The following is a 271,709-nucleotide window of genomic DNA, read 5'->3' on the forward strand; positions in this document are numbered from 1 at the left end:
TATTACTTAATATTACTATTTAATCTCTTTATTATCTATCTTACCTTCTATAATAATTTCTATCTTAATTATTTCTATCCTAATCTAATCCCTTTCTCTTCTATAACGTTTCTAGTTATTCTCTTTATTCTCTTTTATAAAATATTTCTCCTTCTCCTCTATATTACTATCTAAATTATTAATCCCTAGCTATAGTATATTACTACTAGTTCTTACTTATATCTTTTATTTTATATATATCTTACTTCTTCTCTCCTTTTATACCTCTTATCTATTTATTATCTAACTTTCTATCTTTATTCTACTTTACTCTTCTTTAAAGACTATAAGATCCCTTTACTTATACTACTCTAAGAATTTCTAATATATATCTCTATTTTATTTCTATTCTAGATATTATTCTTCTTTCTCTAAATCTATTCTACTTACTCTTTACCTTCTTAAGTTCTTATAATTACTCTTAATTTTAATTATCTTATCCTAATTATTTTCTTTTTTATTATATAACTTACTTCTATATCCTATTGATTTAAAATACTTTATATTTTTCTAAACTCTATCTTATTCTTATAATAGATTACTTTTATCTTCTATTTATTCTTTTTATATATCTTAATATTAGTATTCTGCTCTAATTTATCTTCTTATCTATATAAATATAGATATACCTATAACTAAGATCTCTTTAGTATAATAAACCCTCCTCTTTATATATATCTTATACTAATTAATAAATATACTATTATATCTTACTTAATATCTATTTTATATTCTATTCTTCTTCTCTTTATTATATTTATACTACTAACCTACTAAGTCTTAATCTATTTTTCTAATTATAGTTACTATACTCTTCTTTTATATATATATATATATATTCTTCTACTATAATAATTATATTAGATTATTTATTTTAGCTTTATTTCTTAAATATCTTTTATCTTTCTCTTTACCTCTTTCTCTTACCTCTTTCTCTTACCTCTTTCTTTTTTTAAATATATATCTTTCTATAATAGTATATTATAACCTATTCTCTTTATATATATTAATCTAGACTTATATTCTTATACTACTTTATTTTATTTATACTAAGCTAAGAATATACATTTCTTATTATAATTATTATATATATTTAGACTCTTATAGTCTTAATTACTAAGCCTAGATCTATTCTCTAGAGTCCTCTTATTATACTCTTCTTTTCTAAATATATATTTCTTTAATAGTATTTTATAATTAAATATATCTATAGTTAGTATTTTTATTCTTATATTTATTTACTTCTTATATTAGTCTTATTATTAGACTCTATTATTTTTTAATTATATATTATAGTATTATATAAGTTAGTAATCTAATTATATATACTTCTATACTACTTAATCTTATATTTTATAGAATTTAATAATATATAACTAGACCTATTCTTTAGATTTCTCTTCCCTCTCTCTAACTTTCTAAATATATATATTTCTCTTATACCTTACCTTAACCTAGTAGCTATAAATTTATATATCTTCTATCCCTACTAGATCTAATTCTTATCTATATTACTAGACCTCCTAGTATTACCTCTTACTAATATATATCTCTACTAGTCCACTATATAAAATTAATAAAATATTTACTTCTATAAATTTTACAAAATTCTAGACTTAATATTACTAGGCATGCTATATATTACTAGGCTAGTTAAAATTAGGTCTATTTATTAAAAATAATTATAATTAGTTAGCTGGTAATAAATTTCAAAGTATCTTCTAAGAATTTTTAAAAAATCAGGAAGTATGCTTACCTAATCAGACTATTATCATTCTATAGCTAAAAGTCCCTACTATTTACTAAAAATATTTATTATTAGTCATCTGGTACTAGGCTCTTAGTAAATACTAGAAATTATTTTTCCTAAACTTTCTGCCTGATTTCTAAGGCTCTACTAGGCTGATAGACACCTCAGGCACTCATCTATACTAGATGGTGGCCTAAAAGGGTATAGGCTTCCCGCAGATAGTGGTCTTGGCAGACCCCAACAAAAAATTTCGACCTTACCCTAACCCCCCTAGTCTAACCACCTTCCTAGTGAATGTTCTAGAATCTAATATTAGAATATTATAATTTAGTGAATTAGAATCATATATCATTTTTAATCATTCAAAAATATTAAGATTTGACTAACTTAGGGGGGGGGAATGAGTTACCCTCCTCCCCCCCCCCCTGTCAACCCTAGGATTTGTATGATGCCCCCCCCTGGGCATGGATCATTATAGTGTTAGGTTTGGTTCTAATTTCTAAGATTTGGACTTGAAATTACAGCGGTTCAGTTCCAACCCTAGTTGGACTTGCCTGAACTCAGACCTAGAGTTGCATTTAGTGCAAGTTCAGGTGAGTCCAACCTTAGTTGGAACCGAACCGCTGCAATTTCAAGTCAAAATTTTAGAAATTAAATCCAAATTAAACCTGATCTGGGTTGGTTGCGGTTTCACCATAAAAAACCACAGCTAGGCCTAGCTAGGCATAGCTAGTCCTATACTAACTAACCATGGTTAGATTTGGTTTAGTTTTGAGTTGGACAAACCACTATTTTTAACTATTTTAACCCTTATCATTCCCCCAAGGGGCCCCCTTTAGGGACCTCTCTAGGGCCATGCTTATATAAAATTATTATTTTTATATAAAATATATAGTAATTATAGTTATTCTAATATATATTAGAGATATCAATTTGATATCTATAGGGATGAATGGGTGGTGGTTAAAAATTATTTAAAAGGATGGTGGTTGTCAGACCTTAGTGCCCTTATATATATATCTCTATACTACTTTTATACTAATCTATAACAGAAATAATTATTCCCTTATACCTCAGCAACCCCTAGGTATTTTTAAATGATATTTATATCACTATATAGCCCTTAATTTAGGCTATCTAGTGATATTAATATCATTTAGGAATATTTAGATTTTAATAATTTCTAGGTAAAACAGTGCGGGTTGGTTAAACCTAACTTAAAAAACCATAAAAACTAAAAACTGCAGTTTTTACCTAACCTAGTTTGGGTCTGGGGTAGCCTAACTGAACCTGAAGCAGTTTCCTAGGCTTACCCCCAAACCCACACCGCTGCAAGTTCAGTGAGGTTTGGGTTCGATTTTTGCGGGTCGGTTATGCCACTCTACTCAGACCAAATGCAACTCTACCCTAGATATATCTTCCTACTAGGTAATTTACCTATCTCCTAGTATTCTAAATATTAGACTAGTATTACTCTCTTATTAACTAAATTAGGATATATTACTATGTCCCTCACAGCCCAGGAAGTAATCTAGCTTATACTTATTTTATCTAAACTCTCTATCCTTAATAGGGTCTATTATCACCTTCCTGTATATATTCACTCTAATAATTAAGGGCTTAGTTATTAAGTAAGAATATAGAGTATTATACTTAGACTAAGCATATTAATATTAGGTATTACTTCCTTTATTAAGAGGTTATAGCTAGTAAGCTAGAATATCTTTATATCCCTACTACTAAGCAAGCAGCTAATGGCCTTACTAAGCTACTTATAAAGATTAGATTTACTCAGTTTATTAAATAGCTAGGATAATTAATCTTCTGAAGGCTATCTCTACTTCCTAATTAGGCAACTAGTTAGGAATATATGCCAGCTCCAGCTTAGAGTAAGGGGGGTGTGAATACTACTCTTTCACCTACACCTCTAGAATAGGCTTAGTATTATAGACTCATTGCCTTTTAACTCACATGTATGATAGCTTCATCTCTCTTAGATAGTTGATTAATCAAGTCATCTACATTCATTCTCACAACCTGCACTAAATTTCATTTTTGACGCCATGCAGCACAGCGTGAAGAAGGTCCGGAACGAGTGGACAGGCTAATCAAATGTAGTTGTTATTCAGAAAGTGGCAAGAAAGCTAAAGCAATAGGACAAATTGCCGACCTGTATGTACCGTCTTCTTCTTGTGATGATAGGCTCATACTGGATATCAACAGGCAGTACCATCTCTTAAGCCTTTACTATATTGTGATAAGCCTACTCGCATATCATACTTGGCACAAATTGAACTAGCCTATAGTACAGGTTCGGCTTTTAAGCTTTGGAGCCTCAAGAGGTTATTTTCTTGCTTGCTTAGTCCATGATGATGGTTAACAAGCATGTATGTTATTGAATATGGCATCAGTTGACGGCAGAGAAGATGTAAGAACTAACTGGCAAGGCCTGCACCTTATCGTTGTTGCGTGCATCTGCACCTATTCCTTTATATTTTCCTGGTATGTACATCCCTTCTATTCACTACGATTCAGTTAGTGTCGCAGGAAAGGCGCTAAAGAAGGCTATTTTACAAATCTCGTCGTTTTGTGCGCGAGAGAGCTAGAGGCCATACACCTCCGAGTGTGTCGTCGTTTACTAAGCAAGGTAGTATGAGCCGAGTGAGTGAGCTCGAAAGGGAGGCCCCAACAGAGCCCTTACTATCGTTGTTGCTCACAAATCAAGGAGATAAACCAAGTTCTGCTGACAAGCAAATGTTTACATGGTAAATACCGGTCCTACATTCCAGTTTTGAGTAATTTGGGCTGATTACCTATATACGGAGTATAGCGCAATTTGTTTGGATTGTTTCCTTCAAAATGATGTTTATTTACTTGTACTTGGAGATGATAAAAAATGTCTAGGCCTCGGTTTCTAATTCACAGAAGACGCGACCGTTGAGTAAGTGGGTCGTCAACTATGACGTGTGTAGCTCTCAAAATGCATTGACTGATCCCTCAATTATGCAGTATATTACAGAAAATTCTGCAACACTAACACAACCACTGCAACATGATTGGAAAAGTTACCCTTAGCTAGCCTATTTCCTAAAACAGCGGGTGTTAAAACTAACCTATAGCGAGCCACGCCTGGCCTGGAACCTACCAGACTGAGATTGTAAGTCTTCACATACATCATCTGTGCCGGCTGCAGCTGAAAACCCAACTTAAGTATGGTAGCTATCTAGGTTATATCACGATAATATCTATGACGTGTGTAGCTCCCAAAATGCATTGACTGATCCCTCAAATATTACATATAGGCAAAAGGATTGCACATATTATGAGGTAATATTAGGGATTCTAAAGCCATCTAGACTCCTGTTTCTTCGTACAGAATCTTTTCGCAAGCGGAAATGAGAAATTTTTGTTTTGCATACCTTGATAATTTACAGATGCCTCTCGGCATCACCATGGCCTACGGCAGAAGTGCTTTTATCTTATTATGCACAGAATGTCAATTATGGATGACGTCCGATTTATGTCACGAGTTATTCCAGAACAAGATCCGTTTTTTCAATCTCCGTTCCCGGAAATCTGGGTTGGGCATGGAGATATTGCACTCGCACACTGATTGATTGCAATTACAAATGAGGACAATGCCAGCTTTCAGTTTAAGCTTTGCGCTATCTATAAAACGGGCCTGGGTGAACAGTCAGGCTCTGCCTAAAGACACATATTATTCCATTCATATTGATTTATTGACCTAGGACAGGGTCTGGCACCTTACAATAACGTTTTTACACATTACTTGGGCATCTCTAACGCAGTTATGCACATCTCCAAGTGTCTCATTACGCTCACGGTTGCGTCTCTTCGCCTGTGCCATGCTACTGTTATTCCTGCTCTAGCAGAAATCCAGCCAGTAAGAGTAGTCACTGGATAATTGAAGATGTTACTAATCATTGGAAGGTCTCCTCGGAGGATTACGACTTTGCTCTCTTTCAGCAATCCAATAGGCTGCCCGAGATCCTCGCTCCACATCATACTGAGACATGCGGTCCTTATGGAGGGGATGACGGCTGGGAGTTTTCTCTTTACCCAGATAATCCCAAAGAGTACGTGGTGAGACTTGAGACTTTCTATGGAAACTGGATGGCCCACTGGGTGATGTATGGGATCAAGGTTACCTGGTCAGACGGTGAGACGAAGTGGGCTGGTAATACAGGTGGCGGGCAGTGGTTTTCTTGCGATCTAAGTGACCGCAAAATCAGCAGCATGAAAGTATATGAAAGCAGTAAAGAAGCCACCGGGTTGGATTTAAAAAAGGATAACGGGCAAGGGTGTTGGCAAGGATCGGTGCCTTCATACAATGAACATAGCTGTTCCAGTTCTCTCGGAAGTGGGCGGATTGCTGGGGTGGAAGGAAGGGCCTCATCAAAAGTGATTAAAAAGCTGGGAGTGACCTTTTACAAGTGATGATGAGCAGAAGGACTTTGTTTGAGATTGCCAGGGTCTGTTTCAGGTTTTTGCCATGCGATCAGCTGGTTTTCCCTGTTACTTGAATGCGAATGCAAGGCCAAAAAGTATTAAGAATTGAAAATCTACATGCTGGATGATTGAGTCTCTATGCAAACTGCTTATTCGCTGAAAGTCCTTCGCGATGACCAGGCTGAAAATGTCTAGAAAGTCAGGTCCTACTAGACGGCTCGGACCGTTCCATTAGGTAGCAGAGACGGATCCCAGGGTGTGACACTATTCTAATCTATATTAGAAGTATTAATTCAATATCTATAGGTTTGAATGGGTGGTGGTTAAAAATATATTCTAACTATGGTGAGTATCAGACGTTAGTGCCCTTATATTTATATCTTTATACTACTTTTATACCAACCTATAATATAAGTAATTATTCCTTTATATCTCAGTAACTACTAGGTATTTTAAATTAATATTTAGATATTTAGATAGCCTGAATCAGGGGCGATCTAGTAATATAAAGATTATTATCTAAATCTTTGAAATCAGTGATTACTAAGCAAAACAGTTTCTTATGGTTTAACTAAAGACCCCCTGGATCCAACCTGGAACCACCCCTAACCTGGTGCGGGTTTGCAGTCTAGGAACTGAATCGAACCGCTGTGAGTTCAGTGAGGGTTGGGTTCGATTTTTGTGGGTCGGTTATGCCACTCTAGGTACAAGTATCAGTCAGGATATTAATCACCACTTTTTATTCCAGGGATGCCAGGGGAAAACCAAGGACGGGCGCCCGTCGCATGTCGCGGGGGTCACGGGCGCGCCCATTGCTGGACGCTCCGAACACCGTTGACAGCCTGGACGACCCGACCAAGGACGCTGCGCGCCGGCCGCTCGAGAGTAGAAACCACGGCTGGGATGGGCGACTGCCCCCGTTCCTGAAGCGAGGCCCAACTGGTCCCGAGCATTTAGTGGTTGTAGGGCTAATTACCGTAACAGAAAGGTCTTGTTGTGTTAGAACATGAGCCGCATTGTTGATCAGATTATCTAGTCTCTTAGCCGTGCAGTATTCATAGCAGTCTATGGTTGTGCCACTGGTACAGGCCAAAATGTCCGGCTGCTCGATTTTGCCCTCATGTAGTGTTATTAGATCGTCAATAAAGTGTAACTGGGATACACTGTTGGCAGATACTGCTGACATGTTGGGAATTAATGAGATTGAAATAGTGGGCGCGTCTGAGGTTCTGAGGAGGGACAGAGGAATGCTAGGTGGGAGTTGAAATATCGGTGCAGAGTACATATAAATATTCTCCCAGAACGGGGGACAGTGGCCTCCGCCGATTTCTCTTAGCAATGAATATTTGTCTGCAGCCCTTATCCCATTTTGACTATCAGGATTACCCCTGTTATCACTGCATATGCTAGGTACTAGTAGATGCAAGATAAGCAGACCCCCTGCAAGCGGCTTCTGTACGGAGAGACGTAATGCGCGTCTGTACATCAGATCCCTGCTCCGAAAGAATATAAGAATAATAGGGGGCCCCTGTGCCCAGTCGACTTTCTTTGTGGACCTCTTTCTTTGCCCCCCTCCCAATGGAACCATCCTGGTGAACAATTCTTTCCAATATACTGTATTAGTACAAGATGGTGTCAACAACAGAGAATAGTGAGAGTGGTCTGATAATAAGGGCGTCAGCTGGGCCCCCAACACTTAGCCGGCCGCGGAGGCTTGTCGTGCTCAGCTGCCTTTTTGTATGATCCGGTGGAGTTACAGCAGAAGCAGACATACCAGCTAACGTTCAGTCCTTAGCTATCATTATTCACGGCAGCTCTTGATTTTGTACGTTTTCTCCGATACCCCTAAGACGAAGTCATTCAAGCTGACGAGTCTTCTCCAAGACAATCACCAGTCCCGCCATTCCAACTATCGTCGCAGACTTCCGATCGGGTTCAGGCTACACCTGGATCGGCTCTGCCTATCTCTTGGCAAATGCAACTTCCAGTCCAGTATGGGGGAAACTGAGCGATATCTGGGGACGCAAAGCAATGCTGCTTACCGCGGTCGCGGTCTTTTTCATCGGTTCTCTCCTTTGTGCAGTATCAACCACTATGCCGATGTTTCTCAGTGGCCGTGCGATCCAGGGGAGCGGATCGGGAGGCGTCGTTATCCTCGTCAATATCTGCATCACAGATATGTTTGATATAAGGTATGTCGCAGACGATTAACTCAGATGTGACTACTGGGCTTGCTAACAGTAACAAAGACGCAGGAGCATGTATCTGGGACTAACCAGTGTGGTCTGGGCACTGGCCAGTGGGATCGGTCCGATTCTAGGCGGAGTTTTCACTCAACTCGTTTCATGGAGGTGGAATTGGTGGATCAACCTGCCTTGCAGTGCATTGGCGTTTGTCATGCTGATCTGGCTTCTCAACGTCGACGCTGGAGCAAACCGACTATCCTTCCGATCTGGCCTGAAAAGGGTTGACTGGCTTGGAATTGTGAGCATTTTAGGGGTCACTTTGATGCTTCTCCTAGGCCTAAACTTTGGAGGAGAGACTTTTCCCTGGAAGTCGCCCGCAGTCTTATGTCTCATTCTATTTGGAGTTATCACGATCCCCTTGTTCGTGCTTAGTGAGGCGAAATACGCCCGGTTTCCCATCATGCCAATGCGTCTTTTCAAGCATCGCTCAAATATGGCATCATTGTTGGTTTGCTTTTGCCATGGTTTTGTGAGTCTTTACGGTCAATCATCTAATGATGTCAGCAATTGATTAAATGGGCTGAATCATTCAGGTCTATATCTCCGCCTTCTATTTCCTTCCTCTCTTCTTCCAGGCTGTGAAGGGAACATCGATCCTGATATCGGGAGTTTTGATTCTTCCCATCGCTATCGTTCAATGTCTTACGGGGATTGCCACAGGATTCGTCATAAAACACACTGGTAAGAGACACATACTCTGTTCCATACTGAATTTCCGCCTTACCCTCTCCCACAGGCCACTTTTGCAAACCCATCTGGACCGGAATGGCCGTATTAACACTAGGATTTGGCCTATTCATTATTTTCGACGATCAGATGTCGATAGTCAAAATTGCAGTGATTGAGGCTGTCGCTGGGTTTGGCGTAGGCATGAATTTCCAGTCGCCCCTAATCGCGCTGCAATCCCATGTTGCCCCGGGCGATTTTGCGACAGCGACTGCAACGTTCGGGTTCACTCGCAATATTGCCACCTCTCTTTCTGTTGTCATCGGAGGAGTGATCTTCCAGCATAGCATGCAAACTCATGCCACAACACTTACAAGTGTTCTTGGAGCTGAGACGGCAGCATATTTTGACGGGTCTAGCGCGGAAGCCAATTCAGGCCTGATCGCATCACTTCCTGTCCACCAGCGCAATGCGGTCCGCGGAGCGTATATCGCTAGTCTCCGTTCCATGTGGATTCTGTATGTCTGCGTTGCCGCGGTAGGGCTTCTGGCTAGCTTAATGGTTAACAAAGGGTCCCTTGAAGGCCCGACCGATAGAAAGTCAAATGGCCCAGTGTCAGAGTCGCTGCAGTCCCACGAGCTGCATCAAATAACTCAAACGTGATCTCTCACGTTTGAACACATTTCGAGGGGAAGTGCTATTGGATTAAAATTGCTAAATGTAAATATTTAACCACTATATATTGATGAAGAAATAAGTTAGCGAGCACCCACCCACCAACCCAGTTTGAACGGTTCATACAACTGCCTCCAGTTCCCATCGTTTTTCTCTTATGTATAATGATATAGAAACATCATCGCGATAAACACGCTGCTTGTAACCAGCGAACGAGCATACTGTGGGTATGGCTTTTTGAGGTTACATGGAGCGAGGGTTCGAAAAATATGTAATATTTGTAAGGGCCGGTTAACATTAAGCAATAAGGACCCCGCGAAAGGCATAGCTGCAGAAATGCATTGACGTTCCTCTGATCAACAAGAAGACTTTTTTCGTCACCTTCGAAGATTCTCAATTTATGCAGAAATAGATGGTCTCATGTACTCTTGTAACTTCTTCAGCCGCTTGCATGCAACATCCAAGGTTTCATCTTCGCGACACACAGCAAACCAAAAAAGCTTCGCTTTCTGAACTGATTCGTTTGGTCGAACATAGAATCCTATTGCACAATCAAAATCAACCATGAATGGAAGGACTGATAAACGAAATAGAGCTCGCCAGAGGACGGCAGACCTGCCACACCAACTGAAAGTGATAAACCTGTTAGTATGGCACAAGTTCTGCAAAATGTGGAAAAGATTGTTTACTTTCGTTAATCAGAAACCAGGTCTCATCATTCGCATTGGCAATACGCGGTGGTAAGGGATAACCACTTAGAATCTGGACGCCACTAAGACTGACAAGGACCATGTATCCACCATCAGGCTTGTAGTACTGCATACCTGTCAGTATCTCCAATATATCACCCTCTGAAGCCCATCAAAGATACAGACAGGCACTCCAAGCGCTTCCCAGGCCATGCGAAGCGTCTCCATTTTCTGTTGAATACTGGATCGAAGCTGAACCCAATAGCCATTCGTCTCTGCCTGCTTGTACCCAGTTGCCGCCACCTCCTGTGCTACGCTTGGGCTCGCGTAGCAAGTGTGTGTCGATGGGGAGTTGCAACAGGTGCCAAAAGTGACGATTTCCCAGTTACGAACCCTACTCTCCACCCCGTCGCAGCGAAATCCTTCCCTATGGAGCCAACTTTCAAAGTTATCCCCGGGAAGAGCGATGCGACATGAGTTATGGGAGAAGAAAGGGAAAATCGTCAGTACACCTCATCGGCCAGGATAATCAGTGAATGCCTCATACATAAATCACCGATTGCCTGGAGCTCAGCGTGACTAAATGACTTCCCGGTCGGATTATGTCTATTGCGGGGATCACAGCATCAGGATGGGGTTTTCTCTGCCTCAGGTCATGATGGGAACGCACGGGTTATTGAGAATCTAAAATAAGTGATCCGTCAGCTAATGTAATTTTTTCCCTGTACACTATTGTAAGAGATAGTGCTTACAGGCCTTATAGTGCTTATAGTGTTTATAGGACTTGATATTAAAGTATGCAATGTAATCAAACAAACAAAGACTTAGACCATCCAAAAATATCTGAGGAATCGTGTGCAGGTAAGGATTCTGCCTGGATAAAGCCCACTATGGTTGACTTTATGACAGACCCTAGCTCTGTCGGACTGCCCAAGGATTTGGTCATCTTGCTTGCAACAGCCGGCCGCACCTCGCGCTCTCGCTTGATGGGCCCCGACCCGCAGCCGTGCGCGATCAGTCCTGCCATCAGCGTAGCCTGTGGCCCGGGCGGCTACATAGATCTCTCCTACGCGGGCCGGCCACCCAGGCAGTATAAAAAACTGCGCTATATAAACGTTGAATTGTACGGGTGGAAGAAGAACAAGTTTGACGTCATAGCAGGCGATATTTCCACGACCAAGAATGGCGGATGAGTTTCACACTGGGCTGAGTGGGCAGAGCTATAGTCAGCCATCGCCAAGTGCGTATACGAGCACGATAGCACGGCAATTCAGTTAGGCCACTGAGCATACAGAGCTTCATGTACCGACTGAGTCCAGAGGAGGAATGATCTTTCGACCATTTCGGCAAAATCCTACGTCAGTATCTCAAGATAGATGCCATCACAGATGCTGAAGCGATTCATGATGTCTTTGCTCAGCTTGCTAGAGAACCGGAACATTTCCAAGGAGTTAAATGGGATTTCCTAGAACTGGCAGTGCCAGTGGATGTAAGAGAGGCCTTTAACGCTTGATTCTGCCAGAAGAGCCCTGATCGCAATGAGAACCGTGCTCGCTTGGTACATAGAGTGCCTAGACCAGGCCGGGCCTCACTTACGTATGGGGACTCATTGGCATACGAAGAGGTCAGCCCGATGGCTCTGAAGCAGTGCCTGGATGGTTTTTTCGGGGCTAGCTGGGAGGCATGGCTCTTGTCAATCGAGGGAGGAGATGCGGTCATCGTGGAGATGATATTCCAGGTAAGTCGCTGCTGTGTTGCATAACTTCGGCTTGGCTGATTTCATTCCAGGCACTTTGGGCGGTTATGCTATTGTCACAGCTTACGTTGAATATCGAGATCATCGGGAAGACTGATCGGTTCCCAAGATGCCGGGGTCCTGATACTGTGTACATATGAACAAAGACAGCCAATAGCTCGGGTATAGGGTGCATTACCGGCTCCGAGGTCGAATCCATAATATTGAGCCTAACAGTGTCGCATCAGTCGCACGGAGAATCCACACGTAAATAGGCCTCCTCGAGTTACTTTGGTAACTCCGCGACAAACTAAGCAAAGCGTGAATGGTACTTATCTTTCTACAAAATATTACTGTATATAAAGAATAATATGAGAATTCAGTAGAATACTGTGAAAACATATGGTGGATCAGCTTTCCTCCTCTTGCACGTCGACAGAGGTTCTTTAAAACATAATTTTTACTCTAATTCTAGAAGCAATATTATGGTCTTAAGACAGAGTGATCAACATGCTACCAATAGACGTGATTCCTCAAGCTATTTTAGTGAGGGTGGCACCCTACTAGTTAGGCTTAATAAGCCTGAGCTCCGTTACAGAGCCTTAATCTAACTGTGTTTTCCACTAAAATTTATATCTATTACAAATTTCCTTAATTACACCAAGCCTATTGCGTGTTCCTATGGTCCTCACACCTGGTGCCCTCATGGTATTGACACCGTCCGCTAGACATTTCAACGATTTCCATGGCAAATAAATTAGCCGGGCAGCTAGAAACGCGCCTAATTAAACCCTAGTGACCGCAATCGAACAATCAGCCCCAGCTCATGTAATCTAGCTTATGAAGTTATGATGCTAGTGCGAAACATAATCTGAAATAGGAAACTTTCCCCACGAGACGGAATGGGCTTCCATATCAAGCAATCTCTGTCTCGAGAAATGATCTCTTGAGAAATTACTAGATATGGAAAGAATGCGGCGACACTATAGAAGCGCCGCTGTGTGGCCGCGATCCCCCATCCGACATCATGCGCAGGCCCAGTGTAATTGGGCCTCATACCCAATTTGTTTTGCGGAGTACATGCCAAACAGCGCATTCGAGAATCCCTGGTCAACCATCGACGATTACCTGCAGGCGGCGATTCTCAGTTCCCATCGGTTCTTACACGATAGGACGATGTATCGGATTCGGATAGTAACTATCATGCGGGGAAGCCTGTGGTGCGCCGACGGAGAGTATGGATCTCTTCCAGAGCAGAGACCAGAGGTTAATAAATAACGCCGATCTCCGATGGAGCAAGGTTGCAATCTACCGGTTGACTAGACATTTACATCCTTCCATCAATCGCCCTCGACATTACATTGCCTACATCGCAACGACCACCACCGCGTCTTCGTCGAATACGAGAACGTCACCTCACAACAGACTCTGAACTATGTCGACCTGGGACCGCCGTGTCAAGTTTGCGCTTTTCGGCCTCGGCCGCTTGGGAGTCCTTCGAGCCCGCATCCTCGCCTTCCAGCAGTCTCGGATCGAACTCGTCGCGGTCTGCGATGTAAAGCCAGGCACTGGCAAATGGGCGGCAGAGAATCTGCCCACGTCTGTCAAGTATTTTCAAAACCTCAAGAATGCTTGAGGAATAGCGGCGCCGAGGCCATCCTTATCTGCACCGCGACAGCTACACACGCGCCCTTAATCCTGCAGGCCCTTGATCTAGGCTTGCACGTCATGTGCGAGAAGCCCATCTCTGTGGACATTGCTACCACCAAAGCAGTGGTCGAGAAGTCTGCGTCTAGGTCTGACCTCAAGTTCCTCGTTCCCTTCACTCGCCGATGTAAGTAACACTAGGTCTCACGCTTTGCAGAGTTCGGAGACTGACTCACGCCAGATGACAAGTCCTACCGCCAGGCTAAGACCCTGATCGACAATGGAGACCTGGGTGAAATCCACGCTGTTGAGACGACTGGTATCGATCAAGCAGACCCCAATGGTATGGCCTTAATTGCCTCCAGTCGTTGACTTCGCATAGGCTGATAGACTGACCATTCTGCTTTTAGCCTTCTTCGTGTCCTTTTCTGAGCAGTCTGGTGGCATCTTCCTTGATTTTGGCATCCACACCGTCAGTCCCAGTTTTCTTCTCTCTGTCTCACTGATTGTCCAATCTGCTAACACGGCACTAGGTTGACGCCGGACGATACCTGTTAGATGCCAAGTCAGGCCTCTCCAACCCCAAGAAGCAAGTCAATAGAGTCATCGCCTTCGGCCAGCTGGCTGTCTACGGGGACTTAGCCCAGTATGGCGACGCCGACAACGCATGGGGCCTGGTGGAATTTGCCAATGGCAAGTTTTTCAAGACCTACCTCGGTCGCACGCTCACCAGCGGTTTCGAGGACACGACTCGATTGTGTGGCACCAAGGGTCATTTGATCATCAGCGCTAACTCGAATGTTGAGATTCGCGACCACCACGGTATTCGCACACAGTCTGTGCCTGATGCATTCACTCTCTTCGATGCGACGTTCCTGTCTGACCTTGCTGAGTTCGCCGATGCGGTGCTCGATGACAAGCCCTTGACTTGTCAACCAGAGGATGCCTTCGAGGCGGGAAAGATCTGCGCTGCTCTGCAGTACTCATTCCGCAAGGGTGTGCCAGTATACTTCGACGACAACGGTCTACCCATCATGGAGTAAGTCAGGAAGCGATTGCATATATCACAAGAGGAAAGAACTTCTGATCAAAACGGACTGTGTAGCCGCTATGGAGTACATCTCCAAGGTGTTCCTGGTTCTGCGACGGCCATGATGCTATATATAAAGCACAGTTTACTGCTGTTAGGACATTTACTGTTCGAATGGTCTATAGTCCTGACTAGCCTGATCGGCCAGTCCTGTGTGCTAATGATGAACATGATATCTTTCATGTTATTGACTCTTTGCTTGATCCCCTCTTCATGGTTCGATATTATGTTGCGGCAAGTCGTCCTTTAGTGTGGATGAAATTCTTAATAATTGTTAAGGGTGCAGCCATAACAAGCATTGTGAATAAGAGTGAGTATGGCACTATAATAGTAGGACTGAATTAGCTGGAGATATGAATAGCATGACTGTTATTGGGGGAGAAAGGAGCTGCCACGCACCTTATCTGTCACATTTCGCTTTTATGTGACTACATTCTTGATGGATGCAATCCGTAATCATACTCTGCGTATGTGTACATAGACTTCCAAAAGGACTTATCCTGACAGGTCTAAGACGCTCTCTGTTGCCATTGCTTTTCGCCAGTCTTAGACGAGGATCGGCTTCGTCTGAGTTCTGCCACCGGTCCATCGTGTTGTCCGATGTGAATAAGCGGCTGCATCCCAGTCACTCAGACCCTGAGAGGCAATATCGGGCGATCCTCGCCGCGGGGATATATCCCTGCAGGGCGTACCCAGAAACAGCAAGTCAAAGATTAAGACAGGCAAAGGTCAATCGTGCAGAGTGCGGGGTGTTGTCAAGTCATGTGAATGATGTTGATATAAGACTAAATACGGTTGAAATGCGGCGAGACTTTCCTGGTTCGGATATTTGGGTGGGCTAACTTCTCATTTTGTGGGGCTTATTTACTGTAGATATATAGTAGACGTATAAACAGTCGTTGAACGGCGTATATCTGCAGCTCTGAAGCATTAGTATTTTCGCGAGATCAGGCTGTGAACATTGCCTAAAGAACCTTTTCAACATCTTCTCCCCGAATAATAAGAGAAAATGGCACCTTACGTCCAAGAAGCCGCTGGCACCGATCCAGCCTCTAAAGCTAACCTCCAGTCTAAGAAGGCGGTGCTCAACCACGACCAGGTCCTAAAGCCCGTCGTGGACGACTTCATGTACGACTTCAGGTACAACCACAGTCTACCCACTACCGACATCTTAGGCGTTGAGATCCCCACCGACTGCGATGCTCAGAAGGAGGCCGAGGGCATCGTAGCCCGTCTCTCTACAGCAACATCAAAGGGAGATGCGCAAGCTTTCGCTGGGCTGTTCCTCGATTATGGTGAGAGCCTTTCAGCAACAAGATTGGAAATCTGGGCTTTAGCTGACTTAGAATATACATGCGTGTGGCGTGACAAGCTCTCATTCACCTGGGACTTCCGCACATTTAACTTCAGAGAGGTCATCTTAAAGGCCGCTACCGACCTTTTGCCTCAAACCAAGGCTAGAAATTTCGACTTCCTCGAGCCTGCGCCTTCGGTGTCTCGCCCTTACCCTGACTTCTCTCAGCTACAATTTGTTGTATCCTTCGAGACTGAAATTGTCCTTGCTTCGGCCGTCATCAATGCAGTCCTCACTCCGGATGGCTGGAGAATTTATACCATGCACACTGTTGCCGAAAGCCTCAAGCAGTTCCCCGAGCAGGCCGCACCAGATGGGCACATGACCGGTATCACTAGCTGGGAGAGTCAGAGAGCCGAGGCCATCAACAGTGTTGACCCCGAGGTGCTGATCATCGGCGGTGGTCAAAAGTAAGAACCCAAGCATGTGAGCTCCATGAAATAATCCTAATTTATTTCTTCTAGTGGTCTCGCTATGGCAGCACGCTTGAAAGTTTTTGGTATGGAAAATCTGATTATCGAACGCAGCGAGGAAGTCGGAGATATCTGGAAGAAGCGTTATGAATATCTTTCACTGCACTTCCCACACTGGCCCGATGCCTTACCATACTTCAAATACCCTCGGCATTGGCCCACATATACCCCGGCTCAGAAGCAGGGCCTATACATGAAGTGGTATGCCTCCGCTCTGGAGCTCAATGTCTGGACCAAATCGGAGGTTGTGAAGGCCGAGCAGGACGCCGAGGGTAAGTGGACCATTGTAATTAACAAGGAGGGCAAGGAGACTCGTACACTGCACCCTAAGCAACTCATCATGGCAACGTCGCTATGCGGTGTCCCTTCCATCCCAGCTGTGCCTGGCATGGCTGACTTCCGGGGAGTGATCCGTCACTCTAGCGCCCACAAGAGTGCCCGTGACTTTGTCGGTAAGAAGGTCTGCGTCGTCGGTACCTCATCCTCGGGCTTTGACACGGCTTATGAGTGCGCCCGCCTGGGAATCGATGTGACCCTCCTTCAGCGGTCACCGACTTACGTCATGTCTTTGACCCATTCCGTTCCTCGCCTGCTTGGAGGATACGCGCCCGACAAGAATGGCAACCTTCCCGATCTCGAGGTGCAGGATCGTCTCATGTTCTCTACGCCAGTTGGACCTGGCGAGGAACTCGCTAGGCGCACCGCTGAGGTCCTCGAAGAGCTCGACAAGCCCCTCCTCGAAGCTCTTAACGCTCGAGGTCTGCGAACATGGCGCGGCCAGCGCGATACTGGCAACTCCACACTAGGTCAGACCCGGAACGGTGGATTCTACTTCGATGCCGGTGCTTGCGAGGAAATTATCAATGGCAACATCAAGGTGGAGCCGGGCTTTGTTGAAAGGTTCACCGAAGATAAGGTGATCTTAAACGGCGGGCGTGAGAGGAAGTTTGACCTAGTCGTCTTTGCCACCGGATTTTCGAACATGATCGACTCCATTCGAGCAACTCTTGGTGAGAGGATTGCAAGCCAATGCGGACCTATTTGGGGTATAGATGAGGAAGGCGAGTACAAGACGGCCTACCGGGAGACGGGAGTGCCCAACATGTGGATCATGGTTGGTTTCCTTCCAATGACCCGGTATGCCTCCAAATTATTAGCTTTGCGGCTGAAAGCTGTAAAGGAGGGTATTTCCCCGCCCCCTTACAAAGTCTAGGGTTCATAGATGAGATAGTGATGATATTCGTGTTCAAACAATAGAGCTGTACAAAGACCGGGTTTTTGTTCATCCACTTCGTACATTTTGTGACTATGAAACAAATATGAAAATGCGGGCAAGACAAGATGAGATGTTTCAGAGGGAAAATTGGAGGATCGCAGTTTCATCATTTCCATCTAAATCATCTTTTAGTCTATAGAAGAATGAAATTTCCCGATTGTACGATTCTAGACCAAATTTGGGGACTTCACTGGTTGTACCAGTCATCGAAACCGAGATCCCATCCAAACAGAGGTGTATTGATACGCCTCGCCTTTCCTTGTGCAGCCAGGCCATTCAGCACATCCATATCCTCGCGGGACAGAGCGATGACTTGACGGTTGCTCACGATTCGATTTTCTTTAGTAGACTTGGGCAGTACAACCACGCCTCTGTTGACGTGGTAGCTGATGAGTACAGTGGCGGGTGAAACACCATGCTTCTTAGCAATCCCCTGAATTGCGGGATCGGACATGAGCGGAGCGCCTGAAAACGACCAAGTTAGCCAGCGATACCTCATGGAAACCGCATAGCGTGTCAAGGAGCACAAACCTTCAGAGCCAAGTGGTGAATACGCCTCGAGGAGAATGCCATGCTTGTCGCACCACTCCTTCAGTGCGTGCTGAGGAAGGAAAGGGTGTAACTCGACTTGATTGACAGCAGGGACCACGGTCCACTTCTTTTTGAGCTCCTCTAGATAGGGGATCGACCAGTTGGCCACGCCAATCGCCTTCACCTTGCCGGCGTTGTATACTTCCTCCATCTGGCGCCAGGTCTCACTGTGATCCCAGGATCGGTCGACGGATCGTGTGCCGTCGGGATTGACTGGTAGAAGCTCGCTCGACTCGTTCTGTGCTATACAAGTTAGCCATGTAAATGTCGTGATGGAGGGAAACAGCGGAGTAGCTTACAGGAACAAGTCGGACTGGCCAGTGGATGAGCTGATGTTTATGTTAGCCGAGCTATCGACAGTCGTGCCGCGTCTGCCCAAAGGAGAAGAGTGTTAATTTACATAGAGATCGAGGTAGTCCGTGCCTAAAGCGTCAAGTGTCCTTTGGAGACCTTCCGCGACGTTGGGCTGGTGGGTGTTCCACAGCTTGCTAGTGATGAAGATGTTTTCGCGAGGGACACCACTATCCTTGATACCCTGGCCGACTTCGTGCTCGTTTCCTAGCTATCCCATTAGACCCCAAAATCTTGCTTGTTTTCTTCTTTGCTACGACCCACCGTAGATCCTGTGATTTATTAGCGAAGACTATGCACTGCGAAAGAGACATGGGAACCTTACAATGCTGCGTCAATGTGACTATATCCGTTCTTGAGAGCGAACGAGACTGCCTGGCGTACCTGACCAGGTTCAGATCTCCAAGTGCCTGTATTTCTTATCAGCGAGAACCGCTACGGCCCGCAGAAAACAGCGCTGGCATCGTACCAAGTCCTACGGCGGGGATCTGGGCGCCGGTATTAAGCTTGAAATGAGTCGGGAGTGCCATATTGGTTGTGGTGAGAGACGATGGAGGTGGAAGACCAAGTAGATGGACCCGTGGCTTTATGCTCGACAACTGATGTCAACCGAAACATATGGCATAGCCTGAAGGAAGTGTTCCCCACAGATCGGGCGAAGTCCGGACCGTCTTTCAGCGAGATTTTGCCTGGTTAGCTTTTAGCTTTCAGGTTCCCACCCATTCGCAGCACAAGGCGCCGCGACTTTCTGAATACAGTAATATTGTGCGCCTGTCCCCACGGGGAATAGAAATGGGGTAGAAGTGGGGTAGACAGTCCTGTCCCACGCAACAGGTGATGTCTTGGTAATGGTAACCACCGTTTGCCGTTGCTCTCCTGATTGTATTCAACGAGTTCCACATATCAAAGGCAAGACAAGGCTTCAGTACCTACATCAAGTGAGAATGCCGCTGAATGCCCCACCAGCTAAGGTACCCTGTTCGAACTGTCGAGGTGAGGTCGAACCGTCGAACCCCATGTCTAAGGCAATCAAGGATAACAAGACCGATAATAGAGAGGCATCAAAAATGTACTTCAAAGAACCCATCGGCCTGGCCAGTGCCTAAGGTCTTCTGCTGATGTCTCATCTATAGGTGACAAGCGACGGCCAGTTTGCACACGTTGCGAAACTAAAGGCCTTAACTGTAGGCCTGTGCAGAAGGATGCAGTTTTCCGAAATGGCTCAACAGCCAATTTCGATGCGAGCTTTACACAGGGTCAAATATGGGTTAATAGCAGACCGAAGACTTGGAGGCCTCCGAAGCATTCGACAGAAAATCCGCCGAATTCAGCCTCCCCTAATAGGCCCATCGGAGAATCTACTGTTCATACACCCTCACCAAATGGAATCATTCATGGTCGCCAGAGAGTCACAAGCCCTATCCTTCCCTCACAAAGAGGCCAAAATGGAGATCTGGATGAGACTTCCCCTCATAGTGCTTTTCCCATTACCTTTCCCTCTCCGGCATCGTCGCCCATGAGCAACCACGCACATCATGAGGATACAATTTTTTACTCGGGAGCAGAAAATATGAGCAATGGGCTCAATATTGGCTTTGCCAACGGGTCCCGGAGCGCGAGGAGTTCTGCTGAAGATGACGCATCGTCGCATTCCAGCAATCAGCCCAGTCTCACTGCTTCTGCAGGTATCCAGGAATCCTGCCTACTACGATACTTTATCGAGGAAGTATCTCCCTGGGTACGAGATATCACTCTCACCATGCAATGCAACACGTACTAATCTTCCCAGTTTGATCACTGTGACAATCGGAGGCATTTCCAGTTCGTCGTCCCCTGTCGGGCTCAGCACTGCCCAACTCTTCGATATGCTATATTTGCAGTATCAGCCCGACACTTGTGCCGACTGCCTCAATACAGGACACGCCGCGGGATTCTATATGGTGGGCAGCTACTCCCCCACCTACAAACGTCCAGTGCTGTTGAATATATGCTCAAATGCATCCCTGGTCTGGCCGAGTTCCCTAACATCCAGGACCCGACACACCAAGAGAACATCATGGCTGCTGCCGTCATTCTACGTCAGTACGAGGAGATGGAAGAAGAGACTCGCGAAGGCAGAGGCAGTGTCGAAGCTGAGTATTACATGACGAACGCGTCAACTTTCTGGCTGTCACTCAGAGGATCATTGACTCTATGATCGCCTCTCCGCTAGACCATTCGCTTGCTACGGCCGCATATTGGATTGTCATCCGGCAAGAGATTTATTATGCATTGACAAGGGAGACGGTCCCGCATTTACGATTCGATTCTGACCGTTGGCGCAATGCTTCAATCGCCAACAATATGATCATGTTCGTCGGTAAAGTCGCTCAGTGGCGCTGGGGGCAAAAGCGCCCTGATGAATGGAGTAAGTATGCTTTATCTTCTCAATAGAGGACTTCTTTTTTAATCACTAGAATTACAGCACAACTCAAGCTGGATGAACAGAAACTGGTTCATGAATCGCTTGGTCAAATGGAACCTATTCTTGAACTCAAGGCAGATCGAGCTAAAGACCAGATATTTCCGACCGTCTGGTACAGTTTTGATGTCCAGGCGACGGCAGTACAGCATTTTCAACTGGCTCAAATGATCTTGACTGCTGAAAATCCTCAACTCGAGTAAGCTGATATCGAGAAGCAAGATGGCTTTCTCCAGCAGCTGACTGTGTTTAGAAAAGCAAATTGTGCGGCTCATCGCAAAGCAGAGGCTCAAGTTCGATCAATCATCCTCAAACTATGCGGTATCGCTTTGAATCACCTACGAGTGCAACCCTGCCTGGTAAACGCAGTCATTGCTATTACTCTGTACGGTGATTACTTTACTGATCATGCGGAGCGCGAGGCATTAGTTGGTATCATCAACCGGACAAGAGACTTACATGTCTGGCAGATGAAAAAGCCATATGAGACTCTGCTACGACGATGGGAAGAGGCCGACAGTGCAGAGATATGAGACCCAGAACATGATAGTTCATTCTCAAGAGCTTTAATAGCCAAGAAGATCTAACCCACTTACTCAATAGATTAGAAGCGTTTGGGGTAGGTTCTACTAGTAAAGTGGCCTATAGATGGATAGAGAGGTAGTCAAGAAGGTAGTCAAGAGGGCAAGGAAGAGGGTAAGAAAGAAGGATACTTTAGGTATGTATAATTGTGTGAATGCTTAAGAGGTGCTCTTAGTCTTAGGCCCTCTTTACATAGGATAACTGTGTAACTAGATCACTCCTTATACATAACCTAGTAACAGTTTTAGTCCAGAGTCCATGTTCCCCCATTATAAGCAGGCCAGAGGTACCCTGCTCAGGGCGTTTCCTAGGGATTCTCTAGGCTCTAGAGAACCTGTATCCTGGTGAGATATCACCTGCGAAAGGTCTCCACCCTTTGGCGACTAACATTCACGGGGTACCGCCATAGTTGACTACTCACAGGGAATGCTCAAGCTAAGATAGAGTCGTCCTTATGGACAATGATCACTTAATTCTCCAATTGTCCTCTACCTGAACGCTGAGGAGAGAACGAGAACCCATGGTGTGACAGTATGTACACAGATCCGTGGCGCAATTTTTGTGATGCCATCTAGTAAAAAGTAGTGCAATTGCCTTTTCCTAATCGTTCCCTTTGGGCCTTATCAGCGTTGAAATATCGCTGTATTTTTCCCGGTGGGAGTCTTGCCCAATCGCCTGTAAGCTTTGCGCAAAGACTATGGTGGTTGTCGAGAGGACTCTTGAAGGCTCCGCCGCCACCTCCGGCACGCTTAGGCGAGCCCCTGTGCATTCGTACTGGCTTGCAGTGCGTTTCTCTGTTTCAGATTGTTCCGATGTACCGCTCGCTGGTTTGGGATGGTCTGGTGAGCGTCGTTGTGGTGTTGGAGGCACCTTGACAGCCTTGATTAACTTCCTAAGGATAGCATATTCAAGCTTCAGCTTGATGCTATACACCAACGCCTTGAAGGTAGTTTGCACGGAATACAGGCCGGCGAATTGCGTGCCAACCACGGAGCCGTCAAGAAGAATGATAAGCACATTGATGATGAGGAGTTCATGCAAGATGTACCGATAACGGTTTCCATCAGTATGCCTTAAGAACTTCAATGTACCCCAGATATATACTGCGGATAGGAATGTCTCTTGGATACAGAACCCAACCAGTTGTACTCTTTCAAGAACATTGTATGCCTTGACAAAAGCGATAGGATGGCTTGGTGCATTGGTGCCGTATGCAACCACTGCAGTCGGTATATGCAATATTATTGCATCAAAGATGATCAAGTAGAGGATGCCGCGTAGGACTCGTTGGTTCAATAGAATCAGGTGGAGTCGTGACCACAGGACCATTGACTGACCTGTCACCATGCAACACCAGCCAATGGTCACCAGGGTATGTGATCCGAGATAATTATGACGGACAATGTTGAAGAACTTCAGGAATAAACCGAGGCCGTATGGGATAATACCGGTTGATGCGACAAGAAGACTCCAGAAGTAAGCGCCCCTCCACCGTTTGAACGTTGTAAAACAAAGCACAATGAGCTCTAGTGCATTGTACCAAGCCAATCCGATGAAGGTCGCAAAGAGGACTTCATCTAGACACCGCCGGCTAGTATAGATACCTCCAGAGAGGCCGTTGTCGCTGCCAGGCATGGTAGGCGACCACGTCTTCTGTCTGTTATAGGGGAATGATCATCCTCAAAAGTGGTATCGGGCTTGGAATTGAGAGAACAGGCCGGTGATATGTCTTGCACACCACCATGTTGCACTGAATATAATCGTCATTGTCTTAAAGTCTTCGATGCTGCGTGGCGGATTTTAAGTTCAAGAGAACATGGTTAGTCCAGAGCCAGAGCCTGCGGGAGCGCCTCCCACAGGCAAAACCAAAACGCCTGTCCGGCCGAGCTATAGGATGCAATGCAATCTGTTTTCTCCTTTCCTTGTGGTAATATTCCACCAACAGAAACAGTGCAACTGATGCTTATGTGTGGCTCGCACGATTTGAGATATTGCCGAAGGCTTACGGAACAGCGACCTCAACTCCATTGATCGGAGATTTCAAAGCAGGTGCTTAGCACACATAAAATCACTCCCTGTAATTCTCCAACGGCTCAAAACTGGCCCTAAACCGGCTGGGAAAGGACTTGCTCCCGGGCGACGCATTCAAAAATTGCTTCAGCACATAGGCGGACTGTTGTGCAGACCTCCAAGGGTTCAGCGCTATGAAGGGTTCAATTGGAGTACAGTGTCTAACTTTGGGACCAATGCCGTGACCATAACTCCTCACCAATTAGATCCTTACGATCCGTTGCCTATCCGCCACCGTGGCTTGCCAGCGCGAGAGGACCACTTTAGCCAGGATCATTCAAGGGCTCTGGAGGAAACCAAAAAGAGCGTAGTCCAGATCTGGCCCAGATTACACTTCCAACATTGGCTGTCAGACCAAAAGCTTAAAGTAGCTACTGATTTCGCCACACTATCACCCGACGTCCATCGAGGGGTTTAACAAAACCCAGCCTTCTGGCTCTTTATGTGCTAGGGCGAATTTCGAATTCTACAACCACGCTTCGACTGTCCTACCTAGATGCACTCTGTAACCAGCTCCTAGCGTGTGGACATTCATGTCGAATTCCACCGCGTCGGATAGCGACCATGGGCTCACAGAGGGTATCTACACTAGCAGAGCATGTCTTGAGTCCGCCCTTGTCTCTGTTTTCACCACTATTGCCTCCTACAATATCGTCGAGCTCCTGATTCTCTGCTTTACCAGATTCAAACGGAGGGACGTTTACTTTTGGACCTTGCTAGTGGCAACCCTTGGAATCATTCCCTATAATCTTGGCCTGATCCTCAAACTTTCTAATGTCGTCCACAACAATAACATCTCATTAACTTTTGCGAGCATCGGATGGTATTGCATGGTGACCGGCCAGTCTATGGTGCTATGGTCACGGCTGCACCTCCTGATTCGGAGTCGAAAGCTGTTGCGTGGTATTTTGTGCATGATCATCGTCGACGCTTTTGTACTCCATATCCCTACCACAGTGCTTGCCTTTGGTGCCAATGCGCCGAGCCATACCCGGGCATTCGTGAAGGGGTATGAAATTATGGAAAGGATACAGTTGATCGGATTCTTTGCTCAGGAGGCTCTGCTATCAGTGCTATACATCTGCAAAACAGTGGAGTTTCTCAAGTCTCATGTCAGAAATCGTTACTGGGGTATACTGCATCAGCTGCTGGTTATCAACATCCTTATCATCCTGATGGATGCTTCATTCGTCGCAGTTCAGTACTCAGGGTTTTACGCAATCCAAGTCACTCTAAAGGGCCTGGTTTATAGCGTCAAGCTGAAGCTGGAGTATGCCATTCTGGGCAAGCTCGTCAAGGCTGTCAATGCACAACGCAAGGCCACCGGATCGTACTACGACACAGATCGCACAGACAAGTCCCACGTGCCATAATCATGCTCAAAGCACCGGGCCGTTAACTCTTTACGCTGGCGATTCTTACCACTGCCCTTACGGGCACCACCAGTGCCGACGCTGCACTGAAAATCTCTTAATGTCAAGATGCAGATTAATTCAGAACCGGATGAGTGGGCCAGCAGGCGGGGGAAAGCAACTAAAGGACGGTGACATGAAGAACGACGAAAAAACCAACTGGGGATGTGGCAGATTTCTGAAAAGACATGTCGACGTGACCAGAGTTATGCATAACACTAGAGCTGTTAATGAAGGAAGGATGGAAAATGGAAGATGGAAGCTATCATTTGATCTCATCAGTAGAACATGCAGGGATACTACTCGCTTTGACTAACTTCACAATCAAACTGTTCCACCTCTAGCCTTTTGTCTACTATACCAACTTCCAGCAAACAGTATCAGGTTCATAGCAAAGGCTTCCCAAGCGCCCAGAAGCCAGGCGCTGGATCATCATACCTTTCTCATGTGCCAAGCAGAACTTAGACGCGTTGTGTGTCGTACATAAGGCTGAAACACGACTATAGGACAGATATGTAGCCCTTTGGTATGGTGTATCTGATGTCCAATGGCCTCTTGAGCACGACGAGAGCTAACCAATTACTTCTATGGTTGTGCATCCACCCTTGTAGTCTGCTATTTCTACATACTTCAAGACAGGGCTAATGGGAGGGATTATCTTTAATTTATTCTTTTAACATCCCCAGGGGTGGATTAATTTAAAATCAATGGATTCATGCCCACATGGACAAAACATATCGTATACAACCGCTGTTATTAGAGCATATGACTATGCTATCCTGGGCAGTACAGAGACTGAAGCTGGTTATTTAGGTACTAGAAGTCCATCAACTTAAGTGTAGAATTGGTAACATAGCCCTAGTACAAGAGCCTAGCTAAGACCACTCTGTAGGGACGACTTGGAAATTAAGAGACCACCATCTGCAATACCTAGATATCAACCTGCAATATTCACTCTTAACTATTCAAAAGATACTTGATAAAATAAGCCTATGGAAGCTCAGCCTGGATTATTTAGCTATCATAATCATAAAAATGCACACTTAGCTGCAATATCTCCAGAATCCTTACAAATGTCGAAATTGAGGGTGACAGTGGAAATGCTTAAGTGAAATACTGGCTTGGAAATATTGTAATAACATCTTCTATGCTAAAAACCATTCACAGTCAAGTGGGAAGCCTAGAGTTGCATTCAGTCTGAATTTGGGTGAGTTCAAAACCAGCTGGCACTGAACTGTTGCAATTTCAAGTTGAAATTTTACAAAATAAGATCCAAATTGGATCTGACCTGAGTTGCTGCAGGTTTAACTGCTAAACTCCACTACTAGGCCTATATAGGCCTAGCCCAGCCACTACTAACTAACCATGGTTAGATTCAGTTTAGTTTAGTTTGCACAAACCCCTCAGTGAGGTTTAACCATTTTAAAATTTCAAGTGATCATTGACTGCCATACTATCTACCATACTATTACTATACCTATAGAAAATTAATATTTTTATATAAAATATATAATCATTATTATCATGCTAATCTAGATCTGCAATAGCAATTGAATATCTATAGGGTTGAATGAGTGGTGGTTAAGAATTATTCTTAGACTAGAGCGATTATCGAAGGTTGATGCGAATATATATACTCCGAGTATAACCCATCACTACTTTCATACCAACCCTTGATAGAAATGATTATTCCCTTATATCTCCGCGACCACTAGGTATTTTGAATTGATATTTATATGTTTAGATAGTCTAAAGCTGGAGCTATCTAGTTATACCAAAATTTCTAGGGAAGTGCTAGACACTAGTGAGTACTAATCAAAACAGTGAGGCCTGTGAGGGTTAATGAACCTAATCTAATAAAACTGCAAAAACTGTAACTGATGGTTTGAACCAAATCTAAATCAGTTCTACCCTAGGGAAACTGAAACTGGTGCAATTCCCTAGGCGAGGCACCGGAATCAAACAACTGCGGGTTCTGTGAGTGTTCTATTGCTAGTTTAGGACTAGGTATATCTTTAGTAGGGTTTAAGAAGTACATTGTACTTCAACACATACTATATATAAAAGATGCTTCTACTAAGCTTACAAGTAGTTATTAAATAATTACTTACAGTAGGCAATGTAGTTAACTAGTCTTCATATAAATAATGATAGAGCCACTACAGGCTATCAATAAAGTCTTATAAGACCATTAAGCAGGGATAAAGATGCCAATTTGCTTGGTTGAGTTGTCATAGCATTACTCCTAACTGGGGTCGTTGTCGGGTTTTGCGAGCTCGGGTTTTGAGCCTGACTTTGAGCTCACGGCCGGATTTTGGCGAAGTCTTTCCAGTATACATATCATCATTAATTCTCTGCCACCAACACTGATCAAGCGACAATGCTGTACACGAAAGCTCTGGTCTAATTCGTGCGAAAATGGGCTTTTTCGGGAAAAAAGCCACGCTTCTGCCGCCACGGAACCCCACGGACACAGTACTACCGATCCCGGCATGGGATGACCAACATCGCATGCGGGCTTGTTGCCTGCATGTTACTTACCGATTCGACGATGTCCTTGACCCAGAGATCCTACGCCAATCGTTGGCGCGTCTCTTGGAGTTGGAAGGCTGGCGGACACTAGGAGCGCGACTTCGCAAGAAGGTGTGGATTGGAATCACTCACATACTACATTCGCCCGCAACTCACACACGTTAGGATGATGGTAAATTAGAATACCACATACCAGCGCATTATGATTCAAACCGGCCTGGCTTTAACTACACGGTCGTTAAGCACCCTATGGGCATCAACAAGCATCCTTTAGCTGCTAGTTTCCCCCAAGCAACTGGCCAGCCATCACTGCTTGGCGACCCCGCAGATCTCGCATCTGTCTGTGTGTCCGCGGATTGCCCCACGAGGATCGAGGACTGGCTCTATTCAGATCGACCGCAACTCGTCATTGATGTGGTGTCGTTCGATGATGCCACCTTGCTGACTGTAACTTTTATGCACACTCTGATGGACGCTATGGGTCTTTCAAGTTTTCTCAAGGCGTGGACTGCTGTCATGAATGGACGGGAAGACCAGATCCCAATCTTTCAGCAGATCAGCGAAGATCCGGCGGCACGCTTCATCGACAGAACCCCGGCCAACACCTACGTGAACAGCTCCTTTCTGCTAACCGGGATCCGACTCTTAGGTTTCATCGCCAGCTACCTCTTCGAGCTCATCTGGCACCGCGGCCAGAATGAACGTGTAATCTGCATCCCAGGACGATATCTCGACGAGATGCGGGAGCAGGCATTGCACGAGCTAGCCGAGCAAAGTAAGGAAGGGCCTGCTCCCTTCCTTAGCGAAAGTGACGTACTTTTAGCATGGTGGCTCAAGGCCTTGATTAAGGCCCTGAATCCCTCGCCCCGCCGCTTGGTGACCCTCTTGAACGTGTTCGACATCCGTTCGACCGTCCTTCAGGAATCGTCATCCACAAACACAGCCTTTATCACTAACGCTGCCCTTCCAGCGATTACCTTTCTTCGCACCCAGCAGATTCTTCGAGAACCAGTCAGCTTCATGGCCTCCCACATCCGCCGCTCGCTCATCCAACAACGCACACTACCCCAGATTGAAGCGTTTTTTGCGTTTCACAAATCCTCTTCTCAAAAACATCCGCCGGTGTTCGGCGAACCGACATCCCTTCTCGTCTGCTGTAGTAACTGGCACCGAGGTCGGTTCTTTGAAGTGGACTTCTCGTCTGCGGTTCTTGCCCCGGGCATTCCGCTCCATGACCGTGTGCATCCGCTTGGCAGGCCATCGTGCGTGATTCCCACCCATCATTCGGGTGGCCTTGCTTTGCGAAACGTGGGGCCGATCATTGGCAAAGACGCAAGTGGGAACTGGTGGCTATCGTGTACCTTGAGGACGAGCGCCTGGATAGGCATCGAACAGGAACTGAATGCGCTAGGCGCAAGAAAGACCCAATGATCGTGGATTGACGGAGGTCCTTTCAAGCATCCGAGCTGAGAAGTGTCTCGGCTATGCGTGTGCTATGTGGTCTATGCATAATGCATAGATGGGCTGAGGACCCAGTCGCGTTCTCTAACTCGGTATTAGCCGCGTATGCTCCGCATACTGATTGCCATGCTCTCACCCAGGTTCGCCATGCATGCACTCGTCTCAACTTACGTCTGGAATACCGCCACACTGTACAGGAATCCTCAGTTTATGATTTGTGAATTGGCTCTTGGGATGCTAGCAGTGACTGGACCTACTGTTCCAGCATCAGCTGCTGCTTCTTGTTCACCTGATATGATGCGTCCGTCATTTGCCTGATTAAATCCGGGCGGAGTACTAGTTGTAAGAATACTCGGCTTCATAACTTTTTTTTATATACATACGATTACGGACATATTATTATTTCACATGCAGTCTTAGAAGTATTTAATTGCTTCATCAGAGTCATTGTCTACAAACACTTCGAGTGTAAGATCGCCTACTACTCATTGTGTCACTTCTGGAAGAAGTCAAGCTTCACGGTGAATCCGACGGCGCACTCCGATGTTTTGAGATATTGCTCGAGCATCTCATGAGGGAGCAATTCTTGGATTAGAAAGGCGGAAAATGGCGTAGGCGGATCGGACTCTGTTGTCGATGCTGAGCATTTTTACATTGAATTGTTTGGACTGGGGCTGGTTAATTTGATTATGGATGCAACGCAGGGTATTGAAGAGGACTAGGGATATAATGCTGACTAGTCATTGCGAGAATCAATCCAGCGTTTATATATGTGAATGAGATGGTGTAGATATATACATTGTGCCTATGAAATTAAACAATGAAGTGAATCAGGGTGCTGGTTGAGGTACCGCAGTATCCTCAATACCATAACGCAGGCTCGCTTGTTATGGCATGAGGTCACACTCCATTATGTAACCTCTGAACATGCGAGGACAAAGGCATTGTTTGGAGAACGGAAGGCATGGCTCAAAGGGAACCTATCATAACTCCATTTATAATTCTCAACTGATATATACAGAATGAACAGCACTGCCAAATATTGGCCGTCTTGAATGTTCAGGCGCAGACAGGAGTGCAGGATCGCTAACTGAGAAGATCGCGCGAGGGGAGATTAAGCATGGGCTTCCGTCTTCGGGCTTGCGCAGATGATAAACATCCGCATAACCCCAGCAGGATCATTGACGTGCAACCGACCCGTACTGCCTAGGTGGTCTAGTCACTCGACGGGCAACGGCAAACCATTTTCTCTTGACAGGATCCCCCGGCTCGAATCCCACCTTCCGGTCCTCCGTCAGCTTCCACAAAGCCTGCAGCAAAAACGGCGCCAAAGCTTGGTCAATCACCTCGTCCGGCACCGCCCCAAACATTGCCCTTACAATTTCGTGCAGCGTCATACCCCCCTTCCTCCCGCCTCCCGTCCCTCTGTCCCCCTCCACCCTCTCCCTCTCCTTCACCAATACTGACAGAATCCCTCGCAGACGCATCTCCTTATGCCGAATATACTCCTCCAGCTTGCTAGGAAGGTCACTAATAACAGCCCCATGCGCAGGGTACCCAAGCACGCAGCCCAAGTTCGCCATGAGCTCCAGACTCTCCATATACCGTCCCAGATCCGGGGCCACGCTGAACCCGTGCCCCAGAACATTATCCCCAGTGAACAGGGCATTCTCTTCCTCAAGCAAGAAGCACATGTGGTCGACCGAGTGGCCAGGCGTGAAGACTGCGCGGACAGTCGCCCCCTCTACTGCAAAGATCTGTCCATCGTCTATGGGCTTTTGACCTGGATCAGGGAGGTTCTTGTAGACGCGTTCGGCGAGGGTGGGGTTGTAAGAGATTAAATCCGAGACGCCGCCTGTGTGGTCGCCGTGCCAGTGGGTGAGGAGAATGTGTGAGATGGAGATGTTGTTCGAGCGCAGGAGGCCAATGATGCGACTGATCCAAATGGGGAGACCCTGCCTGTGTTAGCTCCATAGGAATTGGATAGAAAGTTGGTACCTACCTGTCCGGTATCGATCAGGATGCGAGACGGCCCCGTTCCGACTAGATAGGTGTTGGTTCCTTGTAGGTGCATGGCACCTGGATTCCCGCCGAGGATGCGGATTACTCTGCTGGTGAGGATTGAGGTATCGGGAAGAGAAGGGAGGGTCGCATCCTGCCCGGAGAGGTAATCCTCCCAGAAGGCCTGGTTGAATGGCATGCGGGGGGCCATTGTATTGCGTCCGCAGAGTATACGGTGCTCAAAATTATTCAGTCAGCGAATACAGATTATCTTAGGGTAGTGAGTTGGCAGAAAGGTTTTGTTGTGTTTTAATCCGAGCTGTTGCTCCATGTTGAATGCTAAAATCCGATATCAGAGACACCGAGGCGCCAAAATCCGAGACTTGCTTGCAGCAGGCTACCCTTGTGATGGAGATAGCGACGAACATAAGCAACAGGCCTTGAATCTAGGCAGCATTATGGAAGAAAATGCGCTGCAGCCAGGCCAGTCATGCACAAAGAGCCTGGAATGCTATCGAGATGAGTTTGTAGTACGATGTGAAGAATATGATACGTTGTTGATAAATTTCTGCCAGAAACCGGCGACCTATCAAAAAGTCTCATCTCTATTGGAACAGGAAATCCGCCTCGCAAACAACACAATCTAAAATCCGGATAACAGGTGGGATAACTACTTGTCTTATCCCTACTTCAGTCTAACCGTATATGGCGAAAGAGAGACGGAAGGACGGCGTCCATCTAAGGAAGAAACATGTTCGACTCGGCATAATCAATATCCGACATCAGCTGCTCCCACGTCCGCAACGACGGCTCCGCGTCCACTCGAGGGCTCGGGCCCGCAAGCAGCGGCTGGTTCTCAATATCGAACTGTAACAACAACGAATCCAGATCGAGTTTGGCCAACGGCTGTACGGGTGCCACTGGAGCCAAATCCACACCGAGCTGGGAATGAGCATGGGAGAAAGCTGTCGGCCAGGACAGGTCGCTGAGGGTCTCACTCGGGGTGCTGCTGGCCCGCGAGTGCGGCGTGGGTGCAGCAGATGTCACGGCACTGCTACCGAGGCTGAATGTCGGACTACGTCTTGCGGGCTGCAAAAGAGGGCCCGCCTTGTCCTGTGTCCGACATTTCAATCTCTCTAGTGGACGCTGGAGTGCTTCCTCCTCGCCCACAACTCCTTTGTGGCGCAGGAGCTGATAACATGCCTCGATGGTGGGCCACGCGGCCTGAATTTGGGCCACATCCGGGCAGAGGGAGCACTCGTTGATGGCGACCGCCAGCACGTGCCACGGTGTCGTCACGTACCAGCGGAATCTCTCGCCGCGGGGATCTGTGTGCATCAGGTGTGCCTTTTCCAAGACGTTTAGGGCCAGGCGGAGAAGCTCCGGGTTGTGCTCCTGCGGGCTGGGAGACGGCGAGGGCGACGGCTGGCTACTGCCGTTATTGGGTTGCGGGAGCTCGAGTGGACGTAGAGCGGACAGTCGAGCGCAAGAGACGAGGCATTGCGTGCCGTGCCAGGTGAACCACGCGTACGGCGAGGATTCGGGGTCGCAAAAGTGCAACAGGCGGAGCGCATTCTGTTCAAAGCGCTGCGCGTGTTGCTGTTGAGACGCCTTGTGCTGGGGTGATGCCGCGGCGCCAAAATTCAGGGCCCGCCCTGCTAGCTGGATGTGGTATGTGACCAGCGCAAATGTGGTATCGCACAACCCCTCCCTGTCTGCAATTTCATGGGTTATGGTTGGATTGAAATCCGAGTCGTTGATGTGCTGGGGCAGACAGAATGTGGAGGTGGCCTCCTCAGTGTTGATGAGCGGTTCGGAGGCCTGGCTGAAGGAGGCCTGCAGGTCCATCAGTGAGATGGTGAGCCACAACCGCCTGCGCATTTGTTGGCTGAAGAATGTCTCATCTCGCTGCCGGTGGAGACCGAGCGCCTTTGCCAGCCGCACGGCCACCGCTGTCAGCGTCCATGTGGCCTGACAGCGGTTTTCGGATCTTCTGGCAATCTATTCCACGGGGTTAGTAAACCCGTGCTGGTGTTGGTCTTGAGCCTTGTTCAGAAGTTGGTACTTACGAGGTAAAGGACAAATGCTTGCAGGCCAGTGATACAGGGAGACGCCAGCAACCCACTTCTCTCTAGTGCGGCCTCACACGCTCTTCGAGAATCCTCCGCAATGCCGCTGGACCTGCTCCTTTGAAACATTGCCCGACGTTGATCGTCGGTCAAACTCGCGACAGCAGCGTAGCAAATGGCAGACGACAACGCATCAACGGCAACGTGCCTCTCCGGATAATCGAGGTACTGCTCCCCATGTAACATCCACTTCTCGACACTTGGCCGGTGCAGGATCTTAATGATGGGGTCGACTTGCTGGAGGTAGATCTGGCATAACTGCCTTGTCATTTCTTTATCTTCGAGGACTGGAGTCCAGGTCTGGGTTAGATTATTGCCACTCAAGCCAAGGAAACGGAACCCGCCGTCATCCATTTTCGACACGTTAGGTGCTAGCGGGTTATGCGTATCCGATTTGGTCTTTGAGCTCAATCCTACGTCGCCACCAGGGTCTTCTATCTGATCCACCACCCACGGGAACGGTCAGCATCCCAGCGCCAGTTTGGATGGGCCCACGCGACATATGCCTACCTCTCCAAGCAAACCAGTCCAGAAACAATCAGCCGGTGAAGTTAAGGGTGGTTGCTTCTGGACATTAATTGGAATGGACAAACTGCATGACAATGAACTTGTTGACGCCGGATATGAATTGTTAACAACCGACTGTTCCTCGTCAGCACGTGCAACTATATACCGGAATGCGCAACTAACCTGGCTAACAGGTGCCGGACAAGGGTCCTGCATGGCCGCACGCATGCTGTTGACTACCGCCTCAAGCCGGTGGACGCGTTCCCTGAGGTCGTCGTCAACTGGCCCGACGGCGCCGGAGGAAGCATCTGTCTGCTTTTCCTCTGAAGATACCGGACCGGCACCAGGGGTAGGTGAGCGTGCGGGCACGAGCGCTGGGGACATTGGGCGAGCTCGTCGCGCATGGACACCACGTGGCAGGCGTGGCCGATGGACAGGGACACAGACCACGCCTGCCGAGACGCAGTTGGTGCAGGGATCGACCTTGTCGCACTTGATCTTGCGCTCGCGGCAGAGCTCGCAGCTGAGATGGGGAGTTGAGGGGCGTTTCCGCTGATTACGTTTCTCCATCTTGACAACAGATTGTGGTGGGATAGCTGGGCGTGAGTTTATATCTATATATGCTTTATATCGGACCTAACTAGCGAATAAAAGCCTCATGGATTTCTCTTTTTCCGAACAAGCTAGGGTGGCGATATCAATATCCAAGTTGCATAAGCCCTAGGTCTCAGGACACGAGGGAAACACGAGGAAACCACCAGGTCAACACGAGAATGAAACCACGGGCAATGTAACCCAACCCCTGCAAGTGACTAAATATAATACCGTTATAAGGACGTTGCCTGGTATATTCTCTTAAAATGACGGGAGTGGGCATGGCGCTTTGTCACTTTAAGAGGTGACTCCTACATCTTCTATCGGTGGATCGCGCAACAACGACCGAGTGACTACGATAGGGGAGACAGCCATCACATAGTTGCAGGCAGATGCGGGTTGTTTTCTGTTGCGGGAAAAGTGGCATACAAAAGATGCAATAGGCCGAGCATGCTGCATTAAAGGATTCTGTGGTAGGAGTCGACGTATCAGAATGCTCGTAGCCTCATTGTACTAACAGCACAATTAGATAGAACAGAGCAGATATCAATTGGTACTGGATGATCATGCAAGCATGCTAGTGTTGTGGAACGTGAAATAAGCGACCTGATATCAGCCTCGAGAAGCCCATGTGACAGTCTGGGCGTCAACCACCATGATCAAGATGCGCAGATTCTTATCTCAATCTATACTCCGTCCTCTGACACGAGTCAAGTTCTGTGCTGATTGGAGGGCTTTTAGTCGTGTTTACGTGGCCAAATTTACCCATTTGCCGAATACGAGCACGGACTGAAGTAGCGTCCAGTGAGAAAGAGGTGATATTCGTTGTGCCTATTTCAGTCCGGCCTTATTTTCCATAACCTTATTTATATTCGAAGACGATCAATCTTCTGCAGATACCCTACCCAGCCTAGGGCTTCTGTGCTTTGTACCGTCTTGGTCACGCTTTGCTGCGGTTTTCTTGTCTCTGTCTCTTCGAGATGGATACAAGGTCTTTTGGCCTTCATTACTGTCAATTGCCATCCATGCATAATAACGACAAAGGTAGCTAGTGCTCTCATTCTCAGCACCGGCCCCACATGCCTAGCCCTAAGTGTCAAGTCTCGCTGCAAAGTGGTGGAGGAAAGTCATCTGCCTCGCCAATCATCTCAATTCAGCATTATCCCCCTTGAGACTAGTAGTGAACGCAGTCAGAGCTCGATCCATTCAAGATTCTGCACCTGGACACTTGGCTGCGGGTCCTCGTGTTCATCATACCATTGCACTGGCGACTCGGATTACTCCTGGTAACCACTCTAGCCGCCTATGGCATGATCTGCACGTTCGGCAAATATCGCTTTTCTGGGAATCGGAAGTCATGGGTGTCCCCAGAAAGGGGTATCCAGTCATGTCTGAAGTACTGGTCCAGGTTTTATCTCCATAAATATTAGACGCGAACTAAGAAATCCTGGGTGTCAGGCCACGTTACAACTCAGTTCCAAGAGAACTATGGCCAAAGCGATCCTTATTACTACAGTCAGGTCTGCAATGAGTACGATGATCGAGATCATGAGGGGGTAGGGCATTGATCGTGCTGTTCTTTTGTGTTGCATTATCCTTGGGATTCCACTGTCCGCAATCTTTTGTCCCACAATAGGGAGCAACCAATTATTTCCCCCAACCAGCCCTGGTTCGATGGCGCTTTGAGACCGGGCCAGGTACCCGTAAGAGTGTTACTAGGCTCCTCGCTAATCTTGAAACCAGGCTAAATATTTATTAGCAAAATACAGACCGAGGGCTAGACTGTCTCCGACCTGCTTCCAGAGAGTGGTTAGGTGGCCTCAACATCAGTGTAACCATGTCATTCTTAGCTAGTAGCCTAAACCCTTCAAAGTCACACGGGCTTCTTCTGCGAAAGCTCCCGCCACTGAGCCATCGGCCGATGCAGCGCATAGAACCGCTGTTTGGACCGTCGGACCGCGTCCTGTGATCTTTTCCACGCTCGATCATAGTAACTCCCAATCGCCACGCCCAAATCGCCCCCCACACCGGCCGCAACAGCAGCAGCCAGCTCGACACCATCCGCCAGTGCATGATTGCCTCCCTCCCCGCCAAAGATGGGCATTGCATGCCACGAGTCGCCGACGAAGACGACGCCTCGACCTACAGCGCGCTGCATGTCCTCCCGCGTCACAGAGACGCAGCGGACGGCCCAATGAAACACCCGGTGGTGTTGGATAGCGTCGCCATTGAGAAACAGACTCCACGGCTTGGCCAGATCGCGCGACGCAAGCTCCTCCACCAGCGCTCGGGGGATCTGCTTTGCGTTCTCGGAGGCGCGATTGGGCCGGTACAGCGGGTCGTCCTCTCTGCTGCTCCAGGCCGGCCGCGAGTACGACCAGTCCATGTGGACGTGCGTCTTCGTCATGTTGCAAACGGCGAACGGCGCGTTGAAGCCATCGCCGACACCCGCGAGGATGTTGGACTCTCCGGTGTGTGGCCGGAATAGCCGGTCGAAGTCGACCCTGGGCATCTGGAACTCGCCATGATAGAGCACCGCAGGCATAGTCTCGGGATGGACATCCGGGAGGACCTGGGATCGAACTATACACATATTATCGGTTTAGTCCTACAACGCTCGAGGAGCAGTTCCTACCAGTCGAGTTCACCCCATCCGCAGCAACCACCATCAGCCCCCGGTAGAACGATCCGTTCTCAAACTCAACCCGCACATTCCCCAAACTCCCCTCCACCCTCTTCAGCCGATGTCCGTACCGCACATCCAGTTCCTCTTCCCCACAGTCCGCAATCCACCTGCGCAACGCATTCCGGTTCGCGCGAACAACCTCCTTCTTTGTCGGCGAGTTCGCGTCCGGCACAAATAGTTTCTTTGCGGTTCCGTTATCCCATACAACCTGGTCGATCCAGCCCGAGCCGCCGATTTCCCTGTCCGGTGCGACGCCGCGCGTCAAGCTTCGTAGCGGCAGGTCCCCGAGGGCGGACAGCAATGTCGCGTAACCCCATTCGCGCAGGCTGATGGCGAAGCCTTGGCTACGATCTGGGCTGGATGCTTCGAAGACGATGTTCGGGATGCCACTGTTTGTCAGCAGGCGGGCGGTTGTGAGGCCTGAGATGCCGGCGCCGATGATAAGGATTGGGAGTGGCGGCGCCATTGTAGTTTACAAGGTAATTTTTTGGCAGGCAAATGAAAATGATCTCGGTCCCTTAGTTGCTTTCATCTTCTGGTCTTAGGCTAATGTATCGCAGCAGGGGAAAACGAGCTGCAAGGCTGTGGGTAAAACCCGACAAAAAAGACCGGATTTTGGTTGGAGACTCCGGGTTTTGGCGCCGGATTTTAATGATTAGAGGTATGCAAGGAACTCTATAACTATCGCTTTTAATATGCGCCTTAGACAAGGCACGAAGAACAACCAAATTTGGCTTGAGTGTTGTCAGTCATGGTGATTCTGGAAAGTGACGGCGAGATAGGTGCTTAGCTACGTAAACATGATTATATAGAATAATCCTTATTGGCTTGATGATCCAAGTTCGTGAACAGACCTTGCGGCTTGTCGATTTTACACTCAAAAATAGGATCAGGCTTGTAACTCGGTGAGAAGTTCTACTGAAAGCTCACTGAAGGCTGCAAAAATCCAGGAGTATCTCAGGGAGCTTGTACACGCCTGGAGTAAATATCCCGTTTAATTTAACAGATATTTTATCATTGTCGGGGATTAGAGGAATTGAGTAGATGGTAGCTGTAGATTGATTGACAAATGATTAAGAAACAACTCTATATGGATAGACAAAGGAGGGTCTATTAACAATACTCTTCCAACCATGCCGTCATCTCCCCGATCGTCGGACACTCCAGGAACAGCGAGCTCTTAATCTCAATCCCCAGTTCGGCACGGAACTTCTCTGACAACACAAGCGACATGAGCGAGTCGATGCCCAGCTGCACGAAGCTTGCTTCCGGCGTCAGCGCTTCTATTTCTAGCCCCGTCTCACGAGCCATCACCTGCAGGCACTGGCCCACCAGGCCGGCGTCTACTGGATCGCCCCGGTCCGATGTGGCCGGCGTTATGACGGCGGATTCGCCGGGCGACTCTTCCTGGGACGGAGGGGTGAGCGGGGGAGTGGAGTCGCGGCTCTTGCTGGCGGCGGGGAATTGGATTGCGACTGGGTTGCTTGAGGGCACTGCGATTGAGACAGGGACCGCAGCAGCAGGAGCAGCGCTCTTTTTCACGTTGGTGGCGCTGTGAGCGGTCTCCTGCAGCTGCTGTTCCGTATGGGAAGCCGCAGCGGGCGAGAAGAACCTGTCCATGAGAAGCCGCGGCACGCGACGAAATCGAATCTGGCCGACCATGCCCACAATCCGCTCGCCCTGCAGAATGTACACGTCACCCGCGTACATGTTCGCCTCCTCCGGCAATGGGAACATGCGGACGTAGCTGCGATATTTGTCGCCGGCCTTCAGCGGGTTCAGCAGACGGAAGCTGGAGCATCCGGGCGTGACGTAGAAGTAATCCCTGGTATTGGACGCATCGCTGCCGTTCATGACCAGGCCGGCCAGGTGCGAGACACTGTCAATCCAGTGTGGCGGCGTGTGCCAGGTGCCGTGCCGCTCCGCGACGAGCGTCACCTCCGCGACGGCCTCGTGCTCGTGCAGCACCACCTGCTCCATCCCCCGATACCGGTCTGCGTAGTCGACGACGTTCTTGAAGAGTGCATAGGCCAGCGGTTTTGAGAGCTTGCTCGCCTTGCCTTCTGCGGCGCGTTGCTCTAGCGCCTCAATGCGGCCTCGTACCAGATGGGAGATCCTGTCCCACTCCCTGGTCCACGTGGCCGGGTCTTCGAACCGGACCACGGCTGTAGCGAAGGATTCGGCGGCGCACTCCCCCGTCTCGGCACTCGCGTTGAACCAGGCAAGTGACATGGAGCTAGTGGACAGGTCCAGGTGTGCCTTGAGCACAAGCGGCTGGACGCTTCCTTTCTTCTCGAGGGCGACCTGGGCGTGCAGGACTTCGACGTCTGAAAGGTTCATGTGCACATCTTTGGCCGAGGGAACGAGTCGGCGGTAGAGGTATTCACCAACCGTGAAGGCCATGTCAGACCAGATAGACTGTACAGAAGTTAGACACAAGATTTCTTGCAGGCATATACACAGACGGAAAATAGAAAAAGAAAAATCAGAATTAATGACATACCGAAGTTGCAACGCCGCAGTTATTCATCCTGTGACCATGAAGAGCCTCCAGGAAATCAGGATGTTGCATGTCAGAGAGGACATGGAGGGTGGCCGTTGTCGCCTCGACCGTCTCAGCGGTGATCTGGTGAACCAACGAGGTGCGGAGCGCTGAAGGGCGCGACATGGACAGAGACAGAGGGGCTTTCTTTTCCCCGTACTTGAGCAGTGCCTTGTCCAACGTCCATGTGCCAATGTACGGAATCCAGTAGTCGGTCTCATTCCAGCCGTAGGTGGGCAATTTCAGCAGCGAGTACGCCCGCTCGCGGGGCCGGAAGTATTCCGCCCAGCAGGGTGTGTGCCCTGCGAGGTGAAGGGTGACAAGGCTCTTGGAAATGGTCGCCAAGTTGTCTTCGTTGCGACGGCAGGAGGAGATCACGGATGCGGAGCTGTCTATGCCACGCACAAGGCCAGCGCAAATGGGGTGCGGTCCGACATCGATCCAGATCGTCTTGGCGTCTACCAGGCCGAAGTCCTGAGCGGCTTCAATGGCCGCTACAAAATCCACTGCCTCGCGGGTCGCACGGCGCAGGTACTGTGCGTTGATGGACTTGCGGTCGAACACAACGCTTCCGAGCAAGGGGGACAGCACGGGGATGCTGGGAGCCTTGAACGCGATGGGGGTCGCCAACGCCTCCAGCGAGTCCAAGACGGGGTCCATTTGTGCGGTGTGGAAGGCGAATGGCACATCCAGCTGCGTGCATTTGATACTGTTTGCCTCAAGGGCCTGACGGATCCTACTGATAGTCTCTTTAGTGCCGCCGATGACGGTATCTTGTGGAGTGTTGCGACAGCACACTTCGTAGGCTATTTCAGCGGTCTCGGGGCTGCCTGCAATAAGCTCTTCAATATCATCCTCGGACGCGCGAACGGACAGCATCGACTGGCTGCCTGGAGTGCATCGTTCCTCGGTCAACTGCGCGCGCTGTCCAACGAGGTAAAGAGCGTCCGCAGCGGAGATGACGCCGGCAACAGCGAATGCAGCGTATTCACCAAGACTGTGCCCCACGACAGCGCTAATGCGAATGCCTAGGTGCGACCAGAAGCGTGCGATGGCAATTTCCAGCACCACAACACTAAGCTGTGTAAGAATGGGCGACGCGGGCCCATCGTCAATGCTACCGTCGATGACGGGGACAACGGACGGGAATCCCAGCCGCTGTGCAATCTGGTCCAGCTGAAGTACCTGCGTACGGAAATAGGGGAACTCGGCGAAGAGCTCCTGGCCCATGCCGCGGTAGTAGGCACCCTGGCCAGTGAAGGTCAGCACCACGGACGGCGCGTCGTTCGGGATGGCCCGCAGCTCGGCAGACGCCTTGGGATTGTCCAGCCAGGAGCGGAGAGTCTTCTCTAGAGCCGCGATGTTGGAGGCTGTGGCCCCAAACCGCATGCTGTGGTGCATCCGCCGCGTGCAGAGAGTGTACGAAAGGTCCGCAAGGTCTGCGTCGGGGTTCTGACCCAGCCACGACAGCAGTTTCTCGATATTGGCCTGGAGCGACTTCTTGCTCTTTGCGGAGATGACTACTGGATGAGTTGTGCGGTCGTCCTCAGTTGAAAGCTTCACTCTCTCCGGGGCGTCTTCCAGGAGCAGGGTGGTGTTGCCGCCGTGCGCTCCAAACGAGTTCACGACCGCAAGACGCTTTTTCCCGACAGGCCGTGGCCAGGGGGTGTTCGCCATGGCCAAACCCACGTGACGTCGATCGAGGTCCTTGGGAATAATAGGGTTGATCTCGGTTTTGATGCCGATGTGCTTGGGAATCATGTTCTTTTGGTACACCAGGAGCGCCTTGAGCAGGGAAGCGATGCCCGCCGCTGCCTCACCATGCCCGATGTTACTCTTCACTGCGCCCAGATACAGACGCTGATCGGGTCGACGGCGAGGCATAGAGGGCGCAAAGACATCGGACACCGATTCGGACTCCACTGCATCCCCAGCCTGGGTGCCAGTGCCGTGAAGCTCCACATAGCTCACATCGAGGGGGTTGACGCCAGCTTGGTGCAGCACCTGGCGGTAATTGTCCTTTTGCGCGCCAGCATGAGGGTGTGTGATCGAGACAGCCTCAGCGGAATGGTTCGTGCGAGCACCCAGAACCACAGCCAGGATGTTGTCGTTGTCCGCCTCGGCATCTTCCAGCCGCTTGATGACGACCGACCCGACTCCATCTGCGCGACAATACCCGTCGGCGTCCTTGTCCCAAACTTTGCATTGTCCCGTCTTGGAGAGGAAGTGGCCGTTCCCAAGACCGGCGTAGTTATCCGGGTCCGTGATGACGTTCAGTCCCCCAGCAATGACTGTATCGGCCTCGCCGGACCACAGTGCCGAGCAGGCTGCCTGTACTGCCGCCAGGCCACTCGAACAGGCGGTGTCAATGTTGAACGAAGGCCCGGAAAACTTGAAGAAGTAATTGATTCGCCCGTTGGCAAAGGCGCGCTCGCCACCAGGCACCGCATACGTGCTGATGTTCTGGGAGGCGTTCAGCTCCCGCCAGTCGTCGCTTGCCTGTCCGTAGAATGTGCCGATGCGGTTTGGCTGAGTAGAGGGGGTGCGGCCTGGAACAAGGCCTGCCATTTCCATGGCCTCGTATGCGGTGACAAGGGCAAGCCGGTGCATGGGGTCGGTTTGCTCGGCCTAGGTCAATGTTAGTATCGTTGCTTGAGGAAGCCGGGGGTTGGTGAGTTTACCTCACGCGGGGACATATTGAAGAACCCGGCATCAAAGTAGCCAGGCCGATCAATGAAATTTCCAAATGGAGTCTGAGTGGCATTCTCCGTCTTTCCTGTAGGGTCGTAATGTGTGTTCAGGTCGAACCGGTCCGGCGGCACTGTAGTGAGGGTATCGCGTCCCTGCTCAAGCAGCTCCCAAAACAGCTCGGGGTCATTGGCGCCTCCGGGTAGCCGGCAAGCCATACCAACGATGGCGAGCTTTGAGGCCGCATAGGAAGAGGGGCGGCGGGCGCCATAGTCTCCGTATACCCAGGACACAAAATCGCGCCGGACCCGCTCCAGCGCGGGGAAGTCGGTCTCGATGGCTGTCAGGATACCATTCAGGACCTGAGACATGCGGAAGGAGTCGATTCGATAGCTTCCTGTCGGTTCCTTAAGCTTGACGTGCTCAAGGATACCAGTCGTAACGTTGTCCACGTAGATTGTACCAGTCAGCAGCTCGGTGCCAATCTCCAGAAAGAGCTCACCGGCTGTCTTGGCCGCGAACGGTTTGCCGGTCTGGGAGGAGATCAAGGGGAGTCGCACAGGCCGGGAACTTGGGATCACAGACTTGGCGCTGTTTATAACAAACTCGATATCGTCGAGACTATATAGATGCGGCGCGTGACAGAGACCGTCGTACACGGGCAGCGGGAAAGACTTGGAGTATCGCAAGCTGGGCGAGTGTTGGAAGGCGGCTTTGACGCGTGACGGTGGCCCACTCACACTTACGGACGTCTTGTCCGCAGCACTGACAAAGACCTTGGTGAGCTCTGGATTCTGCGTGACCGCATTGAACTGAGAAAGCTCCTCTTGAACTGCTTCGTGCGACATCCCCGTGACGACGTGGGCCCAACTCTGAAGCGTTCCATCCGACTGGGGCGCTTCGAGCTTAGTCGAGATGTCGGCAACATACACCCCCAGGCGGAAGGAGACGCGAACACTTTCGGCTCCAACCTTGGCTACATCTGCCAAGCTGCTGGATAGAGCCACGGCAGCGCCGGCGAGGATGCCGATGCTCAGGCCCGCGAGAAGGGTCTCGGATGGATCTAAGTCCCATTCGATGTCCTCGGCTTCATAGTTTCTAGACAGTTCTTAGGTCAATCAAGTTCCAAGAGTCACAGGACGAGTAAACTAAATACCCGATGAGCATGCCAAGTTCGAGTATCGTAAGTAACGCACTCTCCATAGCAGCCCCTAGAGCGCCCTGGCGAAAGTCGACCTCGGCCAGCGTGCAGGCCGTGTCGAAGTGAGGCACCAGTTCCTGCAGCTGTTGAGGCAGATTGGCCACCTCCTCCTTGAGAATCGCCGTGGATTCATCGAGAAAAACTGACAGCAGCCTGAACCGCCGGTCCTTGCTGTGTTGGTGCAAACGCCGGAACAAGTCCTTCAGGTCATCGCTGGGGAATTCATTTCCGAACCATACTGTCTGTGCACGAGGTTTCGCCATGATTGTTATTCGAACGAAGGTTGATGTTGAGTGTCAATCAATGCTCTCCTGCAGGAATCGTAAGCCAGATATGGTCGGATTTACAGGCCCTTGATGTACAATAATAACTAACCTGCAAATAGGCATCATCCCACTTGTGCTACAGTCGAGTCGCGTAAAGTCCGAGATACGCAAAATCCGAGACATTTGTAAAACGCGCAACGAACAATTTCTCCTGCTCCCTAGAATCCGCCTCGTATTGCCCACGACGAACCCGCAAAGGCCGAACAATATCCGGAAACGGCGCGCTGATGTAAAATCCGACATCGATAAGGAATAATATAACCCGGCGAAGGCTCAAACCAAACCCATAACCCTGTCGGCCCACAGATACTACATCTTGCAACAGAGTTTACTTGGAGACCGGGAGCTCTTAAATCGATCAATTCAAGGCTGAAGTTCGCCATCTACCGGGGTCATACATATCCTCACAGAGTTACGCAGCATGTCTCCTCTTCCGCTGAATGGCAAAAGCCGTGGCGCATCCCCGAGTCACGCCGAGCCACTGCCCATTTTCGATGCCCTGTGCCGTTCCCTCCCTGTGGGGACTGAGGACGAGCAGTTCTGGTGGAAACTGACGGGCCGACACCTTGCCCGTATGATGCTCGAGGCGGGTTATCCCGAGCATCGCCAGGTGGAATGTCTACTCTTCCATCGCTTCAAGATAGTCCCAACTTTCGGTCCTCAGCCGCACTCTGCCGACCCGTGGTACAGGAGTCGGGTGGCTGCGAGTGCGGGAGACGGTGCTCCCATCAGCTACAGCTGGCGTTTTGGCACGGAGGACAGAAAGCCCTATATCCGCAACTACATCGAGCCTCTGGGCCCTCTGACAGGGACTGCGGCCGACCCCAATAATGACACCGCGACCAGGGCGTTTCTGCAAGACCTCACCACCACCCTGCCAAATCTCGATCTGTCGCTCTTCTGGACGTTTGAGCCACATCTTGTTTCACGGTTTTCCGACAAAGCTGACCGGGAGAAGTACGCGGGTCCGTCGGTGCTGACTGGCGTGGAGCTTTCGCCCGACTCGGACGCCATCGAGATCAAGATGTACCTGTATCCCCGGCTACCCGAACAGATCAGCCAGCTTCTCAGTACTATCATTCCAAAAGCGATGCGTGAGGCCTACGGCGAAGACGTGTGTCTCGACAGTCTGAATCTAGTGAAAGACTTTCTGACCAACCACCCCGACGGACGCCAGCTTAGTCCTCGTGGAACAACCGGCATTGACTGCTGCAAGGTCCAAGACTCGAGGGTGAAATTCTACGTGGCGACGAACAACACTTCCTTCGATCACATTGCCACCGTCATGACCATCGGAGGCCGCCGGCCCTTGTCGAAGGAGGTCCTCGACAAGCTGCGGGAGCTGTGGTATGAGCTGAACGGACTGCCGTCTGATTTCCCCACGTCAGAGCAGGTGCCAAGTGGCCAGGGGGAGGAGGGCCAATCCGGCCACCATGGTGTAGGCTTCTATTACGATATCCAGCCGCGTCTTGCACTTCCTGATGTCAAAGCATTCATTAACGTGCGCAAGCATGCCAAGAGTGATCTGGCTGCAGCAGAGACAGTGATTGGCTTCCTGGAGCGTCACGGCCAGGGACACCACAATCCAAGGGCTTACCTGAACGTCCTCCGCGACATCGTGCCGGCTGAGGAGCTGGAGACGCGCGTGGGTGCCCAAGCCTTCTACTCGGTTGCAGTCAAGAAGGAGGAGCTAGACATCACCGCATACTTTATTCCGCAGGTTTATCGACGCTTTGCTTCCGTCCAGGTGGAGTTGAATGGACAGCGACGGAGCAGATTTGAGTAGCCAGCAGCGGCTGGCGGAGCGTTAGCGTATTCAGATGTATTTAGTGCATCCAGGCTTGGTCAGAGCGCTGTTGTTGTTGATGGCCCGTCTTATATAGCAAGCACTCAGGCACACTAGCATCTCAGCATGTTGATCCCATCAGCATTTCTTGCCAACCTAACGAGTCTCATGTTGGATTTGTTAGCGAACCAACCCACCACAGCAAAAGCGCTATTTCCTAAAATTGCCCGTTTGTTGTTTTGTGATCCGCTCTGGTATCTATTAGGACCCAAATCTGAATGCCAGAGTAGTAGGCAGCTCGGAGAACAGGGACCAGCCGCGCAGATACCAACACTTAGAGTGGCTGTTGGAAATAGACCGTGACTGACCACCTGTATCCAGAAAAGGCTTGACTTGGGGCAGGACTACAAGCCACGCCTAGCGTGGACTACCACGACATCAGCAATTTGCTGAAATCACAGCGGTTCAAATTCAGTGCCTACCCTAGGGAATTACACTGGTTTTGGCTTCCCTAGAACGGAACCAAACTGGTTTGTATAAAACTGTTGGTTATGGCTTTTGTAGTTTTATTGGATTAGGTGAATCTGCCTAATCCATTTAGCTTAGTAGTTACTAATTTCTAGGATTTCTCTAGAATTTATTACTAGATAGCCTAGCGTCTAGTCTATCTAAATATTAAATATTAGTTCAAAATATCTAATGGTGGTGGGATATAAGTGAATATTCATTTCTGTCATAGGTTAGGGAAAAGTGGTGCTTTATATATTACGTATTTATATCAACCTTTGATAATTACTATGATCGAAGAGAATCTCTCATCCACTACCTATTTAACCCTATATATTGAATCAATGATGTAGATCTAGATTAGTATAATAATGGCAATCCTATCGACTTTCGAAATGCTTCAAAGCTGGGAATCTGTGGCTTTGCAGCCTAGAAAGATGTAGACTTTTAGGGCTTTGCAAGTGATTCGGATTCTAGAATCGTCGCAGGTGCATTTCTGATAGAGTCATGAGATATCAAATTACTAGCCCTTCATCTGCTTAAACCTCTCCACTACCAGCCTATAACTTCCTGTTTCCAACTCCTCCACCAAACTCGGCCCCGACGGCTTCCACCCCAACTTCTCGACGGCCTTCCCATTCGAAGCCCGAATCATCAGCCCAAAGAACCTCGACAGGAATTCCCCCCACCTCTCCTCCGCCTCCTCCCTCTCGAATGCCCTAACCGGGACCCCGACCGCCCTTCCAATCGCTCCGGCCAACATCGCATACGTCGTATCCCAGTCGGCCGTCCCATGAAATATCTCTCCGGCTTTAACCGTCTTATCCGACGCCAGCAGCAAGAATATCGCCGCTGCATCGTCCACGTACACACTGGTCACGCACCCATCTTTGACAGATGCAATATACCCGCTCACCCCATTATCAACAGCCATATTGACCATTCTTGCCGCGAACCCCGTCTCGTTCGCCCGGCCATACACATACGGCGGCAAGCGCACAACATTAACCTGAACGCCCTTCTCCGCCCACGACAGCGCGTGCTTTTCACAAACATGCCGCTTGACTCTGGTGTTTTTGGCATAGGGCGCGGATTCGTTGACGACGCTGTCGCCTGTGTCTGGGCGCACGGTGAGAATCCCACTGGCGACGATGAGGGGTTTGGAGGTCCCGACTAGCGGGGCGGCGAGGGCATCGACGGCCTCGGTGTCGAGTTTGATGATTTGGTCGTAGGATTTGCTGAAGTCATGGTCGAAGGCGAGGTGGAAGGTGGCGTCTGCTTTTGCAGATTGTTCTCGGAGGATGTTGTGTGTGGCTAGGTCGCCGCGGATGGGGACGGCCCCGAGGGAGGTGAGAAGCTCGTCGCGTTGGGGGCTGCGGGAGAGGCCATGAACTGTGTGGCCTTGTTGGATGGCGAGTTCAGTAACAACGCGGCCGATGAAGCCAGTTGCGCCGGTTATGAAGATGTGCATTGTGTACTGTGTGGGGTGAGTGATAGCTTGGCGGTATTCTTGATGGCGATCTGCATGACGGGGGCTCAGCCGCGCTATATACCGAGACGGATTTTGGGACATCGGACTTAGGGGTTTAGGTTGATGCGGACAGAGGATTATTTGGAGACAATTCAATCCCAGCAGCATATATTTGATTGAAGCTGGTTGTATTGATTGATTGTGCGCCTCAAAATATCCTGGTCATGGTGGAATAATGAATGAGGGTTATAGTTAGTCAATGTTTACGCTTTGGTCATCACGACCAGTCAACATTTGCCCCAAGTAAAGGTACGGAATATCGATAAAGACTTCCATGATTTTAAATAACTCTTATTTCAATGCTTAACTGACAAATTCAGTCTCATTGGCAGTTTTAGGCAGCCAATGATATCAATCTCATTTTTGCTTTTGCTGGAGTCATCGCCCTCTTCAAAAGGACATATATGTATCATCATATCCACCATCAAAATCACCATCACTCTTCTCATCTGTCTCCTAATCGAGTATTCAATGTAAAATGCCCAAAGTAGTCATTCGCAGAAACATCCAGCCCAACCCTGGGCGCATCCATTCTCGCCGCCCTCTCTAACGCCAACTGGACTCCAGTCATCCTCCAGCAGCAAACCACAGTCCTGAACTATCGTCTCCAGGCACCGAAATCCTGCTATGTTGGTTCTTCATCCCATACATCTGTTGTCGCTGCACTCAAGGACGTCGACAGTGTCCTCAGTGTCATACTCATACCCGGCCCAGAAACCATCACCTACCAGCTCAACTTTCTCAACGCCGCCCTACAGGCGGGCTATCGGAAATTGCACGGTGTGAGTTTGCCCTCTGGGAGGCAGTCAAGGTAAAGGTTGTAGTGCACTGACAATACCCTAAATCCCGTGAACCCTCAAAGCTCCGCCCTGTGGGATAGACTGAACAATACCCAGATGGTCCGGGCCCAAGTGGCTGGATGGCGGGGCGTGGCACGCATACCAAAGGTCCCAACCAGGACAGCCAGAGCCGTTTAGTACGTGGAACCATACAAACACCAACAAGACATATGGATTGACCTGCATTATCCATCATTGCTGCTCTCGCGCTACCTCGTCACGCACGCCAGTATTTTATTTTTGGTCTTATCTGGACAACCCAGGATATTACAGCGACATCGGAGAGGCTTGTGAGAACTAGCATTAGGCATGGCGTTGGGAGCGTCGGAAGATCCCGCAACTTCGCATGCACTCGTCAACGCCAACAATAACCGGACCAGGGATCTTTTTCCGGACCATATCTATCTCATTTTCATCAAGACTACGCCCAAGAGCGTCTTCGAGGGCGGCGTCAGGCAGACTAAAGAGGGCTTCAAATTGCTGCGTTCTTCCAAAATCATCGGTACCGAAAGCAGCCACAAAGGCTCTGGTCTCGCAGGAAGGATTGAATTGCATGTGCGTTGAGCCTTGTGGAAATATAGTCCCCTGAAGAGCGTTCAGTGTCAAATTCACAATTCGAGGAGTAGCGCCAGAATCAGTAGCCGGTGGCTCAAGCATGAGAAATGTCTGTAGACTGCCGTTGAATGGGAGAAAGAACTCGGTTCCGCCGAAATGGGCATGAGGAGTATTAAACCCACAAGGCCCCAGAAAGCCAATTGCCATGCCGACACCTTGGCCTACCAGGGCTGGAAATGTCTCGCTAGTAGCATCGACCAGGTATCCGCCAGAGGTAAGCTCACTATTCTTTGAACCATCTCCGAAGTCGAACATAAAGTCGTCGTTTGCCAGCAACTGGTACTTCGCATACCGAGAAGGGGCAAGCAGAAGCTGCTGAGACAAGGTCAGGTCATGGGCACCACCAGATCCAATGGAGCTTGGAGTAAGTAGACGCTGTAGCTGCAATGTGCCGCCAGGAGCCGCCGTCCCAATGTAGAAAAGGGAGCTAGCTAGAAAAATTGGCCAGAGATTCATGGCGTAGATCAATCAAGCATTAGATCGGCCGTAGAAAGAAAGAATAGGATTCTCCAAAAGAATGAGGACAATTTTGTTGGCGATATTTATTATGGGAGGAGAGACCATTTAACTAATGACGTTTCATACCACCATGATCCTGTTGCGGAGTACCCGGAAGTTTGTGAAAGTCTTGAAGTCATGAAATCCTACGATTAGTCCAAGCCCCTTTGTGTGAATATTTCTTGGTACTATTAAACATTAACTTTCCCCTAGAGATAAATTTCAGCATAAGGCGAGTGCGAACAGAAATACTAAGTGTTTAATTATATCTACAACATAGGTGATCATAGGTTCTCATATTAAGAACTAGACCATGGTCGTAAGGTACATTGATATAACACCCATTTTAGCTATCTATGCTAAGAGGCAGGTGTGCTTAAGACGGTTCATCATCTAAATATAATTATTATACATGGCCTAAACAACCGTCCGTTGGTGAGAGTCCGAGAGCTCCATTTGTCCAAGGCTGACGTTTGCTGAATCAGCTAGCTATTCAGTGAGGGTTGGACTCGATTTTAGCGGTTCGGTTATGCACCTCTACCCCTCATCGCAGTGGACCTAATGTATGACACACCCCACATGAATGGAACCCCTTTCTACCATTCCCAGTGCAGCATCTGGCGTAATATGTTGTGTGCGCATTGTGTGTAAGGTATTTCTGCTGCTGGGCCCCGGCAGTTGACAGGCAGAGGACTGCGTCGTCCTGGTAATCTTTCACTATAGGGCATTCACCAAGAGCAGGGAAAGTGGGTGTACAGTCCAGAGATGGGTAGCTATCATTCCATAAGTTGTCCCATACATTGATTCCATGCATTGTAAGGTATTGGAATGGTCAGGCCGGTGCCCAGCGCCTTCGCTGCGGTTAGCCCAGTTTCCTTCACAGCAGTATTCCAAAGACGCGAAGTCCTTTATTAGGGAGTTGATGTGCATTTTGACTGTCCAACCCGGGTTAAGGATAATATTCGATAAGAGAAGTCCAGATGGATACCTCAAGCGCTCATCAGGGCGCTTTTGCATTCATCCGGGCTTGTGCTCGCTGTATGCTGATTATGTATACCTCACAAATATGTAACCAGACCGCACATCATAGCCACAAAAACATTAGTAGTCTGGTTTCAAGCCCAGCTTTTTCTGTTCGCCTCTCAAAACTATCGTCCTTTCCGCGCCTGCCGGTTGCAGTACTTGTATTATAATTCGTCCATCACATCTATCAGGTTCGCTGACTAAATTTCCTCTTCCTCCCGCCGAGGAATGAGAAGCAGCTTGTAATAAAACCATGCTGATCCATTTTGTGGTGCAACCCAGATTTACAATGATAGATGTATATCAGACGCCCATAAATGCATTGGACAGTAGAACATGTAGATCTCCTAAAAATGGAGCTGTATTGATGAGCTATTGTTGGATATGATGATGTGCTGGCGCCTCGGCGTCTTGAAACTGTTGTAGTAACTTGGGAAAGTGAATTAGAGTCTACGTACGCTGCAAATCAGAATCTCATATTGTTCTACTGTCCCAGACTGCACAGACCAGCGCAGATTTCATTGATTAGCTTGACAATTATTTTCCAAAAGCTGCCTTTGCATTTGCATAACAGTATAGGAAAACCTAATAGTAGGGGAAAACCTATACCAAGGCAGAAATATAATACTGCAGGTAGCACATTAATAAATCATTTCTTTCAATCAGCCATACAGAAACAGATGTCCACCAGGCGAAAGGCATATTTTTCAAAAATGTAGTAGCGAGGCTACCCAGAAGTTAGTAAAAAAGGGCATTAAACAAATCTCAAGCAATTAAAGCTTGAGCAAAACCATGATCTCCGGCGGATGTTTATGAGCAGCCTACAGTCAGGCACAAATCCTGGGTTACAAAAGTTTGTTCAAGACATGTATCTGTTTTGTTGGGTACTCCACAGCATCTTGAGCTGCAGAAAACTTACCATGTCCTATGTTCACTTATAACAAAGAGCTTTCCCTTGCAAGCCACACTGATCGTCGCACTTCTTCACGTAGTCCGGGTAATAGGTGTTTTCGCAATAGTAGATGGCTTGATCGTTGTAGTGAGGGAGATTGTTAAAGCCTTAGTTCCAGTCAGCAACTGATATTTTGCCTTCCTCTGTTGTATATGGGTGTTGGGCTTACCAAGATTATTTTTCAGATACCAGCCACAATACGCGTAGCCACGATTGCATTGCGGCGGCCCTGCGATATACACTTCATAGGCTGGATGACTAGCTGCAAGGGCAGCGGTGGAAAGACATAGAGCGAGTAGAGAGAGTTTCATCATGACTATTATTGAAATTTTAACTCCTTTTAAGCATTGATTAGGGGTTAAAACACAATATAGGTCGCATGTGAGGGAGAATATCTCCTTTTATAATCTCTGCCTACCGATTCAACCCATTCAACAAAGGAAGGTTTCTAAAGTGGCCACCAAAGTTGACATCACCTAGTATACTAGTGTTTACCAGTTAAGGGAAGAACGCCCCCATACCATGTAAACCTGATACTGAATAACTAGCACATCAAACCCTTTTCATAGTACCCTAAATATCGCCACTCTCTACCGGGGTGCTCCGGAGGAGAATGATAATATCTTACAAACTGTGATGTAGTTTAAGTATTCAACCAGTATTCCATGGTCGCCTGTAGAAACTTGACCTTCAGAGGTTTGGCGTCATTTACATACAGCTTTCCGGTTTCAGAAGAAAAGATTAATGTTCAACAATATGTGCCAAATATTGAATCTAGCTGATGTTGACAGGATGGCATTCGATAGACTTCGCCCATACCCACTGGTGACCCTCAAACGCCCTTACCCGCATGCAGGAAACCCCAGGTCACCCCCCAAGCACCGGAAGTATACCCCGAAACAGCAATATCTTATATCGTAAAACCATTTTAATTGTATTGCTTTTTTTCCTTTTATGCCGTGGTGTATATTGTAGGAAACTTTAGCGGATACAGACGGACGGGGGCTACAGGGGTTTGGGCGAGGTCTCAGCGGTTGAGACATGGCAACGCCCGTCTATGACAGTCCATTATGACACTGGCCGCCTCCTCCAAGAGCGATCGCTCGGAGAGTAATGTAATTAACCGCCACGGCGTAAGGGTACCCTAGAACCAAGCTCTAAAATTCAAAGGGAAGCGGTTCGTAATTGTCGCCCTGGGTTATAGGGGTCATAAGACCCTTCTGCGCCGAACTTGCACCCTTCGTAAGGGTACTATTTAGCGGATCTAAAAAAAGCTAAACTAAGGGCCAAACACAATATAGAAGGAATAGTTATGCTCTCAGCAATAAAACATAGGAAAATTGCCAAGAACTTTGGTTAGGGCTCGCCCGAAACTATTGACATGGGCGGGCTAGATGGTTTGCAGCAGTGACTGAATCAGAAGTGAGGAACGTATCACATATCCTTACTATTCGTCCTTTGGTGCCTGAAGTAGTTACCTTATCTTCGCCTTTGATCCTGGGCATGAAATAAAAGAAAGGACAAAGTCAATTAGGTTCATAAACTAAATATTGATTTCGCAAGAGTACATGGTATTTAGCGTGGACAAGATATACTTTTTAGCTTTCTCGTCCCGCAAGCCAAGGGGGATAGAGCCTGTATTTAACATTCCAGTCACTTAGTTAACAATTATATTCATGACATCTTGGTTGCCTCTTGAGTCTATGAAATGACCCACTTATGATGTCGCCTCGCCAGGATAGCAGCAGGCAGAATAATTAAAGTTTAAAATGCGAAGATTGGGATGAGGTATTTGATGGACTTGCAATATCCCACCGTACTTTAAAACAAGTACCACCCACCTAACTGTTAGGAAAGGTTTAATTATACATTAATAGGGCGATACCAACTGCCGCATGCAGCACCTGCAGAGGCGGGTTAATCACTTTTCCCATGGAAGGTTTGCTCAGCCAGTAATTAAAGTCAGTTAACATCTGTTAGCTAAAGTAGATAATGTTTAATTATCAGTGAAGAAGCTCATTTCCAGCTGACCAAGGTTATCCACTGCATTATACTACAATAAGGGAATGAGCTAGCTAGGTAATTTCTGGTATGCTATCCTTTCAGCACCACCTATATCCACTCTTTAATGGCTATGTTAGATATTTACATGACATAGTAGCCCTAGAAGTCAATGACACCGGGCATTATTATATAATGTTTGCTTAATCACATGGTATATCGTGCATACATCGCAATAGCTGAAGCTTAGATTACTGCAACCGGGGTATTGCCCAAAGGTATTGATAGTAAAGTTTGTACCACTGGCTTGCAGGGCAAATAAAAGGTCAATATTAATATTAACTTTACCCCCAAAAGTCAAAAGCCCATTGCAAACGTATCAATTCTTTATGTTATAGTTGGCGTCGTCATGAACTCTCATACTACTACTACTCCTGCTCTTATTATTTTTATTATTCTTATTATTCCTCTTTTTCAAGGTTGCGCGGTGCCCAACTGCACTGGTCTTCCTATTTTCTATCTTCTTCTGCTGCATATTCATCAAGAGGTAAGCTAATGGATGAACTGATTTGACGCCGACGCCATAAGACATATATATATTTCTTGGATAAATGACAAAGAACGGTGACTCGGTCATAATATGTTCCTCCGTCGAACTGCATCAAGAATGAATAAAAAAAATGCTGCTTCCCAGTCCGCTTCTCTGATCCATGTCATTAATCTGTTTGTATAGCTCCTCCAACTTCTTCTCTTCAAATTCTCTATACATCTTCTCGATTTGTAGCTGGTCAAACAGCCGTAGAACTCTGCCTTCATGAGCCGGATCGTGTTTGCCATAAGAGTCCAGCAACATCTGCCGTTGATCGGCATTACCTGAATGAAACGGTCGGATGAGAAGCCAAGTGCACTTATTATCTTGAATATCAGTGCCGATCTTGCCTGTTGTCTTCGGATTTCCGAAGACATCGAGGTAGTCATCTTGTATCTGAAAGTACTCCCCAACATGCAGGAGAATGTTCCGTGCTCGTTCTAGATTCTCTTCGCTGGCACCTCGAATGTAATGCAGTCCAAGGGCAACTGGCAAGTAAAAGCTGTAGAAAGCGGTCTTGTTGTTGACAATGAAGGCGTACTGTTCCGCCGTCATGTGTCCGGCTGAACTGTTGCGACATATGGTCGTGTCACTCAGCTGCCCCAGCTCTGTCCGGAACCGCGCCTCATTAAAGAGTTCGATAAAAGCAAGATACTCCGCATGATTGCGAAAATGTCGCTGTAAGAGAATGAAGATGCATGATTTAAGAAGCGACGCATCATTAATTGCTAGGAGCCCCATTCCCCCTGCACGATACCATTTCTGAGGTTTAGCCTATTGGTCTACTTTTCCCGCACTGTCACACAGAGAACACTTTGTATTTGCATGACAGCCTGGCTCGGGACTTTGTGCACTGTTGGTGATATGCTTGAAAATATGAACTCTCTCGAGGCGGAAGCAGCCTTGCAGGAAATAATTAATGTTTTAGAGGAGAAAGGTGGGTGCAAATACACGGCCGCTAGGGGATATGCCATGTATGTATATCATACTGTCAGCCAGCCTGGTTGCCGAATCTAGCAAAGGATTTACGGAATTCTCTGGAATTCTGATTCGACCAATCAGATCACGAGAAATAGATCATATTGCGATTCAACTCGCCGATTCCATTCCGATTAGCCGAGAACTACCTTTCCTGTCTATAAATTCTAGTATGAGAACGTAGACTAGAAGAATCAGACCTTCATCCCTTGATATTCCGTGTATATGCGTTTACCATACAAACGTTATTACTTCGGATTGGCCGACACATACTCACCGTAGTTTAGCTACTCTAGTTACTTACGCTTCGTCACAGTACGCAGTGGCAGTGATCGTCGCTGAATTTAAATCCCACTGTGAGAAATACCTGCCTAGCGCGCTGTCTCGCGCCGTCTTCCGTGATGTCTCTGAAGCCTTTCTGGGCCTACAGCAAGAAATACAACTCAAGACAGGCAGTTTGCCTTACGAGTTAGACACTTATATGAGCATCCGCACCCGAACTATAAGGATCAAGCCATTGTTCACTCTGGCTTTGAGTACATGGAGACAAGACCATAGCTGGCCAAAAAAGCTGGACAATATTCAAACAGAGGCTAATATGGTCGCTGGTCTTCAGAATGACTTTGTTGGACTTGAAAAGGGCCTCAAAAGGGCGAGCAAGCAACGCAGTTATAGTATTGATGGGGAGGTATTATGACCCAAGCAAACCTCCTGACCATGAAACCTTGCAGAAGGTAACCAAATACCTTTGTGAAAGGCACAGCTTGGCCATATCACGGCTTATAAAACAAATGGAAGACTTGCGACGAAGTGCTCACCTTCAAGACCCAGTTCAAGTCCTGGAGATGGTTCTTGTGGATATGCAACTTTGCAATAAAAGGGAGACTAGGCTGCATCAGAAGATGATCTTGCTGGTTGCTGATGGAAGTACAGCTGTGTTTCCTGGCACTCTACCTCCCTAACAGGTGAGATCAAATGAACGTCGAGCACGACCCGAAAACTCTCTTTAAGTTCTGGTGGGATACTTGCGACTTTGCACTTAATACTCGAGTGGTAGTATTCCCAATGTATTCGTTCCATAATCATGCTTACATCCATTAAAGAAAAACTGGCATTATTATCTCACATGCCGACAATTAGATTGAGGATAAGATGATAGCAGCAACTCATGTATCCATCAAACCGCCTAGATGGTTAATCATCTAGTAGTAACTTTACCAAACTTTGTCTTATAAAATGGGAAATGTAATTATCACTGGATGCATAGCGCATCTACACAGATGAAACTGCTCTATTGAGCAGAGAAGGCCATTTAATTCAGCCGTGTGGAATTAGCTCTTGGCCGAATCTCAACTGCCGCTTCAGTCGTCGATGGTTCGGATCTGATCATCTGAATTATGATGAAAAACGGTAAGTCCTTGTGATAACAGTCGGGTAATGAGAGTCACTTCATTGGATCATCCTGCTCACCATGGTCTGAGCATATTTTAAAGATTTCGATTGGCCTGATCTGAGAGGTTTTCATTATCGTGCGTGTGGACATTGTATCGAAAAGGATTCGGCCCGGAAACGTCAGGCAATTCCTCCCGCAAAACCAAATCCCGAGAGTTTTCTTGCGGCATCTGGCGCTCTTTATGCTGCATCAGTAATGGTGGAGCTCTGCTTCTTTACCAAAGTTCTTGTCGGCGTGACCACTTGTGTCGTTTGGATAAGCTTGCATTAATCACCGGCCGGGAGGTCGATATTGAGCCAATCGAAAACTGGGTTATCCCATACCTTCCACAATTGATCATTGTGCTCCGGGACCTGCCATCCTGCACTTGCCCTGATTCCAAGTATGGCTCCTTAATACGTCGAGGTACTTCCTGACATAGCCGTGCGGTCGAGATCGCAACTCCTCCCGGATTAGAGATAGCAGATGTAACACACCAAAGTTCATTTTTGTCCCAAGAGTCCTAAGTGATATGAAAGTCGTGGTGGACACAGCGGGGGCCTCCCGCCTCAGTGCTTGCGGATGGTTTGGTGCTAATGTGCGTGGAGTAAATGCGATTGTCATGCAAGGAAGGGTCTGCGGAGACCCGGGATGTAGTGCCTTGAGTAGTATATGTTCCCTATCTCACGCCAAAACCAAAAACTTGGAAAGCGAGGTGCTATCAAATTTACTTCCAGAGTTCCATTCGCTGAGGAGGGCCCGGGACTAGCCAAATCTCACTCATGGACTGTTTAGGGCATGATCAGTGCTTTGTTTTCAATATCTCAAGTATCATGTCGATGTACTCATTTTTCATCAGCCTAATTCTCGGCAGGCCATTATACTCTTTGAGAAGATAGTGCAGATGCCGGGAAATGTAGGAACTGCAAGTGCCCTGCTCCTGTCACCAATGACAGCGCATGCAACTGATAAGGCACTTAGCTTTGCTTAATTTAAGGAGCTGCATTCATTGTCGTCCAAGCGCTTGCGACCAGCCCAGTTGGGAAGGAAACTAACTAGGTTATTCGTGATATTATGCAGGGCATACTAGACAAAACTCTGGAACGCATGATCTGATTACAAATGAAACGACATCCATAGGCATACAGCCGCTGCCAACCAACGAAAACTGGCGAGAAGTATGTAACGCGTGGCGTTTGCAAATATGTTGCTATAGGAGAACGACAGAGCCCCTTGTAGACATTAGTCGTCATATGTAGGTGAAAGCTCGAAAATTCGGTCATGATATAATCAACAGTGTTGTTAGATCATGTGGTGCGAGCTATACCGATCATCCTAGCGCGCTAACCAGCCTGCTAAGAATTGCCGGAGAGACGTCTCCTTCCTAACACTGCATCCCTGAGGTGATCATCCGGTTGACTGGCTTTTAAGGCAGCCAACAGTGCAAGGACGATCAAAAGATTTAAGAAGACTAGAACGCAAAGAAATGGTTCGCCGGCGAGGGCTGATAGGGATATGACGAATGGCGTCATGAAAAAGAAGGTAGTAACTGGCATGTTGAATTATGAGCTTTGAATCAATTCTTCAGGAGAGCACTTAGCAGTTGAAAACAACCAGTAGAGAAAACAATATGTGGATGCACGACTTAAAAGGGTCATCATGTCTAGATACTCACACACCAGAAAATCATCAGCAAAAGGTTGAGCGAGGATCAGGACCCCTTTTAAGTAATCTTGGCGCACATACAGAGTGATAATGAATGGATTTTATAAAACCCTCAAATTAAATTAAGTTGTAATTTGTTCAAGACTGCAAGAGATACACTGACGATGCCAATACATTAATGGTGTGGATGGCTTTTTCAAAATTCATCCCGGCAGTAGCATTATTCAAGCCATTCTTTTGCTAGATGTAGTCATACGTGGAATATGACATCGCTTTAGAAATGATCCCCTGAATAGCTCAATGTGACTCGTAATAGCAGTGAGTGTGTCAATCCGTGGTCTATCTGTGGTATTAATTGAAGCCACTATCTTCCTGATGACAGTATCAAATTCGTGTTGCAATATGTATTAATATAATGCCTGACTGACTGATACTAGTGTATTAGTCTCCTTTGACATGTGCTTTTCTCATTCTGGTCTATATGTAGAGGTCACTTGCCATGTCCGCAATACCTTTGGTCAGTACAAGTTCCACACTTCCCTCAACATTGTAAGGGCTCATCTATCAGAGGACGCAAAGCGAGTAGATCATTTGAAGTAGCTGCACCAGGAAATTGGGTAACGAGCGGCAAGAATCCCCGAATAGTGATTGTATGGGCCCATATTTGTGAGGTTACATTATAGACACTGGAAAACGACTCGGGTCCATGGTTGAAGCATGTAAGGCAATAGGAAAAGTTGAGAACTGTCAGGTGTTGCTGTACAGGTAGTCTCTAAAGCACTATGCAACTACCGTATGGTCATTTACTATGCTTTTTGCAAAAGGCATTGCCTCTTACAGAGTTCCACGGTACCTCAGCTGCCTATATTTACTGTAGACAATGATGTTAGCCCGTACGCCAGCCGGACAACGAAATATGCAGGTATCTGATTTTGTGGCCCCATCCTTCTTCTTTCGTCGGCATGCAGTATATGTCATGGACTAAAGTCTGATAATGACATTGTAGATCCATGTTAATGAATATATACGCGTCCACACAGTCTGGTCGCCTCCCTACTTCTGGGCTACACTAACCAAAGAAGCGCAAACTGACATGATGCAGGAGGCATTCTGGTCGTAGTGGTACAGTAGCAATCGATCTCACAGTCCTCAGTGTTTAGTGTCTTTGCTCGCATCCGCTCTGCCAGTGTCCCCCTAATCTGGCTGTTAATCCCTTGTCTGATTATAAAAGCCCCCTTGATCTCTGCGGTAAATTTTAACAAGGAGCCTTTCATCACTCACAGTTATCTCAACGTTGAATTCTTCAGCTTCAGGGTGAATTCTGGGCTTGTTTCTCAGTTGAAATCGTAAGCCTTGTGAATACTATGGACTTGCAGTTTATATTTACTCAGCCTCACTGGGTATACTGCTGCTTCACATTACTGTTCTCATTTATTTTGTTCATTGGACTGTATGCGGTACTTTGCGGCCATTATGTCACTGAGACACCCAAGAAACTGTGTCTGGGAAGCACTGTACCGAAACAAGACTACGAGACGCTTCTCAATACTTTCCTTCGAGGAATAAGCTATCAGTGTCCGACTATAAACAATGATGCATCACTGATCAGCCGCATACAGAACCAATTCAAAATGGAAGGCATTCCAGAGGAACTGATACGAAGGCTTGAAGAGGAGATTGAGGCGGGCGCCGTTTACGCCCTTGCCTCCTATTCATACGCCCCACAGGGCGTGCAGGAGGCCATTGCAGTGAAGACCGCACTTTATGCTGCTATTGACAACCTTGCAAAGGATATGAGGGATGATCTTCGACGATACTGTATGGAGTTAGTGAGCGGTGATTCGCACGGTCATCCCCTGTTGCGGGCCATGACGAGCTGGTTAAGAAATTATTGCAGGCTCTTCGGCAACTTTGGCGGAAATATGATTATAAAATCATTGATCAATTACATTTCCGCCGGCTTCTACGAGCTCGATGACACCTGCATGCGTGGCACACAGAGCACTTCCGATTTCACGGACTATTTTCGTTATAAGTCCGGAACCAGTGAAGCGTACGGTTTTCTGTCTTTCCCTGAAGAGTTGTTTCCAGAAAACCGCTACCTGGACAAATATCTCGCGGCCATGCCAGCAATAATCGACTATTTGAATATTGCCAATGATCTTCTCTCCTTTTACAAGGAAGAAACAATGAAAGACGCGATCCATGTACACGCCCATGCGAGCGCGAACCATCTCAGCCATTTGGAATCTCTAAAGTGGTTCGCAGAGAGAGCCAAAAAGGCATTTCAGAGAGTCCAGTGTCTTTTGTCTAGCGACGAGCCATTGCAGCGTGCTGCCGAGAATTTTCTGCATGGCTATATAACATTTCATTTAGCCTCAAAGAGGTATCGGTTGACTGAATTAAATATTCCAGCTGCACTGGAAGCAAGAAGCCTTCTCTTGGAACGATTGAGTTCTATAAGAGAAGATCCAGTTTGCGACCACCACAAAGTGGAGCCAGTCCAGCACTCCCGTCTCGATTAGGTTCGCCACGTTACTTTGGTGTCTCGAAATGCCACAAGTCCTTAAGAACCGCCCAGTTGCGCGAAACCGGTTATCTATGTCGAATTTTCCCTGAAGTTGTCACATCGATCCTGGGTCTAATTAGAACTAAGTTGACGTACTGTTTGAATAGCCTCTGCATAAGCAATATATGTTAAGCAAACAAATTAGGTTCTCTCCTTTATGACCTATGCTCGGACATGTAATAGCCCATATAGTTAACATCATGTATGAATACGAAGCCCGCCATGCTTGTAGCGAAGGCAAGTCTCTCCGCACGGGCAAAATGGATACTCAGAGTGTGGTTCAGTCACAACAGAATGTGTCGCAGTTACCCATTACCTTGCCAATGTTTTCTTTTCCGAACAAGTCAATTTGACACTGGATAGTTGCATCAGCAGAAAGCTGGGCTTCCTTGTGGATTCATGAGTTGAAGACTCAGAAGTACTCTGGGGTATGAACATAGAAACTTGGAGAAACTATGATTGAATACTGTGTAATGTAGCCGGGCAGGCTTCCCTTGGGTGAAGATATGCTGAAATGTATAGAAAAAGTAAGGTATCTGAGCAATGATAGCGCGGCCTGCTGCTGTCAGAATAAACCACATCTCAACGACCATTGATGACTAGATCAAGTTACGTGTAGCAGCGATTTATACCTCTGGCAGCCCTCACTCAGGCATGGCTATTTGAGGCGGGAATATCCCTCTTCCTCCAGTACTATAATATCCTGCACATGATGCCTGTGCAAGGTAACCTAAGAACCTCCACATACTGGGAGTTTTAGTCTTATAAAATAAACCTGATACTAAGTGTGAAGTTCTTTAGATTAGGCTTATCCTATACTATATATACCCTATAACGATCCTTATTATATACTAGTTAGCTCATATATATTTTCTTGCCTAAAAGAGAGAACTTCTACTCTAGTAACTCTTGGTCTTGTCTTAGTCTAAAGTCCAATAAGGCCTATTCTTCTATAATAGTATATATAAGTCTAGGGAGTCTAGTATATATAATAGATTAAGTAGGCTATAGGTAGCTATAATGTTGCTATAGGTATTAATATTATAGTAAAATATAACTTTATTATAGATGGAAAAAGAGAGTAAGGGGGTTTAATTATATTCTTACACTTACCTAGAGCTAGGAAATTATAGCCTAGACTTCCATATCTAGTGATTATTATAGGTGTAGGCTCCTGGGCTGTTGGATGAAAAGGATCCTATGTCTTTTTAAGTGTCCAACAAAATCAGTTGAGGATATTGCTCTTGATTATCATAAGCTCTACTCCTTCACAGACACGGCCAAATAGTTGCTAAAACGGGATATAGAAACCTAACCTGACTTTCCCAGGCCAATATCTACCTCCAATAATTCCCCGACGTAGCCTGGCTTGAAAACAGTTTTGGCATTGGCACTCTTTGGCGCGCTAAGACTTCTGAAGTCCCCAAGGGTCTCGTACACCCACTTACCAGGGAATTCCCCACGCATAAGCCAGTTCTCAAGCTTGACTGCATCACATTTGATTCTGCATTGTTCCAGCGACCCTCACAAGCCGGCGGCAGAATATAATCATTATAAAAAGCAATGGCCTGATGACGATCCCCGCCTACAAACGTTTGCTATCAACTGGCAACTGTATCTGACAGGGAGGTGATGGCGGGCGACAGGAAGGGCCCATGGTTCTTTATTCACCTGCAGGCTGGGATAACGACTTCTTGCTGAATCGACTGCGGGTTTTCCAGCGGTAGTAGCTGTGGTTGCAGATGAGATTTGGGGGTTTCGGGAGACTGGAAGCGCCCCATCTTGAGACTGGAGAACCGGACTTCAGAAAAGTCGTAGCGAGGGCATTGAGAAGCCGCTTAAATCGATAGAATTGCTGTGTAGATGAAGGTAAAGGGGGCGGCTCACCACTTTGGGACTGGCCCTTTGACGTGCTGAAGGGGAGGCATGAATCCATGCCCTTTTTTCCCTTTCTTGTTTTCTTTTTTTTTCCCTCTTTTTTTTTTGTATTTTTTTCGGTAAATTTTGTAGAGTTAATTATTACCGCCTATCATATGATCTTGCCATCCCATTTTCGGCGTCCTTGATGGGACCGACTACGATCTCACGCATACTTGGGAGAACGCGGATGTAAAGACTAAAGACGTTTGGCCTTGAAAGTTGAAACCATCCCGCTACCACCACACCTTACCAATTATGAAGGGGCAAGGCTTCAGCTTCACGACCTACCGCTGATTGAAGCAGTACTTCTCAGCCACGAGAATCACGTAGACAGTCTAAATCCTGAGGGTCGCAGGTTGCTTGATGGCTGAAGAGTGTTCACCACCATGGATGGTGCCTCCAATCTCCGTCCTCGCCCTGGAGTTGTTGGTTCTTCGCCCCTGGAGACTGTGACCGCCACCATCAAAGGGAAGTTTCTCTGAATTACTAGTACACCTTGCAAATAGTTCCCAGGTGGTGGGGTCACGGGTTTTATCTTGGAGACAGATTCCTTTAGTATCCATGAATCTGGCAAACTGAATACGATGTGCTTTTCAGGAGATACTGTCTACATTGATGAGTCAAAAGTGATCGGAAACAGATGGTATGTAAGAGCAGCACTTCTTAGCTTGGGCAACGCGACATTTGATTTACTAGTTAATGTAATGCGGATTATGATGGGTGGAAAACAAGCAGTTTGACTTATCTGTGATATTAGCATGGTAATAATAAATCCGGCCTATTTTGAGTCTTGAGCCAATCTCACTTAGGAAGTTTCCAAGGAGGGAAGGATTATGCATAAAATATGCCAGACGACTCCGGGTGTATCAAGACTGTGTACTCTGTATTAGTTTCACCTTGGATTGTCTCGCCTAGTCTAGAAGATTTCCGTCTTATAACTGCTAATCAGCATATCGCTCTTTTTGCAAGAATTTCTGATTAGATGGCAAAGCACAATTGCAGCGAAGTAAAAGAGCCTCTCACATTTTAGAAATATTTAGGTGTCAAATAGTAAATAGCAAATGTTCTGAAACATTGGCAGCCTAGCTTAACCATCTTAGGCAGTAAATTTGGCCAAGACATCCTGGCTCGTGTCAAATTTTCCGGATCTTGACCTTACACTAAAGTAACCCTAGCCTTCTTAGGCAGTAGATTTGGCCAAGACGTCCTGGCCCATGTAAAGGTCTCGTAGAGGTGGGCATGCAGTTCAGCAAGGTCTCGGGAAAGTTCAACAAGGTCTTAAAAAATATCTAAGACCTTATTAGACTTTTAAGGTGTATTTAACACCCTCATATACAGGTGTAATATTAAAATCATCATATAGTAGGGATAATGAATGATTCGAATTGCCATATACTAAGGATATTAGAATTTATATACGTACAGAAAGTCATGGACTTATGGGTAAACCCACCCAGTAATACTTCATATTCAAAATATATATATCTAGATATGGCAGTATCTAATACCACTACTATATAATACTTCGAACCCTTACTAGAGGGGTATATGGCGACCCAAATCTCTAATACGAATAGAATTACATAACCGAGCCGCTAAAATCGAATCCAACTCTCACCACACCCATAGCAGTTAGTTCAGTTCTAGGTCAGGAACCTGCACCGGGTTACGGGCAGGGCCGCAGGGCAGGGTCAGATCCATAGGGGCATCAGTTATACCATTAAAATTTTAGATATTACTAGGCCTTACCACCTCACTAGAGCAACCTCTATTTTTAGGTTATGGTTTTTGAGCAAGGAAAAACTATTTCCGTTTTATAGATATCAAAGGACTGGTATATATCATTTAAGAAACAATTGAAATGGAGAATATATCGAAGAAAATGGGAACTCTTCGTAGGGAATACTTCAGATACTTCCCTATATAGCTCCACCCTATTCGCTATGTACATACACAGAAAACTATGAACATAGTTAAACATCTATATACTGCGTAAACTCAATTGTAAAGATATTCTGTGTTACTACTCACAACCTGCCCTTGTGCATGGGCGAATCAAAAGAAGGAACTTGAAGAAGTTCAAAAAAGCGAGTCCCGTGTAGGTGACAGGAACATAATAGGCTCCACGATGAATCCACCATAGTGCCACACGAGCAGCCCAATCTGGTGAAACAATTGCTTTACCCATAGACGATTCAAAGGCCGCTGGTACAATGTGACGGTAAATTACCCGAGGGTCGTCATATAGGGCTCGAGCATAAGGTAGGAAGGCCCGCTTTGAGGCGGAGTATCGTTGCATTTCTGGATTCCCCCATGCAGGGTGAATTTCAATCTCGCTGCCTACATACCATATTTCCGGGACCGTCTTGCTCTGGCGAGTATTGTCAACAGCTTTGCGTTCGAGGAAGAGTTCGATGAGGCGCATGGTCGACTTGCAATTAGCATCCATGGCATCCCTCCCTTTGGTACCATGTGCTAAGATAAGGATATCAGATTTTTCCAGAAAGTGGCTGACTCCAGAGACGTCATGGTGAGTCCAGTCTTTTCCGAAGTGTAACTTCTTAATATCCTCCACCCCTTCCGACAGGAGCTGTTTCTCTATTGCGCAGCCAAACGCACCCGAGCCGCCTGTGAGGATGATCCTTTTGCCCCGCAGAGAGTATGCAGTTCCCGCTACCCAGTCAAATACTTTGACCATCGAGCCCATGTATCGCTCGGGATGGACGTGGTGTAAGGCGTGGTACTCGGGTCCAACAAAGAGCCAGCTATGGTCTTTAGGCACGGTGTCCAAGGCGATATGATTCGAGTCTCGACCGCTCATGGCAATGACAACAAGTGTTCGTATAATCTCGAATCCGGACGCCACGAGTAAAGGCGCAGTGTCGATGGTTTGTTGGTTATACGCCATCAAGTGCCGGGCAAGTAGCCATCCTGCTATACTTCCAAAGACTTTGCAGAGCATTTCAAGGGGTAATGCAATCCAGGCATTCTGTCGTGAGTATCGATCGTTGAACTTTAGCGAGCGGTTGTAGTAGAGATGATGAAATTGGTGGCAGTATGAAAGCCAACGAAGGAACCTCCACGGTGATCTGGACCATTTATGGAGGAGCCAATGGACGGTATCAAATACTAACGTGCCCGTTAGATAGAGGTAGGAAAAAGACACCACGAATGCAAGAAGAGACATGGTTGACTCGCGTCCGAATTGCTATATGATTGACACGTCTTTTGAGCCGTCCTGGGCGCTTAATATAAATAAGACTAGTATGGCACATGGACGCAAGCAAGATAGACACCATTTCACAGTCTCCTGAGACATTAGCACTGCCACAAGGTATACTTAATACTAGGATACCTATCCACATCAAAGGGTCCACAGTTCGGAGGCAAGGGTTTGCTTGAACGCACAGTGTACGGACCAGGGTTAACATATTTTGGTGAGCTTAGATCTGGTTCACATCTGGAAACACGAAAATGTGGTGAAATTCCCCTTGCACTATTTCAGTTTCTAATATTAGGCGGAGTTAACCCTCACCACAGCAGGAACTTCTGACATGGTGTTCATCTAGCACCACTGCTTGTTTTGGTGCTGATATCTCTAATTCCCAATGCCCTAGCCGGTGTCATTTAACAATCCACATCCGAGTGCGAGAGGTAGTACGCGAAACCAAGCGACGGATGTATTAAATGTAGCTGCCTAGCAACAGCGCACAAGATGCACCGCCAGGGCGAAAAAGTAATGAGATTATCTAGTTGAGCAGGTGCCACAAACTACTACGAGTTTGGCCCCAAGTTTAAAACAAGTGGCTGCTCAATTGAGATCAACAGATCCATCGGCGCCTCCTCACTCCCTTAGCAGCTAACTAGATTGCGACTAGGCGGCTAGACAGGGAAGGAAGAAGAAGACTTCCATTCAAAAGTGGAGTCTTCGGCATGTTGTCTGTTATTCGAAGCAGAATTAGGCTGCAATTAGTACTCGTATGTTTTACCCGACATTGCTCCGAGAACCACTCTGGCTGCGGATAAATCAGCTCAAAACAGCTCAGAACCACTAGTGCATTCACATCGAAATGTCGATAGAATTGAGAATATCAGTGTCATGTTGTGTCCTAAAGTATACTGTATGACCTCGGAAATTGTCTCTCAGCAGCAAAGAGGGCGTTAAATGAAACTACCCTTGTTCCGTACAGGGAGCTGGAGTATGTCATCGGTGGTACTGTATTCTAGAACGTTATATTCTACTAATGTTTGTTACTTAATGCTTCCCAAAGCCTCGTGTAATGGCGGAGAAATGTACCAAATGGTAATATGAATCAGGTAGTATGGTACCCCCATTTGCCCTGTTCTTCTTGCTGCCTACTCTAGAATAGCTAACTGTAACTAGGAGACTAATATATTGTTTACTCACAGTATGGTCAAGGACCTTAGCATTGACTCCTACTCTTAAATATGACTCAACTCTGTGTTCAGTCAGCGGCGGCTTCGCACTTTGTCATTTACTACCTCAGCGTCTCTAACAGCAGTGCAGCAAATATACAGCGGTGCAGAGGTGTCTCCCATTAAAATCTCCACCATCGGCAGGCAGCAGCAAAGCTACAAAGTAGTCTACATTACTTTTAGCCTTACAACTGTCGATGAGGATAGAGCCCTTTCCCCATGATTCGCTGGTTTTTAGCAAACCACAAGGGTGTCAGTTAAAAGGGAGAATGCCTTTCACACTTCGGGGAGTATCTGGGCGTCAGTTACTATCAAAATATCTATACCACTAGGCCAAAAGGGTGTCCGGACTATATCCCAATTAGGATAGGGTCTCCATATCTGTATTCATCGCGGTATTGTATTTTCTAACAGTTACAGCCAGAAAAAGGCTCTGAAACTCCGTCAGAATACGCGTATATCTCCTGGAATCCTAGCCTAACTGCTTGGGGCAGTAAATACCGCCAAGGAGTTGTGGAAAGGTTTGGGGTTGTGGGGAACTTCGGGAACCTTGTCTCACAAAGCAGTCATGCAGGAACAACAATGCTGTAGATTGGACACCTTCTGATGATCTAGGCGATAACCCAAAGGCCTATGCCGGATTTGTCCGAGACCAAGGTAAGCTGTAAGTACTCTGCGCGTGGTTGACGGACACAGCAGTCTTAGTGTTATAAATGCGGTCCACTACCACCAAGTCGACTGCATGCTGATCGATGATCACACCTTTTGATCCTTTGATCCTTTGATCCTTTGATCCTTTGATCCTTTGATCCTTTGATCCTTTGACCTCCCTGTCGAATAAAAAAAAAATAAAATAAAAAAATAAAAGACCATTCATAATGTCACCCATTCGTTTCGGAATCTTAATGGTTCCTTACCAAACCCTCGACGTCGCTGGGCCAGTGGACATCCTCTCCTCATGCTCGCGGCCGTACCTCGAAGTCATGGAACAGAGCGGTCAGGTCTCCAAAGACACCGCAGCTGCCGGCCTCGATATTGAATTTTACTATGTTGGTAGTGAGCTGAAGCCCGTCCAACATACCGGCAACCTTCAGGCACTGCCGACAACCACCTGCGACACATGTCCACCTCTTGACTATCTATTAATCGGTGGACCATCGCCGGACTACCGCCTATTGGAGTGTTTTGAATCATTTATTCGACGTCGATCAGAGGAGGTCAAGGCCATATTTACAACTTGCACGGGCGCTTTGGTGCTGGCTCAAACGGGGCTACTTGATGGTAGGGATGCCACTGTCAACCACGTGCTTCTGCCCCAAGCCCGGCTACTGTACCCGAAAGTCCATTGGAATGGCTCCCAGCAGTGGGTCACAGACGGGTGCTTCTCGACCGCCTCTGGGGCATGTGCTGGGATGGATATGTTTGCGCACTGGGTAATGGAAAACTGCCATCCTCAGGTTGTCAAGGCCAGCTTCATGACACTGGACTTTACGCCCAGAGACATCCACGGGCAGCAATTGACTATAATTCAGTGAAGCAAGAGGCATCCTTTCTCTAGTGAAGATATCAGGGAGCTGCGGTGCATGGAGTGATGCTTTTCCCCTGTAACCCAGACAACCTGTGTATACTACCAGTATCTCAACTCTTCGTTCGTGCCTCTCCCTTCTGCTCTAGTATTTATACATAAACGTACGTGAGAGCGGTGATAAGATCATATTGTGATTTCTATGGCAAACGTCTGTTCCTTCAAATGGGAATACTGTGCCTTGAGAAATAGAGCATCAAACAACACCAAAGTCGATCTATAAACGTAATCAATCTCGTACAGGATCGGACATTGGAAACTAATACGGCGTATGACGTAGGAGTATGGTAAATCAATCTTCTCCAGATTACGACAACGATGCCGGGTGAGCAGGAGGGCCAGCCAAACAGTCTAGAGGAGGTTCAATCGTACATCGAGCAACCCAGTGTGCATCGTATGAAAGAATAGGCAGGGAGTCTTGAACTTTGATGAAAATGGTTGCCTGGGACACTAAATAGGGGATCATTTCAACGCAGGAATCAGGTTGTAGGATCATAAATATCCCTTCTGAGCAGCAAGAAGATGCAGAAACACTCTCAACGGGCGCCCTCGGGCCTCGGCCTGCAGAGACTGCCCCAAACCTGGACAACAGAGAAATCAATGTCCTTATAACAAGAGATTAATTAAGTAATAATATTCGACTTTACCGACCACGCCCAGTAGCATTGTATGGTGTAGATTTTCTGGGGAGGAGGAAGTGTGGGGGCGTTGGGTTGAGGAGAGAATGCAAACCTAAAATAGCTATATAAAAAGATAAAAATAGAAGCTCTTTAGTCTTCGTATGTAGCAAGTACAGGACTTCTATAAATAGAGATATGGTTATAGTAAATTAGTAATCGCGAGTATAGAGTTGTATTCAGCTAAGTTTATGTGAGATGAGCCCTAGTTAGCACTAAACTACTATGATTTCACGTTAGCTTCTGGAAATTAGGACTAAATTTGATCTATTCTAATTTAGTAAGAGTTTCACGATAGAACCTACTACTAGGCCTAGATAGGCCAAGCTAGGGTCCTACTAAATAACCATAGTTAGGTATAGTTTAGTTTAGTTTAGATAAATAGATAAAACTCCCAATTGCGTCCCAGAAATGGTCGTTTCCAACCTTGCTATCGTCAAAGGTCAATGTAGCCCCGCCAATGGTGCCGTCTTCTTGCAGCCCGGGGCTGTCATGGAGAGTAGAACGGTAAAGGTGCCCGGACCACTACCACTGAGGGCCCAGTACAGGTCAGAATTCTCTCTGAAGAACCCGGAGGCACTGTCGATATTGCTGATCCCAGATGAAGCTCCGCATCAAGCAGTGGACCCCTTCACAACCGAGGACCATGTCACCAGACTCAACTGTGCTGTCTGCAAGGCAGACCTCAACGCGGTCTGGAAATTGCCTGACATTCTCGATGATCGCTTTGGTATGGACAAATGACTTATCGGGCAAGCCGTCATACAGAATGTGCGGGAGATTGCGTCTTTCTCTCAACATCGGTATCTAGTAGATTATCGTGTATCACCCGGCCATCCGGCCCCCGGCCCAAAGAACGGTTCACTGGCACTGTGTCACGCTGCATCGCAGGGAGATAGCCGAGTTGATGGAGGGCCCGTAAGCCATGTGGCCACATGGAGATGCCATTGCCCATTGACAGCGCAAACTCAGCATGCGTCTCGAGCCCAACCTTGCTTAATGCCGAGCCGCTGGAGGCAGTTGGAGGCAGTCGGAGGCTACCATCCCGGCCACACCGGCCCCATGAACAATGATTCTCATGGATGTCCAGCGTGCATGTTGTATTGACTTAAATAGCTGTTGTATGATCTGAGATACTCGGTGACTGTCAATGACTGAGAGAATACCTCAAGGGAAAGGTGCAGGTGTTTATGCAAGCGAATTGCTGGTGATACCTGAATGATTCATACTAGTGAGGCCCGTCTTCATGCCGCATTTTTAGTCCTGCAAGATCAAGTAAGTTGCCCTGAAGAACTCCTTTAATTCTATCGAGTAGTGCAGTACAGCATACGAGTTGGAGGTGATCACTGGTACTAAAACGAGCCGATGTTTGTACCCTGTACGTGGAAATAGTGGCAATAGCTGATGATAGTTGCTAGAGTTATAGATGAGTCATATTCCTTTGTTCATTTTTGTTATATTTATTTAACGGTAGCCCATGCTTATAATGTAAGCAACCCCTGGAATGACGTGGCTCTTGCATTTTTCAATTCAACACCTCTGTCGCAGTTTTCGTATCGCTCATACAGGCAACATTTATTGATTCAATACCTCTTTTGGACCTAGACGTCGTTAATATATACAGGGTGACACGGTGCTGAATCTCCATTGAATACGCTTGCAGTGTCTTCAGATGCTCCAAATCCCGACCTATTTGCTTGCAACTCAATCCACACCGCCATCATGAACATCATCACTTTCATGCAAAACCGTCCTCGACTTACAGGTGTAGTCTCATTAGCTGCGGCCGGCAGCATCGTCGCCGCATACCTTGGCAAGCGACGCCTTGACCGGTCATGCTCGAGAATCTCCATCACGGAACTCCCAAAGTCGAGTGCATGTCGCAACCTCGTGGAGAGCGGCGAAACAGTCCCGAAGTCTGTATGGGGGATGGAAAAGTCAGCTCTGCTGGCCTCATGGTCTCGTAGCAACCAAACCCGCTGGGTCCCCTCCTTCGCAGCTCTTCAAGCGGATGTCCCTGTATCCATTCTCGTTGGGTACGGAGCATTTGACAGTGAACAGAGTAACACCGAGAAGGATAACGCACATCATCTGATGCAGAATCTAGTTGCTGCCTTTCTTGAAGCGCGGGCCGCCGGGCCGGAGGCGTGGTTCCTGGACAAAGACGTGCCGCCATTGTCCTTTGCGCCAGGTAGCTTGTTATTCGGCGATCAAGACAGCATGGGAGCCTTCATGCTTGGGACCTGGAGTACGAACCAGAAGTCTTCTATCCAGCCTCACGCTCTTGGTCCAGAAAGCCCCGAGCCTTGCTCCGAGTTCCCGTCAAACTGGGACGCGATTCAAGATAGTCCCACCGACACAGCCGGAGCCGTGATGTACTGGAAATTTCCCGACGGGCTGGTGCGAACAGTGGACAAGGCAGCATCGTATGGTCTCCCGTGGCGATTCATGGACGGCGGATTCCAAGAATTCATAGTGGAAAAGGTGTCCGATGGAATGGCCAGGGTGACATACATCAGTGTTGAATGCTCTAACCTCCACCCCGGCAGCCAGTCGACAAGGGATTTCAAGATGTTACCCTGGCTGGCTTATGAGGCTCACGTATTATATGCACAACTCCTCTGGTATAATACGGTGATGCAACTTCGTAACCGCACAAAAACTTGAGTTGATTTTCTACACTAGCCTTATGATAGAGAGCAGTAATAGAGATACCCCTCCGCTCATCCTCCTTACTGCTTATGCCCTATATCCGTACATATACAGACACTTAGATATCGCCTCGCTGACCATATCTTCCTGAATTCTCACTAGATACGGTGAATGACTTGGGAGTGATGTCAGCTTACCACTGTGGCTTATCCACGGTGAAAAGCGGAACGCTCTGCCCGCACTCAGCCGCTTGAGGACGACTCTGTTACACAATAGGTAGAAGCAAGCATCGGTGGTGTTGTTTCCGTTAACGAGCCCTTGTCTCACATTCGACGCAAGTTTTGGTTTTCATCTTAGTGGATATAACTACCTTGAAGTAGCCGGTGATAGATGACAGTCTCTGGCGCAGTCATCCCACACAATTGCCCACTTCCACCTTGACTCAGCTAAGAACTATCACTAAGCAACATGAGCTCCGATCCCTCGAAAACCGGTGGCCTAGCCCTTGAGAGCTTCCCAACCACGCAACCAGCCATTCGGATCAAGGTACGGGATAGTGGATGTCGTATGCAGCGGCCGACTGATGCTTCTCTAGGCCGGACTCGCCGGTCAATTGCCCTGTGGGGAGATCTACACAGGCTCGACGCTCGTCGGTGTCGTACGTTCCCTCCGCTCGAGAACGTTACATTGAGAAAGACATTACTGACAGCCTCAGCCTCTCTCCCACGGTACTATCGAGTCGGTCGAGGGCTTCGAGCCCAAGCTCAACTTCAAGATCAGCAACGGCCACGACTGGTTCCGCATCGACGCAGATAAGAAGCATGGGCGCCTGGGCATAACGGCCATTGCTACTGATGCGGAAGGCCGGTGCTTGCGCGTCATGGCCGACGGCGTCGTCGAGTTGAACGAGCCTACTTTGGCTTTGATTATGGGTCATCCTGAAGCAAAGAGTACCCGATTCGGCTCTGCAGGTGAGACACGAACTCTCCTTTCCTGTGTTAGGGATTTGCATCTGGCTGACGAGTTAGTAGTTGAGCAAATGAGATTCGAGTGTGGCCATGAACCTTATAAGCCGCTTGAAAACATGATGTTTGCTGGAAGCATGCGTTTCCTGAAGGAAGAGAGTGGTGAACTATATGCTGATATCCGATTGTCTACGATTATTGCAGGCTCTGGTTATGAATGAAGGCCTAAACCTGTATGACAGTCAGCGGTCACAAGGACTAGCAAATTTATACTGTTAGGAAAATATAAGAAAGGGCTGATTTCCAAGTATTACTAAATGCTCCATACTTAATGTCACAAAGTAATCAATATGATCATACTTCTTAGCCCACCAGAGGCACGGTTCTGCTCTACAGAAGGTCATCACGTCTACCGATGCAGAGAGCAAGATCGCACTCGCAAGGTATGCGACTTGTTCAGGAACTGCTCTCCATTAAAAGCACCTGTGGCCGCACATGCTCACCAGATGGCCGACTCAGTAGCTGGCCGAGTCTGGTACGACGCGACCCCCAATCCATGATTTTGCTACAGGACTCGGCCAATTCCGGGACCTACCATTCAAATCCAAGGTTGGTACGGTGCCCGACTGTCCATTGACACGCTGTGAGTACTATCCCCTATGCTTGAAGATGAGCAACTAACAATGTAACAGTTTGGCATACTGTAAATTATACATCACCACAGCCATGCTGCTTCGCAAATACAGTAATGTAGAGTTAGACGGAACAAAAGCCCGAAGACATGGTCTATGATGATTATTTCTCGGCGTATAATCCGGAAAGGAGCCGAGGGATGCGAGTCAGGAGGATGAGCAAGTGTTGATGGGCTGGGTATCTCACCAAATGATGATGTATTTCGTTATGGAAACATACCGCACCTATGTATTTCCATCAAATTGTCATGAGGCGTTATAATTGTGGTAGACTGTAATGTCTGTTATTGGCATGACTCGCTGGAAGGTACTTTTTCGGCGTGCGCGGCCCGGCAATGTCCGTCCTTGCAGACAAAGCAACCCGCCTAGGGGCCTCATTGGGCAGTAAGAGGAGATGTATCCCGTCTGTCATACTCACCGGGTGATCTCAGATGGAACTATTTTTCTGTTTGCCTCCGATATGCCCCGAGTTGTCCATGCTTATCGTAGTATTTCTTCCCTTCCCCAGTCCTTGTCCGTATCCAGCATGGGATGAACGAAGGGGTAGGGTAACCAACAAGCCGCAATTCTGTGTTACAGAGCGGTTTCCTTCTCTTGATTCCAATCGTCAGTCTCAAATGTTTCTCACTGACAGTAACCTACGATCCTCTGCCTACACCCGTCATGGCCGTCACAACCAGCATCATGGCTGAGAGCCTGTCTGAAGAGCGCATACCGCAAGCCATTTCCAAAAAGCACGACGGGCCCATTATAAATCCCCTCAATCCTCCTCCACCTCCACAGCGGCAACATCGTGGATGGCGTTTCTGGGCCGTTTTCCCAGGCCTCTGCTTTGCCATCCTTCTTGCTGCCCTGGACACCTCCGTTCTTGCCACTGCTCTCCCAACCATCGTGGACCAGCTGCACTCGGGCTCGCTTTATATATGGACAGTTAACGGGTATTTCCTGGCTGTGGCTGCGGTCCAGCCCATTGCCGGCCAAGCGTCCGACATTTTCGGTCGGCGATACCCTATGATCATCTCCGTCGTCCTCTTTGGCCTGGGAAGCGGGCTCTGTGGCGGAGCGAGCACCACTGAAATGCTGATTGCCGCGAGAATCGTGCAGGGACTTGGAGGCGGAGGAATCTTTGTGATGGTCGATATCATCGCGGCTGATTTGGTGCCCTTCGGGAGCGGCAGAAGTTTATGAGTATCATCATGGGCACTTTTGCCCTTGGCACGTTTATCGGACCTGTGCTGGGAGGCGCCATCGTCACCAAAACGACCTGGCGGTGGGTGTTCTATATCAACCTCCCTGTGGCGGGAATTGCGCTGGTCCTGGTGACTCTGTTTCTGAGGGTCAAATGGAACCGAGAAGGCACTCTCAAGGACCGACTTGCTCGGGTGGACTTGTCCGGGAATATGATCCTCTCGGCGGCGATTGTGGCCATTCTGATTGCCCTTACCTGGGGAGGAACCACGTATACCTGGAGCTCGTGGCACACCCTCGTCCCCCTCCTGGTCGGCGCTCTCGGCCTGATTCTGTTCGGCCTGCATCAGGAATATATCGCGCACGAGCCGACGATGCCGCATCGCGTGTACAGCAACACCACTTCTCTGGTGGCCTACATTCTCACCTTCCTCCACGGAATCATCATGTCCTGGCTCTCGTTCTTCCTACCGATCTACTTCCAGGTGATGCTACGGGCCAGCCCCATGAGGTCCGGGGTGGATATTCTCGCCATCGTGATCCCTCTCATGCCAGCTGGCATCGCGGGTGGCCTCATGGTCGCCATCACCGGCCGGTACAAGCTCACTATCATTCTCGGCTACAGTCTGATTGCCGTCGGAGTTGGTCTCCTGACCCTCCTGACTGACAAGTCGAGTACAGCGACATGGGTCATCTTCCAAATCATAACCGGAATCGGCGGCGGGCTGTCACTCACCTCCACGCTGCCTGCCGTACAGGCTCCGCTGCCAGAGAAGGACGTCGCCATCGCCACCGCCAGCTGGGCATTCGTGCGAAGTTTTGGGGCCATCTGGGGCGCCGCTATCCCCGCCGCCGTGTTCAACTCCAAGTTCGACAGCCAGCTGTCTCACATCAGCGACCAGGCCACCCGCGCACTCCTGGCTCGTGGTGGGGCGTATGAACATGCCACCAAGATCTTCATTGAGACCTTTGACAACAATCCCACCCTGCAGCGTAAAATCCTGGATGTCTATCTGTCATGCTTGAAGCTCGTTTGGCAGGTCTTGCTGGCGTTTGTCCTCGCCGCGTTTCCCTTTGCCGTGTGCATTCCACAAGTGGAGTTGCGGAAGGAATTGGTGACGGAGTTTGGACTGGACGAGAAATATGACGAACAGAAGGTACGTGAAGCCATTGAGCAGGAGACGGGAGTAGAGCTGGGGAATCGAAGCACTCACAGGGGCGACTAGTCGTTAGCTTCGAGTCAAGGCCAAGGCAGGCAGGGGATATAGACATCAATATTCTACGATAAATGTACATTAGATGATAAATATATACACTCCTCTTTCTAGCATGGCCCCGAAAGCTGTTTTCAACTCTTAAACACATAGGAATATCTAAATACTTATCTGTATATTGAATCCTGCCTTGTGATAAAGAGCCAAGATGGAAAATAAAAATTGCAGTTTATCGAGAGTCATCTATCTATTTCTATAAAGAGTCTCTTGTTTCCTCACAATGCAGGCAACCACTTGTAGGTAGCTATCCAGCATCGGCGGCTCCTTCAATCGCGGCCACCCAAGCATTCCTTCTTTCCAGAAGTCCTGGACGGATATGTTTTGGACTGACCAGCTCGTTCATGGCAGCGGCGAGCACAAATATGTTGTCAATGCAGAGACCCACGTCGACATTTCCGATTAGGTCCAGCACGCGCGAACAGGTTTGGATTGCCATGGTCATCGGTCACACGGAAAAGCGGTCATGACTTCTAAATATCCCACTTCTTGCCTGTCAGTCATTGACCGAGCTGGAAGGCCATAGCAATGTCAGTGGCAGCGGCGATACACTCGGTGATTGCCTTGGCCGCGAGGAACGCAGGAAACTTGTTTTTCTGTACCTTGATCATGGCTGTCTCATGCAGAGTGATTACGGCCGCGGCTAGGTTCCTGCGTAGTGGGAGAAATCGTGGGTCGTCGGAGAGGTCGCCGTTGACGTGGTGAGAGACTAAGTTCCCTCGGTAGTGATTGATGGCTTTATCAATCGAGTAATGCGCCTCCCAGAAGGCATGTGGATGATTAATCTGCGACATGGTGTGGTCAATACATCGTCGGTACAGGGATACCATGACGAGTGTGCCAGCAAATGACGACACCGCAGCCTCAGTCGAGACCCAGGCCTCGATGTGCTGCATTGACGGCATGGCAATGGTAGAATTCGGCAATTCGTCTAGAGAATCGCTTGCAGAGGTGAGACGAATGAACGCCTGGATGTCTCATTAGCGTGAAAACATTACAAGAGTGCACTGATGCACCAGCATTTCCAAGGCCGACTGTGCGTGCAGGTGGGTGGTTGATAACAAATCGAATACATAAAGAACCCAACAGATCTTGTCGAGTAAACTCAAGTCATTTAGCCAGAGATGTTGCTCTGCGCAGGCATTATCTTCCATTGTGATCAGGCATACTTCGAGACACAGTCACACAGGGTCGCAACGGCGAGGTGAGGTCAAATTCCTGAAAAAGACTGGGCCACCGGCCGTCGCAACAGCCGCTGCGTCACTGTCCAGAACGATTGCCAGATCCTTCCAGGTCCGCTTCAGATGAGGCCCGTTTGGTTCTCATCCCGCTAGTGCGCGTAAGGGACCTCTCATCTAGTGGCAGAGATGTTGTACAGCAAACTGCTCCCAGTTCTTTCCACATTTGATCTCAACTTCACTGGATGGTTTAACTGTTAAATAACTGAACCACTAATCTCCGAACCAACCCTCACCGAAGTCTCTTTGGATTTGGTTCGGACCGTTTGGTGCCTAGCAGCCTAGCGGCCTAGCCTAGTGAATCACACTTATTTCAGTTTCCCTATCCCCAAACTAATTCGGATTTAGTGAAACTGTCAGTCTCAGTCTATCAGACTTATCAGTTAGTTTAGTTTAGTAAGGATTTCTTGCATATTAGTCACTGAACTTTAGGATTCACCTAGCACTCTTAGTACTAGAGAGTGTCATATCTATTCTATCTAAATATGAAATGTTGGTCAAAAAACCTGGTGGTGGCTAATATATATGGGAAATATCATCTCTGTCAGATGAAAGTGGTGGGGATATACAAGTGTGTATCCACCTTTGCCCACATGGTTCAAAATGATTTACGACCAGGCAGCTACTAAGCACTAGAGATATCCAATTGATATTTTAGACCTTGACTAGAATAACTAAAATTACCACATATTTCTATATAATATATGAATTTCCTATAAGCATCGTAGATAGTATGGTAGATGGTATGCCCTCAATGAGAGGATTAAAATTATTCAAATCTGACCACTATCGAAATTTAGATATTGGAGGGTTCTACCGCCCACCTAGATATGGCACCGAATTGCAACATCATTTTTCATTTTTCCGCCCAGAACCTGTGTCTAGTGCCAGCTGGCTGAGAAGGCACACCAACTCGGCCGAGTAACCTCAGCATAAGCCAACCTCCTTTGACCAACGCTGGATATTGTCTGCACATTCAGCACCATACAACTTCGCAATGAAGTCCATTTGCTGAAGTTCTCGGGGGTACTTGCTGTACTCCGCATCCCCTCCATCACCATAGGCCTTCTTATCACTGAGCAGAGGCATCACCGGGCTGGGATCGTTCCAGTACAGGCGCTCGCCTTTTCTGTTCCCGTCAATAAAAACCCGGCGAGGCGTGTAAACTTGGACCAACGTGGGGTCAGCCGGGTAAGTTGGACTTTTGGGGAGTTTAAGGAAGATGCCGTGGGCCTTCGAATATATTTTACGCTCCGAACGATCATCAACACTGATGACCAATGGACGGGGCATCTGATCCTCCTTCCTCCCGCATCTGCGGCCGGAAGCAGGACGGTGTCGCTCGCCACTGCGCGTGGAATCCTTATAAGCTGATTCTGTCGGACTTGGCTGTTTCCCGGATCGAATCCCTGCCAACAAAGCTGGACGGGCAACCTGAAAAACGTAGAAGAGATAGCTTAGGTCCTTGATAGAATGAGGTTTCTCCCGGTCAGGCAGGAGCGAGTAGAATTGCCGCCACGAGCCATCTTGGCTACTTCCAAGCGTCTCAAGGATATCATCGAGGCATGGCGACTTGTCGTATTTGAGAGCTTCCCGGAAGGCGTCATCGACCAAGGATGATCCCGGAGAAATTTGGATGTCGTAGTGACGCCGTGTGCTTGGAACACCGCGTCTATCCAGCTCGTGCAGGACTGCCCTCTTAAGTACTCCCGCCAACTGCTGACTGCGGAGCATAATTGCTTCGATCCAATCCATCGCCTCAATTGGCCTATAGCCCCTGTGTTGAAGGCGGTCCTCGATGCTCTCGTAGTAATGCCAGGTTGGAAGATCGAGTACGATATTGAGCGGCACGTGGCACTTCCCATCGTACTTGGAGAAGACGAGAGCGGCTATATCTGCAATAGCGGACGACAATCCGGCGATCTTCTCCACTTCATACAGAGTGGGCGGCATCCCCAACAGCCTCCGGGTGTCCAAAAAACCATCAGAGACACTTTCGTCCAGCACTTTGCGCGTAAATAAGCACATGCCGGTCAATACTGTGACGCTATCATACACCGGCCCACCGTCTTTGTCAAAGAGACTGCCCTCTGATTGAAGACCCGAGCATGATATATGCAGCATTTGAGATGAGACAACTGGTTTTGTCCCTGGGAAATTGAATTCCATCTTGTGAAAGGAAGAAATACCTTCCCTTGCCCGTGTAGGAGTGCCAAGTGGTGACCCAATAATAAGTGCTTCGTCGCGTAGCTGCAAGTATGGACACCCCTGCAAGGAACATGTTGATGTTGTTGCAGTCATTTTCCCATCATTAAGCAGATTCTCAAATGATGCAGCAAATTTTCTGCCCCTTGTCCATGCCTTCTGGTAAGCCTTATTATCGTCTTCATCATAGTGAAGTCTTGGCGTTCTGGAACAAGGAACTATGCTGACGAGACCAGACAATCCGTGATTCCGCTCAACGGAGACCACATAGAATGGGGCCATATCACAGAAATAAATGCTTGACTGGGACGACTGTGATTTCAGCCCTGTTTGGAGGTCTGCCAGTACATATTGTGCATCCATGATCGCGTCAATATAAGAGTCGACAAATATTTACGTACTAATTCCCAGTAGCAACATTGCAGATATATCAGAAGAGAACAGAAATATATATATCTAACTGGGCTTCTAATTGAAGTGTTCTAAAGGGCTAGTTGGCTGCTTCAATATATGCCATCCATCTAATTAGTTCAGACAAATGTGTTGATATCAATAATTCATATTCTTGTCTCCACATTTATCGCAAACGGAAAGTTACATGATACTTCATAATGCAACATATAAGAAACGACATTGGATATTACCATTCTGTAGGCCCACAGCGCATGAAAAACGCAATGTCATAGAGTAGAGTTGAAGAAAGTTAGCATTGATGTCAGAATCTATCATGTCTAATTTTCTGATACTTCACCCTACGAACTACCACAGATCTGTGAATTCTCTCCACAAGAAAGCCTTATAACCTTTCCTACTCTAACTATCAGGATGAAGCCTATTTGACAGAGGATTGGATACTTATTCTTCCTGGTTTTCTTTATTGACGACATGTTCCAGTTCGACTCCAACATTACGATGCCATAGTCGCCGCCAGAACACCAGATGCATTGTTCACCAATAGAGAAGGGCATGTTGTGCTTGAGTCATGGACGTAATATTCATTCGATAAATACTTAGCATCTTAACGGAGGCAAAGCATGGCACATTTCCCAAAAGTAGCAATGCTTAATTACTTCTTCATTATAAGCCCCACCTTTTGTTATACCACATCATTAGGTCTACTGTTTCCATACATGTTAGCACCAGCCAATTACCTGAGGCTAACTGAGCACAAGCATATACATACACATTCATATCACGCAATTTCTTTTGCTCCAACTTCTTTCATGACGAGTGCACTGAGGCTGTGGGGCTGGCAGCTGGTGGGCACCCAGTAATTTCATCCAGTCCGTCCCGGCCGAAGCACTACTGCAACCGGCACCTTTACTGCAACAGCAAATGGTTATGACACCCTGCGCCCGACAGCTTCCTTCAAGGCGGCAGATATGATCGCTCTGTCTCAGACGTCTAATGAGTCTCCTGGTCTGGATCCTAGCAACGTACCAAGTATTTATGTGTCTGTCTTCCACAGTCTGATTAATTTGCCATGGCCGCCCCACATTCCATGTCTGTGGTTGTATAACTAGTTTTCCATCTTTAACAGAGCTGTTTTATGATTTGAAAGTTTTTGGACAGGCATTAGTTACTCTCTAAATATAGGGCTAATTGCTCCGTTGGGCAGCTTAGCTGCCAGGATCAATGAGGTCTAGCAATATCATCTGAGCCCATATAGCATGACATTAACTCAGCAATTGCCTAGCATATGTAAATAACTTCTTCTCCGAGTCCTGTAGGTACTACCATGCTGATAATGAAAATCCCAGTCTTGAAAGCTTTCCTGGTTGAGTCCAAGCTTATATCCAACTGTTTCATAGGGCGCCTTGATGTTCGGAGCGCCCTAGACAGGTCTTTGGTCTCCGCATGCAGATCCTTCCAGTTAAGGAAAATGCTTATTAAGAACACAGACCACCTCACTCTATGATTTACCAAATCTGCACTTCTACCACTAAGCTAAAATAGTTTCCAGATAAACTTCCAAGCTAATAGAGATGATAGTGAAGTAACAAATAGACAACACAATTTGTATAATCACATATTTGTGAGGATCGAATTGTCGTAGCTGCAGTGCCGCCAGACAGAGGAAAGAATTCTCGATTACAGTGCTTCGAAATGGGCTGAGTTGGCCCAGTTTCCCAATATACCGTCTCAATGGCCTGTATTCGCTCCGAAACTCCCTGAGCGGACTGTGTCCAGAGTCATGGGATAGACTAATTTATGGAGCAAGTCTGACACTGTAAGGTGCATCAGATTTCTTTACTGATCATAATGCTTGAACTTCAAACGTTTATCTACGGCAAATCCTAATATTTAAACTCTAAAGTTGGTCTGGAGTGCGAATGTTGCGTAGGCTAAGTACAGGGTTGAAATCTAATTAACATTCCAATTTGGATTATTGTGAGTAATTAGAGTCAGGAAGCAATTTATCATAGCCTGGAATTACCACATGTCCGCCTGAAATATCATCCCCTCCAAAGGTTACCTCTGTACAGGCACCGGGATATAAAAATCTAGGTCCATTATCAGCTCGCTGGAGCAGATGGCTGCAAACCAGCATTTAACATACTCTTTACTGCCACACATCATGTTTGCATGGAGGATTTTCGAAAGCGCACTCCACAGATGGTTAGTCAATATTTAGGAAGATCATCTAGAATTTAGGTCTCTTACCACGCCAGGGCCGCCAGGGATTGGAGGTCCGCCATGACCCCCACAGACCCCGAGACAATGAAGCCCGTCTGCGCAGGGGTGGTGAGTACCAGTGTGGCATATTTCACCTGGTCCAGGAAGGAATGCCCATCCTGTAACACATGTCACCATAGCAAGAGCTAGAAGTTTCATTTTGGCTGCTGAAGGCGAATGAGGGATGGATTTTCTGTCTTTCGAAATATTATAGATCGCGAGAGGTAAATGTACAAGTTACTAAGGAATTAGTAGAGGACCTGCTGGGTTTTTATATCATTTTCATCCAGTCCAGTATCACAACTGTAGTTCAAGTGCTGAACAAAAGCCTATACTTTTTCCACCGCTAGGGTGTGATTTAATGTATGACAGTGTATGATGCTTCACACTCTTACTTTATGACTTTAAAACGTACTGATACAATGTGGTGCAACCACATTGTGACGTGAAGATCCTGGTTTGGGCAAATGTACAAGTACAGGTATGATGAAAGCAGGAAGGACTTCATACATTGCCTTTCGCCGGACATATCCACCATGGAACAAGGATGTCTAGGCCTGTCTTATTCTCGAGAGCTGACGACCTTAAAACGAGTATGTCGAATGAATCCATTTCCATACCTAGCCTTTAGTGCCAATAACCCCAGAAGAAGATATTGTGCCAGTACTGAAATAAAAAAAGTACACATATTCAACCACTCTCGGGTGTATTGATCAATGTTATTAAACGGCGAGCATAATCGTCTTCTCAAATGGCAATCGGTTATTCGCTTAGCTCAGACAGTTAGTATAGTCTTCCATTTTAAGTGAGCTTTATATTAGCGAATGATGTTTATACCATCAGGAATACGGGATCCTTTTGGACTCATTGCATTCTATTCATGGCCACTGTATTGATCAGTATGACAATATATTCCAGTCTTCCAGTCTAATCTGAGAGATGTATTACTGTGGGTTGCAACCGCTATGAGTCTATGAGTATTCTGTGTAACATAGAAAGTAAATTTGTGGTCCGCGACCAACGCGATGGCCAAAAACTTTCTGGTGGAAAACAAGAATGAGTCGGCATGGCACATCAGGATGCTCAAGAATGAGACAAGGAAGGTCTGGCATACAATTGTCCAATCCAGGGATGCATTCTGTACTGCGGGCCATTCGCAAGGACATGTCATATGTTTAACGAACAAATATTGTCCCTTAGAATAGGGCTTCGGTAACAGACAACCTTCAACAAAGAGTCGTCAAGGGCTAGGTGGATACAGGAACGATGATATCCTCCGCGTTCTTTAATCCTGACTCGGTCGGCAGAAAACAGCTTGAATCTCCTGGAGGTTGCTTGATGACTGTCACTTCCAGCAGCGTGCTGTCCGCGGAAAAAGCAATATCTCTACAGCCAATATTCTGTATCGCCTGATAGGGAAGGTGCGCTAGGATTTATCTTACTGACATCAAGGCAGAACATCTCCGGCACAGCGTCTCAGTCATGACACATCCCAGAACATTTCAGGATGTGGTCCTCGGCACATGAATACATAAGGCCCTTGGATGGCAGAAATATCCAATGTTAGCGCACTTGAAAGTAAAGAAGGGTAGTAAGAAGAATTAACTCGATGTATCAAGCATATCCCTTTCAGTAAAGAAGGGCGTGATGTGAACCAATGGATCGGCAAGGAATACCCCACAATATCAGAAGCAATATAACCTTGAGGATCTGGATCTTCAGAATATCTCAGGTCAAAGTTTGACTGGGCAAGATCTAAAATGGATACTACTTTAGCCCTAAGTCTTCGGGTAACCGCGTCCCTATCGCGGTCAAACGCAGGTACTGTATGCTCATTCACTGACACCGGATACAAGGAGAATCCTATAATCCCCGTGATTTAGGGACACAGCAGGCATCTGGATGAGGGCCACCTGCGCCCGAAATGGACCCCTTCACTGACTGGGACGGCGACATTCTTCTATTTGGCAGCAGACCATCCGAAGGCGCAGTATAGGCCGGGCGCAGCAAATTGAAGTCCAGGTGGCTTACCCCTCTACTGTAGGGATCATTACCTGATTTTTGGTACATTACGACATCAGGCAAAAAGGCAACAACACCCATATTTTTACTCAGCCCTGCCATTACTCCTGAGTGTCTTCTTGCGCTACGCACAATAGACAACTTCTAACCATTCACTATGACCGCACAAACAACGACGACGGGAACAAGTGTCCCCCGAGATGCGATCCAGATGCGCATGTTAGGAGCGAATGATACAGTGGTTGAACAGAACACTTTAGACTTACCTGGGAAGGATCATGCGGATCCCGAGACACACTCAGCTGAAGAAGCTCAGGAGTATCCCACCGGTTTGAAGTTCTGGCTCATCCTCCTCATTATAAGTGCCTTGGTTGCGCTGGGAAGGAAGTATGTATTAGCAAGTCAACCTCCTGGACCGTTTAGACACTCCATAAGCTGATGACTCTCATTTCAGTAGTATAACTGATTATTTCCACACCATTGCCGATGTTAGCTGGTATCGGTAGCATTCAGGCTTTGCTCTTGCGTATTCCGGTTCATCTTTAGCAAGCTATATAAGCTATTCTCTATCAAGCGTATATTCTTACTCACCCAGGACATCTTCCTAGTGGGCTCCTTGCTCTGCTCAACAGCTATAACATTACCTATAATTATAGTTAGGAGAGCTATGACCGGAGCAGGCTTTACAGGTATAATAGGTGGATTCTCACCATTCTTATGCATATCTTGCCTCTCTATTGCCAGCCATTCTTCTATGGCATGTTAGGCATTATTAAGAGCATGGCTATCCTTACTGCACCTATTATTAGCAGACTTCTAACCTAAATACCTAATTACTTAGTTAGCGGTGGTGTTTCTGGATTAACCTACCTATTAGAGGCATAATACTTTTAATACCTATATTTGTATGCCCAGACCTGAAGCCTAGCAACATAAGCATTACTTTCAGGCAGAAGCTAGTTAAACTTAATCTACTAAGTAACCTACTCTTTATCCCAGTGCTAACTAGTCTTTTTATCATGCTTTCTTAAGCTGGCATAAAGTACCACTAGGAGGATAGTAAAGTTATTAGTCCTCTTATTACCTTTACCATTCTTATTATTGCTTTTTGTTACAACTAATACTAGCAAGGTGATACAGCTGCCTTAGTACCCTGTATTATAAAGAACCATAATGTTATTACTACTTCTATCTTCATAATACGCTCTAATAGTGCTTCTAATATACTTAAGTATTACTTACCCACCTACTATTAAGGTATATGTAAGTACTCTCCCAGTATAGGCAGATACATAATAGTCCTAATTGTGATTAGTGCTACTATTAGAATACTCCTCTGCAGGTTAGAGACCAGCATAATCAGTTATTATACACTATTCATACTCTTTTCTTCAGTATTAATGCCTGTCTTTTACAGGCCTTATAATAATATTAGAGTTAATATAAGCTTTACAGAACTTACTCTGTACTCTCTTCACAAGCAGAATAGGCTTTAATATACTAATTAGTACTCTACAAACAGTGCTGCCCACTAGGGCTCTCTATTATGCTCTTTCTATAGCATTTTAGTCCCACCATATCCATTGCCATAGCTTAAGTCATTTTCATGAATAAACTCTCAACTAACCTAGCCTGAGTAGTTTAAGGTCTGGATCCTGCCACTATTGAATGCTACAGGCTATCAGAAATTGTGGAACATGCACTGCCGGCCCTACATAAAGAGGTTCTTATGGATGTTGGTAGAAGTGTTAGTAAAACGTGGTATCTATCTGTTGGACTGATGAGTGCGACGTCGATTGGAAGCCTGCTCATGGAGTGGCGGTCAGTCAAACAGAAGAGCACTTGAGTCATTAGAGACAATATTGGAATGCCTGCTCCTGGCAAAGAGCAAAGGCGGTGCCGGCTCGTTGTTACTTTGCATGGATTATGTATTTTATCTATTTGCATAAAATCCTACCTGCAAGAGCGACTTCCTTTACACCCCCCTCAAAAGGAATTGGGCAATAACCCACATCATATTGGAGCTGAAATTCGCAATGACATTCTCGCTTGTAGAGTATCAACCAACATTCACAATTCAAGGACTACCGACTAGCGATACAAGTGAGAAGCACCAAGGACCCCGTTTATGGGAGCTTTATTTATACACCTTTTTTTCCGTCCAACTAGCTCTTCCCTCCGTCCTTTTCTTCTCGGACCTGCTGACTCAGTGCAAGGAGCTGCTTCTCTAGACCCGCTATGGCCCTGAGCGCTATGCCTTTGGCGCCTTCTACCTCTTCGTAGACGACCTCGAACCTCACATCAACACTGGCTCGTATTCTTGTTCCGGTAGCAATAGTCCTAACCAAAGTCAAGTCGTCCCATAGAGGGACACCGAGACTCTTCCCCTCCGGAATAAAATAATCCCAGTGCACTTGATAAAATGTGCCTTTTCATTCTTCAGTCTGTTTGGGCAGCGCAAGGTCCAATATCAAATGAGAAAAGGGCGGAACATTCGTTATTGCCCATCTTCATGCCCTACTAAGTGGCTGGATATTAAGGGATTCGTTTTCGGAAGTGAGAAGCATATTATCGTTGCGAATCTGCAGGATTCAAGCCATTCAGCGTTGGCTAGAGGCTGGAGCAGAACTAGCCTTGCCTTCTGCGACTGTGATACTGGCGGAGGTGGTCCCCCCGAGGCTCCAGTGCTCGGGCTAGAGACCCCAGGAGTAACAAGAAAGTTACCAAGAAGACTAGGATCAGTAATATGTTCTGCCTCGGGCATGCTGAGGGTCAAATATGGTGCACCCAGAGTCTGAGGATGTGAAAATAACCCACCTGGAATCCGAGGTAAGAACAGTACATCCTATGTGGGTGACATCAACCTCGTGATTTTAAGAGGGGTAAATACTCAAGTCCAGATTTTAGATGGATGCCTGCATGAGGATCGGGCATCCCTGCTATTATGTGTCGGGCTTATGCGTACGACTCTGAAAATATATTGCGAATGCGTGGCGGAAATCTCTAGCACAGCAAAATCTTGGCAAAGGCAAAATATAGCTGTTTACCAGCCAATAGTCAATGTTCCTGAATGTGAGACAGAAGTCTTCTCAAGGATTGAGACGCGAGCCTCCAAACGTCCAAAGGCATGTCTCTTTCGTTTTGGTGTATGGATTGGCCATCGTAAGCTAACTTGTATCGCACAGAATGAGTCGAGCGAGCTTCTACCCGTCAATCCCGACGGCACACGATCCGTCGACCGATCCTGGGATCAGAGTGAGACCTGGCGCCAGATGGAGGAGGTATACAAGGCCGGCAAGGTGTTTAAGGCAAGGTAAGTTTAAGGCACATACGTATAATAATTGTGAAGAGCTCACTAGCCAGACTAGGAGAAGGACGATGGAAAGGCCAAACCCAGGAAAAGCGATTACCTGGGGAAAGACCTTATTAATCTCTTCTTCGGCATTAGAGGGTATTCAGCACCTGTCATATTGGGATTTAGACACCGGTATACATTTCTTGGCAGTTTTTGATGATAGAAGTGTATAGACTGACCAGGTATGTAATTGCAATATGGGTCTAACGAACTAAAAGGAATGAAGAATGATCACAGTAGAGACAGAAGCAAGGCTATCAAATACGTATACCCAACAGTAGGGAGTATCTAATAGATCAGTCTAGTAAACTTATGCTCGGCTATTGAAAATAGAAGGACAAGGACAGTATTCATAAGTATGAATTTACTGTTGGCAGGTCCATGCAGTGGATTCATAACACACTACAAACTAGCAGAGGCACTCCAATAAACCTCTGTCAATAAACAATCATTTGCACTTCTCCCTGATTATACTTTCTAATATCCTCCATATCCTCCCGACCTGGAGCCACCTGCTGACCTGCGCTCAGTAGATTTGTCAACATGGATTCTCCTGCCGTCAAACCTAGGCGCTATTAGCAACGGTCCAGCTACACCACCAAGTAGTTCTTATCGAGTGATCAGTGCCATGGCAGCTACTTACTCCGCATCTTTCATTTCATTCATAGCTGCATTGGCTTCGTCATCACAGCTAAAGCGAACAAAGCCAAAGCCTCTGGAGCGGCCAGTCTCTTTATCTATCACAACAGCCTATATTGATTTAGACAGTATGCCAAGAGAGAAAGTGGCAGGGGCGATTTACTTACCGCCTCTTCTACTGTCCCAAATTCCTCAAACTTCCGGCGCAGAGTAGCATCATCTGTATTCCATGACAATCCGCTGGTAAATTCCATCAGCGTAGGCCTCAAAGCACGGACAAAATAGTTTGGCACAAACCCAATGAATAACTTTGACATTTTGTTAAATGATTGGTTGGCGAGATAGCTACAATATAATTAGAGGATCGTCTGTAGCAAGATGAAAAAAAATGCAACCTATGTAGGCTGTTTTCAAAGGGGTGTGATGTCCTTTTAAAGATAATAGCTGTTGGGCAAGTCTGCCTTTGAGAAAAGCAATGTTAACCAATGCTGACCAATAGTGGTGGTCTCGTCAACCTTGTTGGCTAGTCGATTTCTCTGAATAGAGGCTCCGGCTGATGTGTATGCTAATTGTTTGGCTGAAGAATAATGGAACTAATGCAGCTTATTCCTTCCTGAGTGGAACCACGCCAATTGCACAGTCCCACAGATGAGGGGGATTTAAGATTGCGGGTTCGCTCGCACAGATCATGGTTCGTGGTCGATCGCTTGACTGGCCGAATCTGTGTGAAACTGCCCCATGGCTACCTGATAGTGTTCATGTCGTCTCCAATCAGGCGTGGGGTTATCTGCAAGAACCAGCCGAGAAATCTGCCTAACAGCCCGAGTATGAGAGTGCCCCGCATCTAGATTTGGCACGGAGACACAATTTAGAGATTGAGACCTCAGTCTCCAAAAGTCAAAGTGCTCCTCTCTTGAATATTGCGTATGAGCACGGTGATTTTAAAAGACAGGTACACATGTAGACTGATATGGCGATGATCGTAATGGCAAGTCTACCTAGAGAACGACCCTTACCAAACTCTGTAGCCATATACTACGCAGAGGCTACGGTCACTTCTACCCCACCATTGGCCAGCTGCACCTGCCATCCTCCGCGCATTGACTTCGCCTGCGAGGTGACTTTGTACTGAGTGCTTGTGCCAGGACTCTCAACCCAGACAATTGCCGATGTAGCCTTGGACGGCCCGGGGACAAGGCGCACCGTCACTTGCTTGGCGTTCGTTCTTGCGAAAGAAAACTGATCAATCCAGCCGGAGCTGGTGACGATGTAGACTCCCATGGACGCTATGTACACCCGCTGGCGAACTGCATCGCGAGGCTGGACTGTCACCGCCTGTCCATTTACGGCGAGGTTGCCGCCGTACGCAACTAGCCCCAGATCCGGGTCCTCGACAACGTACGTGGCGGACGCGAGCATAACACCCAAGAAATTCGGCCCGTAATCGCCCGAGTAGTCATCGCCCGCGAGGGTGTCGGGAAACGAGTGGAAGGCGTTGTACATGGAGCCGTCCTGGCGAATGTTGGTCAGGGGGCCAGAGACACCGCCGTAGCCAACGCGGAGAAGGTAGGTGTCCTTGGGCTGCTGGCGGAATTGTGCGAGCAGGGGAATGGCATTGAGACTGGAGCCATAGTGGTGGATCATACGTTCGATGCGCTGTAGCTTTCCGGCGTAGCTAAAGGAGAAGCATGTTAGGTTCTTGATGCTGGCGAAAGAGAGCAGAGCAGTGCATACATAAAATCCCAATAGCGCCGGGCATTGCCGTTCCAGCCCCAGTGAGAAACAGTAGGCATATATCCCAGAATGCTATTGATTGTCTTGGTCGCGGTATTGGTGAGTTTGAAATAGCTGTTCGCAAGGTCCTCTATCAGCTTGTCATCCTTCCCAGAGAGAGCAGAAGTGGCTTACTTGGACCAGTAGTACACACCCTCCTGTCCCGTCGAATCCCACGCCATCTCACTGCCAAACGGCTCTGCTTGCGAGTTCCACAAGTCTGCGCGTTTTTTCATGGACACCTCCACTGCATCTGCCTCCTTGGACCACCCTTCGCGGCGCAGATCATGGAGAAGTTCACCGATCACCGTCTCGCCCATCTGGCCAACCCGCGAGTATTGCACCAGCTCCCTGCCGGCGGAATCGGTTGCAAAGCAAGCAATAGTGGTATTAACGGCGCGGCCGAGATACCACTGCCAGGTGTTTTGTTTCAGCAACCCCGGCTGGTCACGACCGGCGCGATACAGCGCCCAGTACGTGGCGACGACGTGGATATAATCATATGACCGTTGGGTGGAGTAGGAATCGGCCTTGTTCCACGACCACCAGTTGCCCCAGTCGATGGACTTGCTGTACGAATACCCTAGCACGGCGGAGGGCTCGTAGAAGAATATGCTTTTGCGGACCAGGTCACCTCCATTCTGGATCGTGGGGAAGAGCACCTTGCCGACGAACTCCTCCAGCTTGGCAATCTCTTTGGCGTCCGGGTGGGCGCTCTGTTTCATTGCCGTCGCCATGTAGATGACACCACCTTCGTCGCTCAGCCCCGCAATCCAGACGCGGGGATCCTGGAGGAGGGGCTTTCTGGTAGAGGCATCATACGACATGATGGAAGGGGCGCGGCCAAAGGGATCCGACCTATCAGTGAACCACATGGTTGACGTAGAAAATTGGCCCAGACGGGCGACGGCGTCTGGGGCCGACTCCGTAATGAAGTAGTGGACTGTTTGGCTCTTGCCATCGGCATAGGTGATGGTGAGCCGGTTGCGGCCCCAGGCAGATCCGGTGGGAGTCAGCGACAGGGTGTTTTCCTTCCGGGTGATGGTCAATGCATTTCCCTCGCTGACCACCGAGACGACGTCGGTCGGTGCAAGGATGCGCAGTTGAACAGTTTGGTCTCGGGGGACCACGTATCCCGTCCCAATCGTGAGGGGGGTGTTGGTGGCTCGCACCGCCTTCTGGATACCGCGGATGCCGTCCTTCACCCTGGAGAAGCGCAGACCGACAGTTGTAGACTGTCCGGCTTTCAGGATGCGCGAGGTGGGAGGATTCCAGGGTTTGGCGTTGCGCCATTCCGTGTCGGCGTAGGCCTTGGAGTGCACCAGCCACTCGTAGAATCCCTCGAAGGTTTGACTTCCGTATGCGGTGGAGTCAAAGTAGGGCTCATCAATATCGCGCCACGCTTCAAACGGGGTGCTTGTGTTGCCCAAGGGTGTCACAATCAACGCTTCCCCCGTGCCAGATGTTGGTGTGATCTGCAGATAGCCAGCGTCCATGCCAATATAAGGGTCAGTCAGCGAGCACTTGGCCGACATCTCCTCCGGGGTCCGGTTAGTGAAGATACTGTTGAACTCGGTCGGGAAGCCCAGGCTACCGATTTCAATGTCTTGGTTGGCAGCATTGGTGATAGTAAAGGACAGGCCCAAGTCGCCGTCGACATCGACCCATTTGCGGATGATGCGGAGTGACGAGTTAGCAGGCAAAGTCGGGGTCAAGTCGGCGGCTGCCAGTGCATCCTTGGCCTGGACGACGGTCACGGCCTTGCGAGACTTCGCAGAATCTACCTCAACCCATTCGGTCTCTCCGGTGGCGCGGTAGCGGAAGGTGATATCCCCGTTGTGATATTGCTCATTCTCGGTGCGGACGGGGAGATAGTCAAAGGGGAGGAAATCAAAGGAGTTCCCCTTGGGTGTGAGCGATGCGAGAACCTGAGCATCTTTGACGAGCTTCAGGTCCCAATTGCCCGTGGACAGGGAGATATATCCATTTTTGAGGCCGAGGTTGTCCTTTTGGCCGCAGACGGTGAGAGCCAGCAGAGAGGTGACAAGGCCCAAGGTCGTGGATAGACTATGCCAACCCATTTTTATTCTTATTGCATATTATGGGGATGCAATCATTCGAAAGGTTGATCGTCAATGGCTTTCTACCCCTTTTTTTTTCACCCTTTCGAAGCATGGCTAGCCTTGTATTTAATATCTCGGGCTTGATAATCACAATGATCGCTGCCCGTTCCTTCTGCGGACATTTTGGAATTAGAATCATCAGGGTTATTGAGGCCATTTGCTGGTCTGGTCAGGTTGAGTCTTGAAGTGGTCTCTGCATGTCGATCCCTGGAGACTATAGCTTCCAACCTTCCTGTTTGGGTATAAGACCGGCGGACAACTGGGGTAAAGTGGGCTTCACCAAACCCCGCTTAAACTAAAAAGAAACGGATGAACTCCCTATTCGCGGAGGCATTGTTGTGACGGACTAATAAATGATGCATTAGATTTATTGGTCTCAATGCCGAACACTCCGGCGTTACATGGAAAGGAGGATCTACTGAGCATAGCTTCTAACCCGTCACCAATCCGCTTATCGTGAATATATTAGTCTGAAACATCCTTTCACGTCTGTCAGGTTTTCTGCAGCTCTGTCGTCAAAGCTTCCCATTCCTTCACGCCAACACCGGCAAACTGTCCGCCCGAGCCGGATGCGATCAGGGTGGCACGGATGGAGGTGGTGCGGATGGTTTGGAATTTCACCACCTTCGGAGTATCGGTCACCTCCAGGGGATAGGGAGTGGTGTTGACAACAGGCATCCAGTTAGACGACTGATCCAGATATTCCACAAACCATCTCTTTGGGGGCGCAACTCCCACGTTAGCCCCAGCGTCTTGGTCGGCGAAGAAAACCATCGACGTGCCGTTGAGCTCCACTGGTTCTTTCCACACATAGGTAAGCACGCTGGTCTCTCGGGACTTTTCCGCTTCATAGGAGCTCCAGTAATCCGGGGGCAGCGGGTTGGCCCGAACAATTCCATCGTTGACGGCCTTTATCCAGTACTGAATTCCTGAGGGATACTTCGAGCTGGCCACAGCGTTGGGCGCGACGTTGTATGTTGGAGGAGCCGGTGGCTTGGATCCAATGGTCTGGACGACCTTGCGGATTGCTGGTGGCGACTGATTATCGTCCCAGTTGAGCTTGTCGAGTGCGATACTGCGACGGAAATGGCCGCCTCCCTTAGCGTCCGCCGTGTGGTAGACCAGGAACCATTCACCATTGCGCTCGATCGCTCCCGGGTGGGAGGTTGTCGAAGAGACGATGGGTAGAATGACATCCCGGAATTTCCACGGACCCAACGGGGAAGAGGCCGTCGCATAGGCGATACAGGCGTGGTACGATGTTGGCGTGCAGGGCGAATCCGGGCCTGCGTTGTTGGCTGCGAACAGCAGATAGTAGACGCCCTTGCGCTTCATCAGCCACGGGGCCTCGAAAAACCCCGTCAGTCCGTTAACCTGAGTGACGGACGACCGCACAGTGACCATGTCCGCGTCAAGCTCGTATGCGCGTAATGCGCCAAAGGTGCCAAAGTAGATGTAGACCTTGCCGTTGTCGTCCACGAGCACAGTGGGATCGATGTTCTGGATGGCATTGCCCGGCGGAGGCACTGACTGCGAGATGATCGGGCCAGACGGGTGAGCGTCGACATAGGGCCCGGTAGGAGAGTCCGACACAGCCACCCCAATAGCAAACGGGTCTTCATTCTTGCTATTGGCCTGTGTCACCGGAGCGTAGAGATAGAATCGACCATCGCGGCCTTGAACGACTTGTGCTGCGTATGAGGTCCCGGGAGCAGCCCAGGCGAACACCTCGTGCGGTTCTGCGACTTTCGGGTACAGCATCCATTCGGACCCAGCAGGGTTGGGTGTCGAAGAGACGAACATTCCCCACTGCTTCATGATAAAGTTGTTTTCATCTGGAGCAGCACTGTCCCGTCCGGTCAGGATATAGAGTGTGTTGTTGACCACCAACGGTGCAGGGTCGGCCGAGTACCACGAGCCATCCGAGAGGATTGGATTACCCTTAGAATTAAACCTGATGGGCCTGGATCCCGTTACTTGGGCTAAAGCAGTTGCGCTCAACGCCAGCGCAGACCAGAGGATATGCATCGTGGGTTATAGGTACTAGCGACGTGGAGGTAATAGAGGATTCAGGAGGAGGACCAGGCAAGGGCCCAACTGCTTCACTGCTGATGTTGGTTTCTGCGGACAATGGTCTTACTTAATAAAGGTCAGACATCATATTAGCTTTCCGACGACTTGGATCATAAGTCGTTCCCACATTTTGCATAGTTCGCGGTAACATGTAGAATGCAAATGTGGGACTCACTCCTGATTTGAGCATTTATTTGCATCCGCGGAGGTGCCATGCATGTTTCATCCTGATCCACATGCTCCGGACCGAGTTCAGTTTAGTTTGTCAGGCACTTCCGAGTGTATTGTATTATTGAAGGAAGCAGAGTCTAAGAAAGAACTCCCAACACACAGTGTCCGAGACTGCGGAGACCCTGATTTTAAAATCTTGGCGTAGAAAAAGGTTTTCAGAGGATTGACCATGGCAGTCACAGAAAGACGATGTAGTTTTCATCGAACCCTGCGGGATCGGCTGTAGCAAGTCCCTAGTCCCGGCTGATAGACAGACTACAAACAGGGCGCATGAACATGACGCAGGCTTCCCCAATGTTGCGGCAGAAGTTATTCGGATATATGGGCCCAGGAGCGCTGCAGGTCCCATCGCAGCCAGGAGACCCATCAATTACCGTGCAGGGTTGGCCACGCGGACAGCGCCTATTTCCGCCTGGGCAGAGGGTATCAGTTGCATATAGGCATTGGTCGGCCTGCCTTGCGTTCAACACAAGGAGACTGGGAGCGGGAGTGACCAACGCGCCTCAAAAATGGTAAGTGGCATTCGCAAGGTGAGGCCCAGTATGGTGCTGAGAATGAGAACAATCCGAGCGTGCATGATGCGTGGGTGGGGGGAAGAGATAGGTAATTCAATCCAGAGAGCCTCATTATTCGGTTCTTCGAGCAATTCTACAGCCATTATATGAAAGTTCCAGGTCCGCTTCAGATATACAAAATTCTTAGATGAGGGAATCAAAGAGACACGGAGTCAGTAAGTACTTTGAAGAAACAAAATAACAAGTCTAGGAGAGGGAATATGGGCAATAAGAAGGGCACCATCCTGCGTCGGATACTCCTCATCACTTTAAGTGGTGATTGAAAGACAAGGTAAGCCTAACTGCGACAACTGCCGAAAACAGAATTGACTTTCTCATGAAATTCGCTTCTAGAATCGGAGCCCTTGATTAGCCAAGCTTAAGTCGCCACCGCTACTCCGATAAAAAGCGGTTTCATCTAGCATTATCCAAATTGTAATGATGCTTATATTATATGTGTTGTGCTGACAGACCCATAGTATGACGTTGACCTATCTACCTTACATCCGTTACGAAGATTATCGTTCATGGCAAGGTGCATTACCAGATTGGCTTTTGCAGTTGAGAACTGATATAGAGAAATGTCTTACTTTGAAAAGCCATGTAGGCGCCTAATACTCGGGCGAAATTATCCCTGTCTTGAAGGCATACATGTTATGGACCTAACAACCTTTGAATCGAACAATATATCTCATGGCAGCTACATATTACATTCCCGTTCTCCTACCCGTTTATTGCTCAGTGTTTCGGAAATTCCTCACCCAAAGTTCCGTTCTTAGCGACAACGGGTTGGCATGCTGACATGACACCAATCATGCGAGACCACTGTGTCTTGCTGGGGTTCCGCCATTTGTGCAGAGTAGATCGCTGAATGGTTAAGTCTCCCGGTTTGATGATGCGCTTTTCACCAGAGGACAGGGTGAGTTCGATCTCGCCGGCGACCTGGATGACAAAGTCCAGGCTCACGGTCCGATGCATGGGACTTTCCGAGTCTGGTGGCGTATCGATGTACCAAACATTAGCACCGCCACCCTGATTCACTAGCGGAGGAGGCTCGTCAAGCGAGGTCTCGTAGAGCTTGAGGTCGGTGCCATTGGTGAGCACCACGGGCGGCCTATCTGTGGTGTAGCCCAGACGTGCCAGGGCTCCGCCGAGATCGTTCACGACAGGAAGGGACTCGCTGAGGGTATTGGAGAAGAAGGAGTTGCCCTCATCGTCGTTCTCGGTAATGTAGCGCTTGGGGTTGGGAAGAGCGTTTTCAGCCATGATTGATCTGTGTGCGACCGACTGCGAGAGATGGCCGTCACCGTGGATATAGCCGTGGAGGATACCCAGGCGGACCAGATAGAGATATAAATAACAAAAGCCGAACATAATTCCGCAGCAGGCGCAGCGGGTCTCGCATCGGGATTCACATGTAAGTAGACATGGTGCCTGCAAGCATCTGCAAGCATCTGCATGCAATCACGGTGCATTATGGAAGCCTGATAGATGCATTGTCGAGCCCTTGACCAATACTAGACGCTGACAACAATGTCGACATCAGACGAGACAGGGCCTGCTTACAGCCAGCCAATTGTGGGCCGTTCCGACAGTCCACTGGGGGACTAAGGACCGAGCTTTCGAGCTTATACCACCGTATGGCTATTTGTTCCAGAGCAGCCATTCCAAACTCGGTAGTCTGTGTAGTAGACAAGCCAAAAGTGCAAATCATGTAAAAGCAACCCTATTGGTCTCTTACCCATGCAGCTCGGCATACTAATCATCAGTCCCGAGGTAGCTCGGAATGGCCAATGATTGGTTGTATGCCAGCCACTCTGGGATGAGATGTGATGTTACTCCCTGGTGCGTGGAAGTTGCATGACGCATCTCTCCACGATCTTCCATTTCTGCTCTCCATGCATTTTCACATCGTGCAACCTGGTATCATAGGACCATGCGACTGTAGCACTGCAGCTCGTCGGATGACACGTCTGTCTAGTCTCATACTGAACGACGCTCGGCGATATGTCCTCGGCTTCACCAGCCAAGCCGCCTGTCCCACTACGACACAGGAGATACAAGACCGTCCTTGCCTGCGCGACCTGTCGTCGTCGCAAGGTCAAATGTGACGGCCTTCGTCCAGGTGCTTCCATGCCCTTCATACCCATAACCCCCGATAAATGTCTGCTGTCCCGAAGTTGTAAATACTGATTATCCGAATTTCAGCCTGTGGAAGATGTCAAAGGACCAGCGAGCTCCAAGAGCCATGTACTTATATGTCGACGTCAGCCCGCCGTAGCAGTACTGCCAACAATCATCTTTCATCAGCTGCGGCATCTCCACAACTACCGACTCCTGTTACGCCCGCTCAAACACATTCGTGGCAATCGGATGTGGTCGAGACTTTCAGCGCTAATACCCCGGGTATTTCAGGGGAATTCTCTTACGCGGTCAAGGCTGCTGTGAATGCCAGATTGGGGCTACCGTCCTCCAAAAAACGATGCCCTATTCTTCTGACAGACGCCCCGTTATTTGGCTTGTTGTCTCTTCCAGGGGTTCCGGATCTCGGTATAAATCCTACGGATATTGTCCTACCCCCTCGCAAGCATGCGGACCGCTTGGTGAGCCTCTACTGGCAATGTCTTGACCCTCTGGAACCGCTGCTTGATCAGAGATCTTTTGATGCCGCCTATCAGGCACTATTCGACGGCAGTGAGATGGAATGCAATGAGCAGATTTTTCTCTGCACGCTCAACCTCGTATTTGCTTTGTCCACTCAGTTAGAGGAATCAACTCCTTCGGAACAGAGAAATACTGCCAGTAAAACGTTCTTTCTTCGAGCCTGGCATCTGTTGCGTCCGGAGGTCATCCTCTGGCAAGCAGGCTCGTTGGAGACCGTTCAATGCCTGCTTCTCATGAGCAGGTATCTTCAATGTACCACAAATCTACAGCAGACGTGGATGGCACTGGGTTCGGCCGTGCGGATTGCCCTGAGCATTGGCCTCGACCGCGCCGAGAAGAATATGTTCGGGTCGGATAGGGAGAACCAGTTGGCGCGGGATGTTTGGCAGCAGTGCGTATTTATGGACAGGTATTGAGAAGTATCCCACGTTTGTAGGCCCGAGCCTCCGCTGACTACTCCTTAGAAGCCTTTCTTGGTCGCTTGGGCGGCGTTCCACGGTACCTAGTGTACCTTTTTTATCCTTCCACCCAGTTCGAAATGATAACGATCTACCTGATTGGGACGGTGAGACCGATGTTCCAGTCTCTAGGATAACGCAGGAGTTGAACCAAATCACCGGCTACATCGGTCTTGCTCAAGCGCTCACTGACAGCATTCCAGCAGTGAGGCAGGACTTGGTTCTGCCAACCCAAGCAGAACCCAGTGCCCTCATGCAAATTGACGAGTGCCTTACTGGATTAGAAAACCGACTCCCTCCCGCCCCGTACAATACGTCCAGTGGTGAAACTGCTACTCCCCTCGACGGAAGGCTGATTCTTCTTCGTCTGCGGTGAGTCGTGGCGAGCCCTCGTTGCTAGTTCGTATATCAAACACAGAGCTAAGTCAAGTCTGCGCTTCTCAGTCTCGTGCACACACGTATCATGTTTCTCAGACCTGTCATTGCTCGCCTCTGTCTATCCCATGGGCAAACGCAGAAGGTTCCCCCACCCGCTGAAACGAGCGTAGGCGACCACGTCCTCGAAGCATGCGCCACGCTGTGCGTCGAAAACGCACAGAAGCTCATCATGCTGGTTCAGGAGTGCTCGCGACCAGACAGGACTGGACTCATACCCTGGTGGTACCGTGTTTTCTACCTCTACATAGCAATGCAGCATTTGATAGCGGCGATGCTGCGACCTGATCTCTTCGGGTCTCTGGTCCCGAAGTCATGGAACACAGCTGTCTCAGTATTTAGTGCACACGAGCACCTCAGTCTGTCTGTGAGGCGATGTCTGAACAAGCTTCAGATGATGTGGCAGAGGGTCATCGATATTCATTCTCCACCTACCCACGAAGCTCCTCCATCCAGCATGGACTACAACACGGGGCTCCAGGACATCTTTGGGTATCTTGGGTTTAATGCTCAAATGCCGCTGTTCGGGCTGGACGATTCAGCGTGGCTGGACAATGTGGATTGGACAACTTGGTCGTCCTAGCAATCACTTGCTATGCTGGTTGCTCGAATGTGGCTGCCGATGATGGACGAAGGAGGCATCTGTCGTACACTTTTACTCTTGCCATGCTTGAGTGTGAGAAACATCCTTTATAGCAATTTGGTATCGCTTAGAGGGAAACAGACACTTTTGATGATCCCAAATTCAGGTACAGCGAAGCTATCTAACCCCAGATTCCGGTCATTGGGAAGCATTTTTCAAGTAACAACAGAACAGATTTCTGTCCGGACTGCCGCCCGTCGTCGGCGCTCGGGACATCGTTGGGGTCAAGTAGGGAGAGCCCATATATCACACAATTAGATAGGGAAATTTCATACGAAGGATCTATTTTGGGCGCGCATGTAACGGGGTCTTCCCCGCTGATCGTTCGCCGAAACGACTCCCAATTCATCGTGGGTGTGAGTCAATAGCATGTATCGAAGAACTGTCGAAAGGAGTCCAGAGTCCAGACCAGGAGAGCCAATGCGATTGGTCTATTGGCTCGAGAATATGTTAATTTAGCTCGCACGCAATGGTTCATCACTGGGTTTGACCCACTGGGAACGAATACTGGCTTGGCATATCAAAACTACCTAGCATCGACTGTGCCATTTTGAGAATCAGAGAGACCCTGCCTACACTATAAATTGCAAGTCGCTGTCTCTTAACGATTCATCTTTTCGTTTCAATGATACACCTCTCAAGAAAGAAAGACAGCCATGCCTACTCCATCAAGCCAGGTCTCTGCACCAATGCCGACTATCACGGCACCCTGCACACTAGATACATGTCCTCTTGACTGGGCTCTGGTGCGCTACATGCCCAGCCTTGCGGGAAATGCTCTATACCTTGCTCTCTTCCTCATCATGCTCCTTGTCCAGATCTACCAAGGCCTCCGCTGCCGCACCTGGTCCTACCTCGCTTGCATGACCGGCGGACTCCTTCTTGAAGTTGTCGGTTACGGCGGACGCCTTATGCTTCATTCAAACCCGTTCAATTTCTCTGCTTTCCTCCAGTAAGTACCGATGCCAGTATCCCATTCGCCCGTTCCCCTTGCGATACTAATGCAGCTAGGTACCTCATCTGTCTTACCATCGGACCTGCTTTCATCACCGCAGCGATCTACCTCTGTTTTGGCCGGGTCATTATTGTCTACGGCGAGGGCTTCTCGCGGATTAAATCTCGAACATACGCCATTATCTTCGTGACATGCGATCTTCTATGCCTCATTCTGCAGGCCGCAGGCGGAGCCGTTACTGCAACCGCAGGACGGGACCAGGACGGCCTCCGCCATACTGGGGTGAACATCATGATCACCGGTCTAGCGGCGCAGGTTGCGTCACTGGGGGCGTTCATGGCGCTTGCGATCGATTACCTATGGAGACTGCGCCGACATCGACAGTCACAGTCCTGCATGTTCTCATCGGGCGGCTGCTGGAAATGGAGAGGGTTTCTCTGGGGTCAGTTCCACATCCATACGCACTCACCCAATAGGAGGGATAGTTCTAACTGGGAGTACATCAGGAATTGGCATTGCAACTTTCCTCATCTTCATCCGATCGATCTTTCGTACGGCGGAATTGAACGGTGGGTTCAGCAGTGACCTGGCAAACGATGAGATCGCGTTCATGATCCTCGAGGGCGCGAGCATGGTCGTCGCCTGTGGCGGCATGAGTATATTTCACCCGGGACTGACTCTAAAGGGGCATTGGAAGGATCCCATGTCTTGGCCATTGAAGGCCCAGCAGGACGATAGTCTTCCGTTGGCTGAGGCTGGCCAGGTGAATAGGCATTAGCACAGGACGTACGAAGTGGGTGGCTTTACCTAGAGCGGAGAAATGGTCAGCAGTGAAAGTTTCTGCCTTCAGGTGGCTCCACGACCAACTTTATTAAGCCACAAAGATGGCTATTTATGTAGCTGGACATTGATTGGACAGATATTGAAATACCTCCAGAATATGTCCAGTGCCATTGGTCTGCTCGTATTGCTCATCCGGAATAGGTATAATGTGGGCTAAAGTAGACCGAGATATATCCGATATCCACCCATGCTATGTATACGGGGTATCTCCCTTTTGTTTCAGATGCAGAACATTTGACCGCTTTGTTGTCTTCATATCGGTAATTCTATTGAAAGATTAGGCAAGGAGGACGCAGTACAATGCGCAGAGCTCATACTAAATCAAGGACCGGTTGCCGAACATGCAAGTATGTCCCCTTCCTGCTCAAATACGGCACAACTGGGTGTACATCTGAAACGATATTTATCGACTCAATCTGTCCTACAGAACCCGCCGAATACGCTGCGACGAGACATGGCCCTCCTGCAAGCGTTGTACCAGCACAGGCCGTCGCTGCGATGGCCCTTCTCTTACACAAACTAGCCCAGTGGCAGTTTCATTCGCTGAGACATGGACATTGACGTCCACGGTGAGAATGCGCCAACTCCCCAGGTTATGGGAAGAAAGCGAACAGGACGCTCGGTACGTGCAATACTTTATCGAGTGCCTCTGCCGGGACGTACCCAGCGGCGGCGGCGAATACTCGCACTGGCGACCTCTCATGATCCAAGCCATGCACCAGGAGGTTGCTGTTCGTCGAGGTGTTGTCGCACTTGGCGCGCTTATGCAGGAACGACTAGCGCACGGTTCAGTGAGGATACATGGGTTCGATGCGCCTCCTCGAAGCGGACGATATCTGTTCGGGCTGAAAAAGTACGGCAGGGCGTTGGCTTCCTTGCAGGAATTGGTCAAGGATATGGGGAATGACAGGTATCTCACGCAGGTGGCCCTGCTCTGCGGAATTATCTGTATATGGTTCGAGATTCTCATGCGGGATTATCTTGCCGGGTTGAGCCACCTGGAGATGTGCTTGAAGATCGTCCGCACTGCAGGTCCATTGGGGAATGTCGACTCGGATATCCAAAGAGCATATGCGCGGATGGACATGCAAGCGTCGTTGTACGTCGGGATCCGCGCCCCCGTCACCGTCCCCGAAGAAATGTCCCCGATCCCCTACGTCTTCGACTCGTTCAGCCAGGCCGAAACCTGCCTGATGGAGGAGTACGCCCGAGTCGTCCACTTTTACCGTAATGAAGGCTACGTCTATCGTACAAATCAACCTGATGGTGTTCCGCTGGAGCTAGTTGCGTACACACAGACCCTGCAAGCGCGTCTTGAGCTCTGGAAGTCGGCATTCGGCTACTCGTATTCGTGTCAGAAGGCGCAAGGGAGTCCGCAGACTTCTGCGCGTGCTTCTCTCCTGCTCATTCAATATTACATCGCGCTGATCACCGCATCTACGTCCGTCTACGCCGAGGAAACGCTGTATGATCGCTTTCTGTATGCATTCAAGCGGATTCTTTCCCTGGTGAGATCATCCAACGCCTGCCAACAGAGCGCAGCTGCAACTTCGCTCGTCGGGGTTCCAATGAAGATGGGTGTCATATACCCGTTGTATGTTGTCGCCACCAAATGCCGAGACTCCGCGGTCCGGCAAGAGGCCATCGACCTATTGTCCTCAGCGCCATATCCGGATGTAGTCTGGGAGGCGCCTATACTGGCGGCAGTGTCACGGAGGGCGAAGGAAATCGAGGAGCTGGGTCTAGACGGAAACGAGCCGATTCCAGAGTTCAAGAGGCTTCATGGCCTCGGGTGGGCAATTGATTATGAAAGTCGCCAAGTGAGTGTGGAATTCCGTAGACGGTCCAACGGAATGGACGGGGAGTGGGATGAATGGAATGAATGCCTTAGCTGGTAGAACTGCCAGACAAAATGCATGGCTTTTTCTCATCCAGCATAATCCTAGGGATTTTTTTGCCAAGTGGGTCTTCCTGTAGTTTTGACTGCCAAAGTTCTGTCTTGAGGCTTTCCTTAAGTCCGCGGCGATAAGCCTCCGCTATTAACGCAGCTGGGCCACAGTGGCGCACATTAGCATTATGGCTCTTAAATCCTCGGAGATTATCAACTCAGACATATAGTCGGTATTGGAAAGATGTATCTACGAATCTATAAATTTCCTTTCTTCCTCTGGACATCTCGTCTGATCAGCACATCATAACAGTTCGACTCTCACAACATGGCCACCTTTCAGACAATCCTTATCATCGGAGCCACCTCCGGCATTGGCGAAGAATTAGCTCGCCGGTATCATGCCAACGGAAAGAAGGTCATCATTTCGGGTCGCCGAACGGAGAGATTGGACGTTCTGACGGCTGAACTACCCGGGTTGGGCTCCATCCAGGTAAGTGCAGCGCTCTATACCAAAGAGTTGTCTAACAAAACGAACAGATGGATGTAAAGAATCTTGCAGCTCTGCCAAGCAAGATAGACGAAGCATTTGCGAGATACCCGGAAATTGAGGCGGTGATCATCAACGCCGGCATCCAGCGTCTCCTGGACTTCAACACCACCGATGTCTCTGCAGCCCAGTACCCAGCCACAGACGCCATCACCGACGAGATCACAACCAATCTGAGCGGTCCGACCGTCCTCGCACGCTGCATCATCGAACACTTCAAAGCATCGCGACCGAACCAACCTTGCCTTCTAGCCTTTGTGACTTCAGGTCTGGCGTTGGTCCCAGCCGCCATGTTCCCCGTGTACTGCGCCACAAAATCAGCGCTACATTCCTTCACGGTGCTCTTAAGGAACCAGCTCAAGGATACGCCTATCAGTGTGGTCGAGATTGTGCCCCCGTACGTGGAGACAGAATTAGATAGAGATCACGTCGATGAATTGGCCAGACGCATGGGCGGGACGAGGCCGCAGGCGATGCCGGTCAAGCAATACGTTGACCAAGTGGTGCGGGGGTTAGAAGTCACCGAGGAGAATGGGAAGATCCAGAAGTATGTCGCCGATGGCTTCCCTCGTGCTGCAGTTGATGCTTGGGTCGGCGCTATCAGTCCCATGGCAAAGATTGTGCATACCGAGCTATGACTCTAGGCAGGCGAGGAAGTACTCAGGTCGAGAAGGTCTTCGATTGGGAATGTTGAGTCCTGGCCGAGAAGGCTCTCATACGCAGTCTCAAAGTCGCCTGCTTGTACAAATGAATCCCAAGCATCCTGGTAGATTTTATTAGCCTTGTTCCTGTCATACTAGAAAGCAACGCACCCAATCAAGGTCGACCATATCCATGTTGGAGTCCTTTGCACCATCTTCGTATGTATAAAGATGTACATCAGGAATAGCCGCAGACTGACCACTCCGGGTGGGATCTTGCCGACGGCCCCTTTCGCCATCCACTGAGACCGCCCCGTCAACGGCCGGTGCAAGTCGATCTGGAAGGCCAAGGTTCGGCCGTAAGAGCTCCAGCATTGTGTCAAGGACGAGTCCAACCTTCCCTGCTTCACGGTTCTCACCAGCCAGGTTGTTCCAAATCTGGCGCGAAGTGTCGAGAGCCTGGAATATGTCCTGAACACGGGCTTCTGTGTGCGAAGGAACCTCCCGGTCTGTTCGCGTCCAGTATTGCAGATATAAGCACAGTACCATCGCAGCCAGGCTAAAGTTCGCGCTGTCAGGGGTGATGGTGTAACCATGGAAGTTGCTAAAACACCCTCCCGGCTGGGCCTCTCTGTATATGGTAGCCTGATGTCGGAGTAGCGTCATGGACGAATCAATGCTTCTTTGCTGAGAAAGAGCAAACGTGGGGTCCTTGCGGGCCTCTTGGAGATACTTCCGATGCAGTGCGGTGACTGCTTGATGGTAAAGCGTGTCTAACTGGACTTTCTGCATCATAACATATGCAGGGTTGTTTGGCGCATCGTGCCAGTTATTCAGTTGCAAATGGGGAGGAATCAAATGATAAGCCTCCATAAGGTCACTGTCGAGTTGTAGGACCCTCTCGTACGGCTGCTGCTGTACTGAATTCAGGAATTCGACGACCCGTCTCAGCACTCGAGAAAGTTTAAGCTTGGCTAGTGAATAACCGATTGGGACACTTGTCGAAAAGGGTCTCGATGGTGGCAATTCGGACATGCCTTCTTCCATGTCAGTATCGAGGAGATTGCGCGGCGGGTCTGTATCTGAGTCCTCCGACCGGATGGCCGTTGGAATGCCAAGGTGAAAGGACGATAGGCAGTCAATCTGGTCGATTGTGCTCCAGATCCTCCGGCGCATCTCTCCCTCAAAGGGCGACAGATTTGAGAAATGGGACGGATCCCGGTGCAATCCCAGCCTCATCGCCAGTCGCACGATCGATCCGATGTGCGTAATTAACCCAGCTCCCCATTCCTCATGATGAGAAAACCCAAAGACGCCGTGTGCAATCATTGCTTGGAGCGTCTGCAGAGTAGTCTGGTCTGTTTTGATGCGCTCCAGACACTGGCCAGACTTGTTATGGTAGAGCTTCCCGAGTGCCTCAGACATCCCTGAGTTGTCTTTTGCTTCGGGAAGAAATTTCATCGCCAAGCTGAATATCGAATAGAGCAGAGCTACCCATGTTAACGTAGCGGATGATGAATTGTCCCAGTATTCTTCGTACTGCTGACAGTCAGCGATGGTTCACTAGCGACGAAGGATGGCTCCAACCTGTTTCATGAATGTCGGATAATGAATCGAATCTGCGTTTTTGTGAGACGAGCATGGTTCCGCAACATCATTCTAAGAACTCACATCTTGTTGGACCAACGAAAGAGTGTGGAGCAAAGAATGCTGATATCAGTCTATCCGCTGCGGAGCGAGATGGTATGACCGCTAGCAGCTCGTCATTCAATCCAGGTGCAGTCCGCTGGGGATGATTGCTTGTATTCTTGTGTAAATCATCTTGGATGCTCAATGTCGCCAGCTAGAGAAACTTTTATCAGCATCCTCAGCTTGTTCGATCCGGTAGAAATGGTGAAGCTACCTCACTGAGGACACTATCCCAGTGACTACCACTTCGATAGAAAAGCCCGTCAAATAGCCGCCCAAGGACAGGACTAGTGGCCCTGCTCTCGGACTGTGGTGCCGAGCTAGTCACTTTCTGTCGTCGACTGGGACGAGCGGCATACAAACAAAGATTACTGGATCCTCGCATCACACAATTGTGACAGGGCTGATGACGATCACATCGCAGTCTAAACCGTGTCAGTTCATATGCATCACCTCATATGTTGGAGGATTAAGTACATACTTTCGCACCCGGCATGAAGCACAGGAAAGCGGGACTCGATTGCGTTTTGCAGGGCCGGCTTTCGATCCGGTCGGGGTGTTGGATGATGATATATCCATGTCGACATGGGTCGGTAAAGCAGGAGATAATAATTCCCCTTGATGAGTTATTCCAGGCTCCTCTGTCTACTGATGAATTGATGACACAAGAAAATCGGAGATGTTGAAGCGGATGATGAGCTAAGGAGGATACTCCACGATTGGTGGAATTGTGCAGCCATAGCTTACCTCATCACTCTTCTAACAATGAATTATGCTGGTGTATAAGTATAAATCTGACAGTCTTCTACAATTCTACTTGTCACTTGTCTTGCCAAGGTAGTTTTGCTTCTTCCATAAATATGCTAGGATAAATTAGAAGAACCCATTTCTTTCATTCGCAGATAATCTACGAGTCGAGTACGCATCTAGTGGTGATACCGAACGCTTAGTCTGGATATATATACTCTAAACATGCAGTCCGCTTCTCCTCGGCATTATTATACAGGCGTGTTAGCCTAGTGAAAGGTAACACTCATATACATATATCTAAACTGTTTTATACAATGGTAATGGTACAGCAGACAAGACTACATTAAGAAAGATATGTGTTGGGATTTCGCAGTTGATGACTGACAAAAGTGGCCAGTTGATTATTCATCTCAATGTTGATTGTTAATCGAAGGCAAGCCATCTTTTATCTTATCAGTATACCAGAGTTTCGGACGGAATACTAATCATTTATACATAGTTTAAGTGTAGCCATGTGGCTATTATTGAGCATTCAATCACTAATCAAAAACTTCATGACGGAGGAGTGTCCCCACAATGGGGTACATGATCACTAAACAATAATAACCCATTATTACCGCAAAATGCTACGAATGCCCTCACTTCGGGGTCGACGAGTTATATATTTAACAACACTGCCTCCTGACAGCTTCTGTTCTCATCTACAACTATTTCTTTATTCTAAGGACAGTTCCAACCACAAATGCCTTCCGGACTTATATTCATCACCGGTGCTACCGGCTTTATTGGCAGCGCTGTAGCCCTCGAAGCCCTCAAAGGAGGTTACTCGCTGCGCATCAGCATCCGCAAGGAGTCACAGATCCCCAAACTCAAGAAAACTCTGTCGCAATTCGAAGACAAGATAGAGTTCGTTGTCGTGCCTGACATTACTCAGGAGTTTTGCTTTGCAGGAAAGCTGGACGGAGTTGACTATGTGCTTCACCTTGCCTCTCCTCTTGTCCATGGGACAAATAAGGAGACGTACTTTGGCCCGGCTCTAAAGGGCACCACAGCCATCCTGAAAGAAGCCGCCAAAGTCAGCACGATCAAGAGAGTCGTGATTACTTCGTCCATTGCGGCCCTCATACCCCTCACGGGAATTCCCGAAGGAGGGGTCGTCAGAGGTCAGTTTAGCATCACTCCAGAATACTCGTCAGGCCGAGGATAGATGCTGATCAACCATGCACAGAGAACAACAGTTGGGACCTGACGGTCGATCCAAACGCCGACTTCACGGGCCCAGACGACGCAGCCACCTCGTTCACACTTTACCACGCCTCCAAGCTCCTAGCAAACAACGCCAGTTGGGACTTCAAGGACACGGAGAAGCCGCATTTCTCGCTTGTGACTCTCCATCCAGCCTATGTCTTTGGACATAACCATGTTCAGACTAGCCCGGAGGAGGTCCAGGGTGGTACTAATGGAATGCTCTGGGGAACCATCATGACCGGCAAACCAATGGGGAACAGTACTGCGGTGCATGTCCGGGACGTGGCTGAGGCACATATTAAGGCGCTTGATGAGACGGTGCCGGACGGGTCCAAGTTCTTGTTGGCAGGTAAAAAGGCATCCTGGAGCGATGTTGCTCGTATCGTGAAGAGGGACTATCCGCAGATTGGTGCCAAGATCACGGAGGATATCTCAGGAGATTCCTACCCACTGGATACAACTGAGGCTGAGAGGGTCCTGGGCATGAAATGGAGGTCATTGGACCAGATGGTCAAGGACGTGGTGGAGCAGCAGTTGGGCTTGATGAAACAGGCAGCCCTGTAGGCGGATGCTATATTTGTTACAATATGTCGATCAGATCAGACGATTGCTGCACTATATTCAGTCTGTCAACTCGTTAGATACCAGCAAGCAACTGCCATGAGGAATATTATGTCATTAATTGTATAAGAATTCTCCAGCTATATACAGTTGCCGCATTCCTTCTATACCGGATGCAAGGGTGTCTCGTCACCTTCATGATCAACCTGCTGCTCGCAATACTGGTCCTCTTGGATGGTATTGCGACTCATCCGCCGGAACACTGAGCTCTTCGCACGTCGTATTGTCAGAGAATTCCAAGTGGTAGGACATCTTCGGGCTATTCCTGTTGCATAGTGGGGCCACTGTCGGTGGCATTGCTCCTGCAAATCTGGGCAGTGCGTGCGAGACGGCTGCCCAAAAGCACAGCTTCTGAGGTTCCGAAACGTGGTAACTACTAGCCGATAGATGATGGGGAGACTGGCGCAGAAGATTCCTCCCAGTGGCTCCCAGGCGGAGAGGATCCCCAAGCGCACGTCAACCCCTGCATCGTTAGGCGAACGAACTGTGATGAAAAGATGATGACTGGCCAACTTCCATGTAAAGTCGCATGAGCCCTGCACGACCACGACGGAAAGACGGCCAGCGCTAATGCCACATGTCCTGCCAGAACAGAAGGGTGAGATGGCGCCCACACACACAAGGGGGCTGGGGGTACTAACGCCAGTCCGATGGCGAAAAGCAAACTGAGGGCGATCTTCCGATTACAAGACAAGTGGAGACGGAGAACGTTGGGCAAATGCAGGACAAAGATCCAGATATCTGAAATGAGGTTGGTGATGTTGGTGAAGTAGGTGAATGCTACTAGGTCGAGACATTGTCCGAGCATTTTCGGGTCCCAGAATTGCGCGATGGGCCGACAAGGCAGGCCAAGGACGATTTCCATAGCCACAGAATCACAAGGCGGCTGTGGTGAGGACGACAATGCGAATACACACAACCAGCTTGGTGGTGGCAATGGCTGCATTATAGAAGTGGCTGAATATGTAGTTTCCCTGGCCGTGCCAATCTCGTTCCTTTGTGATTAAACGAGGAGATTTACTAGCATGGACTTTATTGCTTGCTCCTCCGAAAGGGCGGCTTTGTGACGTCCGAATCCATAGGGAGGTCCTAGAATCGGCCACGTCAATCGACAGTCCATAGCTCGCCGCGTGCAAGTACAAGAGGTACGTCCTGATGATCAATCCAGTGACGCAGCCCGCAACTCCGAAAAGCTATGATCATCGCAAATGCCGAGGCGTGTCAGATTTCAATGGCTCGCATCCGGACCAAAGGGGTCAGTACCGCGGCAAATACCATTAGATAATCATCCGAACTGAGTCCTCCACTGCCTGGATACTTTAATTTGACCTAGAGTCGCAGTTCAGTTGTCAACAGCTCGAGGGGAATGGGGACGGACCAGGCCATGTTGACTCGGGTCCCTCGCGACTGCGCCAGAAGACCTGCGTCCGTCGACGAGACATTCATCCTATCCAGGAACTACGGGTAGGGATGGAAAGAAGGGAAGAAGAAAAGAAGGAGAAGAGTAATAAGCTATCTGGCCATGATGAATCCTTTTTCCCCTCTATCTATGCTAATTTGCCTAGATAGACACCGTACGTACGGTTCCGACAAAAGCTGCAGGATTGCAGACATTCTGAATTGCAAGGAACGCTAATAATCAGTCTGCAGAATTCGATCCGGGATTTCGTTCTCATTCCTTCTAGTCCACTGGAGAAAATCTGTGATTCTGAGACCTTCCATGCGAAAGCGGATGGTAGTAGGTAATCAGACCGTTCAGACGTTATCTGGCTGAACTCGGAGCTGAATCGGGCCAATAGTACATAAAGGCAAACGAATTCCTTGAATCCTTCGGCACCAGCTATTGCTTAGTCCCTGGCGAGTGGACTATTGGGATTTACTCACTGGGGGAGAATCGTAGATCCTATTCCGGGATAGAGCCTCGAAGCTATGAGCAGAAGAATACGAGATTCGAAGTTCGACAATGGCAAGAATAGGCTATTAATATTAATAATAATGATAGTATTAATAATGAGATACCAGCAAGATACCCCTTGACTAGTGCCTCCTCTCCGCTTGATCCTGCAGACGTCCATCCCACCACTGCCTCCACTCAAACAAGTCAGAATCATATCTCGAATTCGGCACGGTCTTGTCCCTAATGCCGCAGTCTACATAACCTTTTCTAGAGTTAAGCAAATCCACACGGGAGAAGAGCCCAATGAAACTCGATCTTGGCCTATTGTTGGCGTCTAGTCTGGGCCCCCTCGTGGCTGCCTCCTCTTCTGGCCCTATTGTCCACCTCGATTATTCGTCTTATCAAGGCTATTATAACACATCTGTGAATACCATTCTCTCACCTACTCTTGCCTATGTCTCTAGAATAGGTTTAGTGCTGTATACTTATTTACTTTTCTACTTATATATAATAGCTTCATCTTAGATAGTTTCTAAATTAAGTTATCTATTTATTCTTATAGGTTATAAGCCCTTATAGCTTATTATAAGGTGATCTTTATTATCTTCTCTATTCCCTACTTCTATAGTTATTTTAATGTCCTATAAATATATTCTTATTAGTTAGATTAAAATTCTAACTTTATAGATTTATACTACTCCACTTTTCTTTTATAGTAATTCTTCTGTAAAATCTAGCTTATCTTATTAAATTAATAGCCTCTAAGGCACTTCCTTCTATTAAATCTAATATATTTATCGTGGGACGGGGAAGAGGGAAAGCTCCCCATTGTTGGAACAATACTCGGAGTACCAAGTTGATCACCTGGGTTTCCAGCTGCAAGTTTGTTGGTTCAAGCAATTTCATTGACCAGTAGGCCGACGACGAATCGATTGAAAATACCAACCTATACTAAGCTACAAATTATGTTTGAACCCCTAGAACAACACAGTAGACCATACCCGAGTCTACCGATGTGAGTCTGAAGTTCCATAATTTCTTTCCCATACCGAAGCAAAAAAGCCCCGTCAATCTGCCGCAATGCAAGAGCCTCTTCATATCGCCGAAGAACGTGATTGTATCCGTTGAGTTTTCTCATGTGATGGTCGGCACCCGGTTACATCTGGATTATCGGGTCGTCGTCACTCAACCTCTTGATTTCAACTAACCCACAGAGGCGGCGAGCCCTTGAGATACTGCTGGGCTCAACGGCAAGGTCGACTTGAGCCGATTCTTGAAAGATCAATCGGTCTTCGAGAGGGACTGATTTCCATGCGGCCTCAAATAGAAGGATAGCCAGTTGTTGGTCGTGTTCCGTCTCTTCAGCTATCGACGTACAAGTGCCGATATCACAGATCGCATCCTCTACCAGTCTCCTCTCCCTTCCATGCGGCTCTCGAACAAAAGAATAGCTAGACAATTTGTCATGTCCGGTCTCAGGTATCGACGTGCGACCGCAGATTGCGTCCTCTATCAGTCTCCTCCCCGCTTCACGCGGCCTCGGACAGATCCGTAGATAACAGGGAGGGAAGACTGCTGCGGACGGGAGACTACTGAGGAGGGAAGACAGGTTCGGGTTCGCAGAAGAATTACAGAGAGACGGTGTGGAAGTTATGTGACACAGCCTTGCAGGACACGAAGCTGACCACCCCTCTTCCCCAACCTGGAAGTTTTTCATTTGGTCCTTGTACGCCATTAGATTACCTCTATACCTGCGACGTGAGTCTTCAACCAATAAAGGCTATATTTCCATCCAGTTCTGTTGTGACGACGATGTTTCCCTCACACGTAATGACTACACAATTGTGTGGATATGCGCCTTGCCTTGGGAGGCAGCAGCAGCAAGTGCTATGCTAGACAAGACCCACACCCTACCTCCACTGTCTTATGGCCAAGCCATACCCTCGATGCTCTTCAACATGCACCTCCTAGTACATACAAGAAACATTTAGGAACAAAAGCCAAACCTCATTCCGCCCTTTCCAAATGACTTTCCAGCACCATGGCTCGTCCACACTCGCCAGGTCTCCTCCACACTCGCCAGGTCTCCTCCACAGAGGACACGACCACAGTTCCTCGGATTAGCCGCACCCGTTAGGCCGGTTGCTCAAGCATTGGTTAACAATGGTGCCCTGCAGATCCACGCCATATGTCTCACAGCTCACTCCACCTGGCGCATTCACACAGGCACTATAACAACTTTGAGATGCGTTATACAAATTCTCTATTTGGAAGGTGGCATTCACACTCCAGCTGATGCAGCATCCGTTATAGCAAATATCGCGCGGACCACCTGACTTCCATGAGGTATCCAATCGAATCCGACCGAGCAGTGCTATGCAGGCGCTAGCCACAGCTACATGAGCGGCACTGCATACGACCCGATTGCGGTCAATGTTTACCTCCCGCTTTGCCACTGCAGTAGCCGATGGTTCAGTCGCAGGCACAGTCGAGAGTCCTACCTTGACCTGACTTTTGGCGTATTGGTCAGGGAGGGCTCTAAATGCCTTGACTAGGGACGGGGAGCTCGATGTACTGGCGTAGAGTTCAATCAAACGATCATCAGGACCAGCGCTGGAGGTCCGGTCTCTCACAGCGTCCAGCAAACCAGCCTGCATTTGCGGGCTCGCAACGCTGACGAACTCGGGATGAGCATTCATGGAAAAGACGTTGTACAGAAAAACAACATCACCCCACTGTTGCTGACTTGCTGCTGTACTAAAAAGTCCTGCAATGACCTGCAGCTCGCGTGCATTGTCCAGGGAGGTGATGCCCACAGCTTCCTGTATATTTGGGAGTTCATTCACAGCAAAGCCGGTGATGTTCAACCAGACATCACCGCGGGAATCTACAGAGGAGGCAGCAACATTGCCATATGCCAGAGCACGGATGCTGTCTGCGTGGTTGAGCTCCTTACTTTATGCTGCATGCCCTAACAGAGAACCTGCAATGATGAATAAATAACTTGGCCTCATTGTTGCTGGAGGAGGATTATCACAAGTAGAAAGAAGAGGAAAGGAAGCTTCAGACTATAGTGAGGCTTCAAGTGAAAAGGACTTGGATGTGGTTAATCTTCAGCATACCTCGCAAGACTGTTTCGCTCTATTTATACTGTTCATGGGAGCATATAGGCTCCCTTGTTCACTCCCCAAGAAGCACTGTACGTCTCGTATGACTAGATTTTGCCCAATCTCCGAACCAAAAAGAAAGAAACAGATCGCTTAGAGCACGGATAAATCTGCGCACGACAAAGTACCCCTAGGCCAGGGGGGCGGACTAGAGCAACCCAGTATGCATGCCTCGGAGTGATGGGTAGGGTCTATCAAACATATATCCTTGACAACATACAAATCAAGTTAAACCAGAAAATACGGACTAGGAATCCCAAGTAGGGGTAGTAGTGATTGGTGATCTCAGTTTCCAGCAGCGCAGTCGGATGTAACCCTTTTTGATACCAAGGACCAGAAATGATGTGGCCTGAACTATATCACTAATTGATCTTATTAGCATCCATTGATCCAGAGTCTGGGTGATCTCCCGTAGTCTTATATTATTAGCTTGGTGTTAGCTTAGTTTTAGCATCAAACCAACTGCGTTATTTTTGCGATTGGTTGGAATGAAGGGCAACCAAATTCCCTTCTGCCTGAGACATCATAAATACATGAGCAATACCTATTTTGCTTTCATCAACGGGCGCGGAGAGAAATTGTATCGCCAGCCATCACTCATCCCCTAAGTTCTTCCATCAACAAGGCTCACACTCAAAGCCCGAATGATGGCATACTCTCCACGCCCAAACTTCGTGTTGTCGCTCTTCCGCGAATTGTTAAACACATTTATCCGTTCTTCGGGCGATGACCCTCTCCTTGCGCGAGCTCATAGGCTGTTACAAGAGAAACCAGCCCAAGCAAAAGACTTCACCTGCTTAATACCAGTTATTGTGGGTATTATCCTCAACTTGCTAGTGAGTTTCGCCCGTCTCTCAGAATCTCCGTCTCTCCAGTGACTCATGGCAGCAAGATCCAATATGTGATCGGTCATGTTGTTATGTCCATATTGATACTCGAAACCGCCGTGGCCCAGACTGACTCCCATGAAACGGGCGGCGAAAAGCGGATTCTCTCTTGCCGACAGCTTACACAGACGCTTTCTTCCCTCTACAGCAGGGGTGGTCTCTATCTTCTCTTCAGTGGCTTTGGCGCTGCATGTTCTTATTGGACTGCCCACTCTTCTTTAACCAAGCTGTTATCATCTCTGGTGCTGAAAGATGCAACCCTAAGGCCGCTTGCTTATATCGTCTCATCAGTCCTGCTCGCAGAGAACCATTTCTTCTGGTCCGCTCGTACGATCCTCCCTCGGGACCAAATCAACCAAGTTAGCAGACGGCGCGACTGGAGACGATGGAAATCCTTGACTATTCCGGCCTTGATCTATGCCTCCACTGAAACTTGTATGAGTCATATTCCTGCCATCATTGAGAATTTTAGCAGTACGCCCCACGAGAATGTGACTTTTGCGACAAAGTCGAACATCACCCTGTCAGATATCTCCGTATCTGTCTTGATGTTGGCTCTTCATCTTGTGCTCCTCCTTCCTTCATATATCGTCCTGATATCAGTCGAGGCGAGTTTCCTTCCTCAAACTTGCGAAACTATTATTGCCTCCTCCTTCAGGCAGCGAGGGGCACGTGTCAGAGAGCTACTGCCGAGTGCTGATCTACCGCTACAGGCACAGAAGGCGTGGCAGATGATTGGAGTTGGAAGAGTATTGTGGTGCCTTGAGCTACATGGGAAGATGACCTTGTGTTTAGTGTGTATTGCGGCTATTGTTCATTCCATTCTTTACTACCGTTTTTAAAACGATAGAATCTTTTTGTCATTCACGAATCGGCCGGCCGTCAGTTGCAAGTTTCTCCTCGTGCGCGGAAGCGATAAATATCGCGTTGTTTCCATCAATAGTAGCCGCGCGGTAACTCTGTGCTGGACTGAGACCCTGCATACTCTTGTCGTATAATGAATAACCCTTCCTTGTATTAATTTTCGCAACACGTCCTACCGGCGACGGATCCGACGGATCTACTTCGAGCTGGTCCGATAGCCTCCAGTCCTCTCGTTCATAGCTCCAAAAGGTTACCTCCACATATTCAGATAGTGGTGGGATCTCCCCTGCCTGTGGAATTATCAACAGAATGGCTGTGGCTACGGATGCTGCTATCACCTGGCCGGGGAGGTGACGCTGCCGCACAATCCTGAGCCACATCCGTCGGCTCATCGCCAGAGGCTCACGGGACATCTGCCACATGCCATCCTTAGAGGGTGGTTGGCAGCCCACGTTTTTAGGATGACTCATCCTGATGATGGTCAACCCCCATTTTGGCGCTTTCTCCCCTATCAGAACCCTCTCGACTCCGTGGCCTCGAAGGTGGTATACCAGGTAGGTGGTTGAAGAACATTTGCATCCCCACTGTGCTGTAAGAGTAGCACGATCACATGTTGCACCCTTCGCGCATTGCTGTAAGCGTTCAATTTTTTGAGCACAGTACCCTTCTCTGTAACAAGCAAAGTAAAAGTAAAAGATTTTGGTGGGATGGGGAAGGCGGGAAAGCTCCCCGTTGTTGGAAAATACCAAGTTGATCACCTGGGTTTCCGTAACTTGTATAGAGGTGAATGAGTGATGCTCGGCTTCAGCTTCACTCACATGACGACATTGTAGAGCTAACTTGCCGCCAAGTGCGTCAACGGTTCTGACAGGGACATACAAACGGGGACTAACTGGATTCTCATCGCATACTAAGCTAGATATTACGTTTGAACCCCTAGAACTAGACATACCCAATTCGTCCGATGTGACTCTCAAGATGCCCAATTTCTTTCTTATACCAAAGCATTAAAGCCCCGTCCACCTGCCGCAATGCACGAGCCTCTGTATATCGCAGAAGAATGTGATTATGTTGCACGTTATGGTGCTATAGTTTGGCCTCAGATGTGTTTTCCTGTGTTCACCGTGTTGGGATCCTCTTGGAGCCATGCCACAGCTGCTTCGACGCGGAACATAACTTAGCTCAGCCAGACAACGCAGATGAGACGGCGTCTCACAATCTGGCGCAGACCTGTTGGCGAAGACCGGAGGTGGCCCGGGCAGGCAACCCAGAAATCATCCAGTGTTTATAACTCGGCTTGTGCAGTGGTGCCTTTGCGTCACAAAATTCAACATGCGTCTTTTACTACCGAGAAGACCTTTTGCGCTTCGAGCATCTGGTAGACGGAGCTGTAAGCTTCAGCTTTCTCGACCAACGCATCTGCAGGGATCTCATAGTCCTCTTGGCGAAGCGCAGACCGAACTCCTTCTCAATTTCCTCCCAGGCGAGCTCTAGCCACCATTTTTTGTAGGATATCGTCTTCAGCCGCTGAATAAACATTCTGGACGGCATCCGAGCCAGGCGCGTCTAAGTTGGAAATAGAATAAAGAAGGAGCATGCTTGTCTACCAAGCAGTGAGAGGATATGATTTATATAACCTGTAGACGTACGTGAAGAAGTATACCAAAATATTTAGTAAGTTAATGTCTATTTTTGATATAATGGAGGCTGTAAGAGAGGTATATTCTAAACTTCCCTAGGATAAGACTTGGTCACTTGGCTTGCTAGCTACATTAATAATAACTTTAAATTGCTTTTTTACTAAATATAAATATCTTTTAGTATAAAGAGTTCTATCTTAGTGTTGGGAAGGACCCTGTTTTTGACAAAGCTGTGATGAAAATGGTTGTGAACATCTACTCTGAGGTACTGTCTAGATAGGTCACTGAGACTACCACTGAGGGGGGCATTGCTGAAGAGGGTGCTGAGGAAGAGGGTGCTGAGGAAGAGGGTGCTATGGAAGAGGGAGTTGCGGAAGAGGCTGTCAACCTCAAGGTTCCTGCAGAGCCTTCAGGCTCAACTCTCAGCTTTGAATGGGGTGAGAACTTGACTTCAAGTAGCCTACTGGGGCGCTTTTTCTCGCAATACGCTAAGCGGAATATGGAGAACGGTGGAAACTTGTAGTATTCGAACAACAAAGCTGGGAGTCGGTTGAATTCAGTGCTCTAGCCTGAAACCTACGTTGTACATATACCAGTGTAGACAGCCCTACTAGTTCATTACGGGTAATGCTTGGGCAAAGGGCAGGAAAGGAAGAAGCCAGGCAGATGAAGACTCAAATATTTCAGAAGGTATCGATATCAGGACCTCTCTTCCAAGCGCCGGTGGTGTTTGTCCAGATACACGTCTTGATTGTCGAAGTGGTGCCTTCACTTTGTCTGTAGGCGACAGTCACAGTCTCCGGCATGTGGCCATTTGGAGTATCTACCTCCTTTGGTATGCAACAGACACTTTGTGATGTTTTACATATGGATTCCGATCTTCCATCACGGTAGACCCCTGGAAGCCTTCTCCATTGTGCGAAACTTCGAATAATCTGTTCATCCCGCACCATCTTCACACGTGGATTGCCCAACCATGAGCTGATAGCTCCAACAGCTTCTCCGCTAAGACTAGATGCACGAATCTCTCCAGAGACAAGACATTTCTGTCAGCGGTCAAGAAGTAAACAGTGGACAGTATGCCTTGAGCCCATACCTCTAAATTCAGATCCGCCGTGGGGACAGAGCCACAGCTTCGTACGGCGTTGGGAGGAATCCGACGTGGTCGAGAGCCAAATGCCCTGACGGTTGGCGCAAGAGGCTACGGAGGATGCATACCTGCCGGGCAACCCGCGCTGAAGTTTTTCCCATGGGTCGACAGTATCGTGTCTGTGAAATATCGCAACCTCATTGTTCATTCTATAATATCAGGCCGTCAGCAGCATAGTCTTTCAAGTAAGACGACAGAGAGGACCAAAGCGTACATGCAGAATAGGCATTGATCGTAGGGGTCTATCTTTTTAGTCAATATTGCTGGCGTCAAGATGCTCGCAGGTTGGCCTGCGTCAGCATCGACCACCCTGACCACTGGCGTACCCTCGCCCCGATCCTCAGGAGAAAAAAAATTGGCGTGACTCGAGCTGAGCATTTGTAGTACGGTTTAGGATATGGAGGCGAACCGTCTACTTCAAATTAGCTGCTTAGTCCTAAAAGCATGGCAACATACGGCGTTCTTGTCGGGTGTCGAACCCAACCTTTCCGCAACACAGGCGAGCTATGCAGAGCAAAAGGATGAAGGCTTTCGCATTGACAAATCACCATGGCAGTGGAGTACTCCGACTCACCTTCCATAATATGAACCAGATTCCCATTTGAGGGAGCTGGTGTGGTTTCAAAATGGCACATTGAGCTCGCAAACGAGCTCCGACAATTCGACTACTCGGTTATCACCGATGTCGAGCTCACAGCATCAACTACTGCGCCATTGCTGGCGGTGACCGGCAGGCTGCTACCGATGCGGCCAGCAAGAATCTGGAAGCAGGTAGCAACGTTGCCTCCATTGATCTGATGAACATCAACAAACCCGACGGCGAACCTCCTCCAGCTGGAGTAATAGAGATCCCCGATCTACGAACGCGATTACCATATCATATCTCGTGGCCATACGTCCGTGAGACGAGTGATACTATATTTGAAGTTCAACACGGATCCCGATCGCGTGAAATCGGTGAGTGCTACGGTCGACGGAACGAAATTGGATAAAGAAGACGCTCCCATGGGTGACTTTGTCATCAAATCTTATGAAGGATCGATTGCCCTCACGAATTCATGGAAGGTTGATCTCAAAGACGGCTCAACGGCATGGGAAGGCAAGCTGGATGTAGCGTGGTTGCTTATAACCTACGCAGTGATGAGCTTAGTTTGAGACCTGCTTTATGCTTCAGCCGTTCTAATCTGTTATTATATGAAAGGGTTGTACTTATGTGTAGTTCTAATATGACAGCATATATCATTTCCATGTCCAACATACTCAGAACTATGTAGACTTCACATTTTTACCAAAATGCATCCTCCCCTGCCACCGGCGCAGTCGCTGTCCAAACAGCTGCAACACCACCATGAAGAACAGCGACCCAAACGTAATAGCCGCTTGGATCCCCAGTGCCCTGGCCGGCCCCATGCCACTGACCCAGTCAATTTGAATATACGTGGCCATAAACCCTCCCCAGTTCCGACTGGCCGTCACCCACGCGCCCACCTCGCCGGATCCCTCGGGGTAGCAGTCAAGCAGGTATGCGTTGATGGCGGTCGTGATGATCATCATACTGCTGCATTGCATGGCTGCGAAAACGGCAATGACCATGTAATGCCAGTGGCGCTCAAAGGCGAACCCCAGCACGATCAGACTGACGCAGCAGAGGATAGTAGCGGGATAGACGATGATCAGGCGTGCTTCGGGGTGTAGGCGGCCTTGGTGTCGATTCATGTAGAAGGTGCCTACTGCGTCGTGGAGGTAGTGTCCCATCAGCCAGCCGATGATGACGCCGACAATGCCGAAGAAGTAGAAATAGCCTGCCAAGGTCAGTATCTTGAAAAGACAGGAAGACGACGGGATATACCAATGCCGCGGGTGGAAAAGCCGTAGTCATTGCTCAGCCATATTCCGATAGTCGTATTGACTCCAATCACCCAGGCGAAGTTAAGGAAATAGTAGATCAAGATAATCAGTACTGGAATTCTGGTAATGGCCACGATAGGTCGCATGGCGCACTGGAGGAAGCTCCTCTCCCCCCACAGCTGCGCTTGCTGGGCTCCTGTGAGACGAGCAACATATGACCCTCTCGGTATTTGCCGAGCTCTGCGATCGAACAGTGTTTCATCGAGAAGGAGGACGAGCAGAAAGGCCACCGCTGACATGCAGGTACACAGCCAAAAGGCCCAGCGCCAGGAGACATCCGTCACGATGAAGCAGGTCAGCAGTGGACCAAGGTAGGGGCTCATGATGATGAAGAACTCGATGTAGTTGATGACTTTGGGGTGTTCATGGAAGAAAAACAGGTCTTTGATCCAGAGCAAGGCGCCTCCCTGACCAACACTGCAGAAGAGCCCGTTGATGATCCGCGTCGCCATGTAGGACTCGAAGCTGGTGGCCGCCGCGGACCAGGCACATGTCCCGACCATGACTGCTTGGAAGAGCAGAAGAACGGGCATGCGACCGAAGAAGCCTGCCAGGATCACTACGATGATGCCACACGACCCGATGGTGAAGAGGTTGCCTACAACGGCTCGTTGGACAGTAGCCTGGGACAGGCCCCATTCTCTAATAACTGATCAGCAGCTTCTTTGTGCTTATGAAGTATGGAACCTTACATAGACTGTGGAATGACAGTGATGATCGCCGTGCCTCCGGTATAGTCGGCCAGGAAGGCGATATACGCCATGATCCAGACAATCAGCCATTTTTTGCGCGAGCTCCAATTCAACGGGTCATCTGGGGTATCCAAGGGTTGCGGGATGAGAACATATCGGCCATCTGGAGTCGTTTTCAAGCCGGCCGCGTTGTTAGGATATCGGCTGGGGTCAACGACATATCCTTCCAAGGCTTCTTTATCCTCGTCTATCCCAGCCGAAGTAATCTGTACGGGGGGTTTGTCGTCCATCGTGGTAAGCCGACGCCAATACAACGGGACTCTATGAATCCACCTTTAATCGGCAGCCTCGGGTGCGATTGGTCTGGGGAGAGATGAGAGAGAAAGTCCAAAAAGGTATTTGAACGGTTGTGGAAAATGCTCGACTATAATAGAAGCTGTGGAATTTGGGAAATTGTTTAATTTCTCCTAGTGAACAGGGAACATGCCTTGTTCTGTGTCCATACCACTATATAAGACCCCTGCAGCACCAGCAAAATAGACCAGCTCCTGAGTCGGATCAGGCATGGATTTACGGCACAATTACCCGGGAAATAATGTTTTTGAGAAGGGTCGAGAACAATTGATTGTATAAATGAGGTGCAAACCCCTGCATCTAGTAAGAATCTAGACAGGGATCAGAAATTAATGCATCGTGGGTCAAAATTACCAGAAACGGGAAATGCGGATGGAAGAGACAAGGAAGTTGGCTGTGGTCTTAGCACGAATAGCATTGTCTTGGTCCACAATTGACAGCAACCACATCTGAGAGACCCCACCACCATCGTAGGAATCAAGCCGAACTAAGAAATTGCGGTTGCTTTGCCCAGCCGTAGCCGAGGGAAACTAATATACTCTAACGACAGGGGATGCGACAGGGGACGATCCCGCGGTTGCATGACAGTCCACTTCCAACTCGCAGAGAGGTCATTTATCCCTATTCCATTGGTCGTTTAATTTTAATCCATGGCCTCTAGAGCAATACGGCGCAGTCATGGTGCATGTGAACCTCATACGTAGTCCAGGATTAGCAAGAAACTGATCTCAGCTCCCTGTCCAATATCCCTGTACTGTTCTGTAAGACTGGGATTGACCGGGAATGCAGCACCCTAGACGGCCTCCATCTGACTGGACTACAAAATCTCCGCGACTGAAGTAATCATGTACTCTACTATGTTTTCATCGACGTGCAAGGACAACTCAGGCTCACTATGGCTGCGGCATACGGAGGACGCGGTCCTGTTCTGCTTGGAGTGACCTGGGCAGAAACAGCCCTGGCTTTGATTCTGTTCGGGTTACGTGCGAAGACCGCGTCTCTGTGTCCACCAGAGGATGTTTCATTTGGGTTCTGTGGTCTGCGATGGGATTTTATCTGGGTGATGTTCGCTTATGTATGTCAGATCGGACACAGTTGAAAAAATACATACTGATATACGGCAGGCACTTGCCTTTGCGGCCCAGTGCACCATGACGGTAAGCGTCTCATACGGCCTCGGATTGCATCAGGATCAGCTCTCGCACCAGCAGATTGTTGCCAGCAACTACTGGAGCTGGATTGCTCAAGTCCTGGCCATTCTTGATCTGGCAATAGCCCGGTGTGCTGTGATCGCTTTCCTCCTGGCATTGCAGACGCATACCCACCGCAGAGGGCGCTGGGCACTGCTCACCGTGGGTGCCCTCCAGGGGCTGATCAACGTGGCCGAAATTGGGGTCATCTTCCATCAATGTGATCCCCCTCGGCGATTGTGGGATATGGACGTTCCAGGGACATGCGATCTGATCGAGACATGCTTGTATATCGGCTACGCTCAGGGTGGTATGTTCCCCTTGCATCTCATAAAGGACAGAAGGTATTGATAGAAACAGGAATGGGTGCACTCGCGGACATCTTTCTAGCCTGTTATCCGGTCTATGTCATCGGACGACTTCAGCAGATGAGACTTTCCGTCAAGGTTGGACTGTGCTTGTTGATGAGTGGAGGAGTCATGTCAGTACTTGTCCCCCCTGGCATCTATGTTTACTTTTGCTAATGTCAATGTCTCTCCAGAGCAGGAATCGCCGGGATCAACAAGACAGTCGCCATATCCACCATCGCCGAAACCGACGACCAAACGTACGCCATCGCGAAGCTCAATACCTGGGTTCTGACGGAAATGTGGTTCATTCTCATCTTCGGGTCCATTCCTGTCCTGCGCCCCTTCTTCGTGCGATTCTCTCAGAGCATCAAGACTGTCGCGGGATACTCGAGTTCGCGTAGCCGCACTCATGCTGATGGCGATCGTAGTGGGAGTCGTCCCAATAATGAGACATGGATAAACCTCGATGGTCAGCAGCCTAGCCCCTGGATTGCCAATGGGCCTCGTACGAAGAAGGGCGTGTCCGTGGGGATTCATGGAGACAGTGAGGAGAATATCCTGTCCACGACGTATCCCGATCAGATCGTTGTTACGAAGAAGACAATTGTGATGGAGGAGTCTCGCTAGCTGTCTTATCGAAATAATAATGTCTTCCTTTATTCTTCTGTATGGTATTAGCATCTCTTTTTATTTAAGAATAGCGTTCTTTCGGAGAGTCTTCCCGGCTTCTTCGTCATAGAGGTAACACTCCCGAGTATCAATATTATCGGAGCGACTCAACCAGCATTACCTCATCAAGATTCGTTCGTAACATGATAGCTCTGGGTTGCTTCATCTAACTGGCACTTTCATTCCAAATCTCCCTGACTCCACCAGAATGGTCTAAACACACTAGTAGGGACGGTTCGAAGGACCCCTGTCTGGCGTCTCCCTAGTACACTCAGTGTCGGTTTCTCACCATCCAAACATCATCCATTGGGTGGATCATGAGTGTGCCGCACTTCCATTGTCTCATTTGTGGACTAGGACCTTCCGGGATAAATTGGCGTGGTCAGGGCCTTGCTCATCCTCTATTGCTCTGCGTATGCCAACCTCGCCAGCTTTCCGACCCCCCTGGACAGTCCTCGTCTTCATTCTTTTCCTTTTCAGCTTGTAGACCAAATGACCATATTTGACGAAATTAAAAACGTTCAGAGGCTGGCTGAGGCTGAGGCTGCGGGTGATCCCAATGCTCACAGTCAACTCCTGGCCGCTATTCGGAAGCTGCAATTGGCAGCGGAAAAGCCGATTGACACAACTTCTCGAGTAAACTTTCAAGTAAGTCATATAATATAAATTTAATAGAGGAATGCCACTTACAATCAGATTATGCAAAATATCTGCGTTCGAGTAGCAATCGAAAGGAAGCTGCTGCACGCGATAGCGGCGAGGAATGGAGATCCGATAACATCGGCAGAACTGTCGCGTGTGACTGATACCGATGAGCTTCTAGTCGGTAAGTGCCTTGCCCGCATCCCGACATTTTCAGATCGATGCTCATCCTAATGCATCAGTCCGTGTCATGCGCGTGTTGACCGCAATTGGCTTTGCCCGCGAGTCGGCCAACCAAAGCTATGCGGCGAATGAGACTACTCATTTTGAGATTCTCCCTGGATCAATTGCCGCCGTGAAGCATCAGTACGTGTCGCCAGGCTCGTGAAAGGGAAGTGACTAACTTTAGCAGTTTTGAACCCGACTTCGGCATGGTACATTCCCTCTATGCTCACTCCACGGTCCTGGCTGACAATCTAGGGAGCCAAACTGGTCGAATACATGCGCGGGCCTGGCATTAGCCAGTTCGCCGACGAACCAGGCCAACAGACACTCTTCAAGTACGCACATGGATTTGACAAAATCTTCGGCATGCTCGAACAAAACCCGGAGCAAAAGCAGGCGTTCGATGACTACATGGCGTCTCGACGGTTGATCAACCAGCCGCAGTGGTTCGAGATCTACCCTGCTGCGGAGAGACTGCGGGATGTACGAGACAGTCCAGACTCCGTTCTGCTGGTCGATGTTGGAGGCGGGCCAGGACAGGAAATGTCCCGTTTCAGACAACGTCACCCGGACATTCCGGGGAGGATCATCTTGCAAGATCTGCCTCTGACCCTCAATCGGATTGAGAAGGTACCAGAGGGGATTGAGCCAATGGAACACGATTTCTTCAATCCGCAGCCAGTCAAGGGTAAGATACACGCTAATTATCAGATCAAACAGAGCTGACAGTCAAAGGTGCCCGGGCTTATTTCTTCCGGCAAGTCCTGCATAACTGGTCCGACGCCAAAAGCAAGCAGATTCTGTCGCATATCGCCGATGCCATGGTGCCGGGATACTCCACCCTGCTGATCGACGACTATGTGTTACCGGATACTGGGGCCGAGCTGAGAGCAGCTGAGATGGATATTCTCATGTGGTTACATACCGCCGGCCTCGAGCGAACTGTCTCCCAGTGGAAGGCTTTATTCGATGCGGTAGGCCTCGAGCTGGTGCACATCTGGAATACAGACAAGGGAGATGAGTCGGTGCTGGAAGTGAAGAAGAGGTCGTGATGCATACAAGCCTTTCAAATAAGCTTCCAATTCTACTCGCATCTTACTTGCCGAACACCAGCGAAAGTAGCTGAATTGAGTCGTCTTGACGCAATCTGTGTTGAGTATGCTCTGGGATTTCCACTCGCATTGTAGCCAGACCAGCACCAGTAGCTAAATTTAGGAACTGCTCGGGGCAGGAAAGAATTGGCATCATCTGCACTCGTGGAGGCACTCATAGAATGCGCTGCTACCTTTCCTAGATTATGTTCTGATCTTATCCCAAGTGAAGATCTTCATCAGCTATAGCGCATTACCGTTCGGCGCTTTTCCATTCAGGCTGACACTGCGTATTTTATAGTCTCACCGTGCTCTCCAATGTCTACCTTTCCACTGCCCATGCCGTTTACCATTGAGCGCTTCTTCCATGTCCTTTCCGCAAAGGGCAATCCCGTGGACCTTCCCGTCCGTCAGCTATCTGCACTGCCAAGTACCTCTGATACTCCTTAGCACAGCTACTTTCTAAAAACCCGGCCTTTAATGGCCTCATGATCCAGATTCATCTACCGTCCTTTCAGACTCTTTTCCTTGGACCCGCCGACCGATTAAGTCAGGTACTTCAGGCGCCAAGGCCTTGGCTTCGCATTTGCCCCGCTGGGACCCTGAGGCAGCAGCCGGCAGCCTAATCGCCAACGCGTCGTTATAACGCGATTGAAGGCTCTATCTTTGCAATTTACAGACGGTTTTATAGTTATTGTGTTCGTATCAGCAGGATTACTCGATCATGGCAGTCGCAACGCCCTCCGCGCAGTCGCGTTTCGACTTACCGGGGTTCTCCTTACCCCTGAACTTCACTCCCGGGTCGCTGAGGCGTGTCATGTTCCCTAATGGGCTGGACGATCATTTCATCTCGTAAGGTCGTCACGGTCAGCAAGTGAGGGCAAGCTGACAGAGATAGACGGTTGGATACGCATCGAGAAATAGTCATGATGCGAGCAATGAATGCAATAACCGACAAACCGGACTGGGACAAGAAGGCACGTTTTCCATTATGTCAACAGGCTCGTACTGACTTGCTCAGGTGTTCAATGATGAGATTACTGCCAAATGGCGGAAAGAGATTCAAGACAGCGGGGAAGATGTCAGCGAGCGAATGTTAGACTGGATCATCAAAGAAGCGCAGTGGAAAGCTGGGGTCTTCCAAGATAGCAAGCACATTGTCGCATTTGACGTAGGCGTGGTCAAATCAGATGTTGCCATACCGGAGGAACTACGACAGGCTCTTATAGAGGCCGTCCGTCCATTGGAGGAGCTTCCCGAGGAACAGAAGGACTACCATCCTGGGACGGACGACAAGGTTGTTGACCTGGTTCATCCATCGTTATTTCCTGTGATATATGGCCGAACACGCATCCTGCCGGATCAACTCATCAGTCTCGAAGGGTTTGCAAACCACCTTGGCCAGGGCCAAGTCCTCCCTGTCCGGCCAAAGGAGGAGTGTGTCACGAAGCAGAGTGACTACGACTACTGGTACCAGAGGCGCCCCCATCGACCCTACAGCCTCAAGTTTCAATGGCTACCCTGTGACGTCCACTTTGGACCAAACGATGAATGTCGAATCGCATCGTACATTAACAATCTACATCCCCGGCGACACCATGGCCTGTACCAAGTCATCGAAAAGATTCTGACGAGAACCATCCCTATGTGGAACACAACCTTGAGTCTCGTAGAAAACGAATATAAACGCATCCAATACTATGAAGTTGAGTATGATGACCATCCAGAACCCGAGCCGGAGGCAGCGGACGACGATGAAGATGATAGCGATGAATTCTGGGAGAGACACTGGGAATGGCGACGGAGTCAGCCCATCAAACAACCAGAACCAGGAAGCTTTGCCCCGCACCCTTTTTACGACCAGATCAACCTCCGCAAGGAATATGCCGAGCGAGGACTCCAGGTGATTGTCAAGCTGGCGAACATCGAGCTCACACCGGAGAAGCCCGAATATGAAGGAGGCTCCTGGCATATTGAAGGACAACTGGTAAAGTCTATGATTGCGGTTGATCAGTGGGCCTTTCTAATGATGAATAGAATGAACATATCTGTGCTACATCCATCTACTACTATGATAGCGAGAATATCACAGAGAGCACTCTTGCATTTCGTCAACGGGCGAGCTCGGGCAAGATCGAGGACATTAACTACGAACAATCCCGGCATGAGTTTCTTCAACAGGTCTTTGGCTTTGGGCCAGATGTGGATGGATCCAATGAATGCAACATCACTCAGTTACTGGGCAGCGTCGAGACCCGCCAGGGACGTCTGCTCACCTTTCCGAATATTCTCCAACATCGCGTGGCGCCGTTCTCACTAGCAGATCGATCCAAACCGGGCCATCGCAAGATCCTGGCGTTTTTCCTTGTCGATCCGCATCTGTCGATCATTTCATCAGCAAATGTGCCACCTCAGCAAGAGGGCTGGTGGAGTGAACGACAGGAGCTCGTTGGCCGTTTGCTTGGGGAGAAGCTGCCTCCTGAACTGCAGGACATGGTAAAACAGGAGTTTGATGCTTATCCCATCACGATGGAGGAGGCCAAACAGTACCGAAGGGAGCTGATGGAGGAACGTTCAACCAGGTTGGAGGAGCAGAACGAGAAATTCGAGATGGACAGCTTTAACTTATGCGAACATTGATCATTATCGTCTGGCTCGTATGAATAGCCTGGCAAAATTCGAGTGCCAGTGAGAATCGAAAATGCATTTGCTTTTTGTCAACTATTCTATCATTCTACACTTTGACTACCCTCTAGAGAAACTCCAAACATGCCAACACACTAGACTCTTGAATCATATGAGATACCCTCTTCCTGTATTGAAAGCGACTCGAAAGGTCCTTCCACGTTTTTACCACTCTTCTTGCGCTCTTTCTCAGCTCTCTTCGCTTCTTTCTTCTCCTGTTTGATCCGCTTTTTCTCTTGTCTGCTGACCTTGGGGAATTCCGATTCCCATCCTTGCAACACCCGACCAGGGTGGATGACATTCAGAATGAGCAGGGCGAGGAACATCAGCGCCGCGTCGAGGACATATTCGTACGCCTCGTGGGTCAGAATGGGGTTCGTCGGATCCGTGCCTCGCGCGTACTGGCATAGACGGAAGATGATTCGGACCTGACACCTGTCAGTATACTTTCCCATTCAGAACAAGATCGCATACGGTTATGAGAGCCAAAGCGGCATATAGCGCCCAAAACAGCCAGCGCCAGGAAATCGAGCCGCGAGTGGCCTTTTCTTGGTCCAATTCCCCGTAGTTCTCCATCTGTACCATTCGACGGTGGAGGTGGATGGCCAGAACACCAAAGATCAGCACGAACAACTCCTGGAGTCCGATACCGCCCATGTAGATGTGGATTCCGAGCATGGTGGTGCTGGTGGGGACGTCGTTCTGTGTGGTGATGCTAGCGCCTGCGAGCTGGACAATAAAGGCTAGGATATCAAGCCATACGAAGATGAGTCCGTATCGGTTGGCGGAAATTCCACCTAGCCGCTGGTCAGGGATGAAGAAGTGGATGAGCCGGCCTAGGGTCATGTAGATGAAGGCATTGATCCCTGCACGTTTGATTAGTATCTCTTAAATTAGATGCCAGGAGGCTCTGCGTACACAAAGGCGCCAGAAGATATAGAATAGTGTGAGCACTAGCAAAGGGCACACTGTCCTGTTGTCGTGTTTGTAGAATCCGGAATACAAATGCAAGTAACTCCCAACTGGCTCCCATGATAACCACCCAGGCATATTTCTACCTTTGTTAGTAAAGCATTCTTTCTTGGGCTTCTCGATGCGACACCAACCTTTTTGTAGATGAAAGCTTGAACGATGTGACAGAGGGTCGTCAATCCGAACAGGATCGTGAAGAAGATGGCTGCACCAAAGGATGGAACATAGAGGAGAATGGCATCACAGGCTTCTGGAGGCAGATAGCCATTTTTGCCTGGTTTTGGATGTGTACAGGTCTCGGTGGGAGATATGGCTGGAGCTGTAGCAGTGGGGGATATTGTTGCCGTTGTGTTCATATTGAAGATGTTTATAGATATAGTACTCAACTAGAAAGTCTTTCTTGTCGATGATATTGCGTGAAGGCCATCATGACTAGCAATATAAACTTATATATATCCATGACTTCTGACGTTATTTTGAAGCCTGTCAGGCAGCCAGATAATATGATATAAAACCACTGACAGACATGATGCTCAGCCATATCAGCCTCCACCAGACATGACGGATCCAACTCAACATCATGATTTGAATCTTCTTCTTCAGACCTTTCCATCCTTTGAGTGTGACAAGCGAGCAGGCCAATCAGACAGTATAGAAGAAGCTTGGCAATGACAGATGGATACGAAGCCAAGTAATAAAAATAGTTCCAGGTGGACCGGCATTCACAATAGGCCAATCATGACAGATCTGACATTCAATTCATCTTCCACGCTGAATGGACAATTGGCGTTTGCTCGCATCCGCTAACTGGTTTAGTCTTGGGGCCTAAACGATCTGGCCTCGTTTCTTGACTTCGTCTGACAGGGTGATAGGCAGCCGCGTTCCACAACCTTGGATCCGTGGATAACTCCGACTCGCTTCTCTATGAGCAACTCGCTCGTGGAGTTTTGAGCTTAAAAGTGAGGAAGTATATGGATCGTGATCGTGGGACGCCTTATATGTGTAGAAACCATGCCTCTACGGACAGGAGTTAGCCGGTCTCGCAACGGCTGTCTTACATGCAAGTGAGTCGATAACAAGTAGTGCAATTGAAGCAATAATATTCATTCTGGTGCTAGGATACGAAGAGTGAAATGCGACGAAGAAAAACCCACCTGCCGACGATGTCGAACCACTGGCCGAAAGTGCGACGGATACGCCAGCCCCTCGTCTACTGCTACTCGCCAGTCGTCCAACCTACGTATCATTCAGTATACCTCGCAGGTATCGGAACCAATGAAGATGAGCATGTTCCCTTCGTTTCACCAGCCGCTAGCGGGGTGTGACTACCGTGCGCTGGAGTTTTTCCACTTCCAGACCGTCTCCTGCTTCGGACCCAAGGCCGGGGACTTTCTCCTTCATGCAGCCTATCATGATGCGACTGTGCGAGTGGCTGCCACTGCGCTAGGGTCTCTACATCGTGCCTTTGTGCGTGACGATGATGGTCCGGCCGTGCAATCGGGATTGACTCGGCATGCATTGCAGCAGTACAGTTGTGCCATCCACCTGGCTCTGAATCAGATCCCTGTAACTGAGGGACAAAGCACTGACAGCATCCTTATCATGTGTGTGCTTTTTTTCTGCTTCGAGAGTCTGCAAGGCCACTTTCGCAATGCTGTCCAGCACGGTATAGCCGGCCTACGGATCCTCAAGCAACGGGAAGAGCGCTTCCTGAACGAAGGAATCGTAGCCTGTCTTCCCCCGAGTATTGTTCGCTTGATGTTCGTCACCATTGAGAATCAAATGCTCGAGGTAGACTGGCAATCGTACCTGCCTGTCTCCATCCAGTCAACCCTTCTGTCTCCCTCCAGGCTGCCTCCAGTCAACCTGGAGGACACTCCGACGCTCCAACAACTCAGTGATTCTTTTCAGTTTTGTTACAACCAGTATCTCAAATTTCTATACCTATCCCAGACGCCCAAAAGTGTGGAGCTGGTCCAAATTCTTCGGCAGAACCAGGCATACTATGCCCAGATACGACAGCACATGCATGCCTGGTCAGCAAAATTCGACGCATTCCTCGAGGCTCATGTGCAGATCAACCAGAATGAAGCTGATCGCATGACAATCAATCACCTGAAGATGTGGCGGAAGATGATCGGCATCTTCCTGAATATGGATGCGCCTCCCTCCCACGGTGGTCTTGATCGATTCGCCTCTGAGTTCCGGGCGATCTTATGTCTGGCGGAGGATCATATCAATTCCTCTGCTGGTACACCTGCTTCAAAGTCGAAACCCTCTGTCAGCGTCCAACCAGCTCGGCAACAACAAAACACCCTTCCTCCAATCCTCCCCAAGGCTGAAACCTCCTCATCATCAAGTATACCACCCTCCTCCTCCTCCTCCTTCGTTCTCTCGCTAGGGCTCGTCCCCCTTCTCTGGATCGTCGCCACATCCTGCCGACATTCGCAAATCCGCCACCGAGCCATCGACCTGATGAGCCGCAGTCGCCGGCGCGAAGGGGTATGGGACTCGGTGCTGTTCTCGAAGCTGGCGCGCAAAATGGTCACTATGGAGGAAGAGGCTGCTGGACTCGCGAGGGGAGCCATGTACGAGCCGGCGGACCTCCCTATTTCGGCCCGGACTAATGCTGTTGCTGGTGAGTTTTGCGAAGGTCGACAGGGAAAGGTTGAGTTCTTTCGGGATGAGACCAAGCTCTGGGAGGAGGTTATACAGTGGTGATATGACCTAACAATGCTCGTACGCTATAATGATAGTTCGAATGATATCACTAGAGGATGGATCGATTTTACCCGGAATGACTACTTTTGTTCCTGGCTATGGATGATGGACAAGAATATATGGTAGCATCGTATAAATACCAATCATCATCCTCTGTCAGCGACACAGGGCCTGACTCCCGTACCACAGCATGATTGCGGCATTATATGCTGATCTTGCAGGTGTACGAAGTCGTACGGCTCTCCGCAAACGCATTGATCAGACTCTCAATGGCAGCATATGCGCCGAGTCCCGCCAACGCCAATGCACCCAAGACATAGAAAATGTTGAAGACACTCATAGCCAGTTCCTTGGGTTTCTGCGCGAGGAAACCACGGACGACACGCCGCATGCCCTGATCGTGGCGGACGGTCTGTCCAGTCGCGGGGTCGAAACCCTCCCCGTCTCGCAGGGCGGCGCGCTTTACCCAGTACGCCAGAGCGAGAAGAGGAGGGAAGCTATAGGTGAATTGCAGAATACACACGGCGGCGACTACCGAGGTCAACCCGGAGAAGTTGGGGATACCGGCGGCGAGAACAAACGCGATACCCCAGTAGACGGGAACCAGGATGACCCAGAACAGCTTGCCGCGCCGGGTGGTCAACGGTGGACACCGGAAGAGCTCGACCAAGACTTGGTTGTACAGGACTAGAGAAGTCAGTATGCACTAACACGTGGAAAGTGCTGCAGACATACCCTTCAGGCCAATGTTTCCATACAGACCCGCCGCAATGGCCGCACTGAGCATGGCAAAGACGTTGCCGGCCGTCGAGATGTCGTACGAGCCGATCCCCAGGTAGCTGGGGTTAACGTTGTACTGGCCCTGGTAGCCGTACATAAACAGGCCATAGAACATGTACCAGAAGTAGATGAATGCCTGGGCCGCCCACATAGCCGTCAAAAAGTCCTTGGGTCGCTTCATCTCCGACATGAACTCCGGGAACACCATGGCACCGCCGTATGCGAACACGGCTTGCATGGCGCCACTGAGCGAGCCGACGAAGTTGCCCGCCTCGGGCAAGCCGCCGGACGTCTGGACGGGAGGATAGACACCATTCACCGGCGTGATGAGGGCCTTGTTGACGACTGCACCCGCCGACGCCGAGGCGGCCGCGAAGTTGGGGGGCGCGTTGGCCGCTCCGCCCATGGTGATGAACATGACGATGAGGTTGATCCAGACGGCAGAATTGGCGAGCCAGCCATACTTCTGGAGAGTACGGACCTGACCGATGAAGAAGCCGAACAGCGCCCACACCAGGCAGCAGATGATGAAGCACAGCTTGGACTTGGACACCTGGTAGAGCGCCTCACCGTTGGAGATGACGATCAGCCCGACATTTAGTAGCAGCTGGATGCTCTGCAGCACGTTGAACAGATACCGCATCCACCGGCCATACAGACGGAAACCCAGATCTCCGAAGCTGCGAAGGGGGAATTGGTATGAGTCGAGGCCCAGGAACGCTGACCAGAGGAGATAGCCGGAATAGGCAGCCAGGCCACCAAAGACAGTGTACAATGCAACTCCGGGACTATCTCGTCAGTACTTTTTATTTCTCTAGAGGGCGGACTTACTTACCCCCAACCCATGGTCGCAAAGGCATAACCCAGACCAAAAGGACCCAGAATGTCGGTGGTGATCAGATAGAAGATGGCTCCTCGAGTGGCCGTCCGCAGCGCCCGGGATGCATTGGTCCATTCCTCGTCGGTGATGGTCATTCGGCCGGCTGCATCGCCGGCGCTGAGCGTTTTAGCATCTTGGGGCGTGTTTTCGGGCACCTGCTGGACACCGCCGGCTGACTTGGAGGGGAACATAAGGGACAGCCATCCCCGTTCCTTGTCGCCATTGGGCCGGGACTCTTCTTCGGCACGGGTCAACTGGGCGTAGTAGTAATACTCCTCGAAGGTGACGCTAGAATCATGCAACTTGCGGTGCTGCGGACGGATAGCAGCAGTGCTAGTGCCGTAGTCAATGGCATCAAAGGCCTCATGCTCTTTCTCATGCAGTCGAGGATCACCTCCATCGAGGACGACACTTGCTGGCTGTGCCATGACCGAGTATAATGGGCTGAAGAGGAAGAGAAGAAGAAGAAGAGTAGATGAGCAGGCGATCTTTGGAAGGAGGGAGACACGGAGAGGAGCGGCTGGGACGGACGGCTATTTATCTGGTGAACCATTCTTCAGACGCACAGATAGCCGTCATCCGCAGACCAATAACGGAATAGTGGCATGGCAGGGAGCGAGAGAAAAGTATAATCAGACGGGGTAGAGGTTAGAGACGGGTGTTCGCCTCCTGGCGATGATGCTGCTGCGGATAAGGTTTCCTATCCCCAGGTTCTACTCGTTCCATGGCAATCCAGAAAGTCGGAGACAAACCATGCCGAGGATAGCCAAGGCGAGCCATAAATGCTTGACAATGCTTATTTGCCATGACAATGAGGAGTGGTGGGCCAGTGGGTCTGTCATCGAGATGAGAAGTGATATGCTAATATCGGCATACGAGGGGGAGTGAGAGAAGCGAGAGTAGGGAAAGTGCTCTGTACTACAAATGGTTGGACCACCTGATCCTCTCCATTGCATCAATCGATGCGCTACGATTCGTCAGAAGAGCAGTTCTTCAGCGCCGTGGAACAGTGGATGTAACCCTCCGCAGAGCAGGGCGTGCACTAGATGCCACTATCCAAACTTTGTTAGATTAGGCCAACCAGAGCGAAGAATCCCTCATTCTTCACGCTTCAAAAAACGTGTCTGCCTATCATCTTCAGACATCTGTCTAGGTCGAAACAGGAAGGTGTTTTAGCACGGATACGCCATGTGTTCCCTGCATTGCGCGCACAAGCTTCCCCTACCTCTTTTTGTCAAGGAGCTGATCGGAGTTTGTATCCACTGTCAATTGCCGTTGACAAGAATTGCTGATCCAGTAACAGGTCATGCTGCTCATTCAGAAGCCAACTGAGATGCAGGGACAATTGAGCAGGCTAGGCTGCGCGGTCCTACTCCGCATGTTTCGCGGACATATATATCTAGTAACTACTTCGGTGTAGACATATCTTAACAGCCGGATAAGACATGCCTTGACAAATCAAATTGCCTGAGCAGAGAAGATAAGACGGTCCACAGTATTGCTAGAGTACTTTGGCTTCGTCCCTTTGATAAGGGAGCCTACTCACCGTGCTCACCGCGGCTGAGATTGGCCGTACGATATCGGCATCAAGGACGGCAAGATTGTCCTGCTAGAGGTACAAGACCATTATCTTATCTTGCCTCGGACGAGTCGGATCCATCTCTCCCTGCGAATGGGCCGATGTAGAAAGGAAGCAGCCAACAACGCATACAGCGGCTATCCTGAGTAGAGATCTACATGGACCTACGACGCCTATAGCTACGCGACAACCAGATCCTAGAGAGCGAAATCGTGCCATAGCTCTCAGGCAACTCCAGACACCCGTCCTCACTGTCCATGTTTTCTCCTTCATAGCTGAGGTGTACGCAGACGGACTCCACGTATGCAGAGACGCCTGCGTACCTCCTCACACACGGGACGCCCCCGTCTCTATAGTATCTGGTGAGGATCGCACTGAACGACTCTTTCCTCCGACCACACCTGTTTGTGTACGACCATACGGTCAACGGCATGAAGGCGGCAATCCGTTACATCCTCGACGAGTTGGATGGTCTTGAGCGGAAATCGACTGATAGCGCAAAAGTTCGCGGCCTAACAGATCTGGTATCCTTCCCTTGAAGCCAAATCCCATCACCAACAGTCTACTGCATCATAGTGTCAAGTACCCCATTCGAGCGGATGACAATATCCCCACGGCTGCGATACACGTTGCGTGGAGGGAGGTGGTCTAGGATCGCGATCATGGTGGTATCGTAGGTGAAAGGGATACAGGCAATTTGAGCGACGCGACCGGAGTAAAGTTTGCAAAAGCCAGTCACCGTTGGATGGTGAGCACTTCTGAGATGGAAGAAGAGTCGGATGAGATGACAGCGTTGACGAGGTCGAGCTGGTTGTTGGACGTCGTCAGCAGGAAATCCGGGGTTCTGCAGCAGTGACCGGGATGTTTTATTTCATGTACTGATACCAATTTTCTGAATTGTGATTGGGTCATGTGGCGTATCTTGTGTAATTGTATTACGACTGCCGCATCGGAACGAGGTCACCTGATCATCGTTACTTGCTTGGTGCCTGAGGAATCCAGAGAACCGGGACGGCCTTTGTCGTGTTACTCTTGTTCCACCCGATCATTGAAATGATGCACCTGAAAGAGCTCAACCTTAGTATTTAATTGCAGAACGATTTGAGTCGATTGCCTAAAACGGATAAACCATTGTTGGAAGCGGATCGCCGAGATGGTGAAGCAGCGGAAACAACAGCCATGGACGAAAACGGACAGAACAAGGCTATCCGTCCAAGAAGTGTGTCAAGACTAAAGAATGCCCTTTGTGAGCTTTGTACCACTGGATGAGGACGATATAGACAAGGGAGGAAGACATCTACTCCATTTTCTACCGTCTGCCTACAGACTGTCCTCGATCAACGTCCTTCTTGCTAAAGTCCAGAGCTTCTGGCCAATTCCTACTCCATGGCCGTCGTCATGACGCTGTGGAACTCCAAGGTCATCAAGATCATCGCCGGATTTCTGTGTAGCATTCTGTTGCTCAATGCGCTCGTCAGCAATGGAGTCGACTACACGGCAACGCGACATATGATCCGCGGCGGCCATTCTCGTCGGGCGGATGATTATCTGTATGAGGCAATTCGAAATGAGACACTAGGAGTACGCATCTAAAGCTGCTATTGTAGTCTTGTCTAACGTGGTCTAGTTCGAGCATGTCTATGCCATTGGTCTTAGGGAGCGTACCGACAAGCGCGATTTCCTTGCTCTCGCGGCCTCGATTGTCGGCTTTCAGGTGGACTGGTTAGAAGGAGTGAAACCAGACGAACTCCATCCAAAATCGCTTCCTCAGGTAATTATCTTTGCTCCTGTCGGGTTTGCTCTCGCTCATACTGATCCAGGGAATGAACATGACTATTATCAAACCTACGGTTGCAGCCTGTTGGCGAGCTCATATGAATGCTCTTCGCACGTATGTGTCATGGCACTTGGGACGAACGATTCATACTGAGAACTCGCAGAGTCGTGGAAAAACGGCACGCAACGGCCCTGATTATGGAAGACGACGCCGACTGGGATGTCTCGCTCAAGCAGCAGCTTCGTGAATTCGCCCGAGGACTCCGGACGCTTTCGCCAATCAAGACCGCCTCGAAACAAGCCCCTTATGGTACCGATTGGGATCTTCTCTGGGTCGGGGGATGCTCAACGGCAGCAGGGGTTAATGAAACCCAATTCTACGCAATCCCCAATGACCCTACGGTCCCAGGGATGAACCGCCGCAGCTTCTGGGTCGACCGGCGGGGGCCGCTGGACCGGTGGAAGCACCGATTTCCCCAACTCCCTGAGGAGTCTACTCGATATGTCTATCGTGCAGACACTGGATGCTGTCTTTATGGCTACGCTGTGACTTACAATGGTGCCCGGAAAATCCTGGCCTCGTTGTCGGTGGACCACCTGGAAAGTCCCGTGGACAATGCCCTGGGCGACATGTGTGGAGGCAGGAAGCGTCCTCTGATCCAATGCTATGCGCCACATCCAAACCTGATTGCGACGCATCGACGCGCGGGCTCTTCCTTCAAGGACTCGGATATTGAGACCTACGGACAGGACAACTGGCATCCAGATGAGGCGTGGGATCTGGTGTACAGTACGAAGCTCAACCTACATCGGTTGCTTGCAGGAAATGAGACGGCTATGTCTCAGTGGCCGGATGATCATAAGCCATGGTCGCCGGCTGAATTGAAGGTAAAGGAGTTTCAATATCCGCAGGGGTTTCATGTTGCGTATTCCGATGATGTTTAGTAGAGCCTGTATGTTTAATTTAGATTTGTAGCTGCGCCGTGTAAAATACCGCTCGTCAGGACTTCTCCATGTAATCAGTTATATTTAGTAAGAGTTTTGCCCTTAGCAGAGATGCAACATGAGGTTACTTGGACCATATCCACCGCTGCAACCCCTCCGGATTCGAACGACCTGACCCGCCTGCTAGCTCTAACCAATGCAATTTACTTGTCTTTGTTTGATCAGACACGGACAATGATCACAATTTTCCATTGATTGTCACGGATACTGGATCTTGGGTGTCATCGCTCCACTCAACCCAAGCCGTCACGGTTCCAGGCTGTCTTCCATATAGTCCTCTTCAGTAAGTCTCTCACCTGCTTCTCGGACAATATCTACTAAAAATGTCTTACGCGACTACTCTTTCTGAAAAGGCTCCAGGGGAAGCGGTCCAAACTGTCAGTTTGTCTCTATCCGACTACGACGCAGATCTCTCGTCGTCCTGCTACACGGAAAGTCCAGATCTTGAAGATCGAGAGAAATATGCCGGGATACTAGCAGATACAAAGAAACAGGACAAGGCAGCCCCAGGTCTTCGGTTCATGGTATGGACGGCAATCAATGTCGCTTCCACTGTTGCCATAGTATGTACTGTGCCCCCCCTCCATGGAATCCTAGACTGACCAGTAAGGTGTTCACAAACAAATACGTCCTATCCGATATATCATTCCGCAACTGCCAGGTCGCCTTTGCTGCATACCATTTCTTCATAACCGGGGCCACATTATGGATCATCTCTCGGCCACAGTGCGCTGTCTTCGCACCGAAACATGTTTCGGTGGTGCAGATTATCCCCTTGGCAGCAGCGATGTGTATCCAGGTGATTCTTCAGAATCTCTCGCTTGCATATTCCTCCGTTATGTTCCATCAGCTGGCTCGATTACTCTTGACCCCTGTTGTTGCCTTGCTCAACTACATGCTCTACTCGACCAAGATCCCCCGAAGGGCCATCTCCCCTCTCATCCTGCTGTGCTCCGGCGTGGGAATTGTCTCGTACTATGACTCCCTTGCGATGGACAACGCGAGTACTGCGAGTACGCCATCATGGGGAACATTATTTGCCCTTGCAGGCGTCTGCGCCAGTTCAGTCTATATGGTATGGATTGGGCAGTACCACAAGAAGTTCAAGTTGAATAGCATGCAGCTTCTTTTGAACCAGGCACCAGTCAGCACCGTTCTGTTGCTGCTCACTGTTCCATTCACTTCGACACCGCCATTGGGGGCTGTTCCAGTGTCCATGTGGATTCTAATTCTACTGGTATGACTCTGAATCCACCTCCTTCCTCGGTTCCTCCTAACCAGCCACAGAGCGGCATCTTTGCTTCCTTGGTGAATCTCTCGCAGTTTTTCATTATCGACCTGGCGGGACCCATCAGTGGGACGGTGGTCGGTCAACTCAAGACGTGCATCATTGTCGGGCTGGGATGGGCTTTCAGTACGCATCCTATCTATTTTCAAAGCATTGTTGGGATTATCCTGGCGTTGGTGGGCATGAGCATGTAAGTCACCAAGCTTTGATAGAGATGATTCGACTAATACGTACAGATATATGCGGATCATTATTCGAGAGCAGAGGTAGTACCCTTAGGAGAGAGGATAGAAGTATTCATCAATCATCATCATATAGCAACCTGCATATCCAATCGAGACTGTTACTGTAGATGGGCATGCATATAGAATGCGGCCAATCGCGTGCATGATGCGTATGCCTTCATTTAGCTTAGTCTCTCTGCCCCTCGACTTCACGACGACTTCTTCCAGCCATCCATCTATTCTCATCATATAGAGGATCATAGAATCCCCATGTCCATTTTATGACTGCCAGATGATATCCTCTTTCTCTTGGCTGAGAATCTGTCGCGAGAGAGGAACATCAACGCCCTTGCGCAGAGTAGCCGTTGCCTTTACCCACAGCTAAAACGATTCCACTACCAGTATAATGTCCGACACTCAAACAGCTCCGCTCTCAAATGGGGTGTGTATATCGGCTGCGAAGGCACCGTTAGACAATGCCCAGAGCTAGGTGCGCCTATTGATGGTAGACCTAAGACGGACCCGAAAGATGAGGACGAAGACGGCGATGAAGACATAAGTGAGACACCGCTGGTAAACGTTGCAGCCGAACGAGGCTACGATGGTGTCTTGGAGCTCTTACTGGATTATGGGGCCAGCGCGAACGAGAACCGCCAGTTTGCTCGGGCGCCCCTTTCCTTGGCCATCCAAAATGGACACGATGCGGCTATGCGAGTGTTATTAGCCCGGGAAGACACAAAGGTTAACTAATTGCCTGTGAGCTTTTCCACGGAAATGACTGCGAGATAGCTGAGATGCTGCTCCTGACCGGTCGAGCGAACGTCCATGCCCGAAACGCGGAAGGGCGCACGCCCATTATGTGCGCGACCGGGGAAGAGAATCCTGATCCTCAGCCCGTAAGCCTTTTGCTCGCCCACGGGGCAAACGCCAATGATAAAGATGAGGACGGGTGATCTTGTCTTGCGAGTGCGTGTGCGGCGGGGAACGAGGAGATCGCCAGGATTGTGGTCGAAGCTGGGCCAGACCTCAACACCAGAGACAGCTATGGGCAGACTCCTTTACGTCAAGTTCGCTCACAGAGTCCCCTTTATGAATATTTGCTGGAAAAGGGTGCAGAGCTTTGATATCAGCTGTGCCTACACCGGGAAAGGACACATATATGAGCATAGTTATAATAGAGATATGCCGACTTATGGCATGTCTTCATAACACCAAAAATAAGCTAATGAAGAGAGAAAGTCTTATTGTCATGAATATTAAGTGTGTTGGCTGGTAATGCAGCATCCAATCCATGCCTCTGTCAATCTCGGCAGTATTTTGTGCATTAACATACTGTAGAGAGGTACGGAGTACAGAGTACAGAAACAAAGGGGACAGGTACCTGCTGTATTGTCCTCCAATCATAAGGATCTATTGAATATTCTTCCAGGCACTAGCCTGAATAGGCAGCTCATTGGAGAAAGCTTAGCGGAAGAAGTAGGAAACTTTGAGGTCATAGTGGCAACTGGCTGGCAACACAGTATCATATCAACATCTTCACACTGCATTCTATACAAGTTCAAGCTGAGGATTCGAATACTCATACTTATTCCTGCTATCAGCACTCTAATACTCTGTAGATAGACGTGTATATTCATAACTTATGAAGACAGGGACAAGATGCCAAGAGAGTCAAGCACTTGACAGCATGATTAATTCTTTTTATGTAATTCGGACCAGATCCTGTTCCTCCCACGCACTACCAAGGTCCACTACCGTCAAGTTATTCCAGTCTCATTGGTTCGGCGCTTTCTTCATGATTCCAGACCACATGGGGAAATCCAGCACGAGAGTGGCCACCGATTTTTCCATCCGCTAACCATGTTGGGTCAATCGGTTGAGAGGTTGATGGTGTATATATAATGGTGGTCTGGGCCTGAGCAGTGTCAGACCTATTTCTATAGCACTGAGCATTAAGGGATGTTCACCAGTGACTGTGGGGACCAGGATTCCGGTAAGTGTCTGTATATATACAAATGTTCCATCACAAGAATCTTTACTGACAGACCGTCAGTGAGTTCAGACGTGACCATCGTCGATTGGGATGGACCAGACGATCCAGAAAACCCTCTAAACTGGTCCAAGGCGAGAAAATGGCTCATCACCTGCATCTCGCTGCTCATGACATTTGTGTCGCTCATGAACGGCACCATCATCACCGTCGCCCATGAAGCCATCAACGAGCGATTTGGGATCAGCGATGCCGTCTTCCCGCACTCGTATTGGCCTGTTACCTCCTGGGCTCTCGGGGGAGTCTTCTTCTCGCTGCTCATCCTCCCGATCATGGAGGACTTTGGCATCCGACGGACGTTCCTCCTGACGCATCTCCTGTTGATCCTCTTCGTCATTCCGCAAGGCGTGGCGCAGAACTTTGAGACGCTGATCATCACGCGGTTCTTTGCCGGCGGCTGCGTCACCGTCATCGGGAACAGTGCTGCCAGCGTGATCGGGAATGTGTGGGAGACGGAAAAGCAGCGCAGTAAGCCCGTCAGCCTCTGGATCTGGGCCTATCTGGCGGGCAGCAGCGTCGGCCCGGTGATTGGAGCGCCCATTTTTCGGTTTCTGTCATGGAGATGGATCTCTTATTTGCAGTTGATCTGGTACGGGGTGTTGTTCCCAATCAACTTTCTGGTTTTCAAGGAATCGCGCGCTGCGATCATCCTGCACCAGCGTGCGAAGCGACTACGCGCCAAAGGCCAGAATGCATATACTCGCCAGGAGCTCGACGCAGAGCCTCTCCTGCAGCTGCTGGCCACGAGCATCCAGCGGCCCCTCAAGATGCTGGTCACCGAGTATGTCGTCTTCTTCTCAACGCTGTGGTCGGCCTTTACCGTCGGCACTCTGTACCTCTTCACCCAGTCTGTCGAACAGGTGTTTGTGGGACTCTATGACTGGGGTCCTGTTGAGGCTGGATACGTCCAGGCCGCCATTGTGATTGGCGAAGTCGCCGGATGGTTCTTCTCCATCCCCTCGGCCAAGCTCTACTTTGCTTCTGCCCGTCGCAATACCGAAACACCTGGTCTCCCCATCCCCGAAGCACGGCTGTACATGTCCGTAGCCGGCAGCGTGGTTGGCATTTCTGGAGGCATGTTCGTGTACGCGTGGACCTCCTATCCGACTCTGCCATGGATCGCCCCTGCGGTGGGACTCTTCATGGTTGGCGCAGGAAGTGTCGTGGTGGTCTCTGGACTGGCGGACTACATCGTCGATGCGTACAGCCAGTACGCCGGCAGTGTCATGGCATGTTTCGTGCTGGGGGAGAATACCTTTTCAGCGTTTCTGCCGTTGGCAGCCATGAGCATGTATAACACGCTGGGGTTCCAGTGGGCCAGCACGCTGCTGGCGTTTATCAGCTTGTCTCTGGTCGTCGCTCCGATTGCGTTTATTGTCTGGGGGAGGAAAGTGCGCGAGAAGAGTCCGTATATGAGGGAGGTGATCAAGGAGAAGAGGATGCAGGCTGGCTTGCAGTAGTTTGCCATTCAGTTGTAAATAATAGACTCAGGTATATATACCTTGACAATAATTTCATCCGATAGATTTGTGCAATTCTAATTCAATCTTGTTTTGGTCAAGGTCAACAGGACTGGAAAAAAAAAAATAATGCCTCCGGGGAGGATCGAACTCCCGACCTTGAGATGGCTCAGAAGTGGAACCTTCTGATCATACAGGCATATGAGACTCACGTGATAACCAACTACACCACAGAGGCATTTCTTAGTTAATCGCACGTTTTTTATGTTACATAACACAAAGGCATACTCGCTGATACCAAGCAAGCTCTGGTGGCTGGCTGAGAAGGGATACTACCGAATGAGGTTCATGACACCGATTCTCCAGCAGATCTCAAATGTCGGCTGAGCGTAATAGTCAATCTGCTCCTGGGATATGACGGGCTTGACAAGGCAGGTGTCGAGCTAGACCAAGTCTGGACCGTTGATCGATATGCCAACTCCAATCCCAATGCACTTAGTCCTGGCCGGCCATAACCCGTTGAGATCATGAGTAGCTGAGTGTGTGATTGGAAATCCCCGAGTCTCGTTACTGCAAGCCGAGGAGAGAGAACAAAAGCTGACCCCTGACTCGCAGTTGGCGATGGCTGCGCAGGAAGCAATGTCACTGCAGTGTCCATGGCTGAAAGCCAGTATTGCACTCTAGGCACGAGCCACAAGAATACTTACCACAGATCGCCTATTATGTTTGATTGTTATGTGGTGTTTTCGGTAGCCAGTTCAGCTAGGCTCCTTCCAGCAACCATCGCCCGCCAATAAGCAATGGCCCGACTTGTCAACCTCTAACCTTTGGAGAAGGATTGCTCTATTGCATGCGACAAGAATAATCTTCGTTAGCATGCCACCCTAACTTCTTCAGCTCAGTTTATCTCAGCCACTACGAGACTTTTAAGCGCTCTGCTGCAAGATTCCCCTCCGGGAAACGCCACCACAAGGTCGTACTTCGGTGCCGGCGACTCCGTCTTGGACGTTAATCTATACGCTGAGATACCATCGCTGTCCTGAATCTGTATCTCATAATTAGCGTCTTTTGACAAGAGTATTGGCCGCACTCAGTCCTGTCACTTCATACTATCGGGTGTACGCGTGCACCCTGGCGGCGGCGGGGTTCTGCCGTTCCTGTAGATCCCTGTCGACACCATTATCTGAATTCAGCTCTCAGTGGTCTGTTTCCTGTGCGGTTATGGGCAAATGGTGCGATTATATCCGATCCAGTCCTCCATAGTTCATCATGAGAGTAACGTACGGAGTAAGCACTAGGGCATGGCGCTCGAAGCCTGAAGCACTGACATCAGCTGGAGTATAGTAGCCGTTCTGAGTAGCAAACAAAATGATACCCCAGTCATAACCGAGAGTAGACATCCGCATTGGCCTATGTACTATGATTCCACTATATAAAGCGCAAATTCCCACGAGCATTGGAGTTAGTCTTGTATAGCTACTGCAGATTGACTTAACAATACAGTCTTTCTCTACTGAAGTTGAAATCCAAGTACACTGGTTACACCAGCATCCTGTATGTATGCTACCATAAAGCTTTTCCTAAGAGTATGCTAACACTGGCAGCACTATAATGTCCTACACTATCCGTCTCCGTATTGAGAACAGCACCTCCGACACCCTCACGGTCGTCGAAAAGACCTGCTGGTACTACGCTAACGGCTGCACCTGGACCGAGCAAGATGGCCAGCATGTACTCTTCATGGGAGGCAGCGGTACCTCTGGAATGCTTCGCTTCAAATCCTCCTCCGGCGACTTATTTACTGTTGTGGTTGGCATGCACAATTACAACCCATGGCGCGGTTTGCAGGTGGACCTGCGGGAGGATGATACAGCATTGAAGTTGCATCCAGAATACTACAACGGCGGCAAGTATTCGCACCCGCCGGAAGGGGTGTACAGCCTTGCGACTACCCATGGTGCAAAGGTTGCGGTTAATCTCCAGAGGAAGGATGAAAATGAGGTGTTTGCTGTTTTGCAATACTCCCCTGCAGATGTTGAGACTCTTACAGTAGTCAACCCGCGAGTTTACTAGTTTGCTGTAGGATAGGACAGCAGATGTATCAACTACTGGCTGCTTGTACCTAAGTCTGGATTTGAAACACTACTTTTACAGTCTGTGCTCAAACATGCCGACAGTATCTTGTAAAGACAAACATGTATTCCAGGGTACCCTACAGCCTGAATCCCAACTGAACTGCTGCCAGATTTCCAGATGTTGCAACCGATGTGAGGAGGCTGTTGTTTGCAGTGCCGGAGGGGATGCTTATAAGATGCTGTGGGTCCATGGGATAACTGTGCCACGGAGCTGAATCTGACTGGGAATGTCTCTGTCTGGCTGGTTCTTGTTTATACTTCTGCTTCCGGGTGATAGGGTCCTTGTACTACATTTAATCAATAGCATTAACCCAGTGACTATGATATGCACCCATATTCAACCACGTATCACAATAATCATTAGCTACTCTCCTTATATTAACCTTAACATTGCTATTAACTCCTCTATATCTTTTAGTGCCATCTACTGCTCTACGTTTAGCAGTCTATAAGTTTTACTTCTTACCCTTAAGACTCTTAGCTATCAAAGAGGCTCTTTATAGCTTAATACAAATTACTGCTAAGACTATTTAGTACCATGGAAACACCATATAGGGGTAACCAATATTTCTTTTGTCATAATAGGCTACCATGGGAGGCAGAGCCTCAGATAGGCCATGTAATAGTTGCGATTTCGCGGCTTGATGATCAACGTTGAATGCTATTATAATATGGGGTGACCTGAACTCATGACTCTCTATATAGACACTAACACCCTTCAAGCTTGGCTATATCTACATTCATCGTCTATAATGAACCTAGAACGAGGCATTGAAAAATGTCTGTGCCGAATATCTCAGTATGAAACTGCCTTCTCGTTCAGGAAAGCGACCCTTGAGCGAGGTTTCCAACTCCTGCCATGATGAGGACTCTGCTAGAAGCTGTTCAAACGTCTCAATATATGTCTTGGTCTCGGTCAAGTGATTCCTTTCATAGTTGTCCGTGGGAAGCGCATGCGATGGAATCACATATTGAGGATGCAGTCCAGCCACCTTGTCAATGCTCTTGAGCCACTGTGAACGGAGTTCCGCCGTCGGGTTCTCGGCTAGATACTGGTAGCAATTGCCATAGACAACGTCTCCGGTAATGACGGTCTTGACCTCAGGCACATAAAGCACAGTAGAGTTGACTGTGTCTCCCTCGCCGACTGGTACAGCTCGCAGCTCGTACTGTTCCTTATGATCGCCGTTTCCGCTACTCAAGTAGAAGGATAGACTGGTGGAAGGATCAAGTATATCAAGGTTGGCATCGGAAAGGTCCGGTGCCTCCAGATCGGGAAAGAGGGCAGCCCAGAATGAGGCGAAAAATCCAGGTTCGATCTGTTGGAGCATGTGGTCGTAAACATCCTGCGTTGCCAGGACTCTTGCACCGGGGAACCGTTTTTGGATCGTGGGGATGGCGAAGAAGTGGTCACCGTGGCCATGGGTCACTTATATCCCCGTGAGCTTCCGACCGGGAATTGTGGCCTGGATCCAGTCTGCTAGTTCCTCGCCGCGTTCAGCAGAGATAGGTGCATCGACGAGTACAGCTTCATCTTTGGTAGCTATCAAGGTGAATGTCGTTGGTGAGAAGCTGAGATCTGTCGATTTCTGATACACGAGGGGTACTGGACTCGCATGGTAGGTGTAAATTTGCAAGTCCCCCTTTTCAATGATGGGTTGAGTAGAGCACGGACATGTGTCGCATTTGGCAAACACGGTGCTCACTGATGTCGCGAGCAACAGCGCGAGAGAGGAAGGTAGATGCATGGTGGCAGGGATAAGTAAGATCTGGACCAAGATTGAGTACCTAAAGCGGATAATTTGTGGATTTTATATAGCTCGAGTAGCTCAGTAATCAATATATTTTATACATGGTGATCAGTTAAATATATGATTTATGATCAGAACAAAGCTAAAGATAATTGATGATATCAACAGAATATATCAAAATAAGCAATTGATCAGTAATCCAGGAGACAGCTTATCTTTGTACAATAATAAGCTTGCCAGAAAGGTTGAGAATCTGGCAGTGTAGTTCATTAGAAGTCGCTATAGCTCAAGGGCCGATGGGACACGACCTCATTTTCATGGAGGAACGCGTGGTATTTCGGATGACAGCCAACTAAGTCAGTTTCGAGCCTCAATTTACAGTTGTGAGGCTTACACATCAGAGAAGGCTTTGTGGCACCCTAACTAATCGCAAATATTCCGCATGTGGCCTTTCAGTGCGCTTGTTAGATGAAATTCTTGTTGCAATTCTCGACAATACATAGTAAGGTCGCTCATTGGTACGGATTCGATAATGTCTGCTAAGGTCTGAGCTACATAAGGACTTGTAACTCTCACCATAACAATGTTTTTGTAGCTGTTTGCCAACCAAACAAGGAATAGCTGTTAACTGCCCATGGTCAAGCCTGCTGTGTCAGCCCTAGTGATGAAGATTGTCAGGGATCAGTAATCTCGATATCGTAATTATTCAGTAATCTGTGAAGGGGATCCAAGTTCATTGATTTTTCTGTTTATGTTGAGTAATCATGCAAGTATTCCACTGCTCGAAAGGCAAATTGGTAACCCACGAAACACCTTTGGTGACTACATTTTGGGGAGCCTAGAACCAAACATAAGGGATGCACATTGTTTGAACGCGCTCAGTGACGCCATAGGACCAAGGTATGGTCACCTTGTCCGTGCGAGGTCAAGGAATTGCTGGTCTGTTTGGCAGCGGGAGTTGACGCTGATGGCCTGGTAGGGTGGATGGAGGATTTCTACTACCGATGAGTGATCATGAAAAAAAAAAAGAGCCAATCATAGAGGGCGATACCTCTCTGTAAGCTGTAGGTAGGTAACACCAAACCGTATGATCTCGTAAGGGCTTCCTGGCTAGTAGTTTGATATTTCTTTCGGATTGCGGTATCTCACTTTCCTGGCGGATAAGTTGTTCAAATCTTGTACAAACCTATACACACCCAGGAGAGGGTTTATATAACTAAACTCTAAAAAAAAGAGTAAAAAATATTCTTATTCAACTGACTCCAAGCCAAATTCTAGATCCGGCGCTGTTTTTTTCTAGAATCATGCCTCCTTATGGAATGATTTTTCTTCGCCTTACAGACTCCTCAATCTCATGATTACTTCTCCTTTTTCGTGACCTTGACAATCACCCGAAAATCCTGCCATACATGACAACAATGCGCATCACGGTCCCAATCAAATTCCTTGTTCTCCAGCTGGAAGTCATACTTCAACAGCAACTTGGCAATAGTAAGACGCAAGACACGTAAGCCCATAGTCTTCCCAGGGCAAGCATGCGTGCCCACTGAGAATGCAGAGAATGCCCCTAGCACATCTGAATCTGATCCAGAAGTTGATGGGAACATCCAACGCTCTGGTTCATAGCGATCTGGGTTTTGGAAATATTTTACAGAGCGGTGGATAGAATACTTGTCTACGAAGACTTTGGCCTGTCCATAACGAAAATATGTTACTTTGGCAGTCCAGAATTTGTCTTCCGTTTCACAGACAAGAGAGGGAAAGAGACAGACTCACCCCCTTTGGCACGTAGACGCCATCTACCACTACGCCAGTCGAGATCCGGGCGCCGACGTCGTTGACTGGAGGCTGGAGTCGAAGGCTTTCCTGGAGGCAGGCGTTCAGATATTGGATCTGGGAGAGATCGTCATCGGAGACAACGCTCTTGTCAGGAATCGCGAGCTGGAGTTCGTATTGGAGACTTGCAAGCATTTTTGGGCGTCGCAGTAAGTGGTAGAAGACCGCTGATGCGGCAGCTGAAACGGGGTCATATCCTCCGATTCTGTTCAATCCATGGAATTATTTAGTCTGCAGAACACGCATATCTTCAGGTGGGCAAAAAAGGGATTAGGACACTGACACCAGAAGACTTATATGTGCCATGCCGCGCTTCAGATCAGGACTTCCATTCGCGCCTTTGTTGGAGATCCCCAGTTTCTGTGCGACGATACTCTCTCTGAACTCTTTTCGATCTGTGAGCCTGTAGTAACGTGCAACAAGAAAGTAGATGAAATAATTAGCCCCTTATGCTCAGTCAAAGGGCTCAAGAATCTGGTGAATGGCTTACTCCTGAATGCGACTGAAAGTATTCACTTGCACCCAGCGCGTATCCATGAAATAACGGACTGTCTTCCACAGGATGGTAGCAACCACTGAGGCTCCTGGCAAACGGCCAACATAAAACATCAGATCCAATCCGGCAGTATACACATTATCCCACCTCCTAAAGGAATCAAAGGTCTCCTTGGTACTCATGGGAATTGCATGACCCAGGAAGAAGTGACCCATGCACTGCCATATTAGCCTATCGAGCCCGTGAGTAAGATTATACGTTTCCCCGCTGGAAGCCGCCTCATCCAACTCGCCTTCCAACTCCGCTAGATAAGTTCTATGAATCTCCTCCTGGCTACGAGCTGGGTATGTAGCCAGAATCCCCTGGACCTGCGAGCGGACACTCCTATGATCTGTCTGGGTGGCTGCGGACTGAGCAGTTGTATTCCCGATAACGACGTCGATCGCGAAACTGACGTTGTTCTGGGTTGGGGTAAATCCTTTGTTATACTCGTCCTTGTAGATATCGTCTCGTGCCTTGGGGCTTGCGAACGATAGCTCTGTTGGTGATATCCGGACTACTGGGCCTGTGATTTGGTTTTGTTAGACCCAGCCCATGCTCTCTGTCTAACTGGTTTTGTGTTCATCTGTAGCTTGCCGCACCATATTTTTCATGAAGACCTCGCAGTTTTGGAAGGAGTCTGCCTGAATAGCGCGCATGCATGGCCCATAGCTTTTATGTTGTAGAGTCAGTCAGAAGCCTAGACATCGAAGAGGAGGGGGATCACGCACTGGAGACGTTGCGGCAATTACTGGGCCCGGAAACTTCGCCAGCGGGTGGAAATATCGGTCGTAGATCACACTGATGGCTAGTATGGCCATAATGCTGATCAGCAGAATGGTCAACATTTCAAAGGATATTGGTTTTCGGTTGTACGTCCAGCTCGACGGTCTCAGCACTTAACCGCTGGTTAGAGTCTATGAAAACCAGCTGGGAACAGAAGTAGTGCAGAAAAGAAAGGTTCGCCCCGTGACAAGGCTAGAAATACAGGGAGTGGCCAATGCTTTCTCGTTGGTATGTGTGATCGCAATAATTGCTTTTAGTTTCTAGTACTTGGTTACGTGGCTCTCTTTCCTTCATTGGTGCAATTGTGGTGATACTGCAGGAGGTTAGGGCCAGCTACCTTGAAGCTCACCCACCTTATCATTTTTCATCACATCATCACATACTATTTTTGACGGTGTCTGCACTCGAATATGGCAAGACTACTTGTTCAGTATATCTGCTACTTGAGAGGAATTGTATTGTTATTGGGTTCAGGCTCATCTCAATCCTTAATTTCAAGCCTGCATATCTTTCATGGTAGATCAACATGATCACAATATCTGATTACTCATAAAGACAGCGCTCATAGGTCTATAACGAACCTCTTATAATTTATAACTTTTTTGCTTTTTATGATTATTAACTGTGATCCAGCGGAATTTTCACAGAATGTTGGCAAAAATCCTGCTGCCCAACGTCGGTAGCCTGAGATGTCGAGAATACAACTATATATCTATTATATACCCTTTTACGGACTCCTCCTGCCCCTGTATTCAAACCGGCAACCATGCAGACCGAAATCATCACAGAAAAGCCAAATATGGCAGATCCAGCCACCGAACCAACTGTTCGTGCAGCACACTCTGCCCTTGACAAGGCGACTCAATACTCAATAGAGCAAGTGAAAGAAGGCACCCACTGGTGCGGTGAGCTCCGTTCCAACCCAACAATCACAGCCGAATACGTCTTTCTTCAACAAGCCCTGGGGCTGTTGATAACCGAACAAGCAGCAAAGCCGCTTATCCAATGGCTTCTATCACAGCAAAATCCAGATGGGTCCTGGGGTATTGCGCCCAACTACCCCGGCGATGTCTCGACCTCCACAGAAGTATACTTTGCGCTCAAAATCCTGCAATTCCCAGAACACCACACGGTTATGCAGAGCGCTCGCGAGTATATCCGGAGTGTCGGAGGCGTGGCCAAAGTCCGCATCTTTACTCGGTTCTATTTGGCCATGTTTGGGTTATTCTCCTGGAAGGCTGTGCCTGAGTTGCCGGCTGAGCTGATACTCATGCCTGACTGGGCTCCGATTAATATATACAGGTTTTCCTCGTGGGCGCGAAGCACTATTGTGCCGCTTTTGATTGTCTCGCATCATCGTCCGATTTACAGTCTTCCGGCTCTGGGCAGTAGAGGGGAGCCCGCTGCTAGCACCTTCTTGGATGAGTTATGGCTGGATCCGAGTATCAAGATGGTTCCTTACCAGCAGCAGCCTGCTTCCAGTAACAGCACGGGGGGATCAAATTTGTTGGCAACGGTGTTCCTTGTTATTGACCGGACCCTGCATTTTTTGGATGGGCTCAGGTTTTTGCCGTTCATCAGGGGTTACAGTCGTCGCACCTGTATCAGCTGGATTCTGGAACACCAGGAAGATTCCGGAGATTGGGCTGGCATATTCCCCCCTATGCATCTGGGCTTACTAGCCCTAACACTCGAGGGCTTTCAGATTACAGATCCCCCGATCGCCAAGGGCCTGGAGGCTGTAGAGAGATTTGCATGGGAGGACCACCAAGGCCGTCGCATTCAAGCCTGCGTCTCCCCGACATGGGACACAATTCTTATGTCCATCGCCTTATGCGACGCCTCCTTCACCTCCTTCTCTTCCTCCTCACACACCGAAAAGTGCAGAAAGCTCCGAAGCGCAATCGACTGGATCCGAAATCGCCAACTTATCACTCAACCCTACGGAGACTGGAGAGTCTATAGCCCCAACAAAGCCGCACAAGGAGGAGGCTTCAGCTTCGAATACTTTAACACCTGGTATCCGGATGTCGACGACACCGCGGCAGCTATCATTGCTTTTCTTAAGCATGGATCATCATCATCATCATCATCTCTCGACAAGACCCACCATTCCGTCACCCGCGCGGTGCATTGGATTCTAGACATGCAGAACAAAGACGGCGGCTGGGGCGCATTCGATACCAATAACGATGCACTCTTCCTAAACAAAATCCCCTTTAGCGATATGGACAGTCTGTGCGATCCGTCCTCGGCTGATGTGACGGGCCGCGTGCTCGAAGCGTTTGGTATTTTAGTTTTTGAGAGCCGCGATGGCCTACGTGCACGGATCAGCTCCGAACTCTTGTCTCAGGTTATGAGAGCCTCAGATCGCGCAATTGAATACCTTGCGCGAATTCAGGAGTCGAATGGGTCGTGGTATGGCCGGTGGGGATGTAATTATATCTACGGCACAAGTAATGTGCTATGTGGTTTGGCTTATTTTGGGAAGCAGGACAGCAGCAGCAACGTTAATAACAGCAGATGTATTCTGGCTCTGACAACCCCTGCAGTGCAGTGGATCATGTCTATCCAGAACCGGGACGGTGGCTGGGGAGAGAGTCTAGAGAGTTATCGGTATCCGTCAAGCGTTCGGCTTGAAATCGATAATCATCCTTCCACTGCATCACAGACGGCGTGGGCTGTCATGGCGTTGTTGCCGTATTTCAAATTGGCACCAGATGTTGGCATTGCCATTGAACATGGGGTCCGTTATCTCATCAAGACGCAAACGAAACACGAAGAGGAAGGCAGCGAGAGGGGATCTGGAGCCGCGACGTGGGAGGAGACGAGGTATACCGGGACCGGCTTTCCCAATTTCTTTTATATTGGATACGCATTGTATTCACATTATTTTCCGATGATGGCGCTGGGGAGGTATGTGCGCATGGCTAGTGGGTTGAGGACTACTAGCAGGGAAAAACGCGATGTCCTGATATAGAGACGAATCCACGCATTAGCCGCATTACACCTAGAATATGAAAAAACGTGAAATCGACGCTGGAAATGACTGAGGTCGTCAACGGCCGCATTTCCATCTGTAAGTTTCCCTCAGCCAGCAGCCGCTTTAGCACTGGAGCACTTGCTTGACACCTCTATTCAGTTGTTTGATCACTGTCCTGAGGTGACAACCCTTGGCGAGCATTCGCTCCTTTTCAACTCACGAACAGAAGAAACAATTCAGCCCCTCTTAAGTCAAACTAACGGTTCTAGAGGAAGCTGGCATAGCTATTTAAGATTAGAAAAAGACTAAAAAATTGTACATATACCCGACGGCTAGATCTCTAGCAAATTAGCGCTTAAGGCCCCACAGTTCTCAGTTCAGAGACAACAATTTCGGAAATAATTAATCCTGGCACCGGGCCTTTATTGAGGGGCATGAATATTTGAGATTTTCTGAGATGAGAAGATGAGGAAGATTAAAGCAAAAGGATTGCTTGTTGAAGTGGTGTTAAAAATCTTCTAATCGCAATGATCATTGAGATGTAACCGTAGGCAGGCTGACGAGCATTGTCGGCCGGAGCTGCTGGACACCTGCTTAGCCTACCTTAGTGGTATTATCTAAGTATTACTCTGAAACTTGGCGAATGTGCACCGACCTACTATATTACTAGGTCCTGGTGCCTATCTCTGGCAAGCTTTAAGTTAAGAACCTGGCATCCCCTCTTCCATTTCTGTTAATCTAATGATATTGATAATAATCATAATAATGCAGACCATTGCAAAGATCCTATTCCCGTGTCTGGTTATAGTCCTTGGTTGTTGGCAGCTTCTTCCACTCCAAACAACAATACAAGCACAAACTCAAACACAAGCACAAGAGCAACAACCAGAAACGGAGAGAATTGATTGTGTGCAACATGATCCTGAAGGTCACTTCTGGGTAGCCTATGGCTCCGGCCCTGGGGTGAAGGTGTTTGGGTACCCCTCTAAGGGTGGTGTCTATGTCCTGGATAACTGTTTCGGTGTAGAACTGGACTTTCTTGGACTCGACCGGTTCAATAACACCGAACGCCCGTCTAAGTTAGATCCCGATTGGCAGGCGAAAGAGGACGCACACTGCGACCGGAGTCAGTTACCATTCTCCTTTTCCCTGTCGTGCATGTCTAATGTCTAAAAGTGCGTCGCCTCGGCGCTACCTGGTGGCGAAGAGAATCCGATGAATTTTTGGAGCATGAACTAAGGTACTCAAAGCCTATGGAAGTCTATCTCAGAGTGGGCTGGCCAGCTGGAGGTGGTGTATGGGTTTTACACACGACATTGGATAACGCAGGAGATATAGGGGCAGCGCGGATCCATAACGCGCATGATATGGAGGAACGGTGCAGATGGATCGAAAAGCTGGGAGGTGTCTTCTATGCTGACCCCAAGGACTGCCTCTATCTTGATCTTCCTTGACTTCACTAGCATAGGTAGTGCATGGCTATCTTTGAGGCCTTTGGTGTGGACCGCTCCTGTCTCATCCTGGACGCTAGCCAGCTGCCATCGTCGTATTCCCACGTGCACTTTGCATTTGGTCAAATCTCGAGTGTCTATGATGTAGACCTCTCGGGCTCTCATGCGCAGTTCGAGATCTTCGCCAACCAGACCTATTTCAAGCGCGTTCTCTCCTTTGGCGGTGGTCCTTTTCGACTAGCCAGGATACTTATCCGATTTTCCGCGACGGTCACTGACGCAAACAGACACGTTTGGTCAAAACGTAGTTAACTTGATGAATCAGTACAACCTGGCCGGAGTGGATTTCGACTGGGAGTATCCTAGCGCGCCAGACATCCCCGGTATCCCCCCTGGCAGTCCCACGGACGGCTCGAATTATCTAAGTTTCTTGCAGACGCTTTGTTCGCTGCTTGCCCTCCGGCAAGTCTACTATCTCCATGGCTGCCCCGGCATCGTACTGGTATCTCAAGGGCTTCCCCATTGCAAACATGTCGGAGGTTCTGGATTACATTGTATACATCGCATTGCTTAGCATGGGACTAGTGAATAAGAGGTTTCAACCTCTAGGGTATAAAGTTCACTAGAGAACTCGGTTTACCCTTAAGAGGGTGAGACTAGGAGTAGACCGGGTTAAATAAGTAGTTCGCCGTTTCAGGGCAAGAAATTTTGAATAGTCACAGCAGGCGAGCTCGTGTCAACCCCAAAAAGATCATACAACTGGCGAAAAACAATGCTGTAACCCCATCCCTTGGACCTTCCCAGGCCTCGTTGATGAGGCAGGATGATCCAGATCAACTCACAAGTAAAATAAAGACTAGGCATCAAACAGCAAAACAAACTGCAGTGTGTTGATCTATACATTTCTAATTCCGCTGTTTACTCCATGGGTCTCAGGCTCTGGAATAGAATGAATATTGCGCCTTTCTTCTTCTTCTTCTGTCTCGTCAAACGAATATGAAGAAAATGGAGATAAGGGGCTCCCTTCAAAGAGAGAGAGAGCTAGCGTCGAGATACTATAAATGCGTAAGCCAGGGCGAACGCTGCTTTAGACAGATAATGCTTACAAGGTTATAAACATGAACGACTCATTCGCCTTTTTTACAGCGCAGGGAACTCCTATCGGTGAACTTACCCTGCAGTTATGTAAGTTATAGTCCTGCGCTGCGAAAATGAATGTTGTCAACCACCTGTTAAGATAGTTAGTATGCACATTAGATATTTCATAGCAATGTGCGGTTTGGAGATGACATACAAGTAAGAGAATGCAAAATCCACTGCGAAAATCACATAGTATGCCCATGTATATTGTTTCATATTTCGAAACAAGAAATACGACAGGACACTCGCAAGGAAAAACACAACCACAGATATGACCGACTGCAAAATTAGTATTCATCGTAATAAAAAGTCATTCCATGGGTTGACCCCACAAGTATTTCCCAATAGAGGGCATGCTGATCGCGTGGTCCTTTTGCAATAAAGTAGGACGAGATGCCCATCACGATTGCCGCACTTGACCACTGCAGAATCCTTCCGGAAACAAACATGAGCCCAACCGTTTTTTCTGAAGGCGATTTCATATTGGGTCTCTCCGGGAAGTACTGGAGAGCAAGTGAAGTGATTTTAAGTCCGTCTGGAGAATATAAAATATTCCGGTATTTCTTTGGACACGACGAGTAGGCTGATGAGCTAGCTCGACCTTGTGAGGACCTGGAATATATTGGCCGTCACCAACATCTAATGCCCATTTTACTCATAGATTTATTAGTAAAGATATGTCTCCCCAGACATTAAAAACGTCATCGATTGAGCACTACCTTAAAACCTCTGACAAGGGCGATCCGAAAGCTGGGTAATGACATCATACACTAAAAGAAGACTGCATTCATCCATTTCGAGTGAATCTACACCTATATTACCAAGCAGCCTTATATTTTGGATCATGTTAGCTGTTCAATGATCGCTGTCACAGGAAGACTGTTGTCACGATAAGACCCACGTGATCTTCCCAATGCGGCTACTTGTCCGTAGCTACTGATGCTTCTGCCGTTATATATATCTAGAATAATGTTCTTAAGGCACTTCCATTTGGACACAATGGAACATTGCCGGGTTTGGGGGTTGTAATCGGTAGTTTTGCAGTCATTGTCTCTTGAGTAAGCTTCCAGGCAGCTCGTACATGAAGATTGCTGTTTAAGAGGGCTCACACTGTCCGCGACGGTACCAAGACCAAAGCTTTCCCCAAGATGCATTTTGAATGCGGTCGCGGACCTCTTAACTGCCAGGCCCAGCACAATGCATGAGCTTCCTCCTGAAACTCAATTATCTTTCCGAACTAGACTGCCTAGTTACCACACAATGACTAACGACACTGAATACAGGATTATCATTCTCCATGACCGATCAAGTACCGTCGAGAAAAACCGGTTTCATAAGACCGTTTTCGAGTAAGCAATCTTTGTCGAACAGATGTGTCGTTATACTTTGTGATTTAATTGAAAATAGTCTAGTTGAATTAGCAACTAAAAAATAACTCAAAAACTGACGGGCCCTCGGATAGGAAGTCTTTCCACTTACCACCCACCGATACTAACAAAGACTTTGATATTCTGCCTGATTGATTTGAGATTCGTAGTGTCCTGGAACAAGGTTGCAGGAGTCGATCCGTCCATTGTCACCACTTGATATGTGCTTGGTTCGATGCACGCAGAAGCAAGATTCGCACTGAGATATCAATAAGACACTGTTGGAATCCCGGCTCTGCCGTTGGAGATGGGGCATAAATACTGTCAATGCGTCCAATGATAAATCTGTTGGGGGCCACCTTGTGGCAGGCCTTGCGAGCAGACCTCGATTCATAATACCCGATTATCTTGTTCTGACGGATGCCGACAGAAGCGCCACCGACTGGAGGCCTTGGGTTCAGAACGCAGTTGCTTTGGCAATTTTCTGTTGGAAGTCAAAAAAGTCCAGCTGGGCAAGCAACCATTCCCAGCAGGCGTTACATACCTCCACAGAAGTCCTTGGTTGTGCCACACTAGAAGACAATTTCAGCGTCATGTTCAGATTATTACTATGCTTCCACTGGTATTAGGGGCCACTTACAAATCCGTACTGACTGCAGCAAACATTTAGAGGACATCCCTTCCTAGAGTTTCTGCGAACTAGCCGCACTCAGCCTTTGCGTCACAGTTCGACACACATTCGACGCCGCAGTAAGTCGGACCACATCCGCAATAGCCACTTTTCCCACAGCATGCACCGTTGCTACATGGATTGCCCCGGCCACACTGATAACTGTCTCGTGGTCTCAAAGTGGTGTCCGCCGTAAGACTGGTTTCTTCTTCAAAGAAGCTATCGGACCGACCGGTTACCTTGATAATAGGAGGTTCCGATCCGCCTGACCAAGAACAGGCTAAAACCAGAAATATGACTGAAAAGAGAGCCCATATCTTGCTTCTAGCCTATTTTTTCCTATTAAAACACGAGATTGGGTGCAGTAACAAACAAATGAATAAAAGAGTCGAGGGGGTGATGTTGGACACTAGCCCTCTCAGCTTCCTACCTTGGATTGTAAGGCTAGTATATACAATTTCTATGGTTGGTGATGGACCCTCGGGTAGGACGCTATGGACTGTCCAGACCATATCCCCGAGGCTAAACTCCATATGGGCATCGCTCATGAACCTTGCCTGGTGGGATCAATTTTCAGTGTTACTTTGCACTAGTCTAGTGGGACTTAAAACTCAGGAGAAAGAGGCACCCGATTAGTATCGGAATGAGGGAGATTCGAGCTGTCTGATTTTCTCATGTTTCAAGTGCGGAATACCAAGAGTTATCAAGCTTTTCTATTTAGTTGTCTGCAAGACCGCCAGTTTTGAAGACATCGGTGCCGGCAAAGCATTTTCCAATAGATAGATCACTACTGTCCCAAGAGAGTACAGCGATAATGTATGGTATCGCTTCAAGTCACATGTTACATTTTACCTCTACCTAATACCCCTATTATCGGAAGTTCTCCATCCTCGTTTAGTTCAACCAGCCAGTTGAGTGGGGGTCCAGTGCCACCCTGCGCTAGCCTAGTGGGACTAGATCTCTAAGAGGTCAAAGACACTAACAAGTGGGGAGATGAGCTAGAGGACTGTTGAAATGATCAGTTCTCCTCCTAATCATCCATGAGATTCCGAGGCAGCTAGAGCAATTATGTCTATACGTTGGCTATGGTACCGCTGTTTTTGCTATGATGGGTGACCGGAATATAGGTCTCCATGTGCATGAGGGGGGTTGAGCATCTTAACGTCCATTCTTTGCTCTTCATCTCACCTATGTTCGGTCTTTAATGCAAGATGTTTTTTTGAGCGGCTTCTCTAGTCGCCGGTTTTCCGGCTTGCCGATTTAGCGCCTGCGTCGCGCAACAAAACGAAAGTACAATCTCCAGAGTTTATTTTTCGTGGATAGAACCTATGTCCAATTGCAGGTTGAGAATATCTGTCCAGGCAAAGCCTCATTTAGGCTCGTACCTCTACATGGATACATAATTCGGCCCCATTGGACTGGGGCCACATACTACCAAGGGCCTTTAGCAGCAACGGAATTCTCGACAAACAAGACCTTGCCTAAGGAGAGGTGACTTTCCAAGTCACAGATAAAATGCCCGACAAAATACTTTTTGTGGCTATCTATTGCCGCTTACTAGATGCCAATGACTGGTAACTAAGGTCAAAAACCTACTACTCCCGTGCCAGGCAGATTATTCACCCGTAACCAAAACTGCTGAACTTCTGCCACAAAGACACCACAGACAGATAACTTTGGCATCACGGCGTCGATTTCCATAACAAGTCCAAAAACCCAGGGTCAGCTAACAGCACCGTCGGTATGTACCGGAGAGCACGAAGTTGCACTCGCTTGCATCTTCATTTACCAGATAACCCTGGGACACTACCAGCCGCTAACGCTCTAGTTCACCACCAAAACCTTTGTCCTACTCCATCATTGCCTCTACCGAGGATAGCTGGTCGAAACCGATGCTATTAGGAATAGTGATCCTAGTTCTCGTCACATAATGAGAAATAGCGTAGACAAGACCACCTTTAGCTCAGGATTGGCTACCAAAATTGAACTGAGAGTACGCGAAAAATGGGTCTCAAATATAAAAGCTCAGTCATCCCCTTCTATGCAGATTTTGGATTGTTTTCTGGAGGAACGCAAGGCCATTGTTGATTACCTTGGCAGGCCCACTGATCATGAGATTGCCTTCTTTGCTGGCCGCGGCCCTTCTGTGGCCCTATCAGGTCAGGGCCGCAGCTGTTTTTGCGCACTTTATGGTATATCACAGTCCCTATCTTCTCCTACCATACGTACAATGGCAAGAAACTGACATGAATCACAGCTGATGAACGCGGAAAACTACACGGTGGCCGACTGGCAAACAGACATCCAAGCCGCCCAAGACGCTCACATTGATGCGTTTGCGCTGAACATGGCTGTTGACTCGAGAGTTGCTGAAATTCTGCCAACTGCTTTCCAGGCTGCCCACGACAAGCATTTCTCATTGTTCTTTTCGTTTGACTACGCCGGGAACGGTCCGTGGAAAGCAGGTGACGTGGCCGCGCTCCTGGAGCAATACACGGCCTCGCGTGTGTATTACCTGCACAAAGGGCAATATCTTGTGTCCACATTCGAGGGCCCTGCGCATGCAGAGGACTGGATCGATTTGAAGCAACAGTACAATGTCTTTTTCGTCCCTGACTGGTCTTCCATTGGTGCCAAACCAGCGTCGCAATTGGGTGGTGGCGTGGCAGATGCTCTCTTCAGTTGGGCAGCTTGGCCGTGGGGCCCACAAGATATGGATACCTATACTGATGCCTCCTATTATCAGTATCTAAACGAGTCTGGATCAAAGCCATATATGATGGCTGTTTCGCCCTGGTTCTTCACTAATCTGCCCGGTTATGACAAGAACTGGCTTTGGAGGGGCGATGATCTGTGGTACGATCGCTGGGTCCAGGTTTTTTACAACCAGCCTGAATTCGTGGAGATTATTTCTTGTAAGTTCAAAAAAGTCTTGGAGGACAACCTTGGCCTTGTCTAAAAATTACCAGGGAATGACTATGGCGAGTCTCACTATATTGGACCCCTCTATGATCATGCCATGGAGGCCTTCACGATTGGAAAGGCCCCCAGTAACTTTGCCAAGGACATGCCCCATGATGGTTGGCGATTGTCTCTGCCATTTCTGATCGACATGTACACAAGAGGAACGGCTACGGTGACCGAAGAAAACGTCGTCACCTGGTATCGTCTCTCCCCTGGTACAGCCTGCGATAGTGGCACCACAGGGAACACTGCCAGCCAACTGCAGGTGGAATTTGCCCCTAGTCAGATTGTGCAAGACCGCGTGTTTTACTCTGCTCTTCTGATCGAGCCTGCAACGGTGACAGTCAGCATCGGAGGCGTCGTGCAGGAAGGCTCATGGTAAAGATCATCTCAAGTCAATTTCAAACAGTCCAAAAGATACTGACTGGCATTGTGCACCAGGACCTGGGTTCCGGATGGAAAAGTTGGAATTTACCATGGCAGTGTCCCTTTTACGGGAACAGGAGAGGTTATTGTGACCATCTCCCGCGACGGAACTCAGCTTGCCCAAGTAACCGGCAAAGCCATCTCGTCCGCTTGTACGGATGGGCTCTTTAACGCTTGGGTTGGGAGTGCAACATCCCCCGCCGCCGTTTCCGCAACGCCGCCGCTATCAGTCTCGGAGCAGGCCTGTATCAACGGAACCGGTGCATACAACTTTGCTGGTCTCTGTGACTTTGCTTGCTCCTATGGCTACTGCCCAGTGACAGCGTGTACGTGCCGGCAAATGGGCAAGCCCCTGACGGCTCCCAATTCCACGGGAGTCATCGGATATCCCATCGCAGGCGAGGATGCCAGTTATTCTGGCCTCTGCGCATTCAACTGCAACTTGGGATATTGTCCGAGCTCTGCTTGTGGGACCGAGCAAGTCCCTCTGGTTATCCCCACTGTCTCTGATTTCGCACCTCCTGCATGTGTTGCAGGCACTGGATCGGGTGCTCTTACCGGCCTCTGTAGCTTTGCGTGCAACTACGGCTTCTGCCCAATGCATGTTTGCACCTGCACTGCCCAGGGTGGCTTGGTACCAGCCCCGCCCAGTACAGGCACCGGAGGTGCTCCTGTCGATGGGCTGGAGGACCACGGTCTTTGCAATTTTGTGTGTAGCCATGGGTATTGTCCGGAAGGCGCCTGTGTTGAGACCGGCAGTAAGAGCTCCGGCGAGGTCTATGTTCCTCCGAGCATCTGGGATAACACGGATCCCAAGGTTCAATGCATCCCACCCTGCAAGATCATTTTACCCCCGTTCCCACTGGGCTCGACGACGACTATTCAGTTCCCTTCCATGGTCAGTTCTGTCTGGACAAGGTCAGGCACCTCGACCGGCACAAAGACTACCATTCTCAGCGTCCCATCGCTGGTCACCGATAAGGTTCCCTTTTGGCCCGTTGTCATCGGTGCCGATACCTCCCCGACTGGATTTTATCCCCTTCAAAGCTTCATGCCGGAGTCGTCGGAGCTTGTCCTTTCGGGCGACGAAGCTCCCTTCTCGCCAGTACCATCGGGCAGCGCAACGCCGGCACCCGTCTTCCCAGGGGCCCCTTACACTGTTACTTACCAGCCCCAGGCCACGAAGTCGGTTTCGTTGCGCGTGAATGTTCCTTCTGTTACCTGGTCGAGCGCTAGTCCAACTGCAACCTGTACCAGCGGCTGTGGTACCGACAGTTGCAAACTTTTTGGTGGATGCGACGCGACAGACCCAATCGATGATTGTGGTCTCTATGGCTGCGGAGGAGGGTGCAGCATTCAAAGCTGTGACCAGTCCTGTGGCATCGCTTGCTCTACCGACCAACATCATCTTGGCACCGATAGCACCGGCAGCAGTGGAGGTGGTGGCGGCGGCGGAGGGAGCGATAGTGGAAGCAGCAGCAGTGGTGGGAGCGCCAATGGCCAGCAGGCAAATCTCCCCATGGACTACGACGGGCCAAACGGCCTCGATAATGGCAAGTGGAATCCGACGCCCATCCGTGTTGAAGATGCCGCGGCAGTCACGAGCGGAATGTCCGCCATTATGGCTCAAGGGACGCCGTGTTTCGAGTCCGCTCTGTCACTTTTGTCTGCCTCGCAAACGGTCCCGGCTGATCTGTATTCTACGGTTCATGCCTCCGCAACTTTCCTCAAGCAGTCCATGTCTACTCAAATCAGTGATCTGAAGGATAAGATCAAAGCTGCGGATTCACAAAACTTCGAAGCGGTCACTTCATGGTTTGACACCTGGCAGCACGATTTCGACGTCCGGGTTGACTCGATGATTCAAGGCATTGAGAAGCCCCACGCTGAAATCGAATTGCAAGTAGGACTTGGAAGAGCAAAAGGTATGAGACTGGCCATACCTGACAATTCTTTCTCATGGTTTATCTACGTTCATACTGACCAATAACAGTCGACGTCGACATCTTCAGCGAAGCAGCGAGCATTCAAGCCAATGAAGATATATGCGAGATGAACCCAAGTATGGGCTCTAGCAGTCATCCCATTTACCGAAAGCGTGCAATTCCACCCTCATGCGCACCAGACTGGCAAGGGAACCCGGGCGAGCCTTCCAATGCAGCTAAAGTACCGGAATGGATTGGCTGCGACACGCGATTTGGTTTTGAGTACGCCAGCAGCGCCGACATTCTCGGTGCGATGAAGCAGGGAATAAAATACTTCCTCTCCAATGCGAGGGGCTCCCCCCGCCCTGATCAACCGATCTGGCAGACTGCCGCAAAGGCCGCATATCCCCACATCTACAGCAATAGCGACAATATTGTCTTCTCCGACGAATGCATGAACGCCGGAACCGACTATACTGGATTTATTGAGTTTCCTATCATGCCAGATGGGAGCATCTTGGAGGCTGGACGAAACTCTCGTATTGACGTTGGTGTACAGCGTGTTGTGTTCAAGGCCAAGGCGAACAGAGACCACACCAAAACTGACTGGGGTTATCTCTATTGTGGTGTGATGAGCCATTTCACAAATCTCCTAGAGACGCACATCATCGATGGTGAGCCGAGGAGGGTTTTGCCTTTCAAGCTCTGCGAGGCCGCTTGCTCATCTGACCTGGTTGGGCAATGCAGCTGGATGTGGGCTTGAGGGAGTAAGTGTCAACCGAGGAGCGATTCGCAAAGATGGTTGGGAACGGGAAAGGGCGCTCTCATTATCACGGACTGACTCGGTTACGTGGTGGCTGTTTCTTTCCTCCATGGATATCTGATGTTGAGACACGGAGCGGTCAACTTTCTGCTAAGACAGGGGTTATACTCACTGGCCCGTTTTCTCTTGTATTTTGTATAGTAATCTGTTTTGAGTGACCGGCGAGACCGTGAGTTAGTCCAAGTCGTATTCAGATGAAGTGGGCCGACGAGCAGAACAGAATAGACGACGAAAAGAAAAAGTCTTTATTTCTGGTGTCTTTATGCTAATCTTGGCTTCCCAAACGTATCTCTCGATTCTGTTGCTCGACTGCTTGCATGAGTTGCACAATTTTTCGGGCGTCCGCTCGTGTTCTTTCCATCAGCTCATCTTGCTCACTTATCCATCGTAACCGCGTTTTCCAAAATTCCCATCTTTCCAATGAGAACAATGAGTCCCCGTGCCATAGATTGGAATCTCCTTTTTTCAATTTTTCGAGGAGAGAAAGGTCTCGTTTTCCCACAAACCTGAAGATAATGTGCCCGGCAATATCAAAAAACGGAACCATAGCGTGCACATCAGCCTAAGATACGCCAGTCAATCATCGCAAATGCCATCATGGCCTTTCATTCTCACTCACATTCAGCATTTGCATATAATCAGTAGGGCGACCAGTGTCCCGATAGCGGTCGCCTTGCCACTGCGGCGGAGGTTGTTGGGCATGGGTCCATGGATCCTGCTCGAGGGCGAATACGATCAGTCGCAATGCCACGGTCAGCTCCCTGAGATCGGGAGATTCGGGAGGATAAGCGGCAAGAAAGTGCGCATAAAAAGCGTTGGCGCGGTGGAAGTCAGTCCACCCGTAATAGGGATATGGGCCGTATCTCATCTCCCAACAGCCTTGGATGAAAGGATTAGTATAGGGCCCACACTTCGTGACATGAGATCTGCTGAGAAAGGCCGCTCACGGGAATATCTCTCCGACCAAATGTAATCAAATGCCTCCAAGGACCTCCAGGTCTCTAGTCGGTCCTCGAAACAGGCGGTGCGGATCTGCTCCTCAGTTCGTTCCAGCTGAGGCAGCGCGCGGATCGCGTCAATTAACTTGAGAATGGCAGGCTGGTAGCGCGGCATGTCGATAGCAGCATCCCATAATAACCAGGAGACGCGTTCCCCTTTGTCCACGACGTTGCTCTGGCGCTTCTCGACCACGTGGCCCTCGTCGACGAGCGACATTAGTTGGCGAGCAGCATCCTCTGCTGCAATGGCATTGGCTGTGCCGAAGGCCTCGGCGAATTCTCGCAAGGTTTGGACTTCGTCCAGAGTCGGAGGGTCTTCCTCGTCCGGGTCCGGATGGGAGAAGCGTTCCCACTCAGTGTAGTCGTCTCTCATGGATGGCAACGTTGGACACCAGTTCTGAACGGGTGTTGCAGATGAAGGAGTCAGGGACTGTATCCTTCGGCCTTTTTAATGGTTCACGCTAGTGACCAATTCTGAAGTGGATCCAAGTTCACCCGTACAAGTCGAACTTTCAACCAGACACACGGTTGATCCGGACACCTGCCAAGCTGGGCCCCGTCACAAATACTTGACGCAGGATATTTCACCGGCACTACAGAGGCATGTGGTGTTGTGGTGGGCGGGCACTGGACACAGGGTGGTTGTGTGCGGGTTCAGGACTGGATCAATCATCAGCTTGGTATCGGCGTGGCCAGTTCGCTGGCGTGGTGGGGTAGAGAAGGACGATTGTACCCTTGGCGGGGGTAGTATGTGGATGGAAGTTGACAGAAATGCTGGCAGTTTATTATAGAAGAAAGATAATACTATGGCTTTGTAGATCTAAAAGAGAGTTTATCGGTAAATATGGGGCTCATAATTGAGTCTTCATCGCAGCACCTACTAACTGGTTCACTGTGCAGCTTTACTACCAATGACTAAGCCATTTACTCCTGCGCCAGCGCTCTGTCCGATAGCCATCCCGCTCCCCGCTACAATGTTTCCAATCCAACTATGGAGGTAGCTTGAGAACACAGGGTTATCCAGGCTCTATAGCACAGGAATAGGATAGCCCGACTTCCTTGAGTTCGAATGGTGCTGCGTCTCCCTGTCCTGGTTGAAAGTGAATGTAAAACCGGATTCAGATTCGGTCGATGCCTCGGCGATCAATGGCCGGAGATCCAATGGCCCCCTGGGATCTATTACGGTCCACTTTATATTTGGTTAGCAGTCTGCTCTCTGCAAGATCCATCCATCGCTGGTAGATGGTGTCGCAAACCTCGGAATCTTCCCATGGAACCCAACCCTCATAGGTCCCTCACTAAACGAATCACCATAACCCCAATCAAGAGAGCCACGGTTGCGATCCGCTAAGCCCAGGTCCATAACTGAGAGGAAATCCTGTAGATTTATCGGTCGTATGACTGAGGTTGTATCACGACATACAAGTTTGAAGATTTCCAAACATGCATCGTGAACCAAAAACCCATCCTTGTTGCAGTCTAGGATATTCGACCAGGGATCTTCGCCGTACGGGCGTGGATTGAAGAAGTGCCCGGACTGGGGATCAACATGTTGCCCCTATAAACCAATCTATTGGTTTCGTATGTTAGACAATAGGTGGAAGGACGTACGAGAGGCGATACCATAGGCAAGTCTGCGGAGTCCTTTTCGGTGAAGCGCTCGGCATCCAGAATTTGGTGGGCTACCAGACGAACATCACCAAGCCACTTGGTTGCCACATGTCTGCAGTGACCGTTAGAAATGACGGGTATCAGCACCTCGATAACTTGCGGGGAGATATTTCCCGCGTCATATCCAAACATAGCATTGCAGAATCTCGAATGCCCGTCCTGGTTTGCAGTCTTAGATTGGTTTCGACTATTTACTGCCGACCCCCAGCGGCCAGCTCAGTACATACATACTTGCTCCTGTTGCCCTCCACAATTGCAGTACTCATCAAATGCCTCATGCTCGCTAATTTGATTTGCTTCGTCAAGATACTGGAGCGAAGACCGTTTGATATGGTTTTTGTATGTTGGGGGGCCCCCGCAGATATTGCAGAAGAAAGTTGTATCCTCTGCGTCCATTATTGCTCAACCTCGTCAATCTCAAGGTCAGGATCGATCTAGCGGCGGGAAGATGGAAAGTGAACGTCAAGGGTCTAAGACTGACTAATTACTTAATTAGGAGAGACCCTAGTAGTAATAATATAAATTCTCTTAGACCTTTAGGGAAGCCTAGGAAGCTAAGAGATCAGTAATATAAGACTAGTAAGGCTTAAGTAAAGTATTATAATAAATACAATACAGAACTAACTTTACAAAGAGAGGATCTAGTAGGATTATTAATAAAGAACTTAAAGTTAAAAGTACTATAAACGAAAGTCAATCACTTATGTATATATATGATATCACATATTCACTACCCGTTGCTTATTTCTTGCAATCCAAGGAACTTATTAATTGGAAGCAGATGAGTACATCGGATTGAATTCTGTTAATGCATCCAGACTAATAAGCTGAAAGATTCTGTGGGACTCCCATGAGCGTTGACGTCAGGCGCGGTCAAGATCCGAGATATCAGCCCATCGGGCCGACTCGACATTGTCCACCATGACGCCGATGTGGACATGCTGAAACAGGGCAGGCATTGGGCAGACAGTGGATAATAATCCGGCTGCTCGACTCAAAATGCGCTCGAAGTCATCAATTTATTGACCGAAGGTGATACTGGTAGACGATGATCACCAAAGTATCTCTCTCGGATCGGATATGTCAGGTCACTTGGGGATGGTATTCCATCTCCATGGCTACAGGAGGTATTGCTATTCTCCTGTCTAGCACGCCGCATCAATTCCCTGAATTGCAGACCATTGGCAAGATTGTCTACATCCTCAATATCGTCCTCTTCCTGTGTATATCTGCCTGTCTGATCATTCGCTTCCTAACCAAGTGCTCAGCGCTGAAAGAATCCTTCCAAGAGCCCAATGAAAGCCACTTTATGGGAACATGTCTACTGGCCCTGGCAACAGTCATCCTGGGAGCCGAGAATTATGGAACAGAAGCATGTGGCCCCTGGCTGCAGGTTGCCCTTCGCATCGTCTTTTGGATCTACGTCGCCCTCTCGATCATCCAGGCCATCTGGCATAACTGGTACCTCTACCATATCCGCATGGCCAGTCGCCAGCCGTTTGCCCTCGTCCGTCTTCTCCCTTCGTTTCCGGCCATGCTGACAGGGACGATCGCATCAGTGCTGGCATCGCATCAGCCTCGTCATCATGCCCTCCCAATTCTCATCGGGGGGACCACCTTCCAAGGTTTTGGATTTATCATGTCACTATTCATCTACTCCGAGTACTTCTATCGACTCAACAAGGACGGACTCCCAAAGGCATCTGATCGACCCGAAATGTTTATCGCCGTGGGACCATGGAGTTTCACGGCCCTCGCCCTGATCGGGATGGCAGAAGCAGCCGTGAAGCAGTTTCCTGAGCAGTACATCATTTCCTACGCGGACGCCTCCACTAGCCAGCAAGTGTCTATCACGACAGGAGACATTGCACTGGTGCTCGCCGCGCTGGTCGCAATCTTCCTATGGGCAATGGCAGCCTTTTGCCTTTGCATTGCTGCACTCAGCGTCTTGGCGCAGTGTTGTGTTTTCGGAGGGACCGGAGCGCTGGGCATGTCGCTTCCATACTGGAGCATGGTGTTCCCGAATACGGGGTTCGTGATCGCTACCATTCGGATAGGACAGGTGTTGCAGTCGCCGGCGATTCTGTGGGTTGGGACGGGGTTGACGATTGCCCAGGTGGCTATCTGGTTGTGTGTGGGTGTGGGCACGATATGGGCTGTTGCTTCGCGGCGGATGCTGTGGCCTGAGACGGGGGATAAGGAGGCTTAATTCATTCAATATGTTGCATCTGAGTGTCAACAACCAGCCGGACATCCATATACATATAGAGAAGGTAATGAATAAACTTGGTTAGAAATGTTCATGCAATGCTCATACGATGCCACTGGACGTCTCAGTCACAGTCACTCAACCGGGGATGTCCCGCATTAAGGCTGAGACTGCCATGATCGACAGTCGGAACTCGGAAACAACCTTATTTGGCTGAATGATAAAAGAAATAATAGGGGGGACAAAGGGTGATAAAGTCTTTTTATTAGCTACTAATCTAGATTTTATCCAGGAAAGGTATACATTCATTTAGAAGGCACCAACACCCTCTCACTACTAGGGGATGGCATATATATGTTAGCTAGCATCACATGGGTAACAAGACTGTTTTGGGCCTCGGGATCCCATTTAGTAGATAGATTCTTGTCAAACTTATGGACTTGCAAGCCCGAAAAGATTTCAAATGGGCCAGGATAGTATTGTCCTTTTGTCCATGGGTGTCAGGCGATCGTTCCCCTTTCCCTCACAACTACCGGTCTCAGCGGAGCCACAGAGCTATCGGCAAAAGGCTGGCTGAAATCGCTGTCTCGGACTGGGTGACGACATGCATACGAATCCTAGACGACCAGAAATAACCGAACCCAAAAGGTGAGGTGCAGATCTAGATGACCCTTAACCGAGCCACGTTGCGAGCACTAGATTGAGGAGAGAGCGGAGAGCAGAGAGCAGCACCAGGGACAAACTTCACGGCAATTGCCAAATCGGTGGGGATTAGCCTCCGAACCTAATTTGTGGTAGATCTGCACTTGTAGTTTTCTTGGTACCGGCCACAACATGGCCTCCGCAGCTGATGCTGGAGATCTCTCGGAAGCGTCTGTCTGTGCCATTGATGTCAGCTGCATGCAGTATGAACTCCTTGAGAACTTGTTTAATGCTCACCCAATGTGAGCTTTTCCTATGCTGACCAATGCTGGGGTATTTCCTTGGATCACAGACCGTTGTTTATTAATACCGCTAGCTTCATAAAGCCGAGATCCGTCTAACCTCAAAACTCTGGCTGGTAAATTACAGCCTCCTCCAGTATTGATCTATGTGACGGAGTAGCAAGTACAGTCATGAAAGTGGTTGGCGCGTTCTCTATATAATGTACTAGATATAGGAACAGTTGACACCCCCGGACAATGCTGTAATGACTCGATCTCATATGACCAATCAAGTGATAGAAAGCGATCGTACTCGTATATCGCTCATAGTAAGCAACTGTCATCATTCAAAAGGGAATAGTAAGAAGGCTATTAGCACAGTCACATTGGCTATGTTTTAAGGGCGTTCTTAGCAGCCTATCAGACCCTGAACTATTTGGCCGCTTAAACTCAAGTTTCACAATTTCCTTCAGGGGCGAATGAAATTAATGCATCTATTAATGTCTCTACCTAATAATATGAATATCTGTAAATAGAACGGATGTCTTTCTTTCTTTCTTTCTCTTTTCTCCACCACTGCATGTGACGTGCCTTTTCCTTCCGTGTCATTCTTTCTGTCATCCTCTGTCAACCTGGCAGTCTAGCATACTTCACTACAACTTAATCTTTGTTAATTTTATCATACTTTAATGCTCTCAATGAAGTTTCCACTCGTTCATAATCAGTAATGCATTTCCTATCGCTCGTTTTCGGCTTTCTAGCCATTCTCAGCCTTTTCCTCCCCGCCTCGGCCGTCCGACTCATCGAATCCAACGCCCTGAATATCTGTCAAGACAGCTCGAATTTCACCGCAACCTATTTCAATGTCCTCTTTACCCCAGATAACCGAACTTTGACCTTCAGTTTCGATGGCGTGGCCTCCATCTCCGGCAAAGTCACCGCCGACCTCATCCTGTACGTCTACGGATATGCAATCCCCCAGAATACGATCGATCCGTGCAAGACGGACAAGATGAAGGGATTCTGTCCGATGAATGCCGGTCCCATCGATGTCCCGACCGCCTCGATCGAGGTCGGGAAGGATGTCGTCAGCAGGATTCCCGGTTAGTCTCTTTCCACCCCTCCATCAACCTCGTCTAATTTGCGCAGGCATCGCATATACCGTCCCTGACCTTGACGCCACCGTCCGGATCTACGTCAACTCCAGCGCAACCGGCGAGAGCATCACCTGTGTCGAGGCGCGCCTCTCCAACGACAAAACAGTCTACCAAGCCGGAGTTGGGTGGACCACGGCCATCATCTCGGGACTGGGACTCGCCGCGTCGGCATTCACCTCAACGCAGGGCCATTCTAACGCCGCGGCTCATCTGGCCGGCAACACCCTCGCGCTGTTTAGCTTCGTGCAGGCGCAGGCCATGGTTGGGATGCTGGCGGTGCACATGCCGCCGATGGTGCAGTCGTGGACGCAGAACTTCCAGTGGAGCATGGGGGTGATTCGGGTCGGGGCGGTGCAGAAGATCGGAACGTGGTACCAGCGCGCGACGGGCGGCGTGCCGTCCACGCTGCTGACACAGTTGTCGACCACGTCGGTGAATGTGCTGAAGAAGCGGAAGCGCGATGTGGCTGAGAGTCCCACGAATGTGATCGTCCGGGGGATCAAGCGCGTGGGGCTCAAGGCTGCGATCGAGGATACGAACCTGTTCTTGACCAGTATTATTATTTTCACCTTCTTTGCTCTGGTGATTATGATTGTCGTCCTGCTGATGAAAATGGTCTGCGCCGTGCTGGCGAAAAAGGGACGGACAGGCCCGGCATGGGGCTACTTCCTGGCGGAATGGGACGTCGTGGCCCGGGGGGTTCTGTATCGTCTTGTCTTTATCGGCTTCGCGCCGCTGAGCATCTTCTGCCTGTGGGAATTTACGCAGCATGACTCGTCGGCGGAGATCGTCGTCGCTGCCATCATCCTGGCCTCGATCATCGGAGCGCTGGTCTGGGCCGCGTTCAAGATCATCCTGCTGATGCGAAAATCGACCTCGATGCACCGCAACCCGGCCTACGTTCTATACTCAGACACCACCTGCCTGAACCGCTGGGGCTTCTTGTACGTGCAGTACCGCGCCACAGCCGCCAGCTTCATCCTCGTCATGATTGGCTACCTCTTCGTCAAAGCGCTGTTCATCAGCCTGGCGCAGTCGGCACCGATCGTGCAGACAGTCGCTCTTTTGGTCATCGAGGGCCTGATGCTGATCGGGGTGAGCATCGTGCGCCCGTGGATGGACAAGCGCACCAACACGTACAACATCGCCATCGCGGCGGTGAACTTCCTCAACGCGATTTTTGTGCTCTTCTTCTCCGGCGTGTTTGACCAACCGGGCATCGTCTCGGGGGTGATGGGCGTGTGCTTCTTCGTCATCAACGCGGCGCTAACCCTCATTTTGATACTCTTGGTCATCTACGCGTCCGTCATGGCGGTTATCTCCAAGAGCCCGGATACGCATTACAAGCCTATGCAGGATGACCGCGGCTCGTTCATCCAGTCCAAGGTGCGGCTGGGGTCGGAGCTGGATGACCTCGGCGCTGCAGCTAGGGGGGACATGGCCGAAACCAAGTCTTGATTTATCCATTTGTCTGTCTGTATATACATGCTAATGCCAAATCAATGCGGACTATCCTCATTAGAGTCAAAATGCTCGCGAGCCCACGGACTCCGCAACCGGATCGCCCGGCCCATGTAGAAAAACACAAACGGGATCGGCACGAGAAGAATAGCCAAGAATCCCAGCAAACTCGACGCCCACTCGTAGCCGAGCCGCTGGTACATCTGGCTCGCGAACAGGGGGAATCCGGCCCCGACGACGTTCCTGGCCAAAATAACCCCCGCCAGCGCCGAGGCCGAGTACGTCTGGTAGCTGTCCACCACGTAGTTCAGAATACTCAGGATCACGATGTAGATGCCCGCGCCGAAGAGCGAGGACGCGATGATCGGCACGATCCAGTGCACGGAGCGGTAGCTCGTCCAGCCGAACCAGAATAGACTGATCGGGATCAGACCCGCCCCCCACCGCGCCATCCACATCCGTGCCTCGGGCTCGCCTTTGCCTCCGTTGGCGGCTACGCGGCGTAGGTAGTACCGTTCCTGCAGCGGGTAGAGACAGAACGCGACGATTGGGCCGATGGCCATGCCGAGGAAGGAAAGGCCCTGCTGGCCGGTGTTGAAGCCGTGGCCGGTGCCGGGGCCGAAGACGAGCGGGAAGGCCTCGTTGAATAGGTAGACGAGTCCGTAGAGGAAGCCGTTGTAGATTGCTGAGCAGAGCGTGATGGGCTCGGTGAAGAGGAACCTGAAGGGCCGGGTGAGGGTGATGGCGAAGAGGGTGTGCAGGCCCTTGCGGGCGTGCGCGTGGAGGTCCACTGTCGTCGAGGCGGACGCCAGGTTCTCCTGCGCCATTTGCTTGCGGACGCGCGCGGCCTTGCGCTGGAGGATGATGCTGTGTCGAGTCTCGGGAATGGTGACGACGAGGAGCAGCCAGAAGCCACCAGTGATGGCCATCAGCACCCAGAAGATCCACCGCCAGCCTGCGTTCAGGCCGATGTACCCGCTCATGACTAGTGCGGTCGGAGGCCCAAAGGTACTGCTGAGCCCGTAGACAGCCATCGGGCCGCCGCTGCTGTTGCGCTCCCAGAGATCGCTGATGGAGCCGCCCGTGTTGGTCAGAGGCGCGCCGCCTGCACAGCCAGCCAGAAAGCGGCAGACGATGATGGTGCCGATGTTGGGGGCGAGGGCGAGGGGCAGCTGGAAGATGAAGAGGAGGAACCACGAGACGACGTAGACGGGTTGTCGGCCAAAGTACTCGGATAAAGGCGCCAACAGGACTGGACCGATCGCGAAGCCGAGTACATACAGCGAGAGGCAAAGCGTGGTGACTTCAGAGGTGACATGGAATTCCTCGGCGATGCCGGCGGCTCCTGACGAGATGCCTCCGGCGCACCAGCAGCTAGCTTTTGTCAGAAAGGTCATGCAGTATGGATCAGGAGACGTACGTGAGGACATTAAGCATACTGACGAAGAATGTAATGTACCATTTTCGCAGTTTGCCCCAGTTCCGCGGATAATCGCGGTCGTCATTGGCGAACGCTATACGGATCGGTAGAGCTTCCTCGGGGGAGTGCCTGGCCCGAGCCAGGGCTTGCTCTTCCGAGAGGACCAGCGTCAGATCCTCGCTGTGGGCATCCTCAACTTTCTGGAGAGTGGCATCCAAGCCAACTTCGCCTTCGCCTGACGCCATTGAATAATGGTACCGGGCCGGGCTAAACTGAGGGAGTCGGGGAGAGGAGGCTTATAAAAGACCGGGAGGTATATCTTAAGGATAATATCAAATATAATGAAAATAAGATATGCAAGTCATTGCAATTATTACTCACCGGACGAGCAGTGGGCAATACTGCTCTCCAGACGGGGGAATCCCCGAGTTATCGGCACATTGTTGCCACTGACGAGCCGAGGATCCACAATGGGCTTTGTCAAGCTTTGAAGGCATTGCTTGGTTGGCCTTGGTTGGAAAAAATGAATTAAAAGGGCCCACTGCAGTCGTTTTCGTCGACTCGGTCGAGTCATAGGCGAATCATTCGAAGGGAAAATGCGATGATGCAAGCTCTGTCCCCGCGGAGATAACGAAGCTTAATACTGTCAGTCCGATGGCAGCGAATTCGGAGCATGCAGTAAAGGATGATCCTTTTGTATCATCATTATAATCCTTTGCCGATGTCGCATACAAACCGGCCGACCAGTATGTGACTACTGCACAACACGCTGCAAGTTATGGTAATCAGGAGGAAGATCTCTCCCAGTCCGTCGACTCTCCTCGACTACCTCCTCCTCGCAGCCATCTTCGGTCAATGGATATCTCTCGGCACGGCAGATCAACGTCAAACTTTCGCGTTTCGCTCCCCTGGCTTTTATTAACGCCTTCTCCGAAACCGAGTATACCAGTCAACCGATGTCTGGCCCAGTAGACGATTCCAAGCGGACACAATTGTGGTAGGAACCAGTACTTCTGGTCGTATCTCTCAGAAGCCATCTGTGCCAACTCGTCTCGACGTGTCGGACATGGGAGAGGGAGAGAGGACATCAGCGCGACGGTATTATCCGGACCTAGTATAAGCGACAAGGGGCATTTGTGGTGGACGTTCTGGGCGGATCGCTGCAGGAAAGACAGGCAGCCGCGACGTTGGAGTTGACTGTCAGGTAGGAGTCATTCTGTTTGATGTGAGATATTCATCTGAGAATAGATCATTGCTGGATTGAGCAGATTGGATATGCATTAAGTAGCGGTTATTGTCCGCAGTGGCCGACCAAGAGGAATCTGTATACAAGAGATAGAATGCATCAAGTCGTGAAGTCTATCTTTTGACTAGAAACCGGAGGAGCAAGAGTTTGCCGTCAGTTATACGGCCATTATGATATAAATTGTTGCATAATAGTCCATGGTACTCCTTTTTGCTGAGAGTTGCTTACATTCTTAAAGCATTATCACTAAGAAGATCCATAAAAATGGTGTTACAGGGTCATCTAGTAGCCTGCCAATCTATATCCATTACATGGGTCTCACCAGCACTATTGACTAATCCTTCGTATCATACATTGCTGGCTACGTTCTTCTGGGCACCATTACACTACTAGCACTTACAAGGATGACTGGCTGTCATCTTCTGCTCATTCATTCGAAGTATGGCTCTCGTAAGATCATACCCAGATTGGATACAACGAGAGACGAAGACAGATCCAGGTATTCCATCTTCTTGAAGGATAGTCGGCCTGAATCAGCCATTCTCTAGCCAACACTGACTATGGGGAGCTTAGTCTCAGGTACATTTCTTCTTCTGATACCCCAGACGGTATGCATCTCGGCAGTTGTCCGGATAAAGTCGGTTCTTGAACCTCATGTAGGGATGTCCTTCCTGATCAGATGCTACGGAGAGTCATTCCGAGGTAGATCAGACAGACCATCAACCTCCCTTATAACAACCACTTGCCGCTCGTATTAATCAATCAACCAACATCTCAAAGGATTCAGTCGAGTCATGTGGCCATCTGCATCTTATATACTGGAGATGACGATATCGACATGCTACCGGCTGTTGACCGTTCGCAACACTTGCCTGACTGACTCAAACTTGAGCCAGGTCGACTTCTAACCCAATCACAGCATTCGTCTCAATAATGGGCTTGCTGATCCATAACCAAGTCTGGCGCCAACCTGCAAGAACGGAGTGGCAAGTCACACAAGCAGACGCTCCGTCGCTTAACTCCCGATACAGTGCGTCTTCTGAGGTTACATCTGTCCGAGTCTAGACCAAACACGCCATAGCTAGTTTATTTCTCACCAATCGTAACGCCTCATACAGTTCGCCATGAATTAATGGGGTTGTCTATGCCCGGGGAAGTGTGGGGTAAGCAGGGGGTGATTGGAAAGACTCATCTATGGATGCTGACGGTGGCTTGGATCAATATAACTTCATTTCATACCTAGGTGTTTTGATTCACCCATGTGAATACATTCCTCTGGGTCTCATTCTGCAGACACTGCAGAATGCGATTCCTCAGACTCATCTCGTACAGCTCGATTGGTGGACTTGCAGCATCCACTTGCGACTTCCAGATGAGGACTCTTCATACCGAGGATCTCCTCATTGTCCCATGACGATGGTCTTCAGCAAAAGCCCAAGGGCGAAAAACTATATAAAGCCCATCGACGCCGGGCATCCATGTCACCACCATCAGTCAACAAACAAACAGACAGACAAAACAAGACAGACAGCAAAATGCAATTCAAACTCTCTACTGCCGTACTCGCCACCCTCATCGGCGTGGCCATCTCAGGCCCCCTCGTGGTCCGCGACACCGCCACCATCCTCAGTGACCTCAGCACCATCAAGACCGACATCAACACCCTCACCCAGCACTTCAACGCGTTCACCGGCGACCTGTTGCAGGCCCTAGCCGCCCAGGCCGTCGAGCAACAGCTGGAAAGCGACATCGACAAGGCCACCTCCGACGCAAAGGCCACCTCGGCCTTGTCCGCGGCCGACAGCACCAGCGTCACCAATGCGCTTCTGGGCCTGAAGCCTGATATCGTCACTTCGCTGAATGCGATTGTTGCCAAGGTACGGCCTTCCTTCTCTCCGATCTGATCTGTGTGAGCTGAGACAGACTAATTGTGTAGAAACCCCAAGTCGACTCCGCCGGCGTGGGCAGCCTCGTCCTCTCCGACTTGAACGCCCTGCAGAGCAAGACGGATACCCTCTCCGGTGCTATCCAGGCTATTGCCACTGCGACTGACAAGGGTACTATTGCGTCTGGTACCAAGGATATTGATGCGGCGTTTTCCAGCGCTATTGCTGTCTTTTCTTGATCATCCGGGGAGGAAGAGGCTCAGCTAGCGTGCGGAGTATATATTGATGATGATGACAATGAGATGTTGTATGACGTGACTATTTGTCTTTGATAAACTGGCCAGCACAAAGTTCTCCTATATTCCGTCACTTGTAGTGCCGGTACGATCATAAGCAGCGTATTTCCTGTAGAACGAATGCCTTTCTGATGATAGCAGGCTACCAGCGTCTCACCATGGTGGATATAAATGTACACATCTACTACAATCAACCGGATGAAAAGTCGTAACTCAAATATACCTGTCGATTCCTCAACTAAAGCGACTGCTGAGACATGCATGCAAACTAAGTAGCCAACGCAAGAATCCGATCCGCCGCCCGCTCAGCCGCAATCACAATATAAGCCGAGGGGTTGCTAGTCACCATACCGGGGAAGATACTGCCATCCACGACGAACAAGTTGTCGGTGCCGTAGACCTTGGTATTGGTATCCACCACCGCCGTGCCGCCCTTTCTTCCGTCGTCGGTGCCCATTTTGCATGTTCCTGGTAGATCATGGTCAGCATGCATACACAGAAAGGAGAAGTCACTTACCCAGCCAGTGGTTCGCGCGTCTGGTGCTCGCTGTTATTTCCATCTAATGCGAGTTAGAGTGGCGGAGTAGTAATGTTGAGTCAGATCAGACATACCGTATTGACAAACTCTGCAGCCGTGATATTCGGCGCAGGATAGGTCCAGTTCAGTCCGACTTTCTTGAGCGCATTCTGCATATTAACAAGGCCCTGGATGACGGCGTCGACATCGTGCTGGTCGCGCAGGTACGGCAGCGTCGAGACGACGGTATCCAAGTTGGCGGTAATGGTCATGCGTCCGCGCGAGGTGGAACCACGGCCGAGGTATTGGCTCATGACGACGGCATCTAGATAAATTAGTCTGGGTTTGTCTTGTATGCTGGGTGAACACTTACGGTCGTCAGGTGTGCCATGGCCTCCTTCCATTCTGGAAGTCCACTGGATTTGGCGGGTGATGCCGTCGGCCCCGCGGATTTCGTCGAAGAAGCTGATGGTCAGTAGGCTGTAGATTATTGCGACGGCTTACTTACATTGGACCGATGTTCGGGGCGGACTGGGTTAGGATGCCGATGCGATTGTCTGCTATGGTTAGAGGAGTGATCTCAGATCAATAGACAAACTTACTGAGGTAGCTCGACGCATCGCTCTTGATCGGGTCATCGTACGCAGCGTAAAAGTCATAGAAGACGATGTCGGGGTGGGTGGCAACAGTATCCGTCTATTTTGTCAGCGCTACTCGATCAACCAGACAGGGACTTACATTGACGTGATCCACGAGGTTCATGCCCACGGGAAGATTGATCCAGGCCGACTTGTCGATCATCGTGGGTCCATCAGTCGAGCTCTTCACGATATTCAACTGATCCGTCGGTCCGATACCACCTGTCCCGCGTTAGCGCATTCCAATGGCAAAAAAAAGGGCAAATACTTCGCATCAAGATCCTAGCCGAGCCAAACGTCCCCGCCGACAGAACGACACAACCGGTCTTCGCCGTGACATTGACAACGCCCTCGTATCCCCCGTCCAGGAAGGGCTCCACCTCCACACCGGTGACATGTCCGTCCGCCGTGCGGACCACCCGCTTGACGGTCGTGTTCATCCACAGCTTAAAGTTGCTTCGCTTGCTGGCAGACACAAGATACGTCGCCATGGGACCGCCGCGCTCGCCGTGGGAGAACATGTACGGGGTATGCCCATAGGTATGGTTCTTCGCCGACGGGTTGTCGTTCAGTGTCAGTTCCTGCCAGCCGGCTGCTTGGAGACCGCCCGCGATGACATTGTACCCCTGCTGCATGTAGATCTTCCCGTCTGCGGAAGGATGGACGGTCCAGGGGATACGGTTGAAGACCCGGTTTGTCGGGGAGACCATGTCCTCCGCCTGCCAGCCGGCGGGGAAATTGTACGTCCAGTCAAGGGGATATGGCTGTTCACGTCATTAACGTGATCTGTTCACAGCCAGCGAAGAGAAGGACCTACCTTCCACCACAAGGCCGCATTAACCGCGGTCCCTCCTCCCAAAACGCAACCTGCCATCTGGTCGATATCGTCACAGGCGATCCCCGCGGAATCATGCCAAATCTGATTGCACAGCCCCGGCACATCAAATCGAGTCAGGTTGGTCCCGACCAGCCAGTCAGGCTTCATGGTACCACCCCAGCGGCCCGAGGACGGCGGCCCCTTCTCGATGAGCAACACGCTGTGTCCGGCCTCGCTGAGCCGATCTGCCACGACAATCCCGCCTGCACCGCCGCCGACAACGACATAGTCAAACGTCGTTCCAGCGGGCACCGGCACCCCGACAGGACCCGTGCCACCACCCCCACCGGAGCAATCACCAGGAACAGTCTTGTTCGCCAGCGCAGCCCACTTCTCATACGACGCACTAGCAGCCGACGCATCAAGCTTCGCCACCCAGATCCCCTGCGCATCGTGCTGCTGCAGGGTAATCTCCGCCGGACAGGACGGGTTGCCTGGCGCGGCGACGGACTGCGCCCACCCAAGCACCAGCTGTTTGGCGCTGGTCGGCGCAGACCCCGTCACCCCGTTGTGGTTCCAGGCCAGACAGCCCTGGCACCGGAAGAGCAGCGTGTAGTGCGTTGCGTTGACGGACGACGAGATCTGCGTGAGGGTCGCGTTGCCGGCGTACACGTCGGGCATGGTATAGCCCGAGCTGAAGCGGAAGGAGGTCAGGATCTCGTCCTTGTAGGGCCATGCCATGAGCAGGAGGTTGCTGGTCATGCTTCCCTTCAGGGAGATGCCGCACCATCCTGTTTTCGTGGCGTCGGTAGAGGCGCATTGCTATCTGGTCAGCGAGATAGGTCACTGGAGTCAGCGAGGGCATACCAGGTATCCGATGAACTCGGTCGCGTCCGTAGTCAAGGCCGTGCTGGGGAGGGCCACGCCGAAGGTGAGACCGCCTGCGGTCTGGCTTGTGGGTACTGTCCACGTATCAAACGTGATGCCCGTGGCAGGGTCAGTGTACACCACCGGTGTGCTCGACTGGGCCCAGCATGGTGCGACTGTGAGCCAGTTAGCTAACAGTCCAGTAGTTCAGGTCAGTAATATCATGACAGACCGATGCTAACGGCGAAAAACGCGGCGGAGAGACGGTTGAGTAGCTTCATCACCAGCGAAGCACAGCGTCGGGGGTAGATGAGAAAAAAACATGTCAGCACTCGTCGAGAAGCGGGCGACACAACTTGAAATACCACCGGCCCAGGCCCCACGAGCACGCAGGACCGATAAGCCAGTGCAACATCCCGTCTGGGCATCCATGCTGCACGCTGCCCAGGAGGATCACTATCATGGGTATTGGTCCGGCCTGAGGGAGAGCCTGTGCGAAGGACAGTGCACGTTCTGGATAAATTGGCGTTGTCATTTCATATCTTCCCGCAAGGGGCTCGGAGTCTCGGCGCGGTTTGAGGTTTACATGTCCAAAAAATGCGACACTCTGATTTGCCAGACGAAGCCATTGCACCAGGAGATTATCCGTGAAGTCTTGGAGACGGGTGTCGCGGATAAATAAGACCGGGTAGGTATAGCGCCATTGCTGGTGATACGCGATCGGCCTCACAATTACTGATATGGGAGCGGGGGGAACTCTCTGCAGACCCTGAATAATGCGGAGTGCATGCTGCACACGTCTCGGACAGGAATCATTCCCGAGTGGGTGTTGGATAAATCTGCCGGCAGCAGCATACTAATACCAGCGTGGCCGGAGAATACTTGCGTAGGCTGTCGTGCATGGTTAAACAATCCACCTATCGCAACGGCCGCAGTATGCAGCCAAGTAAGTGCTTAATCTATTGTGCTGACAGACCTGAGCATATATTCCAGTCTCGTGCTGCTTCTTCAAGATGCAACTGTTCAGCTGACTGTGTCTAGCCTAATTAGACGAGCGCTGGAATATGTTGAGTGACAGGCTATACAGGAAGGCAGGCTCCAGACCCATGACACGATTCTAGAAGCATTGGCCTGTCAACAGGCTGTGATGCTTCGGGCCGCCTACCGATGATGAGCCAGAAAGCGCTGATCGTGTCCTACAGTCCAATGACTTATACCAATGCGAAGCATACTCCAATGGTGATTGAATTCAACATGTATTCCAAAATAATATGTACAATCGCTTCAAAAATGGGTCCAGTTGTTTGTGACTCCTCCAACGAACTGGGAAGGGGGTGTACGCCTGGAGGTCGGGTATATCGACAAGATGCAATATGTGATATGAAAATGCAAACGGCATAGCTGAAGAGCATATACAAGAGGAGAACCAAAATAGAAAAATCAAGAAGATATATGCAATCGTCAATGCTTGGGCTCGGGACGATACCGGTAGCGACGCCAGTTTTCGGCCACCCACCACGATGCAACATGAGCGGCGTCGCGGACCCAGTCGGTCACTTCTCGGCCGTACTGTTTTTCGAGTTTCCGGGCCAGATCAATCAGGTCAAAGTTCTTGATCGGGTGGAGTTCGTTGGGATCCTTTTCCAGATCCGTGAACCGCCACTCCAGGTCGTCGATGAGGGGGATGACGAGCCGGAAGGCGGGTTTGGCCGCAGAGCGCACTGCCAGCCAGGAACCGCCCGTGTTCATCACGGTGAACTGCCAGTCTTGCTTGCCGTCCTTCTCGGGGATCAGGGGCCGAATCATGGACTGCCCTTCATAGAGGGACAGCACGTCCTTGGCCGCACGGGTGGCCTTTTTCTCCAGCGACGAAGACTCAATCAAGAGATCCAGGATCGTGGGCACGATCTGGTCGGAGATCACGGGCGACGTGATCTCGACGGGCGGGAGTTTGGGATGAGCAAATACGATGGGGACCTGGAAACTGCCGATATGCGGATTGTCGTAGGGAGTGACGCCTCCGTCGTTGGGAAGAGATAATCCGTGATCGCCGGCCATGACGAGCAGGGTCTCGTCCGCGACGCCCTTCTCGTGGAGAATGTCCATGATCTCCGCCAGCCAATTGTCGATGAAACCGATCGTGTTCAGATACTTGTTGAGATCGTCCTTGGCCTTGAAGTTCTTGTCGCCCATGAAGTGCTGGTAGCTGTTGTTGGGCATCCCCCACGGATGGTGAGTCGTACCGGTCAGGTGAGTGATGAACAGTCGCTTGTGCTCCCGCTCGGCGTCGTCGATCGCATCGCGAAAGTACTCGCGCAGCTCGGTGTCGGGGTATCCATAATAGTTGATCTCCTTGGACTTGACCGGATAGTGCTTGGCGCTGGGGCTTTCCAGCTGCTCCTTGGCGAGAATATCCTTGTATCCCAGTCGCGGAGTCAGCTCGTTCTGCTTGTCGTAGCCCTCAGTCACGGACTGCATCCACATGGAGTGCCAGGGCCACGAAGTGAAATCCTTGGTCCTGTTCGCGAAGTCAATCTGACGGTTGAGGGCGTTGAGGACATGCGGCATGCAGGGTTGGTAGATGTGATGCTTGTACTCGCGGTTGAAATCGGTCACCAATGGGGTAACGCCGCAGATAGTTCCGACCAGACTCTTGAGCGTGTAGGTGCCCGTGGTGAAGGCATTGCGGGCGCTGATGCCACCGAACGCCTTTCTTCCATTGTGTGCGGCCGGGTCGCGCGCAAAGCCCGAATCAAATCCGGTGAGGTACTCCGCCGTCTGGGTCAACTTGGCCAGTTTCTGCTGCACGGCATCGGGAATGGTGTGGTTCGGGTGGGAATCAGCGATACGATTCCACATGAACGAGTCCCTGCGGAGCGGAAAGACGTCCGCGCGGGTGCTCTCCAATTTCAGCAGGATGACGTGTTTGATGCTCACGTTTCCGCTGGCGAGTGCTTCCTTCAGGGGTTCTAACAGGGGATTCTGTAGATTGGAGATGTGCAACGGATCCTTGGCCGGGTTGTAATGCAGGGGGGGAGGACGACGGCGATGATGCGGCTTGTGATCCGGTCCGTGATGCGGTCCATGATGCGGTGGATGATCTTCCTCGAATCCCGGATACCAATCCTCGAACCCGGCGATTGGATCGCTCGGCAGCCAATCCCACTTCGGCGCCTTATCCATCGCCGAGCGACCTTCCAGCCAGCGGTAGTCTCCCGGCATCACGTCGGCATCGATTGGTGACCCGCCGCGGTTCGCTGGGGCGAATGGGACGACGGGCAGCGACCCGGACAGGAACATGTACGACGGATTGGGGGGGCGAAGGCATCGGAGCAGTATATACGCGCCGAAGAAGACGAAGACGGCTAGACGTTTGAACAGCGATTCGTGATGTCTGACGGGGGTCTCGTGACTCATCGGGTCGAGGAGAAACACCGAATCTCCGTCGTCACTCTTGTCGTCCAGGTAATCATCCACCGCAATCTGTTCATACCGCTCCGGATCCTTGGGACTGGTCTTCCTCCTCCACTGCGGGCAACGAAGGCTCCAGATCCGTTGCGCTAGCCTCTGCAAGGGCGTCCCCAAGATCCGTAAGACCCCACCCGTAGCTCGGTGGATGGGTGCCGCCAGGAACCAGGAGGCAGCAATTATGATAGCTTCCACGATCAGAAACCCTGTCAAGCCGGTGAGCAGGGTCCGAACGGCAGCCGCATCGCTCTGAAAAGTGCGGACCTGTCGCCAGTGGATTTCGGCGCCGGTCACGACGTAAAAGGAGGTGGCGGAAGACGCCATGCCAGACATCAGCAAACTAGTAAGACAACAATAATCAGTTATCAGTGGTTCAGACGATTTCAGAAGGAATGGTTGTTATCTACCTGAATGGCACGGTGCATAGTGCAGCGAGAACGGCGCCGGGTCGCCAGGGGATGGTTTTGGTGAGCAGACGGACGACGAGGATAAAGATGACATCCTGGAAAAAGAAGGTCGGACCCCATAGAAGTAATTTGGCCAGCGGTAATGAGTAGAGATGAGTATATATGTGTAAGAATTTGGCCCAGATCAGTGAGACGAAGGTGAGGGTGAAGAAGAATTTCCGCGATACACTCCACCACCGGTCGAAGGTGTGCGCGGGGGAATCTCGGACGACTCGAACGAGCTGATCGACGAGCTCGGAGAACTTGAAGAAGTTCATGACGATCAAGGAGACGATGACAGCTTCTCAACGATATGATTATGTTATGTTATTTGTATTCAAAAGAGGACCTCGCATAGCCCACGATGGGGCACGCGATCAGCAAGAATTGCTACGAGAGAGGAGACATCCGCATTCAACAAGACGGAGAACGCATCGATGAGGATGAGAAGATGACGAAGCTCTTGTTGAAAGAGGAGCTCGAAAGGAGTGAAGAAGTCGTCGAAGAGTCAAAAGAGACGGAGGAATGGATGGAGGAAAGGACAAGAACGACAGTAATCAGAAGAAGAGAATTTATTGGTGTTTTTAAGAGGAGACGAACGATGTCACTCTAAGTCGGCCTTGGGATTAGCTTGGAAGCTCTTTGGACTAGAGAATCCACTCGGGGCAAGGCAGACACTCGGCACTAAGTACACGATAGTCCCTACAGTAGTCTACAGCGCCGGTAGGAGCCGCAGGAGTGGGATAGATTAGTAGGGACTATTGAGATCAGGCACAGTTGGAAAACCCTCCGCCGCACAGTTTGAAACACGAGATGGAGACACGGATTCAAATTGACCCTAGGACCCTAGACCCTGGGGCGTTGGATTTCGCCCCTGATTGAGCGCCAGTATTTGCCTGTAAATCCTAATACGCCAATGATCGGTGGCAGAATCATCCAAGTGGAGGAGATGACTTATTTTAGAAATGCGGAGTCCCTGAAAATAAGTGGCCCCAGGCTCCCAGCAGCTGACTTTTTTACTTTTCCAATGGAAGACGAAAGCTCTGCAAGAGGTATCCCCTACGACAATGACATTCTGTACAGAGTATTGTGTTCTTCTTGAGCTTAATGAAATGAGTGTCCAAGATCAATTACCACGAGGCGAGATCTTTACTTTAGGTGCCCCCTTTTCAATCCTTTTTTCATTTTATGCCCAGAATAGGTGCTTTTGTTCTTTTTTTTGAGGGGTGTGATTCTGAGGCTAAACCCAAAGAGGCAAGATGACACACGCTCAGCGCCAGACCCAGTGATCCCTTTCCTGTTTGGGACTGGCCACACGGGGCAGTGTCTCTAGCTTCGACCAATTAGATCTAGCAATGTGTCAAAGTAATTCCGAAATGTTTTATGATTGGTTCGTTGCGGTCGGTTATCCGGAGTCGTGTCTCATTTCTCCCCTCAGGCCTCAACGCTCGAGGTGATAGATAGTAATGTTACTAGAGGACAAGGGGATGTGCACCATCAGGAGTCATGACTTGGCCTGAACTACAGTGGTTGATGTCTGCTCATTTCCATCCTTCTATACTTCCATCCTTCGTTGGAGATCCTCCCGGACAACATCGGTGAGATCAGATGGGCAGTTGATCGCGTGATCCTTACCTATCAAATTAGCTTCCTTCCCATTAGTCTGGTTTTATATTCAATAGATCATAGGCCATCGTAAAAGAATTAAAACCCCTCACCCTTTGGCAATAATAATAGACCAAAGCATTGAATTGACGAGTCCAGATAAGCTTGCTCTGTAAGACAGTTGATGTAACATTGATTCTGCAGTATTATCATGCAATAATATCACACAGCATCAAAGTGATCGAAGCATAGACCTCGGTCTCGGTGGTAAGGCCATAACGTGCTCTGCTTATGACAGCGTAGATCTCACGTTCGGCTTGAACCGCCATCCTCAGCACCCCTTCTAGAACTTTTTAGCTGTTTAAGAGATCATGAACTGATCTCTTATGAATGCTTGAAGGCTCGACACCGCCATACGGAGTAGTACATCTTAAGTATTATTCCATTGGGAGGAAATCTGCTTCAGCCACTCACTTCGGCCTGAACTCCTAAGGCTCTCTCGCGGTCCCGTGACTCGAGAAGATATTTGTAACGCGAACAGTCAACACACTTTTGACCTCGTCACCAACACACAGCCAAGGCAGCTTCATCAACCATCATTAAACACCAATGACATCAAATGGCATCGAAGAGCATCATCAAATGATCAGCATTGGCAGAACCCCCCCGCTCTTGGCATATCCAAGCCTCGTTCAAGAATAGTCCTACTAGGCTAGATACTACAAGGCTGTGTTGTGTATAAGCCAAGCCAAGCCACGTCCTTGTTGGCGTCTCAGATATTCACATTCAAAAAAGACATCCATTAGATCCTGCAGACGCAACTAAAATCGGTTTAAGTTACAGTTGAGAAGGGGAGTAAAGTACATGTTGCGATTATTAGCCGAAAAAAAAAACAATTTAGGTATGCACAACTCCACCCCAACCTAGGAACTCATGGCCTTGGCCATGAATTCTGACAACTCCTTCGCCTTCTGTCCCGTCGTCATGGTGAAATGATTCGCTTCCTCCATCACATGGATTCCGCCAATGTTTTGCGGTCCGACCAGCGTATCCCATTTATTTGGCCCCAGATCCGTGCGGTCGTTGAGGAGCCACTTCATTTCGCGGGGGTCCTCGGACCCATCCTCTGCAGGCTCCGGCCGGGGATCGCCCGGCTTGCCGCAGACCCCGTCCTTGGCCCAGATCAGGTAGGTCTTAGGCATCTTCTTGGCCCATTTGCTGTCGTTGAACGGCAGAGGAACCGCTTTGTAGGCATCGAGCGAGTCGATGAAGGCAAGGAAGTGGGGTAGGAGCCAGTCGGGAGGCGCCCGCTTCCCGTCGCCAAAGAGCCCAATCGAGTTGAAGAACTTGTACAGACGAGGGGGCAACTTCTCCAGACCGATGGGGAAGGGCGAGTCGAGCAGAAGCAATCGCTCCACCTCCTCCCCTTCCTCGAGGATCAGCTGACGGGCTGCGTCAAAGGCGCAGATACCACCGGCCGACCAACCACCAAAGCTGTAGGGCCCCTTGGGCTGACGACGGCGGATCTCAGCGAGATATGGCTCGGTCAGTTCGTCGAGACTGCACGTGAGATTCTGAGGTGTCTTCATGTAAGGGCAGTTGAGGCCGTAGACACAGACATCGGGGGAGAGGGCCGGAATCGTCGCGTAGGAGGAGGCGGAGCCCGAACCGTCGGGGAACATGAAGAGCTTTTTGGTGGCGGTGCGGGGGTTGCCCTGAAGAAGGATCGAGGTCGCCGGAGGATGCTGAGTGGCCTTCGGCTCCTTGTTGTTGATCGTCTCGAGAAGCCTGATGGGTTCTGAGACAGGCGTAGATGCAGGCACCATCTTCGGCTTCAGGTCCAGCGCAGCTTGGACCGCGTCCAGTGTCGGGTTCTCGAGGAAGAACTCTGAAGGCAGGTCGATGTCGAGTGTCTCTCGGATCCGACCGAGCACGGTCAGGGACAGCAGAGAGTCCATGCCCATTTCTGGCAAGCTGTCGGTGGGATCAATGTCTCCGACCGATACCCCGATCTCCTCCGCGATGATACTGCAGATGCTATTCCAAACCTTGTTTTGCCCATCCTTGGGCGCCACTTGCTTCACAGGAGAGGGAATCCCAGGAGTGGTAAGTCCGCTGGAAGATTCCGATGATGCGTCGCTGTTGAAAGAGAACTTGGACTCGGGCTCGCTGGACGGCTCGGGGCTGCTGCTGTCGCAGAAGCCCTTCTCAGCCAGGTATGCCTTGAAATCCTTGATGGTGGGGTAATCCATGAACACGGACGATTCAAGGTCGAGGTTCAGTTCTTCACGATACCTACCGGTCACCGTCAAGGAGAGCAGCGAGTCGACTCCGTAGTCGGCAAAATTGAGACTGTCGGTCATTTCTGCTTCAGACAGGCCAACCTCTGCAGCCAGGATCTCCAATGCCCGTGCAACCACTGGTGATGCAGAACGTGCGTTGTTTGGGTTGGGCTTGGGAGGACCAGTGACCTTGATAGGGGCGGGAGCTTTCTTCTCCGCAATAGGCTTGGCTGGCACCGGCGCAGTGGCCGTCTTGGGCCCTCCGACTGGCGGAAGAACCGTATCCAGGATCTTTCGAGCTAACGCTTGGAACTATACGCCACCGTTAGTAAAAGTCACTTCTTTCAGTTAGGAGATTTGCGGTATACCTTAACACCCCCGTACACAGCGATAATGTCATCCCCCTCAAAGACATAGACGTCACCCGCCCAGATGGAGTCCTTCCACGGCTGCATCTTTACATAGGTCTGGTAAGTGTTGTCGCCGGAGAACCTCTTCAGGCAGCGCATGGAGTCCCATCCGTGGTTGACGAATACCTGGTTCTTGGAGTCGGTCGCATCGCTGGCATTCATGATGAACCCAGACAGATGGCCGAAACTGTCGATCCAGAAGGGGTTGCGATGGAAGTTGCCCGCAGGGGCTGTGAACTTGACTCGCGCCGTGGCTTCGTGCTGATTGCTATCCAGGATGACTTCCTGGATGGCCTTGAAGTTTTCGTCATAGTCCACCAGAGCAGCAAACAGCTTGTACACCATTCCTCGCTGCATGCGGTGAGCCTCCCCGGTCTGAGCCTTGTCCTGCAGGAGAGACACGCTTCGCTTGATCAGGTAGGAGATTCTCTTCCACTCCGTTTCCCGCTCCGCGCAGTTGAAAAGCTTGACTGTGCAGTTGGCGTGCTCGACCGTTTTCTTGCCGTCTGCGTTCACAGACCAGACTTGTACGCTCGCCTTCTGCTCGGCCCAGCTCATCACCGCCGAGACTCTGAAGAATTGATCCCCGGACTTGGCAATGAGAGGTTTAGGCACCGTCATGTCGCAGACATCCAGACCCAGGCCCTGGTACTCTGGTTTGTATTTGGTGATCAAGTGGTCGACGAGCGTTTGCGCAATATCTGCGTAGAGAGACTACGTATATAGGTCAGCTTTCTCATTCGAAATGGTGAGTACAGCTAAACTTACCGATGGCGTTAGAGCCACTCCGTTGACCTTGTGGCCTTGGATAACACGGTTGAGTTCTGGATCCGCAATATTATTCTCAATCACCAATGTCGCCGTGCTTCCTTCCTCACGGCATTCCACAATCTTTTGCGCCGCAGTCGTGAGGAAGGTAGACTTGGGCGCCGATACCTCCGCGGTAACGGGAGCCCCCTTGGTAAGGCAGAAGTTGTTCGTGTAAGGGATCCAGTAATTCTTCAGGTCCCATCCGTACCGGGGCAACTCGAGAACCTCGTGAGCCGAGCTGAAGTCCTGGTGGAATTCCTTCCAGGTGAGCTCGACGCCTGCAAGGTGCAACGTCGAGAGACTGTTGGAGAGGATCTTCCATGGATCGTCGTCGCGGCGGAGGGAAGGAACGGTAGTCGCCTGCGGACCAAAGGTGGACTTGATCATTCCCGAGCAGATGGGATGCGATCCCACTTCGACCCACAGTGTGGCGTCATTCATCAACTTGGCGTGCCGAGTGGCCTCAAGAGCACCAAGGAAGTTGACGGCTTCCCGACAATGCTTCACCATATACTTCGGGCCCAGCAAGTTGTAGTTCGACTCCGTGATGACCTCTCCGTTCAGAGCCGAGACGAATGGGACGGCAGGCTTGTGGAAAACAACTCCCTGGGCGCTCTCTTCGAACGATTCGAGAATCGGGTCCACTTGGGCCGAGTGGAACGCGAACGGCACTTTGAGTTTGGTGGACTTGAGATTCTGGCTGGAGCACTGCTGTGCCAACTCATCGATTCGGCCGCTGAGCCCGCTGATGACAGTCTCGGTGGGACCGTTGATGCAGGCGACGGCATGAGCCTCGGGATCAAGCAGATGTTGAATCTCGGAGACGGCAGCCTTGACGGCAAGCATGGCGTGGGTCCCCATCTGACACTGCTCCGTGAGAAGCTGAGCGCGACGGCCACAGAGGTAAATCGTGTCACTGGTAGACAAGACACCGGCAGTGTTCAACGCTGCGTAATCTCCCAGGCTGTGACCCAGAACAAACGCAGGAGTGACACCAAGTCCCTTCCAGTAGTTGACCAGAGCCATTTGGAGGCATGTGGTTCCCAGCTGCGTCACGACAGGACTCAGTTCTTCCACGGGTACACTACCGTCAATCAAGGGGAGAATAGAGGGCAACCCCTGGCTTTGAGCAATGCAATCGAGTCGGTGAATCGTGCTTCTGAATGCGACACAATCCTCGTACAACTGCTTGCCCATTCCAGTGTACTGAGCTCCCTGGCCGGTGAAGATGAACCCAGTCTTGGGGGCTGTGGCGGGCACGGGAGTTGTGACATCCTGATCGGCACGTTGACGCAGGGCATCACGGATATCTTTCACACTCGATCCGACAGCGGTGACCCTGAATGGGTGATGCATGCGACGCGCAGTGGTGGTATAAGCCAGACTGGCCAGGAACCGTCGCTCATTCGCCGGCGACGAGGGCGCATGCGTGTTGATGTACTTGATCAAGGCGTTGATGTTACGCTTCAGCGCAGTCTGGGATCGTGCCGTCACAGACACCACATGCACATTTCGGGGATCCTGCCCTGTGATCTCACGCAGGGGAGCATCTTCCATCAGAAGAGCGGTGTTACCGCCCGCAGCAGAGAAGTTGTTGATGAACATCTTCCGCTTGCCTGATACTGGTCTGTTCCAGGGGGTTGGCTTGAAGGCAATATGAACATTTCGCTGGGCCAAATCCGTGGGGAAGTTGTGGTTGATCTTTGTTTTGATTCCACAGTGCGGCGGGATCATGTTCTGCTTCAACATCAACAGCACCTTGACCAGGGATGTCACTCCTGAAGCTGATTCTCCGTGCCCGATGTTCGACTTGGCGGAACCAAGGTAAAGGGAATTGGCCGGGCCGCGGCGGTAGTCGGGTGCAAAGACATCCAGGACGGACTGCATCTCGACGGCGTCACCCGCCTGAGTACCGGTTCCGTGCATTTCCACGTAGCCGACCTCGTGTGGGTTGGTGTTGGTGTCGTTGAGGAGCTTGTTGAAGATGAACGCCTGGGCGCCGACATGAGGACGGGTAATGGAGACGGCTTCGGCCGAGTGATTGGTGTAGGCGGCGTTGATGATTCCCAGAATGGGATCATTGTCAGCCTCGGCATCCTCCAAACGCTTCAGGACGATCGTGCCCACCCCGTCAGCCCGGCAGTAGCCATCCGCGCCGTCATCAAAGGTGTTGCAGTTGCCTGTCCGAGACAGGAAGTGGCCACGATCCAGACCGGCATGGTTGTCAGGGTTAGTGAGGAGATTCACTCCACCACTGATGGCGGTGTCGCAATCATTCCTCCAGATGGCGTTGCAGGCCAAGTGGATGGCAGCAAGGCTGGACGAGCAGGCAGTATCAACACTTACACTAGGGCCACTGAACTTGAAGTAGTAGTTGATTCGACCGGGGGTGAATGCTCGGTTGCCGCCAGGAATGAAGTAAGTGTCAATGTCCTGGCCGCTGTTGATCTCACGATAATCATCACTGGTCATACCCATGAAGATGCCGACGCGGTCTCTCTGAGTTGACGGGCTGCTGTTCGGAACAAAGCCTGCCATTTCTAGGGCCTCGTAAGCCGATAACAGCGCCAGTCGCTGTGCAGGGTCTGCCTGAAGTGCCTCTCGTGGAGACATGTTGAAGAAACGGGCATCGAATAGACCGGGCTCGTTGATCCAGCAGCCGTATGGGACTTTGCTGGTGTTCCGCTTTGTACCGGTCACGTCCACATGAGCGTCGACATCCCATCGCTCAGGCGGGACCTTTTTGTGAACGTCCAGACCTTTGTACAACAAGTCCCAAAAGGCTTCGACGCCATCTGCCTCGGGGAAACGTCCCGACATTCCGATAATGGCGATCTTAGACCGTGATGCGTTGCCCGTAGCATTTGGAGCGGCCGGGTCCATTTGAGGAGCGCCGACACCGGTGTCTACCTCGACCTGGCAGTTGCCCATACGCTGAAGGGCAGTAACCAAGCCTTGCGTGGCGTTGCTGGCGATAGGGAGAATCCTCCAGGGCTTGTCGTTGGCAGCGTGAACGATGGAAAGGCAAGACTCTGTGACTTTGTCCCAGCAGATCTTGCGCAAGAGGATTTCCTCCAGAGCTACCTTCAACAGATCACGCATGCTCTTCACCTGGACCAGCTTCCCTGTGTTGCTCGAGACCAATGGAACCCGTGGCGTGTGGCGCGAAATTACGTCGTCGGAGCAGAAGCTGAGGATCTCGCGAATTTCTCGATCATTATACAGATGCGGCGCGTGGTACGGGCCGCTGACCCCAGGAGCCTTGAAGTGTTTGTACTCCTTCGGAAGACCTTCTTCGATGAACTTGTCGAGAATGTCGGGTGGTGCGCTGATGGTGAGACCTTTCGATCCAACTGCGCTGATGTATGGTTGCGACGAGGGGGTAATTCCCTGGTATGTCAGTATTTTCTTCCAACGATTGTACGCTGTACTTACTCGCTTCTTAGCGAAACTGCTAATCAGGTTGGCGGCATCTGCCTCATTAATCTCAGAAACGAGGATCGACCAGCTGCCGGAGGATGACTCTGACGAGTCCACCATTTCTCGGACTCTCATGACACAAAGCCCGAGGTGAATAGTCAATTTGACAACCTCGACTGCCAGCGGCAGTAGTTCTCCGACATTCTTGCACGAGCTGACAGCGGCGCAACTCAACATACCCGTACATGAACCCAGAAGGCCGTCATCCGAGGAAGGATATGGATGTCCACGATCACCGTGGTAACTATTTGCACTTAGCCATGTTCTGGGAAACCTATTGAAAGGGACTTACTCGATGAAACATCCCAGTTGATAGATACAGGTCAACGCACTCCCCAGCGCAGGGTTTGTCCCTGACTCACGATGCCGAGCAAGCAAGTCGGCGATGCTGGTGAACCGCGGGAAGAGTGTGCGCTGAGAAGGCGGCAGCCTGGTGATTTCCTGACGCAGTGCGTGGAAGCATCTTTCGATGAACGAGGCGACGATAGTATGGTTCTTCGCCTGCAATAGGTTGCGGAGGCCTTCGTCACAACTGATTGTCTGATCTCCAAAGAGATATATGCGACGGAGATCCTCCATGGCGAGTGGTTTGCGCGGCCTGTGACTGCAAGGAGTGGTGGTTATTCTGGACCGCAGCACATGGGGTTTGGTATGAAGCAGAGAAAACAACAGCCCACTCCGAAAAGAGGAGTCTTTAAGTGCAACTTAAACACGGCCAGGATCCAACCTCTTCAATGGCAGATCCACCCGGCCTGGCCGGATAACAGGTTTTGGGCATTGTCCGCTCTGGGAGATCAGATTGCATGTCTCGATTTTGGACCCCGGCGCCCATCATCCCACTTGCAAGCAGCACTGCGATTTGAGCAATGAGGACGCACAATCGGCTCTACTGCAAATCGGGAAAGGACGAAAGCATAATTCGGTTTGTTGTGAGCCTCCCAAAGCATCGCAGGAGCTGACTGTGCCCCCTTCCATGGAATTCTAGGCCCGCGAGCTGCTTTTCCCCACGACCACGCATCAATGGATGCGGGAACTGCAAATTCTGATCGATGTTGCTTTTCTTCCGAAAAGAGAAACAACGATGGAATTCAATGTGAGACAGCCACCATTGGGTACCGGTGGAAGCGGAAGTCTGGGACATTAGGGAAGACCGGCGGAGCGCTAGGAGACCCAAGCATTCCAGCCCCCAAGAATGTCCGCATTTGGCAATGACTCGCTCATCTTTCTGTCTGCTCAGGTCCAGTTGACTACTCTGAGATCACTCCGGTCATTGAATTACGTCAATTGCAGACTTTGAACACCGCCGTCCTGCACAGTGTGCCCATTACAATGGGGGCCGGCCGAAGTCAGGCCATCATCAAGATCGATTCTATTCTTACTCAAACCACTGCCAAGAATTCAGGTTACTCTCGTCGTTCTGCGATCCAGATGTAGGGTTGCATTTGCATTGAGGGCACTACATACAGACTCTCCGGGTCAGACCTCATCCCAGGCCAAACTACGTTGGTCGTGCTTATCCCAAATGCCACAAGATTGACATGCTTTGCGATCTCCCCGCACATTCTGGAAGTAAGGTTTGGTCGTTATGAGGGAGCTGCAAATGACAAATCTTGTCTCACATAAAATAGTACTTATGCTAATCCTATCTATACTCAAGACTGATCACTTCGTGGCACGGAAGACATCCTCGAACTGATACTCATTCCACCGCACGGTAGGTTTCAGGCCAGCGAACTTCCACACGCCGTCGATCTTGCGGTAGTAGTGCTCATTGGTGGCATGCCCGTGCCCCTTGAGCTTGACAGTTTGCAAGGTGCTGTCCGTGTAGACCTGATGGGCGGCGCGCAGCTGATGGTGGCCAATGACCTCTGTATCGGAGATCTTCTCCCACCAGGACTCGCCCAGCAGATGCTGGGTCTTGATGGTGGGGTCACCCAAGAAGTCGATGTCGGTAACCATGGCCATGTAGTCTTCAGCAGACATGTCACTCCACTTGCGCAGACCAATCTGCGTGTAGTCGACGGTCAGGGTCGGGGCGATGATGCTTCGAAGTCGATCCCAATCCTACCCTGGGTGAATGTCATTCTCCAGGCCGCTAGACGTGAACTTACCTTGGCGTCATAGCTGTCTGCCCAGTCAAAGAGGACTTTTTTTAGGGCAAGATAGTCTGAGCGGTTAGTCAATGTCAAACATCTATCATCGGTGCATCATACCTTGGAATTCGATCGTCAGATTGGGCTTCTTTTCGACCATTGTGATGTGAGGGTATGTCTGTCTGTCTGATCGATTGGTATTTTTGAATCCGAGTAATGAGGGCTCGAATTTTAGGTCTCAGTAGCTGATGCGCAGTCATAAATATTAGATCATTACACGGTCAGCATCATGCAAGGAGTAGACCGTCGCAAACAGAGCACAGAGCCATGTGTCTCATGTTGTCGTTCTGTCTATCCTAAAGCATATCAGCTGGGAGCGGAATTCGAAAACAGCAACATTCCTGTCTTAGACAATCTCATTGCACACATTCCTTCAGGTGAAACAATGAAGTGCGATTTCGGTAAGGCTTCTTGGCTTATCAATTGTAATTGGGCGCTTGGCCAGTAGATGCAGTCTGTATATAAAGATGATCACAACCTATAGTGACCATGTACACCTAAACAAACACGCTAAACAAACACCTCTACACTCTATCCATTCGACCTCCAAAATGGTGAACACAGGAACACATCTCCCCCTCAGCGGCAAGGTCGCCCTAGTGACCGGCGGCGGCCGAGGTATCGGGGCCGGCATTGCCCTCGAACTGGCCCGTCGAGGCGCCTCCGTGGCCATCAACTACGGCCACAGCGCCAAGTCGGCTCAAGAGGTCGTCGAAGCCATCCAGGCCATCGGCAACCAGGCGGTAGCCATCAAGGCAGACCTGACCTGCGTGCCCAACATCGAGTCGCTCATCAAGCAGGTGGTCAGCCACTTCGGCCGGCTGGACATTGTGGTCTCCAACTCCGGGATGGAGAAGTTCAAGCCCCTGGAAGAGACAACGCTCGAAGACTTCAACGAGGTGTTTGATCTCAACACTCGGGCACAGATGTTTGTGGCCCGCTACGCCTACGACCACATCCAGCCAGGCGGCCGGGTGATCCTCATGTCCTCGATTGCAGCGGGCCTGGGGGTGCCGGGCCACGCGCTGTACGCGGGAAGCAAGGCTGCCATTGAGGGGTTCACTCGGTGCTTGGCGGCCGATTTTGGGCGCAAGGGGTGCACGGTCAATGCGATAGCGCCGGCGGGGGTCAAGAGCGACATGTGGCGGGAGAACGCATGGCGGTATGCTCCCGGGTGCGACAAGGGCTCGTCGCTAGAGGAGATCGAGACGGCGCTGGCGAGCGGGAGTCCGTTGAAGCGGTGCGGTGTGCCCGAGGACATTGGCAAGGTGGTTTCATTCCTGGCGAGTCCGGATGCGGAATGGGTGAACGGTGAGTTTCTTTCTGTTTCTTTTCCTTCCTTCTGCCCCGATGCAAGGGTCATGGTGGGGACTGGAATGCTGATCGCTGTGCATCTGAACGAATAGGCCAAATCATCCCTGTCAATGGAGGGGCAAATATCTGATTTAGACTGCTTGTACGGGGTATGGTTGCATTGAGTGTATTTGGAATTGTCTCCCAGAGTTTTGTCGCATAATGAGTTTACTTTCTTTTATACTACTGTACCTAACGTATAATCTTGCTAAGACAGGGCAGCAAAGATAATTCTCCTGTCAGAATCTAATAATCTTCCTTGTGGAACTTTCTTGGTATCTGTTGTGTGTGGCAAATGTCAATTGACTTTGTATATGGCCTGATACATGGCGCTGTTGGGTTACGTTCGGAGAGACCGAATCTCTACAACCAGACATGAGTTCCAGAATGAATACGAAATGCTCTGAACTATATCTAGACGGTCATGTCATGCTTCATGCTGCAAATTGACTTTTCAAATCCACATGTATGAGTCAAGCATTGCACGTACTTGTGTCATGGACTCGACGAATGTAACCCCATACCACATCCATTTCTGGACAAGACACTCAATTCCACTATGCAATGCGTGCATTCGGCGCATAATTCCAGACCCAGACATTATGCAGCACTGGCATTGGAATTCGCTCTATATTTAGATACCCCCGAAATCAGTCGGTGTGTCTTACAACTTCCTGCATGCGTGCCTCATCACTCGGCCGCATCGAGGATGGCCCAAATGGGAAATCCGTATGGCTGGATGCATCTGCGTGTTTCGTAAACATTGTCAACCCTTCCACAAAGGGTATAAGTACAGGACAGCTGCTTAGAAATCAGTGGAAATCATAATCAATTGTGTCTGAAGCTAAACCACTGCAAGTAGTCAAAATGCCACGCTGGATCCTCGGAGACAAGTTCGACACCGTCTACCCCCACAAGGGCTCGTTGAAGGTCCTGTGGGAGTCGAGATGGAAGTTTGCCGTATGTTTCCTCCATAGAACCTTAGAATACAGCTGATAGTTGTTAGTGTTCGAAATCCGTCTATCCCTTCCATGACGGCTCCATCGAGGACTTTGAGCCCATCTTCAACCATCTCATCTCGGTATGCTCTAGTCGTTACCATCTACAGCCAGCCTGCTAACCCGACAGAAAAACATCAACGACGCTGCCTCGGATGAATACACTCAGGCATTCCTCCCCACGGCATCTGCCCTCGAGGAAAAAGCCGCGCAGGCCCTCCAAGCCGGCAAAAAAGAGGAGGCCTCAAACCTCCTCTGCCGCGCCGCGGTCGTCTACCGCATTTCTCGCTTCCCCTACGTGGACATCACCAAGCCCAAGTCCATCAAGCGGGTAGCCTTTGAGCGCCAGAAACAGGCCTACCTGAAGGCAACCAGCCTCTGGACCCAGCCCATCCACGAGGTGATCGTGCCTCACACCTACCGTGCCGGCAACGACGGCGCGCACATCCCCATCTACATCCGCACCCCGGCGAGCGCAGACCAGTCGAACCCCGTCCCTGTAGTGCTGATCATGACCGGACTAGACGGCTACCGGCCAGACAACAGCCAGCGCACGCACGAGATCCTCGCGCGCGGCTGGGCGGCTGTTATCGCTGAGATCCCCGGCACGGCGGACTGTCCCGCTGACCCTGCGGACCCTGCCTCGCCGGATAGACTGTGGGATAGCGTCCTGAGCTACCTCGACCAGCGGCCCGAGCTGAACACGGCCAAGATGGTGGTCTGGGGGTTGAGTGCGGGCGGATACTATGCTATCCGGGCGGCGCATACGCACCGTGACCGCCTGCTAGGGGCTATTGCGCATGGTCCGGGATGCCACCATTATCTTGATCCGGAGTGGTTGGCGAAGGTTAATGACCATGAGTATCCTTTTGAGTATGCTTCCTTCTCCTGATACAAATGAGAAAAGCTGACAAGATAGGTTAACCCCCGCATGGGCAACCAAGCACGGGTACAAGACCGTCGAGGAGTTCGTAGCCGGCGCACAGAAGAAGTTCTCGCTTGTTGAGACGGGCATCGTCGATCAGCCCAGCTGCCGTTTGCTGTTGTTGAATGGTGTTGATGATGGCGTTGTGCCGATTGAGGATTGTCTGGTGCTGTTTGAGCATGGCTCGCCCAAGGAGGGACGGTATGTTATCTCATCTTATCGTCCACTTGAAGAATGGAGTGTACTGACTTTTTGCAGATTCTACAAGGGTCTCCCGCATATGGGATATCCCAACAGTCTTCCTACTTCCTACGAGTGGCTGGAGCAGGTTCTGGCTTCGCCTTCGAAGACGAAGAACTGATGGAGATGTCAGTAGACTCTAAAATTTCGGGCTGTATCTTTAACACTCTACTTAATAGAATATGCGCATAGCATTGGCAATACAATGTGTATTCAATGATGACTTGTGTAGCTGTAATCTGGATCTACAGACTCTGAAGTTCAACGCCAGACCTTCTATCTGGTGTTTACCCTGTCTTTTCTGCTAGACAGATTTGACTCTATCGCTGCGCGTTGTCACTCTATCTCATAGATAGCTAGCTTGAAACGTTCTACTATGCCATTGCAATTATCAAGAGCACTTTACACTGACAATTCCTACACTCTCTTGTATACACAGTATTTGACCATTGATAGTTCATACTTGTAGATGATACTAAGAACAGCTATTGGCATATCTACCAGAGAATGATATTAAAAAGTTTAAGTCAATCTATAAACAAGAAAAGAACTATGAGGCGCTCGCGTCGCCGTCACTATCTGCAGTCATCTCATCTCTATGGCCAGCATTGACGCCAGAAGATCCAACGTGACTGCTCTTGCCACCGTAATGCAACTCCGAGTCGATGATTACGGGGCCAGGTGCAACAGGAACGTAACCAGAGGGATACCCCTGTGCGTAGTTGTTGGCAGGTGGCGCGGCATTGCTCGGAGTCGCTGGATACCCCTGTGCGTAGGTGTTCGCAGGTGGTGCGGCATTGCTTGGAGTCGCTGGATACCCTTGTACGTAGTTGTTGGCAGGTGGTGCGGCATTGCTTGGAGTCGCTGGATACCCCTGTGCGTAGTTGTTGGCTGGTGGCTGGGCGTTGCTCGATTGACTCCAGGATTGAGGAGGCTGCTGAGGAGGCTGCTGAGGAGGCGGAGACGCGCCTGGCTTATCCCAAGTCTGAGGGGGATACTGAGGTGGAGGTGAACCTGCTGAACCACCAGGTTGGGGAGCATCCTGGGTAGGAGGAGGCGAGGACGGGGCGGAGTTCTCCGCCGGGGGAGGATCATTTGCAGGGGGGTTATCACCAGGTTGAGTATCCTGAGGAGGAGGTGAGGGCGGAGTGGTGCTCTCCACAGGAGGCGCATCATTTGGTGGAGGCGTGTTACCACCGGGTGGCGTGCCATAGCTGGGACAGATTTTCTGATGATCCAACGGCACTGAAATGTCGTGCAGCTGCGCCGGGGCTTCAATGAGAGTGCCTGTCAACCCCTTGGTGACGTGCCATTCGATATGGCAGTGGATGAGCCAAACTCGTAGTACAGGTCAGTATGCATCATCTTTAATGGGTGAAGAAAAACTTATCTGGGTTATTTGCGCGGAAGCGAAGAACTGCATGTCCATGGTTCTGCACCATGATGGTATCCCGCTTCACAGGTGTCGAAGAAATATTTGCGAAGTAGCCGTTAAAGTACCCGCCCTCGGGGATGGTGCGCTGCAGGACCTGGAACTGATGGCCGTGCATGTGCCATGGGTGCAGGTTGCCGTGGTGGTTGTTGATGATGATCTCCACGACCTCGCCATATTGGACCACGAAGGGATTGACCTGGCCGTATATCGATTCATTGGAAGCATTCTCTGGGCCTGCCGCCAGCGCCGTGTACATTGTGGGCTCCTCCGGATCGACATATGTCTGTCCATTGATGGTGTACACGCTGCGGCCGTCGCTTTGAGTCACGCTGGTGTTGAAGAAGATCTGACGGTCGACTTTCTCGAGGAGGGGCTCGTGGTTCGCTGGCACGAACACGAGATCGTCGACAAAGTCGTTGTTGGGGTCGAGTTCGTGGACGTCTGGTGCCGGAGGAAGCTCCTTTGCTTCGTCATAGACCAGCCATGCCGTCGTGTTAGGGTTGAAACCCTCGGGAATAGCGCGATTCTCATAGAAGAACATCATGTTGACGTCCATCGAGTCCCAAATGGCATAGTTCCTGTCGGTATTGTCCTTGGTCTTGAGGAGGATGCTCATGCGTTGGCCTGTGGCCAGCCGAATCTTCTTGCCTCCCGCAGGGTACGCGTCCACCCAGGTGCCGTCCACCTCAACGACACTGATCTCATGGTCATCAAAGACAATAACGTGGCCGGGCCAGTTACCCACGCAGATCAAATGGATGAGGTACGTCTTGTTGGGCTCCACATGGAGAGTGGTGGAGTCGAACCCCTCGTTAATCAGAGCTGCCGCTGGCAACGGTTCATCGACGCCGGCCTGGGCGCCTACGCTTTGGGCCTCGTACTGCTGCAGAAGAACGGGCATTTGCTCGTGGTAATGGTCGGTCAGAGTCAGCGTAAACTCGTCGTCGTAGGCAAATGGCGGCGAGGGATCCCGGACGATGAACGGGCCCCGCAGTCCGTCGGGATACTGGCCCATTTCGTGCGAGTGATACCAATAAGTACCGGTTTGGTTGGCCTTTCTCGTCAGTATAAACACTATACACGGTTTGGCGACGATATACTTACATCGAATTCATAGCGCATGCTGCTTCCCGGAGGCAACGCACACTGGGTCACCTGGTTTGAGCCATCCATAGTTCCTGTCATGTATTGATGGAAGCCATGCCAGTGAATCCCCGTTGACTGATTCCCCAGACCATTGTGCACATCGACAATGAGGTGGTCACCCAGGTCGGCATTGATAATCGGACATGGCCACTCGTTGTTGATCCCGATCATGGGACGGCCAAAGCCATCTGGCGCTGCCCAGACCCAGGTGATGTTCCAATCCAGATGGATATCCTTGGCCGCGGTGAAGCCGGCGAGCCAGGAGAGAAGGAGAGCCCTTGAATGGAACATGGTGTATTGCGGGCTGTGTCGGTGGCTGGTCGTGTGAGCAGAGACTCTGCTGAACCCATCGAGGCGATATGGGGAAGCTAATAAAGTTATTCGAAGGTCAATGAACACGGAAATTCGTAAACAAAAACAAGTATGGACTAATACTGAGATCGGAGTAGTACGATGCAAGGGGGCTTGGACGAGGAATGCAAGGGGCCAGAACATGCGAATGCAGTAATCTTTGGGGGACTTTGGATGCGAGAACCAATGATTCATGATCTTCTCACGGACGAAGTAAAAAGAAGGGATAGGACGAGTCCGATTCCCCTGTTGATTATTCCTTGATGCAAGCGGAATGCCCCAATGAGTTATGAGATCAACAACAATATATGCGCCACATTATACTTATCGGAGTCGATTCTAGCTTCATCTACATTCTCAGACTCTATAAATGACGTAAAAGGTAAACAAATATCAAATGTTATGCAATGAATCTATGTACCGAAGATCCATAAGGGTATCCGCTCCTAGCAATCACGTAGGAGTAATCATGTTTGCATGCACTTCAGGCCACACATCCACTCCGTCCATCAGAATCAGTCCCATTCCCGACTGCAGATGAGTTGTCATATGGCAGTGCAACAGGAACGGACCCGGATTCTCGACATGGTACCGGATAGCAGTCCACGTCTCTCCACGCGGCGAGGTAGTAAACGTATCTCTGTAGATCGGCGTCTTTAAGAAACTCTGCGGGCTCGCCTCCTTGGCTTCTTTGATCGATGTCCAGTTGAACTTGCCCTGGCCCGTTCCCAGGAGGAAGCCTTTGTTGGAATGCTTGTGCAGAGGGTGCGGAGGCTGGACTGGGGTAACTTCGCCGACAACCAGCTGGAAGACAATGTCAACCCAAGTATCGTTGCGGGTCGTGATCTTGAGCGCGTCCGCAAACTCGGGAGCTTCAGGACTCAGAATGGCTGGCGGCGATGCAGCAAGGTTGTTAGGCAGGAAGGTCGCTCCGTCCAGCGACCACTCCCAGGAGGAGTTGGTGCGGCCTAGCATCAGGATGTGGAAGTCATCCGGCTCAGAGGCAGGACTGATGGCCGGGTATGGAGGCAGATTGTTTGTATTCAGCGGAATGACATCCGCGCTCATGTTGCGACTTCCGTAGTCGATGTACGGCTGAGACGGGCGCTGGCTGGTCTGGCCGCCCTCGTAGGTGACTGTCGCAAACCCGGAGACAATCTGGTTGCCGCCGTCGTTGGCCGCGCGCATCTTGTAGTTGGCCGGTTCCTTGTCCAGCTTGACCATGACCGAGTACCGCTCGCCGTTGTATAGCTTCACACTGTGCGCCAGCTGCGGCTCGATGTACCGGCCGTCCACCTCGTACACATACATGGGATGTTCGTCGATGGAAACGACCAGCACCTTGAGACTGGCTGCACTGATGAAGTGGAAACTTGCCCATTGGTGTCTGGCATCCACTGTGAAGGTTGTCTCCTGCGTGGTGCTTGGATGGCAGCCCTCATTCAGGCCGGGTGGGACCTTGTCAGGGTGATGTTGCCAGTCGCCTTGGATGGGAAGCACAAATGGCAGGCATCTTATCAGTCAGCATTACATCGGATTTGTGATATGCATGGATTGACCCACCCCTTGTCAGTCAACGAGGCGTTGATGATGGCCATTGCCGGTGGCGGGACCATCTTGGTCATTTCCTCGGGGTCATGGCAGAACACCGAGCCGCGGCCGTTGATGAGAACGCTATCAGAGCAGCTGATATGGTCAGTTATATCCGGAGGAATAAGGCTTGTCAGACGCACAAGATATCGTATCCGGTCTCCTCCATGGCCTTCATGTACTCTTCGCCGGTCAGATGGTCCCAGTCTGACAGCATGACAAGTTTGCCGTTGCGCTCGGCTCGTTTCATGGCCTCAATATCGGCCGGATCGTTGGAGATCATTGAAAATGGGGAATCTCTGTTAGGGGAAGGTCTATCTCTCGTTAATATGTGTCTTGTCTTGCCTTGTGTTGAGATCTCACCTGATATGAACCGGTCCGTATAGTCCGTCCATAATTTCAGCCTTATCATGAGCATGGTACCTGAGACGTTAGCTTTGACGATAATGTTTAGAGAGATAAGCTCACCAATAGGTTCCATAAGTATCCGCTCGCCACTGGTAGGTGTAGGATTGGCCCGGTTGAATGGCCCATTGCGAGAGACCAGCAACTCCATCAGCCCACGGGGTGTTTTTCTGTCTATACCACGTCAGAAAAGTCATCCCCTGGCTACGAAGTACTTACTCGATGCCGTGAAAGTGAATGGATGTGTTGAATGGCAAGTGGTTGGTCACATCAATCTACCAAATCAGTATGCCGTCCTTTATATGCTGCAATGCTGCCATATACTTACAATCGCCTCGTCTCCCTCGTTGAGAATGATCGCGGGACCGGGAAACTGACCGTTGACAAAGATCATCTCCCGGCTGACACCATTGGGACTGCCAGTTTCCCATGTCAAGTCAAGGGAATAGTGCACCTGGGCTGCGTGGGCCATCGCAGCGACGCCCAGCAAGGAAGCTGATTGATACCATATCATCTTGTCGACTATGAATAAACTGAAGACAGAAACGAGACAACCGAGACATCTGTTCAAGCTGCTTCATCTTTTTATGATACAATTCAAGAATATGACACATACTTCCCGTTTCCAAGGCAATGTCCGAAAACATACTGTCGATCACGACGTTATTGCGAGCAGCGCCGGCAAACCCCCTACATTCTCCCCCTTACATGAGGTACAATCAAATGTCCCAGTCTACATACGCCGTGGGAAGGGATCATCGATGCCAGATCTGCTACCGTATTGTTGTTATCATTGAAAGTTCTGATTCTTTGAGCCTCTGTTGATCATTGTGGACGTTCCCGGCAGATTGTCCCCCCTTGGCCGGCTGGTGCTGATTACCTTGGACTCGGTATTATTCTAGAATCTAGGGCAAGTGATCTTCCGTTCCCGATTGTGATTGTGAGACATGAGCGATAGATCGATTATCCGCAAGCTTCGAAGTCCAGCCGAGAGCATCGAGAGTGGTCAAATTAATGGCGAGGCCAGCTTCTGATGCATATTGTCTGCGACTCAGTAATCAAATCTACAATAAAGCACTGGCTATAGTTATGTCATTAGATATACCATAGTGAAACTGTAATTGAGTGTAATATATGAGAATGGTACGGACGAGTTCATGCGCCTTTATGGCCGCTGAATATATATATCCTCTCAGCGCCAACTTTAGTGTAATGTACATCAGATAGAAACAAACTCTCATATTAAACCCCTTTACTAGCTCCGCTGTTCTGTTTTAGATTGAGAAACAATTAATAAACGGATGGCAACTCTAACAAATAGACTCTGAGTTAATGTTGTCAATCTCAGATGCGTTCGGCTGTGGTGACATCAGGAGTATATCATTCTATAGCTATTGCCACTGCCACTGCCACACATAAAATGCGCCTCAACGACCATGTGTTATTTTCAAAACCTCTCAAACATAACGAAAAGCTATCAGTTCAAGCGTATTGAATTTCCACTCAACATGAGCGAACCCATAGACAGCGACAGTACGTATGGCACGTACGACACCCAAGCATCTACCAACTACGGTGTCCGTGGAACCAGACAGCTCAACAATAGAAACCACAAAAACAAACCCATGAGAAAAGAATACTATGCATCCGGAATCAACGACATCGGCTGGTGGTACGACTACGACTACAAATCACCTGGCCTTGGTCTGGGAGACTATACAACATCCGCCACCGAAGCACCGGTCGAGAGATCCACGACTGAAGCTTCTCAGGACAGAAGCGAGAAATAGAGGTCTCAATGCGAATATAGCTGGAATACTTTAAAGTTGCAGGGTCAAAAACAGAGGTGGTGTATAATAGGCGATACATGCAACATATACGGCTAGATTTGATGTATACGAGTATATATTCAGCCCAATAAGGCTCATGCAATGCTATTCAACTGAACAGCGCGAGAGGAGGAGTGGACGAGAATACGAGACTCTTATAAGCCATGTCATATAAACAACCATTATTAGGCTGAACAAACAACACGAGCCCGACACCTGCCAGCCAATGACTCATATCATCGCCCAAGTCTAATCCGTAGTATCACGTTTCCCTTTGCCTCCTAACATCAAGAACCTACAATAACAATGTCCATCCAAATCAGAGAAGCCACTCAGGATGACCTCCCTCAAATCCACACCATCTACAGCTTCTACGTGCGCGAGTCAGTCGCCACATTCCTCCGACATCCTCCGCCCCTTGAATCCCTTATCTCCTCTTTTCGAGACATTCAATCCCGCGGATTGCCCTATCGTGTTGCCATTAACAACACAACCGGCAAAGTCCTAGGGTACGGCTACCTCGCCCCATTTAATGGCACACGGATGTCCTACGCGCCGACAGTCGAGGTATCCCTGTACGTTCACCCGGAATATACATCGAAAGGCGTGGGGAGGCGTCTACTCTCATCCATCCTTGAGTCTGCCGAGTCGGAAGCGGGAGTATGGCACCGTGCGCGCGAACACGAAGACTACGAAACGCATGTCCAGGCTATTCCAGAGGACGAGGGGCGAGTGCGTAGTATCATCGCCTGTATGTCGGTTGACACTACCGGGAGGGAGAATGGGGAGGGTTTGCGAAGGTGGTATGAACAACGTGGATTTGTGGAGAGAGGAAGACTGCCGAATGTGGGTTGTAAACAGGGGCGATGGTATGATGTCTATTCAGATGTTGTTATGGTTCGTTTACTGACATGAGAAGGATCGATACGATATATCTGCAGTACAGTGTTTGCCGTGATAACTTCTGAGATGTCTGTCAATATGCAGTCGATGTCGATCATCTATAAGTCCTAGCTCATAATCACGCAGGACTCTGAACAATCACTTGAGAATTCAATTCGAAATTATCTTAAGATCACACTAACTAGCGAGGTTTCACGAGTGTCTGATACCCACTACCTGTCCACATCATGACTTGACAACCGAGCTTATCTGGGGGAAGCTGGTATTGTCTCATGGTGAGAATCGCAGCGCAACTCGCTCTTTCACTTAGAGATCATTTTCTTATAAATTCAGGCCAGCAGTGTACTATATCAGGGTGACTGAGTATCCATGAACGTAGCTTCCATGAGAAACTCGTTAGATACAGGGCCGTGTTTTCTCTGTATGCTGATCTCTGGACATCAACATGAAGAGAGGCGAATCACTTTCGACAGTCACAAGTCAAGCAGAAGATTGTCCGCCATAATCTGAAACAATCGGCTCAAACCTCCAGACGAAAGTCGTCCAGAACAGAGACTGCAAGGAACAAGAATCCCAAGTACTATCACCAGACAAACCCAAACTTCAGACGTACAAGTATCCCACACACTAAATTTCTTCCTCATAGAAGTCCAAAACATATCCCAACTGGTCAAGCATGTCATGGAACACCTTCATGACAGCCGCCAACTGTTCCCTTTCAGTCTGGATCTGCCGATTTTGTTCAGAAAGTTCCGCTTCAGTCAGCTGGCCCTCGACACTAAACGCCGATGTCAGTCCTTGTTTGTGCACTACATGCCAAAGAAGGCAACTTACCGCCTCAGTTCGTGAGTTTCATTCTTTAAATGTGCGAGTTTTTCTTTGATTACGATATTCAGCCGGTCCATGCGGCTGATGATTGCGCGAAGTCTGCTGAGACAGGGTGAAGCGGGGCGGTGCGGTGTTGCCATACTTTGGGCATATGAAGTTCTATCGGTTCTTCCTTCGAGCTGTTTTGTTTAATATGAGGAAGACGTTCCTCAGTCTTGGTAAAGAGAGACGGGAATGGTAAGAGGGCGATGAGATGAGAGAGGAAGAAGTGAGGCTGGTGATATCCCAAGTAAAGACCCGCAAGTAAAGAAGAGTGAATGTAGGATATTCACACAATTAAGTCATATCGCCTTTTTTGAGGCATATTCCAAAATTCACTATTATATAGGGTATTCGTTTTCGAATCTAGAGAGCTCTGGCTCTTATCGCTTTCAGAAAAGATCACAACTGAGTGGAATTCCGGATATATCTACAAGTTAAGAGAAGATTCATGGACCATACAGAGTACTATAATATAGACCCGGTCAACCGTCCAAGAAAGCCCAATGCGATACCTCCTCTACCCTGGTCAGCAAACAATACAGCAGCAAACCAAAAGACAAAAAACTCACCCTTCATCCCCTGCAACGCCTCAGCAGCAATCGCATAGTTGGCCAGAATCTTCGAAACAAGTCTCAGATTCTGCTGCAACTCATTCAGAAACCCCGTGAGCGACAAACCCTTGGCGGAAACCGAGTCCTCGGGGCTATTGGCATGTTTTGCCCGCGCCTTGAGATACAGCATCAGCATCGCATAGCTCGCCTGCATTACGCAGCAGGCGAAGGTTGGCATTGTTCGGGGAATCTCTACACGGGAGGCATTTGACAGATATGGAGGTAGGGTCAAGGGGATGGTATGGTCTGGATTCGGGTAGGGGAGGTTATCAACCAGGGTGACGATGTTCAAGGCAGACTGAAGACATATCTTGGATGATGTATGTGAGGAGAATGGGAACGTGAGATCGGGGTGATCGGATTTCATGATTGAGGGAAGGGGGATATCTTCTGGGGGCGAGGGGATGGCGGATTCCGCGGACGCGGCGCCACAGCATTCGGGTTGCAGATCGCAGTGGCGCTTGCGGAAGATGGGGACGTCCGAGAAGGCGCAGAATCGGTGGACTTTGATGCGGGCGCTGAGATGGTCAGCAACAGACTGAAAGAAAGCTGAGTGGCGTACCTGTGCAGCTTGATCTCCGCAATCTGGTTGATGGTCTGTGAGACTATCTTCTCCGGCGAGTCCAAGGGTGAGACCGTCGTGGATAAGGAGGACCGTCTGCAGAGAAGAAGGAGGGTCGTGATTTGATCGTCTAGTTCTGTCATTCGACTCGAGATCCAGGATGCTTTGAACCGAGATTTGACAGTCTGGTCGAGATCGTGGACGAACGTGGTGGCCTCGAGGATTGTCTGCTGCGCCTCAATGAGGAGTTTCCATCCCTGCAGCAATCCTATGGTTAGCTAATCTACTATCATATGGTATATGATCAGAAAGAAGTCCCACCTCGGGATACGGCGTCACAAATCGCGGGTCGTACAAATTGAAAGCAGCCGGCTATGAAGATCAGACCTTAATCCTCGGAAGAATAAGGATAACCTACCATCCCGCTGGCTATCGAGCCTTGACAAACGGTCAAATACTACGATCGTTAGCCAGCGTCATATACTTCAAGAACATTTCACAAACAGTAATCCACCAAGCTCTCCGACGCGCCTCGGCGTACTCGTCATCCTCGACCATCTCATGCAACGACATGTTCATGGCAGCTGCCAAGGCCTGTCCGGCCCGATTGCACATCTTTCTGATATTCCCACGTTGGGCATATTCATAAACACTCAAGAGTACAAGCGCCAGAATAGCCTCGAGTGACAGGGGCACTTTCGGATGGAATGGCTGCCGGGCGATCATCGGGGCTCCGTCACTTAGTGCTCTGGACGGGTCAGACGAGGAGTCTAGTAACTCCAGATCGGCCTCTACTGCTTCGAGAGCCGACTGCGCAAAACTATGGGCTACGCTCCGTCGCAGCCGTGTATCCTCCGGCGTCACCGGTTGCTTGATCCCGGGGTGCGGGATGAGAACGAGGATGGCAGAGATGGCCAAGCTTAGTGGACTGGACGGTCGGAATGGTGAATTTTCATTCAGTGGACGATTGTAGGCCGGGAGTCGTTCCGGAGGAGGTAGGATGGGATAGTAGAGATGGATGAAGACGTAGTAAGCATCGAGTCTGACTGGTCAGTAGGCTGTCGCAACGGATATGAGGTCGCGTACATGTCCTCGTCGCTACCGTATACCTGCAATAGATCCGGGACGGACTCATCGCTTTCTGAGACAAGATGATTCCCATTCTCAACCCCGAAGATATGGTCAAATATGTGTTCCATCTCGGCCACCGAGCTTTCGATGCTGCGTAGTCCTGCACCCGGTTTCCCTAGACTCATAAAATGATCGAGAAGGTCTGATCTGTTAGTGACTTGAAACCCAGGCGTAACGTGACAATTGTACCATCCTCATTGTTCAAATTCCATGGTCCCTCTGCAATAGGTGTTGACTCCTGCGGAATCTCATCCTTCCCACCTACAGTCCGTATGGTGGAGGATGACGACTGTCTGCTGCTGCTCTTGCGCTTGGTGCGAGGAACTCTCGCTCCGCCTCGCTTGCTGGGGATATAGCAGCATATTCTCTCCCGGGAAATGCAATTCGCGCATTTTTCCTGACCGTCGCATCGGATCCGTGATGCGCGACTATATCAGTCGTCAGCTGTCGTTCTACTCCGGTGGCTAGGTGGATTACCAGGCCAGACAAGCAACCTTGACCGGTGGACGCCGGGATGTTCGGCGTACAGGAGTAGTCATGGTGTCTCTCGATGATCATTAGAAAGAGAAAGCAGATGCCGTTTGAAATTGCTGCGTGGTGTTTGCTCGAGGCAAAATTTGAAGAGATCCCGTGTGCAATCCCCGAGAGCAGACACCGAGCAGAATCCTTATTGCCGCATCTTAAATTAGAATTGATGAATCAGGATCGTATGATGTGTGGAGAAAAGGGAATTTGTTTTTCTCAGATTGATAAAACATTTTCTATTCTAGCATTTATTCGAAATCTGTAACTATAACATTTGATTTACCACATGCAGAACATGCAGACTTACAATGCCAGTCTACATTATATCGACGGATAGAACAAATAAAAAGAGCGGAGAGTCTCAACAAACAGCAACGTTCACTTCTCATCTTCAGTTTCCTGGCTCACAGCCTCCAAAGGCGCCGACAGTCCGACCCGGTCCACCGTACGAGTATACGCAACTCCCCCGTTCACACGGTCTTCATGAACAACCAGATCCTTCCGGTTGGTGTCGACCAGCAGACGGATCAGATCCGGACGCATGTAGTGGCCACCCTGTGATGCATTAGCTTGGCTTATTCATGCAGCGTCAAACTTACAAAATCAGCGAGTGCCTTGGAGAGATGGCATTCGTCCAGATCGATCTATTCAAATTAGTCCCTAGACATACACCACGGACTGCTGTGCTTACGTCGACAAAAAGAAGGCCTTGAAAGTTCTTGTCCGGATGCGCGACGAGATTCTGTCCGTCTGGACCAAAGATCCGACCATGACCGTTGTAGATGTGGGGGTCCTCCAGCTCCCTGCCCGGGGGCGTGTTGAGCTTGATTCCGTCGGCGGTGATGGTCTGCCATGGAGCCAGGGTGAAAGTACCCGTTTCGATGGCATACGCTGGTGTGACCAGCTGGGCAACTGTTAGTTCAGAGACAGATACCCAGAGTGAGGGATTGCTTACGTCCGCATTCGCCTCGGCCACATTTGTAAACGGATCCGGGTACTTTAGCGTCTCCTTGCCAGGGTACAGCGGCCAGGCAGCGACATGGACCTGTTCGCCCAGCGAGGCCGCATATGCCTTCATGAACGGGTTCATGTTCTCCCAGCAGTTCAGGTGGCCCACGCGGCCGATCTCCGTCTGCGTCACCGACTCGGTCGTGTCGCCTGTTCCGTCACCAAAGACCAAGCGCTCGACGTGGGTGGCCCGGATCTTGCGGCGGTGGTTGAGGATATCGCCAGTGGGAGAGATCAGGACCTGTGTAGTGTACAGACTTGCAAGGTCGACCTCAGAGTAGCCCAGGGAGACGTAGATCTTGTTGGCACGGGCAGCGTTGCGGATGCGGCGCATCTCCGCCGAGTCGGAGGGGAGGCTGTTCTCCCTGTACTTCTTGAGTAGAGGCAGGCTTTCCTGGTAGTTGACCTTCCAAGCCCAATACGGGTAGCCAGGGATCCCTGTATAGTCGGTAATCAGTACAGCTGAGGAATACGGAAGGCTGCTTACATAGTTCAGGAAAGGCGATGAATTTGCAGCCAGCTTTGCCGGCCTCGTCAATCCAATGGATGGTACGGCGGACAGACTCCTCGAGGTCGAACCAGCCTGGCTCAGCGTTGACTGCTGCGGCCTTGTACTTCTTCAAGATGGGTGCCATGGTGCGAAGTATATGAGTCCGAGTTGGATTCGTTTTCAGTCGTGTCGTTGATATGAAGAGGACAGAGAGCCAGTCTCGAGACCTTTATATATGTTCGAGTTTACCATGTTGCCCTTGAAACTAGATGGTCGCATCAGTCCATCCGGATGATAACTCGTCGGTCTTTGCATATTGCTCTGGGTAACACAGGGGGAATACGTATCATCTTCCTCGGGATCTGTATACGGTCCAAGATCATACGATTATCGCAATGGATGTAAAAGAAGCAGGTCAGCAATAGGAATCTGACCTGCATAGATACAGTAATCATGATTAGTGACGCGCCTTGTCTGACATGATATACTGTCGGCGTATGCTAATTAACTTCAGATCCCGAGCAAAGACCAGGAATCCCGCGCAGAATTGGGAACCTTGCACAATTCCTACCATGATGGTTCCATTGTACTACCTACCCTCCGCTCAGTAGCATCATCTCACTCGGCTTCCTCGTAACAAAGCACTCCCCTTGAGATAGTATCCTCCCAATGCCACAGCAACACTGGCCGCACCCCAGAGAAGCGAGGTGTTACTGATCAATGTCTCCTCTTTCACCCGTCCAATATGAGTTTCTTTCTTCTTTCCAATCAGAGACTTGCCGGTTCCTTCGGCAATATAATCATCCCACCGGACGCTAGAGAGTTCGTTCTGGTAGTCAACGACCGTACTATGCCAGTTATTGGTGATGCGCCCATCCTCGGTCTTGTACCAGCTGCTGCAGTTGGGGTCGGCAAAAGAGCTTTTTCTCAGGGCCGCCTGAATATCCTCGTTGAACTTCTTCACAGCTTCAGGCTTAGGTCGCAAAGCGAGACTCTGACCGTCCTTCTGCGCCTGGAGTATCTGGCTCACCAGGGTGCTGATATACCGTGATTGAGCTTCGATCATCAAGATAATCGAGTTATGCCCTGAGCCGTCAGTATACCTCCATTATTAAAGAGAAATAACTTACCGAGGTTAGTGTTTGGCCCATATAGCATCGCGAAATTAGGCAGATCCTCCACCGTCACGCCGTAGTACGCCATCGCCCCCTCCTTCCAGATATCCGACAGAGACCGACCATTAAACCCCTTGATCTGGATGGGATACATGAACTCGACTGTTCTGAACCCCGTCGCCGCAACAATGAGATCAAACTCCTTCGAGTCGCCGTCGGCAGTCTCGATCCCCGTTTCCGTAATCCGCTGGATGGAACGAGTTTCTAGGGCTACATGCTCCTTGCCTAATGTAGGGTAGTAATCATCCGAGATAATCACCCGTTTACATCCAGGTGAGTAATTCGGCGTCAACACCTCCCACAAATCCGGCCTATCGGGCAACTGCGCTCTCATGGTATCAAGACACGTCTTTCGGATCACATCCGAAAGTGCGGAATTCCCATCAACGACGGCATCGAAAAACCACTCCCGGAAGTCCATCATGAGTGCGCGCTTCCGCCACCGGATGGGCGGGATATATGTCAGCAGAGCTCTTTGCACCGCACCCACGGGTCTGTCCAGGCGTGGCATGACCCAGTTGGGGGTGCGCTGGTAGACGGAAACCTGCGAGGCCGTTTTGGCGATTTCGGGGATGATCTGGGCGGCGGTTGCGCCTGTCACTATTACTCACTATCCTTCAAGCAACATGTGATGTGACGTACCATTTCCAATAACTGCAATTCTCTTCCCCGTCCAGTCATAGCTCCAATCCCACCGGGCGGAATGCATCAGTTTGCCCTTGTAGTCGTCCAGTCCGGGGATCTCAGGCATGTGGGGGACGTTCAGCTGTCCTACAGCTGAAACAAGAAAGTCGGTGGTGATTTCATATGACTCGAGGTACTGGCTATCTTTTTCTCCGGAGACATTGACCCTAACCTTCCATTTGAGGTCGGCGTCGTCCCAGCGTGCTTCCTCCACAGCCGAGTTGAACCGGATGTACTTGTACAGGCCGTATTTCTGAGCGACGCCAATCAGATAGCCCTGTCTCTGTCAGCTTGGCCCTGATTCCTCATACGACGGCAGTACCAGGATCTCCTCCTGGCCTGGATATTCCCTCGTCCAGTCGGGCTTCTGCTCAAATGAGTAACTGTACAGAGAACTCCAGATATCGCAGCATGAGCCAGGGTAGCGGTTATCGTTCCATGTTCCTCCCACCCCGCTACTCTTCTCTAGGATGATAAAATTGTGGCATTTGCTCCGTCTGATAAGGTCAATGGCAGTGCATAATCCTGGTCTTGTGTCAACAGCCGCGCTTGCAGTACGTAGAAGAGCGTAGTATGGACCGACCCGAGATGCCAGCGCCAATGATGACCACCGTCGAGCGGGTAAAGCTCTCATTCCCTACGTGTCTTCCTACGTCTGGAGCCATCTTAGCAATTGAACAGTTAAATTGAGGTCAGTGGTTCACTACAAACTACCGTGCCAAAGCATTTATCTCAAGTACAATCACCCCGCACGAGTCAGTCATCGGCAATGCACAGTTCTGAGCTTTGTCAATACCTCGGATGTGGACACTTACACATTTACACTGCATCAAGAGAGCATTCATGGGAAACCCCCAGAGACAAGCATAAATGCACAAGTCGGGGTTTGGAGGTTTGCTTGCGGGGGGTGCGGGGCTTCAAAGTTACTCTTGCCAAGCTGCCAGAGTTGATCCGAGTACTTGCTATCTGCCGAGGATATCGTGGCCACATCGTCAGATGTTGATCAATACATTCGCATATTATGGAGTGCATGATAATTGATTTAATGGGCTGACGGCAGAGGTATGGGGGGAGCTACTGTGTAGCGGTCAGTCGTATGGTGGTAGAGTGCCAGTAATCAGGCTGCATGCTCAGTTGGACCTCTGTAAACACATATACACTCTGTGCATCACTTCTGCTGCTGTGTTGAGCTCATACTCTCTGGAACTGGACATATCGTCCAGCGTAATCCCTCAGAATATATTTCTACCTGAATGGCCTGCAGACCCAACCTTCAGGTCAGGGACAAAGCCCCCTCGAAATAGCTTAACTGCACGATTTAGTCAGTTGTAGCACTGACCTATGCAGTGCAATCTCATAGTATAGGTAGGTTTAGGCCGTCCAGCTATGTGAAAATCAAGTCATTCTCATGCTGACTCTCCTTGATCTAACCGTTGAATATTGAATGGTTCATATAGCAAAAATAAGGCTGTATGTCATCATAAGGCAAGATGGCCGAGTTGGTCCAAGGCGTGAGGTTAAGGTCCACCTTAATACCAAACTCTTAGAGTTTCCTCATCATCGTATGATGGCGTGGGTTCGAATCCCACTCTTGTCATTCATTTCTTTTTTTTCATTTCATCGATCAAGAAAGTTTGCTAATCTATTTTTTTTAGCTTAATCTCCAAACATAATTTCATGAGATTGGTTATTTATTGGGCTCTGAACCCTAACTAACCTTGCAAAGCCGTTACTCTTCGACCTATTTATACCTGATATCCACCAACCGCATGAGAATACTTGTTACAGCAAGAAGTCTGTGATTAAAGATGAAGATAACAAGACACAATGCATTTCATGTATATTCAGTCAAAGTCTATATACAAGCCTAAGTCTAAACGTCCTCCCATCAATGAATCCGCAGACGCCATGATCTAATATAATTCTCGTGTAGTCATCATACGCTTCAAACATTAACCAAAACAAGATACCGTGTCGTGCACATGCCCTAGTTCGCAGTATTGGCGCAAGTAAAGCTAGTGTTGGAGGAGTCGTCATGGATAGCCTTGCCGGAGACGTACAATCCCAGGCCACACTACATCTCATTAGTCTCCTTTATCTTAGATTAGAATCCAGATCACTTACCATGGTGGCACCGATACCAACAATCAGGATGTTGATAATAGTCAAGCAGATCTTCCGAGGAGAGGAAAACCATCTACCCCAGTTGATGTGCAACCAGTACACACCGGGAAGACCGTAACTGAACCAACTGGCAAAGAGGGAGCTCTGTCTTGCATTAGTTTTTGATCCCAACAGGTCGAGGTTTATGACATACAATCAAGCTGACAATATTGGTGAAAGAGGGAATACCCTCGGCGATGATCCAGGCAATGATCCAGCAACTCAACCCAATGGCAATCCATGAGCCAACAGAAACCAGATCGCGCTTGTGCATGCGATCAGTCTTGCGGAAGATGCGGACATAGATGTATTTCAATCCAACGTGGCCGTTGACCACACCGGCTCCGACAATCTATCATGTTGTGAGCGTTCGCACAGCAGACGATGAGGCGAGAGTAGTACATACCGTAGGAATGGCAATACCGTAGGCAACCTTCTTCAGCAAAGGACCGGCTGAGCCCAATGCGGGTGACACAACGTCGTTTCCAACGTAGTAATAGATGACGATGGCGGCTACCACGTAGAGCGCAATCTCGAAGAATTGCAGCATGCACAGGGACTTGGGGAACTCCTTGGGGTCCTCCATTTCCGCAATAAGACCAAAGAACGCAACATGGGCACAGTACGCAAAGACAATGTTGGTCACACCAGTGAAGGCGTGATAGAGGTTGGTCTCGGCGGTAATACTGATGTTAGCTCCTCCCTTGAACTGGACGGCGACGCCAATCATGGTGATCATCACCGCGGAAAAAATACTCAGGAAAGCTAAGAGTTTGTCAGCTCTCAGTTCCAGAGAATAACCAAAGGCGCCCTTACATGCAAAGGAGATATATGTCAAGTTCTTGATCGTCCGAGGCAACGAGAGCACCATACAGATGAGCATACCAACGATGCTAAAGACGATCGAGCAGGTGCCGTGGTCGGTAATTGTGTTCATCATGACGGTAAAGGTGACAATATGACTGCCCATGATGAAGATCGAGAACAGAATCTGGCCCAGACCGAACAGCTCACGACCAAATCGACCCATCAGGATTTCTCCGGCATCAGCAAGGTTGTGGATATGAGGATAGGCTTGTCGGAATTGTCCAATCGTGTAGCCCGTGTATAGGGCAAGGATACCGAGGCCGACAATCAAGATGATCGCGCTGCGACAATTAGTGACGAGCGCGGATGCCGTCAAGCGTACACTTACGGGACGAGACCGAGAGCCGCCAGAGTTGCCGGCAAGGAGAGTACACCGAGAGAAACGGATTCAGCGATCATAACTAAACAGGAAAACGCGTCAGATTCACGTCGACTGGACCATTTTCCCCATTCAGTAGCTTACACATTCCACATTGCCTGCACAAGTCCTCCGTCAGCTATCAACACCCTTGTCATAGACAGATCAGGACTGCAATACGTACCACCACTTGAGGGTCTTGTACTTGACTTCTGCATTTTGCTCGTCGCCGAAAGGATCAATGTAAGGGGTATTGTCGATTGGTTTCAAGTCGGCACCGTCATCAAGTGCCTTCTCTTGATCTTTCTGTTTGGCCTCAATGGCTTCCGATGGTGGGGGGACGCCCTCCAACATCATTGTCTTCTTTCTTCTTTTGCTCCGGAATGGGCAGTGACGAGAATGAATTCTACCCAGCAACGGATGGTGGACGAGCTGTTTGGCGAGTTAACAAGACGAAAGAGAGGAGGATGTGATGATATGAGTGGAAGGTGAAAAAATTTCTAGACGTCAGCCAGGTGGGTCGTGGCAATGAATCTCGGAGTTGGTGTTGACTGAGAACGCGGAGATAGTAGTTGACTGAGGAAATCGATTGGTAATTGCATTAGAAAACACCGAGATAAACAAATTCCAGAAGACATGCAAAGACCCCAGATGCCGGAGCACAATCGGCAGTAATGGACCGCGTGTCATGGCCGCTGCTTTCTTTCTGGCGTGGAAAGTGCTATCGTCTCGGCCAACCAACTTCCTAATCTGCATTGCAGCAACTCAAGCTCTGCTTAAGGTACAGATCCTGCGGCTGTGGAGCTTATTTGTGACTAACAGTAATCGCCATCCAATCATCACTGAGGAATCTTCAACAATTGAGTAACAAGAATGGCTCCACTTCCGCCTTCTGCCGCCGCAACCGAATCTAGCCGTTTTTTGCATGCACTCTCATTGGCCCGTTATACTTCCCTCGGACCACTGGGAATTGCTGTTATTAATGCTGTGCCTTTTCCGCCGGGATGCCAGAGATTTTAAGACTTTGAAATCAGTGGCTTAACGGAATCAGATGGTGAGGGATGGCTAGAACTCCGGACTGCACTTGCGAAATGCAGACTTGCATCCACCACTGAGATGTTTCGCTTATCGGATGCTCATGGAAATGGTTTACCGATCAGCAAGTGCTCTGTTGGTTTATGCTTGCTAGAAGTGTTTGATCCCTATGCTTGCCACCTTCATCATCGCCGCAGATCATCTCCAGTATGACCCCATAAGGCTTTACTCATGTTTCTGCCTCAGCTTTGACCGGAAGTTCCTTTTACATTGACAAGTATGGAACCCTGGCTTTGCAATTCTGTGCAAGGTTCGTGGCTGGTGTTGCTTTTCCTGAAGGAGTCCTGTTGTAATGTGATCTTTCTTTGTGACCTTTTGGCGCCGATGTTCTTCTTACCCTACACTGCTGAGGTTCGCTCTGATGCCCTCAAGATTGATCATGCAGACTTGGATACCCCATACTCCGCATCCCACGCTCAAGGAGGATCGTCCCCCATGAGATTGTACGTAAGAGGTTGCAAGGATCATCAGTGTGGTCGGTTAGAGTGCATGACGATATTATACCGGATTTAATGGAGAAGATGGTTGGAGACGATGTGTCAAGGAATCTCGGGGAGCAGGTTCTCAATGTTGTCGTATTGGAGAAGATGGATCCTACGAGTACATTATATTGGAGTATGGCAAACCGGCCTCTCCAGTTATGCTGTTGCGTACGAATGAGGTTGTTGACTTACAGATTCTTCAAGATCTGTTGAGTGCTTATACTTGAGCTTGAAGTGGTAAGTTGGCTACTTTAACTGGTCATTGTGCGACCATCGCAGAAGGCCGTTTGTAATGTCTGCTAGCACAAATGCAACTGTACGAGTAAGCTTTGCAGCCTTGGTGCCTTAGACAGTCAGATGATCACCTGACTAGAAGGGTCAGGTGACTCTGGCCATTCTCACGTGTGCGAGATCATGTGACACCACCTACTGAGACATCACTTTTGGCTTCTTCGATCCCTCGATTCTTGCAGATCAAATAATCGAGCCAATGAGAAGATCCACAGAAAGATAGGCTTTTCCTAGCGACTGCACTGCCCCATAAAGATCTTGAAATGTCGAATCCAAGTGGTTGATAATTTGGGATGGTGGAGAACCCCGGTGTATCCACCCGCAAAAACTGCAGCCTTCAGGCCTCAGGGGCAAAACGCTCTGCTTTAATGTCGACCGCAAACTAGAGTCCTTCTCATGGACATGGATCATGCATGATCAGTCTCTCTCCTATCTACTCCGTAATGCCGGAAGATTATGTTGTCGCCATAGTAGAATGCTGCCTAAGTCATATTCTCTTTGTTGTCTTCTGATCTTCCTTTTTGTGTTTATATTACCATGTGAAGGAGCTTTTGTACGGCATTCTCCATGCGAGACATCAGTCTTGAATCGCTCGTCGGACGTCAATCTCCACATTGACAGTGTACGCGGTCGCATTCATAGCTCCCAAAGTGCAAGAACATTGTCATTGACCCTGCTGGGTTTCTACAATGCATCACAGGTTACCTGTACCGATGTTCAATTGACGGAGGAGCATGACTTGCGCTTCCGAGTGCTCGGCTACCCAGTTGGTCGTCTAGATCGGGTTCAAAAGCTCTGTTATTCCCCTCCTGATATCTGGAGGCTGTAAGTTTAGGGTCCTGAATCCCTCCGATCTCTGCTGAACTGTCACCAGACCGAAGTCTCTACAAGTCTCCAAATGGGACTTGACTTACTCCCTTGCATATGGTCATCCACTTCATACTCTTGCCGGGGAATTTGAATTCAGCCTACCTAATGGCACTAATATTGGCTGTACGGCTGCTCGGATCACTCCCGACATTGGGGCTGCTGCCTCGGCAGCCTTTACCTACTTTCCAGCCGCCATCATCCTCCTAGTGGGCATAGCTTCGTGGTGCAGACACGCCCAGCAGCGAAGACGCTCAGTGCCCGAGCAGGGAACCACACCCGCACCTCAGGATTCAATAAGAAAGATTGTGGTCGATGTGGCCGACTACGTGCGCTACCTCCAGTTCATCTTCCTGACTGGTTCCCTCACGATGCAATACCCGGGTTTCTACCAGCCTATAGTCAGCCAACTGGCGTGGTCATCGCTATTATTTTGGAGTGGACCCATCGATCACGGCTTCACGTATCCCGGGATAGAAGACGGAATTTACTCGACCAACGGTACTTGTGGACTGGAGTACATGGCGCAGAATCTTGGATTTCCCTCCATGTTGGATATCATGTTCGACGCTCTCATAAATCTGTGCATTGTCGTATTTGCAATCGTGGTTATATTGCTGGTGGGATGGCTGATCAGGTGCGGATCGCGGCATGGCGTATCACTCGATTCTGTCCTTGTGCAAATCCCAGAAGCATGCCGTAGCATTGTGGGCGTCACGCTTCTGTTCTTCAGCCTCCCTCTCTTGGCGTACCTGGCGTATCCATTCGTCCTCGTCGCACACCTCCCCAGTTATCGCATTTGTCTGATGGTCTTGATGATTGGGGTCCTCGTTGGCTCAAATCTCTTCATCGCTCGCTATCAGACGAAACAGAAGCCCAGGAGATCTGACCACGACTCGTCCAAGGCTTCCCCTCGGGTTGAGGCCTCCATGGAATATATCGCCCATTATCTTCTTTACTGCCTTCCACTCATTCAGGGTCTAGCCATCGGTGGTCTGCAGCTCTGGGGCTGGGTGCAGCTCCTCCTGCTCGGCGGATGCGAATTGATCATTCTCGCCCCCCTCATTCTTCAGCGACGGACGAAATTTATGCTTTCGAAAAGTGCCTGGTGTGCTGCTGTCCGCTTATTGACGCTCATGTTGAGTTTTGCCTTTGTGTGCCCGTCTCGCGAGGTAACAAGGCAATGGATCGGCTATTTCATCTTGGTTCTCCATGGTGCGGTAGTCGCGTTCGGCTTTTTGTTCATCTCGGTCTGGCATATAGGACGGTTCGCCATTAGAGGACCCGATCGTAGGGTTGCCGACGATCGATGGGTGGGTTCAAGTACAGTTCCGGTTAGTCTCGAATCTGCCTTAAGGTACTATTGCAGCGAGCTTACTTGTGTCCAGAATTTGAATCTAGCCGAACTCTCAAGCCCAAGTCACAAACGCCGTAACCTCGACGGAAAGAGTTTAGAGGTCAACTCCTTTGACGGCACCTCCGATCGCTACCGTCCAGGTTCCTCGCGCAGAATCTACAGAGGTTTTGAGAACCGTCCGGATATGCTGAACTCTCATACTTTGGCAGAAGCAACAGCGCCATATTCACCAAACGCTTCGACGTTTTACAGACCCCCGCGATCTCTTAATGGTAGAGTCGCTTCTTACGAGTACGAGAATGCCAGGCCTGATTCCATCGATTCAGTTACCGAGTCATCCGAGTCGGCGCAGACAGATTCCAATGCGTCGCAACGTTCAAGCGACGCCTTTGACGAGCTGTTACAGTTGCCGAGTAAATCGGGCGTCGACTATTCATTCCGTGAGTCGGATTTGTATTATGGTTGGCGTCGTGGTGATTCAGGACAGTCACAAGAGTCGTCGTCGAATGAAAGCCCGGACGAGGGCCAGTCGAGTCGACAGACATTCTTGAATTGGAAACGCAGTTCTGCTGAGCGGTTCAAACATAAGAAGACAAAGGAGAAGGGGTTTCAAGTGATGAGACCACCACGGCCGACGTGACTTCATTCTCGGACTGCAGCACCTTTTTTCCTCGACGACTCGATACCTATATCCATCGAAATAACTGGTCATGAATGTATTAACAATGGTGGAGCATCGTTGGCGTCGTACTCGCCATGACAAGTTGGTCGTTACTCGCTGCCTCCAAATATCGCCAGGATCACTTTTAGAATACCTTGCGCAGGAACCCTCGTGTAGCACGATGACGTTTCCCGATCAGGGTCGCTTTCGAAAGGTACTGCATCGGGAATACCGACATCGAAATATCACGGATCAATAAATCCAATCCATCCGGCTTCTGGGTCGGATTATCCATTTGCATGACCACGTCGACGCCGTAGGTCACGCTCGGCCCACAAAGACCATTCTGTCAGTCTGGCAATCAGGGTTACGGTTAGGATGATCAGGCGGAAGTCCATGTGCCCAGATCGATGAAGATCAGCCGCCCACCACTTCATATCCTCGGAGATGCGCGTGGAGTTACGGGATACGTGTCCCGTGCCCCCGAGAGGCAGTCTGCCTTGACGGCGGACTCGTTGGTACAGAAGCGGTTATGAGACAACAGCTACCGTACAGTCATTGGTCCCAGCTAGCGACGAGACAGAGTTTAGATTCTCTGGCGCTTGCCATCTCACCCGATGGATCGACGTACTGCCAGGTTCAGCTTTGTGACATTCGCAGATATGGACGCTCTGGCAACTCAGTATAATTTTATCTCAGAGCCACCGGCTTATCAAATGCATCGTGGCAGTGTGCAGAGTCAATATACATAGAAGGATAATTGATTTGAACAATATAATTATCTCGAGTTTGTGAACCACTGTCCCGATGCCGAACACAATCCCCGCTCTATCCGGATAACATCCGGGGCGGATCCGGTTCCGAGTCTACAACAGCCAAATATAACCTCGGTCTCTTCCCCGCGATCATCTCTTCAAACATCACACCTCAAAATCCTCAAAATGTCCAACGGAACACCCTACTTTCTACCCGCCGAAAAGGCCCAAGGCCTAGCAAACTACCCGCACGCCCGCTTCGCTCCCACAACTGCACACCGCACCCTGTACGTCTCCGGCACCTCCTCGCGCCGCGGCGACGGCACCTGGGACGGCGTGACCGAACACGCAGACGGCACCTGGACACTCGACATTCGCGCTCAAACAGCCGCAGTACTCCGCAACATCGAAAGTATCATCCAAGGCGCGACGGACGGCCGCGGCGGGCTGCAGAACATCGTCGACGCGACGGTCTTCCTGATCGACCTGCCGCAGAATTACAGCGGGATGAATGAGGAGTGGAACAAGGTCTGGCCGGACCGGGCGAATGCACCAGCCAGGACAACGATTGGGGTGAAGGAACTGCCGAATCCGAGGCTATTGGTGGAAATTAAATGTACGGCGGTGGTTGAAGTATGAGAACCTGTATCTAGATCTAGACAGACTAAACGGAAGGAATATGCAACGTCCGCACATTACTAAATACATCTCGGCTATAATCGCCCCCCTCCCGTCCTGTACCAGACGCCTTCATCCCCCCGAAGGGCGTGCCCAGTTCGCGCACCAGCCAGCAATTCACCCACACCATTCCTGCGTCCAGCCGCTCGCCGACCCGGCGCATGCGAGCTCCGTCCCGCGTCAGGAGGATACTCGCTAGTCCGTACTGGCTATCATTGGCGCGCGATATTACTGCTTCCTCGCTCTCGAACGAGCTGACCGTCACCACCGGGCCGAATATCTCGTCCTTCATGATTGGGCTGTCGTCCGGAACGGTGAGAATGGTTGGTGCGATCCAGTAGCCTCCCTCCGGTGTCTCCGGGGGTACCGAGCCCAGCTTGAAGCTATCCGGGTATTGGGTGGCTAGGGAAAGATACGAGCGGATCTTGCGGTAATGGGCGAGGGAGACGACGGCGCCGACGGTCTGCCCGAGGATGTAGTGCTCCTGGACGTAGGCGACGAAGCGGGACAGGAAGGAGTTGTAGATGGATTTTTGGACGTAGATTCGAGAGCCACAGAGGCAAATCTATCTCGTTAGATTTTCGAAGGTATCTCATAGGGCGAGGACTCGTACCTCTCCCTGATTCTCGAATGCTGCCCTTGCGGCCGTCGCAACAGCAGCGTCAAGATCAACATCGTCAAAGACCAACGTAGGATTCTTCCCGCCCAGTTCAAGCGAGACATGCTTCCCTATATCCTCGACGGTATCCCTCCGGATCTGAATCCCAGTCGCCGTACCACCAGTGAACGAAACACCCCTGACACGGGGATGCCTGACCAAAGCCGAGCCGGTGGGATTACCGGCCCCATAGACGAGATTCAGAACTCCGGGCGGGAGGCCAGCATCTTGGATTACCTTTCCAAGCACTATCCACTTAGCATTACCCCAGAATCCCGACGGGAAACTTACAATATGCAGAAACGCTAGTAACTTCGCTCGGCTTCGCAACAGCCGTACACCCAAACGCCAGACACGGCGCGATCTTCCAGGTTAATAGGTACAGCGGCATATTCCACGGCGAGATGAGCGCAAAGACCCCAATCGGGGAGCGGTGCTCGTACGTCAGCACATTATCGTCGGTCCAGCGCGCAGCGGTCCGTTGTTGTTGGATGTATGTTGCAAAGTACCTGATCACCGTGTCATTAGCTTTTTGTCTAGTGTTTCCGCAAAGGATGTACCTGAAGTTAGAGATAGCGCGGTCAATCTCCACCCTTGCCCGCGCAAGGGTCTTTCCCTGGTCGATACTCTCCCATACAGCGAAGAGTTCGCGGCGTTCTTCGATGAGTGTCGCGATGCGATTCAGGTGTGCGGCGCGCTTCGACGGGGCAGTCTGCGACCATGAGTCGAAGGCTGTCTCGGCGGCTTGGACTGCGCTTTCGATGTCCTGGGCTGAGCTATTTGGGACGCGAGCGAATATTTGCCCGGTTTTTGGGTTGAAGGAGTCTATCCATTCGCCGCTGGTGGAGGGTGTCGGGGCGCCGTTGATGAGGTTTTGTAGTTGGAAGGGCTCAAAGGATGATTGTTGAAGGAGAGACTCGGCGGCTTCGATTGAAGCGTAATCCCATGGTTGAATCATTGTCTATACCGGTCCAGTCTCTATTCAGGACATGTAGAATTGCACACAATTCCTAAGCGATATCATACGCGGGAAGGTATCCGTCTCTATACAGTGGATCTTATCTATAGATCCGTACCCCGCATTCCAGTGGGACCGGGAGCGGATACGGAGATTGCCCCGTGTATAACCTCACATTCATTGGCTTCGAAGAAACTATGAGTAAGAGCTTCACTTTAGATCTGCAATACAACCGCATTCCCCGCATCGTCGACTCTCCTCGTCTTGCTGCCACCTCTCGATGATTGGCTCCAGTTGTGTCCCGAGGTCTGAGCAGTGAAAGACCTCCTCGCGGATGATTGTAGGCGAGGGATGATTTCCCTTGGTACAGTACCATCGCAGTCGATCGCGAGATTCCGCCGGTCGTTGTCGTTCCATCACTAGACCGATGGTATCTTTGTATCGGACGGGGTTGTGGGGTGTGTTTCCTACATATGTCAGGATGATCGACTGGAATTCGGACTACGTACCTGGAAGAAGGAACATCTCGCCCTCTTTGATAGGGATGTCGCGAAATGTATTGTTCTCTACGATCCGGAGAAGCATGTCGCCTTTGACTTGGTAGAACCATTCCTGCTTATTAGTCTAGCTCAGCTTCTACCACCGGAAACATACTTCGGTTTCATTAACTAGAGCTGTCAGTTACGATGTTTTCATTTTGGAGGAACCGTACCATGATAGTCATTGCGTTCGTTAGGCCCTCCCACTGCCATCAGGATAAAGTCATTCCCCTGATAGAGACAGCAGTTGTTGACCGGAGGTCGTAATTTGTCTTCATTTTCGGCCAGCCAGGTGGCCCAGGACAAGGGATTGAGTGTCGTCATGTTGATCTGGATGCTGATTGTCATGCTGTCCGATGATGTCTACCTGGTATTTATCGATGCATCGGATGCTATCCGGATGGGATCCGTATACGCCCCGCATATAATACGGATCGTAGATACCTGGGGTAGATCATCTGTTCTTCTCCAATTTCATTACATCGGATCAACAAGATATTCATCATAATCATAATAATTGAATTGCAAACATCAAAATGGGAAGTTGTTGTACAAACCACCTCCTTCTCCGCATCGACATGCACACTCATATTATGCCCCCTTCGCTCCCTGACCTCTCCTCATATCCCTCCAACACTCCTCCCATATCATCCTCAGACTCAGATTCATCCACCGCATCAGCCTCAGAATCACCATGGCTCACCCTCCGCCCAAACCCCGCCAACCCAGACGAAGTAGACATGTACATAGGCGACCGCTTCTTCCGCACCGTCGAGAAAAACTGCTACGACACGGCAACAAGACTCGCCGAGATGGACGCCGCAGGGACAGACGTACAAGTCCTCAGCACAATCCCCATCCTCTTCTTCTACGACCAGCCCTCCGCCCCCGTGACCGTTCTCGCTAAACACCTAAACAACCATATCGCCTCCATCTGCCGCCAACATCCCACCCGATTCCTCGGCCTCGCAACCGTGCCCTTACAAGACGTCCCCGCCGCCGTCGCAGAGCTGCACCGCGCAAAGCACGAGCTAGGGCTCCACGGCGTCGAGATCGGAACCACAATCGACGGGGTTACACTCGACGATCCAACCCTGCATCCGTTCTGGGCTGCATGCGAGGAGCTGAACATGCCCGTCTTCGTGCACCCGCTCGGCTACACCTGGCCGAAGGAGAACCCGCGCCGCTGGGCAAAGTACTGGAGCAGCTGGCTCATCGGGATGCCGTGCGAGACGGCGCTAGCACTGCATCTGCTGACCTGCTCCGGGACGCTGCTGAAATTCCCGAGGCTGAAGCTGTGTTTCGCACATGCGGGGGGTTCGTTCCCTGCGTTACTGGGAAGGATCCAGCATGGATATGACTGTCGGCCGGATCTGGTGGCGGGGGATGCGGGGGGAGTCACGCCCACTGAGCATGCGACTGTGCGGGAGAATATCTGGATTGATAGTTTGACGCATGACGTTGAGTTGCTGGAGTATCTGGTGAAGAAGGTTGGGGCGCATAAGATGATCATGGGGAGTGATTATCCATTTCCGCTTGGGGAGGTGCCTGAGGCAGGGAGAATGATCGCAAAGGATGGACGGTTGGAGACATTCTTGTCTTGGAGGCAGCGGGCTGAGATTCTCGCGGGAAATGCGTTGAGGTTTTTGAATCTGGATAAGGATGAGAAGTGGGCAGGGTTGATGGAGGAGAGGTGGAGGATGTTTGAGAAGGTATATATCAAGTGATTTTATGGCGAATGATGTTCAGACGGACTAATTAATGGACTCTCTGACTGTGAATTAATACGTGGATTGTCTACTCTTGTCTTTCTCTCTTAGCCGGTTGTTCTTCCTCTTTCTCGATATCCGCATTTTGGACTCCAGTCGGGCGCAGACAGAACAATTCGTTCATTCACGCTGTATCACGCATGGGCAAACCCTACCACCTCCTAGAATGGTTGCTCCAACTCTGTCCGTCAAAGTGCGCTGAGACAGTGTCATCTTTACTCCAGCTATCACCTTAGGTTTCTATATGGGACCAGTGATTCCGAAATGATGACCAATCATATGGGCTGATCCAGCTCTCCACCAGATTACCTGACTTATCCTCGGCATTGAGACAAAGTTACTTCTTACTCATTGTGACTCACGTAAAGCCAACATCATAACTTATATCCGCTGAAGAAACCATCTCCTACTGCGCAAGTCAACGAACAATATGTCTCACCTCGTCACCACCATCTGCCGCTCATACCCATGGATGAAAGCTCCATTTGTCGTCAGTGCCCCGATGCGGGTAATGTCCGGCCCCACACTGGCAGTCGCTGTCTCCCGCGCAGGCGGGCTTGGATTCATCGGGCCGGGTGTCAAGACTCAAGACATCAGCGTTGATCTCGAGGAAGCATCGACCTTGATAAAATCGCTCTCTACGCCCCAAACCCAGCCTTCTTTGCTGCAAAGCCAACCCAATCTCCCCGTTGGCATCGGCTTCCAACTCTGGAACGACGACATCGAAGTCGCCGTCTCCACAATAACCAAACACAAGCCCTGCGCCGCCTGGCTCTACGCCCCCCGCAACGGACAAAAAGACCTAGATACCTGGTCCCGGCGGATCCGGCATGCATCCCCCTCCACCCGCATCTGGGTCCAGATCGGCACGCTAGCTGAAGCAAGGGAGCTCGCACAGGGCATTGAACAGCCAGACGTGATTGTCGTGCAGGGAGCAGAAGCCGGCGGCCACGGGCGGGTAAACGACGGTCTGGGAATTATGGCACTCCTCCCGGAGGTGATGGACAGTCTTCCACCGCACATCCCTGTGTTTGCAGCTGGGGGCATAGCTGATGGACGTGGCGCGGCGGCGGCGCTCTGCCTCGGGGCTACCGGCGTGGTGATGGGGACGCGGTTCCTTGCAGCTACAGAGGCGAGGATTAGTCCTGGTTATCAGCGGGAGATTGTGCGGGCGAGTGATGGCGCCGTCTCGACGACGAGGACGTTGCTGTATAACCAGCTGCGGGGCACGGTGGGCTGGCCGGAAGAGTACAGTCCTCGGACGATTATCAACAAGTCGTTCATTGAGCATCAGGCGGGTCGGTCATTCGATGAGCTGAAGACGCTTCATGATGAGGCTCTCAAGGCGGGAGATGCTGGGTGGGGACCGGAGGGAAGACTGGCGACGTATGCTGGTGCTGCGATTGGGCTGATTCATGATGTGAAAGACGCTGAGAGGATTGTCCAGGATGTGCAAGGAGAAGTTTTACAGAGGCTTTCAATGGTGCAAAAGGCCAATTCGGCGCAGTAGAGGGATGGAATTGCTTTGTATATGATACATTAAGCTGGTATCAGAATGATTGATGCTATATGTTTGGAGATAGTAGCCGTATCATCAGAAATGATATACCTACTTATTAAGCAAAACAAGGCGTCAGAATCCGACGGGCTATATATTACCAGCTCCCCAGACTTTCACAGCAATCACGCAGTTTCGACGGCTGTCAGTGATTGCCGTGCTGAATCTTCTGGCTGCAACTGTCTTTGGGCGAATGCCGCATTGTCGTGTATATCCTCCTTTGACAACTTTAGTCGCACGAAGAAGCGCACCATGCCATGCATGAAGAAACTGTCAATTATAGTATCCGAGCGCTTCCGGTTGAACTTGACAAACCCGGACTTCTCTAGCTCCCTGAGCGCAGATGCGAAGTCATCGCTCTGTGAATGCAAGTGGAGCAACCACGTCAGATCGGGTGATTCAGGGCTCTCGCCATACTGGGCAACAAGGTTCGAAATGGCCGAGAAAGGTATCTTGTCACGACCAAGGAGAGCGAGAAGATGTAGAAGCTTCACTGAGTCGCTATTCCGCCTCCTCAGAGCGTCATACGACATTTCAAACGCTGTCCAAAGAGTACGCCCGGTCTCGTAAGTCTCGAAATACTTGCACAAGGGTGTTTCAAATGTCGTTTCAGCAAGTTGTCTCTCAAATTGCAGACTGTATTCGTTTATAGAAATGATACCGTAAGAGAGGAATGAGCCAGCTTGTTCCAAGGCAAGAGGGACGCCTCCAAACCGGCGGGAGATTGCCCTCGCAGTTACTGGAGCTGTGGGCAATGTGAGTACACGGCGGAGCCAGGATTATATATTTTGGATGAATACCTGAAGAGTTCGAGATACTGCTACCTGACCACCTCAGAAGGAGCTCAGAGCCTGCTTGCTCGTCAACGCCATTCACTTGGATCCCTGCAAGGTTCAGCCGAAAATGCAGATCAGATGATGTAGTTGTCAATAACACATGGCCATGGTCACTGGAAGGAATGTACTTCCTTAGATCTAAATAATCAGGTTCTTTCGGATCCCCGCGGCCATCAACCCCATCGAACGCGATGATCCAAGAACGATTCGGGACTTGCTCCAACCACTCCAAGACCATATCAACAGCTGACTGCCCTTCATTGCTGTTTTTACCAAGCATCGTCAGAACCTGAGCAAAGCAACCGTGGATCGAGTCCGCAGACGAGCTGTCGATCCACAAAATGTAATCATAAAGAGGTTTGTGAATCGTTATATAATGGACTGCCAACTGTGTCTTTCCATAACCATTGAGTCCCCAAAGGACGACGCCTTTTCTGCCTCTCTGGGGCCGTCCAAGGTGCTGCTCGATCTGTTCCAACTCAACATTCCGCCCAGAAAAGACCGTCTCTGGGATCGGAACCGTCATGTGCAGTTTCTGCCGCGAAGAAGAATCTAGGGCTAATGATTAGTATGGTCAAGACAGGCTCTCGAGAATAGCTTACCTGCTCTAGCATTGTGTTTCCAACAACCCAGAAAGGCTTTAGCAGCAGCCGCAGCCGTGGCTGCAGCGTAGTTCTGCCATACCTTATGTTTGTTGCTATCTGCATAGTCGCATACGCCCTTGATGATGACAGATGGAAGATTATCCCATACTCCGGCACCTTCCATCTCAACCGCGAGGACTCCTTCATGTTTCGCTAACAGATCACGGTGTTGCGCTGACTTCATCACCCTATCCGCACATCCGAATGTACCAATGTGTACATTAATACGATCAGAGTTCTCGCTGGACCGAAGACGAAGGGGATGCGTCTCTTCGCAACCGTGACGAGGGCAACTGACGGAGTCTCCGTTAGCACAGGTGCAACGATGACGTCCGATCGTCCGATTCCGATGCAGGTTCGATTCCTCGAAGACAATATCCCGTGAAATGCCCGGGCACATCCACCTCTTGTTCAGCGCTTGCATATCCTCCAAATGCCTGTTTAGCTGCCCCTCAAATGCACTATAAACCTCACTGTTCGCCAGCGAGGACAAGAGCGTTCTTATCTCTTGATTCGGCCCTCCAAGTCTCTCCTTGACGCGACTTGTCCGGTGGAAGCCATCCGCATACTGCCTGCCGACATCATACTCAATCATACTATCGCTGATGAGGACGTCTCCGAGGAATATCTCCGGGGAACCGCCCGACGGAAAAGGGACGCCGCCGCATATGCCCACGAGCAATGCCAGCCGAATGTTCGGGAAGCTGAATCGCAAGTTTGTAGCCGCGCAAGCTGCGTTCACCTTGCCCATATGTGGCAAAGGGCACAAGACAATGTTGTGCTTCCCCATTCGTCCCATCGTATAGACGTTCACATCTCTATAATCTTTCATGTGGCCATTGCAGAGCCTGCTATAGGTTTCGTCCAGCAAGGCTTCGACAGCGTTCACTTCCCGCGGAAGAGCGCATATGATAGCAACCTCAATATCATCACGGCTGCTCGGACGCATCTTCAGATGAAACTCACGATCATGGCAACAAATCCGAATTTGGATTTCGGTACAAGATCGCGTAAATTCCACGTTTGCCTATTCTTCAATAGACTTATCTCCGCAATTTCTCAAGTTCAGCCTGTCTGTTTCTGCGGGGAGTCGGCATTCAAATAGGTCAGGCTGAGGCTTCGCCTAAGCCTGACATTTGTCGTAACTATTGCATCGGCATTTCTGGCATGCATATATCGGCCCCAATACCATACTAATTTTGACCAATGTGAAGCCAGCTTGAGCATTCATATATCCCGGTTGAAGCCTAACCATTGCCTCATGTTAAACCGGGGCCAATCATGAGGCCGCAGTAGCCGCTTGAGCGATGTCCTCTCTTCTCCTGATGGGCATGTACTGAGAATAAGCGCGCAGACAATCCAATTGTATCCTTTCACAAAGATATTGATTAACCCAAGTGGCCATGCATCGGCTTGGTCATGCGCTGTCTTGTATGATCAATCAACCACATGCATCGGATTAGCGGCAAACTTGCAGCGACTTCCAAGACCATAGGTGATGGTGAGATCTGCAGATCTTCTTAAGACGTATCATAGCTATTAATAAAGTCCGGGTGCGGGCCAGTAGAATTTGCAGTCGAGAAAAGAATCTATTAATGAAGAAGGAGATCCTAGTGAACGCTTCACAAATCACCATGAGCCGGCAGTAGAGAGTTCCTTCCAGTGACTTCACTCTGCCAGATCCCACAATCGTCTTCTTCTGAGTACGTAATTGATTTCTCGATCAATGTAGCTCCGCTTGCTCCTACCTTCTGAAACAAAAGTAAAACAGCCGTCAGAGTCAGGGTACATTTTGTTACGAGATAAGCGGTCCCGAATGTCACCATGATCGAAATAAAGGCAGCCGCGCACGAGAGAGTCCAGATTGTAAACAATTGAATGTAACGTCATTGTTTCGCCAGAGATAATGTTGCTTGAAAGTGGAACATCACGAGCGTCCCTTACAAGCGGATCTCCAAGATCCACATCGGCTATCGATTTGGCGAGCGGCACATTGAGAACTGTTGATCCGCCGTGACTACTCACAAATGGAATCGCTGGAAGCGAGACCAGAGTCGCAAGTATATATAAATTGTTCAATCCAGATATGTAGCGGGGACTGCGAAGCTCATATTCAGTTGTGTTCGATTTTTCCTCAGTCATCTCTCTTCAATATACCCAATCTCTGAAAATGAAGACAGCCGTTGTTCTTGCTATTATCCCCTTCACACAGGCCCTCGTTGGTCTGAGCTGGAGCTTTTCCAACGCTCCTTCCTCTGGTCTTAAGGACATCACATTCCCAATCTCGATGGCCAACGCACCTCATAAGGAAGGCTACTATTTCGCACAGCAATTTGTCTTCAACGGTCTCTCTGATGTCGGGTATACCGGTCTCCAACCCCGTCCGGATGCCTCCGGTTCAAGCATCGTCCACGCTGTTTTCTCCAGCTTCGTGCCCGGAACAACGAGCACTGACCCAAACTGCCACGACGGCGCAGACGGCGGTGCAGGTGTCAGCTGCGGTGTGGAAATCGCAGCACCATATGCTCCACTCTACGATCTCGTGGTCAAGAACACAGGCGGCACCACCTGGACGGCAACCCTGGTCGACAAGTCGGCACATGTTGGGTCGTACACATTGCCGAGTGGTGCTGGAGGAATCAAAAGCAGCCAGGTTGGATTCGTTGAGTACTATCCTTGGAATGCCATGCCGAGCCATCTCTGTAGCTCGCTCCCGTATACCAATGTGACGTTTGGAGCGCCTACGACTAGCACTCCGGGGGCTGGATCGGGCCGCGTGGACAAGCCTAATGAGTATGGAGATTGTGTTGGAAAGGTGAACTTTGATGTTCGGACGACAGATCAGGGATATCAGGTGTCAGTTGGCTTTTAGAAAAAACCCTACGTTGTCTTTGTTAGTGATAGGGACACCAGTGTTCACTTCTGTTTGAGTCCTTCATTAATTGGATTGGAGTGGGCTCTTCTCCAGAATTTTAACTTCTCTATAACCATCAATACAGCGTACAGCAGAATCGTTCACTCGGAGGGCTGATCCCCATGTCTCTCGGGCATGGAGGAGGTGACTGACTAAACTTACCCAGAATGGCTCTCCAGAGTATGCTTAAGGACACCAGTGATGGGATTCAGAGCTTAATCCTTTGGCCATAAGAGCTAGATGCTAGAAGCTTGCTACCTTATAAGAAGGTAATAGATTATACCTAATAAGAATGGCTCTTTACGGTTTATAATTCTAGGCTCTAGGTCCTAGTATCATAGGCATCTATCTTGACTTTCCTATCTAAATTAGCGGTGCCTTTCCATATTAGGATCCTAATATCTGGCCAAATGGTCCGCATTTGAGATGTAATTGTGATCAGATGCCTTAATTGCAATTTTTCCATTCCAGGCTCTGATGGTAGGTCTACTGGTTTGTGCTTGAGCACACTCCATGATCAAGAAAATCCGCTAACTAGATATAAACTGCCCGTGCGTATCCTTCACAGTGCAGGAAGAGTATGCCCAACAGCATCCCTTTCTTTGCTTTTGTTAAGACTCCCTAAGTCTTAATATAATACCAAGGAGCATGTGTATAATTTTAGGAGAAGCAATGCATGTCCTGTAGTAACACAGCGATTGTGCACCTAGATCGCATGAGAACGTCAGCGTCTGCAGTACACCATATGCAATCAGCGCATACAACAAACCACCACAGCTCTATCCCAGCCCACTCGAACCTGGTATTGAGTACTTCCTAGCCAAAAGTAGCTCCAAATTACTGGGCTGAGCTGTATCCATGACATTACTGGACAGCTCTCGCGGCTTGAGTAGACCATCTGCGGCTGTCGATCCTTGGGTTACACAAGGACTCGCTTTTGTGGGTCTTGACACCTAAAAATTGAGTCTTGGAAAGACCATGCAAGCAGCTAATCTGTAGTTCACAATGAAACCAAGGCTACAGAGTGGATTCCATCCAGACTGTCCTCCCATGTACAGTAAGTAGATAGGCTGCACGAGTAGACTGGAGCTACTAGTGGGATTGGGTCCTCGTGATGGTAGTTTTGCTCGCTTAGGGTAAGTTTATGCGACAATGTCGGTCCCTGACATGTCTGCGGGAGAGACACTAGGAACACGAGGTCAATCCCCTGTGTCTGAATTTGCTTCATTATACAAGGAGCCTTACCCACAGGTGATGTGTACATGTTCATCATCTGCAGGGGAGGTCAGATCTCATGCCATGCCAAATGGCACGTCCACTGAGCTGCATTCTTTTAACATCAGAGGTATGAGCCAGTCCATTTAACAAGTATACGACCGTCCCTGTTGGGGTAGGAAACGATAGGCGCTCGAACTCTTCTCCTCTTGGTAGCTTCCGACCGAAGGTCTCCATAAACACTCACTATCAGTGGCATTTGACTCTATTTCACGGGTTCCTCTTCAAGCTGAGTGCCTTCCTCAAATATGGAGCAAACCTTTCTCACGACCACGGGCCCACCGACCGTAAACCGTACATTTTGGCCTTTGTCTCGCGGCATCATGCAATCCTTGCTTCTGTCAGCCAGCCCAGTGTATATAGCTTCAGCCACGGGGGTTTCAAATGCAAAGGATGGATGCAGTCCAATCGGGCCAAGACCTAAATAACAGATCATATTCCACATTCTCATACCAATGCCTTAACCGCTGGTTGTGGAAATGTGGAGCAATAGTTGTCTTGTTGGCTGACCGATCGGCAATCAAACCTGCACACTAACATTGGTGGCTTATGTACAGCCCTGTTGCCCTGCACAGTGATAAAGTACCCAATGAGTTCATCCTGTGCATCTATCACCACAACTGCATAGACTAGTTAAATGCATACAGCCATAATCTCGCTTCTCTTGGTCTATCCCTTGCGGGCCCCACCCATTAGATGGCCCATGCATATATGCAGCTTCACGTGCATGCATGTATGTATGTATGCTAGTGTCCTTTACATTTAGGCACCCAAGACAGCTTGGATGTCTCACGAAAAGCCTGTGAGACTTAGCTCGCAGGTGGTGATCATTAGGAATTTACATCAGCTCGACAGGCATCAAAGCGACTGGGATTCTGGCATATGACTTCAGAGACGGACAAAATCATCAATGGACGTGACGAGACAGGATTGCTTTACTCTCATCCTCTCAATTTCATCTTGCTTTCTGTCATTTACCTCCATCTGGTACCCGAACCGCTTTTCCATCAAGCTTATCAATCAGCATGTCGCAAACTACAAACGCAGAGGACAGCGCCATACATCTTATACAGTCTATTCTTAATGCAGTCCATTCGTATAAGAGCGCAACAAATAGTGGAAGGTCTAATGAATAGCGAAAGAAACAAGCTTATCTCCTATTGTAATAAATTAGCGTTGTCATTATATGACCCTGAGGCCTGGATGTTGGGTGTGGCGTGGGTTATGGAAGTAGCATCCCGCTTTCCCTCGCCCTTTTCATACGTATTCAAGACCACATACACTGTGATAATCCAAATTTGCTAGATCAGTTGGTTGAGTGTACTGAAGCACCTGGAAAACTGTCAGTATGTATAGTTAATTCATCCAAGAGTTATAAGTATCTATCACCGAGATAGAATGTGTCATGCATAGCCTATTATCTCTCGTATCTTTGAGAGCCAAGCGCGAGAGATGCATCAGCACCATGCATTCTCCCGGAAGATGCTGGATAAACACTCCGTGTCGTGGCTTCATTACATGTAAGTTGATTCCTAGACACATAGGCCACTCATTAATCAGCAGGAGTAGTAGTTAACCAAATTCTCAGCAGACAGGCATATGTCATTTAGAATAACCTTTAATATATTATATGCCACAAGCGCTTGATCTCTAAGCAGCATCCTTTCGATGTAGGGACATTCCTGATGAGAAGTCGTCTACCCTAGCACTGGCCGCGTAGATCTGCAGCGTTCCTCGGTACCATAGATTAGGTCTCGAGACCAGCCGAGAAAAGAAACATCATTTATTATAGTTTTACATATAGATTCTGACTCGTTGATCTACACAGGTGGCTAAAAGCTGTATGGGCTATCATCGTCTGATGGTTTATTCATTGCATACACATGCAAGGAGAGGAATTTATGCCATCACCCTTGCTTAATTTAGCTCCCGGTCTTCGTATATCCAAGCCGATGATCCAGCGATACATACTCATCCTTCCCCTTCTACCGTTCATAGTTCTAGCTCGTCCCATTGACCCATTGTACCGTTAACCCATATCTATTCTTGAGCATAGTGAGTTCTTTTGCAATTCTCCTATTCATTAGGCGTGCCCATTTGCATCGGCAGAAACCATGTCGAGTGCGCTATGTATGGAGCGCAAGCCTTTAAACTCTCTTACTCCTGTCGACCGGCTTTTCGGATGTGCATACACGCGTTGCCAGCTTGCTTTCCATACAGATAAAGCAAGTGAATGTCCGACTTTTCTTCGAAGGGGGTTCGAACGCCTGTTGGCCCAGATACCGTTCTTATCTCAGGAGGTCGTTATACCGGTGGGTTGTGATAACCTCGACAGCGTCAAGATCCAGCCGGCTAGTTCATCCGATCTTGATCGGCTCCTGAGAATTAAGGAACATGGCCAGCCTATGCGAGAAGCTTTATTGGAGGCGAGCAAAGACAAGGCTACATTTGAAGAGCGATTCATGCCGATAGGAATAGTACCGGATATAGCGCGGCCCTGTCCTATACTGGTTATCCAAGCTAATTTGCATCCGGACGGAGTGCTTCTATCTGTCGCTGCAAACCACATGGTCATGGACGCCACCGGAATGGGCATGGCGATAGTATTGTTCGCGAATTGCTGTCGTCAAGTGGAGGAAGGGAAGGACGTCGACATGTCATCATATGCTGCCGAGCAAGACCTGGGCAAAGAAATGCTCTTGCAGCGCTTGCCAGCTAACATCGGTGAAAGAGAATTCCCAGAGTATCGGGTACACAAGGACCTTTACGCCAAATGGGGGAGAATGACACAGGACGTACACAACGATTCTTTCTCCATCCGCACGAGGACCTTCAATATCGCAGCAACGGACGTCAACGCGCTAAAAGGGCGCTGCAATGAGCTTCTCCCTCATCTACTCGCTGATGAGGGCCAGAGTGTTGGAGGGAGAAAAGCTCATTATGACGAGCCGTGGGTTTCCAGTAGTGACGTGGTTATCGCTCTGATCTGGTTGTCACTGAACCGTGCACGATATCCTGGGCTGGCAGATGGTTGCAGCTCTCATTCGAGGCCCCAGGCGGGACAACCCGAACATGTGCACGCCGGAGTACCTGTCGACATTCGTCCTCGCGTCGCACCTGCGCTTCCTACGTCGTATCTAGGCAACGCAGCCATCCTCATGTTGGTCACCCAACCTCTTCAAACCTTTGCTTCACATGAATGGATGACAACCCTCTGCCGTGTGGCGTATGGTATTCGCAGTGGGCTCAGCCGCATGGACAACGATTATATCCGGAGCCTTCTTCATTATGTTCAAAACGAAAGACTTCCCGTCATCTTTTCATTTGACGTGGCCGATTTCTACATGAGTAATTGGCGGGGCATGAAATTCTACGACGCCGATTTTGGATCGAAGATTGGGACACCACAGCATGTTAGGAATCCCGACTCCGCAACCGATGGAGCTGTCTTCATCATGCCTAAACGCACCGATTCAGAATCAGCATGGGAAGTTCAGGTATCGTTCTCTGATGAGGTACTTCAGCGGTTGGAACAGGATAGCATTTGGGCCAAGTACATGCATCTGGATTCTTACTGGCCATAATACCTCTATATGGAATGCTCCAAAGGGCTTACCCCCATAGCTGAGCAAAGTGGATATTGGGATCGAAGTCATCGATAGATCGATAACTAGAGGCAGCACCATTCCGTTAATCTTTTCTTTTTCTTTTTTTCTTTTTCCTTTTTTTTATTATTTAAATTTGTTTAGTTTATTCCATAGTTTTTGGCCATGTAATGAAGACAAAGTACTACTGCTGTGACTGGACGCTCAATCAAAGCAGGTACGGGGCTTCGCAAGCAGAAGCAATCCCAAACAGGCTCAAATTGCTTTGCTTGCTTGAAAACAAATGTGATGCGTCTCTTGTAAAAGAACCATCCAATTCTGAGGTGAGAATATGTATGATGACGAACCTTTGGACTGCAACATGGTCACATCGCATCACCTGGGTTGGCTGCATTAGGCAAGTAGACACGAATGAGCAGTAGCAACAGGCCACGGCGGAGGACCAGGTGGAGTCAGCAATTCTCTAGAACGCATCCAGATAGGCCTCTTCCTCAGTATATTAGTGCGTGAGGGAGTTCTCGTTGTTGTGCGTTTATTTTATTCTATTAGGGATAGATATTATTACTAGCGTTACTGTGGGTGCTCTACCCAAGGGCATAGCAGTGCAATGTGACATGTATTTCTCCCCAGGCAATGCCTCGCAATCCGTTAGTGCAGTTCTCAACTCTACCTGTAACTCTGGGATCTGGCCATTGGGTTAGAGATGAATCAAGTATTTGTCATTCTTTCTTCGACTGAAGAAGCGTCATCATCCGTAAATAGATACAGGGCTGACATGGCGATCCTCGTTCTACTAAGACGTCCGTAATTCGCACATCCTGAACCAGACTGGAAATACTAATGTTTGAAGCATTTGAATGGCATGATTTCAATTGAACTATTTCCGGCTTTATCCTTCAAGTCAACAAGGTATGTTATCTGATTCCAATTTATTGTCCGGTAGACAACCCTGCACCTCTTTTCCTTCCAGCATATTATCGCCCCGTACTGGACCTACCAGTGGTAATATATAGACAGGTAGGGACCCTTCTGAGCCGAGTAAGAGAAAGACAGCCATGCTTGCTTCCGGGTGGCGGTGCTGAGATCACAGCCGGGACTAGAATCAGAATTTTAGCAGCGATCGAAGGAGACTCGGCACGAATGTACTTACTAGTAGGATTGTAAATTCTTTGTGAATGTGCATGCTTGGTCCTGCATGCCATACTTGTCAAAGAAAGCCGTCAAGACGCTTGCAACTTGCATTTCTGGTACCCCAGTTAACGGGAGGTACAGCTGAGGTTTCAGGTTACCGTGGCCCGGCTTCATCTCGTAATTGTACATCAGAGGCAACAGGCTCGAGGGGTCGCCATGTTTTGCCGAGGTGCCTGGGGGACTGCGTCGTCCTTCGACAATGCCAAGTTCCACCCATAGCTCGCGGAAAATTTCGAGTCCGAGGGCTATGTCGTCTCCTTGGAGTCTTCCACCAAGAGTCCAATGGTGCTCCGCCCGTGACAATGCGACGTCCGAGTCATGTATATAGATCTTGTACCGCGTGCGTGACGGGTCCACCAAGTCACAGGCGAGAAAAGCTGCTGGGGTCTCACTTTCCTCAATGTGGTCTTCAACGAGTTGGCACAGATCGCTTAATGATGCGTCAGGTGTGGATTTGCGAACAGCGTCCAAGCAAATTTTGGCGACGGATTGTCCCGTCACGAGCGATTTCACGATTGGTAAGAAATACTCCTTGGCGACAATGCCTGACTTTGTGAAGTCCAACGCAATTATATTTTGCGTTCGGACCTCGAATTTGGCAATGTCGGCTGGTGTGAGCTGCTGCTCTTCTGCGTCCGTCAACGTCAACTGGTTGTTGAGGGAATGGTGGAGGTAGAGGTTAACGGATGATGGGTCAAGGAGCTTCAGATTGGACAAGAACGCATGTACGGCCTGTCGGTTACAGACATCTGCGCCCGTGCTGGCAGCATAACTGGTCGGCTCGAACGCAATCCGTACGGTTGACCCCGATGCCTGAAAGTTCTGGCTGAGCTCAACCGGCCCATAACCGCCAAGAGTACATGTATAAAAGCCGCTGTCGTTGCCCCTACTGGTAAAGGGTCCAAGAGAGGGAATCACAAGCTGAGAGTAGAGACATAGGTATCGGTATTGTAGGTCGATATTGTACTTTCCATCACTCAACATACGACTAAGCATAGGGGCGACACGATGCCAATAGCGGTGCTGGTCCATATTCTGGAAAAGTATTGCCTTGCTAAGGGACCGATATGGTGCGTCCGGCGACTTAACGGGCCTCGAGTCAGTGCCACCCTGGGCCTCAGGGGCGGTGGTCCCTTTGTGGGCGGAAGATGTGAATGTCATGTTGAGACTCTCTGAGCAAAAGAGAGGTATGAGGGTGTAAGGGAATGAAGGCAATAGATGAGGTTGGTAACTTGACACTGGTAGATGAAAGGCACACCACTCCCAAGTTTCTTGTTTGATCTCTACATATATAAGTTCAGACAATACTAAGCGCTGTGATACCAACCTGTGAGATCCATGACGTATATACGTCTTTCAGCTTGTATATAGTTCTTCCATCACTGCTATGTTGCGGGACATGCTTTTCAGATCGCGCGTATGCACTGTCGATTTCTCCATCTCCGGAGTCACATTAGTTTTTGCATTGCTCTTCAATATAATACTATCCCTTGCAGATCGTCAGCTGTCACAGGTCAAGAGCACGCGGGTTTGGAAATTTTTTTTTACCACGCGTTCAATCTCCTGGTATTCTATTCTCCCCAACACAATACTGTATGATATTTTCCATGGCACTCTATGTCACCAGCCAAGCCCGCGATACCAGGGACTATTGATAAAACATGCATTCTATTGAAGCCCGCGGCTCCCCTATTCGTGACCATTGCACCAACCAATTCGTCTCGTGCTTGGTTGTTGGTTCTGCATGACGTGGCAGGCACTGTTATTAGCTGCTAAACTTGCGAATGTTTGTCAGTAGTAGTCAGCCACAGTACATTTACGTTATAATAACTCAGCTGAAGATGCAAAAAGCAATTGTGGCTGCATGCTGTCTGCAAGGGGGACCAGGATCTTGGAGAGCTTCGTCAAAAGGAACTAAAGTATGCCTGATAATCAACCGAATCACGTCATTCAAGGTCCACTTTACAATGAGACAATGAGACTAAGAAAAAAAGGAAAAAAAGGCCCAAAAATAAGTCTACGTAATGGACCTAGCTCGATATAATACAGAAGTGTGATGTGTTCAACAAGAAGATACAGGATCAAAAGGATTCTGAAGTAAATGCAAATTGAATGTGTTTTTCCTGTTTCGGTGTTGCCGGTTTTTAATGAGGGACTCTTTCAAGTTGCAAATGAATAAAGATATGGGGGACATTGCATTCAGAAACACTTTTAGATCATGGGATAAGGAAACCCTCTTCAGGTTCGGCCGTCTAAACTAAGAGAAACAGCTTTATGTTCTGTCTACTATTTGAATCATGCAGGGGTAAGAATGAGCCAACCAGTACCTGGATTGACCTGGAGGGACGCCGTATGTAGTGTAAATAGGACCTTTGCCGGGAGAGATCATCTTCAGGAGTTAGAGTGTGATGCAACTAGCATGCATATGCAGATAAATCGCCAGTAGGAGATCATCTTCCAGACTTGGAGTGTGATTCAAGTAGCATGCATTTGCAAATAAATCAGCGCTGGGAGATCATCTTCCGGAGTTGGAGCAAGATTCAAGTAGCATGCAGATGCAAATAAATCGCCACTAGGAGATCATCTTCCGGACTTGGAGTGTGATTCACCTAGCATGCATATGCAAACAAATCGGCACCGAGCTCCTCAGCTGACAGGTCATTATGTATGCATGTCACCATTCGATTCTAGCCTTTCAACTACGTGAATGGCCGACAACCTCTTTGTGAGCCTCCACTTTCATAGTGATGGTAATCTAAGGCCATAGGTAGACCGCAGGGGAAGAGGGAGCAGGAATCTATACCATAAAACTGTCCAGTTGCACTGCAGCTGGAAACTTCCCCATTGCACCTGAAAATCAACTGCTACCTGAAAGTATTCCACATCCATTCACACCAAATATGACCTTCCAAGTACACACCCCGTCGCACTCGCTCTCACGTGTTGCAGAGTTCGCCTGTCTGTTCCCACGATTCGGCGAAGACGCCAACTGTAAGGAAACGTACCAGTCTGTTGAACTTGATGCTACGGCCAGTCAGTTGGTACAGAGCTGTTCAAGCCTTTATCAGTCTAAGCCCGCACTGGTGCTCTCGACCGTCTGGGCTGCAACGCTCCAGAGTTTTACGGAGGGTGAGCGTGTCAAGTTCGCGCTGTTTCAAAAGGAACCTGTGCACGGCGTATGCTGTGCCCAGGGAGGAAAGGAATATGTTCGGGGGGAAGCATATGCCGCGCTTATCCACCCCGAAACCCCAGCGAGTGAGTTGATGAAACAGGACAACTGGGAGATTTTACCGCACGTTCCCGGTGATCGGTTTCTTAATACTGGGCTATGCATCGCCGGCGAGGATGAGGCTGAGTTCGCCACGATTCTAAAGGTAGGGTGATAATTCTGTCATTACATGAAAATCAGTTCTAATCAAGCCTACATCATCAGGGGCTCGACATATGCATTGTTTGTAGGCCGGAATCCCTCCGAATGACGTTATTGTTTAGCTCGAAGAGTTTATCCAGGACGTTTGCGCGGGCTATTGCAAGTGCTATCCCACAAGGAATGCAACACATCCTGAAATACCCGACAACATCAATAGGGGAAATGAACTTGTTCTCCCAGACGCAAGAGGAACTGGTCAAGTCATGGCAGTGCTCCGAGCCACTCCAAACTCAGTCTTGTTTCCTATTCGACTTTTTGTCTCGCCAGGCAGTCAAGCAATCAGGCGCCCTGGCCATCGATGCCTGGGACGGCCGATGGACCTACCAGGAGCTCGATGAAACATCCACAATCCTCGCATCCCATCTCCAAGCCTGTGGGGTACGGAGTGGGGTGTTGGTCACCGTGTGCTTCGAGAAGACTTGTTGGGCGGTGGTAGCCCTTCTGGCAGTCAACAAAGCTGGGGGAGGCTTTGTTCCGTGTGACCCTACATATCCAGTGGAGAGGAGAGAAAAAATTCTTCAACAGGCTCGCTCGCCGCTTATTCTCACGTCTGCGAAATGCGCGGATCTCTTTGCAGGCCGGGAAAACCCTGCTGTCATGGTCATCTCATCGGCGACTTTTTCAGAACTACAGACAGCGTCCTATCGACGGCCTGTGGACGGAGAAGCCCCTGCGTATGTGTTATTTACATCTGGCAGTACGGGAGAGCCCAAGGGGTGCGAAATATCACACGAAGCCTTTGCCAGTATTTCGAATCATGTCAAGGCGCTCCATCTGGGTCCCGCCAGTCGCGCACTGCAGTTCGCTTCTTTCTCTTTTGGGATGGCTATAATCGAAATATTCTGCGCCTTGGTGGCTGGCGGCACTGTGTGCATGTTGTCTGATGAGCAAAGGTTGAATTCTTTGGCGGGAACCATGACAGAGATGAAAATAGACTGGGCTCTCATGACTCCAACAGTCCTTGGCTCGCTACAACCACATGATCTACCCTATTTGAAGTGCCTTTTAGTTGCTGGAGAGGCGCTGAATGAATCGCAGATTCAGATATGGGGCTCAACGCTCGAGCTTTTCCAGGCGTATGGCCTTACGGAATGGACCGGAATTTTCGCAGTCTCCGACAAAATCACCAGCATACGACAACGACGAACAATTGGCGTTCCGGCTAATGGCCAGGCATGGCTGGTTGACCCAAGGGATCCCCATAAGCTCGTGCCTGTTGGAGCGGCTGGCGAGCTGGTGATCCGCGGCCCTGGTCTGGCTTCTGGCTATTATCGGGATTCTGAGAGGACTCGAGCGAGGTTTTTCTCTTCCAAATGGCTGAATCACTGGAGTTCGCACGGCGGGAGCAGGGTCTACAGGACCGGAGACATCATGCGCTACACCGCAGACGGATCTTTGTCATATGTTCGGCGGGCGGACAACCAAGTCAAAATCCGCGGCATGAGGGTAGAACTGAATGAGGTGGAATATAATCTAATGCAGCTGATACCAGAAGCCAGACAAGCTGTTGCTATGTTGTGGAAGCCACAGGAGCGTGATGGACAACCGGTTCTCTTGGCCCTAATCCAAATGCCGCCGTCCTCCGAGTCGAAGCCCGCGGTTTTGGACAGCACAGATGGTCAATTGCTATTTCTACAGCCCACGGCGGAAAGGAGCCGCGCAATGGATACTGCTCTGGAGGGCCTCCACTCTCGTCTACCAGATTATATGGTTCCACAATACTTGTTGGCTTTGGCTGCCTTTCCAACCACTGTCACTGGAAAAGTCGATCGTCGGAAGTTAGCAAGTCTGACGAATGGACTGACGACTGATGATCTTAAATACCTAGCAGGCCGACAAGCTGAACATCAGGCACCCACAACTGATAGCGAGCGACAAGTATATGACTTGGCATGTACCGTATTGGGAGTCAAGTCTGTGAGCATGGGCGACAACTTCTTCGACCTTGGAGGCGATTCAGTAGCCGCAATGAAGATGGCCGGATTAGCCCGCCGCCGTAAGATCGAACTTACGGTGGCAGATGTCTTCGATCGTCCCGTGTTGAAAGACCTCGCCGTAGCCATTCGCCAGCCCAATGGCTCAATGACGTCGCAAAGGGTCGCCTTTGGCCTTCTCAACGCCGCCGATAGGCCAAGGATCATCCATGAAGCGACCAACGCTATGGATACTGGCCATATCGTGGATATCTATCCATGCACACCCCTTCAGGAGGGTATCTGGGCGCTCTCTGCGCGAAACCCTGCTCTTTATAAAGCACGTGTGATCTCCCATCTTCAGCCGGATGTGGATCTCGATAGATTCAGAAAGGCGTGGGAACGGGTATTTGAGCTCAACGATATTCTTCGGACACGTCTTTTTCCTTCGTCATCAGGCCTGTTCCAGGCAGTCCTACAAGAATCATTCGAGTGGGACACTGCTGAGGAACTTCAAACATATCTTGACAGGGCTGGGCAGGAACAAATGGGTGTCGGAAGAAGGCTTGTCCGAGCCTGTCTGTTGACTGAGAAAGACCAAGCCACATTCGTTCTTACAATTCATCACGCCCTGTGTGACAGATGGTCTCTCAGACTGCTACTCGAGCAGATTGAGAAGCAGTTGTCCCCATTGCCTCCATCAGCGCACCACGCATTCTCTCCATTTATCGAGCACCTTGTCAATATTGCACCACAGTTCGAGAAATTTTGGGTTGACCAGTTTCAAGGATTTGAGGCTTCTCCATTTCCCGTACTTCCATCCCCGGATTATACGCCTACTGCACACCATATTTCCAGGTCAAATGTCGGCCTGCCAAGGCGTGTTCTTCGCGACAGGACTCTGGCAAGCCATCTTCGACTGGCGTGGGCTCTCGTTATTTCGCACAATATCTGCTCGGATGACGTTGTTTTCGGTTCTACTGTCACTGGACGAGGGTCGAACCTAAGCGGCATCGAGACCTTGTCTGGTCCGACTATTGCGACGGTGCCATTTCGGGCAGTACTAAATCCCGCCGGAACCGTCGCCGACGCGTTAGCTGCTATCCAGGCACAGTCAATTTCGATGATGCCGTTTGAGCAAGTTGGGCTACAGAAGATCCAGAGGTATAGTCCAGAAGCTGAGTCGGCCTGTATGTTCCAGAGCACTTTGACGGTGCAGCATGCCTTGCCCAATTCTTTCACACTGTTCAAGGACTGTCAGGAAGGGGCAGCGACACCAGGGGGGTTTGCCTCTTATGCTCTGTGTTTGGAGTGTTACCCGGACACGGAGGAGACCCAACTGGAGATCCAAGTCGCGTACGACTCAAATGTGATACCGGCTACCCGCATGGGGCGCTTGATCGACCACTTCAGATTTGCCCTGTATGAAATTATGGAGGCGCCTGACAAAACAATACGTGAGATCCAACATATTAGTCCGTCTGACCTGATTCAGCTCGGAAGGTGGAATGACAACATTCCCCCCCAGCTCCGACAGACCATCCACGGCGTTGTTCAGGGCCAAGCTGAGAAGACGCCTCATTCTCCAGCAGTATCTTCGTGGGATGGCGACCTCACTTACCAAGAGCTCGAGAGATACTCTACGCAACTACGAGACGAGCTGCTGCTTCGTGGAGCGAAACCCGGTATGCTAATACCTCTGCTATTTGAGAAAAGCCGCTGGGCAATTGTGGCAATGCTGGCGGTCTTGAAAGCAGGGGCTGGTATCGTTGCATTGGACCCGTCGTATCCGGTCGACAGGATGCGCGCAATTTGTGGCCAGGTGCAATCGCCTTTGGGTATCTGTTCAGAGCGATATGCGGCGACTATGGAGAAGATTGGACCTAAACCTATTATTGCATCGGAGTCCTCCAGCACTTGGGATCGTGCCGTTGAGGAGTTGAACCTTCTGGCCGTTGATGCGGATGCAACGATGTATCTCATCTTTACTTCCGGGTCTACGGGAGTACCGAAGGGGGTGATTGTCAGTCATGGCAGTTTCGCGTCGTCAACGTTGGCATACCGAGCGGAGATCAACCTCGACGCAAACTCCCGCTTGTTACAGTTCTGCTCGTTTGCATTCGATGTCTGCTTTGCTGAGATCTTCGGCGCGTTGATGGCGGGGGCTTGTCTTTGCATCCCATCTGACGCCGACCGTATGAACGATATACACCACGCAATGCGGAAGCTCCACGTTACCCATGCATTCTTTACCCCATCATATGCTCGTTTGGTCAAACCAGACCAGGTCCCGTCCCTGAGGGTAGTGATGTTGGCTGGCGAGCCCGTAAAAGCCTCGGATGTGGAGCATTGGGCTCCTCATGTACGCCTGGTGAACGGCTATGGACCATCAGAATGTGCGCCCATTTCTGCTACTCAACACATTGATGGAAGTGCGGATATCCAGCCGCAGGACATAGGTTATCCTCAGGGTTGTGTGGCGTGGGTCTGCGATCCCCGAGATCACGATATTCTTCTCCCCGTCGGGGCTGTTGGCGAGCTGGTCATCGAGGGGCCGAATGTTGGTTCAGGTTATTTTCAAAACGCTTCGGAGACGATGAAAGCCTTCGTGGACGCTCCCCTGTGGCTTAAAGCGTTTCGCGGGCGTACAAGCAAGCGGGTCTATAAGACGAAAGACCTCGTGCATTACACTGAAGATGGCCGTCTGCGCTACGTCGGCAGAATAGGGCAACAGGCCAAGCTGAGGGGGCAGAGGCTTGAACCATCCCATGTGGAGCACCACCTCCTACAAGCGTTTGAGGGTGCAGTGGAAGTAGCTGCCATTGTTGCCACACCAAAAGACGCAGGCGGCAGGGCAACTCTCGTCGCATTTGTGCTTTCTGAGAATGCTACTGCAAGGTCAGGAGAGGATATCTGCTTGCCTGCTAGTGAGGAATTTTGCCTACTCACGGCCTCTGCGCGATCCAAGTTGCAGCAATCACTGCCAGAGTTCATGGTTCCTTCTTTAATGATATCAGTGTCATCGATGCCACGGACCCCGTCCGGAAAACTTGATCGGCAACTGTTGACACTAGAGATCACAAGCCGGACCTGGGATCAGCTCATGCAGTTCGAGACATCTGTAGACTCCTCTCATGTTGTCGTCTCTGACACGGAGAGGGAGTTGCAAGCAATCTGGTCTCGAGTATTGAACCTCCCTGTCAGTGCAATCGGCACCAACAAAAGCTTCTTCCAACTCGGCGGAGACTCCATCACGGCCATGCTGGTGGTTGCCCAGGCTCGTGGTGGCCCGTTAAGTCTAAATTTGACGGTAGAGGACATCTTTCGCTTGCGAACTATCTCCCAAATCGCAACAGGCGCTACTGCTAATTCATCGGACCTCCCGCTGCTAGCCAACCACGATCTGTTAGACACACCTTTCGACCTCTCTCCCATTCAGCAGCTCTTCTTTGAGACAAACGGGCTACAGAAGCAAAACAGATTCAATCATAACCTGTTCCTTCGCCTCAGGCAGCCTGTAACTTTCGACCAGCTAAGATTGGCCATCCATGAAATCGCAGAAGAGCATCCGCTGCTACGTGCCCGGTTCTTGCAGAACGCAAATGGCGAGTGGCAACAGCTTATCCCCAGCGAGATTGAGGGCTCATATGGCTGCAAGCACCATAGACTGACCTCGGCGGACATGGTGAAGAAAGTACTTGCGGGAAGTCGGCAAGCACTTGACATATCCGCCGGGCCTATATTCTCCGCCGATTTGATTGAGATCAATGGAAGTCAGAGCATATTTCTCCTTGCACACCACCTTGTGATAGATATGGTTTCGTGGACCGTGCTGCTTTCTGACCTTGAGACGCTACTGCAGGGACGACCAATCCCGAAAGGACAGTCGACGTCGTTCCAGACCTGGTGTAGTTTACTGGCTGCCCACGGACACAAAACGTTCTCAGTCCCCCAAGAGCTACCGCAATGTGATGCACTCCAGGACTTCTGGGGGACCTCTGACGGTCTCAATACCATAGGAGGGGCCCGCGAGATGGTGATACAAGTTGATACCGCGACCACGGAGGCACTACTTGGCGAAGCCAACAAGGCCCTCGGTACACAACCAGTGGAGTTGCTCCACGCTGCTCTTCTGTTCGCCTTCACCACGACGTTTTCAGATCGCCCCGCGCCAGTCATTTTTACCGAAGCCCATGGTCGCGAACCGTGGGATTCAGGCATCGACCTGACTCGGACGGTGGGATGGTTTACTACCATTGCTCCTGTGCCCGTCAAGGTGGATGCGGCTCATGATATTTTCACTGTTGTGGGCCGAGTGAAGGACACTCGGCGCAGACTCCACAAAAACGGATTAGAGGCATTTACGGCGAACTATTTCAACACAAGGAAGCAGAGGACTAGCCCGGCTGGTAAGATGGAGATTGTTTTCAATTACGGAGGACGGTACCAACAACAACTGGGTCAGGCTGGCTCCTTTTTCGAAGTAGAGTCGCTCCAAACTATGAGCATTTTCGACGCTGCAGATGACGCGAGGCGATGGTCCATGGTTGATATCAACGCCTTTGTCGAAGATGGAAAGTTATCTTTCACATTTACATTCCCGCAAGGATACAACGCGTCTCAGGCTGTTCAGTCATGGACAGCTAGCTTGCGCAACTGTCTGAATCTAGTGGCATCTGAATTCAGGAATCATCCGAGGAGCTACACCCTCGCTGACTTTCCCATGTTAGACCTGGATTATCCCCAATTGGACCATCTTTTGATGGCATTGCACCGTGCCAACATACAACCGCAGGATATTGAGGAAATTTACCCTTGCTCACCCATGCAACGGGGTATACTCTTGTCCCAGGCAAAAGATCCATCTTGTTATCATGTTATCATGACATGGGAGATTGTCTCTGGGGAGAAGGGGACTGCTTCTGCTGAGAGGGCAAAGTCTGCTATAGAGCAAGTCATGGCACGCCATGCATCTCTACGTACATGTTTTATTGAGACGACCTCCGAGGTCGCAGCTTTCGATCAAGTCGTCCTCCGTGAACCTCACCATCAGATCCCCATTTTCCACAGTGGAGAGAATGACACACGAGCACTGCTACAGAGTGACCAATTCCAGCCCAGCCCTCACTCCCCACTACGCTTCTCAATTCATGTGTCCTGCGACCAGAAGGTCTACATTCGGTTGGACATAAGTCATGCCCTGACTGATGCAAAGTCAACTGAACTTTTGAAGCGGGACATTTGCCTTGCATATGAGAACCAACTGAATAGTCAGAGGGGGCCACTCTTTTCCAACTACATCAGTTTTATCCAAACTCGTGATCATGTGGATGACGCGGAGTTTTGGGATACGTACTTGGATGGGATTCAACCTTGTCAATTCCCAGCCCTCACGGAACAGGTCAATACTGAAAGTGGTGTTGCGAAAGACTACGTCTTTGACGCTGCTGGAGTTTATGGAATCGAAGCTTATTGTCGGGATCGCAATGTTACTGCACCAAATGTCTTTGGCCTCGCTTGGGCCCTGGTCCTAGGATCTTACACAGGGGCGGATGATGTTTGCTTTGGTAGCCTCAACTCTGGAAGAGAACTGCCGTTCGATGGGGCGCCTGAGATTGTGGGTCCCCTTATTAACCTGCTGACGATGCGCGTGAATCTCAAAGACGCCACTCTTCAACAGCTCGTTCGACAGGTCCACGCCGACTACGCCGCTGGTTTAGCCCACCAAACGTACCCCGTTGCCGATATTTTCCACCGAAAGGGACTCGGTGGACGTTCTCTGTTTAACACCGGAATCTCTGTCGAACGAGTTTCCAGCCCACAAGATGCGCAGTCCGCTACGGAGTTACGCCTTGTCCAGCGGGTAGACCCCACGGAATATGATATTGTGCTGAATGTCGAAATCGAAAAGACTCGGACGATAGTCCATCTCAGATATTGGTCTTCATGTCTGTCCGACAGCCAAGCGCCGTTGATTGCTGCTTGCTTTGACCAGGCTCTCAAAATGATCATCAATGATGATCACACTCCGGCGTGCCGAGTGAACCTCTTCTGTCAACCTCACCAGGACTTAATCTGGCGCTGGAACAAGGTGCTGCCTAGTTCCCGTGACTGTCTTGTACATGATCTTGTCCAGCAACACGCAACCAAAAATCCCGATGCTCCTGCAGTATGCAGTTCGGAGAGTACGCTCACATACGCGGAAGTAGATGTTCATTCGACCGCACTCGCCCACTACCTATCACAACAGGGCATCGGGACGGAAACTTTTGTTCCGCTTTGCTTCGAAAAATGCATATGGACCGTCGTGGCCATTCTGGCCGTACTCAAGACTGGGGCAGCTTTTGTCCTTCTTGATCCCGGCCACCCTGACCAACGGCTAGAGACCATCTGTCAAGATGTGGGCAGCCCGCTTCTGCTCTCATCACCCACCCAGGCGGCGCGATGCGCTCGACTTTCCAGCACTGTTGTTGTAGTAGGAGGAACACAAGATCTTTGGCGCGGTCTATGCCCAGCGGGGTCAAGTCCGCTGCTATCCGCTGCCACGCAGCCAGGGCCAAATAACGCCGCCTACGCTGTCTATACGTCCGGCTCTACCGGTAAGCCAAAGGGGATTATAATCGAGCATAGGTCCCTCTGTTCAATGATCCATGCGCAGGCCCCTATATTGGATATGACTCCGTCCGCCAGAATGTTACAGTTTTCATCTTATGCATTCGACGTTAGTATCTTTGAGATGCTCATGCCGTTGATGACAGGGGCCTGTGTATGTATCCTGTCCGAGGTGGAGAGGAGAGACCGTTTTGTGGAAACGGTGGTATCTCTCCAGGTTTCCCATGCCCTCCTCACCCCATCATTCTCCCGGCTTATATCACCGGATGCGCTTCCAGACCTTCAGGTCCTCGTTTGTGGTGGAGAAGCGATGACACAGCACGATATGAAGCGCTGGCTTGGTCATGTCAGACTTATCAACCATTACGGCCCCGCTGAGTGTTCCGTGTGCTCGGTCGTCCAGCCTAATATCAACACAACATCTCGCGTCGGCGAAATAGGCTGGGGTGTCGGCTGTGCAACTTGGGTCGTCGACACAGACGATCACGAGCGCCTGGTTCCAGTTGGAGCTGTTGGCGAACTAGTCATTGAAGGGCCAATCGTGGGTCGTAAGTATCTTAATAATCCGACTGCGACTCAAACAGCATTCATTGAGCCCCCGCAATGGTTGCACAACATGCGATCCTCCCTTGGATCGAACAACCGGCTCTACAAAACCGGCGATCTTGTGCGATATGGCTCGGATGGCAGATTGTACATCCTTGGACGCAAGGACACTCAAATTAAAATCAGAGGGCAGCGTCTGGAACTTCAGGAGCTGGAACACCATGTTCATCGATGCTTTGGATCTGCCGGGAACGTGGTGGTAGAGCTGGTTCGCAACGGACCTGACGGCAACCCGAGACTTTTTGCATTCATTGGCTCAACAAAGGAAATGTCCAGTCAGTTCGACGGGTTTAGTGTCGCCGGAAAAGAGTTCCGCGACTGTGCTGCGGCTGCCAGTATGAAGCTGTTTGAGAGCCTGCCATCCTACATGGTTCCAACCTACTTCATCCCATCGGCTACACTGCCCTTGAATTCATCTGGCAAGGTCGATCGCAAGCGACTTCAATCATTAGCAGCAGCTTTCACCCCTGACCAGCTAAAGGATTACTGCCCTTCAGCAGGAGGCCAGCGCAAGCCCTCATCTCCGGAAGAAAAACTCCTCCACGCCATCTGGGTCGATGTTCTAGGCGTCGAACCGGAGACTATTGGCGTTGACGATCATTTCTTCCAAGCTGGGGGTGATTCCGTCAATGCGATGAGGGTTGCAGCATCTGCACGAAAACAAGGACTCAACATAGTCGTTGCAGATATTTTTGCTCATCCTCGGCTCGAGGCACTAGCTAAAGCCGGAACTAGAGGCAAAGTCGAACAGTTTGCTCCGGCGCCTTTCTCGCTGTGCCCTGTGTCAGATCCTGAGCTTTTCACTATGCTGCTTCGCGTCCGGCGCACAATCCCATCAGACTCCCATGTTGTGGACATCCTACCTGCCTCGGCTGCTCAGTCCTTCTTTCTGACTAGGCCTACGCTGCACCACTTCACTTTTGATATTGAGGGTAGTCTGGACATTCGCCGACTGCGCGATGCCTGTGACAAAGTTTTCAACATGTTCACGGTCTTGCGTACCGTTTTCGTCCCACACGAAAAACAGATATTGCAAGTGATTATCGACAAAGTCGATACCCCGTTCCATCACTTTGTGGTAGATGGGGCTATCCCGGACGTCAGGGAGCGCCTGCTGACTGCCGACCGTCAGCATATTCCCCTTATGGGACAGTTGGCCTTCGCTTTTGTGCTTATATCCCATTCTGATGGGTCACGCCATTCGCTGAGTTTCCGTATCTCACATGCGCAATGGGATGGACTGTCCATAGCGGAATTGTTTGGCAGCGTACAGGAGGCATATCATGAAAGGCCGTTGACTCCTAGTACGCCCTTGTCGACCTATATCTATTACCGGGCGCTGCGTGACAAATCGCATTCCCTACAGTTCTGGAGAGAATACCTTCAGGGTTCGACAATCACCCGCATCACCGACGTTCCTAGTGAACTCACTGATCTCAGCCATGGAGACACCATCTGGGAAAACACAAACCTCCAACCAGCCCCAGAGCCACCACTGGGTATTACAATGGCCAGTGTAGTCAAGTCTGCCTGGAGCTTGGTGTTGGCCCGGGAAAGAGGGGCGCGGGACATCGTCTTCGGCCAAACGGTGAACGGCCGCAGTTCTCCTCTGCCTGACATCGACCGAATTCTGGGCTGTTGTCTGAATTTCATTCCTGCGCGCATCCAGCTCCAAGAGTCATGGACGGGCCGTGACCTCCTCCAGCACGCACAATCACAATACCAAAAGTCTGTTCAACATGACGACATTGAGCTGCAGGAGATCATTGACCATTGTACGGACTGGCAGAGTGGGACCGACTTTAATAGCATTGTCCAGCATCAAAATATCCCCCTGAACCATACGATGCCACTGGGGGACTTCCAGTCCACGTTTTCGCCGAACGGATATTTCCGTCCTGGTCCTGAACTTTTTATCTTTACTGAGCCCTTCGGTGATATTCTGAGCGTCCAATTATGTGTGAACCCCAATATGATGGGTTTGCCTCGGGCGCAGTCCTTGCATCAGAGACTTGTGCAGTTGATAGTGGATCTGTGTCGCTCTCCTGATGAACCGATCTCATGCTTCCTCGGGTAAAATTTCGATTCAATATGTATAAGGTGGATAGGTGGTGGTTTAAAGATTATTCTTAAACCATAGTGGAGTGGGTTGATGGTTGATGCATAATGTATATATAAACCACGAACACGCTCGTACTAATTATAACAGACATGATTATTCCCTCATATTTTAGCAACCACTAGGTACTTTGAATTAATATTTCATATAAATATAGACTAGAATTCAGGTTATCTAGTGATATCAAAATTTCTATAGAAATTCGTAATATTACTAAGCAAATACTTGTGGGTTAGTGCTACTAAACTAATAAAACTGCAACATTATAACCAACAGTTCACAGGGTCTAAGATCCTTTAATATAATTAGAAAAAACTTTGCGAGTCTAGTTTAGCTCCCTTATCTTTGGATAGCGGTCTATACAAGATATTTATAATACTTATAGGTAGTAGTTACTCATGCATGCTGTTAGAAATAGGGGGGCTTAATAGTCTCATCACCACTATTAGGATGTTTAAGGCAAACTATAAATGTACCACACCATCTATCACCATACCAATGCTAGGAGAAATATCGACCACATAAATCCAAACTTTGGTGCTCACTGGAGAGGCGCTGACCTTGTGGATTGTCAAATTCTTCGTAGCCCAGGCTGCCCAGCCCCCTTATCTCGCACCACAGGCGTTAAACTGTTTTTGACCGGAGCGACTGGTTATTCGGGCAAATCTCCCATTCGGACTGATACTGTCCCGGATGGGATATTCTTCCGGGGGCAACAGGCTTCCCTGGCGTACGTCAGAGCCGTGCTCTCAGCACGAAGACGATTGATTCTCTGTACTCACAGTATTCCCAGGAGGTGTCAGCTCTCAATGCTGTCGACAGTCTGTGGAGGCGGGGTGGATGCCGCTCATCAACAAATGATAGACTCGAGGATACTTGAGAGTTTCATCTGCAACGTAAAGAAGACTCTGCCCTTGACCTTGAACCTCAAAGCCACTGTTGTCACGTTTCAGACAGGATTTCAAGGAGGTCTGTGACTTGTTTCTTCCATGGAGCTGGAGCTCATCTTGGATACACCGGTTCCTTTTATCGTCATTCGGGAGATTACCATGATTTGTACCAGACCCAGAGGGTTTATTTCCATCAAGAAGAAGCTGTTTGAGCAGGTCATTTTGGGTTCGCAGTCGTTCATTTTCTTCTTTAAGCAAAGCTCCTATCTCGCTCCACAGGTCGTTGGACAAACCATCCGAGGGCCGTCTGTTCTCCATGACCCGGTAAGATTATGCATGAATGGACAAATTTGCGCATGTTATAGGCTGCTGTCGAATAATCAAACGAGTTTCGGAGAAAGGCTGAGGAGACGCGGATTGAGACTGTGACATTGAACAAAGCTGAAACTGAACGTGTGACTGTAGTCGTATTCCCAAAACAGAAAGGCTGCTCAAGGCACCGTTTATCCTTTCTCTCTCTATTTCTTCAGTCTTCTGGACTGAACAAAAATAAACATTGAGACATGAAGCACTTGTGGACTGATGATGCAAAAATGCTAAATTAATCCTTATTGATAACAGCACAGAATCGCAACAAAGGCAGTCCATCTATTAGGGCAAGCGAAATCCACTGGTCCGCGTCTGAAAGAATCCCGCAGGATCATACTTGAGTCTCGTCTGCAGGGCCCGATCCCGCGTCCTCAGTCGACTCCAGTATTCTTGGCCAGCGTCGATGTCATTCATATACAACGGACGATAAACATCTGGCAGAGTTCCATTAGCAATGTACTCCTTAATCAAGCGACCAAATCCTTTGAAGAGCTTCTGCGTGGCATCGTGCATCCGAGCGTCGGACAGCCCCAGTATCCACTGCAGGGTGATCTGAATGAGAATATAGTCCTGGTCTGGGGGAAAGTCAAGCAGATCCTATATCCCGGTTAGCAGCCGTTAGTTGGAAGGTGTACGTAGGAAAGGACTGACTCCTCCGAGCTCCAAGGCTTTCTGTGCGATGCTCCGTGGGAAGGGCTGGAAGGCGATGCTTCCCACCATACCGGTCTCCAGCAGTACCTCGTTGTTTACGTCAAGCCAAAAATCAAAGATGGACTGCAAGACCTCGGGCGACATGCCTTTTGGGACCGGCAGGGTTTCGCCTGCAACGCTGTATCGGCTTCCGCTGTATGGTGTCAGTGCTGAACGAGTATTTTCGGACTCACAACTTACTGAATAATATATTTGTCGCCGTTTTTGAGCTGTTCGAGTCGGTCAGACACGGGTAGCAGATTTTAGATTGATTTATCACCCACCAGGTCGGTATAACGGTCATATGTCCGGGTCTGGTCGACTGGATTCAAGGCAGTGAAGTTGTCAAAGATACCCGCCGGTGGTTTCTCTCCATCATAAAAGAGGAACATGACCCAAATATCGAGCGCTGGTGCGTGCTCTCTGGTCAAAATAATTGAAGCCTTCTCATCCGGGTAGTACTCGACAAAGTCCTGGAGAGCAGCAAGCATCTTCGCTGTGTCAACGCCAGAAAAGATGTAATTTCCTCCCCAAACGGGGTGGTCCATCGGGCGTGTCTGGACGGTATACGAAGTGACGATTCCAAAAGAGCTGCCTCCACCTTTCAAGGCAGCGAAGAGATCCGAGTTTTCATTTGCATTTGCATTGACGATGGTGCCATTCGCCAGCACGACCTCGTAGTTGAGGATATTGTTCGCTGCCCAGCCATACTGCGGACTGAGGTAGCTGAGACCACCTTTTCATCTGCTCAGGAACCACATTCATATGAGAGGAGAATCGAATCTCACCTCCTAGAAGCAACCCCCCAACGCCTACACCTCCCAGTCTTCCGCCGAGAACCGCCCGCCCTGTTACCTCCAGCTTCCCCTGCACATCCTCCCATTTCTGCCCTGGCCCGATAACGGCCGTCTGGGTGGACGGATCATACACAACCTGATCGAGATTCTTCGTGACGATTAGCAGGCCGCCCTGCGTACTCGAGAAACCAAGGTTAGGCGAGTGACCGCCCGATTTCACCGCAAATTGGTCCTGCGTGTATCCCAGCGCGGTGATTACATCCGACATCTCCTGGACATTTTTTGGCACAACCATGCATTCTGGATGGAGATCCCAGCATGCCGCCGACCAGTAGTTGGTCAAGTCGTGCGTATACGACAGCGAGAGCGGATACTGAACCTGGTAGCCATGATCGGCCAGGACGGAGCAGAGGCTGTCCGCGTTGCCTGTCAGAGCGTTGACGAGGGAGGTGACCAGCGAAGCCATATTGCAGTTATACTATTATCTACAGAGTCATAACCCAGTGGTCAACAATATCAAAGGGCCAGCTTTAAGTACGAGGAATGCCGGGAAATGAACCACCACTCCACCAGCCCACCCACTTGATAGATCACAATATATCCCTGCGTCCACTCATGCAGCTCCTGCATTAGCTCTGCTCAATTGCTAGAACCAGATCTGAGTTTCTACGGGGCAAGGAATCGAATCCGCCCATTATGCAAGTCTCGGACCGGGCTTTTTTGTTGCACCCAATCATGCATTGTCGTCTTCATCGCTTGCGATTAGTTATGACCAGTCAACCCACAATTTCTCTCGGTTAGAGTAGCCATTATGATGCTCAAAGGTGAGATCTGAGTGACAACTAGTATCCTGCCCCTCTTGCTCGTAGTACCGAAGTTTATTAAAGGATGGTATTCCTGTGTGATCCCTTTGGCAGTTATGAGCATTAATTACTCTCTGCCGGCGGACATACCCCGTACCCCTGCATTGCCTCCCTGCCTCCCGGCCTCCTTGCATTCTTGTTTACACTCTGTGTTTACCTCCCGCTGGATTGAATGTACGATAGCTCATATTGGATATATAGCGGTGGGTACGGTCCCTAGCTTGAGGGGAAGGCAGGTCTCAACATACGACTGCTCCTCGTCTCAAGCTCACGAATGTCTAAATCCCAGTCTGACACGTCCATCATGGTGATGATGCTTTTATGCGTCCAAATACGAGATACCCTCGACAGTCTAGCCTAGAATGCAGTGATAGTCAGCTCCTGGTGGCTTGCGTCGGCTGATTCTACCCACCAGTAAATCTAACCAAACACCACCAGTTCTTCACGCTAGTCAAGCGCCGAGAAGATCTGGGATCCTGTTCGTCCGAACTCCTCCTCGGCAATCGAATTAAGCGAGGGTCTCCATGCGAGCATAATCAGTTCAGGCAGCCACTCACTACAAGACTTCTCCTAATGCGTGTAAACCTCCGAAAGCTAATACTCTTGATCCCTCAGTTCTCTCTTCATCCATCCATGAGATACAATGGCCACTGCTACGAGTCAGGAGGAGCCATCAGTTGCATCTCACAGGAAGTGTGTGCTCTTGTCACGCGTAAACCGTATGGAGTGCTATCTCTCGCTTCCACATAGGGAGGATTCCCGCCCGAATTGGCTGCACTTGGACTTCTTTCTCGCCGAGACGCGAGTCCTCACGCGTGCTGCAGCTGTTGGTAATTAAGCCACGTGCATAATGCTTGAAACTTTCACGTCGCCAGCGTTGATCGCTCCATCCTGTAACGAACTTCTCAGCGGAGGAACTCTCCTCGATCATCTCAATATGCGAGCGGTCGTCGACAACGTTTACGGTCGGACAATATCTGATGTTTTAAGATATCTCCGATCTAAGAATGCAACCGGATCTGTAATGCCGAGTATGTCGAAGCTCGCGTGATCGAGCTTAGTAGTGTTGTTGCACTGCATGGCGGACTAGCAGTGTCAAAAGTCCCATGACGTTTTCATGTGTAATAGTCTCCTTCGAGTCTCTCAGAATAGGCATGGCGAGCTGAGAGACATTGAGACTTCAGACTTCCTTGCACATCGATATTACGGAGAACTGGCAGACTTTGTGGAGTGTGGGATGCGGGATGCGATTCTTGAGGATGTTTCTGAGATAGTGTGTCTTTCTGGGAGAGATGACGAGTGCTATGATGGAGGGTATTTCACTCCCCTCCAGAGACGTACCCGACCAAGGTAGAGTCATCGTCCTGTGCCTTGTTGACCTGGTTGTAAGTCCTCGCCTTGTCGGGAAATGATTATTCTCGTATCGTGCAAAGGTTGCATGGTACCGCGTGCGAGTAACAGAGTTGACATCCGTCTACTCTTCCTCTAGTCCGCAGTGGCTTATTTCGAATACTGAAAGAAATTTCTCTGAGACTGCATGTTACCAGGCATAGTCGTGCCCTGCTCTCCTCGAATGACTGTCAACCATGTCTGCCTGGGTCGGGAAATGAATAGACCGGATGCGAATCTCGCTGGCAAAAGAGCGGATAAGTTATTTCCAGCGCAGGTCTCGCCAACTGAAAACGCAGCGTGCTACTTGGACAGCGTGCTCGAGATCAATCGATGCCGGTCACGCTGTTGCTGAATTTTGGAGAGTTGGCCGATCCCTCATATGCCAGAATCGTGTCTATCTTCGAATTCCTGGAGTTCAGCAACTTTCTAGACGCTCCACAAATGCTGCATCAGGATTTGACACGTACCTGGCGAAGAGGCAACCATGGCTCTATTCGACGGACACGAAAACGACACGGAATTGAAGTCACCATCCATGAAGGAATCAGTTGTTCCGGGCAATGAAGCACCTACCTTGCAATAGCTGCTGAAGGCATGCAGTCAGGATCGTCCTTTATTGCATCACCTAGAGCAAACCGTGAAAAGGTGGACAACACTGCACAACATCATACGCAACGCCGAGCCCTTCTGAAGCTGTCCGGGCGTATTACGGTGTCGTTCATGGTGAATGATGATGAAAATTCTGCATGATCCAGATGACTCCCAGAGATTTCAACATCTACATACATCTTCAACCTTCCGTTGCATTCACATCTGCCACTGATTCTGAACTATAAAGTCTCGGCATCCTCTGCTCAACCTTTCTTTCCATCAGTTGAGCAGTCGACGTCTCCATGTCAGTTGCCACCTGAAGGCAGAGCTTCTGTGCAGCAAGATGGTCTTCTACGCCTACGCCACCTCTGGGGTAAGACTGAAGGTCAACAAAGCAGTTCTCTTGACTAATAAAGCAGGGCTTCGCTGTCTGGCTCATCACGGCCAAGGACAAGGACACTCTCGATGCATGGTTCCGTGCCATGGAAACCTCACAGTTCGGAAACATCGCACGAGTCAACGCCGAATGGTACCGGTACCAAAACTTCCGCATCGAGCATTCAACCACCGACCATCACCTCGCTCAGAGATTTGACGGTCTGATCCTCTTTAAGCCCTTGTATGGCTACAATGATTCGTGGCACATGATCAATAACGGGCCTTTTGTGGATTGCTTTCAATACAACTGGTAGCTCCACCTTGCCGTGTCTTGTAACGAGGTAGCAAGGTAGCTGATCTTTTCTTCCTACAGGTACTACATCCGCTCCAAGAAATACAAATCTCTCTATTGGGACGTGCAACGCAAGTCAGAGACGGAATCACTTCAGGTCTACGCCAGCACCAAATCTCGCGCTCGATTCCAAGCCATTAAAAGACTCTGTCCGAATTACGCGCCCTCTCCGGCAGATCAACGCATCATTGGCGACGATCGTATGTATCTTCAGCATGCCTCCGGTTCGGTGTCGTTCATAAGGAACGCCAAGGGATTCTTCATATTGACCATATCCTGTATCCAGTGTCATTTCAGCATAAGCGAGCTCAGTACCAGTTTTGCTCCACAGCCTGACGACCGCATTGCCTATATCCCAGGTTGTGGTGCGGAATGGGAGCTGGTGTATTAGCTAGTTGGCTTGGATCTGGACTTAATGAAGGATTGGTAGAATACTGAAGATAGGACATTTCGAGTGCTACTAAATCAGTGGTAATCTTCAGGCTTGTTACAATGAAGTGAATAATACACCTGCAGTTGAATCTACGCAACATGCGTTGATCATCATCGACTTCGATCTACATTTTTAATATGTATTCGCGTATTACTTCTCTGAGTTTGTAGTGTTGACTGCATCAAGTCCGATCATTTATCATCGTGTACATACGCCGCTGAATCCTCAACCGAGCACCGTGTCCACGTCCTGCTTCCTCCCTCCATCCTACGCACAATAACATCAAGCAGGGAATCAGCCTCTTTCCACTTCAGTCCTGGCTCTTGTCGTCAATCGCATCAGATTACATCTCTCCAGTATGGCCGGTGCCTCTGTGCCCGTTGCTTGCCCTGATTTCCCTATCTCTTGGTCATGAAGGAATACTTGTGCACCGGGGAACCTCCAATGGATTTTACCGAGTCACGCGTCGATAATGTGAAGAAAGCAAGTTTTGTAGTGGGATATGGATACTATTGCCCCAGTGATTCTGTGTGTTGATGCTTGAGGTCTACTAGTGAATGTCTAATCACACCCTCTTTCTCAGCGAGGTCCCTTGCAACACCACTCTCGCAGCAACAAAGAACACCACACTAGCAACCATCATCGCCCCAGCAAAGACCTGCAGCCCCCAATAAGTCCCGTCCTGTTTATTGAGAATCGCCCCCGCAATTGGACTTCCGGTCAACGTCGCGATGCTCATGCAGGTATACAATACTCCCTGTCGTACGCCCGTTTTGCTCATATCCGCCGTGATCTGACTGAGCAGCGCCGGAACCATGCCGACAAACGCTCCAGACGCGAATCCATACAACAAGCTGAAGATCACATAGACTGCCGCAGAGCCAGGAGCCAACAACGTTCCAGGAATCCAGAGGACGAGGATCGTCAGCGCAGAAAGAGTACACATGGCGATCATCACGTTGAACCGGCCGAGTTTATCTCCGAAGTAACCCGGCAGAATCCGGCCAGGAAGACTATCTCATCAGCATACATCTCAATCCACGCAACTGGAAACTGGAGACTAACCTTGCAGCATTCAGAATCGTCAATAGATACTCCGCTAGACTCCGACGGACCCCATCCTCCTGCGCCTCAAGTATCACATAGTTAATCGGCACAAACATCGCCCAGAAGCCAAAGCAAGACGCCAGCATCAGCAACACAAACGGCACTTCCGAGAACGGGCCGATATAATCGCTGAACTGCACCCGCCTCGGCACAGGCGCGATGCGCGAGCGAACAGTCATATTCGCCACAACCAGTAACGCCAACACCACAAACGCCGAGATGCGCAGCGACCATCCGAATCCCACACGAGGTAGCAGTCGCGATAACATTGCGGGGAAAACAACGCCGCCTATCGACGACCCGCTCGACATGATCCCGAATGCGAGCGCGCGGCGCTTATCGAACCAGGTTGCCGTGCAGGCAGAAGCCGGATAGAAGACGAAGCTAGCGCCTAGGGGACTGCAGATCCCCTGCGCAAGGAGAAACTGGTAGTACTCGCTCGAGACGGAGATCATCATGAGGCCGAAGACGTGCAGGAATGTGCCGATGAGGAGCATCCATTTAGGGCCGTAGTTGTCGAAGACGCGGCCTAGGACGATGCCTGCGGCGAAGAGGACGAATGGCTCGAGAGACAGGATCCAGGAGATACTGGACGCTGAGTACTCGCGCAATTGATTATGCTGGTAATAATCTTGGAAGACACCGATCGCTATTTCGGTCAGAATTGTTCTGTGCCAGTGACACGGGCAAGCTCACCGTTGACCCACCCAAATCCACAAAAGAGACAGCACCAGGCTCCTGCGACCACTGTCCAAGCATGAAGTCCATGGTCCATTGGTGCAGCGGACTCTTCTTTGGTCTCGTTCGCCGTTGCAGCTACATCGTGCTTCACTTCTGTGGCAGGACTAGGTCCCTTCTCTAGGTTGGACACTTCCGTCTCAGTTTGAGGAGACATATTGGGCTGCAGGATGGATATTCCATCCAGATATTACAGAGCGCACAAGTCGTCCCAGATCACTTTGCAAAAACTTCAACTTGAAGAATCTTATCTACCTTAACCTTTTTGGGTGTCCGCAATCTACCTTCTTTTTTTAGCTCGTATTCTTCTCCAATCAGCAGCGCACCAAAACTGATCTGCCACTACTTTGGAAAATCCATGCAGAGCGCAAGAATATGGCAGTGCCAATCCTAGATGTACAGTAGAGGAAGAAATAAAAATAAAACAAGGTGTGAGCCCAACTCGAATCGAATGGTGATAAACTGAGTGTTTTCTTGGTGCGCAACTATATATCTGTGGCCATGTTATGATAACGGAGTTATATCGCGAGAGGTGACACCCCAGCCTTGATCAATGTAGAGCACCTTATCCAGCCCAATATGGCACGCAGAGAAGGACCCTAATTCCCAGGGACAGTATATGATGGATCAATGGTACCCATCTAAATGATGTCATTGTATTATGAGCATGCGTCCCAGAGATGAAGCTCGCATCCTAGACACTCAAAGTCGAACGCATATCCCTTCAGTTTGATATACGCAACATGGGCGTAGATTACTACCGGAAAAGAGTGTCATATCACTCCTCCGGATTGTCGTCGGCCTACATTTCAGAGGAGATCCACACCCTGACGAAGTCCTACATATGCCCTCCCGAGACCTCGATCGCACCATCAGGCTCCACATCTACAACGGCTCGAGATCCACGAGACCCTCACCGGTCCTGATAAATGCCTGCGACAGCGGCTTTACACTCCGCGCATTCGGCATCGACGATGAGCTCTGCCGTCCAATCGCACAAACAGGCTACCCCGTGGTCGACGTGAAGGACCGCCTGGCATCCGAACATCTGTTCCCCGCTGCGTTCGACTATACCGAGGACGTGGTGAACTGGGCACGGTCTCAACCGGCCCGATTCGATCAAGCGCATATCTCACTGTCAGGTTCAGCGCAGGCGGCAATCTGGTCCTGGCGGTCGCCTCATCTTGGCTGCTCTTCGGCTCTGCCAAAGACAATGAAGAGTCAACATTCCACGCTTTTATCGCATTCTACCCATCCACAGATCTCGCAACCGACCACAGCGAAGAAGCCAGTGGCCAAATCGAAGTGTATGACTCGAAGGATCCTCCCTTTCTTCTCGGAATTCTGCCATCCATGTTATCGGGACCCCCGCGAGGTCGACACGAGAGATCCGCGGGTTTCGCCATCATATGCTGATCCGGCGCGCTTCGACAAGAATATGCTGGTTATCACGACCGAACAGGATCCGTTCACGGTTGAAGGCGAGGAGCTTGTAGAGAAGGTCCGCATGGAGGGTCATAACGTGGAATGTCATCGGATGCAGGAGTGTATGCACGGGTGGAACAAGAAATCGAAACGAGGGAGCAAGGGGTGGAAAGCTAAAGATGAAGCATATGGATATGCTGCTGAGATTCTGAAGGTATGAGAAGGGTTGTCTCAATGGTAAATGTGATTCTAAAACGAAGGGAAGATGTCTCGATGGAAGAGTCGAAGCTAGTCCATAGTAGGGATAGTCTGATATTAAGCCGAGGCACAAAGCAGTCAACAAACGCTCACTTGTACTGACTCTCCTTGGAACCAGTTCCTTGAGGGCACCAGAGAGAGGAGTGAATATGATGACTTGACCTCGAATACGCGGAAAGCACGCTTGTCCCAATTCTCAATGGCCTGTGACCATGCCAACTGCGCTTGTCGTTGATGTGGAGACGGGAGGGGGATCGTCGCGATGGATGATCATCCGCAGCTGAGCTCTCAAATACCTTGAAAGCCACACTCTCTTGTCTTTATAATTCTCTACTATCATCGATGTTATCTCTGCTCTGAGCACACATATATTATAAAGATGCAGCTGCGAGCTGTTCTGTTCCTTGTTGGGACATTCCTGACCTCCGCCGCCCAAGGGTTCGACATCTCTCCATTGGAACTGCAATTCCCGCTTCTCCATCAACTGCGACTGCTGGAAGATGAGACGAGTGCATCACTACACCTGACGTCGTCGAAGGAATTTATAGAGCACAAATTCTCAGTTCCTATTGACCATTTTCACAATGAATCTCGATATGAACCTCATACTTACGACCATTTCAACCTCCGCTACTGGTTCGATGCCAGTCACTACAAGGAAGGGGGCCCTGTATTTCTCATTGCAGCCGGAGAGACAAATGGTACAGATCGTTTCCCGTTCTTGTCTCACGGAATTGTGACCCAGTTAGCCAAGACCTATAATGGTCTTGGAGTTATCCTGGAACACCGCTATTATGGAGAGAGCTACCCCTACGCCAATCTCACCAGGAAGAACATTCGGTTCTTGTCAACAGAGCAAGCAATGGCGGATTACGCTTACTTTGCTTCCAACGTTGTTTTCCCCGGACTTGAGCACCTGAATCTGACAGCCGGCGCCGTGCCGTGGATTGGATACGGAGGGTCCTATGCCGGAGCATTTGTGGCCTTTCTTCGCAAGGTCTACCCGGAGGTCTTCTTCGGCGTTGTGTCCTCGTCAGGAGTCACCGAGGCCATTGTAGATTATTGGCAATATTATGAGCCCATTCGCCAATTCGCACCGTCCGACTGCATATGGAGTATCGGAACGTTCATGGATATTGTGGATACCATACTGATTGAGCATGCCAAGAACGAGACGATGAAATCGCACCTCAAGGCTGTTTTTGGTGCAAATTCGTCCATTTTTGATGATGATGAGTTCTTCGCTGCGGCTCTCTCGAGTACCCCCGGAGCCTTTCAAGGCCGCAATTGGGACCCTGCGGTCGGCTCTGGTACTTTTCAGAGATATTGCAAGAATCTCACGAGCCCGACATTGCTCTATCAGCACAATAATACCATAGAGGCGTGGACGAAGGAGATCATCTCGGCCACAAAGTATGATGCAACCAACTCCAGCCTGGTCACAGGCATGCTCAATTACGCTGGTTACATGAACGCTACGCTTTTCTCCCATCTTGATGAGCTCCTCCGTACCTACAGTCCCAAGTCACCACAGTCCCTGGAAAAATCAACAAGTGTTAGCTGGGGGTATCAGGTCTGCACCGAATGGGGATACTTTATGCCAGGGTCGAGCGTCCCGAAAGATAGACTGCCTCTTATCTCCCGTTTAATCACGCTTGCCGGAGAATCTCAATTCTGCAAGGAGGAATTCAACATTACCACGCCCCCTGATACCGACAGGATTAACAAGCATGGCGGGTTCAACTTCTCATATCCCCGGGCGGCCATTATCGATGGACTGGCCGATCCTTGGCGTGACGCGACGCCGCATGCCGACGGTGCACGGTCAAGAAAGTCAACGGACGAGGAGCCGTTTATCCTTGTCGATGTCCCGGCCGAGGACGTCTGGGATGGAATTCGCGGTGCGGTACACCACTGGGATCAGAATGGCTTGTCCAAAGAAGATGTGCAGCAAGGGAAAACCGCACCAAAGGCCATAGTCAACCTTCAGCAGGAAATTGTACGGTTTGTGGGGGTGTGGCTGGAGCAGTGGAGAAAACACGAGGATGTCTCGGACCTGACGGCGAACACGGCAGTTGAGAATCGACAGCTGGTACTTAGTTGACTCAATTGGTACTCAAGCTTGAAGAGTGTGCAGATTTGATTATGACATATTTCCTAGTGATAGCGTGACATTGGAAGCTCTGTACCGAGTAGAGTGTAGCATGTGTTCAAAGCTAGAAATCTCCACCCGGGAGAAACGGTTTCACTCAACTCTCTGGTCAAAGCGAATCGGAGACAATGACACTGCTGATCCAAACCAATAGCATCGACAAGGCTGAAACTAGCTTGTGAATGTCGCAATTAATAGAGTCTGTCAATTGGACTACGTGGGGCAGACACCCTTCCCACCGCGTTGATAGGTTTTCCACTCCACAGATCCTAGCTCCCGGAGCCGAAAATAACTGAACCGTCAATATTTCTGACTACCCATCTCCACATTCGCAATTGACATTATGATGACAAACGCAAAGTGGATTAATCACAGGCGCTGAAATGGTGGAGGCTGATCTTAGTGCTCACTTTCTGTCTCCGTACAGCCACGCCCGGCATAGCAAAGGTTTACGGACGGACATTGCTCAACCCCGACCGACCCTGGACCCTGGACAGTGCACACGGGCACTAATTGAGTATTATTTCTATGTTTAGGGCGCTAGAGTAGGATATATTGGGAGTGTCTCACAGGCTACAGCCGCGTCTCACTCTTAACTGTCTCGCCGCGGGGTCGCTTCCTTCTTCATCTGTCTTTGTCGAGCTTACCCCGGCGACTGATATAACCATCCACATGTGCCCGATACCCTTCAGCACGCTCAAACCGAGCTAAGGTTTTGAATACGGTCGCGTTCGACATGAAGCCGTTGGAATTAAAGCTGAAGCCGGAATTCCGCCGTTTCGCACCAATGGCGCTGGCCGCTGTCCTGTTCTTCTGCACTCTGGTGCTCTTCTACGAGATGATGCCGACTCTGCACGAAACGGTCAGAAAACCGACACCCAGCAGTCATGGTACTAATCCCGGGCCATCCGGCGGCCCCAGCGACGACTTCCAGCATACCGACCGGCGGTGCCACGCGGCGCCAGACCCAGGGAACATCCTGTTCATCGTAAAAACCGGAGCGACGGAGATCTACGAGAAACTGCCGACACAGTTGCTGACGACGCTCGGATGCGCGCGGGACTTTCTGATCTTCTCCGACCTCGAGGAGCAGATCGGCCCGTACCATATCTTCGACGCGCTGGCAGACTTCAACGCAACAATGAAAGCCACGCATGCCGACTTCGAGCTCTACCGGCAGCAGCAAGCGTACCAGCGCGGAGGCCTGGATATCGCCACGCTCAAGGACGACGGCAAGGCCGCCTGGACGCTCGACAAGTACAAGTTCCTGCACATGGTGGAGAAGACGTGGGCGCAGCGGCCGAACATGGACTGGTACGTTTTCATCGAGAGCGACACGTACGTCGTGTGGACGAATCTACTCCTTTGGCTGCGGCAGTTTTCGCCGAAGGACAAGCTGTACATGGGTTCGGCGTCCTTTGTCGCGGACCAGGCGTTCGGCCACGGCGGGAGCGGGTACGTCATTTCGCGAGCGCTGATGGAGGCGTTTGTGGGGAAGAAGCCGGGGACGGCTAGTCGGTATGACGATGTCATTCAGAGCGAGTGCTGTGGGGATTTCGTGCTGGGGCGCACCATTAAGGAGGAGCTCAACGTGGGGGTCCGGAATTTCTGGCCGCAGGTGAACGGGGAGAAACCGGCGACGCTGGAGTTTGGGTCGAAGCAATGGTGCCAGCCTGTCGTTACGATGCATCATGTTATGCCGCGGGAGCGCAGTGCGATTTTTGATTTCGAGCAGGCGCGCGACGATGTCACGGTATGCTATGGCCCGAGTCCGAGATAGAACGCAAATGCAGTACTAACAGATCTAGATACCGCTTCTCTTCCGGGAACTCTCTGAGCTGTCCTTTCCAACCGGGAGGATGCGCGACCAGGAGGACGACTGGGATAATCTCGCCGATGTGCCGGTTGAACTAGACAACCCCTCGATGGAGGCCTGTCGCGACAAGTGCCTGAGTCAGGACACCTGCTTCCAATGGCGGTACAGCAAGAAGGAGTGCCATGTATCGACCGAGTCATTCCGGATAGGAACAAAGCGACTACCGGAGTATCACCGGCGGTGGTTCTCAGGATGGAACGTGCAGCGAATCCAGAAATGGCGCGATGCGCATCCATGCGACAAGCCCGCGTGGGTCAAGCCGCATTAATCTGTACATAGATAGCATGTAGCATATTATGATAACGAGCGATTCATTTCATGTCTATGACTTGCACCAGCAACAAGCATCTATGTCTATACCGTAGTATCTAGCTAGTATGAAACCGCTTAATCCGCCGCATCCTCTTCACCGACCTCACGTCATCAACTCCCTCCAGACTGTCATCCAACCGCTCATTCGGCAGCACAATCGCCCGATCCAGCTGATACGGTAGGCCCCGATGCCGCCCGCGGATCATCATCGCACAGATAACCAATTTGCTGAAGACGGAGAATTGTCCGCTGAGGGAGGTATTCACAGTTGGATAGCCTAGACTTAGACCGACGTTTGCACTATCACACATCAGTAAGCCAGGATAGAAATCAGAGAGGAACGGGACAGGACGTACTACGCGGACACAACCTCAAAGAAAATGGGGAAAACGGCGAATGCCTATCGTTGTCAGCTTTCCCAAATCAATACTGAGTAGGAGAAGGGAGGGAGGGTACCGGCTCCGCGGGATCCATAACCCGATCCGACTCCGCAATGCAAATACAAAAGATCCCTAGAAAGATATACCACAAGTCAAAGGTAAGCTGGTTGCGGATATGCGATAGAACATAGGACCGGCCGTCCGACTCGTCGATAGTCGCCGCGTCGTCGGGGTAGATACCCAGCGCGCGTTCCTCGTAGGTATTTGACGCGCGGACGCTGATCGCGATGGGGTAGATGGCGATGTACATCATGACCAACAAACTGAACTGCACCGCGGGATTGACGTTCGCGAGGTTGAAGACTGCAGTACCGGTATGGCGGGCTGACGCGGCCTGGAAGATAGCGGCTAGGACGCGGGGGCCGGGAGGCAGGACGGTGACGGTGGGGTTGTGGAGGTCGAGGACGATGATGAGGATGACGTCGACGAGGTTCATGGTGAAGAGGATGGCGAAGAGGACCCAGGTGGGTTTGCTGGGGAAGAGGAGGGTGTAGCAGCGGCGGGGGTGGGTGAGGAGGAAGGCGAGGGGTTCCTTGAGGGATGAGCAGCGCGGGCAGAGCTTGGACATGGTCCAGATGATGAAGCGCAGGAGGCAGGGGTAGAAGGTGTTGCCGGCATAGGCGAGGAAACTCATGACGAGTAGAGGGAAGGTTGCGTCCTGAAAGCTGACCATTGAGTCGGGGGTGAGGGTGAAGCCGAGGTTGTCTACCATTGACTGGGCGGAATAGAAGGCCCTACTTTCTTAGCATTGTACATATGAGGTATACAGCAGACTCACCACCAGATGTTTCCTTGGCCGCATTTGGCAAGGTATTCACGATACTTGGGATCTGCGTGCTGGATCCAGCCGACCAGGCAGATTGCACCGAAGAGATGAAGTCCGAAGAAATACCCTGTTCGGTTAGTGTTGTCCTGCAAATTTGGAAGATGACTTACCAGTGACAATCTTGAGCAACAGTTTCAAACTGCGGTATTCGATCCCACCCAGCATCTCCCGATCCTCGTCGGTCAGGTTATGGAATTGCGAGTTCCGGCCGATCGTAGCGTGCGATGATAGTTCAGGCAGGTCCAGCTGCTGCGAAAGGGGCGGCTCGAGGGGCTGCGTCTGCGCCCTGGAGGGATGGCTTGCGGAAGGGCCGAGGACAAACATCGTGGACGCAACTCGCTCCAGCGTGCTTGTCCGAGCCAGCTTGAACCGCCGGCGGGAAGTACCGGGGTGGATCTGAGCGTCGGCGGATTTGGTTCGCTCTGCGACGGTCAGTTTGTTATGGTCAGCGTCAGGAGCTGCTTACCACAGTCGCTCAGCTCATCATCGACTTCCACGATGGGCTGTCCTCGATCTCGTTGCCAGGGAGGAGGTACGTATAGAGGCCTGTCCCGGCTAGCATCGTGCACATCTTCGGCAAAGGTGATACTGTGAGAGGGGAACCGGGAATCTGGATTGCGCAAGGGCGGACTCTGCGACTCAGTCCGAAAAGAATCTTGTCTGTGGGCTGTGAGCAATATCCAACCTAACCAAACGGACATGCTCACTTCTCTGTAATTGGGGCATCGGAAGCTGTGGCCGTCTTCGAAGTACTGTCCGCTCTCGCTTCTGCATCATCTTTCCGTCTTTGCCGGAGAAAGATAGGGGCTGTACCAGATCAGCCAGCCAGCTCGAAGGCAAAGGACGGTCAAAGGCAAATATATTGATACGTACCAACTTCCTTGAGACGCTTTTCGAACCAGCGCAACCGTACAATCACCACGATTATGTTGACGAAACCCAGATTGCTGATAATGGGAGTCACATAGATGTAGACCTGTTGATACGTTTTCAAGAGATTGACATCAACACTAGGGGCGCGTCAGTATTTCCCGTCACGAGAGGATCAAGCGACCAACGTATTCAGTCCGGATTCTGTCGAGGCACTGGCCCCGAAGAAGAACGCGTCGATGGCTCGGAGATTGCCATATGGATAGATAATTGCCAAACTGAGGATGCTCAAAGTGATGATATACGCATCTGCAGTCGAGTAAGTTTTAGTCGCCCTTTGCTCCAGAAGCCTACTGACAATGCAAAGTGATGAAATTGAGGGAAGGCTTCCACATCCCTGGTACTTGGTCAACTGACACGCAACGAGGCAGCTGAAGAAGCACTTGAAACGAAAGTAAGATGCAAAAGACAGAGAAAAAGAAGAATGCATCTCTTTAAACATGCGTCACTGCACGTGGGGTGAACCATGTGTGTGGGTGGCGGTGCATGAAGCTATAATCCTGATAACCTTCCTTTTAGCGTGCGGGATTTATCTGGGCCAATCCTCGAGGCAATCGGACAGATTGGAAGATATTGCTCGGTGCGGGACGACAAACCCCATGCTTCTCCTTATCATTATTGGCAAATTCTTTCCCTAAGGCAGATTGTCTGCTGACCTGCATTCTATATCTTGTACGACTAAAATATGCGATCTGCAAGCCCTATTTGATGTCACACATGTCACAATTGACCGGTCATCACCACAACCTCACCAGTTCACGAGTAGACAATTATTCATCTCTCTGCCTCAATACCTTAACGGTAAACTCTACCGTCAGCTGACCAGTTGGAAACCTCCATCCCCCGCTATACTGTCCGAGTCTCTTGACCCCCAGCACCAAATCACAGATGAAAAAGACCAGATGTAGAGTCCTAGAACAATCAGCTGGCACCAACAACAAATAGTGAAACTTACATGATAGCCAGCTCAAACACAAGCCCGACAAGTATCACCGCCCTGATCGCGTCCGCAAAACTGTCACATCTCGTCTCGAACCCTGGAGATGGAAACCCATCACGGTAGCCATCGCATTGTCCCCAGTTTCCAATCTCAGGGCCCGAAAGAGCAGGATTGCCCGAGAAGAGGAGAACAATCAAAAAATCGAAGACGACGTTGATCAGGAGCCATGCGCCGGTGTTTGGGACCGTCAGTTTGAAAATGCCGAACAAGCTCGCGACCGCGCATAGGAAGGTCTATACGCGTGTTAGAGACGCGATCCTATTGACCAAGGAAAAGTCATACCAGTGGGAGCAAGGCTTCAATGGAATCTCTCATACTCCAGGGGAGAAAGTAATAATAAGGGGAGAGTTTCACCACCAGGTGGACGATGAGGCTGTACAAGGAGGTCACGGCGGAGGTAATAACGGACGACCAGATGAGGATGGTGATAATCCTTGACGCGCATGTTGGTCGCGTTGTGATAGTACCCTCGTCGTTGTGGTCATTTTGTCCAGGGAGGAGAGGCGTTGTTTCGTCCATGTCGAACCTCGAAATGTTGATGCGTTGAAAGGGGATTCATGAGGATGGGGGAGTTAAAGGAACAGGTGTCAAGCTAAATACGATCTAACCGAACCGATACTAGTTAATCACTCTAGGCAGAATCACTATTAGAGGCCTTTCGCAGCAATTAATATAAAATTTTATGTACTGGTGGCTAATCCCTCCAATAATATCCTTTAGGACCATAGCGCCTATCATCAATAGCTTGCTATTCTAAACGCATGTGAATGTATCATTTAGCGTTCCGTATATAATCCAATGATAAACTGAGTGTCACAGAATCCTCCTTGAAAATTGCTGGATTTGTTATAGCCACAGATCTTCAACTAT

General features: G+C 49.7%; 86 protein-coding genes and 2 non-coding genes across 88 annotated transcripts; 46 read left to right on the top strand and 42 right to left on the bottom strand.

Moving 5' to 3' along the window:
- Positions 1 to 5,600: 5,600 nt before the first annotated feature.
- On the top strand, positions 5,601 to 11,728 carry ALT_3274 (MDR family MFS transporter; the record flags this gene model as incomplete). The annotated part of the gene is made up of 9 exons (XM_089599534.1): positions 5,601 to 5,693; positions 5,741 to 5,979; positions 7,008 to 7,218; positions 8,055 to 8,084; positions 8,144 to 8,451; positions 8,515 to 8,974; positions 9,039 to 9,186; positions 9,242 to 9,689; positions 11,452 to 11,728. The coding sequence occupies 9 exons, from the start codon at positions 5,601 to 5,603 to the stop codon at positions 11,726 to 11,728; spliced, it is 2,214 nt and encodes a 737-aa protein (XP_089455872.1).
- A 1,977-nt stretch (positions 11,729 to 13,705) lies between these two features.
- On the top strand, positions 13,706 to 14,960 carry ALT_3275 (putative NAD binding Rossmann fold oxidoreductase; the record flags this gene model as incomplete). Its single annotated transcript, XM_089599535.1, has 5 exons — positions 13,706 to 13,869; positions 13,914 to 14,104; positions 14,159 to 14,260; positions 14,328 to 14,389; positions 14,451 to 14,960. The coding sequence occupies 5 exons, from the start codon at positions 13,706 to 13,708 to the stop codon at positions 14,958 to 14,960; spliced, it is 1,029 nt and encodes a 342-aa protein (XP_089455873.1).
- A 1,056-nt stretch (positions 14,961 to 16,016) lies between these two features.
- On the top strand, positions 16,017 to 18,047 carry ALT_3276 (flavin-containing monooxygenase; the record flags this gene model as incomplete). Its single annotated transcript, XM_089599536.1, has 3 exons — positions 16,017 to 16,302; positions 16,354 to 16,771; positions 16,826 to 18,047. 3 exons carry the CDS (start codon positions 16,017 to 16,019, stop codon positions 18,045 to 18,047), a joined length of 1,926 nt encoding a protein of 641 aa, XP_089455874.1.
- Positions 18,048 to 18,297: 250 nt separating this feature from the next.
- ALT_3277 (putative glycerol dehydrogenase (GCY1)) lies at positions 18,298 to 19,582 on the bottom strand (the record flags this gene model as incomplete). The annotated part of the gene is made up of 7 exons (XM_089599537.1): positions 18,298 to 18,575; positions 18,642 to 18,939; positions 19,001 to 19,030; positions 19,102 to 19,259; positions 19,317 to 19,324; positions 19,378 to 19,462; positions 19,522 to 19,582. 7 exons carry the CDS (start codon positions 19,580 to 19,582, stop codon positions 18,298 to 18,300), a joined length of 918 nt encoding a protein of 305 aa, XP_089455875.1.
- Positions 19,583 to 20,568: 986 nt separating this feature from the next.
- On the top strand, positions 20,569 to 22,046 carry ALT_3278 (uncharacterized protein; the record flags this gene model as incomplete). The annotated part of the gene is made up of 5 exons (XM_089599538.1): positions 20,569 to 20,790; positions 20,842 to 21,188; positions 21,233 to 21,459; positions 21,517 to 21,712; positions 21,767 to 22,046. The coding sequence occupies 5 exons, from the start codon at positions 20,569 to 20,571 to the stop codon at positions 22,044 to 22,046; spliced, it is 1,272 nt and encodes a 423-aa protein (XP_089455876.1).
- A 649-nt stretch (positions 22,047 to 22,695) lies between these two features.
- ALT_3279 (uncharacterized protein) lies at positions 22,696 to 23,730 on the bottom strand (the record flags this gene model as incomplete). The annotated part of the gene is made up of 1 exon (XM_033564294.2): positions 22,696 to 23,730. The coding sequence occupies one exon, from the start codon at positions 23,728 to 23,730 to the stop codon at positions 22,696 to 22,698; it is 1,035 nt and encodes a 344-aa protein (XP_033420185.2).
- A 968-nt stretch (positions 23,731 to 24,698) lies between these two features.
- On the top strand, positions 24,699 to 25,538 carry ALT_3280 (uncharacterized protein; the record flags this gene model as incomplete). Its single annotated transcript, XM_033564293.2, has 1 exon — positions 24,699 to 25,538. The coding sequence occupies one exon, from the start codon at positions 24,699 to 24,701 to the stop codon at positions 25,536 to 25,538; it is 840 nt and encodes a 279-aa protein (XP_033420184.1).
- Positions 25,539 to 27,995: 2,457 nt separating this feature from the next.
- ALT_3281 (uncharacterized protein) lies at positions 27,996 to 29,540 on the top strand (the record flags this gene model as incomplete). The annotated part of the gene is made up of 2 exons (XM_033564292.2): positions 27,996 to 28,220; positions 28,275 to 29,540. 2 exons carry the CDS (start codon positions 27,996 to 27,998, stop codon positions 29,538 to 29,540), a joined length of 1,491 nt encoding a protein of 496 aa, XP_033420183.2.
- Positions 29,541 to 30,748: 1,208 nt separating this feature from the next.
- nscB (metallo-beta-lactamase type thioesterase nscB) lies at positions 30,749 to 31,782 on the bottom strand (the record flags this gene model as incomplete). The annotated part of the gene is made up of 2 exons (XM_033564291.2): positions 30,749 to 31,525; positions 31,573 to 31,782. The coding sequence occupies 2 exons, from the start codon at positions 31,780 to 31,782 to the stop codon at positions 30,749 to 30,751; spliced, it is 987 nt and encodes a 328-aa protein (XP_033420182.2).
- A 527-nt stretch (positions 31,783 to 32,309) lies between these two features.
- On the bottom strand, positions 32,310 to 34,777 carry nscR (Zn(II)2Cys6 domain-containing transcription factor nscR; the record flags this gene model as incomplete). Its single annotated transcript, XM_033564290.2, has 3 exons — positions 32,310 to 33,572; positions 33,641 to 34,138; positions 34,391 to 34,777. The coding sequence occupies 3 exons, from the start codon at positions 34,775 to 34,777 to the stop codon at positions 32,310 to 32,312; spliced, it is 2,148 nt and encodes a 715-aa protein (XP_033420181.2).
- A 1,897-nt stretch (positions 34,778 to 36,674) lies between these two features.
- nscC (FAD-dependent monooxygenase nscC) lies at positions 36,675 to 37,953 on the bottom strand (the record flags this gene model as incomplete). The annotated part of the gene is made up of 2 exons (XM_033564289.2): positions 36,675 to 37,384; positions 37,437 to 37,953. 2 exons carry the CDS (start codon positions 37,951 to 37,953, stop codon positions 36,675 to 36,677), a joined length of 1,227 nt encoding a protein of 408 aa, XP_033420180.2.
- Positions 37,954 to 38,600: 647 nt separating this feature from the next.
- Positions 38,601 to 44,181, bottom strand: nscA (non-reducing polyketide synthase nscA; the record flags this gene model as incomplete). The annotated part of the gene is made up of 6 exons (XM_089599539.1): positions 38,601 to 39,905; positions 39,991 to 42,320; positions 42,387 to 42,528; positions 42,586 to 42,657; positions 42,711 to 43,815; positions 43,874 to 44,181. The coding sequence occupies 6 exons, from the start codon at positions 44,179 to 44,181 to the stop codon at positions 38,601 to 38,603; spliced, it is 5,262 nt and encodes a 1,753-aa protein (XP_089455877.1).
- Positions 44,182 to 44,665: 484 nt separating this feature from the next.
- On the top strand, positions 44,666 to 46,030 carry nscD (prenyltransferase nscD; the record flags this gene model as incomplete). Its single annotated transcript, XM_033564287.2, has 1 exon — positions 44,666 to 46,030. One exon carries the CDS (start codon positions 44,666 to 44,668, stop codon positions 46,028 to 46,030), a length of 1,365 nt encoding a protein of 454 aa, XP_033420178.1.
- A 1,030-nt stretch (positions 46,031 to 47,060) lies between these two features.
- Positions 47,061 to 48,008, bottom strand: nscE (NAD-dependent epimerase nscE; the record flags this gene model as incomplete). The annotated part of the gene is made up of 1 exon (XM_033564286.2): positions 47,061 to 48,008. The coding sequence occupies one exon, from the start codon at positions 48,006 to 48,008 to the stop codon at positions 47,061 to 47,063; it is 948 nt and encodes a 315-aa protein (XP_033420177.2).
- Positions 48,009 to 49,210: 1,202 nt separating this feature from the next.
- ALT_3288 (germin family protein) lies at positions 49,211 to 49,978 on the bottom strand (the record flags this gene model as incomplete). The annotated part of the gene is made up of 1 exon (XM_033564285.2): positions 49,211 to 49,978. One exon carries the CDS (start codon positions 49,976 to 49,978, stop codon positions 49,211 to 49,213), a length of 768 nt encoding a protein of 255 aa, XP_033420176.2.
- A 4,679-nt stretch (positions 49,979 to 54,657) lies between these two features.
- ALT_3289 (FPP/GGPP synthase family protein) lies at positions 54,658 to 55,326 on the bottom strand (the record flags this gene model as incomplete). The annotated part of the gene is made up of 1 exon (XM_033564284.2): positions 54,658 to 55,326. One exon carries the CDS (start codon positions 55,324 to 55,326, stop codon positions 54,658 to 54,660), a length of 669 nt encoding a protein of 222 aa, XP_033420175.2.
- Positions 55,327 to 60,291: 4,965 nt separating this feature from the next.
- Positions 60,292 to 61,185, top strand: ALT_3290 (uncharacterized protein; the record flags this gene model as incomplete). The annotated part of the gene is made up of 1 exon (XM_033564283.2): positions 60,292 to 61,185. The coding sequence occupies one exon, from the start codon at positions 60,292 to 60,294 to the stop codon at positions 61,183 to 61,185; it is 894 nt and encodes a 297-aa protein (XP_033420174.2).
- A 3,987-nt stretch (positions 61,186 to 65,172) lies between these two features.
- On the bottom strand, positions 65,173 to 66,057 carry ALT_3291 (uncharacterized protein; the record flags this gene model as incomplete). The annotated part of the gene is made up of 1 exon (XM_033562721.2): positions 65,173 to 66,057. The coding sequence occupies one exon, from the start codon at positions 66,055 to 66,057 to the stop codon at positions 65,173 to 65,175; it is 885 nt and encodes a 294-aa protein (XP_033418612.2).
- Positions 66,058 to 68,464: 2,407 nt separating this feature from the next.
- On the top strand, positions 68,465 to 69,121 carry ALT_3292 (uncharacterized protein; the record flags this gene model as incomplete). Its single annotated transcript, XM_033562722.2, has 1 exon — positions 68,465 to 69,121. One exon carries the CDS (start codon positions 68,465 to 68,467, stop codon positions 69,119 to 69,121), a length of 657 nt encoding a protein of 218 aa, XP_033418613.2.
- Positions 69,122 to 70,259: 1,138 nt separating this feature from the next.
- Positions 70,260 to 70,592, top strand: ALT_3293 (uncharacterized protein; the record flags this gene model as incomplete). Its single annotated transcript, XM_033562723.2, has 1 exon — positions 70,260 to 70,592. The coding sequence occupies one exon, from the start codon at positions 70,260 to 70,262 to the stop codon at positions 70,590 to 70,592; it is 333 nt and encodes a 110-aa protein (XP_033418614.2).
- A 978-nt stretch (positions 70,593 to 71,570) lies between these two features.
- Positions 71,571 to 72,515, top strand: ALT_3294 (uncharacterized protein; the record flags this gene model as incomplete). The annotated part of the gene is made up of 1 exon (XM_033562724.2): positions 71,571 to 72,515. The coding sequence occupies one exon, from the start codon at positions 71,571 to 71,573 to the stop codon at positions 72,513 to 72,515; it is 945 nt and encodes a 314-aa protein (XP_033418615.2).
- A 453-nt stretch (positions 72,516 to 72,968) lies between these two features.
- Positions 72,969 to 73,686, top strand: ALT_3295 (DUF3237 domain-containing protein; the record flags this gene model as incomplete). The annotated part of the gene is made up of 4 exons (XM_033562725.2): positions 72,969 to 73,046; positions 73,096 to 73,158; positions 73,216 to 73,471; positions 73,532 to 73,686. 4 exons carry the CDS (start codon positions 72,969 to 72,971, stop codon positions 73,684 to 73,686), a joined length of 552 nt encoding a protein of 183 aa, XP_033418616.2.
- A 1,134-nt stretch (positions 73,687 to 74,820) lies between these two features.
- Positions 74,821 to 76,571, top strand: ALT_3296 (MDR family MFS transporter; the record flags this gene model as incomplete). Its single annotated transcript, XM_089599540.1, has 2 exons — positions 74,821 to 75,285; positions 75,336 to 76,571. 2 exons carry the CDS (start codon positions 74,821 to 74,823, stop codon positions 76,569 to 76,571), a joined length of 1,701 nt encoding a protein of 566 aa, XP_089455878.1.
- A 545-nt stretch (positions 76,572 to 77,116) lies between these two features.
- On the bottom strand, positions 77,117 to 79,978 carry ALT_3297 (uncharacterized protein; the record flags this gene model as incomplete). Its single annotated transcript, XM_089599541.1, has 2 exons — positions 77,117 to 77,584; positions 78,797 to 79,978. The coding sequence occupies 2 exons, from the start codon at positions 79,976 to 79,978 to the stop codon at positions 77,117 to 77,119; spliced, it is 1,650 nt and encodes a 549-aa protein (XP_089455879.1).
- A 4,936-nt stretch (positions 79,979 to 84,914) lies between these two features.
- ALT_3298 (uncharacterized protein) lies at positions 84,915 to 85,263 on the top strand (the record flags this gene model as incomplete). Its single annotated transcript, XM_089599542.1, has 2 exons — positions 84,915 to 85,144; positions 85,212 to 85,263. 2 exons carry the CDS (start codon positions 84,915 to 84,917, stop codon positions 85,261 to 85,263), a joined length of 282 nt encoding a protein of 93 aa, XP_089455880.1.
- Positions 85,264 to 86,922: 1,659 nt separating this feature from the next.
- ALT_3299 (glycine-rich RNA-binding protein 4, mitochondrial) lies at positions 86,923 to 89,068 on the bottom strand (the record flags this gene model as incomplete). The annotated part of the gene is made up of 3 exons (XM_089599543.1): positions 86,923 to 87,097; positions 88,756 to 88,862; positions 88,919 to 89,068. The coding sequence occupies 3 exons, from the start codon at positions 89,066 to 89,068 to the stop codon at positions 86,923 to 86,925; spliced, it is 432 nt and encodes a 143-aa protein (XP_089455881.1).
- Positions 89,069 to 89,786: 718 nt separating this feature from the next.
- Positions 89,787 to 92,605, bottom strand: ALT_3300 (uncharacterized protein; the record flags this gene model as incomplete). Its single annotated transcript, XM_089599544.1, has 4 exons — positions 89,787 to 90,426; positions 90,486 to 90,599; positions 90,660 to 92,266; positions 92,309 to 92,605. 4 exons carry the CDS (start codon positions 92,603 to 92,605, stop codon positions 89,787 to 89,789), a joined length of 2,658 nt encoding a protein of 885 aa, XP_089455882.1.
- A 534-nt stretch (positions 92,606 to 93,139) lies between these two features.
- On the bottom strand, positions 93,140 to 94,675 carry ALT_3301 (extracellular endo-alpha-(1->5)-L-arabinanase 2; the record flags this gene model as incomplete). The annotated part of the gene is made up of 1 exon (XM_089599545.1): positions 93,140 to 94,675. One exon carries the CDS (start codon positions 94,673 to 94,675, stop codon positions 93,140 to 93,142), a length of 1,536 nt encoding a protein of 511 aa, XP_089455883.1.
- Positions 94,676 to 96,243: 1,568 nt separating this feature from the next.
- On the bottom strand, positions 96,244 to 96,771 carry ALT_3302 (cupin domain-containing protein; the record flags this gene model as incomplete). Its single annotated transcript, XM_033562733.2, has 1 exon — positions 96,244 to 96,771. The coding sequence occupies one exon, from the start codon at positions 96,769 to 96,771 to the stop codon at positions 96,244 to 96,246; it is 528 nt and encodes a 175-aa protein (XP_033418624.2).
- Positions 96,772 to 97,512: 741 nt separating this feature from the next.
- ALT_3303 (transcription factor domain-containing protein) lies at positions 97,513 to 99,645 on the top strand (the record flags this gene model as incomplete). The annotated part of the gene is made up of 4 exons (XM_089599546.1): positions 97,513 to 97,687; positions 97,816 to 98,560; positions 98,634 to 98,999; positions 99,072 to 99,645. 4 exons carry the CDS (start codon positions 97,513 to 97,515, stop codon positions 99,643 to 99,645), a joined length of 1,860 nt encoding a protein of 619 aa, XP_089455884.1.
- Positions 99,646 to 100,361: 716 nt separating this feature from the next.
- ALT_3304 (RTA1 domain-containing protein) lies at positions 100,362 to 101,438 on the top strand (the record flags this gene model as incomplete). Its single annotated transcript, XM_033562735.2, has 3 exons — positions 100,362 to 100,657; positions 100,717 to 101,102; positions 101,167 to 101,438. 3 exons carry the CDS (start codon positions 100,362 to 100,364, stop codon positions 101,436 to 101,438), a joined length of 954 nt encoding a protein of 317 aa, XP_033418626.1.
- Positions 101,439 to 102,078: 640 nt separating this feature from the next.
- On the top strand, positions 102,079 to 103,401 carry ALT_3305 (uncharacterized protein; the record flags this gene model as incomplete). The annotated part of the gene is made up of 1 exon (XM_033562736.2): positions 102,079 to 103,401. The coding sequence occupies one exon, from the start codon at positions 102,079 to 102,081 to the stop codon at positions 103,399 to 103,401; it is 1,323 nt and encodes a 440-aa protein (XP_033418627.2).
- A 318-nt stretch (positions 103,402 to 103,719) lies between these two features.
- ALT_3306 (putative short chain dehydrogenase) lies at positions 103,720 to 104,579 on the top strand (the record flags this gene model as incomplete). Its single annotated transcript, XM_033562737.2, has 2 exons — positions 103,720 to 103,884; positions 103,932 to 104,579. The coding sequence occupies 2 exons, from the start codon at positions 103,720 to 103,722 to the stop codon at positions 104,577 to 104,579; spliced, it is 813 nt and encodes a 270-aa protein (XP_033418628.2).
- A 2-nt stretch (positions 104,580 to 104,581) lies between these two features.
- On the bottom strand, positions 104,582 to 106,850 carry ALT_3307 (uncharacterized protein; the record flags this gene model as incomplete). The annotated part of the gene is made up of 6 exons (XM_033562738.2): positions 104,582 to 104,704; positions 104,754 to 106,121; positions 106,170 to 106,201; positions 106,254 to 106,425; positions 106,486 to 106,696; positions 106,753 to 106,850. 6 exons carry the CDS (start codon positions 106,848 to 106,850, stop codon positions 104,582 to 104,584), a joined length of 2,004 nt encoding a protein of 667 aa, XP_033418629.2.
- Positions 106,851 to 107,763: 913 nt separating this feature from the next.
- On the top strand, positions 107,764 to 108,833 carry ALT_3308 (putative 3-beta hydroxysteroid dehydrogenase/isomerase; the record flags this gene model as incomplete). Its single annotated transcript, XM_033562739.2, has 2 exons — positions 107,764 to 108,184; positions 108,250 to 108,833. 2 exons carry the CDS (start codon positions 107,764 to 107,766, stop codon positions 108,831 to 108,833), a joined length of 1,005 nt encoding a protein of 334 aa, XP_033418630.2.
- A 4,074-nt stretch (positions 108,834 to 112,907) lies between these two features.
- On the bottom strand, positions 112,908 to 116,175 carry ALT_3309 (uncharacterized protein; the record flags this gene model as incomplete). Its single annotated transcript, XM_033562741.2, has 2 exons — positions 112,908 to 113,722; positions 115,710 to 116,175. 2 exons carry the CDS (start codon positions 116,173 to 116,175, stop codon positions 112,908 to 112,910), a joined length of 1,281 nt encoding a protein of 426 aa, XP_033418632.2.
- Positions 116,176 to 119,761: 3,586 nt separating this feature from the next.
- Positions 119,762 to 121,385, bottom strand: ALT_3310 (putative MFS transporter; the record flags this gene model as incomplete). Its single annotated transcript, XM_033562742.2, has 3 exons — positions 119,762 to 120,297; positions 120,345 to 121,045; positions 121,096 to 121,385. 3 exons carry the CDS (start codon positions 121,383 to 121,385, stop codon positions 119,762 to 119,764), a joined length of 1,527 nt encoding a protein of 508 aa, XP_033418633.2.
- Positions 121,386 to 122,344: 959 nt separating this feature from the next.
- On the top strand, positions 122,345 to 123,616 carry ALT_3311 (uncharacterized protein; the record flags this gene model as incomplete). The annotated part of the gene is made up of 4 exons (XM_033562743.2): positions 122,345 to 122,524; positions 122,574 to 122,949; positions 123,000 to 123,120; positions 123,181 to 123,616. The coding sequence occupies 4 exons, from the start codon at positions 122,345 to 122,347 to the stop codon at positions 123,614 to 123,616; spliced, it is 1,113 nt and encodes a 370-aa protein (XP_033418634.2).
- A 534-nt stretch (positions 123,617 to 124,150) lies between these two features.
- ALT_3312 (demethylsterigmatocystin 6-O-methyltransferase) lies at positions 124,151 to 128,256 on the top strand (the record flags this gene model as incomplete). The annotated part of the gene is made up of 8 exons (XM_033562744.2): positions 124,151 to 124,306; positions 124,355 to 124,484; positions 124,543 to 124,666; positions 124,713 to 124,734; positions 124,781 to 125,213; positions 125,261 to 125,550; positions 126,638 to 127,603; positions 127,654 to 128,256. 8 exons carry the CDS (start codon positions 124,151 to 124,153, stop codon positions 128,254 to 128,256), a joined length of 2,724 nt encoding a protein of 907 aa, XP_033418635.2.
- A 140-nt stretch (positions 128,257 to 128,396) lies between these two features.
- ALT_3313 (uncharacterized protein) lies at positions 128,397 to 129,629 on the bottom strand (the record flags this gene model as incomplete). Its single annotated transcript, XM_033562746.2, has 4 exons — positions 128,397 to 128,729; positions 128,776 to 129,167; positions 129,220 to 129,355; positions 129,408 to 129,629. 4 exons carry the CDS (start codon positions 129,627 to 129,629, stop codon positions 128,397 to 128,399), a joined length of 1,083 nt encoding a protein of 360 aa, XP_033418637.2.
- A 919-nt stretch (positions 129,630 to 130,548) lies between these two features.
- Positions 130,549 to 131,994, top strand: ALT_3314 (uncharacterized protein; the record flags this gene model as incomplete). Its single annotated transcript, XM_033562747.2, has 1 exon — positions 130,549 to 131,994. The coding sequence occupies one exon, from the start codon at positions 130,549 to 130,551 to the stop codon at positions 131,992 to 131,994; it is 1,446 nt and encodes a 481-aa protein (XP_033418638.2).
- A 202-nt stretch (positions 131,995 to 132,196) lies between these two features.
- ALT_3315 (putative amino acid transporter) lies at positions 132,197 to 134,082 on the bottom strand (the record flags this gene model as incomplete). Its single annotated transcript, XM_033562748.2, has 3 exons — positions 132,197 to 132,681; positions 132,730 to 133,562; positions 133,610 to 134,082. The coding sequence occupies 3 exons, from the start codon at positions 134,080 to 134,082 to the stop codon at positions 132,197 to 132,199; spliced, it is 1,791 nt and encodes a 596-aa protein (XP_033418639.2).
- Positions 134,083 to 136,631: 2,549 nt separating this feature from the next.
- On the top strand, positions 136,632 to 140,479 carry ALT_3316 (solute carrier family 35 member E3; the record flags this gene model as incomplete). Its single annotated transcript, XM_089599547.1, has 9 exons — positions 136,632 to 136,814; positions 136,861 to 137,004; positions 137,054 to 137,124; positions 137,174 to 137,897; positions 138,368 to 138,577; positions 138,625 to 139,251; positions 139,302 to 139,492; positions 139,952 to 140,267; positions 140,321 to 140,479. The coding sequence occupies 9 exons, from the start codon at positions 136,632 to 136,634 to the stop codon at positions 140,477 to 140,479; spliced, it is 2,625 nt and encodes an 874-aa protein (XP_089455885.1).
- A 1,006-nt stretch (positions 140,480 to 141,485) lies between these two features.
- On the top strand, positions 141,486 to 143,036 carry ALT_3317 (uncharacterized protein; the record flags this gene model as incomplete). Its single annotated transcript, XM_033562752.2, has 2 exons — positions 141,486 to 141,519; positions 141,580 to 143,036. 2 exons carry the CDS (start codon positions 141,486 to 141,488, stop codon positions 143,034 to 143,036), a joined length of 1,491 nt encoding a protein of 496 aa, XP_033418643.2.
- A 130-nt stretch (positions 143,037 to 143,166) lies between these two features.
- Positions 143,167 to 143,274, bottom strand: ALT_t075. The gene is made up of 2 exons: positions 143,237 to 143,274; positions 143,167 to 143,202 (listed from the first exon to the last, which is right to left on the bottom strand). It is a non-coding gene; the product is annotated as a tRNA-Met (tRNA).
- Positions 143,275 to 144,647: 1,373 nt separating this feature from the next.
- On the top strand, positions 144,648 to 145,109 carry ALT_3318 (boletus edulis lectin; the record flags this gene model as incomplete). Its single annotated transcript, XM_033562753.2, has 1 exon — positions 144,648 to 145,109. One exon carries the CDS (start codon positions 144,648 to 144,650, stop codon positions 145,107 to 145,109), a length of 462 nt encoding a protein of 153 aa, XP_033418644.2.
- An 820-nt stretch (positions 145,110 to 145,929) lies between these two features.
- Positions 145,930 to 146,919, bottom strand: ALT_3319 (uncharacterized protein; the record flags this gene model as incomplete). Its single annotated transcript, XM_089599548.1, has 2 exons — positions 145,930 to 146,531; positions 146,625 to 146,919. The coding sequence occupies 2 exons, from the start codon at positions 146,917 to 146,919 to the stop codon at positions 145,930 to 145,932; spliced, it is 897 nt and encodes a 298-aa protein (XP_089455886.1).
- Positions 146,920 to 148,280: 1,361 nt separating this feature from the next.
- Positions 148,281 to 150,141, bottom strand: ALT_3320 (uncharacterized protein; the record flags this gene model as incomplete). The annotated part of the gene is made up of 6 exons (XM_033562755.2): positions 148,281 to 148,613; positions 148,699 to 148,963; positions 149,042 to 149,161; positions 149,249 to 149,819; positions 149,896 to 149,965; positions 150,025 to 150,141. 6 exons carry the CDS (start codon positions 150,139 to 150,141, stop codon positions 148,281 to 148,283), a joined length of 1,476 nt encoding a protein of 491 aa, XP_033418646.2.
- Positions 150,142 to 150,845: 704 nt separating this feature from the next.
- Positions 150,846 to 153,059, top strand: ALT_3321 (terpene cyclase/mutase family protein; the record flags this gene model as incomplete). Its single annotated transcript, XM_033562756.2, has 1 exon — positions 150,846 to 153,059. One exon carries the CDS (start codon positions 150,846 to 150,848, stop codon positions 153,057 to 153,059), a length of 2,214 nt encoding a protein of 737 aa, XP_033418647.2.
- Positions 153,060 to 159,801: 6,742 nt separating this feature from the next.
- On the top strand, positions 159,802 to 163,768 carry ALT_3322 (glycoside hydrolase family 71 protein; the record flags this gene model as incomplete). Its single annotated transcript, XM_033562757.2, has 5 exons — positions 159,802 to 159,882; positions 159,948 to 160,605; positions 160,660 to 161,032; positions 161,096 to 163,005; positions 163,074 to 163,768. The coding sequence occupies 5 exons, from the start codon at positions 159,802 to 159,804 to the stop codon at positions 163,766 to 163,768; spliced, it is 3,717 nt and encodes a 1,238-aa protein (XP_033418648.2).
- Positions 163,769 to 164,093: 325 nt separating this feature from the next.
- Positions 164,094 to 166,893, bottom strand: ALT_3323 (uncharacterized protein; the record flags this gene model as incomplete). Its single annotated transcript, XM_089599549.1, has 7 exons — positions 164,094 to 164,205; positions 164,335 to 164,390; positions 164,448 to 164,707; positions 164,776 to 165,223; positions 166,250 to 166,384; positions 166,438 to 166,656; positions 166,729 to 166,893. 7 exons carry the CDS (start codon positions 166,891 to 166,893, stop codon positions 164,094 to 164,096), a joined length of 1,395 nt encoding a protein of 464 aa, XP_089455887.1.
- A 652-nt stretch (positions 166,894 to 167,545) lies between these two features.
- Positions 167,546 to 168,706, top strand: ALT_3324 (tellurite-resistance/dicarboxylate transporter family protein; the record flags this gene model as incomplete). Its single annotated transcript, XM_089599550.1, has 1 exon — positions 167,546 to 168,706. One exon carries the CDS (start codon positions 167,546 to 167,548, stop codon positions 168,704 to 168,706), a length of 1,161 nt encoding a protein of 386 aa, XP_089455888.1.
- Positions 168,707 to 170,356: 1,650 nt separating this feature from the next.
- ALT_3325 (transient receptor potential ion channel family protein) lies at positions 170,357 to 172,244 on the top strand (the record flags this gene model as incomplete). Its single annotated transcript, XM_033562761.2, has 2 exons — positions 170,357 to 170,732; positions 170,779 to 172,244. The coding sequence occupies 2 exons, from the start codon at positions 170,357 to 170,359 to the stop codon at positions 172,242 to 172,244; spliced, it is 1,842 nt and encodes a 613-aa protein (XP_033418652.1).
- Positions 172,245 to 172,285: 41 nt separating this feature from the next.
- Positions 172,286 to 173,912, bottom strand: ALT_3326 (MFS transporter; the record flags this gene model as incomplete). Its single annotated transcript, XM_033562762.2, has 2 exons — positions 172,286 to 173,621; positions 173,668 to 173,912. The coding sequence occupies 2 exons, from the start codon at positions 173,910 to 173,912 to the stop codon at positions 172,286 to 172,288; spliced, it is 1,581 nt and encodes a 526-aa protein (XP_033418653.2).
- Positions 173,913 to 176,448: 2,536 nt separating this feature from the next.
- On the top strand, positions 176,449 to 177,038 carry ALT_3327 (mannoprotein; the record flags this gene model as incomplete). Its single annotated transcript, XM_033562763.2, has 2 exons — positions 176,449 to 176,790; positions 176,850 to 177,038. The coding sequence occupies 2 exons, from the start codon at positions 176,449 to 176,451 to the stop codon at positions 177,036 to 177,038; spliced, it is 531 nt and encodes a 176-aa protein (XP_033418654.1).
- A 325-nt stretch (positions 177,039 to 177,363) lies between these two features.
- Positions 177,364 to 180,215, bottom strand: ALT_3328 (cellobiose dehydrogenase; the record flags this gene model as incomplete). Its single annotated transcript, XM_089599551.1, has 11 exons — positions 177,364 to 177,563; positions 177,613 to 177,655; positions 177,708 to 177,937; positions 177,986 to 178,077; positions 178,121 to 178,169; positions 178,215 to 178,308; positions 178,351 to 178,472; positions 178,519 to 179,014; positions 179,068 to 179,889; positions 179,935 to 180,110; positions 180,167 to 180,215. 11 exons carry the CDS (start codon positions 180,213 to 180,215, stop codon positions 177,364 to 177,366), a joined length of 2,373 nt encoding a protein of 790 aa, XP_089455889.1.
- Positions 180,216 to 181,395: 1,180 nt separating this feature from the next.
- On the bottom strand, positions 181,396 to 184,126 carry ALT_3329 (sulfatase domain protein; the record flags this gene model as incomplete). The annotated part of the gene is made up of 2 exons (XM_033562765.2): positions 181,396 to 183,742; positions 183,810 to 184,126. 2 exons carry the CDS (start codon positions 184,124 to 184,126, stop codon positions 181,396 to 181,398), a joined length of 2,664 nt encoding a protein of 887 aa, XP_033418656.2.
- Positions 184,127 to 186,376: 2,250 nt separating this feature from the next.
- pksP (polyketide synthase alb1) lies at positions 186,377 to 193,014 on the bottom strand (the record flags this gene model as incomplete). Its single annotated transcript, XM_089599552.1, has 5 exons — positions 186,377 to 188,047; positions 188,104 to 188,859; positions 188,914 to 192,345; positions 192,391 to 192,679; positions 192,728 to 193,014. The coding sequence occupies 5 exons, from the start codon at positions 193,012 to 193,014 to the stop codon at positions 186,377 to 186,379; spliced, it is 6,435 nt and encodes a 2,144-aa protein (XP_089455890.1).
- Positions 193,015 to 194,097: 1,083 nt separating this feature from the next.
- On the bottom strand, positions 194,098 to 194,688 carry arp1 (scytalone dehydratase arp1; the record flags this gene model as incomplete). The annotated part of the gene is made up of 3 exons (XM_033562767.1): positions 194,098 to 194,499; positions 194,547 to 194,602; positions 194,649 to 194,688. 3 exons carry the CDS (start codon positions 194,686 to 194,688, stop codon positions 194,098 to 194,100), a joined length of 498 nt encoding a protein of 165 aa, XP_033418658.1.
- A 451-nt stretch (positions 194,689 to 195,139) lies between these two features.
- arp2 (hydroxynaphthalene reductase arp2) lies at positions 195,140 to 195,994 on the top strand (the record flags this gene model as incomplete). Its single annotated transcript, XM_033562768.2, has 1 exon — positions 195,140 to 195,994. The coding sequence occupies one exon, from the start codon at positions 195,140 to 195,142 to the stop codon at positions 195,992 to 195,994; it is 855 nt and encodes a 284-aa protein (XP_033418659.1).
- Positions 195,995 to 196,808: 814 nt separating this feature from the next.
- Positions 196,809 to 198,225, top strand: ayg1 (heptaketide hydrolyase ayg1; the record flags this gene model as incomplete). The annotated part of the gene is made up of 5 exons (XM_033562769.2): positions 196,809 to 196,901; positions 196,948 to 197,022; positions 197,070 to 197,812; positions 197,859 to 198,065; positions 198,123 to 198,225. The coding sequence occupies 5 exons, from the start codon at positions 196,809 to 196,811 to the stop codon at positions 198,223 to 198,225; spliced, it is 1,221 nt and encodes a 406-aa protein (XP_033418660.1).
- Positions 198,226 to 198,654: 429 nt separating this feature from the next.
- abr1 (multicopper oxidase abr1) lies at positions 198,655 to 200,976 on the bottom strand (the record flags this gene model as incomplete). Its single annotated transcript, XM_033562770.2, has 3 exons — positions 198,655 to 199,401; positions 199,523 to 200,593; positions 200,644 to 200,976. 3 exons carry the CDS (start codon positions 200,974 to 200,976, stop codon positions 198,655 to 198,657), a joined length of 2,151 nt encoding a protein of 716 aa, XP_033418661.2.
- Positions 200,977 to 201,489: 513 nt separating this feature from the next.
- Positions 201,490 to 203,503, bottom strand: abr2 (laccase abr2; the record flags this gene model as incomplete). The annotated part of the gene is made up of 7 exons (XM_089599553.1): positions 201,490 to 202,549; positions 202,600 to 202,722; positions 202,770 to 202,940; positions 202,990 to 203,049; positions 203,095 to 203,205; positions 203,251 to 203,306; positions 203,360 to 203,503. 7 exons carry the CDS (start codon positions 203,501 to 203,503, stop codon positions 201,490 to 201,492), a joined length of 1,725 nt encoding a protein of 574 aa, XP_089455891.1.
- A 1,036-nt stretch (positions 203,504 to 204,539) lies between these two features.
- Positions 204,540 to 204,821, top strand: ALT_3336 (uncharacterized protein; the record flags this gene model as incomplete). Its single annotated transcript, XM_033562772.1, has 1 exon — positions 204,540 to 204,821. The coding sequence occupies one exon, from the start codon at positions 204,540 to 204,542 to the stop codon at positions 204,819 to 204,821; it is 282 nt and encodes a 93-aa protein (XP_033418663.1).
- Positions 204,822 to 205,166: 345 nt separating this feature from the next.
- On the top strand, positions 205,167 to 205,775 carry ALT_3337 (GNAT family N-acetyltransferase; the record flags this gene model as incomplete). Its single annotated transcript, XM_033562773.2, has 1 exon — positions 205,167 to 205,775. One exon carries the CDS (start codon positions 205,167 to 205,169, stop codon positions 205,773 to 205,775), a length of 609 nt encoding a protein of 202 aa, XP_033418664.2.
- Positions 205,776 to 206,390: 615 nt separating this feature from the next.
- ALT_3338 (uncharacterized protein) lies at positions 206,391 to 206,731 on the bottom strand (the record flags this gene model as incomplete). Its single annotated transcript, XM_033562774.2, has 2 exons — positions 206,391 to 206,541; positions 206,598 to 206,731. The coding sequence occupies 2 exons, from the start codon at positions 206,729 to 206,731 to the stop codon at positions 206,391 to 206,393; spliced, it is 285 nt and encodes a 94-aa protein (XP_033418665.2).
- A 384-nt stretch (positions 206,732 to 207,115) lies between these two features.
- Positions 207,116 to 211,105, bottom strand: ALT_3339 (cyanide hydratase; the record flags this gene model as incomplete). Its single annotated transcript, XM_089599554.1, has 14 exons — positions 207,116 to 207,150; positions 207,203 to 207,762; positions 207,807 to 208,063; positions 208,128 to 208,178; positions 208,225 to 208,263; positions 208,311 to 208,848; positions 208,893 to 209,079; positions 209,127 to 209,281; positions 209,340 to 209,365; positions 209,871 to 210,017; positions 210,062 to 210,106; positions 210,154 to 210,366; positions 210,418 to 210,908; positions 210,958 to 211,105. 14 exons carry the CDS (start codon positions 211,103 to 211,105, stop codon positions 207,116 to 207,118), a joined length of 2,892 nt encoding a protein of 963 aa, XP_089455892.1.
- Positions 211,106 to 211,573: 468 nt separating this feature from the next.
- Positions 211,574 to 213,484, bottom strand: ALT_3340 (flavin-containing monooxygenase; the record flags this gene model as incomplete). The annotated part of the gene is made up of 5 exons (XM_089599555.1): positions 211,574 to 212,046; positions 212,091 to 212,729; positions 212,778 to 213,096; positions 213,142 to 213,344; positions 213,403 to 213,484. The coding sequence occupies 5 exons, from the start codon at positions 213,482 to 213,484 to the stop codon at positions 211,574 to 211,576; spliced, it is 1,716 nt and encodes a 571-aa protein (XP_089455893.1).
- An 819-nt stretch (positions 213,485 to 214,303) lies between these two features.
- ALT_t076 lies at positions 214,304 to 214,416 on the top strand. The gene is made up of 2 exons: positions 214,304 to 214,342; positions 214,371 to 214,416. It is a non-coding gene; the product is annotated as a tRNA-Leu (tRNA).
- A 390-nt stretch (positions 214,417 to 214,806) lies between these two features.
- Positions 214,807 to 216,564, bottom strand: ALT_3341 (N amino acid transport system protein; the record flags this gene model as incomplete). The annotated part of the gene is made up of 8 exons (XM_033556644.2): positions 214,807 to 214,893; positions 214,944 to 215,087; positions 215,137 to 215,334; positions 215,389 to 215,747; positions 215,799 to 216,130; positions 216,178 to 216,250; positions 216,313 to 216,326; positions 216,392 to 216,564. The coding sequence occupies 8 exons, from the start codon at positions 216,562 to 216,564 to the stop codon at positions 214,807 to 214,809; spliced, it is 1,380 nt and encodes a 459-aa protein (XP_033412535.2).
- A 1,062-nt stretch (positions 216,565 to 217,626) lies between these two features.
- ALT_3342 (uncharacterized protein) lies at positions 217,627 to 220,939 on the top strand (the record flags this gene model as incomplete). The annotated part of the gene is made up of 4 exons (XM_033556643.2): positions 217,627 to 217,745; positions 218,718 to 218,900; positions 218,950 to 220,276; positions 220,331 to 220,939. 4 exons carry the CDS (start codon positions 217,627 to 217,629, stop codon positions 220,937 to 220,939), a joined length of 2,238 nt encoding a protein of 745 aa, XP_033412534.2.
- Positions 220,940 to 221,901: 962 nt separating this feature from the next.
- Positions 221,902 to 222,354, top strand: ALT_3343 (RidA family protein; the record flags this gene model as incomplete). Its single annotated transcript, XM_033556642.2, has 1 exon — positions 221,902 to 222,354. One exon carries the CDS (start codon positions 221,902 to 221,904, stop codon positions 222,352 to 222,354), a length of 453 nt encoding a protein of 150 aa, XP_033412533.1.
- Positions 222,355 to 222,379: 25 nt separating this feature from the next.
- On the bottom strand, positions 222,380 to 224,009 carry ALT_3344 (aldehyde dehydrogenase; the record flags this gene model as incomplete). Its single annotated transcript, XM_033556641.2, has 4 exons — positions 222,380 to 222,958; positions 223,007 to 223,299; positions 223,343 to 223,560; positions 223,612 to 224,009. 4 exons carry the CDS (start codon positions 224,007 to 224,009, stop codon positions 222,380 to 222,382), a joined length of 1,488 nt encoding a protein of 495 aa, XP_033412532.2.
- A 210-nt stretch (positions 224,010 to 224,219) lies between these two features.
- ALT_3345 (3-hydroxyanthranilate 3,4-dioxygenase) lies at positions 224,220 to 224,872 on the bottom strand (the record flags this gene model as incomplete). Its single annotated transcript, XM_033556640.1, has 4 exons — positions 224,220 to 224,476; positions 224,519 to 224,621; positions 224,664 to 224,677; positions 224,722 to 224,872. The coding sequence occupies 4 exons, from the start codon at positions 224,870 to 224,872 to the stop codon at positions 224,220 to 224,222; spliced, it is 525 nt and encodes a 174-aa protein (XP_033412531.1).
- A 212-nt stretch (positions 224,873 to 225,084) lies between these two features.
- ALT_3346 (amidohydrolase family protein) lies at positions 225,085 to 226,275 on the top strand (the record flags this gene model as incomplete). The annotated part of the gene is made up of 1 exon (XM_033556639.1): positions 225,085 to 226,275. The coding sequence occupies one exon, from the start codon at positions 225,085 to 225,087 to the stop codon at positions 226,273 to 226,275; it is 1,191 nt and encodes a 396-aa protein (XP_033412530.1).
- Positions 226,276 to 226,747: 472 nt separating this feature from the next.
- Positions 226,748 to 227,827, top strand: ALT_3347 (nitronate monooxygenase; the record flags this gene model as incomplete). The annotated part of the gene is made up of 1 exon (XM_033556638.2): positions 226,748 to 227,827. The coding sequence occupies one exon, from the start codon at positions 226,748 to 226,750 to the stop codon at positions 227,825 to 227,827; it is 1,080 nt and encodes a 359-aa protein (XP_033412529.2).
- A 173-nt stretch (positions 227,828 to 228,000) lies between these two features.
- On the bottom strand, positions 228,001 to 230,304 carry ALT_3348 (Pfs and NB-ARC domain protein; the record flags this gene model as incomplete). Its single annotated transcript, XM_089599556.1, has 3 exons — positions 228,001 to 228,620; positions 228,676 to 229,263; positions 229,314 to 230,304. The coding sequence occupies 3 exons, from the start codon at positions 230,302 to 230,304 to the stop codon at positions 228,001 to 228,003; spliced, it is 2,199 nt and encodes a 732-aa protein (XP_089455894.1).
- A 1,221-nt stretch (positions 230,305 to 231,525) lies between these two features.
- Positions 231,526 to 232,227, top strand: ALT_3349 (uncharacterized protein; the record flags this gene model as incomplete). The annotated part of the gene is made up of 1 exon (XM_033556636.2): positions 231,526 to 232,227. One exon carries the CDS (start codon positions 231,526 to 231,528, stop codon positions 232,225 to 232,227), a length of 702 nt encoding a protein of 233 aa, XP_033412527.2.
- A 3,431-nt stretch (positions 232,228 to 235,658) lies between these two features.
- Positions 235,659 to 237,128, top strand: ALT_3350 (uncharacterized protein; the record flags this gene model as incomplete). Its single annotated transcript, XM_033556635.2, has 1 exon — positions 235,659 to 237,128. One exon carries the CDS (start codon positions 235,659 to 235,661, stop codon positions 237,126 to 237,128), a length of 1,470 nt encoding a protein of 489 aa, XP_033412526.2.
- Positions 237,129 to 238,142: 1,014 nt separating this feature from the next.
- Positions 238,143 to 239,501, bottom strand: ALT_3351 (tryptophan dimethylallyltransferase; the record flags this gene model as incomplete). The annotated part of the gene is made up of 2 exons (XM_033556634.2): positions 238,143 to 238,245; positions 238,300 to 239,501. The coding sequence occupies 2 exons, from the start codon at positions 239,499 to 239,501 to the stop codon at positions 238,143 to 238,145; spliced, it is 1,305 nt and encodes a 434-aa protein (XP_033412525.2).
- Positions 239,502 to 241,240: 1,739 nt separating this feature from the next.
- On the top strand, positions 241,241 to 252,978 carry ALT_3352 (nonribosomal peptide synthetase 12; the record flags this gene model as incomplete). Its single annotated transcript, XM_033556632.2, has 2 exons — positions 241,241 to 241,714; positions 241,774 to 252,978. The coding sequence occupies 2 exons, from the start codon at positions 241,241 to 241,243 to the stop codon at positions 252,976 to 252,978; spliced, it is 11,679 nt and encodes a 3,892-aa protein (XP_033412523.2).
- Positions 252,979 to 254,561: 1,583 nt separating this feature from the next.
- On the bottom strand, positions 254,562 to 256,232 carry ALT_3353 (FAD-binding oxidoreductase; the record flags this gene model as incomplete). The annotated part of the gene is made up of 5 exons (XM_033556631.1): positions 254,562 to 254,876; positions 254,931 to 255,123; positions 255,171 to 255,199; positions 255,254 to 255,705; positions 255,758 to 256,232. 5 exons carry the CDS (start codon positions 256,230 to 256,232, stop codon positions 254,562 to 254,564), a joined length of 1,464 nt encoding a protein of 487 aa, XP_033412522.1.
- A 2,383-nt stretch (positions 256,233 to 258,615) lies between these two features.
- ALT_3354 (uncharacterized protein) lies at positions 258,616 to 259,733 on the top strand (the record flags this gene model as incomplete). The annotated part of the gene is made up of 4 exons (XM_033556630.2): positions 258,616 to 258,744; positions 258,860 to 258,985; positions 259,032 to 259,300; positions 259,364 to 259,733. 4 exons carry the CDS (start codon positions 258,616 to 258,618, stop codon positions 259,731 to 259,733), a joined length of 894 nt encoding a protein of 297 aa, XP_033412521.2.
- A 607-nt stretch (positions 259,734 to 260,340) lies between these two features.
- ALT_3355 (putative MFS monocarboxylate transporter (Mct)) lies at positions 260,341 to 261,777 on the bottom strand (the record flags this gene model as incomplete). The annotated part of the gene is made up of 3 exons (XM_033556629.2): positions 260,341 to 260,788; positions 260,841 to 261,531; positions 261,579 to 261,777. The coding sequence occupies 3 exons, from the start codon at positions 261,775 to 261,777 to the stop codon at positions 260,341 to 260,343; spliced, it is 1,338 nt and encodes a 445-aa protein (XP_033412520.2).
- Positions 261,778 to 262,464: 687 nt separating this feature from the next.
- On the top strand, positions 262,465 to 263,265 carry ALT_3356 (uncharacterized protein; the record flags this gene model as incomplete). Its single annotated transcript, XM_033556628.1, has 1 exon — positions 262,465 to 263,265. The coding sequence occupies one exon, from the start codon at positions 262,465 to 262,467 to the stop codon at positions 263,263 to 263,265; it is 801 nt and encodes a 266-aa protein (XP_033412519.1).
- Positions 263,266 to 263,682: 417 nt separating this feature from the next.
- Positions 263,683 to 265,407, top strand: ALT_3357 (putative extracelular serine carboxypeptidase; the record flags this gene model as incomplete). The annotated part of the gene is made up of 1 exon (XM_033556627.1): positions 263,683 to 265,407. The coding sequence occupies one exon, from the start codon at positions 263,683 to 263,685 to the stop codon at positions 265,405 to 265,407; it is 1,725 nt and encodes a 574-aa protein (XP_033412518.1).
- Positions 265,408 to 266,191: 784 nt separating this feature from the next.
- Positions 266,192 to 267,599, top strand: ALT_3358 (glycosyltransferase family 31 protein; the record flags this gene model as incomplete). The annotated part of the gene is made up of 2 exons (XM_033556626.2): positions 266,192 to 267,208; positions 267,264 to 267,599. The coding sequence occupies 2 exons, from the start codon at positions 266,192 to 266,194 to the stop codon at positions 267,597 to 267,599; spliced, it is 1,353 nt and encodes a 450-aa protein (XP_033412517.2).
- Positions 267,600 to 267,699: 100 nt separating this feature from the next.
- Positions 267,700 to 271,358, bottom strand: ALT_3359 (potassium ion transporter; the record flags this gene model as incomplete). Its single annotated transcript, XM_089599557.1, has 11 exons — positions 267,700 to 267,943; positions 268,000 to 268,043; positions 268,100 to 268,817; positions 268,862 to 268,976; positions 269,020 to 269,331; positions 269,376 to 269,569; positions 269,617 to 269,716; positions 269,783 to 269,919; positions 269,968 to 270,129; positions 270,795 to 271,072; positions 271,122 to 271,358. The coding sequence occupies 11 exons, from the start codon at positions 271,356 to 271,358 to the stop codon at positions 267,700 to 267,702; spliced, it is 2,541 nt and encodes an 846-aa protein (XP_089455895.1).
- Between the last annotated feature and the right edge of the window lie 351 nt (positions 271,359 to 271,709).

Source organism: Aspergillus lentulus, assembly GCF_001445615.1.
Source record: "Aspergillus lentulus DNA, contig: Alt08, strain: IFM 54703, whole genome shotgun sequence".
In the NCBI taxonomy this organism is placed as follows: Eukaryota; Fungi; Ascomycota; class Eurotiomycetes; order Eurotiales; family Aspergillaceae; genus Aspergillus; species Aspergillus lentulus.